The 249585-nt window shown below is 36.6% G+C and overlaps 3 protein-coding genes and 1 pseudogene across 4 annotated transcripts; 2 read left to right on the top strand and 2 right to left on the bottom strand.

Annotated features, from left to right (window-relative positions):
- Positions 1 to 1157: 1157 nt before the first annotated feature.
- On the top strand, positions 1158 to 1311 carry LOC115290886 (annotated as a pseudogene).
- A 12409-nt stretch (positions 1312 to 13720) lies between these two features.
- Positions 13721 to 208658, top strand: USP34 (ubiquitin specific peptidase 34). The gene is given in 80 exon segments (XM_029937436.1): positions 13721 to 13856; positions 13859 to 13920; positions 20722 to 20772; positions 20933 to 21082; positions 28598 to 28665; positions 32059 to 32251; positions 33318 to 33379; positions 42160 to 42241; positions 42331 to 42423; positions 57463 to 57588; positions 57744 to 57873; positions 58537 to 58572; positions 58907 to 59037; positions 59621 to 60231; positions 62414 to 62628; positions 66798 to 66913; positions 67003 to 67130; positions 75296 to 75385; positions 77664 to 77759; positions 82708 to 82790; positions 85256 to 85410; positions 86375 to 86488; positions 88240 to 88339; positions 88448 to 88607; positions 91311 to 91437; positions 91534 to 91681; positions 97254 to 97354; positions 97741 to 97950; positions 101917 to 102042; positions 103080 to 103202; positions 103998 to 104081; positions 104594 to 104680; positions 114749 to 114949; positions 117745 to 117827; positions 121192 to 121232; positions 121368 to 121492; positions 122516 to 122668; positions 123586 to 123690; positions 124852 to 124907; positions 125007 to 125127; positions 135368 to 135551; positions 135991 to 136151; positions 139386 to 139451; positions 140841 to 140987; positions 141081 to 141137; positions 141233 to 141310; positions 141698 to 141792; positions 144987 to 145159; positions 148630 to 148783; positions 149858 to 149936; positions 151678 to 151731; positions 151841 to 151936; positions 155447 to 155511; positions 155604 to 155679; positions 155768 to 155815; positions 155925 to 155990; positions 158634 to 158714; positions 160775 to 160860; positions 161237 to 161405; positions 161510 to 161584; positions 162707 to 162858; positions 166320 to 166368; positions 166449 to 166553; positions 166634 to 166678; positions 168021 to 168125; positions 168951 to 169098; positions 173949 to 174583; positions 176987 to 177144; positions 185124 to 185202; positions 186739 to 186865; positions 187716 to 187823; positions 188872 to 188976; positions 189093 to 189217; positions 190204 to 190327; positions 198556 to 198635; positions 200957 to 201097; positions 201203 to 201346; positions 202224 to 202383; positions 202581 to 204252; positions 205994 to 208658. Coding segments are annotated over 79 exon segments (10185 nt in total). The 5' UTR covers positions 13721 to 13822; the 3' UTR covers positions 203189 to 204252; positions 205994 to 208658.
- LOC115289856 (activator of 90 kDa heat shock protein ATPase homolog 2-like) lies at positions 203750 to 222480 on the bottom strand. Its single transcript, XM_029937437.1, has 9 exons — positions 222306 to 222480; positions 220914 to 221104; positions 210049 to 210134; positions 208004 to 208118; positions 206937 to 207025; positions 206099 to 206209; positions 205599 to 205700; positions 204981 to 205032; positions 203750 to 204640 (listed from the first exon to the last, which is right to left on the bottom strand). Exons 1-9 carry the CDS (start codon positions 222383 to 222385, stop codon positions 204471 to 204473), a joined length of 996 nt encoding a protein of 331 aa, XP_029793297.1. The 5' UTR covers positions 222386 to 222480; the 3' UTR covers positions 203750 to 204470.
- A 13471-nt stretch (positions 222481 to 235951) lies between these two features.
- On the bottom strand, positions 235952 to 238498 carry C4H2orf74 (chromosome 4 C2orf74 homolog). Of its 2 annotated transcripts, none has more exons than XM_029937434.1 (5): positions 238342 to 238498; positions 238055 to 238248; positions 237710 to 237823; positions 237199 to 237364; positions 235952 to 236422 (listed from the first exon to the last, which is right to left on the bottom strand). In XM_029937434.1, exons 2-5 carry the CDS (start codon positions 238168 to 238170, stop codon positions 236249 to 236251), a joined length of 570 nt encoding a protein of 189 aa, XP_029793294.1. In that variant the 5' UTR covers positions 238171 to 238248; positions 238342 to 238498; the 3' UTR covers positions 235952 to 236248. The 2 variants fall into 2 exon arrangements, with proteins under 2 accessions (XP_029793294.1, XP_029793295.1); XM_029937435.1 differs by having other exon boundaries at positions 238181 to 238248.
- Between the last annotated feature and the right edge of the window lie 11087 nt (positions 238499 to 249585).

Genomic DNA, 249585 nt, shown 5'->3' with positions numbered 1-249585 from the left:
TTTGGTGAGTTCCTTGTAGATTTTAGATACTAGCCCTTTATCTGATATGTCGTTTGCAACTATCTTTTCCCATTTTGTCGGTTGCCTATTAGTTTTCTTGATTGTTTCCTTTGCCTTGCAGAAGCTTTTTATCTTGATGAAGTCCCTTTTTGGTTTTTTGTAAGTATTGGCTTTAATACTGGTTTAGCATTATTTATTCCTAATTTTAAAAAGTACTTTTTCTACTTTATTTCAGTATCAGATATAGAAGGTGGTGATGGACTGCAGCTCAGAAAGGAACATACTCTCAAAATATTTGCTTATATCAATTCCTGGACACAGAGGTATGCATCTTTAAGTACTTTAAAGACTAATTTTGTGAGTTATACTTTAAATTCATGTTGTTTGTCGTGAAATTTCCTTTTTAGGATGTTGGATTGTATACCTTTGGTCATTAAATGACAGTTATTAATATTTATTAAATATTTAATATTTAACATTTATTAAATCTTTTCTTCTTAAACATGAGGCCACTGATGGTTTTGTTTGTAAAACATGAGAATAAAAATCAGTTTCTTTAACTCTTCTTTCATTATTTAGAAGTAGAGCGAATGAAAGTCTAACAAAAATTATTTTGAGAGATAGAAGAATTTTTATGGTATAGATTGAGACCTATAACTAGCGTAATCTGTTAAAAATCATTACTTTGGTAATGCACACTTTGACCCTTGTGGAAGCCACTTGTTATTTGTTTCATTTGCATAATAAGTAGGTACATTAGTCTAATTTTTAAGAAACATATTGATAGTATAAATATAATCAAAATTTTGTAACAGGAATTTGCAAATTCCTGATGTTAGCCTGTCATGGCTAAAAATTCTTTTTGTTTCCCTGTCCCATTAGTCCTTCTAAAATTTTTATGGGTAAAAAAATTTTTTTTCTTATGGGTAATGTTTGAAGCTTTGTGTGCAGTGATTAGTGAACATGTTAAATGCTACTAACGTAAATCAGTGTCCTGAGGTTCGTAGTCTAGCTGACCATAGAGTTTATCTTCAAATAGCATATATTCTAGGTAATAACCCTTTCTCCTATGTTTTTTCTTCTTTGTCAATAAAATTGGTACACATATTTGTTCTACAAAAGATTATAGACTTTAGTTATTTAAAACTTAAATGCCAAGCTCTGCACAGTGGCTGTATCGTAGCTAATGAGGTTTATCCAAGGTGCGATTATTGCTGATTGAAAGCTTCCATGCCGTCATTATTTGTGTCTCTTTTCTGAGTCTCAGCCAACTGAATTACTTTTGGCTAAGTTTAGGAATGGTTCCCAACACCTCTATTCTTTTCCTTATGGGTAGAGTTAGGTGATTGGATATTTCCTAATACAGATGTTAATGATTTAAAATTAATATTAGTAGTCCAAAGGATTTCTGAGAAATTTGCATTTGAGTCATAATTTTGGATGTATTTGGTGTAACTACGGTGAGGTGGCAATGTGCTGTGCTACTAAAAAAAAATGAAATTCAGAGAAATGGTAATGTTTCACCTCCAAGTTATTGGTGGTGTTGGGTGAAAGTTAAATTTTTCCATTCTTAGTCCACTTTTGCATTGATGTATACTTTTAATCTTTATATCAGGAATTTTTAACCAGGAGTGTGTGGATGGAATGAAATTATAAAGGAAGTATTGATGTGTACCATTTTAGGCATAATTGATAGGTTTTACCAGACTATCAAAGGATATTTGCCCCCAAACTATAGAGATCCTCTTACTTTTATCTCCTCTTGCTCTAGAGTATAGTGGTTAAGAGTGTGGCTGTGGAACCAGATTGATATGGCTTTGAGTCTTTCTTTATCACCTGTTTACTAGATAATTATGACAATTAGCTTGTAAATTATTATTTTTTTTAATGTTTATTTATTCTTGAGAGAGAAAGAGGATGAGCAGGGGAGGGGCAGAGGGAGAGAGGGACACAGAATCTGAAGCAGGCTCAAGGCTCTGAGCTGTCAGCACAGAGCCTGATACGGGGCGTGAAATCATGACCTGAGCTGAAGTCAGATGCTTAACCAACTGAGCCACTAAGGCGCCCCAGCTTGTATATTCTTAATTTGTTATTGTGAAATGAGAATAATAATAATAAAGGTACTACTGTCTTAGGTTGTAAAGAAACCAAGTGCTAAGCCTAGATCTGACAAAAGATCTTCTTTGTTTTATTTATTTATTTTGAGAGAGTGCAAGCAGGGGAGGGGCAGAGGGGGCAGAGATAGGGAGAGAGTAAGAATCCCAAGTAGGCTCTGCACTGTCAGCACAGAGCTGGTTGTGGGGCTCAAACTCATGAATCAAATTTGAGATCATGACCTGAGCCAAAATTAAAAGTTGAACGCTTAACTGACTGAGCTACCGAGGTGCCCCTCTTAAATAAGATCCTAATAAATACCTATTTTAATTAAAATTGTTAAAATTTAGTTTAGCAAATGATACACACTGTTATATAAGCTAATGTTTGAAAAGCTGAACTAGATAATAATTTCTAACATTTATCCTTTTCACATGTTGGTAAATATGAACAGTTTTTAGATGGTAGTAAAAAGTACCCCAAACTAGAATGTTACCATCTTCGTTTTTCATGCTAAAGAGAAGAAGATTGGTAATAAGATATCCAGGTGGATCACAGTGTTTTGTATAAAACGTTTTGCCTATTCTCCCCTCTTTCTTGACGTCGCACCCACCAGTTTCTTTTTTAGGCACCAGAAAATATTGTTGCCTAGATTAAGATGATGGTTGTTGTAGGTGATAAACAGCAACTAATAAGGCACAGTTAATCTTCAAAAGAGATTGTTAACTTGTAGGCCCATGACTATGGTAGTAATGTACCTTAGCACACTGACGAACCTATGACATTTCTTACAAAATATTCCTAATAGGTTTTCTGGGAGAAAAGTGTTACTAATAGCCTTCAGAAGATTATCAGTGGCCAAGAATCATTATTCTAATATATTTACTAGAATATAGGTAAAGGAGTATGTTCACGTTAAAAATACTGTATTGATAAGAATTTAATATTTATAAGAATTGCAGCTGTATTAATATTTTGTATGACTTTTCCTCCTATCTCCCTATTTAAGTAAACGTTGTTAAACCTTTGAGAAAATAAAGAGAATCAGTGTGTAAAACAAAAAGACATGCAACCACCCAGAGTAACAACCGGTAATTTTTTTTGGTATAGCTTTGGCATGAGCTTGTGAACCATACAGTTTAAAATGTTACAAGATATGATCTTATTACATTTACGTTTTAGAGTCTGATTACAGTTGACCATGTATGAAAAATCAGTCTCCGTGTCATCAGATATTATCTGTCATAATTTTAATTTTTTTAATATATTTTTTAATGTTGATTTTTGAGAAGAGAGAGATGGAGTGTGAGCAGGGGAGATGCAGAGAGAAAGGGGGAGACACAGAATCTGCAACAGGCTCCAGGCTCTGAACTGTCAACACAGAGCCTGATATGGTGCTCACACCTGTGAACTGTGAAATCATGACCTGAGCTGAAGTCAGTGCTTAACCAACTGAGGCACCCAGCCACCCTGCAATCATTTTTAATTGCTGTATAGCAGTTGTGTAACTGACATCATTTGTTTTGTCTGTAAGATAGGGGAATTCTATATGTTGGTTATTGTTAGGTTATTGTTTATTTTATTATGGCAACTGGGAATGGAATGGGAGGAAGACTAATTCAAAGTAGGGGAGAGAAGATTGAGAGAATAAATTGAAGGATACAAGTTAAGAAAAGAGCATATAAAAGTCTGAAAGTAATATCATGGATGATGGATAATAAAAGCGTTGATAATGTTGCCTTTTTTTTTTTTTTTACTTGTTTAACACATTACAAAACAGGCTTAGTTTCTATCTTGTAAATTCCACATTCCTTACCAGACATTCAAGGCTCTTCATTGTCTCCTACCAATCTACTTAAAAATTTTTTTCTTTAATTTTTTAAAATGTTTTTTATTTATTTTTGAAAGAGAGACAGTGCGAACAGGGGAGGGTCAGAGAGAGAGGGAGATACAGAATCTGAAGCAGGCTCCAGGCTCTGAGCTAGCTGTCAGCACAGAGCCTGAGATGGGGCTTGAACCCACGAACTGTGAGATCATGACCTGAGCTAAAGCTGGTGGCTTAACTGACTGGGCCACCCAGGCGCCCCCTACCAATCTACTTTTAAATTTTATTTCATGATTTCTCTTCTAAAAGAATTCTGGGTGCCAGCAAGGGTGAGGTTCTATCAGCTTTTTGTATTTTCAGGCTAAAAATTGTGTCTTTCATACCTGCCGTTGTGATTGATAAATGTTTGAGGATGTTGCTTTTATTTTTTCATTGTTTTAGTAAACTTTTATGTTTTTAAGTAAATTCTGTACCCAGCATGGGCTTGAACTTGTGATCCCGAGATCAAGAATCACATTACTTTATTGACTGAGCCAGACAGCTGCCTCAATAAACTTTGTTTAAGAACAGTTTTAGAAGCTGTTGCTTTTGAATAGAGGAGTGTATGTTCTATATTCTTTAAGGCTCTATGTTTGCTTTTGGCATTAAGAAATTGGATGATATTTATTGATAAATTGAGTGGATATTGATATTGACCATTACTCGTAAAGTAGTGCTTTTTTTTCAAACAGTACTTTTCATAAATTAGTTCATAAATAAAATAAGTTTTGTTGAGGTGGATACCATGGATTAATGGTGTTTACATGTTTTTCATAGCACATGGCTAGGGAAAACAGTAGATCCATTGGAATATGTGTTGTTAGATGGAATTGTAGAATGCAAGCTAAAAAATAATTTACTTTTGATATGTAGATTCCTCATGAATGTTAAGATTTTTAAATTTTCTTAATTGGAGCTATATATTTTATGCTAGATATTTAGAAATTTTATCATTGTGTTCTTTTTAAAAAATTCTTTGCAGTTTTAAAAAATTTAATTCTGGTATGGTTAATGTACAACGTCAAATTTGTTTTAGGTATACAATAAAGTGATCCAACAGTTCTATATATTACTCAACAATTCTGTATATTACTCAGTGCTCATTAAGATAAAGGTACTCTTTTTAATTCCCTACACCTATTTCACCCAGCCCTCTACCCACCTCCCTTATGGTAATCATTGTGGTCTCTAGTTAAAAATCCATCTTTTTGGTTTGTCTTTTTTTCCCCCTTTGTTCTTTTGTTTCTTAAATTACATTTATGGGTGAAATCCTATGATATTTGTCTCTCTCTTACTGACTTATTTCACTTAGCATTATACTCTTTTGATCCATCCGTGTCCTAGCATATGGCAAGATTTCATTCTTTTTTATGGCTGAGTAATAATCCATGTGTATGTATATGCCACCTCTTTATCCATTCACCTATTTGGACACTTGGGCTGCTTCCATAATTTGGCTGTGTAAGTAAGGCTGCAGTAAATATACAGATGCATATATCCTTTTGAATTAGTGTTTTCATATTTTTAGGTTAAATATTCAGTGGAGGTTAAATATCCAGTGGTATAATTACTAAATTGTAGGGTAGGCCTATCTTTAATTTTTTGAGGAATCTCCATGCTGTTATACTTTTTAATTTTTTAGTTTATTTATTTATTATGAGAGAGAGGGAGAGAATTCCAAGCAGGTTCTGCACTGTCAGTATGCAGCCTGAAGCAGGGCTCAAAGTTCATAACCATGAGATCATGATCCAATCTGAAACTGAGAGTCTGATGCTTAACTGGTACCCCCATACTTTTAACACAGTCACTGCACCAGTCTGCATTCCCACCTGTAGTGCACGAGAGTTCCTTTTTACCCACATATTTGCCAGCAATTGTTGTTTCTTGTGGTTTTGATTTTGGCCATTCTGACAGGTTTGAGGTGATAGCTCATTGTGGTATTGATTTGCATTTCCCTGATGGTAAGTGAAGTTGAGCATCTTTTCATGTGTCTTTTGGTCATTTGTATATCTTCTGTGGACAAATGCTTTTTCATGTCTTCTGCCCATTTTTAATTGTGCTGGTGTGTGTGTGTGTGTGTGTGTGTGTGTGTGTGTGTGAAATCGTAATAGGTTATTTTTGCTATGGTTTCCTTGGATTCAGGAGACATACCTAGAAAAATATTGCTATGCCTAATGTCAGAGAAATTACTGCCTGTGATTTCTTAGGATTTTTGTTTTTAAATATTTATTTGAGAGGGTTAGGGGTGTATGGGCATACATATGGGGAAGGGGAAGTGGGGGAGAGAGAGAATCCCAAGCAGGCTCCAGGCTGTCAGCTCAGAGCCTGACAAGGGGCTTGATCCCATGAAGTGTGAGAACATGCCCTGAGCCAAAATGAAGAGTCAGATGCTCAATAGACCAAGCCACCCATGCGCCCCTTTCTAAGATACTTATGGTTTCAGGTTTCACATTTAAGTCCTTGATCCACTGAGAGTTTGTGTGGATAGTGTAAGAAAATGGTCCAGTTTTATTCTTTTGCATGTAGCTGTCCAGTTTTTCTAACACTGTTAGTTGAAGAGACTATCTTTTTCCCAAGATTAATTGACCTTTAATTAATCATGGGTTCATTTCTGGGCTTTCTACTCTATTCTAATGAATCGTTTGTCTATTTTTGTGCCCATACCTTACTGTTTTGATTACTACAGCTTTGTAATATAATTTGAAATCTGGAATTTGATACCTCCAGATTTGTTATTCTTTTTCAGGATTGCTTTGGCTATTTGAGGTCTTTGTGGTTCCATACAACTTTGGGGATTATTTATCCTAGTTCTGTGAAAAATGCCATTGATATTTTGATAGGGATTGCATTAAATGTGTAGATTGTTTTGGGCTAGTATGAACATTTTAACAATATTTGTCCTTTGAATCCAAGAGCATGGGATGTTTTTCCATTTCTTTTTGTTGTCCTGAACTATTTTTAATGTTTATTTTTGAGAGGGAGAAAGAGAAAACATGAGTGGGGCAAGAGCAGAGATAGAGAGGGAGACAGTGAATCCCAAGCAGGCTCTGCACTGTCAGTGCAGAGTCTGACATGGGGCTTGAGTTCACAGACCAGGAGAGCATGAGCTGAACTGAAATCAAGAGTTAGACACTTAACCGAGTGAGCCACCCAGCTGCTCCAGTCTTAAATCTCTTTTTTCAGTGTTTTCTAGTTTTAAGAGTATAAATCTTTCACTTATGGTTAAAATTGTGCCTAGGATTATTTTATTATTTTTGGTGTAATTGTAAATAGGATGTTTTTCTTAATTTTCCTTCTGTTACTTCATTATTAGTATATATCAGACATTCGATTTCTATGCACTGATTTTGTATTTTGCAATTTTATTGAGTTCATTTTTCAGTTCTACTAGTTTTTGGTGGTGTCTTTAGGGTTCTGTATATGTAGTATCATGTCATCTGCAAATAGTGAGAATTTTACTATTTCCTTACCATTTTGGATACATTTTATTCCTTTTTCTTGTCTGAGTGCTGTGGCTAGGACTTGTATAAAAGTGGTTAGAGTGGACATCCTCATCTTGATCTTAGGCAAAAAAACTCTCAGATTTTCACCATTGAGTATGTTGTTAGATTGTACTTTTTCATTTACAGCCTTTATTATGATGTATGTTTTTTCTAAACCTACTAGCATGTTCTTAAATGTAACCATATTCTATCTACCTGGGTAAGAAAGTCTTATCAGGCTGGGAATAATAGGAGTAGGACTAGGAAAAACATAGATAAGCTTAGATAGTAGAAGGGTATGCAGGAGATGGGTGTATAAATAGAAGTAATATGTACAGAGTTTAAAAAGTAAATGCAAAAATGCCTATAATAATGTTCACTGTCCCGTCTCCTCAGTTCTCCTTCTGCTTTCAACTCTTTCAGATGTTGGCTTTGATATTAACCTCTATATTCTGAAATAGTTTTATTATATTGCTGTTGTTTCATATATCAATTAAAATTTTTTTTAATGTTTGTTTATTTTGAGAAAGAAGGAGAGGGGGGAGAGAGACAGAGCACAAGCAGGGGAGAGACAGAGACACAGGAAGACACAGAATCTGAAGCAGGCTCCAGGCTCTGAGCTGTCCATACAGAGCTCAATGCAGGGCTCAAACTCAAAAACGGTGAGATCATGATCTCAGCCAAAGTCAGACGGTCAACCGAGTGAGCCACCCAGGTGCCCCTTAATTTTAAGTCCACTCTGTGAACTTCCTTTTTTGATATATAAAGATTACATTCTTTTGCCCTTTCCCTTCCTTTCACGGTAGTTGAGCCAAAAAAGGTTCTGTGGCACATTTTTTAAATACTTTACAAGAAATAAATTCTTGTTTATCTTTTGTTTCCAAGAGTTTACTGGCTTGTTTTTAAATAATTTTTCAGGTGTGAATCACTGATTCTTTCCAAAATCTTCAACCCTTCTTAGTACTAAGTTTTACATTTTTATATATCATTATGTGATGTGTTTTTTCCCTCCATTTTGCCTCTCCCAAATCTCCTTTGTTTTTTATCCTCCTGTTCCATTTATTGATTTTTCAGTAGGGATACTAAATAGCTATCTTCTCTTCAGATCATCCTTGAAATTCCTTTTGCTTTTATATTGTTTTGGGTCTCCAATTTCCAGGATTCCATGTGGACGGTGAACATTGTTACTGGTTTACTTCTTTGTTTTGTTAAGATTACATCTTTTTTTTTTTTTTTTAAGTTTTTAGATGACATCTTTTCTGAGGAAAGGTGCATGAGAGACAAACGTTTTTTATATCCTTCAGACCTAAAAATTTCTCTATTATCCTTAATTTTATTGAAGACTTTTTGATAAAGAATTCTGGGTAGAAAATTAGATTCTTTTAGAAATTTAAAAATATTGCTCCGTTGTATTCTAGCTTCTGATATTGCTATGAGGTTTTTTATTTTATTTTATTTTTTCGTTTTTATGTTTTTTAAGAGAGAGCAAGTGCGAATGGAGTGGGGGGCCAGACAGTGGCAGGGGGCAGGGAGAGATTCTCAAGCAGGCTCAACGGGGAGCCTGATGTGGGGCTTACTCCTGCGACCCTGGGATCATGACCTGAGCCTAAATCAAGAGTAACGTGCACAACCTACTGAGCCACTCAGGCGCCCTTGCTTTGAGGGTTTTTTGTTTTGTTTTTTAAGTATGCTCTACTCCGATCATGGGGCTTGAACTCCTGACCCTGAGATCAGGAGTCACATGCTCTGCAGATTGAGTCAGCCAGGGACACCCTGATCCCCATATAGCTTTGGAGAAGTATTAGCTATTTTTATTCCTGAGGTGCTTCTTGTCACTCTTTCCACCTTCCCTGAAAGCTTTTAGGATCTTTATTCCTGCTCAGCTTTAGAAATTTCATGAGGGGCACCTGGGTGGCTCAGTCGATTAAGCATCTAACTCTTGGTTTCTGCTCAGGTCATGATCTCACAGTTTGTGGAATCAAGCCTTGCATTAGGGTCCATACTGACAGCAGGGAGGTTGCTTGGGATTCTCTCTCTCCCCTCTCTCTGCTCCTTCCTCCCTCTCAAAATAAATAAGCTTAAAAATAAATTTATGATGGTAGGTGTTTTGGTAGGCTTTTTAGTTCTGAAATTTTTTGTAATTTCATCATTTCCAAACCTTTAGATTAGGTATTATGTCTTCTTGGAAGTATTATTAGTCAGTTATTGTATCTTCTTGATTGATGGTATACTTTTTCTCCTCATTATTTTTCTTTGTCTATACTACTTTCTAGGAGATTTTTTTTACTTTTACCTTGTGGAGCATTTGCTCAATTTTACAAATGGGTAAATTTTTATTTTAGTTCTTATTTACTTATTTTTAATGTTGATTTATTTTTGAGAGAGGGAGAGGCAGAGAGAGAAGGGCGTGCACCAGCGGGCACAAGTAGGGAAGGAGCAGAGAGGGAGAGAGAGAGAGAGGGAGAGACAGAATCTGAAGCAGGCTGACAGCACAGAGCCCAACACAGGGGCTTGAACTCACAAGCTGTGAGATCATGACCTGAGCCGAAGTTGGACAGCCAACTGACTGAGCCACCCAGGTTCCCTATCTTATTTATTTTTAAAGTTTTATTTATTTATTTAATCTCTGCATTACATGTGGGACTCCAACTCACGACCTCAAGATCAAGAGTTGCATGCTCCTTTTGACTGTCATACTGCTATCACTCTGATGGGGTTTTAAAGAGTGAACAATGTGTATGCAAAAGCTATGTAAGAAATATTTGTACACATTGAAGGTGTCTTTTATAGTTTGAATGCATTTTTTAATAGTATTCTGTTGTTTCAGTAATCCATTCTTAATTTTCTCTGAGGATATACATTAATTAACATCTTTTTTCTTCCTGCATTTTATCTACTTCCTTTGAATTTCTTTTTACCATTTGTTTTGACCTGCCGTTAGTGATGCAGCTTTCCTTGCAGAACTTACTGGTTATCTTTACATGGTTAAGAGATGGGCATTCAAAGATGGATTGACAGTTCTTTGTGGGGGCCATCTCAGATGGTGGCCTATGCTGTAGGTTGGAAAATTGTGAGCAAGCTTCATTACCTGGGATAAGTGGGCTTTTCTGTTAGATCATTCATGTTCTCTAAGAGAAATGTCTTCAAGTCTTTGGCCTTGACGTATTTTAATCTGGTTGTTGGGTAGGCATGTTAGTTGGGGGGATTCACCAGTTGTTGTATCACATAGTTCCCTTCCTTTCAGTGTTTTTTGTCACCCCCGTCTTCAGCATCAGTTTTTCCTGAACTTAATCGTGTTCACTTTAAGTACAGGAGAAACTTCTTGTTTCCCTGGGTCAAGTAAGAATAATACCAGACTGTATGGGTTGGGAATCTTCAGGTTTTAACTGTACCTTTCATTCTGTCCTATTTTCTGCCTTGTGCTTTGTCTCTGCCTTTAGAGGTATCTGATGGCCTTTTCAGTGTTCTGTGGTATGGATATTTTTGTTGATAAATCCTTCTATAGCCTCTTACAAGTTTATTTCTCCTGCTCTAAGTTACTTATTATTACTCCCTTTGCTGTTCCAAAGTTGTTGCTATTCGTTAACTGTTCTTCCATTATCTTGTACCTTAGGGAGTTAAGTCTTTTGTTCTTTCAGTATATTTGTCAAGAGGTTTAAAACAGAGAAGAAATAAACTTAAGTGTAAAATCAAGTTGGACTTAACTGAAAGTGATATTTTGTTTAAAAACACACACATTCCCCACCACCCCTCTACATTGTGGGTAGAGATATGTAGAGAAATGCTGTATTGAGAATTCAGATGCCTAGACTTTTCAGAATTGTCATACAATAAAATGTATAAGTTATGTAATAGTTAAAGATAAGCTTAGATTCCCAGCTCTCCTTGAATGTGTATATTTTGGGTCTGTAAGAACTTAGATGGAGTTTGCTGTTAATTTGTTCATACTTAAGTTTTGTCTTTTTAAGATTAGTTTCCTAGTCAGTTAAATGCCCATTTCCTGCCAATGAATTTTATTTTTTATTTTGTTTTGTTTATTTGAGAGATAGGGAGAGAGTGTGTGTGCATGTGTGAGCAGCGGAGCGGGGTGGAGGAAGGAGGTGGAAGGGAGAAAGAAAATCTTAAGCAGGCTCAGGGGGTAGCGTGACGTGTGGCTCAGTTCCACAACCCTAGGATCGTGACCTGAGCTGAAATGAAGGGTTGGATGTTTAACCGACTGAGCCACCCAGATGCCCCTGAATTTTTTTTTTTACGTTTTTATTTAATTAATCTCTACACCCAACATGGGGCTTGAACTCACAATGCTATCAAGAGTTGCATGCTCTTTTGAGTGAGCCAGCCAGGCGCCCCCTTGCCATTGAATTTTTAAAGTAAATTTGACTGGTTCTTTGGCTTTTCTAATCCAAATCTGACTTCAAGATTTTTTTTGGAAGGAGCTAACATTGCTTTTTCGTTGAAGAAAGATATTCCAGGGTATAATCCTTCACTTTGAGCTTGATTTTTCCTGAACCTAAAGAAAAGCTATTTGTCAGAAAAATATCAACAGTCATATGTTGATTTTTCTTCTTGAAGAAATTGTGATAATATAGAATTTTAAAGGTATAGGAGTTCTTACAGATAAAATCCTTTTCATTTTGCCACTGAGAAGACAGGCCTGATGTATTATTTATCTATTTCTGTGTAACAAATTACTCAAAAGTACTATCTTAAAACAACAGTGAACATTTATTAACTTCAGAGTTTTTATGGATTGGAATTTGGGAGTGGTTTTGCTGGTTGGTTCTGGGTTGAATTTCTCATTAGTAGCAGTCAAGTTGTTCACCAGGTTATGGTCATCTCAGGCCTTATGTGGGGCTGAAGGGTCTGCTTCCAAGTTGGCTCACTTACTTGTTGGCAAGAAGAGGGTGCTTATTGTTACTGCGAGCTCTGTTTTTATTCTCATGTGAATCACTCCAAGGGCTCCAGACTATTTCACGACATAGAACTGGCTTTCCTCAGAGCAAGTGATCCAGAAGAGAGCAAGGTTGAGTGGCAGTGTCTCTTATGACCTAGTTTCAGATGTCACACAGTCATTTCTCCCACATTCCAAATAGATTTTAGTCAGTAAGTCTGTTCCACATTCAAGGGGAAGAAAAGTGGGCCTCACTTTTTAAAGGGGAGAATATTGAAGAATTTGTGACTATACTTTAAATCTGCCATTGGAGAAATGAGATTATGTTCACATGGTCACATAGGGAGTTGGTGCTCTATTTGGACTACAGTATAGATGATTTTAATTGATAGTATAACTAGGTAAGTAATACTTTTTGAATGGTCATCCATCATTGGAAAAAATTATTCTTATAATCTCGTACTTGATTATCATTTATTTATTTACCAGACTATTTGATTATCCATAGTGTGCCAGGCATTAATGCTAACTGAACAGGTCTTAAGTGAACTAGGTTTGTGTGTAATAATAATTACTCTTACTGTGTTCATTTATTTATACATATATAAATGCATCACATACACACATATGTGGAAGAGTGTGAGTGTATGTGTTATTCCTAAATGCTTTTGATTAGCCAAAGAGGGTAGGAATGCCCTTCCCAAGTTACCCTTCAAGCAAATTAGTAATGTTAAAATACAGTTTTTTTATTAGTTGACTACGAATCCCTTTATGTAAAACAAACAGATTTACTAATAAGGTTTTTATTTTAGCCAGTTTCCTGATATTTACTAAACATATATTAAGTACCTAGTGCTTAGAGAAGCAAAGATATATGGTACAATTCTTGTTTTTAAATGGTTCTTTGTGTGGAAGGGCAGATAAATACACTGAAGACTATAGCTGTCAACCCAATTTGGTGACTTTTTATTAACCGAAGTACCAGTTTTTGGTGTGATGCTATCTTTATAAATGATTGTGGTGGTACCCTGTCAGGAAAAAGGAGATTAAAAAAAGAAAAACAAAGCACTAGGATTTGCTTATTTGTATTTTTTATATTACTTACTTGAAATATACAGTTGTCTCTCTAGAAAGCATTAATTTATTGAAATTTTTTTTTCTCTTATAGGCAATGTCTATGCTGCTTCAAGGAATATAAGCATTTGGAGATTTTTAACCAAGTGGTGTGTGCACTTATAAACTTAGTGATTGCCCAAGTTCAAGTACTCCGGGACCAGCTTTGTAAACATTGTACTACTATTAACATAGATTCCACGTGGCAAGATGAGAGTAATCAAGTGGAAGAACCACTGAGTATAGAAAGAGAGTGTAATGAAGGAACTACAGAAAGACAAAAATCAATAGAAAAAAAATCAAACTCTACAAGAATTTGTAATCTGACTGAGGAGGAATCTTCAAAGAGTTGTGATCCTTTTAGTTTATGGAGTACAGATGAGAAGGAAAAACTCTTACTATGTGTGGCAAAAATTTTTCAAATTCAGTTTCCTCTATATACTGCTTACAAGCATAATACTCATCCTACTATAGAGGTATGTGAAAATGGGTATTGTGATTTTTAAGTAATACTAAGTTATAGTTATGTTGATAATTTTTCATGAATAAATATGAAGACAGTTATTATTGATGGAAAAATTTATAAAAATAACTATTGTTAAGAAAAGGTGTTTGTTTTCTCTAGACCGTTTCAGTTGCAACTTGGGTTGAACATTTGCTCAATTTAGTCCTATTAAGGAAAGATTTACAGAGTGAACTCATAAAAATTAAGCTATTAATGATATAAACATTTTGCCTATGCACATCTATGCTGTACTTTGACGCTTGGAAAAGTAATAATTGAGGAAAAAGAAGCATGTGTAATTTTGATTTTTATTCTTAGAAGCATTGGTAACAGTATTTGGAATTTTCCCATTAAGAAAAATTAACAAATGATCCTTAACTACAAATTTTTTAAATTATTTTAATGTTTATTTTTGAGAGAGAATGTGAGTGGGAGAGGGGCAGAGAGAGGGAGGCAAAGAATCTGAAGTAGGTTCCAGGCTCTGAGCTGTCACCACAGGCCTGATGCAGGGCTTGAATCCATGAACCATGAGATCTTGACCTGAGCTGAAATTGGATGCTTAACCAACTGAGTCACTCAGGCACCCCTTTAACTACCAGTTCTCAATGATAGTACTTTTTTTTTTTTATAAGATGCTTGACTCATTCCATTAGTGATATTTATATAACCCCTTCAAAGAGTTTAGAAACCCACCTGAGGTTTTTTTTAGATAATAGCATTACTTTGTACACATGGTGGGAATTGAGACCGTGAATATGATAATATGTTATATAAGTGGCATAAAAAACAGATTTATTATTTCTTGTGATTCTCTGAATTGGTTGGGCAATTCTATTCGTTTTGTGTGGTTTCATGTAGGCAGTTGTATACTTTGAGATTTGGAGGAGTTTAAAGGTCCAGCATGGTCTCACCCACATGTCTGACAGTTGGTGCTGGATGTTGTCTAGGACTCGTTGAATTTTCTCCACATGGCCTCTCATTCTCCCCTAGAGTTGATTGGCTGCTTTATCTGGTAATAAAATTGATCCGGGAAGATGATTATGTAAGCAATAAGGCTTCTTAAGGTCCAGCCTCTGAAACAGTATAAATTCTACCACATTCTATTCTGTTGAAGCACTTAATGAGGGCAATCCAGATTCAAGGGGGTATGAAGTAGACTCCATCTCTGGATAAAATATCTCATTTTAAACTTTAACAGATCTACCACAGGCTTTTAGTAAAAGCCTGCCTATTTTCTCTGGCTTATTCTATAATCTTCATACTGACTTCTCTAAACTTTTCTTCATCTGGAAAAAAATAGTTCCTTAATGAAAATGATTTCACATTGAATTGAGACTATTTAAAAACATAGCCTAGGGCGCCTGGGTGGCTCAGTCGGCTAAGCCTCGGACTTCGGCTCAGGTCAGATCTCACGTTCGTGGGTTCGAGCCCCGTGTCAGGCTCTGTGCTGACAGCTAGCTCAGAGCCTGGAGCCTGCTTCTGGTTCTGTGTCTCCTTCTCTCTCTGCCCCTCCCCCTCTCATGCTCTGTCTCTCTCTGTATCAAAAATAAATAAAACATTAAAAAAAATAAAAAATAAAAATAAAAACATAGCCTAGGAGGTGGGTATTTCATCTATTGGAATTTTCTGTAAGAATATTTTAAAACAGATTGTGCTCTGCCTTTTAGAATTCTTCATCTGTTATCTTTCATATAGAAACTTTTTAGTGAATTATTTAGTAAACATCCCAAAAAATGTCAGCTCAGCATCCTTTTTCTTTTTTAAAATAAATTTTTATTTTAATTGATTTAATATTAATATTTCTTATTTATATATTAATATAATTTAATATTTAAAGTAAATAAATTTTAATAAATTAAATTAATATAATTTTAAATTAAATAATATAATAAAAATTAAATCTCTCCAGTTAAAAATCTTTTAACAATAGAACCGTGGTAATACTAAATCTGCTATTTTCTTTCTCAAATCAGTTTGCTCACCAGTTTATCATTTTTTAATGTCATTAGAAAAAAAAATTTCCAAATACAAACCTAATCACACTCCCCTACTTTCCTGTTTGAAATAAAGTGCCTGATTATTACGGTTCTTGAGGATCAGTCATTCCGTGTGACTGGTTGAAAGCAGTAATTTCATAAGGTCTTTGAGGTAAAATTGTAATTAAAAAACCTCTTAGATACAATGTAATACATTGCTACACAGAATTGTCATCTCCTTATACAGAATTTGTGTGCTTCTGTAATATTCTGTTCATAATATAGCTGTTTCCCAGGTTTCTGATGTGTTAGTAATGATCTATTACAAATATTTGAAAAATATATAGTTTCTGTCCTGATGGCCATGTGGTTATATGCTAGTCATTGTTAACTTTGATTTTAATTTGATTTTGATTTTCACTTTTCTAAAGAGGCACAAATTGGCAAGGACTTTCAGAAGATGATTCATTACTCTTCTGAATTAGTATTAGTGTTAGTATTTAGATAGCTGTGGCTTTAGAAACCTAGTCAACAACCTGATTTTCTCTAAGAGGGAACTTGCTTACATAGGTTAAATTTTTTGGTCTGTTTGCAAAGTATATTGCTGAGAGTTGTAGAATTCAGATCTTATTCTGGGGCACCTGTGTTGCTCAGTCAGTTAAGCGTCTGACTCTTGGTTTCGGCTAAGGTTGTCATTGTCACATGGTTGTGAGATTGAGCCTCGTGTTGTGCTGCGTATTGAGCGGGGAGATTACTTAACGTTCTCTTTGTCCCTCTGACCCTTTCACCCACTCATGCTCGCTCGTTCTCTCTCTCTCTCTCTCTCTCTCTCTCAAATAAAATTAAAAAACCAAAATACAAAGAATTCAGCTCTTATATTGTTATACTCCTTCTCAAATCACTTCAGACTAATCTCTGTAGCTACTGTGTCCATTGTCAGTAGTGAGTAAGGGAGGAACACGGAGCCCTTTCTTCTTATCTCTTCCTGTCTATATCCTACTTTCCTTCCTATTAAAGTAGATAATATTTTAAAAGATGTAGTAATTAGGGGTGCCTGGGTGGCTCAGTCGGTTAAGTGTCCAACTTTGGTTCAGGTCACGATCTCACGTTCGTGGGTTCGAGCCCTGCCTTGGGCTCTGTGCTGACAGCTAGCTCAGAGCCTGGAGCCTGTTTCGGATTCTGTATCTCCTTCTATCTCTGACCCTCCCCAGCTTGCGCTGTCTCTCTCTGTCTCTCAAAAATAAATTTAAAAATGTAAAAATAAAAAAAATAAAAAAAAAAAAGATGCAGTAATTAGAAATAGATAGTATTTAATTGAGGTGAAACATTTTGGGGGTGGGAACAGGGAGCTGTTGCATTCTTAATCCTGAATCATGATGTGAAATTCTGTGCATATTGACCTAGTATTTTAAGTTTTTTTTCCTAAGTAAAGTGAAATGAATATAAAAATTAGAAAAGAAGACAAACACTGCACTTGTTTAACTGTGTGTGAGATATGATTAGATAGACTTAAATATATACACTATGTTCCAGATTTCTTCATATTGTTGGGTTTTCTCTTGCCACTTTCCACTGACTGTTTATATTTATGCTTTATTAAATTGAAAAAACTAAATATTTTAAATACATCCTTTTACTGATACAGTTTAGTAAGTTATAGTATATTCCCACAGTTGTGCAACCATCACTGTCTAAATCTCATACTGATTGATGACTTTTTTCATTTTATGTTTATAGAATTCAGATGCTTGGATTTATCTCTAATTTTGATAAACAGATGTATCGTATTCAAAATACTAAAAAATAAACATTGACCATCTATTCTAAGAACTGCACTATTCATTGTGTATATAAAGGTGAATAAAGTACTCACATTCAAGGAACAATCCTAAATATCTCATATAGCTTGTATGTTTTCCACTCATTAACTTCCTTGTCACCAGTGTGGTGGCTTACTTCTATAGAAGGGAATAAAAGCCCAGTTTGTTCATTTGGAAGCAGTTGATAGGGATATGGAGACTTTCTTGTATTGCATTTCATCACTGTCTCCTGAGCTTCTTAACTTTAAAGCTCTAGTGCCCAATATGGTAATGAACAGACAAATCTATTTAAGTTAACTAGAATTAAAGAAAACATGTTAAATTTGTTCTTCAGTCACCCTAACCACATTTCTATTTTCTTTTTACTTTTTCTTTTTCTTTTTTTTTCCCTAACATATTTTAAAAGCTAGGTAGTCACATGGGGCTAGTGGCTAGTACATTGGACAGTGCAGACAGAATATTTCTGTCATAGCAGTGTTCTGTTAAGGAGAACTGTTTGAGAATATAGCTTTGCTTGATTAGGTGTAGGCATTGGCTGTAAACTGTATGCTCTCCAGAATTGGTAGTCTTAGTTTTCCACAACAGCAGATTATTTGATGCTGATGACTTCTTTTTAAGCAAAAATTCTATTCCTAATTCACTGACCTTCAGTTTTTTCATGGTTCAATCATGGAGCACCATTTGTTATTTTTTTAATTTAATTTTTATTTTTGTTAATGTTTATTTTGAGAGAGTGCATTTGTGCAGGGAGGGACAGAGAGCGAGAGAGACTCCCAAGCAGGTTTCCTGTTCTAGGTTCAGAGCCTGATATGTGGCTCAGTCCCATGAACTGTGAGACCGTGATCTGAGCAGAAGTCAAGTGTCGGATGCTTAACTGAATGAGCCACCTAGATGCCCCCTTCTCTAATTAGATGTAGAATTACTTTCTGATTACTTGCTTATTTCTCTTTCTCTTTTAAAGTGATAGATTCCTCTCTGTAGTTTTCAAAATAGAGTGGTTTCATCTTATGTAGTAAATAAGAGATTTTCTAATAAGACAAAAACTGATAGGTTTCTTAAGCCTTTTTAGGGATCATCTAAAATTAGAACTTGTTTTAAAAGTTTATTTATTTTGAGAGAGAGAGAGAGAAAGAGAAAGTGTGAGTTAGGGAGGGGCAGAGAGAGTGGTAGAGAGAGGAATACCAAGCAGGCTGCACACTGTCATTGCAGGGCTCGAACCCACGGACCATGAGATTATGACCTGAGCTGAAGTTGGTTAAGCGACTAAGCCACCCAGGCGCTCCTAAAATTAGAACTTTGAAACAAAATTGATGTTGATCCAGGTTTTAGGGTAGCTACTTAGTGTTGTTACCACTGTATAGACTATAGGTCTATATTAACTTTCTATATACTATTTAGGATGAGATTTTAATGACACCTTAGAATAATGTATTCAGAGTAGAAACAAGAAAGGATAAACTAGTTCTTCTGAGGAGTCAAAATAGAAGTAACCAAGTCTAAGAGCAACAATTTGCACATCCATCTTAGGCATTAGAAATCTTGATTCCAGTCTTATTTTCCAGCTAGGTTCACCTGGCCCATGAATCTTTATTTAATACCACAGGTGTTTTAGATTCTGGACTTGTTGAAGACAGAAGGTTTGTTGAGAATAATTTAAAGCTTTAACTGTGGCCTCGCTAGGAGAAGCTCAGGAATAAAATTACGTGTAGTATACTTCTTTGACAAGTGTTTTGACCTCAGGACAGCTTTTGATTAGTTAGAAATGTTCTGAGAGTTTTATGTGATGCTCTCAATTAGTTGTTTTCAAACTTCATTTCAGCAGTGGGACTTACATAAAGCAGGAAACAGCAGTGAATGAAAGGTTTCTTTGGCAACCAACTTTATTCAGATGAAAGTATTTAACTTTCTAATAGAAAGATTTTCAGTGTGACTAAAAACAGAATATACAAAATATAGACTTAAATGTGCCTTGAAAGTCTCCTTTATCATCTCAGAAAAACCATTCTTAGGAAATCAGTTCAGATTATTTCTAGACATATAAAAAGTTAGAAAATCAGATCAGGTTCATAATTCCTAAGTTTTAAAACTGTAATACAAGACAATAGCTTTCTATGCCTGTACATATGGACCCACCTTAGCTTTTTAAAGAATAACTTACCATGAAAATCAATTGCTTAAAGCATATAATTTAATCATTTTAGTAAATTTATAGAATTGTGTTAACTGTTACCTCATTGCATTTTTACAACAGTTCAGTCATCCTAAAAAGATCCTTTACAGCATTTCACCTTATTTTTGAAAGCTGCATAATTCCCTAGACAGTTATATCACAATTTAGCAATCCAGTTGATGGACTTTTAAGTTGTTTCTAAGTTTGAAATATTATAAATAACTTCAAGTAAACATCATTAAACATTTTCTAGTACTGCTTTTATTAGTTGTTAGGATAAATAACCAGAAGATTAATTGCTGGGTCAAAGAGAATGCATCTTAAATGTTGGTAGATACTGCCAAATCATCCTCCAGCACGGTCATACCAGTTTATATTCTCACCAGCAATGGATGAGTATGCTATCAAGTAGTTTAAATCATATGTATACATAGCTTTTTTGGAATTTTTAGTTAAAAATTAAGTGGTTTTAAAAACGATATAATCTATTTTTGTGATAATTATCCCAATTCTTTATGGAGACATTTTTAATTGAAAAGTCAATAGATAGTATATGGCATAGAAAGAATTCCTTGCCAAAGAGGTAAAATACATTTTAGAACTGAACCATATTAGCTTCAGTTAGGAATAGCATTATTCATGATGAGAAACAATTGCAAAAACCTGTTTCAGATTTTATAAACTCAATCTATAGAATATTGTATTTTTTGTAGTATATTTGACACAGCAAAGTGTAATTTTTTAGAGATTTTTATCTTGTAGGCTGACCTAATTGTGTTTACTTTGCTTTTGTTTTTTTGAATCAGGATATATCAACCCAAGAAAGCAACATATTAGGGGCATTCTGTGATATGAATGTAAGTGTTTTATGTTTTTCTTATTCTCAGGTTTATGGAAAATTTGTTTATTTATATAGGTCTTTGAATTTTTTAAATATTTATTTGGTCAGTATCTTTTCCATATTGGTAATAAAATGAAGATTATTCCTGATGAGTTTAAATTTTTTTCCCCCCTCAGGATGTAGAGGTACCATTGCATTTGCTTCGTTACGTGTGTTTGTTTTGTGGGAAAAATGGCCTTTCTCTCATGAAGGATTGCTTTGAATATGGAACTCCTGAAACTTTGCCATTTCTTATAGCACATGCATTTATTACGGTTGTATCGAATGTAAGTATTGTTTGGAATTGGTTTTAATCTTGGGAATAATGTCTAGGGTTTTAATAACATGAATTTTATGTCCAGAAAAAGCAAGTTTCGAGTGGCTTGTACAAGAATTTTTTTTCTGGATTATATTTTGAAAAAAATTGAGTACAGAAGCCTTTATAAAAGATCTTATAATAAAATGGAATTTGTGTAAATAATGAATTTAAGTTAAATAAGTAAATTTATTTATTTATTTTTAAATGTTTTATTTATTTTTGAGAGAGAGGGAGACACAGAATCCAAAGACAGGCTCCAGCTCTGAGCTAGCTTTCGGCACAGAGCCTGATGTGGGACTCACATTCACGAACTGCAAGTTCATGGCTTGAGCAGAAGCCGGACGTTCCACCCACTGAGCCACTCAAGCGCCCCTAAGTTAAATAAGTAAATTTAGACCTTTACTGCTTGTTTGTGGAATATAGAATAGGCAACCATTCATAAAAGTCTTAGGTTGATTTTACTTTCCTTGCCTGTGATTCTGTACTGGGAAGTTTTTGGCCTTTTTAGAGTTTTAGTTACATAGAAGGTAGTTTGCTTAGGGTACTACTACAGTGTGCCTGACTTTCTTCTGTCTTACTAGACCTAGTAACATTTTTCTGAATTTGTAAAGAAGGTAATTATTCTGTGTTGTAAATGTCAGTTACTGTGAAGCACAAGTGTGGAAGCAGAGATACTTTGTTTTATTACACTTTCTTTTTTTGTGCTTCCCAGATACTGAGATTTTTACAGAGTGGTAGTTTGTGGCAATCTGTGTTGGGCAAATCTATTGATGCCATTTTTCCAATAGGATTTGCTCACTTTGTGTCATTCTTGTAATTCTTACAACATTTTAAACTTTTTCATTATATTTGTAATGGCGATCATTGATTACAAATCATTGAAAGCTCATAGGATGGTTAGTATTTTTTAACAGCAAAGAATTTTAATTAAGGTTTGTACATTTTTTTAGGTATACTATTTCACATTTAATAGACTACAGTATAGTATATACACAAATTTTATATGCACTGGAAAACTAAAAAATTAATTTGACTTGCTGTATTGTGACATTAGCTTTGTTGTGGTGGTCTAGAACTGAATCTGCAATATTTCCAAGGTTTTTCCTGTAATGAAATTGAACAGTTTCATAGGCATATTCACCATTTGGTAATTTTATGAGATGTACCTGTTCACATTGTTTACCTGTTTTAAAAAATCACATTGTCTGCTTTTTCCTTACAGATGTATGGAGATTCCTTATGTTTCATATGCAAATCCTTTGTCTCACATACATATATTGCTAGTATCTTCTTCTACTTTATGGTTTGCTTTTCATTCTCCCATGTCTGTTAAGAGCTATTATTTCTCAATCTTAATGGTTTGTAATTTATGAAAAATTCTCCTGTTAGAGTTGTGTTTTCATTTGTGGATGAAAATGTCCTTTCTTAACCTAAGGTCATGAAGTTATGTTCCAGTATTCTGGAAGTTTTATTGTTTTTCTTTCATATTTTGATTACAGCTCAATTTGAATTGATTTTTGTGTATGCTGTGGGTGATCACTTTTAATTTTCTTATAGATAGCCACTGGTTTTAACAATTCAACAAAGACAGTCCTTTCTTCTTTGTTTCCCAGTTTAATTCTTGTTATAAATTAGATTTGTTATGTGCATGGGTCTGGAATTTCTAGCATATTAACATTGGTCTCTTTGCTTAATCACATCATCGTAATTTTTGGAGCTTTGTAACAAGTCTTGCTGTCTAGTAAAGCAAGTTCTACCTGTCATTCCTCTACGTTTTTGTTTGTTTTAGGTGTAATTGATATAGATTATATTAGTTTGAGGTGTAGAATGTAGTAAATATTTGTATATATTGCAAAATGTTTGCTACAATAGGTAGTTAACATCCAACACCATTTATGGTTAACAGAATTTTTTTTCTTGTCCTGAGAACCTTTAAGAACTATTCGAAGTTTCAAGTATGCAATACAATTTTGTTAAGTACAGTCACCATGCTGTACATTACATTATTGTACCCTGTCATTCTTAAAGAATATTTTGTCTCGTCTTGGACCTTTCCATTTGGAATCAACACCTAAGTTCTGCACATAAACCTTTTGGGTTTTCTTGAATATATACATCAATTTAGGGAGAGCTGTCATCTCTGCAGTATTGAGTCTCCTTTTCTATAAATATGGTAAATGTGTTTTAATTTACCTGTTCTTAAATTTCTCTCATTTTAAAATTTCCAAATAGAGGTATTAATGTCTGTTTTAAACAATTACTATTTTTATTACTTTTATTATTACTTAAAGTTTATTTCAAGAGAGAACATGCACACATGAGAGGGGAGGAGGGGTAGAGAGAAAGGGAAGCAGAGAATCCCAAGCATGCTCCATGCTGTTAGCCTGATGTGGGCTTGAACTCAACAGACCACGAGATAATGAGCTGAGCTGAAACCAAGAATCAGATACTTAACCACCTACACGCCTCACTTCTGCCCATTTTTAATTGTGTGTGTATGTTGAGGGTGTAAGGTTTTTTTCTTAAATTTTTAAAATGTTTTTATTTATTTTTGAGAGAGAGAGAGAGATAGACAGACAGACACTCACAGCATGAGCAGGGGAGGATCAGAGAGAGGGAGACACAGAATCTGAAGACAGGCTCCAGGCTCTGTGCTAGCTGTCAGCACAGAGCCCGACGCGGGGCTTGAACCCACGAACCATGAGATCATGACCTGAACTGAAGTTGATGCTTAACAGACTGAGCCATACAGGCGCCCCTATAAGTTCTTTATATATTTTGCTTACTAACTCTTACTTATTTTATTTTTTTAAAATGTTACTTTTTGAGAGAGAGAGACAGAGTGTGAGCAGGGGAGGGGCAGAGAGAGGGGGAGGCACTGAATCTAAAGCAGGCTCCAGGCTCTGAGCTGTCAGCATAGAGCTCGATGTGGGGCTCAAACCCATGAACTGTGAGATTATGACCTGAGCTGAAATCAGATGCTTAATGCACTGAGCCACCTAGGCATCCCTGGATATTAACTCTTTTTCAGATATGTCATTTGTAAATATCATTTCCCACCCAGCAGGTTGCCTTTTTGTTGATTGTTTCTTTGCTGTGCAGGGATTTTTTATTTTGATGAAGTTGTAATAGTTTATTTTTACTTTGGTTTCCTTTGACTCAGGAGACCTAGAAAAATTTAGCTATTGCCAATGTCTGAGAAATTACAGCCTCTGGTTTTATAGGATTTTTATGGTTTCAGATATCTTATTTAGATCCTTAATCCTCTTTGAGTTTATTTTTTGTATGGTGTAAGAAAGTGGTCCGGTTGCATCTAGCTGTCCAGTTTTCACAACACCATTTGCTGAAGACCCCTTTTTCCCTCATTGTATCTTTGTTCCTTGTTTGTCAGATTAATTGACCCTATAATCGTGGGTTCATTTCTAGGCTTTCTGTTCAATTCTATTGATTTATGTGTCTCTTTTTGTGCCAGTACTATATTGTTTTGATCACTACTGCTTTGTAATACAGCTTGAAGTCTGGAATTGTGATAACTCCAGATTTGTTCTTTCTCAAGTTTGCTTTGGCTATTTGAGGTCTTTTGTGATTCCATACAAATTTTGGAATTGTTCTAGTTCTGTGAAAAATGCCATTGATACTTTGTTAGGAATTGCATTAATGTGTAGATTGCTTTGAGCAGTATCAACCCATGAGCATGGAATGTCTTTCCATTACTTTGTGTTATCTTGAATTTATCAGTGCTTTATAGTTTTCAGAGTATAGGTCTTTCACTTCTGATTTATTCTTAGGTGTATTTTATTAATTTTGGTGCAGTTGTAAATAGGATTGTTATTCTTTTCTGTGCTACTTCATTATTAGTGTACAGAAATGCAGTGGGTTTCTGTACATTGATATTGTATCTTGTAATTTTACTTAACTCATTTTTCAGTTCTTTTACCTTTTTGGTGGAGTCTTTAGGGTTCTGTATATGTAGTATCATGTCATCTGCAAATAGAATTTTACTACTTCCTTAACCAACTTTTTATTAAAATTTCTTTTTCTTCCCTGATTGCTAGAAATTTTCTTCCTTCCATCCTTCCTTCCTTTCTCTTTTTCCTTCTTTCTTCTTTCCTTTCTTTTTCTGTTTCATTCTTTCCTTCCTTCTTTTAATGTTTGTTTATATAGTTTGAGAGAGACACAGAGAGGTGTGGGTGGGGGAAATAGGGGAGAGAGAATCTCCGGCTGACTCCATGCTGTTAGCTCAGAACCTAATGCTGGACCTCCCATCTCATGAACCGTGAGATCATGACTAGAGCCAAAATCAAGAGTTGGTTGCTTAACCAACTGAGCCACCCATGTACCCTTGATTGCTAGGATTTCTTACTACTATGTTGAATCAAAGTAGTGAACATGGATATCCTTGTCTTGTTTCTGACCTTAGGGGAAAAATTCTCAGTTTTTCACCACTGAATCTGATGCTGGCTCTGGGTTTTGTTTGTTTGTTTGTTTGTTTAATTTCTTTTAAATGTTTTATTTATTTTTCAGAGTAAGAGCACAAGCGGGAGCAGGGAAGGGAAGGGAGGGACAGAAGATATGAAGTGGGTTCTGCATTGACAGCAGCAAGCCTGATGTGGGGCTCCAACTCACAAACTGTGAGATCATGACCTGGGTTGATGTTGGATGCTCAACCAATTGAGCCACCCAGGTGCCCTCGCAATGGGTTTTTTATATATGGCCTTTAGTGTGTTGATATATATTTCCTCTAGACCTGCTTTGTTTTGAGTTTTTATTATGAATGGATGTTGTAATTTAAAATAGAAGCAGAAAAACTATTTAACAACCATCATATGTTTTTTTACCTCCTTTTTAAAAAAATGTTTATTAATTTAGAGAGAGAGAGAGAGACAGAGTGTGAACAGGAGAGGGGCAGAGAGAGAGGGAGACACAGAATCCGAAGCAGGCTCCAGGCTCTGAGCCGTCAGCACAGAGCCTGACGCGGGGCTCAAACTCTTAGACCGCAAGATCATGACCTGAGCTGAAGCTGTCATCTAACCAACTGAGCCACCCAGGCGCCCTGTTTTTACTTCCTAATGCCATTTGGGCTCTCCTTTAGCTGAGCCCACTGATTTTTAAAATTCCAGGCTTAAGTTTCCCTGGTTTTTGTTTTTTTGTTTTTTTTTTTAAGATTTTTTTTTTTTAATGTTTTATTTTTGATACAGAGAGAGACAGAGCATGAGAGGGGGAGGGGCAGAGAGAGAAGGAGACACAGAACAGGAAGCAGGCTCCAGGCTCTGAGCTAGCTGTCAGCATAGAGCCCGACGCGGGGCTCGAACCCATGAATGTGAGATCTGACCTGAGCTGAAGGCGGAGGCTTAACCGACTGAGCCACCCAGGCGCCCCAAGTTTCCCTGGTTTTAAGAACACCCAGAATTCACCTTCTCTTACTTTCAAAGGCAAATGTGTGAAAGTTAGTTTTTTGCCCTTCTCTGAACCACTGACTCCTTCCCCAACAAGGTTAGCTCTGAGACCATGTCTTTGCCCTTTCTACCTACTTTGATGTGGTATCGTATCTACCTTGATTTGTGGAGTTTTTTTTCTGTCAGCGTTTTGGTTGTTTTCAGGGTTATATATACTGAGGTGTTACCTAGTTATATCTGTGAGACTATATGATCTTAGAGTCTTCCTAATCCATCATTTTCCCACACTTCTCCAAAGTGATATATGTCTTTATTAGATTTTTTAAACATTTATTTATTTTTGAGAGAGTAGATTATAAGCAGAGGAGGGGCAGAGAGAGAGGGACACACAGAATTGGAAGCAGGCTCCAGGCTCTGAGCTAGCTAGCTAGCTGTCAGCCCAGAGCCCAACGTGGGGCTCAAACCCATGAACCGTGAGATCATGACCTGAGCCGAAGTCGGACGCTTAACTGACTGAGCCACCCAGGTGCCCCCTTTATGTGATATTTTATTTGTAAACATCTTCTCCCATTCTGTCAGTTGCCTTTTAGTTGTGTCTATTGGTCCCTTTGCTGTGCAGAAACTTTTTATCTTGAAGTCCCAGTCATTTTTGCTTTTATTTCCTTTGCGGGAGAGAGAGAATCTTAAGTAGGCTCTGTGTGAATGTGGAGACTGATACAAGTTGTCTCATAACTGTGAGATCATGACCTGAGCCAAAATCAAGAGTCATACACTTAACCGACTGGGCCACCCAGGTGCCCCTAATAGGAAAAGTTTTAACCTTTTACTGTTAGTGTATTATTTAATATATAACTTACATAATTTTCTTTGATTTGAGTGGAGTCATATATTCTGTATTTCCAAATTTGTTAATTTGTGTCTCTTGCCTTTACTAAGGCTTAGTATTATAGCTTGTTGTTTGATAATTTGTTTGGCATTTTTTTCTTATGATACTTGAACCATTATTAAAATAAAATCATAAGGTAAGCATATTTAGAAATGGGTTGGAATATCGTGGAGGCAATAGAAAATAAATTATAATTTATTTTATCTTAGATTGGGGTTCCTGCAGTAAGAGCTTAATTCAGTTCAGTAAATAGTTGATGTTTTAATCAATATGTGTGACTCTATAAAATATATTTCCTGTAGATGGATATTGACCTGAAAGAAGGATGGATTTTCTGTTAAAAGCTGAGATGGTTTATTAGAAAGCCAATTTATTGGGCACCTGGCTGGCTCAGTCAATTGAGGATCCAACTTCATCTTGGGTCAGGATCTCACAGCTCATGAGTTTGAGCCCTGCATCCGGCTTTGTGCTGACCACTCAGAGCCTGGAGCCTGCTTCAGATTCTGTGTCTCCCTCTCTCTCTGCCCCTCCCCCGCTCATGCTGTATCTCTCTCCCTCTCAAAAATATTTAAAAATTTTTTTAAAAAAGAAAGTTTATTTATTTATTTAAAAAATTTTTTTTAGCATTTATTTATTTTTGAGAGACAAACAGGGACAGAGCATGAGCAGGTGATGGACACAGAGAGAGAGAGAGAGAGAGAGAGAGAGAGAGAGAGAGAGACAGACACAGAATTCAAAGCAGGCTTCAGACTCTGAGCTGTTAGCGCAGGGCCTGATGTGGGGCTCAAATTCACAAGCTGTGAGATCATGACCTGAGCCGAAATTGGAAGCTTAACCAACTGAGGCACCCACTTGCCCCAGAAAGCTAACTTGATGCTATTGTATTTGGGTTGCTGTCATACAAAGAGGCATATCATACCATGTAGTAAGACGAAATTACTAGGTAAGGTAGGTGGTTCTCCCTTTTCACCAAGAAGATTATGGTCTTTAGATTGATTTTGTGTATATCTAAATAAAGTATATATAGGTTACTTATCTGATTTATGTATAATCCTATTTCTTATTTTATTGTTTTCAAAATGTATAAAATATCTGTAATTTTAGCATCAGGAAAATACTAAGTGCTCTTGTTTGTAATTATAGTGACCTGTATTTTACATATCTATTAATGCATTAATGTCATATTTATGTTTCTTTATAGATTAGAATATGGCTACATATCCCTGCTGTCATGCAGCATATTATCCCTTTTAGGACCTATGTTATTAGGTAAGTTTATAAAATCTTTTCCCCTTCATTACCAATGCAATGTGTTTAAATAGTTGATAACATAGTATAGATTTATATCGTTTGTAAAGTCCCTTGTACTCATATCTTCTAGAGAAAATTTTAATTGACAGTTTAGTGTGTAATATTTTTAGTGCTCATGTAGGCTTATATTTAATGTTTACTTTTTAAAGCAACTTATTTTGGAATTGTTTTTCTTTATTCAAAGATATAAAAATTTTTAAGTACTGTCTACACCCAGCATGGGATTTGAACTCAAAACCCTGAGATCTAGAGTTACATGTTCCACCAACTGATCCAGCGAGCTTCCCCTGGACCTTTTTTGTTTTCTTTTACATGAGTATATAAGGAGATAGATAGTGGTCACATGGTATTCCACAGTATGTAGTCCACAAAGATACACTAAGTATTATGTTCTAGGCATTAGGAATATAGCAGAGAAGAAAGAACTTCTCTTTTTGCGCAGTGTCTGTACCAAGTAAATAAGTAGGTAATAATAATAATAGTTTATCATAAATTCGTATTATAGAATAAAGGAGGAACAAAGGTATATTGAGTCTTCTAGAGGATGGGTCACAATTTTAAATAAGGGGTTTAAAGAAGGTCTCTTTGAGAGGAAAGAGATGACATTTGAGTTTTTAAGTCCAGCCTCACAATGAAGCCTAAGAGAATGGAGAAACAGATTGTGTTGATTAGAATGTGAACTGTTGGGAGTTCTCAGATTGTACTTCTTGGTAATATTGATGAGTTCTTTATACTTTTTCTCATTCACTTGCAAAAATTTGAGTGCCTGTTTTCCCATTACTATTTGAGTTTTTGGAGAAAGCATCAGAAAAAGAATCTCATAGTGGTGACTCCTTTGTCAGGTAATGTGATAGGAACTATGGTCTTTCTGAAAGATAGCATCTAAAGATCATGAATTAGCTAATCAGGTGATAATTGGAAGAACTTCTTCCAGGTAGAAGGAACATAAGGAAGTAAGCTTTGAAGTTGGAATGAATATGACATTCAAGAAAGTAGAAGCATACTGGTGTGGAACATAATGTGTAAGGGGGGAGTAGTTATGATATGAGGTTGAATAAGCAAGGCAGATTATACAGGACCTTAAAGCCATTATAAAGAGTTTGGATTTAATTTTAGCAATGGAAATTGATTGAAGGATGTTAAGCAGGTGAGTTGTGATGATTTTTAGATCACTTTGGGTTTTTTTTTTAATATTTTATTTATTTCTGATATAGAGAGAGACAGAGCTTGAGAGGGGGACGGGCAGAGAGAGAGGGAGACACAGACCGGAAGCAGGTTCCAGGCTCTGAGTTAGCTGTCAGCACAGAGCCTGACGTGGGGCTCGAACCCATGAACGTGAGATCTGACCTGAGCCAAAGTTGGAGGCTTAACCGACTGAGCCACCCAGGGGCCCCTAGATCACTTTGGGTTTTAAGTGGATCATAAATTTGGTGTTGTTGGAGTAGAAGCTAGGAGACCAATTGAAAGGTTATTGCAGTAGTACAGGAAAGAAATGATGGTTACTGGTATTAGGATTTCTTATGGTAATTGTGAAAATTGAATGGAGGTAAGTTAAAATGGACAAGACTGGTGATTCTGGAATTTAAAGGGGTAAGCATCATGGATGACACATAAACCCCCTACCTGAATTTCTCTTTTGTGCTGTGGTTGTCATTCACTGAGATGTGAAGAACTGAGAGAACTTCAAGATTTAATTTTGAGATGCCTGTGGTAAATTGAGAGCATAAGTATATAATTAAGAACAGTATTGTTAATTGAGTTATCAGTATAAAGACCTCAATTATTTAACACTTCATGGGAGTCAATGAGGTCATTTGGGTAGAGAATCTAGAAAGAGAATAGAAGTGTGTTGAGTTGCATGGGTGGCCAGTTGGTTAAGCATCTAAGTCTTGGTTTCAGCTCAGGGTGCGATCGAACCCCAAGTTGGGTTTCTTGCTGATAATGAAGAATCTGCTTAGGATTCATTCTCTCTATCTCTCTCTCTCTCTCTCTCTCTCTCTGCCCTCCTCCTCATTTTCTTTTTCTCTACCTCTCCCCCTCCCTCCCTCTCAAATAAACTTTAAAAATATGTGTTGAGGATGAGGCCTTTGTATCATTGTGCATTTGCTGTGTAAGAACACAATACTCAAATCTTAGTGGCTTAAAATAACAGCCATTTATTATTTCTCACAGTTTTCAACCTTGGTAGTTCTTTTGATCTGAGCTGACTTGGCTGGACCTGCTGCTTTAAGAGTATCGCCTCACTTATATATTCTCTGCTTGGCCAGCTGATTGTTATTGGAAGTGGAGGGAAGTTCATATTCATCTTGCATTGGGGCATCAGCCATATTTCTTTGATCCAGCAGGCTAATCTGGGTTCCTTATTTTGGTGATGGAAAAGTTCCATCAAGAGAGGGCAAGCCAAAGGCTTTTCAAGCTTCTGTTTATGTTTCGTTGATCAAAGCAACTTTCATTGCAAAGTTCAGATTCAAGGGTGAATGTAGATGAAATAGCGAGAATCTAGAGAAAGAGGTGATGCCTCTTTTTTTTTTTTTTTAAATGTTTCTGCATTTTGAAGGAGTGTGATTGAGGGAGTGGCAGAGAGAGGGAGAGAAAGGGAGAATCCCAAGAAGACTCTGTGTTGTCAGTACAGAGCCTGACGTGGGGCTCAATCCCACAAACTGTGAGATCATGAGCTGAGCTGAAACTAGGAGTCAGACGCTTAACCGACTGAGCCCTTCAGGTGCCCCAAACTAGGTGATACCTTTTGATAGGAAGAGTGGCAGTATTGCATTGCAGAGGCCTCTGTATATAGTGATGGGAATAGTTGGGGCCATTTTGTAATCCATTACAAAGCTTGAAGAACTCTAATGTAGAAAGGTTGGATAGAGAGGGAGGAACCAACCAACAGAATAGGCAGGACCTGAGGAAAACCAGTGGTTTGTGATATCTGGAAGCCAAATAAGAAAATGTTTAATATGCATGCATTTTAAAGAATTTTGGCTGTGTGGGGAGTAGATGAACTAATTTATATGAAAGTAGGTGAAATATATTAAAACAGGAGCTATATACATGAAAGGTATGAGAGATTAATAAAGCTTTATCAGAGATGCAGAATCCAATATTAAATATCTTGGCTCTTGGCAGTTTCTGATTCAAGTTGGACTCTGCAAAGAACATACTACCTCAGGTCACAATCTTTGAAGCAGCACTTAGAAATAATGTAATTGGGAATGTTAATCCCAGGATGCCAGGTTCTACTTTACTAAACATTTTGGAGGTATGGAACAAAGGAATATTACTGAATTATTAAAGGATCTTTAGAAATATTTTACAGGTTTTTATGTATGTTTTATTTCTGAATCATTTAAGGTATTTATGCAAGCTCTCTGATCAGGAGTTAAGACAGAGTGCGGCTCGCAACATGGCTGACTTAATGTGGAGCACAGTGAAAGAACCATTGGATACAACATTATGCTTTGATAAAGAAAGCTTAGATCTTGCATTTAAGTACTTTATGTCACCAACTTTGACTATGAGGTTGGCTGGACTAAGTCAGATAACGGTAAGCTATACTTGTTCATTTGGGGTCATTTTTTTATTTGCCTTCTGTGCTTCATCACCACCACCACCATCACCACAACCATCGTTCTCCTCCTCCTCCTCCTCCTCCTCCTCCTCCTCCTTATCCCTACTATTTGTGGAGCACTTTGTGTCAGGCAATGTGCTCGGTGTTTTAAATATATTACTTTGTATGGTCTGTATAAATAATTTCACTACTTTCCCTATTTTAAATATGATGAAACTGAAGCTTAGAATTACAAGGATTTATACTTTAGGTCATCTTTCTTTTCTTTCTCTCCTTTCTTTTTTTTCTTTTATTTTCCATGCAAAAGCCAGAGATCATTGGGCCATAGGCCAAATTTGATTGACAGAGATCTTTTTCAAATTGGACAGTAGCAAATAATGTTTTAAATAGGGAGAAATATGTATTAGTGTCTTGAGGATGAGATGAGAAGGAAGACCTGATACCATGAGTGTGTTCTCATTATAACAACAACAACAACATATTATGCTAATACATAATAGTAATTTGCTAGAGCTAAGCAATTAACTGGATTCTTTAGAATGGATATGCTTTTTCAGATTTACCAAGGTTTTCATGAGCTTTACTCCTTTGTATTTCCTGCCTGTTTTATTCGGAATTATAACCACATTTTACCCACGTATTGGGCTTTGTAAATATAGAAAATACTTGTTGACATTTTTCTAAATTAAATCTGAAATGTTTATTTATTGAGGGAGCCTTCCTGAAATTTTATGTCAGTAGTGACATATTACTTGACACCTAGTATTAGTTTTTTAAAAATTTTTCCCCTATTTAGCTTTGTTCTCTCATTTTCTCTCATGTACTAAGTGGAATAAAGCATGGGTATTACATGTAGAATGAATTTTTTTACTATTTCATTATGATAAAGGAACTAACCAAATAAATTGTTATGGGTGTGAATATGGTTATCTTATGTTTTATAATTTTGATTTGGTTACTGACTGATTTATACATAAGCATGTTTTTTGACATTGGTGACATTAGAAAAATTTTGTAAAAAGGAACTTTTCTCTAATTATAGAATCAACTTCACACCTTCAATGATGTATGCAATAATGAATCCTTGGTATCAGACACAGAAACGTAAGTAGGAGCATCAGTTTATATATAAGTATATTAACTTCTTGTGCAACTGCTTCTATGGTAGATATAATTGTGACTATTAGGTTTGCAGTGTTCACTAGAAATTCTTTGCCTTGTGACTTCATTAATAAGTTTTCAGAACAATATATTGAAACAGTTCTCTGTTTTTTAAAAGGATATACCAACACATAGTTTTAGTGTCACAAAATGCAGAAGTATACCACTTATAAAGGAAAATTTAGTAATAAAGAATATGGGGGGCACCTGGGTGGTTCAGTCAGTTAAGCATCTGATTCTTGGTTTTGCCTCGGGTCATATTCTCACAATTGTGATATTGAGCCCCACATTGGTGACAGTGTGGAACCTACTTGGGATATATCCCCCCCCCCCCCCCACCTCTCTCTTCCCTCCCCCACTCTCTTGCTCATGGTGTGTCTGTCTGTCTGTCTGTCTCTCTCCTCCCCTCCCCCACTCCCTTGCTCATGGTGTGTCTGTCTCTCTTTCTCTCTCAAAATAAATAAACATTAAAAACAAAAAAAATATGGTACTGATAATTTTCAGAAAGCACACTTTATGCAGATAAAGGGAAGGCCTCATTCAACACATTTTGTGGGGAAAAACCAAGTTAATGATGCTCATGTATGAAAAGAAGTAGTTGTATAGCTTAGTGCTTTTCAGTATCTTAGAAGTACTTATTTATTCCAGTATTCCATTTAGGTATTTGTCCAGTATACAACTCCATCAAAAAAATTTTTTTAACGTTTATTTATTTTGAGAGAAAGAGAAAGAATGTGGGCAGGAGAGGGGCAGAAAGATAGGGAGACACAATCTGAAGCAGGCTTCAGGCTCAGATGTTAGCACAGAACCTGAAGCAGGATTCAGACTCACGAGCAGTGAGATCATGAACTGAGCTGAAGTCAGACACTCAACTAACTGAGCCGTCTGGGTGCCCTGTACAAATTCATTTTAAAATCTCAATTGAGTAGTAATCTCTTTTGCTTGAAAAGACCTGTATAGTTATAAGGTGTTAGAAAATTCATAATTTATATGAATGACTCATGTTTTTGCTTTACCAGTAACTTTTATGCATTGATTTTAGTTCTGCCCTATGGAATTAATCTCAGTTGAACTGAACCCTTTATGAATTTGAAAACCAGAGATGACGTTTGTTGACTTTTCTTTTTCTCCAGGCTAAAGAGTTCTTAATCTTCCAACATGATAGGGTGTTTAGATTTATTGCCAGACCACTCTTTGATCTCTGGCAACGTTCTTTGTCAGTTATCCCCTTAAAGTAATGTTGCCTAGAATTGGTCATAGCTTTATAAATTCTGGGTCATATTAGAAGTACTATTTCCCACTGTCAGGATGTTATATCGATTATATCCAGTAGTAAAACTACACCTTTGGATTTAAACCCCTTAGTTTGTCCTTCTGCCACCTCTCTACTTCATAAGACAGCCTGGGAGAATGTTAAATTTGCCAATGCAGTAATCATCCCCCACCTCTGCCAAAAGAAAAAAAAAAATCTTAAGAATCATCAGGGCAGTAACTTGACATGTCCATACAAGCTAGATCCTTATGTTGCTAAAACAGTGCACAGAGAATAAGGAGTTCCATTTAAAAAAGTATAAGGAATATATGTCCTAAAGACATGATTAAGAAAAGAGGGAGGAGAGTCAATTTTGAACAATAGTGGGTAGAAATAGTTAAAATTGGGAAAAGAAGGGTTCTTACAATGTAGGAAAATTGGAACAGATAGAAAAAAGGCGATTAATATTGTTGCAGCCTGTGAGTTGTGTCTCACCTTTTCTGCAGATTTATTAAAGTATATATACTGTACCTATCATAAAATTCATCTGTGTTTACCATGAATTTTAGGAAATTGACAGGGTTGTATGAATATGATCACAATTCAATTTTAGAACATTTCCCTCACTTCAGAAAAACCCCTTTTGTTAATTTGTAGTCAGTTCCTAATCTTATTCTTAGCCCCATTAATATACTATTTATTTATTTATTTATTTAAGTTTATTTATTTTTATTTTGAGAGAGACGAATACTCAGCACAAGTTGGGCAAGAGAGAGAGATTGATCCCAAGCATACTCTGCACTGTCAGTGCCAGGCTAGATACGGGGCTCGAGCTCAAGAACTGTGAGAACATGATCTGAGTGGAAATCAAGAGAACCAAATTAAAAAAAACAAAAAACAAAAAACACTGAGAGATCATTGTAGTACCAAAATGAAATCCATGTCTGTTTTTCTAGAGCGAGTAGGGTTGAGGAAAGGATACTACTGGTCTATGATGGCATTTTTACATGAGGGAAAAAATCTTCCTGTGTGGCCTTTACTGACGTGGGAACTTAAAAACAGATTTTTGTTCTGTGAAGTATCTGTCTATGAGTTCTTCATATGGATTAATTATGTCAGAGTTTCATTTAATTAAGCCCACGGTTGCCGTCTTCCTATCAGAGTCAGGTGGCAAGTCACATCATTGTACTGAGTCATGCTTCTAAAGAGAACCCACTTTAGAATGCACTTGATATTAATGATATGTTCTTTTTACCCATTAAAGTGGCAGGTGACAGTAATTTAAATAAGGATTCAAGGGTTCAGTATTAGCTAATGTAGTCCATTGCTTTTTATAGACTAAAACTGCTATGGAGAGTAACAGGAATTGGCTGTATTGTTTGTTTTCTTCTCCTGTTCTTTCTTTTGCTTTTTATTTCATGTATTTTGAGGGTTGTGGTTTGTTTTGTTTTCTTTTTAGTTCCTTATTTGTTTATCATTTCATTCTTTTATTGTGTAAAATATCCTACTTTGCCTCTTTAAAACATTTTTTTGGCTTCGGGGCTCCTGGGTGGCTTACTTAAGCGTCCAACTTTGGCTCAGGTCATGGTCTCACCGTTCATGGGTTTGAGCCCTACCTCAGATCCTCTGTCTCTGTCTGTCTCTCTGTCTCTTTCCTGTTCCTGTGCTCACTCACTCTCTCAAAAATAAACATTAAAAAACAATCCCCATATTTTTGGCTTAACGTTTATTTTATCTGATGTTATTATAGCCACTGCAACTTTATTGTTCTCATGGTATATCTTTTTCCATGTTCTTCACTTTCAGTTTGTTTGGTTGTTTTTGTTTTTTTGAGAGAGAGAGAGAGAGGGAGTGAGAACACAAAAGAAGGAGAGGGGCAGAGGGGGGAGAGAAAGAGACTCCTAAGTAGGCTCCATGCTTAGCACAGAGCCCGACATAGGGCTCCATCACATGGCCCTGGGATCATGACTGGGGCCAAAATCCAGAGTTGGACCCTCAACTAATTGAGCCACATAGGTGATCCTGTTAGTGTTTTTGGATCTAAAATATGTATCTTAGCATATAGTTGGATTTAACTGCCCTCACCACCCCACCCAATCTATTCTCATAATCTCTGTGCCCCACACCATCCCCCCCCCCCCCCCCGGCTTTTTTTTTTTTTTTTTTTAAAGTAGGCTCTATCTCCAATTTGGGGCTTAAACTCAACAACCCTGAGATCAAGAGTTCCATGTTCTACAGACTGAGCCAGCCAGGTGCTCTAATCTCTGCCTTTTGATTGGAATATTTAATCCATTTACTATTAATGTCATTGTGTAGTTAGATTTACATATGCTGTTTTGCTATTGGTTTTCTGTATGCCTTCTGTTTTGATTTTCTATTTCTCCTTTGTTGCTTTTATTCTAGTATGCCATTTTAAATCCATTGATTTTTTTTTCAATACCTCAAAAATTACTTTTTAGTGGCTGCATTGGGGTTATCATATCATATTAGTTACTTACTGTCTTCTTCCAGTTAGTAATAATGGAATTTTAGTAAAATATGGAAACATTGTTCTAGTATAGCTCTGTTCCTCTGTTTCTGATAAGAAGTTAGCTGTCATTCTTACTGTGGTTCCCTTGTACACATATATTTCATTTTCTTTGGCCACTTTCAAGATTTGCTCCTCATCTTTGGCTTTTAACAATTTGATTATGGTGATCCTTGTGGATCTCCTTGTGTGTGTCTTAGTTGGAGTTTCCTGGATGTAGATGAACATTTTTCATCAAAGTAGGATATTTTGGCCATAATTTCTTCATTTTTTTTCTTTCTTCTATTCCTTCTGTGAGACCAGTTATATGTAATTTTCCAGAGCCCTGAAAAGCTGTTACTGATAATGTTTAGTTTTGTACCTGGCTCAGTTATAGTTGCAATTCGGAATAATTAGAAAAGTCCCTGGGTCTCCTTAGACATAAATGATTTTTTAAATTTAATTCTGTGGATAAACAAGAAAAGAAATTATTTCACCTTTTCAGTTTTTCTATGTAATTCATGTGGATGGAGCACTTTGGGAACTCTTATGGCAAGTTCTATTTTGAAACCTGTTTTCTTCCACTCAAAATATACCTATCGCTACTATTTTGTTCTTTTAAATAATTTTAAAATGTATCTTTATTTGAGAAAACATGATTGGGGGAGAGGCAGAGAGAGAATTCCAGGATTCTGTGTTGATGGTGGAAAGCCCAGCATGAGACTTGATCTCACAAACTGAGATGGTGACCTGAGCTGAAACCAAGAGTCAGTCACTTAATCAGCTGAGCCATCCAGGCACACCTACTTTCTTCTTTTTCTTTTTAAATGTTTTAAATTTCTTATTTTGAGAGACAGCGTGAGTGTGGGAGAGGCGGGGGAGAGGGGGCAGAGAATCTGAAGGGGGCTCTGCACTGACAGCAGTGAGCCTAATGTGTGGCTTGAACTCACAAATCACGATATTGTGACATGAGCCAAAGTCAGACACGTGATCGAGACACCCAGGCACCCTACTACTTTTTCATTAAATGTTCTGTAATAGCCATTTAAAAAATGTTTTTGAAGAAACAGGTAATCAGAAGAAGCCTGTTATCAAAAAAATTGAATGAAGATTACTGACTTTTCAAAAGAAAGCACAAGGCCCAGATGTCGTCGCTTGTGAATGCTTCCAAATATTTAAGTAAGAAATTTAAGGGGTGCCAGCATTACTCAGTCTGTTAAGCAACTGATTTTAGCTCAGGTCATGATCTTGTGGTCCATGAGTTCAAGCCCATTTTGGGCTCTGTGCTGACAGCTCAGAGCCTGGAGCCTACTTCAGATTCTGTGTCTCCCTCTCCCTGGCTCATGTGCTGTCTCTCAGAAATAAATAAACATTAAAAAATTTTTTTTAATTAAAAAATTTAAGGAAGAAATTACCCTAGAGGTGACTGGGTGGGTCAGTTGGTTATAAGCATCTGAATCTTGTTTTTTGGCTTAGGTCATGATCTCATGATTGTGAGTTCAAGCTCATTGTTGGGCTCTGTGCTAGGTGTGGAGCCTGCTTCCTACTTGAGATTGTCTCTCTCCCTCAGCTTTGGGACCTCCTCTGCTTATATGTGTGTGTGTGCATGTGCTCTGTCTCTTAAAAAAAAAAATAAATAAATAAAAAAAGAACCTGCCCCCCATATCAAAACCTAAGGTAGGTAAAAACTACAGACCAGTATTTCTCATGGACATAAATGTAGAAATCTGTGTAAAATATTAACAAATCAAATCTATCAATGTACAAAAAAAATTAGCATGCCGCAACCAAGTGAGTTTTACCCTGGGTGTACAAGTCAGGTTCATTTCACATCAACAGACTAAAGAAAAATCTCATGATCATATGAATATATAAAGAAAAGCATTTGACAAAATTGAATACTTAAGATTCTCAGCAAATTAGGAATAGAGAACTTACTCAGCTTGGTAAGGAACATTTACAAAAAACCACAGGTAACATTGTATTAATAGTGAGGAACTCAAAGCTTTCCACTAAAATCAGGAAAAAGGAAAGTCTGTTCTCTCACCACTCTTTCAGCATTCTACTCAAAATCCTACCTAGTGTAGTAGGGCAAGGAAAGGGAATAAAATGTATATATATATTGGGAAGGAAAAAATTGGTCTTTGATTGGTGATGACATGATCTTCTGTGTAGGAAATCTGAAAGAATTGATTGACTCACAGAACCTAGTGAGCAAAGCACAGTAAGGATGCAGGATACAAAGTTAGTAAAGAAAACCCCATTGCTTTTCTGTATATTAGCACTGAACACATGAAATTTGAAATTTAAAATATAATTCCATTTACATTAGCAACACAACATATGAAATACTTAGGTATAGATCCTGTTCATATTTTATTAGATTTATGTGAGGAAAATTACAAAACTTCGATGAAAGTTACCAAAGAACTAAATAAATGGAGAGATACTCCATGTTTATACATAGAACATGTAAAATGTAAAGATAACAGTTCTTCTCAGCTTGATCTATAGATTCAGTGAAACCTGTCATAATCCCAGCAGGTTATGTTGTGGATATCAACAAAATGACTCTAAAGTTTATATAGAGAGACAAAAGACCCCTAATTGCTAAGATAATATTGAAAGGAAAAGAACAAAGTTGGAGGACTGATGCTACCCACCTTCAAGACTTATTGTAACATTGCAGTCATCAATACAGTGTGGTATTGGTGACAAATAGATGAATGGAACAGAATTCAGAGCCCAGAAATAAACCATATAATCCACTGACAGAGGAGCAAAGGCAGTATCATGGAGCAAAGATGGTCTTTCCAACAAATGGCACTGAAACAATTGGACAACCATGTGCAAAAGAAAGAATCTAGACACAGACCTCATACACTCCTCAAAAATTAAAATGTGTCACACATATAAACATAAAATACAAAATTATGAAATTCCTAGAAGATAGGAGAAAACCTAGATGACCTTGAGTATCGCAGTGACCTTTTGGTTATAACACTATGATCCATGAAAGAATTGATAAGGTGGAGTTTATTAAAATTAAGAACTTGTGCTCTGTGAAAGATAATGTAGAGAGAATGAGAAGACAGCCACAAACTAGAAAAAATTCGCAAAAGACTTGTCTGATAAAGGACTGTTATCCGAAATATTCGGAGAATCTTGAAAAGTAACAGTAATTACATGGGCACTCTGATTAATAAATATACCAAAGACTTTATCAGCCATCTAGCTTAAATCAGAAGATACAGAGATGACAAATGCACACATGAGTAGATGCCCTATATCCTCTTTCATGAGGCAAATGCAAATTAAATTATCAGTGAGATTCTACTGCATATCTCTTAAAACTTTAAGTCAAAATTTAGAGTACTGTTAATGCCAAATGCTAACAAGGTTTTGGAGTAACAAGAACTCTAATCTGTTGCTGGTGGGAGTGCATTTCACTTTGACAGGCAGTTTGGTAGTTTCTTATAAAACTCAACTAGCAGTTGTTTTCCTTGATATTGACCCAGAGGAGTTGAAAACTTATGTCTGCACAAAAACCTGCATGTAGATGTTTATATTAGGTTTAGTCATAATTACTGAACTAGAATAAATCAATGGGATATTGCTAAATGAAACAAAATGGAGAAGTCTTATGCTGGGTGAAAGAGGCCAGATTTTAAAAAATTACATATCTTTTTTTATACATAAAATTCTAGAAATGAAAATTATAATAAAGCAGATCATGAGGAGTGTGGTTGTGGGGGCTGGAGAAGGGTTGAATGACAGAGGGGCATACAGAAAGTTTTTGGGTTAATGTATTTGTTTATTGTCTTGATGGTGGTGATGAATTCATAGATGTATATACTTAAGCTTAAATTCATGAAACTGTATACTTTAAATGTCTTCAGTGCATTATATGTCATGTATATCTCAAAGGTATAAAAGACAATTCACTGATAAACTATCATACTACCTTGTTGGTAGAACTAATATAATAGTTTAACTTCTATTCTAAAGGAGACTTGATGGCTCTTAAAAACTGAGGGGTGCCTGGGTGGCTCAGTTGATTAAACATCCAACTCTTGATTTCAACTCAGGTCATGATCTCGCAGTCCTGAGATTCAGCCTCTCATCGGGCTCTGTGCTGAGCATGGAGCTTGCTTGGGATTCTCTCTCTTCCCCTCTACCCTCCATCTGCCTCTCTCCCCCACTCTTGTGCTTGCTCTCTCGCTCTCTCAATAAATAAACATTTAAAAAATGAAGAGTAATCTAGAACTGTTGTAAAATGTCTGTGGTTTGTAATGAAGAATGAGATTTTGGTAAATGTAATTTATTCTGAATGATCAATTGATATATTTAAGGAACAGTGAGGTTTATTAATATCAGGCCAGAGATAATCAGTTGGCTTTTAGATCACTTTTTTCTTTTTTTTACCCTTTTGGTAACCTATTTCCTGATGTTATCTTACTGTAGAGGGCATATTAGGAAACCTTTGAATGTTTGAGTGCCTACTATGGAAATTAAAAAGTGGAAGTTAAGTCTTTGAGTAAGAAAATACTTATTGTAATGCTTGCTATTTCCACCTGTGTAACTGGTTTGAGCTATTATGTTTTTAGGTTTATTTTGCTTGTTTATAAATTCAGGCAGTATTATCATTTCTTTTATTTTAGTTTTTCTTTGTGGTACTCTAACCAGTTAATTGTATATAATCACTTCTTTATAATTTGTATGTGAACAAATTGAGGGTTTGTGGGGTGCTTGGCTGGCTCAGGCAGTGGAGCCTGTGACTCTTGATCTCAGGGTTATGAGTTCAGGCCCCACACTCATAATCTCAAGGTTATGAGTCAACAAAAAAAAAACAACCATAAACTCATCTTTAAAAAAGTTAGGTGTTCAACTGTATCTGCTTTTTAGACTTGGGAAAGAATGATGTTAATAATTTTTTAATATACTATTTTTATTATTTGACTTTAGGTCCATTGCAAAAGAACTTGCAGACTGGCTTATAAGCAACAATGTGGTAGAGCATATATTTGGACCAAATTTACATATTGAGGTTTGTGGACAATTACATGACTTCTCTACTTTACTTAGAGAAGAATACTTTAGAAAGTTGACTATAATAAGGTTTTTTTCCTCCCCCAGATTATCAAACAGTGCCAAGTGATTTTGAACTTTTTGGCAGCGGAAGGGAGACTGAGTACTCAGCATATTGATTGCATTTGGGCTGCAGCACAGGTAATAATATTAACAGCTCACATTTATTAAGTGCTTCTTTATTGCTTGTTCTAAGTGTTTTATTCCCCTAAGAGGTACGTTCTCTTATTCCCATTTTATAGCTAAAGAAACAGAGACACAGGAGTGTCTGGTTGGCTTAGTCGGTAAAGCGTCCAGCTTTGGCTCAGGTCATGATCTCACAGTTCATGGGTTTGAGCCCCACATCAGGCTCTGTGCTGTTAGCACAGAGCCTGGAGCCTGCTTCAGATTCTGTATCTCCCTCTCTCTCTGACCCTCCTCTGTTCATGCTGTTTCTCTCTGTCTCTCCAAAATAAATAAACATTTTTAAAAAATTAAGAAACAGACACAGAGAAAGTTGGGCATGGAATCTATGGAGTCTGGCTTCAGAGTCTATGTCTTACGATATTATCAAGAGATTTGAAGGAAATGAGTGCCTTTTGGAGGTTCTTCATGAAACCATCTTAGTTTATTAAGAGACATTTGCCTATTATTTTTGTTAATACAGTAAATCCTTCCGTATGTTCTATTGGTAGTTTATTACACTGATTTCCTTTTTAATTAATTTTTTTCAATAGGCATATATCAGCATGGTTCAGAATCCAAAAATTAATAGTAGAATGTATGTGGTGTCTTCCTCTCCTCTTGTCCCTATTTCCTAGGCATGTAGTTCGTAGCTTCTCAGGTGCATCATAGATTTTCTGTGTAAATAGCTAATTGTAAGCTTTTTTCTTTTTTGTCACCTTTATTACACTTGTTGCATACTAAATGGACTTGGCTTTTTTCACTTAATTTATCCTGAAGATAATTGCATATCAATATATAAAACCATTTTTTAAAGAGGACATGGTATTTATATGCATGTATGATGATAATTCATTTAACCAATTCTTGTTCATAGGTATTATTTTTCCCATTCTTTTCTATTATAAACAGTGCTAAAATCCATAAGTTCTAACATACTCATTTCATTCTTGTGTAAAATTATTTTGTAGATAAATCTTTTAAGTAGGATTTTTAGGTTAAAGCATCTCTGTGGTTCACTTGTACATGATAGTGTGATAAGGCCTCTTTTCCCTCATCTTCCTAAATACGTTGTGTCCTTACACTTGGTGTTTGCTAAACTGATGGGTGAAAAGTGGTATCATTGCTATTTTAAGTTTGCATTTAGTTTATATGAAGCACATTGCAAGTCTTGTGTTTAAGAGCCACTTTTGTTTCCTATACTGGGAATGTACATTGAAATTCTTTGCCACGTAGTAATGATTTTCTTGTTCTTTTTTGTAGGAGACTTTTACGTATTAGTGACATTGGACTTGTGTCTATGTTAAGAGTTATGAATGTATTCTACTTTGATTTTTTTCCCCCTTGGTTAAGGTGGTTTTTGCTGTTCAGTTTCAAATTTGTGGTTTTCAAACTTGTGGTTTAATTTTTTTTATTGCTTGTGGATTTTGTCTTATGGTTTGAAATACCTTTCCACTCCAAGGTTATAAGAAAATTCTCCTTTAGTTCCTTCCTGTACATTTTGTTTCAATTTTATATTTTAGTCTTTTATTGAGTTAGAAATTTTCCTGGTTCAAGGTGTCCTGCATCTTAACTTTTTACCCCATTTTTTTCTGATGCAGTTGTCCCCTTTCCACTTATTCAGTAATTCTTTTTTCCTTACTGAACTGAGATACCAGTTTTATTTTTTCTGGAGTCTGTAGACTGACCAACAGTATATCTAGTCATGGTCAGTATACCATGGATTAGTAAATTTAAGGCTTTTGGGCCAGCCACTTCATTTTGTAAATAAAGCTTTTTTGCACCATAACCTTGTCGATTCTTATGCCTGTTGCCTGTGGCTGCTTCTGTATCGTAGTGGTAGAGTGCAGTAGCAGAGACCTTATCTCTTGAATTCTTAAACTATTTACTCTCTGGTCCTTCAAGAAAACATTTGCTGATCTTACGATTATACGAATGTCTTTATTTTTTTATTTTTAATTTTTATGGTAATATTCATGTCTGGCAGGTCTGGTTCTTTTTATGTATTTTTTCATGTAAATTTTAGCATTCTTTTAAAAAATATTGTCATATTAATTGTAATAATTGATTTGAAAAGAATTGAAATGGTCTTCCTACTCAATGCCTGCACTATTCTCTTTCAAAATCAACGTTATTTGAATGTTTTTCAAAATTTTAAAGCTATTTGTGTATAAATTTTATTTTGTGTGAAGCTTATTCTTAGGAATTTAAGTTGTATTTGTTAATGCTATCATAATAGCCATTTCTCCCATTATACTTGATTTTGTCCATTTCCTTCCTTTAGATTAGATGATTACTGCATATATTCATAAACTTTTTATATAAAGATTTTCAAATTCGATAAATGTATGCCTTGAGACCTTAGTTAATTCTTAGATGGGTGGTAATTTTTCAACACTGTTTTTTGCTTTCCATGTTTAATATATATTTATATATTACTATAATTTCAGTAAGTTAATGAAGCACTTTCCATTTCAGAATAAAGGAAGCTTTTCTTTCATAATTTTCTGAAATTATTACTCATTTAGTAGTTATAAAATTTTTATTTTATTCACAGCAAGAGTAGGAAAATATGAGAACAATGATACATTAAGTAATACAGAATAAATAGCTAGGAATAGGGGAGCATTATTCTTCATTGAAACTCAAATTTATCAAATTGATAACTAATAATGTCGTCTGTTAAATGTTTTGCATTCTTCCCTAGCAAAAATTTGAAGTAGTAAGGGAATAATTAAAAACCATGGCATAATCTGTGATACAGTTTGAAAAACCTAAAATATTTATAAAAGGTTGACAAGAGATAAGTGTATCTTAAGGGTTACTTTAATAGGGTATTTTTGTGTTTGTTACTGCTTTGCTTTTGAATCTACCACAAATTTAGAATGATCTTGAGATTTTAAAATTTGAGCACTATTTTAAAGTGTCTAGGACTGGTTAGTTTCATTGTCTTACCTGATGTTTTTTCAACCCATCTAGAGTAGGTTTTTGACATCACTTTGCTCACCTCAGACAGACTGACCCGCTCCCCTCACCACCCCCCCACACTCACTCTTCACCCATAGTAATTAGATTGGCTGCTGCTCTTTTCATTGTTTGTATCGTAACTCTTATATTGGAATCCAAGGAGAAAATAGACATAGGTGACAAATGGATTGAAATAGAAGAGTTTACAAATATTTGAAAAATGTTTATCTTTGTAATTAAATATAAGCTCAAATAATGTAATAGCATTTTCATGTATTGGCTAATTCCCATTATGTTTTTTTTTTCCTTGAGTAACCATTATGTTTAATAATGCACTGTATTGACCAGATTGTGGCACAACTTCTAGAAAGCAGTACAGAGTTCTATTTCTAGTAATTGGTTCTGTATACAAATACATGAAGATGTTTATTGCAGCATCGACTGTGGTAACACATAAGGAATGTTTGTTACTGTTTGTTACTGGACTACTTAGATAAGTTGTGAGAAATTCATGTATTAGAATGCTGTGTATCCATGAGAAGGACTGAAGTAGTTGTATTATGCTCATGTGGAATAATATGTAAGAAATAGTTTCACTGAGTATCGCATAGGTAATAGATCTTTTATCGAGAGAAGATCTCAAGTACCCATTGTATTCTCCCAGTGTGTATTTAAACAGTTACATATACTTTTTACTTGTAAATGACTGGAACAAGACATTTTAATAGGTTTGCTTTTGGGGAAGTTGCCCGGGATGGATGGGGAACTTCCTTCTTATTGTCTATGCCTATGTAAACGTTGAAACTTTTCCATGTGTATATTAGTTTTTCAGTAAATACAAAGACTAATATATAAAGATAAAGCAAATGTTTTGGCATTTAAGTGACTCTCTACCAATTAAAGTTACTGTTTTGGTTTGGCTTAGTTAAACTCTACACACCCTTCCACTGTAAAATGTTTTAGTCATAGGACATCAAAAAAAAATGCTTGAGAATCTTTGTACTCTATTGGAATTTATTGTTAAATGCTTTCCAAATTTGAAGAATGGTTGTATAAATACATGTAACTTATTAATATAATGATTTTATCTTAAAATGGAGCTGATTTTTGTGGGTAGATTTTTGTGTCAGTGACAAAAGTCAGATTCTTTAGAATTTAAAAGGACTTAAATATCTGATTGAGATGTGCATTACCCATAATTGTCATTAGATTCTCAAAAGGATTAGTGATGGCCAATTTTATTTTTTTTAATTTTTTAACTTTATTTTGAGAGAGAGAGTACATACACATGTGAGTGGGGGAGGAGCAGAAAGGGAAGGGAGAAAGGATCCCAAACAGGCTCTGCAGTGTCAGCATAGAGCCTGATGCAGGACTCATACATGAACCGCAAGATCCTGAGCTGAAATCAAGAGTTGGTCACTTAATCAACTGAGCCACCCAGGAGCCCTATTTGTAATGATTGATTTTAGAAATGCTGATCTATATTCGAGTGGTTATTAGTTTCTGCATGTGTACATGTATACACGTTTAGATTACTGCTTTATGAGACATTGTATCTATATATATTACTAGCATGTGAAGTTATGAGTATACTTGAGTAATAATGTGGGTACTGAAATGTCCTTCTGTGTTATATCTTAGGATTTGAATTCTGTTTCTTCCTGCCTTTTTAGAAGCTCTTAACATGAGCTTTGTTCTTTTTGTATGTTGTTGGATGTCTTCACATATAAGACTTTTTTTATCCATTCATATTTAAGAAAGATGACTAGGTAAGTGGTCTAGATAGTCTTGGATGTTGTGAAATATTTTTTCATCAGAGCTGTCTAAATGGGACTCCTGTTTTCGACATTTTCTAGGATAGCAATGGTAAAACAACTTGCACTTTCCTCATTTGAGTCACTAGGCTTTCTGCTTGTGGAATTTCAAAAAAAGTGGTTTTTTTTGACATTTATATATTTTTGAGAGACAGGGAGTGAGAACGGGAGGAGGAAAGAGAGAGAGAGAGAGGGAGACACTGAATCTGAAGCAGGCTCCAGGCTCTGAGCTATCAGCACAGAGCCTGATGTGAGGCTCAAACCCACAATCCGTGAAATCCTGACCTGAGCTAAAGTTGGACATTTAACTGACTGAGCCACCCAGGCACTCCTTTGTTTGTGGAATTTCTAAAAGAGAGGGTGAAAAGGGATATCAGTATCTGTGCTTAAAAGATGTGGCTTCATATAATTTTTATCCAGGGAAGAGCCCTGGTGGGTGAATAGAATAAATTGGCTGTTAGTATTTTTCTGATTCATTGATGGCTAACAAAATTATTCTTTAAGAATATTCATTGAAATCCTGTGTTTTCATCTCCATACTTCTTGCTGCTTTGCACTTGTGTTTGACTGAATATAAGACACTAAAATTTCCCTCAGAACTTTGTAATAGAGGTGAATTGTAGTTCATTGTTTCCTCAATGAATAGATTTTATTTTTATTATTATTGCTTTTTTTTTGGTAATCTGTTATGAAGATAGGTATATACCTTCAGTTTTTAAAGTTTCTTTCTTGGGGCGTCTGGGTGGCTCAGCTGGTTTAAGCGTCTGACTTCAGCTCAGGTCATGATCTCACAGTTTGTGGGTTTGAGCCCCGCATCGGACTCTGTGCTAACAGCTAGCTCAGAGCCTGGAGCCTGTTTCGGTTTCTGTGTCTCCACCTCTCTCTGATCCTCCCCTGCTAGCGTGGTCTCTGTCTCTCAAAAATAAAAAAAAAATTAAAAAAATAAATAAAGTTTCTTTCTTTTCCTTTCCTTCCCCCCCTTTTTTAAAGTAATTTTACACACATTGTGGGCCACAAATTCAACACCCTAATCCAACTGAACCAACCAGGTGCCTCTATACCCCCATTTCTTGTTGGCAGAATTCTTCTCTTAGGCAGTTTTTCAGGTATTAAGTAATCCATGATGGTTGGTTGGTTTATTTTGGTAGCAAGAGTGTTCCTGAGCAGAGAAAGGGTAATATATATATTTGTGGCCCATAAACATAAAACTTACCATTTGTAACTGTATAGTTCAGTGGCATTAAATTTTATAAATTTTTTTTAACATTTATTTATTTTTGAGAGACAGAGACAGATCATGAGCAGGGGAGGGGCAGAGAGAGAGGGAGAAATAATAACTGTTAGGTTTTCCCTACCCTCAGCCCTTGGATTCCTGTATTCTGCATTCTGTCTATGTATGTCTATTTCTAGGTACCTCATTTAAGTAGAATCACAGTATTTGTCTATGTCTGGCTTATATTATTAAACTTTTTGAGTGTTATCTATGGTATGGCATATATAAAAATTTTTTTTAACAACTAAACAATATTCCATTGTTAGTTATACCACATTTAATGTTTTCATTTCTGCATTCATGAATATTGGAGTTGCTTCCGCTTTTGGGCTATTTATTATGAATAGTACACAAACATGGGTGTACAAACATATGTTTGAGTCTCTGCATTCAGTTTTTTCTGTATATATACGTGGGGCAAAACTGCTGGGTCATATAGTAATTCTCTAATTTTTTGAGTTACTGCCAAACTTTTCCACCGCAACTACAGTGTTTTACATTCTACCCTCAGTACAGGGAGATTCCCATTTCTCCCCATCCTTAACAACACTTGTTACTTGTCCTAAAATTTTTTTTAAATTATCCTAGGAGGTGTAAAGTAATAATCTTACTGTAGTTTTAATTTGCACTTATTTGCATTTCCTAATGACTAATGATTTGGAGCATCCTTTTATGTGCTTATTGACCTTTTGTATATCTTTTTTTGGACAATGTCTATTCAAGACCTTTGCCCGTTTTGAATTGGGTGGTTTGGGAGATTTTAAAGTTTATAGTACTTTTGAGGCATCTGGTGGCACAGTTGGTTAAGTGTCTGACTTCAGTTCAGGTCATGATCTGACCTGATAGTTTGTGAGTTCAATCCCTGCATTGGGCTCTCTTCTATCAGCACAGAGCCTGCTTCAGATCCTCTCTTCCCCTCTCTGTCGGCCTCACCCCATCAAAAATAAATAAACATTAAAAAAAACTTAATTTTTACATTCTGGATATTAATCCCTTATCAGACACATAATTTACATGTATTGTCTCCAACTCTGAGGTTTCTTTAAAATAGCCTTAGATTTGGGGGCACCTGTTTGCTCAGTCAATGGAGTATCATACTCAGTAGAGTATGATATTTGGTTGGGCGTAGAGTTTACTTTAAAAAAAAAATAAAATAGAAGTGCCTTGGTGGCTCTGTTGGTTAATTATCCGACTTTGGCATAGCGTAGATCATGATTTTGTGGTTAATGAGTTTGAGCCCCACATTGGGTTCTGTGCTGAAAGCTTGGAGCCTGTAGCCTGCTTTGGATTATGTGTCTCCATCTTGCTCTGCCCTTCCACTGTGCGTGCTCTCTCTCTTTCTCCCCCACTTTCTCTCTCTCTCTCTCTCTCTCTCTCTCTCTCTCTCTCTCTCTCTAAAGAAATAAAAACACTAAAAAAAATTTTTAAAAATAAAGTATCCTTAGATGCACAAAAAGTGTTAATTTTGATGGATTTCAGTTTATCTGCTTTTTTGGTTGTTGCCTGTGTTTCTGGTGTCCTACTGATGAAACTGTTGGCGAATCTAGTGTTTTGAAGATTTTCCCCAGTGTTTTCTTAGTATAGTTTTGTATTTAGCTCCTGAGTTTAGGTCTTTGATCAATCTTGGGTTGATTTTTGTATATGGTGTATGGTAAACACATACCTTCATTCTTCTATTTGTTAATATCCAGTTTTCTCAGCACATTTTCTTGAAAAGACTATCCTTTCTACATTGAATTGTCTTGGCACTGAAAATCAGTTGATTTATGTGAAAGTTTTTATCTAGCAGTTCTGTTCTATTCCATTGGTCTGTATATCTGTACTTATGCTAATACCATACTGTTCTAATTGCTCTTATTTCCTTTTAAGTTTCACAGTTTTCTCTTTGAAAATTGTTTTGACTTTTCACAAATCCTTGCTGTTCCCTATGGATTTAAGGATTGACTTTTCCATTTCTGACCCTAAAAAGCTCTTGGAATATTTAAGGGATTGTCTTGAATCTGTAGATCACTTTGGGTAGTATTAACATCTTAATGTGTTAAGTCTTCCTATCCCTGAACATGGAATGTCTTTCCATTTATTTAAATTATAATTTCTTTCAGCAGTGTTTTGTAGTTTTGAGTATACAAGTCTTTTGCCTCTTTTATTAGATTCATTCTTAAGTACAGTTGATCCTTTTTAAAAATTATTTATTTATTTATTTTTTAAATGTTTTATTTATTTTTGATACAGAGAGAGACAGAGCATGAGAGGGGGAGGGGCAGAGAGAGAAGGAAACACAGAATCTGAAGCAGGCTCCAGGCTCTGAGCTGGCTGTCAGCACAGAGCCTGACGCGGGGCTCGAACCCACGAACGTGAGATCTGACCTGAGCTGAAGCCGGAGGCTTAACCGACTGAGCCACCCAGGCGCCCCTAAGTACAGTTGATCCTTGAAGAACACAAGTTTGAACTGCCTGTGTCCACATACACATAGATTTTTTTTTGATAAGTACAGTACTGTATATGTATTTTCTCCTATGATTTTCTTAGCATTTTCTTTAACAATACAGTATATAGTATATATAGCATACCAAATGTGTGTTAACTGCCTGTTTATGTTATGTTATTGATATTCTGGTTTTATGTTACTGGTTAGGCTTATGGTCAGCAATAGGTTATTGATAATTATGTTTTTGGGAGTCAGGGTTATACCCAGCTTTTTGACCACATGGTATCAGCACTCCCTTTTTGTTGTTCAAGGATCAGTTGTATTTTATTCTTTGTATGCTATTGTAAGTGGAATTGCTATATTAAATTCCTTGTCAGATAATTCATTGTTAGTATGAATTATGTATGGAAAAGCTCAGTTTTGCTTGTTGACCTGTATTCTGTTGCTTTGTCAATTTGATTTTCAGCTCTACTCCTTATTATATGTAGGGCTTTTTATATATATGGCTGTGTCATTTTTGAATAGTTTCACATTTTCCTTTCCAATTTGGATGTAATTAGTTTTATGGGGTTGACTCCAGTAACTGGCTACAAGATCAGTATAGGGTTGAAACGCAGTGGTATATATGTGCATCCTTATCTTGTTCCTGATCATAGGCAAAAATGAGTCATTTATCATTGAGTATGCAACTAGCTGTGGGGTTTTCATAAATATCCTTTATCATTGTGATTTTATCCTCTATTCTTAGTTTCTGAGAGTTTTTTTTTTTTTATCATTTAAGGATATTGGATTTTGTCATTTATTCTTTGTCAATTAAGATGACCGTGTGGCTTCTTTCTGTTGGCTAATATGATGTGTTATGGTAATTGAATCTCTTTTGGAACCACACTTGAATTCTTGGGATAAATCTCACTTGAGTATAGTGAATAATCCTTTTAGTATGCTCCTGGATTCGATTTCCTAGTAGTTTCTGGAGGACTTTCTGCCATTTGTGATATACTGCTTAGTAGTAACTTTTTTAGTAAGCCTTATGAGGACTTATGAAGCCTCATAGAATTATTTAAGAAGTGCTTCCTTCTTGGGGCACCTGGGTGGCTCAGTTGGTTAAGCATCCAACCTTCGCTCAAGTCATAGTCTTGAGGTCCTTGAGTTCAAGCCCTGTGCATCGGGCTCTGTGCTGACCACTCAGAGTCAGAGCCTGGAGCCTACTTGGCATTCAATGTCTACCTCTCTCTCTGTCCCTCCCCTACTTGTGTTCACTCTCTCTCAAAAGTAAATAAAGATTTTTAAAAAGGTAAAAAATAAGTATTTCCTTCTCTTCAGTTTTTTTTAGGAGCATTTGAGAAGTATTGATGTTAATTTTTTATTAAGTGTTAGAATTCTCCTAAGTCATCATTATAGTACTTTTCTTTATTGGGAGTTTTTGATTACTGATTCAATGTCTTATTATAGGTCTGTGGACCTTTTCTGTTTCTTCTTGAGTTGATATAGGTAGTTTGCAAGGAATTCCTCCCTATCTTCTAGGTAATCTAATTTTTTAGTGTACTATTGTTCATAGTATTCTCTTAAATTTTTTAAGTTTGGTAGTAATATCCCATTTGAATTTCTGATTTTAGTTCTCTCCTCTTTTTTCTTTTTTGATCTAGCTAAATGTTTAGAAATCATTTAGAAGAACCATTAGTTTTGTTAATTTTGTTGTTTTTCTAATCTGTATTTTGTATGTCTGTTCTTTAGCTTTGAGTTATAAGGTATAATTGTTATACTATATTATATATTCTGTAACCTGAACCTGTTACTAATTATATCACTCTTTGTTACTCTTTTTAAAAAAAGACTTAATTGTAGGAAAAAGAAAATAGCATAAATTTATCCTCTGGACCATTTTTTAAGTTCTAATAGTGGATAGATTCATATTGTTGTGTAACAGATCTCTAAAATGTTTTCATTTTGTAAAACTGAATGTCTGTTTTCATTGAACAACATAGGGGTGCCAGGCTGGCAGATTTATGACTCTTGATCTTGGGCTCATTAGTTTGAGGCCCTTGTTGTTTTTAAAACAACAACAACAACAGTAAGTCATTGAACAAAAAAATCCCCTGTTCTCTTTACTCACAGCTCCTGGTAGCCACCATTCTACTGTTTATCATTTTGACTACTCTGTATGTTTCACGTTAGTGAAACCTAATAGTATTGGTCCTTTTGTGACTGGCTTACTTCACTCAGCATACTATTCTCGTGGTCACCTATGTCATAGCATGTGACAGGATTTCCTTTCTTGTAAATTTGAATTATATTCCATTTTATGTGTATGCCACAATTGTTTGTTGATGTGGACATTTACTTTGCTTTTATCTTTTGACTGTTGTGAGTGAACAATATACAGTGTACAATGAGCATAGGTGTACAGATCTCTCTTCGAAATCTTTTAATTATTTTGGTTGTATACCCAGAAGTGAGATTGTTGGGTTATATGGTAATTTCCTTTTTTTCTAGTAACCTTTCAAAAATTTAAAGGCTTTCTTATTTGATTTTAGTGTAGTCAGCCCAGCTCTCATTTGCTTAGTATTTGCACAGAATATCTTTTTACATTCTTTATCTTTTTGCCTGTTTGGGTATCTTTAGATATAAAGTGTGTCTCTTGTAGACCACATAAGGTTGTATCATGATTTTAAAATCCACTCTAACAATCTCTGTCTTTGCATAGTTTACACCATTTATATTAAAGTAATTCCTCAAAGAATGATTTACTTCTGCCATTTTTTGTTTTTGTTTTTGTTTTTTCTATATGTTGTGACAGTGGTTTGTCTATCATTTCTGTTAACGGACTTTTGTTGGTGTTGTTCCTAGTTGATTTTTTTTGTAGTGTCGACTCCCTTCTCATTTCCTTTTTTAGTGTATTCTATAGATATTATGTTTAATGTGGAAAATACATTTAACATATTGAGATTCTTTTTTCTCTAATTTAACTTGTTTTTATATAATTGTGAGAGAGAGAGAGAGGGAAACACAGAATCTGAAGCAGGCGTCAAGCCCTGATTTGTCAGCATAGAGGCTGATACAGGGCTCAAACTGGGGAATGATGAGATCATGACCTGAGCCACCCAGGTGCCCAAACATCTTGAGATTCTTATAGTCTAATTTGAATTTGTCAAATAGTACATAAAAATTATGCTTGTATATAGCTCCTTTTCCCTCATTTTTATTATTGATAAGACAGATTTCAACTTAATACATTGTGTACAATTTTTTATGTTAGTAATAATTCTTTGTGCATTTCTCTTTTAAATCATATAGCAAATAAAAGGTGGAGTTACAAATGAAAGCAGTAATACTAGCTTTTAATTTCCTGTGTATTTTTCAGAGGTTTTTATTTCTTCATTGTTTAGCTTGTTTTCATTTCATTGTAAAGGACTTCGTTTAGGTTTTCTGGCAGGGCATGTCTAGTTCTAGTGAACTCCTTTAGTTCTAGTTTATCTGGGAATGTTTTGATTTTTTTCTCATAAGGATAGTTTTGCCAGTTATAGAATTCTCCATTTAAAGGGTTTTTTTTCTTTTAGCTTTTGAGTGTATCATCCCACTTTGGTTTCCAAGATTTCTGATTAGACACTTGCTGATAACTCCTAATGAGTATCCCTTATATGTGGTACATTATCTCTTTTTTCAGGATTATTTTACTGACAATTTGATTACAATAATTCTTGCTCTAGGTCTCTTTGAATTTCTCCTACTTAGATGTGTTGAACTCCTTGGATTTGTAGATTCATGTCTTTCATCAAATTTGGAAGTTTTCAGCCATTGTTTCTCAAATATATTTCAATTCTTTCTCTCCTGGGATTCCTATCATGAGTATATTGGTAGGTTGTGGTTCTCACGGGTCCCTTAGAATCTATTTACATTTTTAAATATTTTTTCCTTAAATCAGTAATTTCAGTTTCATGACCTAAGGTGAAGTTAAGAATGGGCTGTTTAACCAGCTGAGCCACCCAGGTGCTCTAGTTGTTTATATATTTTGGATATTAACCCTTTATAATATAGGTGATTTGCAAATATCTTCTCCGATCTGAAGGTTGCCTTTTAGTTTTGTTGTTTCCTTGACTGAGCAGAAGTTTTTTATTTTGATGAAGTCCCACTAGTTTATTTTTGCTTTGATTTCCCTTGCTTCAGGAGACATATTTAGAAAGAAGAAAGACATGGACAAGATTATTTTTGCCTATCCTGGCTCCCAGAGCTAAAGCAGAATTATATATTACTATCCCCACAGTTGTTTGACATAAGGGCATGGAGTAGAGAATGGGTAGCTGTTATCACACAGCAGGCTGAAATTGGCCTTTATTAACCACACTAGCCTTTCCCCTTGAAAGTATGTGAGTGTAAAGGTTCAAATTGACTTGAGTGGTTGCATCCAATAGTCTCTGTCAATATGATTGCTGTCTAAATACAGACAGGGATTCCTGGCACTTTCTGCTTTACCATCTTCCCTGATTCCTTTTCCTCTTTTTTTATTTGTGAAAACTAATGAAGAAGTTTATGAACTGACTTCACACTGTCATCTTTTTAAGCTGTGTAATTTTAATATTTTTATCTTCACTTTCTGAATTTGCTTTCATGATGTTCACCTTATATTAAAAAAGAGCCTTATATTTAAAAATTTTTTCTTTTAATGTTTATTTTTGTGAGAGAAAGCGACCAAGCATGAGCAGGGGAGAAGCAGAGAGATAAAGATACAGAATCCCAAGCAGGCTCCATGCCGTCAGCACAGAGCCCAATGTGGGGTTTGAACACACAGACAGTGAGATTGTGACCTGAACTGAAGTCAGATGCTTAACCAACTGAGCCACCCAGGCGCCCCTAAAAGAATCTTATATTTTTATAGGATTACAGGATTACATAATTATCTTACAAAGGTTTTGTCACTTAAAGATAACCAGTAAGATATCTGATTATGAATTTTGAGTCTATTATGGAAATACCATTTTCTGAATGATCAAAATGGCAGCAAGTCAGAAATTTATTGTTTGCTATGTTTTGTTACATTTTCATTAGGAAAAGTATAATTGTACTTAAAAGATCTATAAAAGCAATAAACTTTTAATTGGTTATTTACTTATCATTTGTATCAAATGATGTAATTAGTGTAGTTTATAAAAAGTCGCCCCAACGTGGAGGAATTACTCCAAAGTTATTTTACCGCTTCTGTTTTGTCTTCTGGTTCAGAATTCTGTTGTGCATATATATCCTGATAGAGGAGAGAGGAGAAGAAAGTTTATATGATTTATGCTTGAACAATATAAAAGTCAGTGTTTTAGAATAGGAAAAGAAGGTATATTTTCTGATTGAATTTTTATGTATAGAAGGTAAGTTGGATACTTCAGATTTTTACTTCTGGAACCTTCAAATTGGGAATTACTGGCTTGCTCTTATTTGTTGCGGATCTTGAATTTGCTTGATGGCTACAGAAGATGCTTATTTTACACGATGTTGTAATATTTAATAGTCATGCCTTTGTAAGTGTTATACTTTCTCATTCTGTTTAGATTTTCTGTTTCTTGATTTATTGCTATGTAGACCTTTATTTTAAGGGAGTTTCTATTGTATACTCTAGTAAAATGAGTATGTTATATGAATACTTTTTTTAATGCTTATTTTTGAAAGAGAGACAGAGTGTGAGTGGGGGAGATGGAGAATCCATATTAGGCTTCAGGCTCTGAGCTCTCAGCACAGAGCCTGACATGGGGCTCAAACCCATGAGCCGTGAGATCATGACCTGAGCCTAAGTGAGATGCTTAATTGACTCAACCACTCAGGTGCACCTATATGAATACTTTATAACCATTTAATATGAAAAGTATATTTCACTTGAAATACTTAATTTGGTTTTCTCTTCCAATTACAGTTTACTATTTTATTTACAACTGCTTATATCTTAATACATTAATTTGTTATTTTAGTGATGTTGATATATGATAAATCTAATCAGAATCTTTTTCAAATTCCTGAAATTTTTTATTGTGTGCTTCCCTCTTGTGGTTGAAAAATTAAGCTGTGGTGTTTTTTTTTTGTTTGTTTGTTTGTTTTTTAATAAGATAAAGTTCGGGGTGCCTGGGTGGCTCAGTCGGGTAAGCCTCTGACTTCGGTTCAGGTCAGATCTCATGTCCGTGGGTTCAAGCCCCGCGTCAGGCTCTGTGCTGACAGCTAGCTCAGAGCCTGGAGCCTGCTTCCAGTTCTGTGTCTCCTTCTCTCTCTGCCCCTCCCCCTCTCAAGCTCTGTCTCACTCTATATCAAAAATAAATAAAACATTAAAAAAAATTAAAAAAAAAGATAAAGTTCTGCTTCAGTGGAATTTTATTATTATAATTTTATATACTGCCATTGATGATATATGATAATGAACATTTTTCTAACATATTAGAAAATACTGTTTCAACTACTTTCTTGACTTTTAAACTATAGAACTTTTCTGTAAAACTTTTTGGTATCAGGTTGTTTGTTTATGGAGTATAATAATTTTTATCACTGTCTCTACCTTTATTTTGTAGTTGAAACATTGTAGTCGGTATATACATGATTTATTTCCATCACTCATCAAGAATTTGGATCCAGTACCACTTAGACATCTCCTTAATCTGGTCTCTGCCCTTGAGCCAAGTGTTCATACTGAACAGGTAATATATTTAAAACACAATGGTAGGCTTTTTTTAAATGTGAAATTTGCAGATAACTTAATTTGTAGGTTATTAGTGTTTGCATTTCATTTAGGAAAAAGGATATTAAATTTGTCGTGTGACGCTAATTTCAACCTCTTTTTTTTTTTTTAAAGACATTGTACTTGGCATCGATGTTAATTAAAGCATTATGGAACAATGCACTAGCAGCTAAGGCTCAGCTGTCCAAACAGAGTTCTTTTGCATCATTATTAAATACTAATCTTCCCATTGGAAATAAGAAAGGTGAGTAAAGTGTGATGTACTTTGTAAAATAATTTTTCTAAATTTTATAATTCAAATTTGAAGTTGTTTCCTTTCAGTATTAACTTCAAAATAAGTTTGAGATGGGGTAGGGCATTTGTTAAAGGGTTAATAAATTGGGGTCAGCAGATATTTTTGGTTCACTCTTCAAGTAAAGAACAGTAATGAAGTTGCAGTAGTTATTGCATATTCTCTCATTAATTCTTCCCATGAGGTGGGGGAAACTATTTCAAAACAGCTTTGGAGCTTTTGGTTAGGAAAAAACCAGCATTCTTTGTTTCAGAAATAATTTTTAGAGCAGATCATAATGGTACAATTCTCTGCCTATGTTTTCTAATTCAAAAGTTGTCTCACTTCAGGATTTTTATGGGGGCTTTTATAGGTATAGCTTTCCAGGGCTTTCTAAATAAAGCCTTATCAGATTTACCCATTTTTTGGTCTTCTCACATCATATAACTACGCTTTTTTAGGATTTTCCATTTAGGCACACGCAACTACTATTTGTAGGTGTTAGGGATTTCATTATTTCAGGTTTCTCTGCCTGTATTTGGTTGATTATATAATAATAATCAGAGCAGTTGATAATCTTCCAAAGAAGATCAGTCACTTAGAATATTTCCCTCCTGTTTTTTCCTTTTCCTTCAGAGGAAGAAGAGCTCAGAAGAGCAGCCCCATCACCTTGTAAGTTGAGTCTTAGAAATGCATGGCAAGATGACTTGTAGTTTTGTTTTCATGATCATGTAGAATTAGTTTTTTTATAATATATTTGTATCAGGGCCATATAGTTTTTTTGAGTAGATATCAACCCTTACCTGGCTACCCATCTTATTTTCAACTGAAATCATATATATCCTCTTGAGAAATAATCGATGAATGTTAACATATTTACAGATTATGTTTTTTGGCTATTTAGCATAAAGGTTTTGCAAATGAAAGAATCAAAGGATTATGTTATTCTCATAAATCCATGTTAATACATATTAAGAGTAAAAATGTAAAATCTATTTAATTATAGGGTCACCTGCAGCTAGTCCTCAAAGCAGTGATAACAGTGATACTCATCAAAGTGGAGGCAGTGACATTGAAATGGATGAGCAGCTTATTAATAGAACAAAACATGTGCAACAACGACTTTCAGACACAGAGGTGCGAAAACAGTTTTTCCCCTGCTTTAAAAAGGCTTTGGGATTTTGGAGTTTTTGTCATGTTTATCCTTTGAATAGAAATATGAATATAGTCCCTTTTCAGGTCTCTCCTCTAAGTAGTAATTATTGAAGTTATTTAAAGTTTTGTGTGTTTTTAATTCTATTTTGTATTATTTAAAGGAGTCTGTCATGATTACAGCAGACTTCTTTTTTAAAGGAAAATTTCACATAAGCAGTAATGGGTGTGGGAGGAAAGTCAAAGTGTCACTGCAGACAGGCATCTGCAGTGGTGGGTTTGCACTTTATTTTTTATTTTAGAGAACGTGCACTTGTGTAAGGGAGAGAGGGAAGGACACAGAGGGAGAGAGAAAATCCACAGTGAGCATGGAGCCCAACACCAGGCTCAATCCCACAGCCCTGGGATCATGACATGAGCCGAAATCAAGAGTTAGTCAGTCAGCCAACTGATGAGACACCCAGGTGCCCCTTGGTGCAGCCTTTTAAAATGTACAGTGTGTTCATGTTAGTTACTTTTTTCTTACTAGTTTAAATATTTATTTAAGTCTATTTCTTTCTAAATCTAGGAATCCATGCAGGGAAGTTCTGATGAAACTGCCAACAGTGGTGAAGATGGAAGCAGTGGTCCTGGTAGCAGTAGTGGGCATAGTGATGGTTCTAGCAACGAGGTGAATTCTAGCCATGCCAGCCAGTCAGCTGGGAGCCCTGGCAGTGAGGTACAGTCAGAAGACATTGCAGATATTGAAGCCCTTAAAGAAGAAGATGAAGATGACGATCATGGTCATAATCCTTCTAAAAGTTGTGGTACAGATCTTCGGAACAGAAAGTTAGAAAGCCAAGCAGGCATTTGCTTAGGGGATTCCCAAGGCCCATCAGAAAGAAGTGGTACAAGCAATGGAACAGGAAAGGACCTGGTTTTTAACACTGAGTCAATGCCTTCAGTGGATAATCGGATACGAATGCTAGATGCCTGTTCACACTCTGAAGATCCAGAACATGATATTTCAGGGGAAATGAATGCTGCTCATATAGCACAAGCATCTCAGGAATCTTGTATTACACGCACTGGGGACTTTCTTGGGGAGACTATTGGGAATGAATTATTTAATTGTCGTCAGTTTATTGGTCCACAGCATCACCACCACCACCACCACCACCACCACCACCACCATGATGGGTAAGTCTTATTAAAAATAGATTATGTTGTGGTGCATGGCTGACTCAATCCACAGAGCATGCAACTCTTGATCTCAGGGTTGTGAATTTGAGCCCCATGTTGGGTGTAGAGATGACTTAAAAAATAAAATGTTTACCAAAATAATTTGGTATTTCCTTTAGGGAAGCAATTATAGCTTGTATTTATTGAATTGCAGTATATTTTAGATTAGTGCAAATAAGAATATAATGTAAATTCAAATATATGCTGCAAGTACGTAATTGTTAATTTGCTTCTGAGCACATTTTATAAAGCAAAATGGAATAGGTGACATTGATTTTAATTATGAATTTTATTTAAAGCAGTAATACCTAAGATATTTCCATATGTAATCAGTATAAAAACAAAGAAATTTTTCTTTCTTTTGTAAGAAAGTTTCAGTGTTCTGTGTATGTTTTATATTCATAGCACATTTCTGTATAGATCAGTACTTTTCAATGTGTGCAGTGACCACATGTGGCTAGTTGCTATCATATTGGACAGCACAGATCTAGATTTTTATCTCCTTGTAGTAATTATCTTAAAGCAGATATAAGATTGCTTGTGGAAACTTCCATTAAATTGTGATCATGAAAAGGAGATTTTATGCACATCCTAATTTTAGGGTATGAATAAGGATAAAGCTTTTTGGCTACTTGTGAAATATACTTGTAGTAATTAAAAGCAAGTGTTTCTGTCACAAAGTGTTATAAATATTGGGAAACGTACTTAATTTTTGTGTAGTCATTTTCCCATCTATAAAATAGGAACATTAGTATTTATCTTTTGGGTTTTGATGTGAACATTTTATGGGCTGATGTGCTTGGTACCTAAAAGAGCTCAATATATGTTAGCTGCTGTTTATTACCGTCATATAAGTAGTAAATTTTAATTGACAAAATAAAAACATGTGGTTTATCAGTTTTAGTTTTCTTAGACTCGGAATTTTGCCAGGACTTGCGAATTTAGTTTGGTTATTTGGGAGAACTACATATTCATATATACTACTACTTTATTTTCTTTGCCTTCTTAATACTAACTCATATGAATTTAAGATGGTGTCTCTCAATTTTGGCAGTATTGACATTTTGGAACAGATAATTCTGTGTTTTGAATTTGCAGTAATAGGATGTTTAGCATCATCCTTAATCTCTATCTCTAGATGCCACCAGCATCTCCCACATTGTGATAATCTCCAAACATTGTCCAGTATCCCCCTGTGATTGAGAACCGTGGTTTATAGTCTGATATTTTACATATACACATTCAGAGTTCTTCCCAGGATAGCTCATAAGGAAGACAAAGCAATTAGTTTGTAAAACTGAAGTGAAATATATTCATTTTGGCACTTTGTAGATCTTTTAGTTTTCATACCCACAATTGCCTACTTCACAAGACCTACAATTTTCATATTGGCACCTCCCATGTTTCCTGTGTAAGGTACCCCTTGTGAATCTCCAAATTAATCCTGACCATTTTTTCTTCTTGTTATTTTTCATTTTTTTTGTTTTCCATTGTTTAAGTACACAGTATGGTATGTTTTAGAAGTAAATGCTTACAAAGTATTATTTTAATAGGTGTTTGTATTGAATAAAAGTCTTCTGGTTAATAACATCTAGATTGCAGCCTTAAAATGAAGTATTGGGGCACCTGAGTGGCTCAGTCGGTTGAGTGTCCAACTTCAGCTCAGATCATGATCTCACACAGTCTGTGGGTTCAAGCCCCACATTGGGCTCTTTGCTGACAGCTTAGAGCCTGGAGCTGCTTCGGATTCTGTGTCTCCCTCTCTCTCTATCCCTACCCACTTATACTCTTTCTCTTCTCTAAAAACTGAACAAATGTTAAAAAGAAGAATAAAAAAGAGAGAGATCTGTTTAAAATGAAGTCTTTTCCTGGTAGAAATCTCATTTGATTTTGGAGTTATACAGGGTTTCACATTGTAGTTTGAGTTCAGAAATTAATTATGTAACAGTGAGTTGACTGATCTTCCCTAAAATTACTCTTTGAATTTGTTTTAGTGAAGTATGTTGATCAGTCAGACAATATGTGGGTATATTGTGTAATTAATTTATAGTTCTAACATAGTAGGGTTTTTAGTTTTTGAGAGAATTTTTGTGTGATTCACAACATGTATTTTAACTTTGTGCTTTTCTGCGTGTTATAGGCATATGGTAGATGATATGCTAAGTGCAGATGACGTCAGTTGCAGTAGCTCCCAGGTCAGTGCAAAATCAGAAAAAAACATGGCTGATTTTGATGGTGAAGAATCTGGGTGTGAAGAGGAACTAGTTCAGATTAATTCACATGCAGAGCTAACATCTCATCTTCAACAACATCTTCCCAATTTAGCGTCTATTTACCATGAACATCTTAGTCAAGGTAAGGTTTTGTAGTTAGTAAAATACTTTCTTTAAAACAATCTATACTGTTAAAAGGATTCAATATTTAATGTTATACTTAAATATTTTTGCCAAATCATACCTATGTGGTTTGTTTTCTTTCCTAGGGAATGAAATTATTATGAATACTCCATCATGAAAAAAAGGCCACATTTCTCTCAGGAGATATTTAGCTAGGAAATACATAATATATATACAATTATAGCCTTGTATTTTAGAAAATAAATGGCTGTATTAAATTTTATATTTAGAAATGTAAGGAGCTAAAAGTAGGAGATTATGCAGGGCCATATGTTATAGGAGTCCATTTATGTAAAATTTCTAGCATAGTCAAAACTGTAGTGAATAGAATGTAGATTAATGGTTGCCTTGGGCTAGGGAGGACTGGGGAGAAGTAAGAGCAGAGGTCACTGCTAAAGGGCAGAGTGTTACATCTGGAGTGGTGGGAACGTTCAGAAAATGAGTTCTAATCATTTCAAATCAGTCTTTAAAAAGTAATAGGACAAGACCATACTTGGAAAGATGAAAGTTAGAGGAGGTTAAAGAATAATAAAAGAAAAAGGAAGAAAGAGAGACAAGAGGGAGAAATAGTTTTAGAATTAGCAATTTAAAGGTCCAACCTCCTGAAACTAATGGAACATTGTGTGTCAAGTATACTTCAAAAAAATAAAGTGGTATATACATTTAAAAAATTAAGACACAATAAAGGTCCAACCTCATGCTTTTTAAGGTACTGTCAGTACATAGCCTAGGAAATGGGTTTTGGTGTACCAGTACAGACTAAAACCTGATGAATTATGTTTATGCTAAAAAACTATAATCAAATTTGGAGATCTAACTTACAGACTTTGGCAGTAATTTAATTGATTTCAAATGTTATTTGTGCATGATAGAGATAAGGGTAACTTGACATTTTTTTTTTTATTGTTGTGTTATTGTGGTTTTTTGAGAAATGAAGATTGAGGTCAGTTGAATTTGATACCGTATTTCCTAAATTTTCACCATTCTATTTTCCTTTTACTAGTATTGTACATATTTTTTACTATATGAAGTTAGAAACTGAGTGGAATTATTATGTATATTATTGCTTTCTGTGTCTGCCTTATATAACTATTTAGTACTATAAAGAATTTTTCAATACAGTAACACAATTCAGTTTAATTTTTTTTTAATGTTTTATTTATTTTTGATACAGAGAAAGACAGAGCATGAGACGGGGAGGGGCAGAGAGAGAAGGAGACACAAAACCGGAAGCAGGCTCCAGGCTCTGAGCTAGCTGTCAGCACAGAGCCTGACGCGGGGCTCGAACCCACGAACATGAGATCTGACCTGAGCCAAAGCCAGAGGCTTAACCGACTGAGCCACCCAGGCGCCCCACACAATTCAATTTAAATAATGGGCAACAAAAGGGTAGGTGGGGGCCCCTGGATGGCTCAGTCGGTTAAGTGTCTGATTCTTGATCTCAGCTCGGATCTTGATCTCATGGTCATGAATTCAAACCTCATGTTGGGCTCTGTACTAGGCATGAAGCCTACCTTTAAAAATAAAAGGCAAAAGATTTGATTAGTTAAGAAGAAAAATGTGGTCAATAAATACATGAATTGGATGCTTAATATCTCCATTTACCTAAGAAATGCAAAAAATTACTACCACAATGCAGTACTACTATATACACCGAATAGAATGGATAAAATTAAAGACTAATGATATTAAATGACACTAACTTCTAGAGCAACTAGAACTCTCCATTGCTGTTGAGGAGTATGAATTAATACAGCTGATTTAGGGACCTTTTTTACCAGTTTCTTATAAAGTTGAACATGTGTCTCTCCATATGACCCAGCAATTCCTATTCTGGTTATTTCCTCAAGAAATGAAAACATATGCCCTCAAAAAGATTGTACATTGAATGATCATACCTGTTCCATAAGAACTTCAACTGAAATTAACTGCTATATTAACAAAATATGGTATATTTACACAAGATAATAGTACTCATTAATAAGGAAGGAACCAATACATGCAACATAATGGATAAATATCAAAAAACATTATTCTAAGCAAATAAAGTCAGATATACATACTGGATATCACAATATACAGTTCTGGAATGTTCAAAAGTACAGTGAAAACTTGGTTTGCAAGCATAATTCATTCCAGGAACATACTTATAATCCAGACAACTCATAAATCAAAGCAAATTTCAGGAACCATTGGCTCAGTTGTGATCATGTGACATTCAGTGTCTCATACTACTCATGTTGCAAGACATAGCTCGTTTATCAAGTTTTATTGGAAATGTTTGCTCATCTTGCAGAATACGCACAGAACAAGTTACTCACAATCTAAGGTTTTAGAGATTAGTTTATAATGGTAATCTACTTAATGATTACCTAAGGATTGATAGTAGAGAAAGATTGTAAAAGGTCACAGAGGAACACTTTGGGGTGATAGAAATGTTCTGTATCTTGATTATGTGTTTACATTATACTTTAATAAAATTAAGCTAAAAAAGAAATACTAAAACAGAACCACCAAAAGGCAGACCAAGGACTGCGAGAAATATTTGCAAATTTTATCTCATAAAGGGCTTATATCCAGAATATACAGGAACTTTTGCTACTCAGTAGTAATTTAGCAAAGAAAGAAGATACACAGATGAATGATAACACATGAAAAGATGCTAAAACATCGTTAGTCATTAGGGAAATGCAAATTTAAAATAATGTTTATTTATTTGAGGGACTCTTGAGTGGCTTAGTTGGTTAATCATCTGACTCCTAATTTCAGCTCAGGTCATTGTCAGGTCATTCATGAGTTTGAGCTCCTTCTGACAGAACAGAGCCTGATGTGGGACTGGATCCCACAAACTGGGAGATCATGATTGGAGTCAGAATCAGGAGTGGGACAATTAACTGAGCCACTTAGGCATCTCATCAAATAAAAGTTTTAAAATCATAGTGAAATTTTACTGCACACCTATTAGAATGGCTAAAATTAAAAAGAGTGACCCTGCTTATGTTTTATGGGGATGTGGAGGAACAGGAACTGGTACTCTAAACTACTGATGGGAATGTATAACGGCACAAACATTTTGGAAAACAGTTTGGCAATTCTTCAAATGTTAAATACACTTTTATCTTGTGACTTACTAATTCCACTTTACTGAAGAGAAAGGAAAGCATGTGTCCATATAGACTTGTTACACAGATGTTTATGGGAGCATTACTCATATTAGCCAGAGACTGGAAACTCCCAAGTATCTATTAACTGTTGAATATAATCAAAATGAAGAGTTTCCATGTAATAGAATATTATTTTGTGATTAAAATGTACACACTACTATATGTGCTTTGATAATGAACCTCAGAACATATTTTGCTAAGTGAACATATTCAGATGTAAAATCACACAAATTGTATGATTCCATTTACAAAAAATTTCTAGAAAAGACAGATGGAAAAATGGATTAGAGCTCAGGAATGTGATAGGAATTAATTGTAATTAGGTATGAAGGAATGTTTTAAAGTGATGAAAGTGCTTCAAACATTAATGTTGATGGCTGCACAGTTTTTGTTTTTAATGAAATCAATGTATATGTACAATTCAGTAGAGAAATTTCATGGTAAAGCTGTTTACAAAAGACAAGCATTTTAACTTATTAGAACAAGTGAGAATTTATTTAGCTTGGCACACACAGTCTGAATTATTATAATAAAATCTTTGAATTTAATTGAATGTTATGGGTAAATCATCTTCAATACAACTTTTTAAATGTAGGGATATAAAACATTATACAGATGGTAATTTAGAAGAATGTTCCTTGGCTATAGAAATCTTTCAAGAAAATTATCTTCAAGCTTAATTTGAGTTTCAAGCATTTAAAAATAGTTCACTTGCCATGCGAAAAACAATCATACTTACTAGAAATAATGAAGAGACTATGAGAAGAAAACTCTTTTCTTTAGTCTTACTCAATCTCAACATTATGTCGCTCACAAAACAACTGTTGTGTTAATTTGTATTGTTTTTATTTTGTGGTGTAAGAATGTTTTACTTTACTTTGGATCTGTTAATGTTATGATTGCTATAATTCACAATTTCAGTCAGTTGCATTCCTCTATAGTGTGTTATATTTTGTCCCTTCAGGGCCTGCAGTTCATAAACATCAATTCAACAGTAGTGCTGTGACAGACATTAATTTGGATAACGTTTGCAAGAAAGGAAATACTTTGTTGTGGGATATAGTCCAAGACGATGATGCAGTAAGTTACTTAATAGAGTGAAAAGACTCCAAAATTCCAGCAAAATGCAATCAGGATAAACTAACTTGATGTGTATACATTTTTTGTAGGTTAATCTTTCTGAAGGATTAATAAATGAAGCAGAGAAGCTTCTCTGTTCCTTAGTATGTTGGTTTACGGATAGACAGATTCGAATGAGATTCATTGAAGGTTGCCTTGAAAATTTAGGAAACAACAGGTAAATGGGATCTTTTTAATAGGGTAGTCAAAGTTCATTTTGTGTATTCTTTACTGACTGTGTGTTGGATTCATAGCATTTAATGAACGATTAACAACCAATTTTTAAAAAATAATTGTGGTTTTCTTACTAGATTCGAAGATTTTTTTTTTTTTTTTTACCTCACAGGGTTTTTTGTTTTTTTTTTTTTTAATTAGACTTTCTTTTTCAGCACTTTTGACACAGTTGATTAGATATCCTCCAGTAGAAACAGAGTAATAATAACAATACTTTATTCTTGACTCTGGGAACATAGTGGTGACTGCTATGTTTTCAAATTTTAGTTACATGTTCTTGAACTGTGTCACATATAAAACAACCTAAATAAGATAAATGAAGTTAAATTTAAGCTGAAATACAAACATTTTGATAATGGCATTGTTCTTCCATCTGGATTGATCTTTTGTGTCTTGACTTCTGTAATGCATGAAGAATTAGGTTAGTGGTTTTTTCTAGTTTGAATTCTGCCGTATACTTCTTATTGGGGCTCAGATAGATGATTACTGCAATTTTTGATTTTCAGTTCTTTTCCATTGATATAGTTTCAGGTCTCCTTTATTTTACACTGCTTTGGTAATGCCATCTCTATTATAGTGAGTTCAGTTGCTAATTAAATGTATTGTATTCTGTTCTATTCATATAATGTTTTCACACCTCTGCTTAAGTCTGATGAAAATATTTAATTTTATTCAATATTTAAATGCTTTAAACTTTTTTAATCCACTGAATTAGAAAAAGTATGTGTGACATTTTCTGCTTTTTATCTTTAAAGGGTTATATAATTTGAACAATTTCTTCATGCAGGTATAAGAAACCACTAATAGACCTCTGTTAGCAGATCAGTTGCATCACTTGACATACATTCTTTAAAAGCAATGCTTTTAATGGCTGGATGGTATTTTGTCATTTATGTAGGTAGTATAGCAGTTAATTTTAAAATGTTAATTGTCTTTTAGACTTCTTCATGGAACCAGTAAACAGGTTTTTTTTTAAATTTTTTTTTAAATGTTTTTATTTATTTTTAATACAGAGAGAGACAGAGCATGAGAGGGGGAGGGGCAGAGAGAGAAGGAGACACAGAACTGGAAGCAGGCTCCAGGCTCTGAGCTAGCTGTTAGCACAGAGCCTGACGTGGGGCTCGAACCCACGAACATGAGATCTGACCTGAGCCGAAGTTGGAGGCTTAACCGACTGAGCCACCCAGGCGCCCCTACAGGTTTTTTTTTTTTAAGTGGTTGTGACAGTTTATATTTCCTGTATGTGCATCTGCATACCCTAAGACCCAGTGATTCCACTAAGTCCATGCCTTACAGAAAGACATCCAGATGATTGCCAAAAGGCCCATTCAAGAATGTTCATAGCTGGGGTGCCTGAGTGGCTCAGTCAGTTAAGTATCCAGCTTTGGCTCAGGTCATGATCTCACAGTATGTGAGTATGAGCTCCATATCGAGCTGTTTGCTGTCAGTGCAAAGCCCTCTTAACATCCTCTGTATCCCTCTCTCTGTTTCTGTCATACCCCTCCCCCATCACCACCAAATAAATAAACTAAAAAATAAATCTTCATAGCAGTATTATTCAAAATAACTAAATAGTCCTTATATAGCTGTCCAAGTGTCAAAAGAGTAGAAAGGAAAACAAAACGATGGACTCTTTGTTAAATGAAATTATAGGAGTAATGTTGAATGAACTATGGCTGCATGGAATAGTGTGGATGAATCTTATAGACAGAATGTTGAGTATAAGAGGACAGATACAAGAAAGTAGATCACTGTTACTCCATTTATGTAAAGTTTAAAAACAGGAAAATGATTGTATTTAGTAGTCAGGATAATGGTTACTATTGGGTTATTTAGTGACTAGAACAGGGGCACAATGAAAGCCAGATGTATGTTGTTAATGATGTATTTCTTGATGGGGGTGCTCATTGTACAGATATGTTCACCTCCTACTATTTTGAGTTATTAGATACATACATCTTTTTCCATGTATACTTCAGTAAGACTGATACATGAAACATGATGCAGCCTTTAAAGATTTTTTTAAAGAAACTTAAAAGGGACAAAAGGAAAAGTAAATGTGTAAAATGGAAAATAGTCAATTTGGATTTTTTATTAAGTTTTAATTTGTCCACTCCCAGATTACTTGAAATTAAAGCATTTTTCATTTGTTCAATTCTTATATCCTGATACAGTTAATTAATGCTTTATTGAGTATGTTGTAAACATGATTATTGTGTTGAAAATAATTTTGCCCTCAAACTTGACTCTCCAGATGGTTGCTATCTCATGCTTGTTTTATAGTGAACGACAGTCATATGTGATAATGTTTAGAGTACAAAGGCATTTTTCAGCATATGAAATACACAACACATCCAATGTATACCAGTTAGACTTAAACAAAGTTATTATGCAAGTTGAAAAAAATTTGTACATCATTAGTCTGGGTTTCTTGATAAACCAGTGGTTTTCGATGGGAATGATTCCCCCCACCCACCCACCCAGGGAGTGTCAACCAAGAAATTTTTTTGGTTGTCAATCCTAATGAATAGGATTTGAGTTATTACTACAGGCCAGGGATGCTACTAAACATCCATCAATGCAGAGGACATCTCCTCCAAAACAAAGAATTACCCGGCCCAAATAGTCAGTAGTTCATGAGAATTTTAGAAAACCTATTCAGAACACAAGAGTTCTTTTTCAGATCTAATCCCCTGGGTTTACTATCAGAAAGGAGTGTTGTATAAGGATGCTAATAGTACTGGAAAAGCTCTTCCTTATATTGAAACAAATGGGCCACTGTAACCTTAACTTATTTACTATTTTCCTGACGTTGGACAAAAGAACACAGATCGTATCAATTTTTATGAACTTAGGGAAGCTTTGTCTTTTTATTTTCTCTATACTAACTTTTAATTTTGTTTCCAGTTTCTTACTTGGCCATGGTTTATAGACCTGTTGGCATTTTTTGTTTTTCCTTTTCTGTGGTCATATTCCAATTTATTTGATAAAATGAACTTAGCTTTTGGGGTACCTAGGTGGCTTGGTTGGTTGAGTGTCTGACTCTTGATTTTTGACTCATGATCTTGTGTGGGATTGAGCCTTGTGTTGGGCCCTGCAGTAATGTTGTGGAACCAGCTTGGGATTCTTGCTTGTGTGTACTTGTGTGCTCCCTCACCCTCTCAATAATAAAACATTAAATAAACATTTAAAAAATGAACTTAGTTTTTTTTTTAACAGGAATATGAGCTTACTGTTTATTTTTGAGGGGGAGAGAGAGACAGCGTGACTAGGAGAGGGGCAGAGAGAGAGGGAGACAGCGAATCCAAAGCGGGCTCCAAGTTCTGAGCTGTCAGCACAGAGCCTGACTCAGGGCTCGAACTCACGAACTACGAGATCATGACTTGAGCCAAAGTCAGATGCCCAACCAACCGAGCCACCCAGGCGCCCTGTAAACACTTTTTTAAGATGCCTTGCATAGTCTCTGATATGCAGCATGTACTTTGTGCACATTTAGCCTCAGGCAGATTGTTTTATAAGGCACAGAAGAACATTTCAAGAGTGCAGGAAGTTAAGTAACAGAAACATACAATAGACTGGTTTGCAGAATGTTTTTATTAAGTGAGAGTACGAGACAATGAAAACATGAAAAGTCCCACAATGAAAAGTCCATTTTTTTTTTAAACTTTTTTTTTTAATGTTTTATTTATTTTGATACAAAGACAGAGCATGAGAGGGGGAGGGGCAGAGAGAGAAGGAAACACAGAACCGGAAGCAGGCCCCAGGCTCTGAGCTAGCTGTTAGCACAGAGCCCGACGCGGGGCTCGAACCCACAAACGTGAGATCTGACCTGAGCCAAAGCCAGAGGTTTAACCGACTGAGCCACCCAGGCGCCCCTGAAAAGTCCATTTCTTTTCAGCTTTTCTCTAAGGCTTGGTGAGATAAGACTGTTGTCCATTGAGTAGGGTGGATTTAGGGGTTGGGTTGTAATCACCCCTTTGGTTTTTTTGTTTATTAGAAGGCATTTCCTGTACCTAGGTACTCCCTGAAAATTTGTGGCCTCCCAAGAATTGAATTGAGACTGGAAATCTGTCTCCTGTGCTATTCTTGATCCTCTGTATGTATTTAACACGTATGCTCAAAAGTTTTTGCCTTTGTGTACAGAAGACTTCTTTGGTAAAGTGGTCATGTGTCAAAGACCCTGTTTATATAAATAAAAGTTTGTGTAATTAAGAAATGGATGGTACTATATACTACTTTTGTTTTCTCCTCTATAAAGACTATATTATGTATAGCATTTCATGTCAGCTTTTGGTATATACTGTAATTTATAATGACTGAAAAGCATTTTGTAGAAAGCAACAGTCTTAAAATATGGAGTCCAGGATAAGGAAAAAATCATTGAAACATAGCTTTGTGAATAACACCAGCAAATGTGTTCATTCTGCTAAGGCAACATAATATTTCATTGCTGGTAATTACAGGAATATCACACTGTTGCCTAGTAATAAGCTTCTGGTTACAACAGTAATACTTGGATTGAAGCAAAGAGCTAGGACATTTTAGGGTAATAACATTTTTTATTAAGTCTAAAATTAGTCTTTTGTTACTCTGGATCATTGAACTTTTTTATCATTAAACACATTGTTGCTTCTGATTGTGTTTTGGTATCTCAGATTTCCATCTTTAATGTAGGTTTGAATGTAACAATCCTTTTTTTATGCTGAGTTTATTAATATTAGAAATCAAAACTTATTTATAAGTCAGTTTATTTTTTATAATATAGTTTATTGTCAAATTGGTTTCCATACAACCCCTGGTGCCCTCATCCCAACAAGTGCCCTCCTCAAAGCTCATCACCCACTTTCCCTCTTCCCCACCCCCCATACACTCACAATTTGTTCTCCTTATTTAAGAGTCTTCTTGTTTGCCTCCCTCCCTCTCTGTAACTTTTTTCCCCCTTCTCATTCCCCATGGTCTTCTGTTTAACTTTCACTGATGCACCTATGAGTGAAAACATGGTATCTGTCTTTCTCTGACTTATTTCACTTAGCATAATATCCTCAAGTTCCATCCACATTGCCTCAAAAGGCCAGATTTCATTCTTTCTCCTTGCAAAGTAGTATTTCATTGTATATATAGGCCACATCTTCTTGATCCATTTGTCAGTTGATGGACATGTAGTTGTTACTGGAAAAATCCTACAATATAATTTTAATTGGAACAGGTTGGTAAATCTTGTGACTTTTAACATTGAAATTATATTACATTATTACATACATTATTATCACCAAAATTTCCCCCCGATTTTGTAGCTATGTTAATAATTTTCAGTATGTACTTAGTACTTTATTATATTTTTTTCCTTTTAAATTTAACAGTTTAAATAAAAAGTTGTATTGTTTTTGGATCATTTTGATCATTTGATCCAGATTTGGTTATTTCTTAGAAACTGTTTATAGTGCTTTAAATGTGTATCTTCTATGTTCTTTGAAATTTTTATAAGTTTTTTTAATATTTATTTTTGAGAGAGAGACACAGTGTGAGTGGGGGAGGGGTTGAAAAAGAGGAAGGCAAAGAATCCAAAGCAGGTTCCAGGCTCTGATCTGTCAGCACAGAGCCAGATGCAAGCCACAAGATCATGACCTGAGTGAAAGACATTCAACTGACTGAGCCATCCACGCGTCCCTGATCAACTTTTGCAGAAATGTTATAATCCTATAAAATGTAATCATTCCCTAATAACTCATTGTTTATAAATCGTTCTACGTCTACATTATTCAGTTACACGAACCGCATCCGTTCATCTAAACCAGTATCCATTCAACCCCTTGCTCCCTATTCATTATTGTCAAGCAACATTACATTCTGTGAAATGAAATGAAATGTAACAGAATGAAACAGAAAACATGTTTACTGTAGAAAATTTGGAAAGTAAATTTAAACAGTCTAGTACTAACACCATTTCAAGAAATAATATTTACAGAAAATATACATTTTGCACACTGTAAGACTTGCCATAATATCTTTTTAAAATAAGATATATCTCTTCTAGATTTTGTTTCTCTGTATTTTAAAACCATTGTTAAAATCACACTAGGCAAACAATTTTGAAATTTGCTTTTGTGAATTTAGAGGAAAGTTTTCTATGTATTTTTTTCTTTGTGATATCTCTTATTGATTTTATGCTTGTAAAGCCTCAGGTCAAATTAATATGTATCTTTTCATTCTGTTTTTTTATATCTGAATGTTTCTGAAGTTTTGACAAGAGCTTTTAGATAAAAAATCTGAAATTGATTGCCCCTCATTCTCCTTGGTCCCTTTTTCCAATTATCATTATGCAACTTGTTGAAAAATATTGTTTAATATAAAAAATATACTTAAACATTTAAATATTTTTAAATATTTACTTGGCACTTACTTAATCTGTACCAATGTGGTTTTGATCCTTTAACATTCTATTAATATGCTGTTTCTTTTGTCATCTGTGGTATTTTCTGTCCTCATCCTTCATGATTGTGTTAGTATTTTATACCTGTTCTTCCTCCTTCCTTGAAAATCTTGCCTTTAAGTTCTTTGCTAGATCATTATTTTAGCTAACCTATATTCATTGTGTACCATATGCAGGCTTTTTAAATGACTAAGACAGTCATTGCTCTCATCAAGCACATACTAGTGGTAGACACATTAAGTAAGGGATTATTCATTAGATGATGATGAATGAAGGAATCAAGAGGAATAAAGAGGCTCCTGCAGCAGTGGAACAGTGTTAAGGATTCATCTTCTGTTGAGAGTTGAGGAAATCTAAATAAAGTGAGGGAAGGAGTTGTGCACTAGCAAAGCCCTGAGGCAAGAATGTGCTTAGGGATAGGGGTAGGGATACTAAAGAGGAAAATTGGAAGGAAAGACTGATAGGAGAAATGTATTTGTATTCCCAATGTAATCCAAAAGGATAATGCATTTCCCCAATTTTGGATTTTATTCAGAAACAGGAAGTGTTTGGGATATCTGGCTAGAGTTGGTAGAGCCAGACTCGTGATCTCCACGTTGTGAGTTTGACCCCCATGGAGCCTACTTAAAAGAAAAAATAATTTGAAAAAAGGAAAAGGAAACAAAGGTTTTTTTCTCTGTAATTTCTCCTACTTGCTATTTACCATGTTTCTCTTCCATTCTGATGTGCAGCCCTATACTCTGATTATCCTGGTACTCTTCTCAAAGATAGTAGGCATTTTGGGGGACTTAACTTGTATGGCATACTTTGCTCTTAGTAAAATTTTTTTCATGAAGTAGTATAAGCCTTAAAATTGACTACATCATTGGAGTTCATCCTGCTTCTAAGGCTCATGCAGCCAACCTCCTTGCCTGCTGAGACTTCTGGGATGTGTAGGTCTCTATTTTCCCTGTACCCCTTTCTTTCAGAAGATCTCTCAGATCTACTTAAAGTTACTTTCTCTGCTCCTTCATGCTTGAGGTATATGGTGTGTCTCCATTATTAACATGACTCATAATGCAGTGATTTTCAACTTGAGTGCAGATCATATTAAGTGAGAATTAAGAAGAAAAGGATAATTTGCACAGTTTGAAAAATGCTCTCTATATTATTGCTGCTCATAATGTGGTTCACAAACTAGCAGTTTGGATATCATTTGTGAGCTTGTTAGAAATGCAGAATTTCTTACCTCAGACCTGCCATTCAGAATTTGCATTTTACAAAATTCTGGGCGAATCAAGTGCACATTTTGAGAAGCCCTGTTCTAGATAACTTACTTAAGTTGATTGTCCCTATTTTCCTTGATTAAATTCTCAGAAGCACCTGTGACTTCTTAATTTTTTTTCATGAAAGTATTCTTTACCTTTAAAATTTGTTTTTCTGCTGAAGTATGTTTAGTGTATTTTACTTTATCTTGAATTGGGATTTTAAAATGGGTTTCTTACCCCACTGTATAAAATAACTTTAAACTTTAGGGGAAATTTTTCAAGGTTATGTAAGAAATATATTTATAATGTAAACTTTATTAAAGTCCTTTTGCATTTAAGTTTTTTGAATAGATGAATTTCTGGAAACAGCTAGAAATAGTAACAATATCTAAAATTGTTTTATTCTATAAATATCTGTTTTTGCTGTTTCAGATCAGTAGTAATTTCACTTCGCCTTCTTCCAAAATTGTTTGGTACTTTTCAGCAGTTTGGAAGCAGTTATGATACACATTGGATTACAATGTAAGTAAATAAAAGAAACAAAAGTTTTTTGTTTTTATAATCATAGTCATCAAAAGTTTAAGTGACTTATTAGTTTTTACCTTGTAACAGGCATATTTGAATTTTGTTTGGTTCAGATGTTTTCTTAGATTTCTCAGAGTGCTTGTTGTCATTTAGCCCATTGAGATTTTATCACCATCAGGAGGAATATCTGACTTTTGTATTCTTTGTTGTTTAAGAAAAATCTTGTAGCAAGTAATGCTCTAATTTTATTAGAGTGAGGATTTGTAGTATATCTGCCAAAGGAAAGGACTCCTGAAAAAGACACACTAAAATAATCTAGGATGCCTTTTATTTTTCCCATTACTGGGAATTGATTGTAGACATTACATTGTTTTAGGGATAATCTTGACATCACCCTATTACTCTCACATTTACAGAGAATTTAGGATTCATGAATGTTAAACAATGTTTTCAAGGATTAGTAATTTGATGTGAAATTAACCCAAGCTTTGATAATATTCTTGAGAGAGTTGGCTAACAAGCATTTCATTAATCTGTAAGAATATGTTATTGTCTTTATTCAGTACTTTTAGAGAGAATTCAGGGACATTTAGATTTGAAAAATCTATTCAGGGATTCATTTTTGAGGTCAAATAAGGTAACTTTTTTATCTAATCCCTTCTCACATCTAAGATTAGTTGATAAGAGCATTTGTTTGCTTTCAAAGTGAATAATATTTAGAAAGAGTCTTAAGATTTTACAGAAGTAGGATGAAGTTAGTTCTCAGTTAAAGTGCTTGCTGGTTTTGCTGTTTCAAATGGGATTTATTTAACTTGAATCTCTATTTTTAAAAAAAAGAATCCTCTTAGTTCCTTTTGTTAATATTATACAGTATGACTCTAGTCACCATTTAATTTGTAAGTGTAGGGAAAGTCCTTGAAATACTTAACAGATACACAGGGAAAAGCATTTAGCATCCTTTAAGTATAAGAAGAATGTGAATCTAGTTTTATTGACTCTTTAAAGAGTTTTTAAATGGTTAAATGATAGACTTCTAAATTATTAAAGGGATTTACTTGTAGCTAACTTGAGTAAGTTTGTGACATATTGTAGTCATTTGAGGAGATTTATATTAAGGAATAACAGAGAGTTACATCTTACAGAAGTGGCAAACTTTGTATGGTCAATTACTTATCAAGTACCTGAACCTAAGTTTATAGACTTGAAACCCTTTTAGCTTAATCCTTAAATGTAAATAAGCTCAGTCAGTGGCATATCACAGGGTTTTCCCACCTGAGACTGGATCTCCAGTGGATCACTTAAAAGAACTCTGAGCTTCTAGGGTTAGTTAGCAGCAAAATAAAGAGTTCTGTGAGTTTATTATGTGCAGCAGCACTCAGCATTTGGTATATATTATCTCTTGAATTCTTATGGCCCATATTTTACAATTGGAAATTGTTATTCCTTATCCACTTAGTAAATCTTCAGGTAACCAACAAACAGACGTCAAAAGGTTAGGTCACTTGCGCAAAGCCATGCTGCAAGTGTATTGGAACTGGTTTCAAACCTGAGGCTTACTGATTGATGTTTTTTGCATGAACTTCATCTTCATCAAGGGAAGGCGAGAGTACTTTATTTTGAAAAGAGTTCTATAGAGCAGAAATGTAGATTATATCAGAAGTTTTAGAATGTTAATATCTGTATATTTTAGCGGATATATTGGTAGTATTGTGTGAAATGCATTCTGTTAGTTATGGATGTTATGCACCCTGGGATCTGTGATTGTATTTATTATTTGCTCTTTTTTTTTATTCTAGTGTTTGTAGGTTATTTTGGAGTTTAATGCTTGATTTTATTTTAACAAATACTCCACAATAAAAAAAGAAAAAGCAATTGACTTAATAGGTTTAGACTGTATGTATAGTCTATGACAGGCACTCTGCCAAATTCTAAATAATGACCAAAGCACATAGTCTATTCTTATACGGATTGAATCATCCTTTTTTAAATATTAACTCACATTAGTCATTTATAATTAGCACTTATGAGACATTTTATCCTCTTCACAGAGATCGAATATTTTGAGATTTTTAAAAATTTATGAATTTTGAATTCATAAAAATTAAGACCTCTTGCTTTATATCTTTCACAATTAAAATATAAATAGAACCTGTAAATTTTTGGTAGAACCTATAAATTGGAAGAAATTTTAGGTCTACATATTTTTCTTTTCCTAGAATAGATTTATTATCTTCCCCTATACCTTTAAAATTATTTTTGCTTTCATTTGGGCCAGGTGGGCAGAAAAAGAACTGAACATGATGAAGCTTTTCTTTGATAATTTGGTATACTATATTCAAGCTGTAAGAGAAGGAAGACAAAAACATGCACTGTAAGTATCTTAACTAGGTTAGTTATATTTAAATACTGTCTTTCTTCTGAAAGATAATGTCCCAGTATTTCTACTCCTTTTCTTTCATATAATAAATAAATGGGATGAAAATTTTAGTTGTAAAAGTTTTCAGAGAAGGAAAGCCTCTTTTTTGTTTTAAGTTGGAGAATTTTATAACTTTATTTTTATAACTTTTAACCTTAGGGAAATGGAGGTTATATGATTTTTGGCAGTTGGTTAACCTTTACTACTGAGTTCTGTTCAAAGTCATTGTTTTCAGGAATTAAAAATTAACCCCCTCCCCCAGGATATCAGCAATATCCTTGTATTACTAGGATTACTAGGGTATTGATTCTTAAATTTTAAAATATTTCATCATTAGGTGACTTTGGATAAGAATTGGTAGAGATTGGTTAGTGGTAGCTGTATTTAAAGCTTCTTACAGGGACATGCCTACCTAGAAGGAAATGTAAAATTCAGAAGGTTTCTGCTTATTAGTCAATTGGTGGGGACTGATGGCTAAGTTGAGAAAACCAGCTTAATGTTAGTATCAGCTAGCCTTAGTATTTTTTGAGACAATATTCATATAGAAAGCTTTCACATAGATGAAAACCTAGCAGACTGTTCAGAAAAGTCATTCACCTTTAAGGCATACTTACTCCAAAATTTAATTATTTTTCCACATAAATCAATTCTATCTCCAGATTTTACTGTGTCCTTCAAAGTCCCACCATCCTCTCATTCACCTGAAACTTGGAGACTTAAGGGCCTTTTGTTGTTGTTCTGCCGTGTCCAAACACAGTGATGATGATAAAAATAGCAGTGTTCACCGATGCTCACTATGTGCCAGATACCATTTGAGTATTAACTTCAAGATATGCAACAGCTCATTTGAAGTAAGACTCATTTTAAAAATGAGAACGTTTAAGCTATGAGATGATGAATAACTTGCCCAAGGTCACACATTTTATAACTAGTGGAATAGTCTGTTTTCTCTAATTAATATTCTTGAGTTCTGTATTATAATTATCGTCATTCTCTAGTTATCTTAATGCTAAAATATATCCCATGTCTTTTCACAAGTTGACATTCCCACAAACACTGTTCCAGGCCTATTTTCCAACCTCTGGTTCAAGCTTCTTGCCTCATTCTCCCCCATGCTCATTAATTCCTATTCCTTATTTTATTAGGAATATAATATAATACTGGAAGAAAGTACCTGGCCTTTTAAATCATACAGACCTGGATTTAGATCATTGAGTGTATTGTTTTGACATTATTTTGATTAGTTCCCTCCCAAACAGACTCTAATTATTTACCTCATGGTTTTTTGTAAGAGTTAAATGAAATGATTTTGTAAGTTGCACCTGGCACATAGGTTATAAAATATAGTTACCTGGCTGAAACAAGCTATGGTACAAAACAAACAACAAATTTGCCCTTTACCCTCACTTAGATTCTTCACTGAATAAAAAATAAATTTCCAGTTTCTTCAGCCTTAGTATTTTGGGCCCTCTAAAATCTAAACTCAACCAGTGTTCGCTGTTTTATTACTCAATGATTTTTTTTTTCTTAGACCTCCTTTTCTAGAAGCCTACCAAATTATTTCTGAGGTACTCCTTAAATTTATTCTATAGATTTGTTTACCAAGTTATCATCTATACAAGATGCATCTCTTTAAGTGTTACTAAAATTATAAGCGTTCTTCATAGTCTGTATCTTCCTTTTAATCCTTCTTGAAGCAGAGGTTGAAGATAATCATGGTTTCCTGAATCTGAGCATCTCCATAGATCTGTGAAAACCATAAGATCAAAAAGAAGCAGAAATAAAACCACATAACACCACATCTTGAGCATCTTTAGGAGACGGAGTTCAAGTTACCTGTCAGTAGAAAAATGCTATGTTACAAAAGAGCTTTCACACATCTATAAGCCTGTGGGCTTGAAGAGCAGGGATGATAGGCTTAAGAAAGGGGCATGGAAGACAAGGCATAGACAAATCATCCTCAGAATGAGAAGGTCCAACATTAAGTGACAAAAAATAAACATAGTTCTAAGTCTTGATAGTTCATAGCATTGTGTACAGGGAAGTTGCACACTTTGTTAGTGGAATGATAGGTGGATCATCATATAAGCGTTGCTTTTGTGATGAAAAGGTAAATAGTGGAGTGGTGCTCTTTGGAGATGAGTTTTATACTTAGGGTACATAGCATCCTTCTAATCCTCCTGTCTGCCTTGTTGCCTGGCATCTTAAGGCGAATAAAACCTTAGATGTTGTCTGGCCTCTTTTGATAGGACTCCCTTGTTCCTTCAAGCTGTAAAACAGAGTTGTACATTTGCTACTATCCTTTGTTAAAGATACTGACCTCTTGAGTTTGTGGCCTATTATTTTTTTCTAATTGTTCAGTGGGGATTTTAGTAGGCAAGTTCTAAGATGGCAACCTAGGACAAAAAGATTCTTGTGGCATGAAAGCTTTCTGAAATAGACCTTTTCCGTATTTCTCGAATCCAGTGGCCTCTAGAGAAAATACTATCTGTGTCAACTTTGAGGCGACAAACAATTTTTTTAAGGTATTAGTTTGCCGCTAAAGTTTCATGCCATTAGGGAGATTATTTTTGTCCTATATTTCCTGTAATGTCAGAAGGCATGGACACGCCCATGAGAAGCTTTCATTATTGATGTTATCTTCGTTTTGCATCTCAAGAAATTTCCTGGCTGGTGATATCAGTAGCTAGTGAGACCCTGGCAGAGCCACTGTCTCTCATCTGGAACCTGAAGAAGAGAGGACTAACTGACTGGCTCCATGATTTCTAGGGTTCTGGGTCCATTACTCTGAGTTGTAAGTATAGAGGAATGAAGTATTCAGGAAATAAGAGCGCTTTGTACAGGATCAGACTTCATTTTCCCTTTATGTCTGTGACCAATGTCCCACAGACTCTGATTCAGAGAAAGTACAATAACTTACTTAAAATCACAGAACTGATGGATGATAGAACTCAAATTTGAACCTGTACTCCAAGCCTTCTGGTATAAAATCTGTCCTTTTTAGTAAAAGGATGAGAGCTGTTACGAACTGTTCTTGAATTTTATCTGGATGGCATTTTAGTCTGTGAGTTGCTTACTGTATTCCCTCCTCCCCACCCCCAGCCATCGTGCCACATGTACTTTCATCTTCACAAAGGGCACTGCAACATTAATGACACAAAAGTTCATCTTTCTTTGCCAACATTAATATGAGACAGTAAGGAGCAGTAAAGGTATATCCAGGAAACTTAATATTTAAACCTTAGAAAACCTTAACTTTAAAGTTCAGCAGTGAATGTGGGCTAATTTTTGAAACCAGCTAATTTGGGAAGGTTTAAAATTTTGTCCTTATTTGAAGATTATAGGAAATTGAATTTAGCCTCTTTGACTCTGTATAACCTGGGATATAGATCAGGGCTCAGACTGGCTGCTACTGTTTGTTGGCAAAGCAATTTGGGCAATTCATCCACAACCAGCCTTTGATTTGTAACAGATAAGAACTCAAGATTGATTTGGGAGGATGGGCTAAATGGGTAAGGGGCATTAAGGAAGACACTTGTTGAGATGAGCACTGGGTGTTATACATAGGGGATTAGTCATTGGAATCTACTCCTAAAATCGTTATTGCACTATATGCTAACTAACTTGGATGTAAATTAAAAAAAATAAACCTCATGATTGATTTAGTTTCATTAATTGGGTACTCAGATCCCTGTGGGAATTAGAGCATTTTACTACCACAGTTCTCAGGGTTGCTAAAGGAATCCTAAAATGCAAACCTGATGTCTTTCCTCTCTCTCCTTCAGCACCCTTCAGTGACCTCCTTTTCCATCCAGAATAATAACCAAAGTCTTCAGTTTGACATTTCAGGCTGGCCACAGTCTGGCCCCTGACTATTGCTTCAGATGCATCTTCTACTCACCCTTCCTCCCTCATAGACCAACATTTGCTTCTCAAAATGCTGTTTCGTTGTGTATGCTTACAAACTGAATTCCTAGAGAACCATGTGAAATCACCTACTTAACAAGCCTCCAGTTCTTACATTAACCATTGATTTTGAATTATAATTGTTTAGATTTGAAGTAGCATTCAAAAATGCCAATTTTGTATTCGCTGCATTCTTTATCAATTGGATTTATGGAATTGATAGTACGTTAGCATTTCTTGTTTAAGGAATATAGAGTTATCACTGATGGGACAGTGATAATGAAACATGCAATTTTTAGATGGAGATGCAGTTTTTTTATTTAACTATTCTAATCTATGTGCATATTGCATAATTTCAAAATGGCGTGTTTCCTTTGTTCCACTGTTGCATTCTTACGTACTTTCTCACCTAATTTAAAAGTATGTTTTCTGATGTTTGCAGATTTTTATAATTATTAAATAACATAAATCTCAAACATACCATTTGGCTTTATGACTTTTTTTTTTTGGTGTAACCAAAGTTACATACAGTTGACCTTTGAACAACGCGGGTTTTAACTGTGTGTGTCCACTTACATGCAGATTTTTTTTTTTTATGAAAATACAGTACTATCTGTGTATTTTGTCTTATAGTAACATTTTTCCTAGCTTATTTTATTGTAAGAATATAATATATAATAATATGTATATAACATACAAACTATGTGTTGATCAACTGTGTATGTTACCAGCCAGGCTTCTGGTCACCAGTAAGCTATTAGTATTCAAATTTTGGGGAAGTCAAAGGTTATATACAGATTTTTACCTGCATGGGGTTTGGTGCTCCTAAACCCCGTGTTGTTCAAGGGTCAAGTGTAACTAAAATATTTAATAATTATGATACTAAAGTGGAATTTTACTTCTCTGGTATAATTTAAGAGTAGGGCCATTAAATCATTAAAAATAATAAAGAAGTAGGATCTTTCAGTTAATTATTTTAATGACTTTTTAAATATAGGTACAGCCATAGTGCCGAAGTTCAAGTTCGACTTCAGTTCTTGACTTGTGTGTTTTCAACTCTGGGATCACCTGATCATTTCAGTAAGCTTTTTAATCAGTCTTTTAATCAGTCTTTTAATCAGTTTTTAGGTCTATATTGACTCTTGGAAGAGTCGAGTTAAATGTGCTCATGCCTTTAGATTTCTGTAGTGATTAATTAATATTAATTCCTATTCTTAATACCAAATGTCCTCAGTATGTATGGCAATATGAGCGTGACTCTGACACATTTTTGCTTTGATCTCTGAAAATGCCAGTGTCTCAGTGGATAAACAACTAATTTCAAAAACAAGATATTTAGGGTAGGAGAAGATACTGTGTTTAGGAGTGCTTGTATTTTTATTTCTTTTAGTTATAGAATCCTCCTATCACTGCAGTTAGAAATATCCACTGTCTATGTATTATTATTAGGGGTAATCGTACCCAAAATTGCTTGGCTCAATGGGTGATAGAGACGTTTAGAAGACCCTGCTTTTACTTAGATTAATCTATCTCAAATTCAATTTCATTAAAAATTAATCTTAAAAATTGGTCTGGTAAATTCAGGGTGTGGACTATATCTAAATCCATATGCTAAATGTTCTCAGAGGAGGAAGCTTGATTTCTTTTGGCTAGAGCTCCTTTTCTCTTAGTAGACAGATTGTGTTATTTTTCACTGTCCACACTTTTTTCTCTCTGTCCATGGCACCAAACTTTGTTAGGATGTTCTCTTTCTTTAGCTATGGTTAATAAGTCAAACTATTGCTAGCTGAGAGGTGTCATTATCCTCTCTTAATGTCCATATCTTGCTTGAGATACACCATCTGCTTATTTTAATGTTTAAGTCTGTAATTTCTTCAAGGTAAGCTCTTTGTAACAAATGCCACTAAAATGATGCCACAAGATTTTAAAATGAAGACACCTGTTTTTGATAGGAAGCTTTTGTTTCATACTATTAGGTCTTTCATCATACCCATTATGACTGATAATATACAAGAAATCAATAATATAAAATATAAAAAACCAATCTTATACATGGCTAAGTCAGACCAGATACTGTCAGCAAAAATAATTTCATATGACCTTTAAGTCTTATATTTGTTTAGTATAGAGTCTCACTGGAAACTGTTCACTACTCTTCTCAGTGTTTGAATAATGAATATTTTATTTTTCCCATCTCAGGGAGCATAGTATAGATTCTTTGTGTATAGGCTTAAAACAGCCACTGTTGAGGTAGAATCAAAGTGAAGACTTCAGTTCTCCCACATCATAATTGTTTGTCTCTTACTGGCACAGTTCCTTTCGGGGATAATATAGTTCTCTAAAGTTGTATTCAATGAATGAATACTGATTTAATATACCAATAACTATATTCTTAAAAAATTTTAGTAACAAAGGCTTATATATTGCCTATTGAATGTGAATTGGTGATTCAGTCATTAATGAATACACTTCTGTTTTATCATATGCTTTATTATAATTAACCTGGATACTGTTTTTCTGTTTGTTTTTACAACTCTTAATTTTCTTCTCTTTTATGGAATATATTTTAAATTATACATTAAAGATTGTTTATGGGTTTTTTTGTTGTTAGCTCCCAGGGGTATAAGTTCTTCAACCTGTTATGTGAGAAACTGATAGGATACCTATTTTCTGATCAGATTCTGTAGACTGATACTGCTACTAGGTAAATATTTTCTGTAAGGAGTTTTTTTCTATTCTGGATCTCATCTACTTTTCCCAAGAAAGAGGTTTCTTATGATTGAATCAGATTTTCCTATCCTTTCTGATTTAGGAGTAACCCAGGCTTTGGAACCCCTTATGATACACTTTAAAAATCCCTGTGATGCTTTTATTCTACCCGTTCAGATTTTCTCTTTTATCTGTATCATATTTGTGATTGCCTATAATACCATCTTTTTGGTTCTGAGCCTTTCTTTTGCCTTCTTTCTGCCAGACTTTGGAATTGTTTAATACTTGGGTCAAAGTACTGTACAGATTTCATCTCATTACATTGGCTTCTCAGATAATCACATACCCTGACATGTTGCTCGTTTCTTTTTTAGGGAATTACCTTTTACTTTATTCATTATACAGATCCTTTTTCCCCAAAGTTTCCAAAAATAATGCTCATTGGTATTTATTCTTTGTCTTCTATGTGCACAGAATGATCTTTAAACATTATGTGCACTCTGTTAACCCTTACACCTTAGAACCGACTCCTCAACTTTGAGGATTACCTCACCTTAAGCATGTTTGCTGTAATACAATGGTATGTTTATATTTTAATGAGAATGATTTTCCAGACCAAATGTCTCTTCCAGGATACTAAGTTGTATGTTTGGAGGATTTATAAGGGATTTATATCCCTTTAAAAGCATAAATTATGTGAAATCTCCTGTAAAATTTTTATAAAATGCTATAAAATATCTCCTTGATAATTTTGCATTTATTAGTGCTTCTAGTACATTGAATCAAGACCTAAAGATTATATGTGCCATGATTCAAAATTTGTAATTTTTATCTAGGGTTAAGTTTAGAGCAAGTCGACATTTTATGGCATTGTTTAGTAGAAGATTCTGAGTGTTATGATGATGCCCTTCATTGGTTTTTAAATCAAGTTCGAAGTAAAGATCAACATGCTATGGGGATGGAAACCTACAAACATCTTTTCCTGGAGAAGGTAATTTTCTTTCTTGACAGTTTGATTGCTTATGTTCATTTTCCATATTTCCTTTTTATCTCCGGAAATACAAATTCAGTAATGTTCAGTTTTTCCTCTTTTGATACAGATTTTTAAAATAGACATGTACTATTTTCAGCAGTTCTTATATAATTTTCCCATTTAGATTTTACTTTAATTTTATCCCCTATACTCTAATTTATATGAATATGAATAAGAGCTGTATTCTCTGAATCTTCTTTAATTAAATGGCTTTGGTTTTATGGAAGATACAAGCCAACCTCCAGATTTTTTGTAGATTCCTAGAAAGTCATTTTTAGGAAGCACTGTCATGTCATGTTATTTAAGATATTTTTCTATCCAGATTTGTTCTTTTTTTATCAGATGCCACAGTTGTTTCAGGTAATAAATTTCCATTTTAATTTAGAAACATTAGTGATAATAAAGCAATAGACTTTTTATTTTATACTTATTTTTGAGATTGTATACTCTGCAGAATCTCACATTATCTCTATGGTAGAATTGAATATATATGAATGAGTTTTGGTACATATAAACTAAATTGTTTAATAGATCTACTACAAAGCTACAGATAGACCTTCAGGTATCTTAATTTCAAGCCCTGACCTATATACAAAGTGTATATGTAGCTACACATCTTATGAATGTATATGGGTTAGGTATATAGTTAATGATAAAATTTTTGTTTCCTCTGATTTGGAGCTAGATACAGATATATCTTGAAAATTGAAACATACTGGGTTTCAATTATGACCTGAATAAAATTTTCAGTAAATTATTATCTATTTTAATTTTTTAAATTATCACTAAAAATTTGAGCAGATACCTTTTCTTCAGTGGTTTCAATAAAATTAACTTTGTTAAATTAAATTTCTTAATCTAAATTTGATAAAATGTTTTAACTTAATCACCACATTGAACTAGCTTAATTTTTTTTTTTAAGATGCCCCAGCTAAAACCTGAAACAATTAGCATGACTGGGTTAAACCTGTTTCAGCATCTCTGTAACTTGGCTCGACTGGCAACCAGTGCCTATGATGGTGGTTCAAACTCTGAGGTATGGATTTTGACCTGTTATTTTATTAGGTCAGTTTAAGGAATTTTCTTTGTTATTCCTCAAATAAGATTACTGAATTACCTTATGTAGTCTGCCAAGCATAGAATTTACTAACTATAAAGACTATTGTTATTAGGTTTTAAAAAGCTTTATAAAAACAATTTGGTGATTTTTTTTTTTCTGACAGTTTTTTTTTTTCTTGTTTATTTATTTTGAGAAAGAGACAGACAGATCACAAGCAGGGGAGGGGCAGAGAGAGAGAGGGAGAGAGAGAACCAAGCAGGCTCTTGCTGTCAGCACAGAGCCCAGTGTGGGGCTCCAACTCACCAACCTGAGTCGAAACAAAGAGTCGGATGCTTAACCAGACCGACCCACCCAGGCACCCCAGATTTGGTGGGGTTTTTTATTGTTACCAAAGGTAACTCTGGTGGTGCTCAATGATAACTTATTATACATTCCTTAAAGCAGAAGAGACAGTTGAAGTTTTTTAGTCCCCTGAAAACTCCTAGATAATATAATCAAGTAGTTTTGTCAGTTTGAAGGTTGATTTGTCTAAAAATCTGATTTTTATGCCATTAGTTGTGGCCAGGCTTTTACTTGCTCTTGGACAGCACCATGGAATAGAATCTACCTTAAATTATCTCTGACCATGAAGCATGACCGTTCTTTCATTAACCGAATGCTCACAAATTGCTAGATTTATTTCTGGCTTAGTGTTCTGTTTGCCTCATTGAGTGGCTCCTGGATTTTCTTGAATGTATTTTCTTAGACTTGTCTAACACAGACTAATTATTTGAAAATCTTCATTGGACATTCCAGTTTATTAATGCTAGCTTTCATTATGTAGTATCTACTCTCATTTTTCATGAATTTTCCTTAGAAGTTGAGGTTGTATTTATAAAGATAGAGAATACTGATATTAACCTGTGTTAATTTTGATTGCATCTGGAATGCTTTCATAAGATCTTCTTACCTTTTTTCTTTGTTCAAATAGTGTTTTGTGTTTTTAATATTTTGGTCTTAATTCTTACTTTGATCAATTTCAACTTGCTTATTTCAGACAAGCAGATCAGTTTTACCTAAGAACTATTTATATTCTAATTTTGAGGTAATACTGCTTTTTAAGTGGATGATATGAATGCTAAGGCTCTTCAGTTACTTATCAGAAGGCTATCTTGCTTCAGCCTGCCCAAACTTTTGAGGATTCTGTAGTTTTCAGTCACTCTCTTTTTCATTTCATAGTTAACATCATAAGTTTAAGTAATAATTTGGGTTAGCATATTCTAAAATTTTTCCGTGACTATCTTCAGACAATGGCTTTATCACCGTAAATTGGATGAAAGCATTGAAGCTTTTTTCTGCTAATAATTGTGTGTGTTTTCTTTTTATTCACCTGTAGCATGTTGTGGGGAGTTTTTCTTACCACTTAATCACAGCTTTTGAGTCAAACATTACACGCAAGCTCGCGTGTGCGCACACGTACGCACACACCCACACTCAGTTAACTGCTTTATAAATAAGTATTTTTAGAACCATAGACATATATTTCAGTGTTTGAGGAAATTTCCGAGACTCTTATCATTTTTATTATTTAATAGCTTTTTAAGAGGAATTGCCTTTGAGTTCTTTATAGGATATTAAAGGTCTTTGATATTGTGTGACTTTAAGACTTGTAACTTTAATCTTCTAATCACTTATATTGTTTGGCAAATAATAGAATAAATTTATAAACATCATATTTTCTTTCTTAGCTTTGTGGTATGGACCAATTTTGGGGCATTGCTCTACGAGCACAGTCTGGTGATGTCAGTAGAGCAGCTATCCAGTATATTAACTCCTATTATATTAATGGTGAGTGATTTGAAATATCTGATAATTTTTTATGTGAGGATTATTTTGTTTAGCTATTTTTTATTTAGTTTTTTTTTTTTTTAACATAGCTACACATCTGATTTTCAGGTAAAACGGGTTTGGAGAAGGAGCAAGAATTTATTAGTAAGTGTATGGAGAGTCTTATGATAGCTTCTAGCAGTCTTGAACAGGAATCACAGTCAAGTCTCACTGTTATAGAAAGAGGACTCCTTATGCTGAAGACACATCTGGAAGCATTTAGGAGAAGGTAATTTTTTTATACCACATTATTAACAATGAATTTCAAGCTCTTTTTTTTTTCTTCCCATTGCTGACATGTACAAAAGTATTCTTAAAATTAAACTGAAGGTTTTATTGGGGCAGGTAGAAAGCATAACTTACCACAGGTGAAGGGTTAGTAATAGAAGTATTTTTATTCATGATATGTACCATTTTGCCATGAAATAGGCAATATAGGTTCCCAGTAATTATTGTAGAGCTTTAAAATTTTTTAAACACTGAAAGGATATGCATGAATAAGAATCTTTAGAAAGAATTCCACCTCTAAGAAAGTATTATTATGATTGAAAGACAGAACACCACCACAAAAAAGGTTTCTAAAACCCTCACCAAGAACATCAAATAATCTCTCATAGTTGAATCAAGTTGAGTCATTTGTTTCATTTGCTGTTTTTTTTTCTTCCTGGACTAGGAGACAGTATTTTAATTTTGAATTTCCATTTACCATGGAAACATGATCAAAAAATTCTGTGTTAATGAATATCTGTATAATTAATTTAGACATACCCTGTGTAATACAGAAATAAAGCAAATTAACATTTATGAATATATCGACTGAAATGAAAGGTGAGTAGATAGTTTTAATTAAGAAATTCTGTTTGTTAAAAATCATGAGTAAATGTAAAAATACAAAGAATTGTGTTGGAAAAAATTGTTAAAATTAATCTTTCAACCTCAGAGCTTAGTTTGATAATGAGTCATACAATTGATATTTATTGAAACTCTAAAATATCAGGAAATATTGAATAATAAAAGATATTCTACACATTCCTTATAAATAACATGGCTTCATGATTTAATATATTTAGACATTGCAAAATTCTTTCTTTTGATGATTATTGCAATTTGTGGGAATTATACTTAAGTAATTCCTTATGTTTTTAAAGAATGTGTAAGGGAACTCTGGAGTTTTTTTTGAACAGAAACATCATGGTGCCTCATAACTTTTACCATTCTAAAATATAATTAAGCAAATGTGGTGTTGTGTCTTATTCAAAATAATAAAAAGAATACATACTATTTATAATAAATTCAGGTATTTTATCAAGGGTAATGCTACAGAAAATTAAAGTCATTGTAATCTATCTCTTCCTATTAGAGATAGTTACTGTTAGTGAGATGATATGTATTTTTCCAGAATTTCCTTTTGTGCTGCAGAGTCTAAATACCATAAACCAAAAAGGGCCAATTGGCTCAAACTCTTAGTCCTCACTCAGTGTTACATGTGTTTTTCAAATAAGTGTTTAAAAGTCTTTAAAAGTAAATTAAATTTCAGTGGTGCTTTTTGTAAGTTGAATGAATTTCAGTTCAAAAATCCCTTCTGAGATATATAATTTTTTTCTAACTCATGAAAAATGATTATAGAATCCTCTGATACACATATTTATATTTGTTCATGTTTCACTCTCGAAGTTAATGTTGGTATAAAGAACTTACATAAATATTTATTTTTAGGGTGCTACATAGAGAAAATAGGAAACAATCGAATATTTGAAAAACTAAGCTAGTTTAAAAATATGTCAGGTATTTTCATGCACATCTTTGTGTAGTATCACTGTACAATTTCAAGTCAGTGTGCTTAGTTCTAATTTAAAATTGCCTAACATTTATAGAATGAGAATATAATTAGAGTGTTTGTGTATTTCTTATATTAAGAGACTAAATAAAACTGTCTTTTAAAAAGGATTTTCTATGAAAAGAAGAAAGGTTATAATTTAAACAGTGATTCTCCACCATAGTGATTTTGTTTCCCAGGGAATGGGTAGTGTCTTGAGACACTTAGGATTACCGCAGCTGAAGGGAGAAAGGGGTACTGTTGGCATTATGGTGAATGGATGGAGACCAAGGATGCCGCTGAACATCCTGCAGCACAGAAGGCTGTTTCCCCTCCGTCCTCCCACCCACAACCAAGAATAATCCGGCCTCAGAAGATTTAAGATTATTCTTTTGCTCAGCCATAAAAGCTGGGCATTGGATACCATCTAGGAAATCAAGTCCATTTATTCCTTTACTTTATGTCCTTCTATTCTAGAATTGCTGGGTAGTTTTTGACATTGATAATTCTTTTCTTAACTAAATTCAGGTATCCTGGATCCTGTCTTCAACAACTGAAAGTCAGTTAGAAAACTGACAATATTTAGTGAGTGACCTGCTAGATGCCTTTCTCCCTAGAGATTAGTCTTTGTGGTTTATTTTATAATTTTGGCCATCTTGGAATCAGCACTCAAATTCTGTTAGGCTGGTTAACATATACTTATTAGGATACATTTCTGTCTCTGAAAAAAATGTTTCCTAATCCTTTTTTTTCCTGTTCTGAATGTAGGAAGGAAAACTTGACATTTCACTTTCTGGATTAGTTTGTTTCTTTAAATTCCTCTTGCTTCTACGACTTCCCTCCAGTCCCCCTTTAAAAAACATAAATAAGTAATCTTCATGGGTTTTTTTCCCCTCCAGTAATTTTTCTTGGAAACTTTTTTAAAGGAATTCGTAGGTGTATTTACACATTAAAGTTTAATTCAGTTGATGAATCTAAACTTAGTGCTGTAGAGTAAATTGAAATATGCTACAACCTTTTGTGGGCTTTTTCATTTTGTGAAATATTAAAAACTTCTGTAACATTAATATGGGTTAAGATGATATTCTTCTTATGTGTGATTTTTGTGTATTTTAGGTTTGCCTATCATCTCAGACAGTGGCAAATTGAAGGCACTGGTATAAGTAGTCATTTGAAAGCACTGAGTGACAAACAGTCCCTGCCGCTCAGGGTCGTATGCCAGCCAGCTGGACTTCCTGACAAGGTAGTTACACAATTTTAGTTTCAAAATTGATAATATTTTCCAGTTCAAATATCTGTTTTTGTTGTATTTTTAAATTGGTTGCATCTCATATTTCAGATGACTATTGAAATGTATCCTAGTGACCAGGTAGCAGATCTTAGGGCTGAAGTAACTCATTGGTATGAAAATTTACAGAAAGAACAAATAAATCAACAAGCTCAGCTTCAGGAGTTTGGTCAAAGCAGCCGAAAGGGAGAGTTTCCTGGTAAGTCTAATATTTAAATTTTCATATTTTCCAGGTTTTGTTATATATGAACTTAGAACCTTTGATTTTAAGACTACCAAGTATGTTAATAGCTCCCATCCCCGTGCTTTTGGTATCATGACATTGATTCATAAGGAAGAGTTAAGAGTTGCTTTAGATGTTATTTGTAAATGTTTTTCCTCATTTTTATCAGAAAATTTTTGTTTAGAAATTATTTGATAAGTAATAATGGAGTTATACGTTTAGGCATGTACCCAGTGTTACCCAATAAATTTTCTTTGCCATTTTGATACATTTTGTTTCCCTTTTTTCTTAGGGAATATGAAAATAATACACCCTGTTCATCTCCCCTTCCCTCCAAAAGAGTATCATATTAAAACATTTTTCATGTAGGTCTGAAAGGTGTATTTGATTTCTCCTTTACTGTTCCCACTAGTGCAATTTTAGTGTTTTTCCTTAGCACATAAAATATGAGTTAATCAGAGGAACAACCATTTTCCTCTGAAACAAAAACTTCAAGTCTTTAAATTTTAAGTAAAATGTAATAGGCTAAGTATATATTTAGAAAAAAAATCTTAAAATTTAAAAGCTTCTCTTAGGATTTTCAGTCTGCCTGTGTGCAGTGATTCTTTGGCATCTTTTAGTAAGGTGGATCATGTTTTAGAGGGAAACACAAGTATCTTCTAAAGTATCAGGTCTTTAATTTTGTTTCAAATAATTAATAACTATTCTTGGTACTAGAGATGTTGAGAAGTGTCCCTCCTTATCCCTATCTCTAAACCACCCGTTTCCCTTTTCCTGTGGCAAATGCTGCTGTTGTTTTCTTACCCATTAAGAGATACCAAGATGAAGAATCTTCATGTACTTAAAACACAAATAGTAACATTCTATTTATAGTGCCTATAAAAAGTTACCTCATCTTTCTCATTCTTACTAAATCTACATATCCTATAATATGGTAGTGCCACAATGTGTTTTACTTTCCTCTATTAATGGACATTTAGTTTGCAGTGTTTTTGTTTTTGGGTTTTTTTTTTGCCATTTACAAACAGTACCACAGAGAATATCTCCACACCTACATATATCATCGAAAGCATGTGGGCTAAATACCTAGTTATGAGATTTTCTGGTCAAAGGTACCTTCTTTTGGGATGATGAAATACATTTTACACAAAGAGAATATGAAATTAGTAATAATAAAATGAAATGTTTCTATGTGCATACCATCCAGAGTAAGAACTGGAACATCATTAGAATCTATTTGTGTATCTCTTTTTAATATCTTCTTTACCACTTCTTTTTAACAATGTCTTGACTTTTTAGCTTATTATTTTTGTGTGTGTTCTTTGTAGCTTTACCTCTAATGTGTATATTCCTTTAAAATGTGTTTAGTTTTGTGAAACTGATAAGCAAAAATTTGATAAAGGAAAAGGGTAGTACGGTTGTTATTAGACCAAGGATCAGAGAAGGAAACAAGCTAAAGGGGGTGTTTACTTTAACCTTCTCTTAAAGGTTTTTAAAGCTTCATCTGAGGATATCAGTGGGAAAGTTCTCAAGTATAGGTCTTGTGCTATATACAACATCGTGCTGTGTAGTGTTGGCAAGACACTGGAATTCCTAACAGAAATATAGTCATAGAGTTTTGGGTATTTTTTACTTTTTCGAATCTCTTCATGACTCATTTCAGCTCTCAGGAATAGACTAAGGAAAAATATCTTCTGTGAGATATCAGGTAATAGGACATGGAGATGAAAGTAGAAACTTCACCAGCATATGGTGAAGATAGATCAGGTACAGATAAGAATCCAATTCAGGTCCACTTGCCATTCCTTCCTCAGGGAAGATATCATAAAGGTAGCAGAGATTTTGATCATGATGGCCCCTCAGTAATGCATTTCTCTATTATCACTGATCTTACTATTTATTCTCTAAATCTGATCCATAACAGTATGATATATTTTATCATCTTCCTGGTTATTCTCTGCCTCTGTCTTATATGGGATATCCTTTTTTTTTGGGTATCCTATATCTTTTTTGTTGGTTCACCTTTTTGTGTTTTTTTCTGGAATACAATGCAGTTATTCAGTAGCATCTTGAGAGATTGGATGGAGTAAAGTTTTGATTCTTTGAATAATCAAAAATTTTCATGTTTTATACTTAAATCGTAATTTGGCTGGGTACACAGTCTAGGTTGGAAGTGGTTTTGTCTCAGAATTTTAGAAATACTGCTGCATTGCGTTTCTTGCTTCTCTTCTTGCTGTCCAGTATTCTCAAGCCATTTGCTTTGCAACATGTGTAATATATTCTGTTTTCTTCTTTTGTAGGGCTTAATCAGTCTTCTTGTTCTGAAATTTTGTAATACCCAGTCTGAGTATTAGGTCTGTTTTCAACTATTGTGATGGGTACTTTAGGTTTTAATTTGGCATCATTTATCTTTAAGTTTGGGGAAATTTTCTTGAATTAGTTTATTGTTTTCCTGTCCACTATTTAATAATTTCTCTTTCTAGGAATTCTTTATCATCTACATGTTGTATCTCTTGGACAATTCAAAATTTACTTTTTTTCATGTTTCATTTCTTTAATCAACTTTTAACTAAACTTGCTGTGAGATGTTTTCAACTTTAGTTTGTTCAACCTTCTTTTGAGTTTTTCATCTTTTGCTGTCATGCTTTTAGGATCTAACATTTCATTTTTTGTTCTTTGAACATCCTATTTTCATGGTTGACATACCTTTTTAATGTTGTTGTGGGTTTTTTTTATCAGTGAATCTTCAAAAATCCAGACTTCATGTTTCTGCATTTTAACCAGACTGTGTAGCAAATTATCTGATTATTTTTTTTATTAGTTTCTTGTCATCTTTTCTCTTTTTTTACCATGTATTTATCATTTTGGCACTCTTCATTCCCATATGTAGATCAAAATTACCATTTGATTTTTCTCTTTATTTTTTTCTTCTAATGAACAGCTTTTAAAAATGTTTTTATTTCAGTCTTTTGGTGATATAGTTTCTCAAACTTCTGTAAGTTCATTTTGCCTTCTCTTTTGAAGCATATCTTCACTGGATATAGAATTCTAGGTCAAGTATTTTCTTTTCAGGACTTCTTTAAATGGCTACCCATTGTCATTTGGCTTGTAGAGTTTCTGATTGGAAGTCTTTGGTTTTTTTTCTTTCATCCTTTGTATACAGTATGTCTTTGTAACTGTGGTTGAATTTAAAGAATTTTTTTTTGTTTTGGTCTTAAAATTTTTAAAAACTAAGCTCTACTCCCAAAGTGAAATTTGAACTCAAGACTCTGAGAACAAGAGTTGTGTGATCTCCTGACTTAGCTAGCCAGGCAGCCCAAGAAATTTTTTTGACATTGGTTTTCAGCAGATTGCTTTTAATATGCCTTCTTGTGTTTATAATATTTACCATATTTGAAAAAGATTAGCAATTATATATTTTTTTCAAATATTTTTTTCTTTTTTCTTTCCCCTCAGCCTATCTTCTGGGCCTCTAATTAAATGTATCCTAGACTATTAACGTCTCATAGATCACAGAATTGCCCTTTTTTTCCCCACTTTTCCTTCCCCTCTCTGTTTCTCTTCTCTTTCTCCCCCTTCTTCTCCCTCTCTTTTTTTCTCTTCCCGCTTTCCCTGGTCTTTGGCAGGTGTTGATCTTTCTCTGTTAAATCAGTATAAGTCAAATAACAGGTTATAAGCCTATTTTTGGTTTGACATTTATCTTTTTGGTGTCTTGCTAGTTATTATTTCATTTGCTTTTTAGCTTACAAAATTGGTCCCCCCCCCCCCCCCCCCCTAATTAATAAAATTTTAAAAATTCATAGGGCGCCTGGGTGGGTCAGTTGGTTAAGCATCCGACTTTGGCTCATGTCATGATCTCACAGTCTGTGAGTTCAAGCCCTGCATTGGACTCTGCTGACAGCTCAGAGCCTGAACCCTGCTTCAGGTTCTGTGTCTCCCTCTCTCTCTGCTCCTCCCCTGCTCGTGCTCTGTCTCTCCCTCTTAAAAATAAATTAAAAAATTTTTTAAATTCATTTTATTGGAGTTTCAAAGGATAAAATATAGATATATTGTTTAATATACCATCATAAGAGGTTTTTATCAGATTTTTTGTTACTTTTTCTTATTTAGAAATATTTATAGCATTAAGACTTAAAATTTTTTTAAGTTAGTAATTCTTTTCAGAACTCTGCAAGGAATAAGCAGTTTTTGTGTTTAAAAAGATGCTTTCAAAAGTGGTAAAAGAGGAGCACCTGGGTGGCTCAGTCCAGCATCCAACTCTTGCTTTTGGCTCAGGTTATGGTCTTACAGTTTGTGAATTCAAGTCCTGCGTTGGGGTCTGCACTGACAGAGAGGAAGCTACTGCTGATGCTCTGTTTTCCTCTCTCTCTCTACCCCCTCCCATAAATAAATAAATAAATTAAATAAATAAATAAATATAGTTTTTTAAAGAAACTGGTAAAATATGGAAACTTCCATCAATTGTAAAAGCCACCTCAAACCATTGTAATCAAAAGTTAATGTGTAATAAGTGTAGGCCTATCTCATACCAAATAGAACCCAAGAGCCTAAATAAATTACTAATCATCTTAATTCTCTTTAAAACAAAATTATCTATATTATCTATGTAACAAAGTTATCTATCTAGCTATCTACACACTAGGAACCAAGCAAACTATATATTAGCACTCCATCACAACTAAGGATGTTTAATCTAAATATTGTAAAATGTATCAGTAATCATAGATTGTATTATTATCTCAGTAAGGTAGAAAAGACAGTTAATAAAAATCTGCCAAAGTATTAGAAGTTATATGTAGAGTTTTTATTGAGATATATAAATGAACGCTTGACTAAGTGGACATGCCTAGCAAGTTAATTTATGTCATAATGTATTCTAAAATCTTAATGGAATTTTTATTTTAAATTTGATGAAATTACTCTGAATAATAAACTGTGAATACACTAAACAGTGTCAGAAGTTCTGAGAGGAAAACCAAAAGAGGGTAATAGATGAATTTTGGTTCTAGCTTTTAAACATTTAAAACATTATAATACAGTTTTGGTGAAAAATTGGATCATTATGGAAAGCAGTAGCCTGACTGTAGTCATTCTTCAGCTGTGTAGTGTACATCCAATGGAATTTTTTTACATGAATTTTATAAAATTGAACAATACTTAAGTTTAAATCATTCCTCTGATATTTCATCATTTTGCTTAATTTCCTATTCTGTCAAGCATTTCCTTTTTTAAAAAAATTGATGGATTAAACAGTAAAAGTTGAATGCCTGCTGTGTTCTAGTACTGGGAAATCATCTCTGAGTGTAATAAAATGTCTGCCATTATGAAAGTGGGAATTTTTTTTTTTTTTTTTTTTTTAAGGAGAGACCAATATATAGTGTCAGATGCTAGGTACGTACTTTGGAAAAAGATAAAGCAGAGTAAGGGATTAATTTAGTGAAATGAGGCTCTTAGGAGGAAGGCTCACATACTGTAACCATGTATTCATATCAGCAAATAAGTTAATTTTTATAAAAATGTTCACTTAATTTTTTCTGCTTTTTTTAAGGAGGCCTTATGGGACCTGTCAGGATGATTTCATCTGGACATGAGTTAACAACAGATTATGATGAAAAAGCACTTCATGAGCTTGGTTTTAAGGATATGCAGGTACACACAAATGTCGTTTGAGTTTTAATGTTTGCTGATTTTGGGGGCGCTGCCTGCATGAGCGAGAGAGGGGCAGAGGGTCTAAGGCAGGCTCTGCATTGACAGAAGAGTCTTATGTGGGGCTCAAACTCAAAAACTGTGAGATCATGACCCAAGCTGAAGTCAGACTCTTAACTGACTGAGCCCTCCAGGTGCCCCAAATTTTAATGATCTATAGACTGTTAAACTCAGCAGTTGAATATTTGAAGATATCCTTCAAAAACAGTTATTGCTTTTGTTTTAATTGTATGTGAAGTTTTGTGGGATTTTTTGTGAAGTAATTTTATACATAATACTTTAATTTTATACTTAGTTTTATACTTGTCCCCTTTGCTCTTATTTTATAGATGGTATTTGTATCTTTGGGTGCACCACGGAGAGAACGGAAGGGGGAAGGTGTTCAGCTGCCAGCATCTTGCCTACCACCCCCTCAGAAGGACAACATTCCTATGCTTTTGCTTTTACAAGAACCTCATTTAACTACTCTTTTTGATTTATTAGAAATGCTTGCGTCATTTAAACCACCCTCAGGAAAAGTGGCAGTGGAAGATAGTGAGGTGACTGTATCATTTTATTTTTACAGTGTATTGTTTGTTTTTCTGTTGAGTGGAAAATACTGCACTCTTAACTGCAGTAAAACCTGTGGGTCCATTTATTCATTGATTACATATTTAACTGTAACTGCCTAATATGATCCAGGCATAGTGTGTTTTAAGTATTGTTTTACAAGGACCAAATTAGGCACAGTTTCAACCTTCATTCAGTCTAGTGGGAAGATAAATAATTGATATTCCTGGCAGATAAATTCAGGTTAAACTAACAGCTAAACCTTAGATAGAGGTATCTGCTAAGACTGTTATTAGGGAGTAGTAATAGGCAGAAACTCATTTTATATATATTATTTGGTCAGGGACAGTTTCTCTGAGGGAAACCATATGTAACTGAGCTAAAAGAATGAAAAGGAGCCACCTAAATGAAGTCAATTGAGGGATTGCCTGCATACAGTAATCTAATTCCTGAAGCCCTTCATACAAGGAATTAGGCAGGTCTAGAAATTGTTGGAGAACTAATAATGAGTAGAATGTGGAGGCTAGTGGGAGAGGAATGAGAGGAATAAGATAGGAAAGGTGAATAGAACCATGCAACTTATTTTTATTTGACTTCTTTTCACCTTTTAAGGTCAATAGCAGAAAGGTGTTTTAAGCAGAGGGAGGAACACACATTCTGATTTTGGTTTTCAAGGTAGTAGATTTGTTTGGTAAAAGTAGAAAAGGCAATAAGGAACCTAATGTACTAGTTCAAAGAAGCCCTGACGGTGCCCTGGAATAGAATGAAGAAGGTGGACAGATTAAGAGGATTGCAGGTCACAACGACATAACTTGGTTGTGGATTGGTTTAGGAGTGAGGATAGACTCAAGTTCAGGAAGAAGGAAAATAGGACATGGCGTCCATGTTTCTGGCTTGAGCAATTGGGTAGATTCCATTGGAGATGAAGAATGGATGTTCATGGGACATTAAATGGTGATGTCAAGGAATCAGATATAATTGTGTTTGGAGCTCAGAGAAGTGGTTTGGTCTAAAGAAGTAAAGTGTGGGTAATCACTGAAAATATGGTATTTAAAGACCGTGAGATAACCTAAAGGATTCAGTATTAGTCCACTAATAGATTTTTAATGTTTTTAAATGGACTTATCCTAACACAATATTCATTCATGTGTCTCACGCAATGAATTATTATTTTGAGATTGAGTGGCATATAAAATAGTACTACTATTGTTTCTTTCCCAGGAATGTTAAGTGACTTTTTTTCCATCTTTACAAGATAGGTTTGATCCTAGATGCATTGGTAACTGCTATGGAGTCATATTCCTCATAGTTTGGGGTCTGTTGTGGTGGCAAGATTTTAAATTCTTAAGAAATTCTTCTTTTGCTCTAGCAGAATAGTCAGTAACAGATGCCCATGAGCCTCCTTTTTTTTTTTTTAACCTTTTGTCTTTTATACCTTAAATATTTAATGACCTTTTACTTAATGTCAGCACTGTATGGACAGTTTAAAAGGAAGGTAATTAGAAGAATTCTTCAGTTTTCTAGAGGCTTGCTATGCAGATGTGGAAACTTAGGGAACAAAAATTGGAGGAAGGTTTTGCAAAAGGGGAGTCTTTCAAATTGGGCCTTGTTGCTACGAGCAAAGAGAAGCATTATAGATTCACAGAAAAGTGAATGGCAAGTTCCAAATACTGGGAGTGTGAGTATAGTGTAATTAAAAAAATTGAAAGAGAGATTGGAACCTATCCCACAAAGGGCCATATGAGATGTTTCTTCTTTGTAAAATGCATTGCCATTATCATGGAATGTTTTATTTTTATTTTATTTTATTTTTTTTAAATATTTGATATTTTCTTCCTAGAGGTTTATTTTTTTTTTCAATTTTTTAATGTTTTATTTATTTTTGATACAGAGAGAGACAGAGCATGAGAGGGGGAGGGGCAGAGAGAGAAGGAGACACAGAACCGGAAGCAGGCTCCAGGCTCTGAGCTAGCTGCTAGCACAGAGCCTGACATGGGGCTCGAACCCACGAACATGAGATCTGACCTGAGCCGAAGTCGGAGGCTCAACCGACTGAGCCACCTAGGCGCCCCATCATGGAATGTTTTAAAGCAACAAAATGAAATCTTTTATGGGTTATTAGAAACAAAATATAGGTGTTAGTGTTGTAGATGTATTAGAGAAACAAAGACTTGGAGGTAGGAGGTGTGGTGAATAGGCCATGGTAGTAGTCCCCATGAGGCTGAACTGTAGAGGAAGAATTCAGTTTTGAGCAGATACTTTCTTGAACATTGTGGCAAGTACACCATTGTTGATGTGGGATTCCTTTGTTGTTCCAAGAATAGTTGGGGCTTGTAGAAGGTTGAAAAATAAAACTAAAGGACATTTGTTGTGAATGACTCATATTATGGGGCTTTCTAGTCATAACATAGCAGATACATTGATTTATTTACACCTGGGAATTTTTTTCCTTCAAATTATTTCTTTGCACAGAGTACAGCCTTAATTTTTGTCTTTTAAACTTGGTGTTTACACAGGAATGAATTTATTTTACTGAAGAATGTTCAGTGCCATGTCCCCAACTAAACTAAAAATGCTACTTTGGGTTGCTTCTCTTCATTAGGGTTGTGAAAAGCACAGGATACTTTGAAACTCTAAGATTTGCTTCTTTTCAGATACACTAGCTTTTATATCATTGCATGGAAAGAACTAAACTTTTTATAGATACACAGTAGATTCCTTTGGCATCCCTTTGTATTATAGCAAAAAATCATTACGACAGCAGCAGTAATAGAAATTCATACTCTGTGGAAAATTCCAACATTGTAAATTTTGGCTTTAGCTGTTTATTTACCTCTTGGGGTCGTACTGTAGTTTTTGGGTTTTTTTTTTTTTTTTTTTGAGAAACTTGCCTATCTATTTCTTAAACGTTTTCTGAAACATTCTTCAAGTTACTATTATCTCAGAATCTTACAGAGTTGAAATTAAATGACAATGGAAAAAAAGAAACTTTTAAAAAAATATTTGTTTTCTTCTTAATCTCTGCTTATATGAGATTGGAAAATAAGATGGATTAACAAATGAAAAAGAGGTACTCTTTTCCCAAATGTGTAAGGTCAAGGCTTTACTTGACCAAGACTTTGTCATAGTTGGAATATTTACCTGATAATGTTCTTGAACTTTACTTGAATGGCTTTGTAAAACAGATATTTTCACTTTGAAGTTTCCTGAATTAAGTATGAAGATTTCCAGGTCACTATTTTTTTCCCAAAAAGTATCCAATAACAAGTTGAAAAACTACTACTTTGACATAACAATTTACTGAATAAATATATTTATTGTTTATAAATAATAATTAAAAAATAAATTGTTGGGGCGTCTGGGTGACTCAGTCAGTTAAGTGTCCGACCTCAGCTCAGGTCATGATCTCACAGTTCGTGGGTTCAAGCCCCACGTTGGGCTCTGTGCTGACAGCTCAGAGCCTGGAACCTGCTTCGCATTCTGTGTCTCCCTCTCTCTCTGCCCTTCCCACGCTAATGTCTGTCTCCCTTTTTCTCAAAAATAGATAAATATTAAAAAAATGTTTTTAATTGTTTACCATGAAACACATGGCTCATTTCTTACTTTTAAAGTAAGACTAGGGGCATCTGAGGGGCTCAGTTGTTTAAGTGTCCAACTTCAGCCCAAGTCATGATCTCATGGTGTGTGAATTTGAGCCCTATATCGGGGTCTATGCTGACAGCCTGGAGCCTGCTTCCACTTCTGTGTCTCATTCCCTCTCTGCCCTTCCACGGCTTGTTCTCGCTTCCCCCCCCCACCCCCCAAATAAACACTTAAAATTTAAAAAAAAAATAAAGTAAGACTACAGAATGTTATCAAATTAATAATCAAGGATCTTATGCAAAACAGTTTAACTTAAATGTAGGTTTATGTTTTTAGTGATCTGTCTTGATAAGCAGTTGTTCTTATTTGTGTAGAGCTTAAGATGTGAAGAACTTCATCTTCATGCAGAGAATCTCTCTAGGCGTGTGTGGGAGCTACTGATGCTTCTTCCTACATGTCCTAACATGTTGATGGCATTCCAGAATATCTCAGATGAACAGGTAAACCTACAATATCTTTTTACTCTGCTAGAGGATGGCACCATTTTATATTCTGGCAATGTATAGATTGCTTATTGACCTATATCCTCAGTAAAACTTTACCCATTTAATGGATTAAAATGTGCCATTTCATTTTAATGTTCATTTATTTGTTAGACTTAATAATATGGGCCTAATGCAAGGCAAGGATTTTTTAAAAATTATATTGAAAAAACATAATTTGCCTTTATATTAGTGTTTTTTCATACTGCTATATGTTCTGAATATATTCCTATTGGGGCATGACCTCACAAGTGTAACCGTTAAATATCTTTGTAAAGAATTAGATTATTTTTTAAAAGCTATATAATAAAGGGTTAGGTAGAGATACCAGTAGAACACATACACGATGAATGGAAAAGCAGTGTCCTAATGTTATTTCCCTAATAGTTTTCTATGACTTGGGACTTGCCCATGTGATTTCAGAAGGTCCGTATCTCAAACGATTTAGTTGTGAACAAGGTAGGTCTGAGAAATGATGGTTGATGACTCAGAATAGGTCTAATAATATTATCAGAGATGCACATTGTGTGAAAATCATTTCATAAATTAAGAGTAGAAAAGAACAGTATTTTAAGGTTTATGTATTTGCGTATGACTTAAATGTGCAGGTGTAACTTTCTAAGTAGTGCATAATAGGCTTTACTGCTTCTACATCTTTAAAAGTTGATGTATTCAACTAGGCTGCATAGGTGTTTCCATTGTGAAGATGTTGAAGAGCCTCATCTGTTTTGAAAGTTAACAAGATAGAATTTTTTTCCTGTGCTGCTGTTTGCATATCAATTTTAATGAAATTTAATGAAAAATTGGTGTTTTAAGCATACTATCAGTACTAGTTAATATAATTCGTCTGCATAGATTTGAACATATTTCAACGTATATGTAATATTTGAGTTCTTATATAGTGTTAATTTCTTCAAGGTTTTTTTGGGGGGGAGGGAGAGGTCTTTTAGTAAATTGGCCTAAGAAAACCTATGTTTTTCTTTTTTTAATTTAAGAGTACTGATGGACTTAATTGGAAAGAACTTCTTAAAATTAAAAGTGCCCACAAGCTATTATATGCCCTGGAAATTATTGAAGCACTGGGAAAACCTAACAGGAGGATAAGGAGAGAGTCAACGGTAATTATATTTCCATTCTTGCCATCAAATACTTGTATTTTCTCTGGAGCCAAATTCCAGAAGGTGTTATATTCTTTCATTTGTTTGTTTGAGAGTAAGTGAGCATGTGAGTAGGGGAAGGGGCAGGGGGAGGGAGGGAGGAAGAAAGAGAGAGAGAATCTTAAGCAGGCTTCACACTTACTGTGGACTTGGCTTGATCCCACAACCCTGGAATCATGACATGAGTAGAAATTAAGAGTCCTATACTCAATTGACTGAACCATCCTGGCCTCCCAAGAATGTGGTGGGTTTTTTGTTTATGTTTTTGTCTTTGTTTTTTAGAGAGGGAGGGGGGAGAAAGAATCCTAAGCAGGCTCCACCTTCAGCATGGAGCCTAGAGCAGGGCTTGGTCTCATGGCCATGTGATCATGACTTGAGCTGAAATCAAGAGTCAGCAGCTTAACCGACTGAGTTGCCTGGACACCCGGGTTATCTTTTAATTCTAGAATAATTTTTTTCTTGTGCCGCCTTCTCTTATTAATTTTGTAAACTCTTTTTTTTGAAGTTTATTTATCTATTTTGAGAGAGAGAGTGCAGGAGGGTCATAGAGAGAGAAGGAGAGAAACAGAATCCCAAGCAGGGTCTGCACGGCAGAGTCTGCTCTGAGGCTCAAACTCCTGAACTGTGAGATCATGACCTGAGCCAAAATCAAGAACCAGATGCTTTACTGACTGAGCCACCCTGGCACCCCTCGTATCCCTCTTATCCTTTTTGTTTTTTGTTTTTTGTTTGTTTGTTTTTTTGCCATTCCCACAGGGAAGTTACAGTGATCTTTATCCAGATTCAGATGATTCAAGTGAGGATCAAGTGGAAAATAGTAAAAATTCCTGGAGTTGCAAGGTTTGATCATATGTGTTAAATAGTATGTTAATAAAAATTATCCTTAATTTCCAAAAGCAGGTGTCATAATAATTGGTGTTCAACTAATTTACTAGTAAAATAAAGCATAGTTAAAAAATCATGTATGACTCTAAATCACAATAATAAGATGAGATTATTTAATGCCTTGGGGCACTTATTTTTAGCACTATATTTTCTTCCCTTATTGAAATACTTTGTTAGGACACCCTAGTGTCTGCAATTAATTGCTCAATGGAATTTAAAGATATGTTTATGGATTTTTGCCAGAATCTTTAAAAAATTTCTTGAAAGTAAGGTATATGTTATCACTTTATATAGAAGTTATTTTGATTATTTAAATCAGAGTAATTTTCTAGATTAAAAATGCATAATATTTTACACCTGCGTATATACATAAATACACAGACATCTAGTAACTCAATCAAAGAGCAGGTCCTCAAGACATTTTGTGGCTACATCTGTCTTACCAGTACTCTCACAACTGCTTACAGTTTGTTGCTGCTGGAGGGCTTCAACAGTTATTAGAAATTTTTAATTCTGGAATTCTGGAGCCTAAAGAGCAGGAATCCTGGACTGTGGTAAGTGAAAATTTACTTTTTTAACCAGTTAAAATAGTTGTCCTATTTTAAGCACTTCCATTTTCCATTAGCAAGTGTATCTTTTGCCATATGCTTCATTGTAGTAAGGAAGATTTATAGAGTGTAGTAAAACTAAGTTTTGAAAAATACGGTATCTGCCAAATTATTCATAAGAATTCTCCATGATACCTGTTAAAATTTAAGTGCCAGAATTCACGGCTCTGAATTATGGCTAACTTACAAACCTTTTTCCTTTAGGTAAATAAATCACATATTAATATTTATATAATTTTAACATTTGGATTCTTTTAAAAGAACTGGTTTATATGTCATCAAATTTTGGAAAACATCATTTTTCAGTGTTTCATTTTGTTTTGGGTATTTCTTCCTTTCTAGTAGTGGTACTCAAAAAATGGTTCCCAGACCATTTGTGACTGGTCTGAAATGAATTAGGTACAGAAATTGAGAGTAAACCTTCAGAAAATTTTATAGCTGTTGAATATGGTACATATTTTTTATAATATTTCACAAAATTATTTGTACTTAACAAAATGGAAGGGTATTTTTTTAAATAAAAGGTACTCTATCACTTTTAACTTGAAGAAGAAGCACTACTCATATTAAGAAAATAAAATTACTTGTGAAATATTAAAAAATTGATATGCTATACCAAATGGTGGAATCTGGCTTTTAACTAAATCAAAAGGAGGCTCCCTTTCCTGACCTCCAACAAAGCAGAGTGGCATTATCAAACATTGTGTTCAAATATTAATTTTTTAGTACTTTTACAATTACTTTGGAACCCAGGAGTCAGGTGTTCTTGATTTAATACCAAGCTTGTAAAAGAAACCAGATTTAGGAAACATCTCACGTACCAAGAAACATCTCATGATTTCAATACTTACTTTTCCATTTTTGTTTTATATATTTTACTATGATGTTTTCCTTTTTATAATAGGTACCTCTATTCAGTTAATTTTGAATTATTGTAGTTCTTTGACTTACAGTGTCTATTGTGTTTTATTATTAGTCATGTCTTTATTATCGCATTAATTCTCTTAGAATTCTAATGTGCTTTTTGGTTCTTTGGCAAGTGGGAAAATTTAAATTTGTCAGTGAGTAGTTATGTGTCATTTGTAGGAAATCTATTTGCAAACTTGCTCTGAGTTTACTTAAAAAAAATTTTTTTTAATGTTTATTTCTTTTTGAGAGAGAAAGAGCGTGATCAGGGGAGGGGCAGAGTGAGAGGGAGACACAGAATCTGAAGCAGGCTCTAGGCTTAGAGCTGCCAGCACAGAGCCCCATATGGGGCTCAAACCCACAGACTGTGAGATCATGACCTGAGCTGAAGTCAGATGCTTAACCTACTGAGCCACCCAGGTGTCCCTCTGAGTTTACTTTGGAATAAGGCTTATTACAAGGAATCAGTCATAAGCTAAAGTTTCTTTTGAAATTGTAGATATTTTTATGAAGCATTACTAATAAGATCATGTTAACTACCAAATATGACACATTGTATCCTGGGAATGCCTGTGATGCTTCTAAGCATGCCTGAGACACAATTTGCAAGCCAACTTATACCCCTATTTATAATGCATATTTCTTCACATATTATAGAGTACTTAAAAATTCATTCTTCTTTAATTTTTTTTCTTTTTAAAATGAATTTAGTTGAGGTATACTTTTTTATTTTTTTATTGTCCAATTGGTTTCCATATAACACGCAGCGGTCTTCCCCACAAGTGTCCTCCTCCATTACCACCTCCCTACCCCTCTTCCCCCTCCTCCCCCTCCCGCCCTCGGTTCATTTTCATTATTCAATAGTCTCTCATGTTTTGTGTCCCTCTGTCTCCCCAACTCTCTTTCCCCCTTCCCCTCCCTATAGTCTTCCGTTAGGTTTCTCCTGTTACACCTATGAGTGCAAACATATGGTATCTGTCCTTCCCTGCCTGACTTACTTCGCTTAGCATGACACCCTCAAGGTCCATCCACTTTGCTACAAATGACCATATTTCATTCTTTCTCATTGCCATGTAGTACTCCATTGTATATATAATTTAAATTTAAAATTTTTGAGATAGAATTCACATATAATAAAACTCAACCTTTTAAAAAGCAGTGATTTTAGTATATTTACAAACTTGGGTAAATATTACCACTAATGCCAGAACAATTTCATCCCCTCAGAAGTAACACCATATGCCATACTCATTAGCAAACATTCCTCATTTCTCCCAAACATTTCAGCTCTGGGCAACCACCAAGCTAATTTTACTTTCTATCTCTATGGATTAGCCTGTTATGGACATTTCATATAAATGGAGCCATACAATATGTATGTGATACTTTGTGACTGGCTTCTTTCGCTTAAGCATAATGTTTTCAAGGTTCGTTCTTTTTTTTTTTTTAATGAAATTTATTTATTTGAGAGGGAGAGAAAGCACCAGTGGAGGGAGGGGCCGAGAGAGAGAGAGAGAGAGAGAGAGAGAGAGAGAGAGAGAGAGAGAGGGAAAATGAAAATATCCCAAGCAGGCTCTGCACTTAGTCCAGAGTCCCACCTCAACTCCAACTTGAGGGGCTGGAACTCACCAATGTAGAGATCATGACCTGAGCCAAAGTCGAGGGTTGGACACTTAAACAACTGAGCCACCCAGACACCCCCAAGGTTCATTCTTGGACGTAATATATTATCCAAGGTCATAAATATTGAGGACTATATTTTCTTTTAAGAATTTTATAGTTTTGAGGGCACCCCGGTGGCTCAGTCAGTCAAATGTCTGACTTCAGTTCAGGTCATGATTTCATGGTTTGTGTATTCTTGACCCATGTAGGGCTCTGTCGTTTCAGTCCAGAGCCTGCTTTGGATCCACTGTCTCCCTCCTTCTGCCCCTCCCCCACTCACTAGTTGTCAAAAATAAATGAACATATGGGGTGCCTGGGTGGCTCAGTCGGTTGAGCATCCGACTTCAGCTCAGTTCATGATCTCATGATTTATGGGTTTGAGCTCTGTGTCGGGCTCTGCTGACAGCTCAGAGCCTGGAGCCTGCTTCTGATTCTGTGTCTCCTTTTCTCTCTGCCCCTCCCTTGCTTGTACTCTGTCTCTCTCTGCTTCTCAAAAATAAATAAACGTTAAAAATTTTTTCTATAAATAAGTAATGAACATTTTAAAAATGAGTTAAAAAAGAATTTTACGGTTTTGGGGGTTCCTGGCTGGCTCATTCAGTTAAGCGACTGACTCGGTTTCATATCAGGTCATGATGTCAGGGTTTGTGAGGTTGAGCCTTTTGTTTGGTTGGAGCCTGTTTCGGATTCTCTTTCTCTCTCTGTCCCTCCTCCTCTCTCACACTCGCTGATGCATGATCTCTTTTTTTTCTCTCTCAGAATATAAAATTTTATAGTTTTAGTTCTTAAACATTTAGGTCTTTGGTCATTTTAAGTTAAATTTTTGTTGGTGATACGGAATTGAGGTATACTCAGTACACAGTGAGCTTATTTATTTTTTAAATACTTAATTATGAGAGAGACAGAGTGCAAGTGGAGGAGGGGCAGAGAGAAAGGGAGACACAGAATTGGAAGCAAGCTTCACACTGAGCTGTCAGCACAGAGTTCGATGCAGGGCTAAAACCCACAAACTATAATATCATGACCTGAGCCACCCAGGTGCACTGATAATGAATTTATTTAAAAAAAAATATAGTTTAAGTTTTGTAAAGTATGTATACTTGGGTAATCCACCAGCACAAACAAGATATAGAACATTTCTGGGGCACCTGGGTGGCTCAGTCGCTTCAGGGTCCGACTTTGGCTCAGGTCGTGATCTCACCGTTCGTGGGTTCGAGCCCAACATCAGGTTCTGTTTTAGATTTTTGTGTCTCCCTCCCTCTCTGCCCCTCCCTTGCTCTTACTCTGTCTCTTTCTGTCTCAAAAATAAATAAATATTTAAAAAATTTTTTAAAAGAGAGAGAACATTTCTTTTACACCAGAAGTTCCATCCTGCTTTTTTTACCATCAATTACCCCCTTCTTCCAGCCAGCCAGCCCTAAGCAACTACTGATCTGCTTTTTGTTGTTACAAGATTACATTTGCATTTAGTGGAATTCCATGTAAATGGAATAATACAGTATGTTTTCTGTGTTCCTGGTGTCTTTTAGTCAATGTGTATTTTGAGGCTGATAAATGTTGCATGTATTGGTTGGTTATTAGTTTGTATTGATGAGTAGTATATCCCTTTATAGGTACACTACTTGATTATCCATTCACCTGTTGATGGACATTTGAGTTTCTGGTTTGGGGCTCTTATGGATAAAGTTGATGGACTTTCATATACACGTCTTTTTGTGTACATATACTTTTGTGTTTTTTGGGTAAATACTAAGAAAACAAATTGCTGAATAATATGGTAAATGTAAGATTAACTTTGTAAGAAACTGCCAAAGTGTTTTCCAAAGCAGCTGTACCATGCAATGTATGGGAGTTCCAGTTGCTTCATATCTTCAACATTTGGCGTGGTCAGTCTTTTTAATTTGAGCCATTCTACTAAGTATGTAGTGTTATGTCATGGTGTTTTGCCCGTTTTTGGTGATTAGTGATGTTGAATATCTTTACATGTGCTTAGTGAACATTCTGGTTTTTGGTTTTTTGTTTTTTAGTTGTGGTAAAATACACTTAACAATTACTATCTTAACCATTTTTAAGTGTGTAGTCCACTGGAGTTACATGCCTTCACCATGTTGTGGAATCATGACCACCGTCTATCCCCATTACTATTTTCATCTTAGAAGATTAAAACTATATCTATGAAACAGTGACTCCCCATTCTCCCCTCTCCCCAACTGGTGGCATACCACCATTATACTTTGTCTGCATGATTTTGACTACTCTTGAGCATCTCCTGTAAGTGGATGTATGTGGTATTTGTCTTTCTGTGGCTAGTTTATTTCACTTAGCAAAATGTCCTCCAGCATCACCTTTGTTGTTGTGTATCAGAGGATTTCCTTCCTTCTTAAAGCTGAATAATATTCCGTTGTATGCATATGCTACATTTTGCATTCATCAGTGGACATGGGTTGCTTCCATATTTTACCAATTGTAAATAATGCTGCTATGAATATAGATGTATAAATATCTTTGAGACCCTCAGTTCTTCAGGAGTAGAAGTGCCGGATCATATGGTAATTATGTTTTTAGTTTTTTTGAGGAACCACTGTGTTGTTTTCCATGGCAGGTGTATCATTTTACATCCCTGCCAGTAGTGCAAAAGTTTCTCTACATATTTATCAACACCTTTATTTCCTGGGTTTTGATATCAAGTGCTACCTCATTTTAATTTGCATTTCTTAATAAACAGTGAAGTGGAGCATCTTTTCTTATGTTCACTGGCCTTTGAGAGAACTCTTTTCAACTCCTGTGCTTATTTTTTAATCAGGTTGTTCTATTTTCTGTTGTTTTAGAAGTTCTGTATATATTGTGAATACTAATCCTTTATATAGTTTGCAAATGTTTTCTCCCATCTGTGCATTGCCATTTTACTCTGTGGATAGTCTTGTGCATGAACTTTTAATTTTAATTTTAATTCTGCGTTTTCTTTTGTTACCTGTCCTATCCAAGAAATCATGTGTCCAAATCCATTCTCATGAAGCTTCTATCCTATGGTTTCTTCTAAGAGTTTTATTGTTTTGGCTCTTATATTTAGGGCCTTGTTTTATTTTGAGTTAATTTTTTATATGGTATTTTAGTGCATAAGGGTCCAACTTTATTCTTTGACATGTGGATATCCAGATTTCTCAGCACTGTTTTCTTAAAATACTGTCATTTCTTCCATTGGATAATCTTGACACCCTTGTTAAAAATCGTTTGACCATATATGTGAGGGTTTATTTCTGGGTTCTTTATTTCATTCTCTTAATCTTTTTTAAAGTTTATTTTCATTTCTTTTGAGAGAGTGTTAGAGAGCAAGCAGGGGGAGGTGCAGAAAGAGAAGGAGACAGAATCCAAGTGGGTCTCACACTCCCAGACTGTGAGATCATGACCTAAGCTGTAATCAAGAGTTGGATGCTTAGCCGACTGAGCCACCCAGATGTCCCTTTCCCAATTATCTACGTATGTGTCTTATGCTGGTACCATATCTTGTTGATTACTGTAGGTCTGTAGTAAGTTTTGAAATGAGGAGGTGTGAGTCCTCTAGTTTTGTTCTTTTCTTTTACGATTGTATGGGTGCCGGAGTCTCTTGAGATTCCCTTTGAATTTTAGCATGGGTTTTTCTTTCTCTGCAAAAAATGTCATTCAAATTTTGTTATGAATTGTTTTGGGTAATAATAAGTCTTCTAATCCATGGTCATGTGATATGTTTCCATATATTATGTTTTTAATTTTCTTCAGCATTGTTTGTGATTTTTATTTTAGAAGACTTTAGTATTCTTGGTTAATTATTATGTATTTTATTCTTCTGATGCTATTGTAAATTGAATTATTTTTGTAGTTTTCTTTTCATATTGTTCATTTTTCACCTATGGAGGTTTAGCTGAATTTTTTGTGTTGGCTTTGTATCCTGTACTTTGCTGAATTTGTTTATCTTGAGAGCATTTCTGTGGCATCTTTGAGGTTTTCTACATATCCTCTACAAATGGATTATTTTCCTTTCTAGTTTAGATGCCTTTTATTTTTATTTTTTTCTTTTTCTTACCTAATTGTTCAGGCAAAAACTTCCCCTACTGTGTTGAATAGAAGTGAGGAGGGGCACCTGGGTGGCTTAGTTGGTTAGGCCTCCGACTTTGGCTCAGGTCAGATCTCACGTTTGTGGGTTCGAGCCCCGCGTAGGGCTCTGTGCTGACAGCTCAGAGCCTGGAGCCTGGAGCCTGCTTCTGGTTCTGTGTCTCCTTCTCTCTCTGCCCCTTCCTCTCTCATGCTCTGTCTCTGTCTGTATCAAAAATAATACATTAAAAAAACAAAAAAAGAAGCGAGGAAAGCAGGTATCCTTGGTTTATTCCTCATCTTAGTGGAGAAGCTTTTAGTCTTCACAATTTCATATGATTTTCACTGTGGGTTTTCATATGTGACTTTTATGCTTAGGTAGTTTCTATTTATTTCTTTCCTTTTTTTTTTTTTTTTTAATTTTAGAGTGTGTGTATGAGCAGGGGAGCAAGAAAGAGAGAGTCTTAGGCAGGCTCTCAGTCCCATTGCCTTGGAATCATGACTTGAGCCAAGTTCAGGAGTCCAGTGCTTAACCAACAGAGCCACCCAGGTGCCTTTCTTTCTATTTTGAGTGTTTTTTTTTAATCATGAAAGAGTGTTGAAGTCCTTCACCTGCTTTTTCTACATGTGATCAATTGAGATGATCATGTGTTTTTTCAAGAATTTTTGCATTGTTATTCATCAGGGATCTTGGCCTGTAGGCTTTTTTGTAGTGACTTTTTCATTGTTACCAGGATTGTGCTGGCCTCATAGAGTGAGTTGGGAATGTTCTCCTCTTAGAAAATTTGAGAAGGACTGGTAGTCTTTTTTAAATGTTTGGTAGAATTTATTACTGAAGTTATCAGGTCCAAGGCTTTTCTTTATTGGAAGATTTTTAATTACTGATACAATCTCCTTACTAGTTATATATCTATTCAGATTTTCTGTTTCTTCATGATTGGGTCTTGGTAGGTTTTGTGTTTCTAGCAATTTGTCCACTTAAAATAAGCTATCCAGCTTTTTGGCTTACAATTATTTATAATACTCTGATAATTTTTTATTTCTCTGGAATTGATAGAAAAATTGCCACTTTTATGTCTGATTTTACTAATTTCACTCTTTTTTTTTTAGTTCGGCTAGCTAAAGCTCTTGTGTTTTTCAAAGAATGAACTTTTTTTTACATTGATTTTTGTTGTTTTTCTATTATGTTTTACCTCTGCTCTTTATTATTTCCTTCTTCTAGCTTTGGGTTTAGGTTTTCCTTTTCTAGTTCTTAAGTTGTAAAGTTAGATTGTTGATTTGAGATTTTTTTAATGTTAAGTGTTAATAACTATAAATTTCCTTTATTAGTACTTCTTTTGCTGCGTCTCATAAGTTTCAAATTGACCATGATTTATTCTTTTTCTTTTCATGAAGTGTCTCTTCGTATCCTCGACTTTGTTGTTATTGCTGCTGTTCCTCCTTTTCCTTTTCCTTTCCATGTTAGCAAAGAGTTGTAAGATCATTTTTTTTTTTTTTTTGGTCAGTTTGGACAAGTTTTTCCTCTATGTGTATGTTTGGTAATATTTGTATTCAATCTGTGGCTTGCTTTTTTTTTTTATTATTTTGACAGTGTCTTTTAAGCAGAGAAGTTTTTAATTTTAACAAAACTTGTATCTTAACTAAGAAATATTTGTTCCAAGGCCACAAGTATGTTCTCCTTTTTTTTCTACTATAAGCTTTACAGGTACCATTTGCATTTATTTCTGTGATGCATTTTGAATTAAGTTTGTATATGTAGAGTGAAGTTGACGGTTTGTTTCATTTACTTTTTTCAATATGGATATTCAGTTTTCTAGGATCATTTGTTAAAATGACTATTATTACTCAAATTTCTTTATACCTTTCTTGAAAATCTAGTGTAGTGTCTCTGTAGTCCCTGGAATATTGGTATAGATATATAGTTCAGCAGTTGGACAAGGAAGAATGGAAAATAACTGTTGAAGTGAGCACTCTGAAACTCTCATCTTGCACATAAATGATACTAATCTACTCATAGGAAGTGTTTTTAAAATTCTAAAGTAGAGCTTTAAATCAGAAATTGAATTTTCACATGAAATATACTAAAAACATTTTTATTTTAAATGTCTTCTGTAAAATTTTTTTTTTTTTTACAACTTTTGGGAATTGCTTTGGCTCTAAAATATTTGAGCATTTGCCATTTGCATGGAAAAACTACGTGTAATAATTCATCTCTTAATTCAGTTTTAGGTAGGTAAATTAGATCTTTGTTTATACTTTAGTAATTTTCAAAAAATTATAGTACATTCTGAGTATTATATTTTCTAAAAATCCTGAATGAATCTCTGACAGAAATCTGTGTCATGTTTTCATAATAGAAATGCAAAGGTCATTTTCATTTCTTTAAATATACCCTCTTAGGACATCCAGATGGCCAACAGGCACATGAAACGATGCTCAGCATCACTCATCATAAGGGAAATACAAATCAAAACCACACTGAGATACCACCTCACACTAGTCAGAGTCGCTAAAATGAACAAATCAAGAGAATGTAGATGCTGGCGAGGATGTGGAGAAACAGGCACCCTCCTACACTGTTGGTGGGAATGTAAACTGGTGCAGCCGCTCTGGAAAACAGTGTGAAGGCTCCTTAAAAAACTATCGATAGAACTCCCCTATGACCCAGCAATAGCACTGCTAGGGATTTATCCAAGGGTTACAGAAGTGCTGATGCATAGGAGCACATGTACCCCAATGTTCATAGCAGCAATGTCAACAATAGCCAAATCATGGAAAGAGCCCAAATGTCCATCACCTGATGAATGGATCAAGAAGGTATAGAATATATATTCCATGGAGTATTACATGGCAATGAGAAAGAATGAAATCTGGCCATTTGTAGGAAAGTGGATGGACCTCGAGGGTGTCATGCTAAGCGAAATAAGTCAGGCAGAGAAGAACAGATACCATATGTTTGCACTCTAGGTCTAACAGGAGAGACCTCACAGAGGACCATAGGGAGAGGAAGGGGGAAAGAGAGCTGGGGAGATTGAGGGACACAGCTCATGAAAGACGATTGAATACTGAAAATGAACCATGGACTGACTGATGATCATGGTGGGGGGCACTTGTGGGGGAGAAGCACTAAGTGTTATATGGAAACCAATTTGAAAATAAACTATAAAAAATATATATATACCCTCTTAGTACCTACATTTTTTTGGTCATTTTTATAGGATTAGATTGTTACTCAACATAATACATTAGTAAAATTTCTTTAGCAAATGGATAAAGTACTAACTATAATTTTTATTTTCTGGCTTTCAATTTCAGGTTGTATAGTGGCCATATTAAATTAATCAAAATAGGGAAATGACGTTTTCTTCTTATCCACAGTGGCAGCTAGACTGTCTTGCTTGCTTGCTGAAGTTAATATGCCAGTTTGCAGTAGATCCGTCCGATTTGGATTTAGCTTATCATGATGTCTTTGCCTGGTCTGGTATAGCAGAAAGCCATAGGAAAAGAACTTGGCCTGGTAAATCAAGAAAGTCTGCTGGTGATCATGCCAAGGGTCTTCATATACCAAGATTAACAGAGGTAAAGTACAGAAGTTACCATTAAATTATAGAATGAATTTTATTGTGTTTTATAAAATTAAGAATACACTAATGCATAAGGAATATGATACTAGACTACCACAATATGATGTAACAGCTGAAGTGATACCTTCATTTTAAGTTTGTACTGATTATGAAGTAGTAATGGTTTTCAGTTCATTATCCAAATTTCAGGAATGAACTGTATGCCCCTCTCATGTACTCCAACTGTAGTTAATTATTTAATCATTTAAATAGTAATTTATATACTAAATATATCAGTGTTCCTTTAGGGAAATAAGCCCCACTAGGTGTTTCAACAGAGGCGATTTAAAATAAGTAATTGTTTTTACCTGTCTGTGTTGGAGGACTAAATATACAAAAAGACAGTATTGAGGTAACCCTGAGGAGTAACCATTCATCATCACCCCTAGGGTTTGAGAAGCATATGGAAAATGTTGGGGTTATCAGAAATGAGGAGGTTATAAGGAAGGATCTTGTTGGCTTGGGGTTGAGGTTTTGGAGGAAGGGGTTCTACTACTGCTTCTGAAACCACATGGCCTCTCCTGGGTTAAATATTTATGGTTCAATGCTGATGAAGAAACAAGGAAGTAATCTCTCTAGTGTCCCAGGTTAATGGAACCTCATAGAAACCAGCTAGCAAAAAAGGAATTTTGTTTGTGATGTACCAGCCCTGAGTGAAAATGGCACCATAACCAGGACATCCACCTGTATAATTAGTATTCTTTCTTTCTGTAGATTGTTTTGTTCATGTGATCAAATATTTGCCCTTCCAATTGTTCCATCACTGAATTGGGAAACAGAGATGAAGACAAGTGTTTAATGAGATCTCTTCCTCGTTTGTAACCTTTTGAGAACAGCATCTTACCTGGTAGCTGCCCCTAGAAACACTAGAGTTATGAGTTGTTTCTGATTAGAGAAATATGTTAGTGAACATAGGTTGCAAACTTTTACTGGTAAAAACTGAAACCTAAAGCATATTTCCTTTTTGGGATTTTGGAGATTAAAGGGGCCAGATGATTTTGTTAGTATTCCAAATCATTTACAGCTAATACAGTTAAAATAGGCTATGGGGACTTCAGTGTAATCTAAATGTGTTTTCCAGTATTACTTATTGTTACCTACATACTTTAACCTTGCATTGCTATAATGTTTTAGTTATTTTTTTTCCAGAATAATCTTTCCAAGTTATAATTTAAAAATTCTCCATTAACTCATTAAATGTTTTCACAGCTTTTGACCCTAATTAGTGGTTTCCTCTTGATATTTTAATAATAAATATATATAGTATAGATATACATATGCATATAAGGAGTTTAAAAATAATGCATTTTTGTTAATGTATACAAGTATATGCTTATTGACAGTAATTCGGAATATGCAGGTGAACCTATCCTCCTAGTCTTAGGTGACTACTATTAATAGTTATATGATATTTTTTCTGTGTACATACTTCTGGAGTTGAGAAAAGGTACTTACTATATATATGTTTTCCATTAGTTTGTCATAATCAGAACTTAGTATGTTAAGCTATTTGAAAACAGAAATCTTTGTTATATTAATTCTAGAAAAAATTATCCAGTTTTGATACTTTATAGACAGGAAAAGCACTAATTTTTTCATAATTTACTGTCATGCATTATTTCATTTGTTGTCCTTAAAAAGCCTTTCAGAAGGTTTAAGTTTCAAGCTGAACTTATAAATTCCAGCCTAGACAGCTTTCCTTGAAGCTATCCTGATTTCACCTGGGACAGGTTTAGTTGCTGCTCTCTTCTTTTGCTCATGTGGCACATTGTATTCCTTGTGTTACAGTGCTTTCTATGTTATCTGCTGCAGTGACCTCAGACCTCCAGGATGAGAACAGTGCTTATAACATGAGTGCCCAGAAGGGTTTTGATCTGCAGAAGGGAGTCAGTAATTCTTTATTTATATAAATTAGCAAATTATTTTCCACCATTATATAGAACTCTATAGAACATTATATAGAATTCCCATTATATAGAAGAACTAATACCTAAAAATTAAGTAGCATATTAGAATGATGCAGCTTGAAAGGTTGCAAACTAAATGTTGACCCTCAGGATTTTTAATCTAGAATCTATGCCGTGTATTCATCTTTTTCTCTATTTTAAGATGGTTGAGATCTCTGTTGCTGCTTCGCCTTATTTGCTTATTTCAGAATTAAAAAATGTATAATTCTACATCACCCCAATAAATCACTGACATGTGTAATATATTTTTTTCACCCAAAGAATTTGTGGGTCAAATACAAAGAATTGCTTTGTAAGATAATAATGATCATGATAATAATAAAATAGTTTGGCCTCTGTATTTCTAAATTTTCTTTTCTTTTTTTTTTAATTGCTATTCTTAGGGTGCCTGGGTGGCTCAGTCAGTTAAGTGTCTGACTTCAGCTCAGGTCACAATCTCACAGTTTGTGAGTTAGAGCTCCACATTGGGCTCTATGCTGACAGCTGAGAGCCTGGAGCCTTCCTCGGAGTCTGTGTCTCCCTCTTTCTCTGCCCCTCCCCACTCATGCTCTGTCTCTCTCCATCTCAAAAATAAATAAACATTAAAAATTTTAAAAAATAAATAAAATGAAGTTGCTATTAAGTTTGGTCACAAAATTCTGATTTTCTAATGTTGATATTTTTACAGTGTGATATTCTTTGTCATAAATAAATATCAAAGTAGTTTGGAGTTTTGGATTAAAAATGCATTTTTGTGTTCTGGCATATTTAAAGATTTTTTTTTTGTAATGTTTTTGTTTTGAAGGTATTTCTTGTTCTTGTCCAAGGAACCAGTTTGATTCAGCGACTTATGTCTGTTACTTATACATATGATAATCTGGCTCCTAGGTATGAAGTTTTTACATAATTTGCATATGTATTTGTATTAAGAATACAGTGCTTTAAAATTTCATTTTTAGAAAATTTTAAGTTAGAAAAAATTGTTAGGGTATCTTAACTTTCTCATTGTTCATCTTCATTTGTGTGTTAACATTTTATGTTTTTATTACATAATCATGAGTGTGTATTTTCTGTGTGTGTGTCAGTGTGCACATATTTATATATTGTCCTAAGTTTTGTGAATGTAAGTTTGAGATATCATGTCCATTTACCCATAATACTTCAATACCAAGATATTGTCTTAAAAATTGAAGTAAGACACTGAAATATAAAAAATTTAACATGGTTATGATAGTGTTATATAATTCATACTCAAATTGTCCCATTAATATTTTCTATAATTTTTTCCCCTGACCTAGAATCATGTGCTACATTTAGTTGCATTTCTTCCATTTTCTTTTACCCAGGGATACTTCATTATCCTCTCATGGTACTGACATTTCTGAGTAGTATAGGCCAGTTGCTTTATAAAGTGTCTTTCAATTTAGGTTTTCCTGATTGTTCTTCCTGATTAAATTCAGATTATATACATTTTAAGCAGGAGTATACTATAAATGTCTTTCTCAATACATAACTGGTGATGTCAGTTTGTCCAATTATTAGTGATACTAATTTTTATTAGTTAATTTTTGTTACCTGAACATTTCTCTATAATAAGGTTTCTGATTTTCCTAATTAAAAGTAACCTGTGGGAAGCTGCTCCTCATAATACTTTGACTCATTGATTTTTAGCATTCAGAGATGATTCTTGCCTAAATTAGTAAATGTTTATAAACTAGTGATTTTCTGACTTATAACTGTTCCTTTTTTGCTTATCAGTTGGCATTTATTTTGAAGTTTTCCCTCCTTCCCTTGTAGTTCCTATCAGTTTGAATTAATGGATTATTTTTCACTCAGTTTGTTATAGTTCATTACAATTACTATTCACTTTACTCAAATTATGCCTAAGTTGGTCTCCTCAAGCTAGATCAGGGTTATTTTGACATATTCCTATTATTTGGGGTAAAGGGAAGGAGTCCTTTTTTATTTTTCCTGTCACTATTAGATCCTCAAGGCATGTAGTTTTCCTACCTTAATCCTGAATCAACCATTTCTTTAAGAAGCCCTGTTCCTGTTGGTGAGGAACAAAATAGGAGTTCTTGGTATACTCATTGCTACTGTGGACTCTTATTTCTAGGCCATTGGTGGACAGAGCTGGAAATACATGTATTATGAATATAGTTTAGCCATGTGATATTACATTTCATTTGGGCTACAGTGGAGGTTTCTTTCTTTAAAAATTTACAGAATTTTGGGGCGCCTGGGTGGCTCAGTCGGTTAAACCTCCGACTTCGGCTCAGGTCAGATCTCGCGTTCGTGGGTTCGAGCCCCGTGTCAGGCTCTGTGCTGACGGCTAGCTCAGAGCCTGGAGCCTGCTTCCGGTTCTGTGTCTCCCTCTCTCTCTGCCCCTCCCCCTCTCATGCTCTGTCTCTGTCTGTATCAAAAATAAATAAAAACATTTAAAAAAAATTTATAAAAATTTACAGAATTTTAATGCAGAAATTCAAGTGTGATAATTGCTGACTGATACATGGAGACCTAATTGTATGCCTTTAATAATCACATAGGTTATATTAACATACATAAAAATTGATTTGTAAATATTGTATAGGTATTATATTGGGCCAAAGTTTGACATTATACTCCAATGATTTATACACATTTAAAAGTGCCTAACCTTATTTGTGGCAATAGCTAATAACTTTTTATAGATGCTTTTAAGAGTCACCTTGTAGGTAGTGATTGCAATTAAATAGCATGATTATTTTGAGATTATTTCTTGTGTAATTTACCTTTTTGGGGGGAGTCTCTGTGTCGGTTGAATTCACATTCATGGCTTAATCAATATCTACCCCACTAGACTCTGAGTTCTATATGAACTATATCTGATCTTGTTCAGGATTGTGTTTTTGGTGCCAGGTACCTTATCTCATTGTAAAACTTAGGAATGGACAGCGTGTAGAAATGAAGAGATTACTAGAACATGCCTTTCTTTGATTTGTATGATCAATAAAGTTTATACCCTTACCACCAATTACTCTCCAGTTAACTAATTCTTAACTGTTCATCTGTGTCCTCACTAATCCACACTCGACCTCACTATCCCCACACGCCACAATACATCAGGTTAACAAGGGAATTCAGTAACTGCTTTAGTCCAGTTTTATTTCTTAAAAATTAAGAAATGTTCACATGACATTGTTAGCCTCGTACAGGAACAAATAAACATGCAGGTTTGATACCAGCTGCTGCTATTCAAGATCCTTAACTCTGTAGCAATTCTTGTTTTCATTCTATCAGTTCCATTCTTAAAGAACATCCTACAGTCTTTGTAATGCGAACTCCTTCACCCTGCTCCCCATCTCTGTTTTTTTCTCAGCGCCTGTTCATGCCCCATTCGTTATCTTTTCATAGGCTCTCACTTTGAGTTCATATGGTGGTAGGTTTGTATCAATTAGGATAGCTACAGATAGATGGGTAGGTTGCTCTTGGTAAAGTTAATTATACCAGTATGGTAATAAGTAAACATGAAATATGGATAAATATATGATATATAAGTTGTATCTTAGTACTTTTTACTTTAATAATGTGGGTAAATATTTTTGAGAGTTTAAAAGGTACTTTGTTATAACAATGTGAGGATTCTAGAGATCAGTGCTTTTTCTTTTTGAAACAATTTGTAAGACAGATAATCCCCATTTATTGGTTTGGTTAAAAGAAAAATTTTTAATACTTTTCTTTAAATTGTAGTAATAAATTTTCCACTGAAGTAACCAAATGTATGGAGAAAATGGTTCTAAAATAATACATAGTTAACTTAGTTTTCTCTGCTTTTTAATAATTTACTTTCAACCATTTCTGATAGAAATTGGCATTAACAGTACTAAAGGAAGGGCATTATATGTAAGTGTATTTTTAAATTAGAAGTCTGAAGTTCAGAATCAAAACCATTATAACCTTTCTCTTTGTAATACAAATCTCTTTAGTAACTAAATCCTGAGCACTTCCTGAGGATTCACTTAATCAATACTCTATTTACTCAGATATTGTTCATTAAATGTGGACAGTAATACGGAGTGGTCTATAATAATTTTTATCAGGGTTTCTTTAAAAGATAAAGACTATAGGAAAAATAAATACTTTTCATAAAATTTATTATTTTTGAGGGAGTACATTGTATGTATAAACTTGAAAGGATATGTGGTAGTAAATTGAGTAATTTTTATTTTATTGCTGAATTTAATTGGTGGTGGTGGGTTTTTTTACTTTACAGAGTTTTGAAAGCTCAGTCCGATCACAGGTCTAGGCATGAAGGTAAGGATTCTACAAAAGCAATTTTTAATAGATAAAGATTTGTATTACTAGATAATGCTTAATAATAAACAATGTGGGGCTTTTGTTTTACAGTACAGTTCCTTATAGTTATATTTTTTTCTAATTACTCTTTAGTTTCACATTATTCAATGTGGCTCTTGGTGAGCTGGGCGCATTGCTGTTCGTTAGTGAAATCTAGCCTTGCTGATAGTGACCATTTACAAGATTGGTTAAAGAAATTGACTCTCCTTATTCCTGAGGTAAGATAAGGATTGAAGATTAGAACTCTTTTTTTCATATTATTTGATATTATTGGCTTTGATAATAAAAAAAGAGCTAATGGAAACAAATGGACATGATTTCATTAATGTATTCCACTAACTGGAATATACTTATTAAATACTATAAGATCCAGAATGTTTTAATTACGTACACTTAAATGTGAATGTTTGATAGTCTGTAGCATTCATATTTTTCTTTTTTCTGAAATAAAACTGATTACTTTGTTTTAGAATTTTGAAAATTTTTTTCTGGGAAGGACTTGAGTGTTTATTTTGGTAATTTATATTTTACAGAAGTTTATTTTTTTCCTTTTCTGTTTAATTAGAGTGTATCCTTAGAAGAGATAATAAAAATTAAGTATGTTTTGATTTCAATGTCGACACTGAGGTCAATATAATTTTCACTAACCATATCTTGATGTTGCTTACACCATATTTCTAAATGAAATACTAGAAACATACTCTTGCTGAAACATTTAACCACAATAGGTTATTATTTTAGGCACATTATTTTAGACCGCACATTATTTTAGACCGCATTGTCTTAATACCTTTAGCTCTGAGTTGAATGCATATTCTTGTTCTGGCTGTGTGTCCCAGGTAATTATTGTGACATTTGGGCAATTTCCTTAGAAACTATAAAATGTTCTGGTTAAGTACTTTCTAAATTACTTCTCATTCTGAAAATATTTTCTTTTTTTTTATTTAGTTTTTAAATAGATTATTATGAATATCCTCTCCTTAGTACCTTTTGTGTTTGTTATTGTTATGTTTGTTTCATGACTATATTTGTAAATTTCTAACATGTTTCTACATATTACTATATACTTTGGGGTACTTTATTTGGTCATATTTATATGCATGAGTATGTGACTAGAATATTTGCATCTAAAAATTTATTACTGAAGAAGCAACTTAACATGTTATTTCTGCTGACATATTTTAAGATTAACTTTTAAATACTTAACTCGTGCTATCTTTGGAACTTGCTTTTTCATTTAGACTGCAGTCCGTCATGAGTCTTGCAATGGTCTTTATAAGTTATCTCTGTCAGGGCTGGATGGAGGAGATTCAATTAATCGCTCCTTTCTGCTATTGGCTGCTTCAACATTGTTGAAATTTCTTCCTGATGCTCAAGCACTCAAACCTATCAGGGTAAGTTTTACAGTGTTTAGGAGCTGTTTCTATTCATGCAGTTTTCTTTGCCTCAACTTTTTATCACTGTATTATATGCTTTCAGTAATTTTGAGTACTTGCTTACTGTATGTAGTTTTTACCAAGAGGATAGTCATAAAGATCTTAAAGTGACAGTATTGTGGACATACTGAGTCCATGTCACACCTAGGAATGGAATCTGTATGCTCTGATTTCAGCCCTGAGGGATCTCTCAGGTGTTCTATTTTCGAAATAGAATTTGTTCTGACTAGGTTTTGGACCTTGTGTCAAAAATTGAATGCTAAAAACATGATGAATGAAGCTTTCTTATTTAATCACACAGACTTTGTGGTTTTCTATCTTTATGATATTCTAAATTTTCAGTTTCTGTTACTGTTCCAGTGGATATTCTAGCCTTGGAAAAAAGCCTTCTACCACATAATAAATTCAGAACTCATTAAGTAAAATTTCACTAATCCCAGATATATGATGCATTGTAGAATTTACATTTTTCTTCTCCATATTTAGTTGTCATCAAGTATATAAGATATTGTAAAGTGTTCTTTATGTTTTAGATTTCAAAACTATAATAGACCACTACATTTGGGTAGATTTATATATACTCATGTCCTGTAGGTTTCTTTTGTTGACACATTTTCATTGAACTCTTAATTCATCACAGGTTATAAGAAATTTGAGAGTAATGTTTTTCTGAAAGGTCTCATTTACTTATGGACATAGTAATTCTAATTTTACAGGAACTAGAAGTATTCTCTCCATTCTTTATTAAATGTTGAATACTGTTTTTATAGGGATTTAATTTTTTCGTAAGGTCTGTAGTTTCTTAATTATATTATAATTTTAGATTATTTCCTCTTTTAAAGTGTTTTCACAGAGTTTTAATTTCTTTTTAATAGATAGATGATTATGAAGAAGAACCAATGTTAAAACCTGGATGTAAAGAGTATTTTTGGTTGTTGTGCAAATTAGTTGACAATATACATATAAAGGATGCTAGCCAGGTATGTTCAGAAAATTGTACATTAACCTGTTAGTAGAGATGGATTATGCACATGTATGTTTATGACTTTATGTAGGTTCTTAAACTAAAATATTTTCAGATGTTTAAAACAAGTTAACTTCAAAGACAAGCTTGCCACATAAGTCTTCTGTTTTTTTCTCTTTCATAAATGTAGTAAGCTTAAATGCATCTAAGTCTTCTAACAAAATGAGAAAGAAGATACATTTAGATATTTAGGAAACATTTTCCCTCTTTTTTTTAAATGTGTTTTAATCCAAGCTCCTGGGTCTCAGTTGGTAGAGCATTCATCTCTTGATCTTGAGGTTGTTAAGTTTGAGCCCCACCTTCGGTGTAGAGATTACTTAAAAATAAAAAGATTTTAAAAACTGTTTAAATCCCAGTGCATTTTATATAATTTACATTTTTAAAAATCCTGTAGTGTTTGTATTTTGTACTTTTAAAAGGAGCAGTATACATTGAATTCTTAAAGTATCCTACTTTTCATTTGAGAAATAATTTTTAAAAATTGAATGTGTTTTGGGGCACCTGGGTGGCTCAGTCGGTTAAGCATCCAGCTTCATCTCAGGTCGTGATCTCACAGTTCGTGGGTTCAAGCCCCGCATCAGGCTCCGTGCTGACAGCTAGCTCAGAGCCTAGAGCCTGCTTCACATTCTGTGTCTCCCTCTCTCTGACCCTCCCCTATTCCCACTGTCTCTCTCTGTTTCTCAAAAATAAATAAAGAACATAAAAAAATTTTTAATTGAATGTGTTTTAATTTACTTGAGTATTCATAAAATATTGATGGCAGATAAACAGTAGGGGAGGGGCAGAAAGAAAGGGGGGTAGAGAATCCCAAGCAGGCCCCAGAGTGTCAGCATGCAGCCTCATGCGGGGCAAACCGTGAGATATGACCTGAGCTGAAACCAAAAGTCGGATATTTAATGGACTGAGCCATTGAGGCACCCCTACAACTATAATTTTATTAATTGACATCATGTATAAGTAAAGAATAACTTATTTATAATTTAATTGGTATATTGATGAATTTGGGAGAAGCAAATTCTTTTTACTTACAAGAAAAGGAAGGTTTTTGTTTTAGTAATCTCTGGCTACTAAAAAAAAAAATCAGTATTTGAATTTTGTATTTTCTCTTTATATTAAGACCACACTCCTCGACTTAGATGCTTTGGCACGGCATTTGGCTGACTGTATCCGAAGGTAAATTTTAATGTGAAATTGACTGTTATATCATTGAAAAAAGATACAGGACATAATTATGTGAACTGTCTTACTTTGCTTGTGTTGTTTTTTGTGTAGCAGGGAAATCCTTGATCATCAAGATGGTAATATAGAAGATGATGGGCTTACAGGACTCTTAAGGCTTGCAACGAGTGTTATTAAACACAAACCACCCTTTAAATTTTCAAGAGAAGGACAGGTTAGTATTAAGACATCCAAATGTACATATGAAATACAATTGAAACCTTTTTTGTTGTTAGATTGTATGTGTGTATATAAAACTTACCTTAAACGTGCAAACATCAAGCTTGCTAGAACTTTATTGCTGGTAGGAAAAGTGAACACTGAATAAAATGAACCCTATAAATATAAATCTTAGGCTTATATTTAGAATGCAGAAACAAATTTTAATTCCTGTGACTTGTGCATAGAAAGGCAACCCCTCCATCAGTGGTACAGTTTCTGTACGATTGAATATTTAGAATTAATAATTTACACAGTGGAATTAATTAGTCATCATTATAAAGAATCTATTTTATTTCATGTTTTAAAAGCCCATTTGACATAAAATCTATCGATTATTTAATAACACATAATGACTATATAAATGTCTAATTACTCTTCAGATGAGGTTATTTACTTTGCCATTAGCACTTTTGTCATTGCCTGCATTGAAGGAATCAGTTTGGGTTTGGATGCTTGTTTTCTTGAGGCTACTAATTGTGGTAGGAAACACAGGAATAACCAGAAGGATGGAAGGTAGTTTTCATTGGCATGGAGTAAGGGGTTTGTAATGCCCAAGATTTCAATATCACCCCAAAACCAGAAACCGCCTGGGAGACCAAGTCATGCATGTGAAAGCAAAGGTCATTTATTATTATGGCTTAGGCTCGCCAGGCCTAAGTTCGGGATCACAGACTTTACCAGCGCAGTGGATCCGTACTGAGAGCCCCGAACAAGGGTGGGTTTTTATGGGGTTTAGGAAGGGGGAGTTACAAGAAACTGTGACTTGTCTTTTGAGTGGAGAGAAAAGCAGAATTTCAACCTTATACCAATATATCTTTAAAATTTTATCTCAACCTCACACCTAAAATTCCTTTTTAATGATTTCCTTTCACGAACCTTCTACAACTTTTCTTTTCCTTACACTTTGTCCCAAAGCCATTTTTTTTCCAAACAACCAATCTCATTTAGGACAAAATTACTTTCTTTTACCCTCACCAAAAATGTATTTTTATTTCTTATATTTTTCTTACATATCCCCAATTTTCTGTATAGAGGGTTGCTTTTCTTATTTTCCCATCAGTCTGAATCTTTAGTCTCTAATTGAGGACTTAGTAACTAACTGAAAGATGTTTATACCAGAACTTTTCTTAGATGGTAATTTTATGAACCAATTAAGTACAAAGTAGGTTTTTAACAGTTTTAAATATCCCTGGTTGTTTTGTCACGAGTCAAAAGCCCAAGCATCTACAGACCTCATCCTATACCAATACACCAATCATTAGTTGTGGCTTGTGCTTTAGTTTTTATTTTGTTAGACAGCCAATGAATTCAGTTTCAATTCATCATCAAGTAAAACCTTAATATTTTAAGTTACCAAGAACATTTAAAACTATTTTAACAATTACTCATGAAAACTATAAACAGACCAAATTAACCATCCTTTTTAACATACACCTGTTAAAAATTGGAGCAGAGATCATAAGAAGCTATTTGACTTTTGGCAGATTCAGATAGAACATAATTTTCTATTTTTATCTCAAACCAACAAACTTAAACACTGAATAAGTTTTGCTTAAGCCCAGGTAGCCCAGGGACCCTTTGTTCCTTACTTAATTTTTGGCCTGGGAATTTGGTGTAAAAAATCTCATTTCTGTGGTCTTTCATTTCCTGTCACCTAGGGCTGACGGAGAAGCTGGCCTTGCCTGAGGCCTGAGTCAGTTATGCAGGCTGGCCCTTCTCCACCCAGGTGGTGCAGAAAAGAATGGGGGAAGGGAGGGCAAGAGGAGAGGCACCCAAGGGGGGCAGAGAAGGAGTGTCCAGTTTTAATTCCAGTTCTCCAATTATAGCTGTTAACCTGGGAAATGAATGAGGGAGAAGCCCTCACTCCTACAAGGCAGAGGAACAGAGAGTGAGTCAGCGTCCCCTTCAGTATGATTTTATCTCAGCCAGACCAATAAGGTCTCCTTCTCTGCACAGTCCCAACCCCATGTTCTCGTGAAGCGGTGTTGCAAAGACAGACAAAGGGTAGGGGTGCCCCGTCTAATGAGGAGACCAGTCAGATGCCTGTCTGGCCATGTCCCGAAGGAACTTAGGTGACCCTTAGCCATAGTGGTCTCAGTTTTGTGACTTACGATCGGAAACTATTCCGATGCCGTCATAGACTGTATGCCATTCACCAAGGAATCACAGACGAGCCCACTCAGACTCCGTAGGCTTTTTGGGGATTTTAAGGATGCCCACCCGAGGAGCCACAAACTCGAACTTGGCAGGCAAGCCAGACCGAGCCACACATTCACACTCACATACACACCAGAGGTTATTACATTCCCTCCCATAGACTTTCCACAGACAAGACCAAAAACAATGACAATAACAACTAGACAAACAAGTATAGAAGTGGCCACAAAACAGTTGTTTACAGATTTACTAAAGGGCTGACCGACGTCTCGGTGTGGCCCTGGGGTGGAAAGTCATGTCCAGGCTTCCACTCAATACCCCAGACAAAAACTCATGTGTATTTAAAATTTAGATGACAAACTAGCTTACCTCCGGAGGTTCAGACAGGTGACTCTCACAGGTAACTGGCGCCATTTTCAGGGTGGCAGAAAAAACAAGAGTGTCTCCCTAGCTCCTAAGACCTATATGTCCCTGGGAGTGCCTTTTGCTCCTAGCCCCTGAGGCTGGGAGGAGACAATGAGGCATATCACACCCAAGTAGGTACAGAAACAGTGGGAGGGGAAGCCAGAAATGTTACTGAAGAGCTCTAATACTTTTGGTTTCTCGGTGGCAGTAATTTTCTTGGTCGCTAAGATCCTAGAAAAGGTTTTAACCAGGGTGGGGAAGTCGAAGGTCCCATCTTCTGGCCATCCAACATTGAAGGTTGGCCATTTGTTCCTGGAAAAAACAGAGAACTTTTTCTTTACTTTAAACCGTAATCCGTCAGCTCTTTCCCTAACGTCCTTGAAATGGTCCAAGACTAAAGTCAAGGGGGTAGTTTGAGTCTGTCCCATAGCATCATTCCTACCAAACCAAGACAATACAAAAACAGAATTAAGGCACAGACCACAGGAATTAGTCCTCCTGGCCAACGGAGGAGAAAACGAAAGTGAGATGATGGTTATTGCGCACTTTTCAAAGAAAAATATGTGGGGTAGAGATTCCAAATTCCCATAATAAAACAGATGGGGGACATTTACCCCCTTCCCTAAATGTCCTCGTCAGTCAGAGTCACAACAAAAACTATACTTAGACAAATAGACACACAGAGAAATAGACACACAATGAGGTCTCGCTGCTGCCACCATTGAAACCTCCCCACAGGTGACGTGGCTCTCTAGTCTCCTGCTGGGGTCATAGACCCCAGTCGCCCAGCCAGACAACGAATGGTCCCAAACCTCCTGGGACTTTTTGCCGAGGGTCCCTAACCGCCTGGGACCCTCTCGGCAACCTCAGAGTGGGTCCAAGACGTCTCTTGGATCCCACAGCCTCGAGACTGCACGTCTGCAAGTCTCCTTTGAGGCCCTCCAACCCAAACTGATCACTTAGACAGCAGATGGTCCCGAAGCGCCTGGGACCCTCTCAGTGGAGAAACACACAATTTAGACACCAAAAGACAAGAAATCAGTACACTCACCAGCTGGCGATTAGGCCCAACGTGTTGGGGTCCCAAGAGCTCTGGGAAGGGGGATTCCCAGCCAACACACTAGATCTAATGCCCAAGATTTCAATATCACCCCAAAACCAGAAACCGCCTGGGAGACCGAGTCACACATGTAAAAGCAAAGGGCATTTATTATTATGGCTTAGGCTCGCCAGGCCTAAGTTCAGGATCACAGACTTTACCAGTGCAGTGGATCCGTACTGAGAGCCCCGAACAAGGGCTGAGTAGGGTTTTTATGGGGTCTAGGAAGGGGAAGTTACAAGAAATTGTGACATCCAATCATTATTGTATAACAGCGTTGGCAGTAACTCTTAAGCATACACATTGTCCAGGGTGTTCGTTACTTTTGGCGGGAGCCAATCACATTTAAGAGTACCTTTAAAATCAACCAATTACAGGGCGAGCCTCTGGTCTTGTTTGGGTTAAATTTAACATTAGGTAACAGGGTCCTATCTAAAGTTCCCATCTACAGGCCTCACCCTTAGGAATGTGGAGAGTGGTAGCTGGCCTTCCCTGATTGGGTGTTGCGAAGGTGGTTTCTCTTGCTCTAGGCCATGTGTAACTGCCTGTTAATTTCGGGGAACTGAAACCTAGGCCTTCTAGATCAGAGGAGAAACTTAAAGCCTGTCATGGCATCTGTTTGGTTTAGACTCGTGTTCTTACAGGTTCTGGTGATAAATATGTGATACTTGCCCTATTCTGCAGCTCCCTTTCTTGTGCTGTTTTTTTAGGTCCTAGTTTTTTAATTTTGCCTTAAAACTCGGAGTAATTTGATTTAGTTTTGTTGGTTGAAATATTTTGTTACATAAACTAGTATATCATTTTTATTCCAAAATGTAAATGTATTGATTTTTCTGATAACATATTGTAACATGAAAATCATTGTAAAGAAAGAAAACATGTTTAGATAGTGCAAAAGAAGATCTTCGTGTAGTTTTATTTCCCATGATGCTTAGCTGATGGATGGCTTTCCAGGAGTTTCCCTGGATACATTAAATACTCAAGTAAATATATTACATAAATACCATTCTCTGATCTGCTTTCTTCATTTACAAAAGTGAATGTATTAAAAACATTTTAAAAAATTGAATACATAAAGAGAAAAGTTTATTAGTTATGTTGTTACTGGTTGTAAAAAAAAAAAAAACCTGCAACCTGCAGGGAACAACATCTTTGCACATCTGTCCCATTATATACTCATTTAAATTTTTTTTTTAATATTTGTTTATTTTTGAGAAAGAGAGAGCAAGTAGGGGAAGGGCAGAGAGAGTGGGAGACACAGAATCTGAAGCAGGCTCCAGGTTCTGAGCTTTCAGCACAGAACCCAATGCAGGGCTCAAATTCACGAACTAGTAGGTATGGCCTGGGCCAGAGTTGCCTGCTTAACTGAATGAGCCAACTAGACGCCCCTATACTCAGTCTTTTAATGTTTATTTTTGAGAGAGAGGGAGAGATAGCATGAGCCAGGGAGGGACAGAGGAGAGGGAGAGAATCTGAAGCAGGCTCCATGCTCTCCCCTGATGAGGGGCTTGAACTCATGAACTGTGAGATCATAACCTGAGCCAAAAATCAATAGTTGGATGCTTAACCAACTGAGCCACCCAGGTACTGCCCCATACTCATAGGTGTTTTTTTTCCTTTCTTTCTTTGTTTTTTTTTTTTTTAATGTGCGTTTATTTTTGAGAGAGATAGACCATGAGTGGAGGAGAGGCAGAGAGGGAGGGAGGGAGACACAGAAGCTGAAGCAGGCTCCAGGCTCTGAGCTATCTGTACAAAGCCTGACGCTGAGCTCAAATTCACAAACCACAAGATTATGACCTGGGTCAAAGTCAGACCATTAACCAACTGAGCCTCCTAGGCACCTCTATACTCATATTCTTAAAAGTAAATTAGATTCATTTTAATTGTAATACCTTAGTTTACGAAAGGTTCTATCTGTATATTCTTCCAGTTTTACTGTATTAGAATTTTTCTAATACCTGTTCTCAGCTCCACATTCCTTACATGTGAAGTCTTTGGCAGTCTTTTTTTTTTTTAATATTTATTTATTGAGACAGAAACAGAACATGAGTAGGGGAGGGGCAGACAGAGAGGGAGACAGAATCTGAAGCAGGCTCCAAGCTCTGAGCTGTCAGCACAGAGCCTAATGCGGGGCTCCGACCCACAAACCATGAGATCATGACCTGAGCCTAAGTTGGACCCTTAACCAACTGAGTCATTCAGGCACCCCTTTGGCAGTCCTATTGTTGCTTTAGTTGTATGTTTTCTGTTATTATTGAAGATGAGTGTCTTTGTGTTAACTTGTGAATTTTCTGTTCATAATTATTGTGTATCTTTTGTCATTTTTCTTCTTTGTAGAACTCTGTACTTTGCAAATATTAAAAGTTTAAAAATTCTTTTCTGGGACACCTGGGTGGCTCAGTCAGTTGAGTGTCTGAATTCAGCTCAGGTCATGATCTCACGGTATGTGGGTTCGAGCCCCGCATCAGGCTCTGCTGACGGCCCAGAACCTAGAGCCTGCTTCAGATACTGTCTCTCCCTTTCTCTCTCTGCACCTTCCCCAGTTCTGTTCTCTCTCTCGCTCACTTGCTCTCACTCTCAGGAATAAACATTAAAAAACTTTAAAAAATTATTTTTCTGTCCTCTTTTCTAGAATTCTTGAGTTTTTTTACCCATGTATTTAAAAGACTAATTTTTATCTTCTCTCTTTTGTTTGCTGATTTAAACAAATAATAATCATAGGAAGGTTTTGAGCCCTTTGTTAGTAGACCCCATGTTGACAAATGATGAAATTAAGGTATAGACAGGTTAAGCAATTTGTCTCACTGAGGTCATTTATACTCTTCACTTGGCCGAGCACTTAACCATAAAGATTATCTGTATCAGTATATACTGTATACAGTTAGTTCTTTTTAACAACTGCAATATTCTTTTTTCCTGTGTGTGTGTGTGTGTGTGTGTGTGTGTGTGTGCGCGCGCGCACATTGACTAGCTTCCTAATGATGAAAATGGACTTATGCTCTTACAAGTGATATTGCAGTGAAGATGTATAAATATCTTGCACTTAGGAAATCTGTAGGAAAAAATTCTGGGAATACAATTGCAAGTTCATAGGGTATGTGCCTTTTTGATTTTGGTCCATGTAACCATGTTGCTCTCAGTGGATACTGAGCCAATTTATGGTCCCACCTACACTGTATGTGAATGAGTGCCCGTTTCCTCACATTCCTACCAACCCAGTATAATATCACATATTTCATTTGCCAGTCTGATAGGCGAAAAAAATTCTCTTGGTTTTACTTATTACTTTTTGTGATTATGAGTAAGGTTGAGCTTCTTTGCATGTGTTTGAAAGCAATTATTTTGTATTATCTTTTCTCTGATCTTGACTCCATGTAAATACGAGGAGGGCAAATATGTTGGGGTTCTAGTTAGGAAGTTTGGAGTGGTTCTAAATAGAGATGATGGGGAAAAGTGGTTGGATTTGAGATGTATGTTGAAGGTAGATCCAAACTCTTTTGAGCAAAGTTTTATAGAAGGAAATTCGTATCTTCATCAACTGTCAAAAGTTCTTCATCTTCTACGTTAAAAATAGTTGGCGTTCTGTAGCAATGATTTTGTCATATTTCCTTTAACAATTTTTTTCAGTCTCAAAATTAGAAGGAACTATATTCTTGAAATACTTTCATAAAGGCTATTTTGTAATTCAATTAGTAATAGAATGGGTTTGGTATATCTCATTTTTCTCTGAAACTTTCTCCTTTTATTCATAGTCTGTCTTCTAATATCTGGGCTAAAGCTGTTTCAGGATAATTGTTCCTTTACATGATTTTAGAGATTTCCTTTTCATGAACTTGTGGAGTGGCAAAGCTGATGCTGTCTCTGTGTAAGTCATCCTAGCAGGTTATGTAGAATTCCCCGAAGGGGAGCAGTGAGTACCATTGGTTGTCTTGGTACTAGCATGTTTTGTTCACCAGCCTTGGAGTTGTTAGGGGGTCTTTGCATTCCACTTCTGATCACCAAGTAATATTAACCTTAAAAAACAAAACTGAGACCTCAAATAGCCAAAGCAATCTTGAAAAAGAAAACCAAAGCAGGAGGCTTCACAATCTCGGACTTCAAGCTGTCTTACAAAGCTTTAATCATCAGGACAGTATGGTACTGGCACAAAAACAGACACTCAGATCCCTGGAACAGAATAGAAAAGCCAGGAATCTACCCACAAATGTATGACCAACTAATCTTTGGCAAAACAGGAAAAGAATATCCCATGGAATAAAGACAGTCTCTTCAGCAAATGGTGCTGGAAAAACTGGACACCAACATGCAGAAAACATGTAGAAAAATGAACCTGGACCACTTTCTTACACCACACACAAAAATAAACTCAAACTGAATGAAAGACCTAAACGCAACACAGGAAGCCATCAAAATCCTAGGTGAGAAAACAGGCAAAAACCTCTTTGACCTTGGCCACAGCAACTTTTTACTCAACACATCTCTGGAGGCAAGGGAAGCAAAAGCAAAAATGAACTATTGGGATTCTGCACAGTGAAAGAAACAGTCAACAAAACTAAAAGGCAGCCGACAGAATGGGAGAAGATATTTGCAAATGACATAGCAGATAAAGGGTTAGTATCCAAAATCTATAAAGAACTTACCAAACTCAACACCCAAAAAACAACCTGGTGAAGAAATGGGCATAAGAATGAATAGACACTTCTCCCCAGAAGACATCCAGATGGCCAAAAGACACATGAAAACGTGCTTGGCATCACTCATCATCAGGGAAATACAAATCAAAACCACAAGGAGATACCACCTGTCAGAATGGCTAACATTAACAACTCAGGCAACAACAGATGTTGGTGAGGATGCGAAGAGGATCTCTTGCACTGCTGGTGGGAATGCAAACTGGTGCAGCCACTCTGAAAAGCAGTATGGAGGTTCCTCAACAAATTAAAAACAGAACTACCTTACGATCCAGCAGTGGCACTAGTAGGTATTTATCCAAGGGATTAAGGTATGCTGTTTTGAAGGGGCACATGCACCCCATAGTTTATAACAGTACTATCAACAAAAGCCAAAGTATGGAAAGAGCTCCTATGTCCATTGATGGATGAATGGATAAAGAAGATACACACACACACACACACACACACACACACACACACACATACACACACACAATGGGTATTACTCGGTAATCAAAAAGAATGAAATCTTTCCATTTGTAACTACATGGATGGAACTAGAGGGTGTTTGTTAAGCAAAATTAGTCAGAGAAAGTCAAATATCATATGACTTCACTCATATAAGGACTTTAAGATATAAAACAGATTAACATAAGGGAAGGGAAGCAAAAATAAAAACAGGAAGGGGGACAAAACTTGAGACTCTTAAATATGAATAACGAACAGAGGGTTGTGGGAGGGGCGATGGGCTAAATGGGTAAGAGGCATTAAGGAATCTACTCCTGAGGTCCTTGTTGCATTATATGCTAACTAACTTGGATGTAAATTTTTTTTTAAATTTAAAAAACAAGAAAAAAACTGCCAGGAGGCGCCTGGGTGACTCAGTTGGTTAAGTGTCTGTCCAACTTTGGCTCAGGTCATAATCTCATGGTTCATGGGTTTGAACCAAATACACAGCACAGTGAGCCACTTTTATCACTTAGGAACAGTTGCATATCAGAGGAGGGAACTACTCACCATTCAAATTTTCCATGATAGTAAGGGGCCAACCTTACAATCCAACCTTTTTAAGGCTAAGAGAATGTCACTGTTAACTGCAGTACCTCTTTACTACATAGTACACCGGACATTTTATAACCCAGAATATAGTAGTAGTTGAGGTATGTGAGAAATAACTATCTGGTAAAGTAGCAAAGGACCAATTAGAAAAAACAGGTGGAAAGATGACCTGATCCTTTCTCAAGCAGATCAGATTTGGAGAAAAATATATCTCGAGTGAAAAAACCTCACGTTGCAGTTTGAACTTCACTAGGATGGAAAGTCTGAAATCCTGACTCTGGCATCTTTCAATTCTGATTCCAAGCAAGGTTTTTTTGTCTTCTCTGTTTTTGGTATGGGGGCCTTAGAGTAGTATCTGGCAGAATAACTTCTCATTAGGAGTAAGTTGCTACTTTTGGTGCTGTTATTACTGTTATTAGAGTGAAATACAGAGAAACTGGAGGAAATGCAAAGGCAGTCAAGAATAGGACATAGTAAGTCCTTAACAAAAACTTTTGGTCACTTAATGGAGTGGAAAATAGTAGCATTATAGATGGGAATCTAAGAAAGAGCCTGGTAGGTATCGAAAGGATGGAAGAGTAACGGTAATCCTTACTCATTCTGTTTTCTTTAAGTGAAATGAACGTTGGAGAAACTTTTAGATGATGGTATATGAAGTTGTTCTAAGTTTTTAAACAGCCTTTTAGAAAATTGTAGATTGTCATATAATCTAATTCACTCCGTGTAAGTTATTAATTATATTTGGAATATAATTGAAATGCAATTTTAGATAATACACTTGGTCTTTCTCTTTTTTCCAGGAATTTTTAAGAGATATCTTCAATCTCCTATTTTTGTTGCCTAGTCTAAAAGACAGACAACAGCCAAAGTGCAAATCCCATTCTTCAAGAGCTGCTGCTTATGATTTGCTAGTAGAGATGGTGAAGGGATCTGTTGAAAATTACAGGCTAATACACAACTGGGTTATGGCACAACACATGCAGTGTAAGCATTCTTTTCCTTTGAATCTTTATAAATTTTGGTTGCGGGAAAGAGGTTTTGGAGGGCATGGCTTAAAGAATTCACTGTTTACACACTTTAACATTATAAGATGTTAAATAAACATTAATTTAAGAAAAACAGGTGTAAAGGACTCTTTATAGGTATTGGTAGGAATTTCTTGGTTAAATAATAGTGTCAAGAAAAATCAGATTTTAACATTCTTTTGGATTTTTAGGGAATGAATTAGTTTTTCTGTGTATTTTTACTAATTTTATTTCTTATTATTTTATTTGAGTATAGTTGACACACAATGTTAATTTATGTTTTATGTATATTAACTAAAGTGATGGAGAGTGGTGGCTGTCAGTAAAAGCAAAATACATTATGTTTAATAGTTTATTTGTGGGGGGAGGGCATCCTTTCCTCCCTTTTTTTCCAGCAGCCCATGCCCCTTATAAATGGGACTATTGGCCTCATGAAGATGTTCGTGCTGAGTGTAGATTTGTTGGCCTGACTAACCTTGGAGCTACTTGTTACTTGGCTTCTACTATTCAGCAACTTTATATGATACCGGAGGCCAGACAGGCTGTCTTCACTGCAAAGGTACAGTTTTCCTCACTTTTAGAATTAAAAGTGTAAAAGAAAAGTTTTAAATTTTGTTAAGAAATCTTGATTATTTCAATTTAGTAAAACATTGAGAAAATAATTTTTGAATTGAAAGATGACTATTGGATTATGTAGGTAGCTTATGTATATCTTAGTTTTACAGTTTAACAGAGTAATACATATTAGTATGATTTTTTTATTTCTTAAGGGAAACATTGTTGTGGAATACAACTATATATATACACACATACACACACACACACTCCATTGTAGACAATGAATATATTTTCAGTAAAAATGAATACAAATTTTCATCACATAGAAAATAAGCAAAGCTGAAAACAAAGTAGGGGAATATGCCAGAATTACTATTTCTTTTATTTTTATCCAAAAGTAAATTCAATAGGGAGCCTACTTTATTTGGGTAAGCTTTGCTTCTTGTTATTTTTCTTAACTTATTTCTGGTTTTCATTCTTTTTAGCCATGACTGTTTTTTAGTTTGCCTTCTGCACTACTTTTATAATTTCTTGTGAAACTTGCTTTATGCTTATCATTGGCTTTTTATTTTCCTTCATCATGTAATCTTGATGTTCAGATTTATTCTCCTTAAAAAAATATTGCAGTTCTTTGTGTAACTTCATTGAATTCTTAATATGTTTAAGTTCAGCTTCAAAGTCTCCAAGTTGTAGTCAGGTGTGGTGCCCTTTTTTTTTTTTTTTTTTTTTTTGGCTTTAGTTATATTAATGCTTTTAAGATTATTGCCTGAGACTGATGTTCTGATGAAAGAGTTTCATGATCACGTAGTTTCAATGCTTTTTTTTCCCTAGCTGTTAACATGACCATACTTTGTGATTTTTCTTCTTCATATTGATGATCACCATTTACCTGTTAGCAGTTTTAGGAATTAATATGAACCACCAGAAAGAACAATCACATATTCAGATGTGCTAATTGGGAGTAGGTCTCATAAATGGTGTTTTTGGTTAAAAACTATAATTTAGACTTGACTCTACATAAATAGTTTTTTTTTTTTTTTTTTTTTTGAGAGTGAGAATGTGCACCTGTGTGCTGGGGAAGGTTAGAGGGAGAAAGAATCTTAGGCTCCATGGATGGGGCTCCGTCTCAAAACGGTGAGATCATGACCTGAGGTGAAATCAAATGTTGGACACTTAACTGACTGAGCCACTCAAGCGCCCTGTATAGGAAAATTCTTAATAGAATTGGACATGACTTTGGAAATTGCCTCTAGTCAAATGCTCACTTGATTATTTACATGAAAACATTTTCATTTCCTGATCTTTTGTTCACAGTGATTAAATAAGGTTGTACATGTATTTTATTTTATTAAAAAATTTTTTTTCTAATGTTTTATTTATTTTTGAGAGAGCGAATGTGAGCAGGGGGGGGATACAGAATCCGAAGTGGGCTCCAGGCCCTGAGCTAGCTGTCAGCACAGAGCCCGATGCAGGGCTCAAAATCACAAACCCCGAAGTCATGTCTTGAGCAAAAGCCTGGATGCTCAACTGACTGAGCCACCCAGGTGCCCCAACATGTATTTTAATTGTGGTAAAATATACACCACTAAAATTTATCATATTAGCCATACATAAGTGTGCAATTCTGTGGTAGTTAGTACATTCACAACACATTGACCACAGCATTGACCACCATCAATCTCAACAGTTTTTTCACTTCCCCCAACTCAAACTCTGTACCCCATTAAGAACTTTGCATTCTACCTTCTCCCAAACCCCTTGCAACTACTACTGTACTACCTGTATGACTAGTACTACTGTACTATTTGACTGTCCTAGGTACCTCATTAAAGTGGAATCAGACAACCTTTTTAGCATAGTGTTTTCAACTTTTCATGTGTAGCATGTATCAATTTTTTAAGGGTGAATAATATTCCATTGTGTATATATGCCATGTTTTGTTTATCCATTCATCTGCAGACACTTTTGGGTTTCTTAGGTCTTTTGGCTTTTTTAAATGTTTCCATGAATACAGTATCCAGATAGCCATTTGAGCCCCTGCTTTTACTTTTTTTTTTTTTTTATACACACCCATAGGTGGATTTGCTGGATTGATCATATGGGAATTCTGTGTTTAATTCTTTGAGGAATCACCATGCCTCTTTTCCATAGTGGCTGCTATTTTATATTCCTACCAGCAATGCACAAAGGTGCCAGTTTCTTAACATGCCTTGCTGAACTTGTTTTCTGTTTTTTGTTAGTAGCCATCCTAATGGGTACAAACATGTATTCCTTGAGTAGTTAATACACATGTAGGGTATATATTTTGAACTTACACATTAAATAAAATATTCTTGCTTTTTCTTAGTTCAGAAGAATTCTGCCATATGCCAGGAATATTACTGTCATTTTGCCAATAATGTTGATTCCTTTTATTCAATTCCTATTGTACTTCATATCATATAATTTTGCACTAACTATATGTTGAATAGACTCCTATTTCAATGTCCCTATGTCCTCAGTTTGATTGTAAGCTCCAAAATAGCAGAACCACATTACTTAACATTCCCCACAAAATTGACACAAATAACTAGTATATACTTGTGTCATCTGGAAGCCTTATTATTCCTTGAGACTATCAGAGCTTCTTCAAAATTATGACAGGTAGTTTGTAGTGAGGATAGTACATTATAGGTTTAGGTTTATTTTAATACTTGGATGAGATAGAGTATATCTAAGTGACTATAAGGCTGGTGTTCAGGACTAAATGTAGTGAATGAGTCTAGTCAGATACCTGAATCTCAGTTAATGATATTTGAATATATAGAAAATTTTCAAATAAATTAATAAATAAAATATAGAAAAAAATACAACTAGATGATGGTGAAATGTTATGTATTATTATAATGAATTTTTTTAATTTATGGATTTATTTGTAGAAAACAGCTTTGTTGCATACCTAAGATGTTTTCTGCTCTTGCACAATCACCAACTTGGGAACTCAGCATTGCACCAAATGAGTGTTGATCTGGAAAACAATAATTTTTTAGATCTCTTTATTCCATTTTCTTACAGACTGTCCTTCAATTTTTAAAACACTAAATTGCTAAATAAAGAATAGACTATTTTTTCCTACACAGAGGTAAAAGAATGAAAACAGATATGGTATTAAGCACATTGTAATACTTTTTGTACTAGAATGTCTAATTTGCTATCATCAGTATGTTTTAATGGAGAATGTTCTCTTGATTTCCAGTATTCAGAAGATATGAAGCATAAGACCACTCTTCTGGAACTTCAAAAAATGTTTACATATTTAATGGTATGTTTGAGAACCATGTATGGAAAACTAATTAGATATAACCTTGTCTTCATTTGTATTGGATTTGCCCTGAAAGTATACTCTTATTTTCAAGTTGAATTCGTCAGTAATTTTTTAAGAGTAACTTTTAACGGTTATATCTCCATCATCTGCATTCTGTTAATTTGTCCTTTGAAGAATTCTTTGTATCTGATCCTTTTCCCATCACAGGTCACAACCCCCCCCCCATAGTTTTCTGATTGATTGCTCTTTGTACCTCTTAATTCCAACCCCCAAAAGTATAAAAGTAATCAATCTTTAAAAATTAGCAAATCTTACAGTTATTTTCCTGCTTAAAACTGTTCAGTGGCTTTTTTATTATAAGCCGACTAGTACTCAGGTTCAGCATCAGTGGCACATGTGTTCTGATTTTGCCCCTCCCTTCCTTTTAACTTTCTCTTTTCTTTCTTTCTTAAAATTTTTGGGTTTTTTTTTTTTTAAGATTTTACTTCATTTTTTTCTTTTAAGACTTTTCTTTTTTTTTTCCCACGGTGGTGCTTGAACGCACAGCCCTGAGATCGAGCATTGCACGCTTCTCCAACTGAGCCAGCCAAGTGTCCCTACGACCTCCTCTCTTACCCTGCTCTGTGTCTAGCTCACCCTGTAGCAAGTATCAGTCCTTGGAAGACCATCACCCTGTTGGCTCCATCACTTGCACAGCTGTTCGTGCTGCTCCCTCTGCCTGCAGTAGACTTTTCTGTAGCGCTCTCCTCCCTGCTTACTGTCGTCCTCCCAGAGCAACTTGTCTTCGCCTCGTCTAAGAGAACGCTGATTCCGTAACTCTCTCACCCCCACCCACTGCACCTCTTGCAGTGATAGTTACTTCTCTCACTTGTTAGAGTCCTGAGGACAGCTTCTATTACTTAAGGGCTCGATAAATAAAATTGTTAATAAAACTAAAAGATTTACTAGTCATACTTTGATCCCACTTTTAATCTGTCTTTAATGGAGTTGTAACATGCCATCTGAACTGACAGAACAGCAAAGTGTTTTAAGCTATTCTTTCAGAATCACTAAAGTTCAGTGTGTAGGAAAATTTACTCAACCTTCCAAAGTTTTGCATTTTGTTTCACAGTACAAATCTGTATCCTTTAAGTCCCAAATTCCTTCTTAGAAATGACTACTTAAAAGATACAAATTTCATAACTTAACAGTAATTTAAGTGTCTTCTATTATCAAGACTTAGTAAATTGAAAATGCTACAAAACTGAAATAGAATAGAGTAGTTCTTTGTAGATTTATTCCATTTTGTTATTGTTTTATTATTTATTCAAGAACCTTTTGATAATATTCTTTTATTTGAGACATAGATTTCTTTGATGATCTACCCCTCCCCCTTGTCCTTTGCAGGAGAGTGAATGCAAAGCATATAACCCTAGACCCTTTTGTAAAACATATACCATGGATAAGCAGCCTCTGAATACTGGGGAGCAGAAAGATATGACAGAATTTTTTACTGATCTAATTACTAAAATTGAAGAAATGTCTCCAGAACTGGTTAGTAACAGGATACTGAAGTTTCTTTGAAATCTGTACAGATTTGCCCTATTTTAATTAGTCACTTTTGATTTTTTTTTTTTTTTATTAAAGAAAAATACCGTCAAAAGTTTATTTGGAGGTGTAATTACAAACAATGTTGTGTCCTTGGTAAGTAGTGTCCCTGTTCTTTACTTTTTGGAAATCTTACTGTATATTTTAGCTTATTGTAATAAATTTCTAATATTTGACTATTGATTGACCAGGATTGTGAACATGTTAGTCAGACTGCTGAAGAATTTTATACTGTGAGGTGCCAAGTAGCTGATATGAAGAACATTTATGTGAGTAATGTATATATTATTTAGACTTTTTCTGCATTTAAACTTTGTATACAGCAAGTTTAATTTTATTACCTTGATAGAAGATTAAATTTTGTGTTTTCATCTATTTTCTTCTTGTTATGCAAATCAAGTAAGAATTAGAGGTAGACCAAAAAGCTGATTTTTTTTCCCATTCAAAATCGAAATACTTGCACTTTTGAAAAATTTAGTTAGATTTATGGAGCATCTCGTCAATTTGAGGGGAATCATTTGTTTACTAAAATTTAGAGTCCTTTATAAAATAGTTTGTTTTCCTCTGCATTCTGCTCAAATTGTAATTATTGCTTTTTGTAATTTTATATACTATGAACAGTAATATGAAACTTTAAAATCTGGTTTAATACACAGGAATCTCTTGATGAAGTTACTATTAAAGACACTTTAGAAGGTGACAACATGTATACTTGTTCTCATTGTGGGAAGAAAGTACGAGCTGAAAAAAGGTATGCTTTTTGAAATGTAATGTTTATCATTTTGATATATAATCTCATGGTAGTAAAACACAAACTTAGTATAAATTTATGTTAAAGTTTAATGAAAATTATGTGATTAAGGTCAGCTGCTTAGTGCTCATTCTTACCAGCTTTTCATTCAGTTATTTAAATATACTTTCAAGCACCTTTAAATTTTTCCAAATTATTTTTGTCCTTTTAATTAATCAAATATTTACCAGGGTCCAGGCCCCTGGCTGGCTTAGTCGGTAGAGCATATGGCTCTTGTTATGTTGGCTCTGGTTGTTAAGTTTGAGCCCCATATTGGGCCTGAAACCTACAAATATTTACCAATAGACATTGCCCTTTTTTGTGCACTCACTAAATCATGATAGTGATTCCCCTCAGGAACTGAAGATGTCCTCCTCTGAATCTCTGAAGTGCTAACCATATGATAGCCAGTTTAGGACAGCCTTATTGGGTAAAGTTTCAATTCTACAGGTGAACATTGAATGGCAAATAGAAATTGGATTGAGAGAGCATCATATACAGTTGTTATTAGGAACAAACGCAGAGAAATACAAATCACCTTGTATGTTAAAGAAGTCCAAGATTAGGCCAGCCTGCTTCAAAGTGGAGGACTTGGATTTACCGGTAATAGAAAATATGATTAGTAATATACGGTGACATAAAACGGTTAACATTTTGATTTGGGGATTGTTTGTATAATTGGTTGACACCATTTGAACATGTGCCTGAGAAAGAACATAACTTTTGCAAAGGACTGACTATGAGATCTAAGGCAACCTAAAAGTGCAGAGGAGGAAGTGATGGAAGTGAAGCCAGGAAAGAAAGAAAATCAGGGGATAGGATAGTACTAGAAACTGGGGCAGGGAATCTCATGAGGAAGGTATTCAATTGACATAGTCCACAAAAAAGAGAGGAAAAATGACAGCTGAGTATAAACATTTGGTTTTACAAAAGATGGTTTATTGATATGTTTTTTTAAGTTGTAGCAATTAGATGCAGAGTTGTCAAGTTACATGGCGTCAAGTTATGTGGCATCAATTATAGATCATTTTTATTTTCTTTTTTTTTTTAATGATTTTTACTTTTGAGAGAGAGAGAGAGAGAGACAGTGACAGTGAGAGCAGGGGAGGGTCATAGAGAGGGGGACATACAGAATCCGAAGACAGACCCCAGGCTCTGAGCTAGCTGTCAGCCCAGAGCCCAACGTGAGACTCAAACCCACGAACTGTGAGATCATGACCTGAGCCGAAGTTGGAGGGTAACCGACTGAGCCACCCAGGGGCCCCTAGATCATTCATTTTAGAAGTTTGGCAATTAAAAAAAAAAAAAAAAAAAAAGGAAAATGGAATCTAGAAAGGGCTTTGAGATTAAACAACAGTTTTCTAGATGACAAAAATCTGGGCATATTGGAAAGCAGAGAATGAAAAGCCATCTCTTAAGATTGCTTAATAGAAGATTTTTACAGGGAAATCTGCACTAATAGGAATGGTGTTCTTTTTCTCAGCCTCCAGAAGTCAAGTTGGTTTTAAGAGAGAAAGGTTGTAAAGGTAGACATACTTAAACCATAGCTGTGCAGGTGATTTCAGGGAGAAGACAAGTTCATCTGTTGAGAATTGGATTAGGATATGACTTATAAGAGTTAGAGTGGAGTCCATTAAAAATTTGTTACTGTGGAGGGATATAATGAGGAATCAGTCAGATAATTGAGAGGCTGAGGCATTTGAGGCGTTGGAGAATGTCATTTTAGTTGGAATTTTATAAATAAACTTACTGAAAATATATGTCATTCTCAATAACCTACTTCTTGAAACATTCTCTCCTTTTGGCTAATATTCTCATGTTTTTCTGAAATAGTGCCTTGTCTCTCAGGCAAAGTATTACTCAGTCTTTTATATTATTACCATACTTTTGAGTGTCTGTAGTAACATAATAAGTGTTCAGCAGAAATGGGCTAAGGATCAGCTTCTGCCCTGTATTTAAACCTATTTCTTTCTCAGTTTATTCATTCTTTCCTGAATTCTTCTACCACCATAACGTTAGTCTCTACTGACATGCTTATGATTCATTCTTAAATCATCTTACCTGTGCTGTGTTCTCCCAACTGTGACTTGTGTGTCTCATAGATTTAGTAAGTCTACAACATAATTCTCTCATTTTAGATCCATTTATGTCTTTTCTCCTCTAAATCATGCATGGTTCCACAGTCAACCACAGGTCCTTTAGTGACTCTAGCTCTCAGGCTAAAATTCATAGTCTGACATGGCACACAAGGGCCTTCATCATTTGATTCCCTTATACTTCTATAACATCATCTTTTGCCAGTTCGAAAAATCTGTAATGATGGATTTTTAGAATTCTTATTTCTTCTGCTTATGAAATCCTTCCTCTAAATTCCTATTTTTTTCCTTAAACTAACTTTGGATTCAGAATCTTAGAATCCTAAGTACGGTGAAGAATTAATCCCTTAAATTCATATTTTCCACGAATCCGGCTCATATATATTTTTGTTTAAACTGCAATCTTGGTGTTTTATTTATTTTTTAATTTTAACTAGCAATATTTATTATACCATAAGATATGGGTAACCAGTTACTTTGGTGCTGTTGCTGTTGTTGTAATACCCAGCAGCATTTATTGAATGCTATTTGTCGAGCACTATTCTAAAAGTAGTAGGAAGTAGACACTTTAGTCTCCACTTTAGGAATTAAGCCCAGAGAGGTTAAATAACTTAGACAGTCATAATCTTGTAAATAATACATCCAGGCTTTGCAATTCTAATTTATAAAAATAAGTAGGTCACTTCCTGTTATTTAAGTGGAAGAGAAAACTCTGAACCAAACACCCTCCCCTTATCTTTGGAGTATGTACGGTGTGGTGTCTTTTTATGCTTCTGTAGCACCTTTAATATCTTCATGGAATGTACCACAGTATGCTGTTACTTTTAATTTTTCTTACCTAAATGCAGGTAAACCCTTTCAGAATGAAAGAAGTCATGTAAGAGGGAGAAATATGGTTATAGATACATTTAATGTAATAAGAACACGATTTAGAATACTTTCTTATTATTTACTCTGAGTTGAATGTTGAAATAATGTACAATAAATGATGCCAGTTATACTTCCTTTTGAAAGAGATTTTTTAACTGTTTTTTTTCCTTTTTTTTTTCTGTCTTTCAGGGCATGTTTTAAGAAATTGCCTCGCATTCTGAGTTTTAATACTATGAGGTATACCTTTAATATGGTAACCATGATGAAAGAGAAAGTAAACACACACTTTTCCTTCCCATTACGTTTGGATATGACACCCTATACGGAAGATTTTCTAATGGGAAAGAGTGATAGGAAAGAAGGTAATTTTTTATCTCTTTCTCTTGCCTGTGGTTATTGTAATTCTCCATAACAAAACAATCATTGTTACAAAGTTGTAACCAAAATGATATTAAATTTTAGAAAGAGGAATGTATTTAAGTAGAGTATGGTACCTCAGTCATTAGCCAATAAATATTATTTACTAGGATTGTGTTCTAGGCACTCCTAGGCATCAGGGGCATGGCATTGAACAAGTAAACATGATTTCTTACCTGACAGAACTTAAGTCTAGTAGGCACATCTTACTGAAAAAGAAATTACTGGGATGCCTGGGTGGCTCAGTTGATTAAGTGTCAGACTCCTAGTTTCAGCTCAGGTCATGATCTCATTGTTCATGGGTTCAAGCTCCTTATTGAGCTTCAAGCTGCCAATGTGGAGCCTGCTTGGGGTTCTCTCTCTCCCCATCCCTCTCGCTGCCCCTTCCTTGCTTGTGCGTATGTGTTTGTTGCTCGCTCTCTCTCTCTCTCTCTCTCTCTCTCTCTCAGAAAATAAATAAACTTAAAAAAAATTACTAACAGAATGTGTCATAAGATAGGATTATGAGTATATCTCAAATCTACTGAAATCAGAGATGGCTTTCACATAAGTAGCATTGAAGCAGAGTTTGAATAAGGACTAGGCTGAGAGGAATGGTTGTTCTCTTTAGGTGAGTAGGAGGTGGGGGTGGAATTGATAATGGACAAAAGGCAGTGGCCAGTCATTTTATTTGTAGGTCATGTCATTTTTTTGTTTTAAAAGACTGAGCACCTGTAAGCTCGGGTGAGGGGCAGAGGGAAAGAGAGAGAATCTTCAGCAGGCTCAACACTCAGCATAGACCCCGATGCAGGGCAATATCTCACAACCCTTGAATCACTACCTGAGCTGAAATCAAGAGTCGGATGTTCAACTGGCTAAGCCACCAGGCACCTCAATGATTTTAGTCTCTCTCTCTCTTTTTTTTTAATGTGAAACCGTTGAAAGATTTTAAGTAGAGAACTGGAAAATAGACTGACTACAAGCAATAGAAATAAAGTAGAGGATGATGAAAGGAATGTAGGGAATCTATTCTGATAAACCACAGGGAAGATGGTAGCACAATGCGCAAGTATACATAGAGCATTAATAAGACTTGATGATTGAATGAATAAATGAATCCAGCAAAGTTATTGAATATCTGTCTACCACGTAATTTATTATTCTTGTAGTGATGGCAGTAGAGGGGCAGTAAAGAGCAAGGTTGGGATACCTGGGTGGTTTGGTTGAGCGTCCAACTCTTGATTTAATTTTGGCTCAGGTTATGATCCCAGGGTGGTGGGATTGAGCCCCGCATTAGGTTCTACACAGCATGGATCCTGCTTAAGATTCTCTCTCCCTCTCTCCTACTCACGCGTGTGTGCGCTCACTCTCTCTCTCAAAAAAAAAATAAGTAAATGTTTTTGTCGCTTTGAAGCTTCCATTTTATTCTACTACTAGAGGGAGGAAGAAAAGTCAAGAATGACTCAGATTTGTGGCTTGATCAGCTAGGTGAATAGTGGGGTCAGTATTTCAAGAAGATCTCAAGAAAATGGGAATGTGGTCAGAAGTATTGAATGCTAAAGCAAAGGAAAAGTTCAATAAGAACATAACTGAAAATAACATGTAAAGTTGTTGGTTATCTTTATCATAGCAATTTCATTTGGGTATGGCAATATAGAGGCAGATTGCAGAGAGTTAAAGATGACACTTGCTTCATATCTAGTTACCTTCAAATTGTTACTGCATTTATAAGACCAGTGATTTTCAAACTTAACGTACATGTGCCTCAAGGAGCACAAAGGTGAGGAATGGAAACAAGTGAGAGAGGAAAGCAGAACAGGTCCAGCTCTTTTTCTTTGCGTTCTTTACATGGAGAAGTTCTGTTTTACATAATAGGCTTCTAGCAATGTTTTCTTTGTATAAAAAGTTCTACTGATTACAGTTTTTAAGGTTTGAAGAACCCCCCCCCCCGTGTTTTAAGATTTGGGAAAGAACTGCATTTTAATCTTTATACTCCATTGCCTGGCACTTAATGAACATCCAGTAAATGTTTTACTAAATGGGAGATGAGAAATGTAAACAATGAGGGTAGGCTTTTCTATAAGAGAGGAATGTGCTCTTTCTTTGGAGAGAAGAGAAGATGGTGACTTTAGCTATAGAGGAATATGGAGTTAAGAATTTGAATGTGTTTAGGGGTGCTTTTGTGGCTCAGTCTTGGTTAAGCCTCCAACTTCAGCTCATGTGGTGATCTTGCAGCTTGTGGATTCGAGCCCTGCATCTGACTCTGTGCTAACAAGCTCAAAGCCTGGAGCCTGCCCTAGAGTCTGTATCTCTCTCTCTCTCTCTCTCTCTCTCTCTCTCGCTCGCTCGCTCGCTCGCTCGCTCGCTCTCTGCCCCGCCCTCCACTCCTGCTCTTTCTCTCTCTCAAAAAATGAATAAACGTTTTAAAAAAAATTTAAAAAAGAACTATTTTGACTATGTTTAGAAGTTGCAGGAAATGAGCGAGAAGAAGATGATAGCTTCTAAAATACTATATAAATGAAGTTAAGAAGTAGGCATTGTATATATACATCCTACTTTTTAGAACTCTTTTCAAACCATTTGAAAAACCATAGCAAGACTGCCAACTTACTATACTTACTGATATTTTTCACAATGTTTCCATGTGTAGAAGTAGAAATTGATGCCAAGATGAAGGATTTTTTTTAGGCCACACGTGATGAGTTTAGAGTGGATCCTAGCACATCCAAACTTCTCAGTTACTACTTTGACACTTAACCATTTCCTTCCCTCCAGAGTTGTCACTTTTTTTCAGTTTAGACCATGCACTCAAGTTAACTTAATCTCCTTTCACTGGTTTCTGATGATACTTTTACCTTTGTATAGCATGCTGAGAATACAGATCATAAATCTTTGAACTTACTAGATTATTCTGTAATTTTTCCATAGTATCTTTTATAACTTTCAGGTTTAAATCTTTAGGAACAGGATGTCTTTTATTTATTTAGTTTCTGTCTCCTAATACAAAATGATAAACCATTGGAAGCATGTTACCAGTACAGTGCTTATTTTCTTAACTTGAGATTAAGAGACATAAGTATCTTAATGCCTTTTCAGATCTTGTATTTGCTTGCTCTTAATAAGATGAATGAAAAATTTTGTACTATTTCAAAAGGAACAAGATTAAACAGAAAGAGCATGTTTTACATTTCTTTATTGTATTGAGGTTTTCCATAGTTAATGCAGTAACATGTGGTTGTTTTTCCAAGTGATTAGTGTAAATGTTCCTTAAAATTGTAGGCTGTGAATGACTACAAATGACTAGCAAATTGTTTTACCTGTTATAATACATAATGTATCTATGCTTTTTTCTGTATGTAAAATATGTAAAGTGATTCTAAGATGTCACTGTGCAGTTTTCAAAATTATTAACATTATTTTATGTAACTCATTTCAGGTTTTAAGGAAGTCAGTGATCATTCAAAAGATACAGAGAGCTATGAGTATGACTTAATAGGAGTAACTGTTCACACAGGAACAGCAGATGGTGGGCACTATTATAGCTTCATCAGAGATATAGTCAATCCTCATGCCTATAAAAATAATAAATGGTGAGTTTTAAAATTTTATTCTTGGGATTAAAATTTTTTTCCTGTTCTTAAAGTTCAAACTTGGGATTGTTTTGGCTTCAGATCTGTTTCCTGATTTTGTCTTTCTAAAAACTTTCTGTAAAATTAGGAAATTTTAAGTGAAAGCAACTTTCATAAGACAATAGGTACCAATTGTTCTTAAACTTCTTTTGAGAATTTGATGATGTTGTCTTGGGAAAAATGAACACCCAAGGTTTTGCATGCAGCTTTAGATTCGTAGGCAGTACTGCACCTTCCCAGTCTTATCTTTGTTCACTCATTCAGGAGTTGTTTACGGAGTGTCTTCTGCAGGATGGCTATAAAGTCCTTATATATGCCAATTTGAAGTTGCCTGCATGCTCCACTCTGTCCACCTTATTTTTCCCCTTCCAACCCATACATTCTTTTTACCAACTTTTATCGAGGTAATGATTGGAAGTCATTAAATCCGTGCTTAATAACTGTTTTTTGCTCTTCATATATTAGGTAGAGTCTCAAGTATAGCGGTTATATCTGTGGTAGGCATTGTTCTAATTGTTGGGGATACTGCTTTGAACAAAATGCACATTGGTAAATTGATCTGCAGTTAGCAGAATAATTTGGTTCAACTCTTTAAGCTATCATGTCCATGCTGTCTTACTTTGTTTGCCCATTCGAATATAATTCCATATTTGAAATCTATTTTGATCATAAATTTTGAAATGACATCTTTATCTTTGGAAGTTCTTTCATCTCTTAAATCTTTTGTCTGGTAGCTTTACATATTCTATTAATGCAAACTTTTTATGCTTTGTTTTTATGAACTCTTTTGTTAGTCCTAGTTTATAAATGCATTTCTTGGATTTTAGGACAGTTACAATTTATAAAATTACATTCTAGGTTCTAGTAGATTAGTATTGTCAAAACAAGAACAGAGAATTTATTTACCTCTTATTAAAGATAGTTTGATCAGCTTATGTAATTTGTCAGTATGTATTGTAAATATTTTTTAAATAGGCGTAATACAGAGATACATAGTACATATATACTTGATCAACCCTATATGCTCTCTTTTAGGTATCTTTTTAATGATGCTGAGGTAAAACCTTTTGATTCTGCTCAACTGGCCTCTGAATGTTTTGGTGGAGAGATGACGGTGAGCTTTATTTAGAAATTATAAGTGTGTGATTTTTCACATGCTATTATAAAATCCCATGGCAGAATCACTAAGCTTTCTTTTAATTGCTATGATTAAACCTAAAATTCATTCTGTTTTTATTTATTAGGAGTCTAGACTGTCTATCTAGAATAGATACCAGACACTGGGAAATACTTTTTAAATGACTATTTCTGCCTTCAACTGATTAAGAAGATTAGCTTAAATTTGAAATTTTAAACAGTAGTGTAGGAATTGAATTACATTGCTGTGAAACATGATGGAAGAAGTTGTTCACTTGAATGCTTTGAGATTCAAGCAAAAAGAAATTATTCTTTATTGACCAAATGTGAAAAAATCTTTGTCAAGGAAATTGGCTTGAGCTGAACTTCAAAGAATTATTCTTTCGGTGCATTTTTTAACAGCAATAGCAACCTGATTGTTGCTATTGACGGGATACACAAAGAATATCTTACCTGTTACATAATTAGCTCTAAGACATGAGAAAAGACAATTGGAAGACTAGTGTTTAATTATAGTGTAATAATTGTACTTAGTAGGCATTTTATCCAAGTACCAATTTCCTGAAAATGTTAAAATACTGTTTTGATTCTCAAAAGTCCAACGTTAAACAGTGATTTCCATTTCACAGATAAGCCCACGTAAAATTATTTTTCACCTTAATAGCCATGTGTATGGTGAAGTCACTGTTCACATTCTGGATTTTAATGAAGGACTGGACTACCTTATTGCTCTTTGGTGCACTTACGTACTACTATGAATAGAAAAGAGGAAGGAGGCCAAATTGCTATCGCTTCAGAAATGGGTAGAAGGAGTAATAAACAATGAGTTACTGATGCCATTATTAAACTGATTCCATCTCTAAATGTTACTTATAAAATATTTCCTCAAAAAAGAAAAACAAGTAAACTTAGCAAAGTTCTTAAAACGTAATTTTTAAATTGCAAGTACATATTTTAAGCTTTATATATTAAAGTATCTTTAAAAATTTTTTGAATATTTTCAGGTACAGTTGACCCTTGAATAATGTGGGGGTTAAAGGTGCTAGCTCTTTGCACAGTCAAAACTCTGAGTATAACTTGTCTGTTGCTCAGAAGCCTTATTGGGCGCACCTGGGTGGCTCAGTCAGTTAAACATATGACTTCAACGCAGGTCAGTCTCACAGTTCGTGAGTTCGAACCCTGTGTTGTTGGGCTCTCAGTGCTGACAGCTCGGTGGAGCCTGCTTTGGATTCTGTGACTCCCTCTCTATATGCCCCTCCCCTGCTCGAGTGCTCTCTCTCTGTCTCTCTCAAGAATAAATAAACCTTTAAAAAAATTAGGAAAAAAAAAAAAGAAGTCTTATTGATAAATGAACACTCAATTTATACATATTTTGTCTGTTGCACATACTGTATTTTTATAATAAAGCCAGAGAAAAGAAAATGGTACTAAGAAAATCATAAGAAAAATAAATTTACTGTATTTATTGGATAAAAAAAACTCTGCCTTTAAGTAGACCTGTGCAGTTCAAGCCTGTTACTCAAAGATCAACCATACTCTTAGCCAAAAACTTTTGACAAGGATTTTTATGAATGTAATACTATTTGAAAGCTATTTACAGAGTTACTGTAAAGAATAAAATAGCTATTTATGAAATTTTTATTTATAAATACAACTGAGGTAAAAAACTGAAAAACCCTTTCTAAAATAATAAAACTTTTATTATTTTTTTTTAACAGACAAAGACCTATGATTCTGTTACAGATAAATTTATGGATTTCTCCTTTGAAAAGGTAATCATTTCTTTCTCCAATATTATCTATTCTTATAGTTACACTTGGTCAAAATGAAAATATACTTCTTTTTTTTCTTTCTTTCCTTTTTTTTTTTTCCCCCTTAAAGACACACAGTGCTTATATGCTGTTTTACAAACGCATGGAACCAGAGGAAGAAAATGGCAAAGAATTCAAATTTGATGTTTCTTCAGAGTTACTAGAGGTATGATTAATTTAACTTTAACAGCAATTTAAAAGAATGTTAAGAATTCATGCAAGTAATAGAACTCCAGGGGCAGGCTATGGCAACGTTAGGATTTGTAATCCAGAGTAGACCTTAACACTATTTATAGATAGTCTTGGTAATGGTGATATATGACAGATGCATGTAAAGTGATTGAGATTAAAGGGAGTGGAAATAATTGGTAATATTAAAGAAAAGTAAGAATAAGACAGAATAAGAAAATGATTGATGGAATTGGGGCAAGCTCATAAGTAACTTGTAGGTATGGTAATGTTCTTGGATTGGGTGATGGGTGTTCCTTCTTTGCTTCATGTTACATACAAATGTACCATGTATCTGAAATGCACTTAAAATGCTATCAAATATTTTTAAATGTGTCTCAATTATAGTATTGAGGCTCTCTTTGTTTCATGATGTAGTAAGCAGTAGTGTTACTTTAATGTCTTGAGTTATAAAATGCATTCACAACTCATTGTGTGTTGTGTCATTGTAATAAACTCAACCAAAAGTACAGAATACAAATCTTCAGAAGGGTATACCTGATAAAAATGTAATCTTCCACCTAGACAGTTCAGCTATGCGCTGTTTTTACTTACACTGTTTGATATTTGCACTATTGTGGTCAAGTCTTAAAACCAAGTGTATTTTGTTCCCCTAAACAAATCTTAACAGGAATCTTGCCTACCCATAATGTTACTGTAAAAACCCAAAAAAATCCACATCTCTTAAACCCTTCAGTTGGATTCACCAGCAAAATTAGGTGCGTCACTAGATTTCTTATTCCAGATAAGGACCCAACAGGATTTAATGACAACCCAGCCCACTTACGAAATAAAATGAAATTTTAAATGAAACTTGAAAGGTATATTTTTGGGGGGCACCTGGGTGGCTCAGTCGGTTAAGTGTCTGACTTTGGCTCAGGTCATGATCTCTCAGTTTGTGAGATTGAGCCCCACATGAGGCTTTCTACCGACAGCTCAGAGCCTAGAGCCTGCTTTGGATTCTGTGTCTCCCTCTCTGCTCCTCCCCCACTCGTACTCTGTCTCTCTTTCTCTCAAAAATAAAAATAAAACATAAAAAAAAAGATGTATTTTGTTTACATCAGTCGTTCTGAAACTTCCTACCTTCACTTTTATATTCTTAAAAAATATTTAGAACCTTTAGAGTTTTTTTAAAATACTAGTTTTAATGTGGTGGTTATATCTATCAGTACTTACTATATTAGAAATTAAAACCATTTTTAAAATTTCTATTAATTTATTTAAAAATAAATCCATGGTATCTTAGTATAAATAACATTTAATGAAAAAATATTTTTCAGAACAAAACCATTCAGTGAGAAAAGTGGCCCTGTTTTATATGTTGTCAAATCTTTTTAATACCTGATTTAATCGTTGACAGCTGACATAATAGCTTTTTTTGCATTTGCTCTGTTGTGATCTCATTCATCATTTAGCCTCTGGAAAACTCCATTCTATACTCCAAAGAGAATGAGAGCTTAAAAAAGCCAGATAGCATCCGCATATAACAATGGCTTAGATCTTAAATATACCCTGAAATGGTCACGGGTACCCCCACAGCTGTCTCAATCGTTCTTTGAGATCCACTGACTTTTGTGGTGACAAAAGGGAATCCATACTTTTGTTTTACCAAAATAAGAAAAATAAGTCAAGCTACATTAAAATATTATTGATTGCAGGTCTAAACCAACCCTTTTTTCCTGGCATTGTTTTAGCTTATTAATTTAAAATGACTTTGCCTGCATATGCATTTTACTAAAAATATCAAGGGGCGCCTGGGTGGCTCAGTCGGTTAAGCATCCCAACTTCAGCTCAGGTCATGATCTCACGGTTCGTGGGTTTGAGCCCCACGTCGGGCTCTGTGCTGACAGCTAGCTCAGAGCCTGGAGCCTGTCTTCAGATCCTGTGACTCCTTCTCTATCTGACCCTTCACTGCTCACGCTGTCTCTCTCTCTCTGGTATGGTAATGCTGTTACTTACTGTTAACATAGATTTTAGGTAAAAACTAGAATCTAGCCTTTTAAATTTAATTGTACAGTTAAAATATAGCTAGTAGTCAAGTTTCCCAAACAGTAAATTGGAAATTTAGAACTATAAAATTTATTAAGTAAACAAACACTATATATAAGTTGTGATGACTATTATGGCTAAGACAGAATGCGCAGAAAGGGTAGTTGATTGGAATTGCTGGGGGAAGTGATTAGCAAATGCTTCAGATGAACCTTAAACTGAGATTTGAAAGGTAGCGAAGAGTTACTCATGTGAAGAGTACTCTAAGCAGAGAGAATATTATGTACAAATTCCCTTAGGAAAGAGAGTTTATTGGCATGTTTTAGGAGCTGAAAGATGATCTCTGAGACTGTGATGATTAGTAAGTTTAAGGAAATGTGGGCTAAGATGAAATTGAATGGGATATAGAAAATACCTGGGAAAATGCGGATCTTTGTAGTATAGTAATTTCACACTTCGACACACATTCTGTAGCACAGAAGTGGAACAAATAAAAGCACTGGTGGAAAAACAGTACTACCAGGCTTTAGGGTGCAAATCAGAGTTCAGCTCTTGGGGTAAAGGGGACAAAAATTATGACAGAAGATCTGAGCTCATGGCTAGAAGTAGAAAGCTGGGAATGGAGGTCCATTGCTATGTAAAAGCACTGATGGTTGAATGCTGCCAAAGTTTTCTAGAAAGCTGTGTGTGTAGAAATGCTAGTGTATCAACAACTCAAGCAGATCATTCAGTGACTAGATCTGTATCAATGTGGAACAGGAGCCCTAATATATGATTCTGAAACTTGGTGCTGGACTAGAGTAGTGGGCTGGGAGGCAAGTAAAGGTAGTTGAAAATCTTTAGGAGGGATAAACACAGATAGTAATATCAATAATCAGAACATCAATTTGTTCCAGATAAAAAATAATTTTATAGAACTAACAACAACTTAAAGCCTGTTTAGGATATTCCTAGAGATAAAGAAACACAAAAACTAAAGTGAGCAGAGCAATTACTATAAAGGCTCATATCAGAAATACTATTTTTCATAATTGTTAGAGAATAAACAAGGAAATCACCTCTTAGGTCTGCCAACCTGAATTATTTACCAATTATTTTGCCAATTTTTGAACATAAACCTTTCTCATAACCTGTTTTTATGAAAATATGACATAATTTTATTCATTTATAGATTTGCTCTTGTGACAGATGGAGTTTCAGAGTTCTTCCTTTCAAAATCTGTATAATTGCATTTAAAAAAAAACTGTAATCGCTCGAGGTAGCCAGATACAGAATGATAAATTGGCATAGGCTCAGTAACCATTTCCATATTCTTATATACCCAGAAAAAACCAGCATGAATTTTAGCATCTGTATGTATTTTTTTGGATCATTTTCTTTTTGCCTAATAAAAATACTAGTAAAATGTAATGAAGCAAATGCTTTCTGATAGTAATGTTAACATTTTCTTTTATTTCAGTGGATTTGGCATGATAACATGCAGTTTCTTCAAGACAAAAACATTTTTGAACATACATATTTTGGGTAAGTTTCATAAATTTAGTAAAAGATTTTTGTTACACATTTAAAACAAATCATCTTCTTAAGAAATGTAACTTACTATTTTTAAATTCTAGGTTTATGTGGCAGTTATGTAGTTGTATTCCCAGTACATTACCAGATCCTAAAGCTGTTTCCCTAATGACAGCAAAGGTAATCTATAAGTCTTAGATAGTTTTTTCAAAATTGACTACTTTAAAATAATTAAATATTTTTTGCTTAATTTTATCTTTTCTTACAGTTAAGCACTTCCTTTGTCCTAGAGACATTTATACATTCAAAAGAAAAGGTATGTGTTTTGTTCTGTAAATTTTTGTGTCATTTATCAGATAACTTTTGGTTTTCATTATCTTTAGCTCAGAAGTAGATGCCTTCAATGACTTTTTTTTCTTTTTTAGCCCACAATGCTCCAGTGGATTGAACTCTTGACCAAACAGTTTAATAATAGTCAAGCAGCTTGTGAGGTGAGAATAATTCAACAAATAATGCATAACTTAATGTTCACTTTTTTGTTTTATTTACTTTTGTTCTTAGATGCTACAGCAAAATTATTATATTTTATAATAGGGATCCCAATGTATATTGTTCTTAAAATTATTCAACAGCTGAGAAAGTTGTAATTTATGTGTCCTATCCATTATACTGATTAAATAATTGATTTTTAAGTTATTTATGAGTTCTTGGGTGCCTCCCCACCCCCATGTACTTGAATGAAAAATACAGAAAATTCAAAAGACTATACCAGATATTGCTTAACTGATTTCGAATATTGTAAAAAAAATAGTTGACAATGAATATCTTCCTTCTCCCTCCAAGATTAAAATGCATATATCCCTAAGGATAATCTGCTCACAGGTAATGATCACTTAGCTCTATTGGCACCTTATCATTTCTTTATTAACTCCACATGGTGAAGCCTCTCTAGGAATGCAAGTCTTAAAATTTTCCAGAGATGGGAGATAACAGCATAGTGTATAATACATGAAATTAGTTGAAGATATATTTTTTTTAATGTTCATTTTTGGGAGAGAGAGAAAGAGTGTGAGTGGGGTAGGAGGAGAGAGAGAGGGAGACACAGAATCTGAAACAGGCTCCAGGCTCTGAGCTGTCAGCACAGAGCCCAACGCAGGACTTGACTGTAAGATCATGACCTGAGCTGAAGTCAGACACTCAACCAACTAGCCACCCAGGTGCTTTGAAGATTTTTTTCTTATGTAGAAGGTCATCCAGTTATGCCTATTGTTGTAGATTACAAACACAAAGCCAGGGTTTTTTAAAACTTGGTAATGAGCATTTCAAAATGAGCACAAAAGTAGAAAGATACTGAACTCTCAGGTACCTGTCGCCCAGTTTCAATGAATAGTAACATTATTTTGTTTTCATCTATTCCCCATGCCTGTTTTCAGCTGAGGAATCTTAAAGCAAACCCAGATAGCACATCATATACATCCATGAGTATTAAGTATGTATCTCTAATAGATGAGAACTTTAAAATATATATAACTATGATTCCATACTCCTCATAAAATTAGAAGTAGTTCCTCAACATCATCCAATACTCATTTTGTGTTCTTTTTCTCTAGTTGTCTAAAACATGATTGTTGGGGGGGCGCCTGGATGGCTCAGTCAATTGAGTGTGGACTAGGCTTATGTCATGATCTCGCATTCTGTGAGTTTGAGTCCCGCATAGGACTCTGCTGATAACTTAGAGCCTAGAGCCTGCTTCAGATTCTGTGTCTACCTCTCCCTTTGCCCCTCCCCCACTTGTGCTCACTGGTGCACGTTCTTTCTCTCTCAAAAATAAACAGTAAAATGAATTTTTTTAAACATGAGTTTTTTGGGGGGCACATGGCTTGGCCCAGTGGGCTAAGTGTCCAACTTCAGCTCAGGTCATGATCTCTTGGTTTGTGAGTTTGAGCCCCACATATGGCTGGCTACCGTCAGTGCAGAGCCTGCTCTAGATCCTCTGTCTCCTTCTCTATCTGCCGCCCCCCCAAATAAACATTAAAAATATTTTATTAATTTTTTCCCTCGGTTTGCTTGTTTGAATTAGTATCCAAACAAGGACTACATTTTGCTTTTGTCTTGTAAATCAACTTTCATCTATAACAGTTAATAACTTTTTTTTCCCCCCTTTTTGGACCTTTGTCATTTAAGCTGCAGAATTCTCTACATGGTTGTTTTGATTGATCGTGTATCCTCCTGGTGTTATTTAACAAGTTCCTCTATTCTCTTCCACTTTCATGATTTTTTTTTAAAGCTGTGAAAGATCCGTAATATTGATTATGACTTACTTTGTTTTTTCTCGTTTATAATGTTGCCACTTTAGTTTTTGTTGTTGTTGTTGTTTGTTTGTTTTTCTCCACTATGGATTTGCCTCTGGAATTCTCAAGGAGTTAAAATTCTCTACACTTGTCAGTAATTGTATATATATGCACATAGTAAAATTCAGTATAGGAGTTGAGTGATTAAGAGATATCTGGAAATCATTGAAAAATTGTCTTAGCATAAAGAAGTGTTTTTTGTTATGAAGAGAACATAATTTCTTTTTAAACAAAGAAAACAAATGATACATCACATATTATTAATGGGAACAAAAGATACTACAGTGATGGGGCACCTAGGTGGCTCAGTCGGTTAAGCGTCTGGCTTCAGCTCAGGTCATGATCTCAAGGTTTGTGGGTTCGAGCCCCACGTCAGGCTCTGTGCTGACAGCTAGCTCAGAGCCTGGAGACTGTCTTCAGATTCTGTGTCTCCCTCTCTGTCTGACCCTCCCCTACTCTCTCTCTCTCTCTTTCTCTCTCAAAAATTAAAAAAAAAAAATTAAAAACAAAGATACTCTAGTGTGGCATGTGTGAAAACTAAGAGGAAAATAGTATTCAATTTATTAAGGACTGCAGATTATACATGAGGTAGATGACATTCATGGAATTCTGTCATGAGATGAGCCTGATTATGACTTTTGACATTTTAGAGTTCTGGACTTCGTAACAGTGAAAGAATCTGTTGAAACATTGACTATAAGTAAAATCCTTCTGTGATTTTTTTTTTTCTAATCCTGTTTAACAAGTATTGGTTGAATGTTAATATCACACTATTTTTTACAGTGGTTTTTGGACCGTATGGCTGATGATGACTGGTGGCCAATGCAGATACTAATTAAGTGCCCTAATCAAATTGTGAGACAGGTAAGAAAATGTTTGCTTGAAGAAGAGGCCTTCAAATTAGTAATTGTAAGTTTGCCCATGAATGTATTTTAACCCAGCATTGAAAAGTAGTTGGAAAAGATTGACCTCTTATAAAAAAAATAATTTTGCTATTGTTTCATCAGCTTCTTTTAGCAAATCAACTATTTTTCCAACCAAGTTATTAAAGTCATTCAAATTTCCTGCTTGTGGGAAGATAGCTTTAACTCCTTATTCTCTCTCAGATCCTACTGTGCCTGCTTTCTGAGTTGTACTGATTCTTTTTCAGAACCTTAGATATTCTAACCATGGTAGAGTATTGTAATGGCCTTAAAAGTTAAATGAGGGGCTCCTGGGTGGCTCAGTCGGTTAAGTGCCGGCTTCGGCTCAGGTCATGATCTTGCATTTTCGTGGGTTCGAGCCCCATGTCAGGTTCTGTGCTGTCAGCACAGAGCCTGGAGCCTACTTCAGATTCTGTGTCTCCCTCTCTCTCTGACCCTCCCCTGCTCACGCGCGCGCGCTCTCTCTCTCTCTCTCTCTCTCAAAAATAAATAATAAAAAGACATTTAAAAAATGTTAAATGAATAGTATGCTACATTTCTATGTAAGATTCTGAACTGTTACATCAAGCAATTTGTTTTTCCTTAAACTATTAGAGACATTAGACAAGAAAAATGTAAATATTATTTTATATTCACTTAGGATACAGAACCAAAAATTTAATCTGAAAATGCCGCTTTTTACTTATTACTGAGAAACAATTTTCTCCTATCACTTCTTTTCAGCCACTAATAACAGCCACTAATTTATGGATTTGCCTATTTAATGATATGTGTTTGCTTATTTAATGATAAATGGAGTCATATTTTGTGGTCTTTTATGATTGTCACTCATTTAACAGTATTTTCAAGGTTTATCCATGTTGTTCTTTTTATTGCCAAATTGTATTTCATTGAATAGATATACTAAATATTGTTTATCCATTCCACAGTTGATGAACATTTGGGATGTTTTCACTTTTGGGCTATTTTGAATAATGCTGCTCTGAAAATTTGTGTACAAATATTTGTATGGACATATGTTTTCAGTTCTTTTGGGTATCTACCTAGGAGTGGAATTCCTGGGTAATATGGTCACTCTAGGTTTGATATTTCAGGAACTAACAAAATTTTCCGTGGTGTCTGCACCAGTTTATGTTTCCACCAGCAATCTATGAGATTTCTTTTTTTCACTGCATCTTCGTTTTGATTTTAGCTTTCCTAATGGGTGTGAAATAGTATGTTGTGGTTTTGGTTTGCATTTCCCTAATACTTAATGATGGTGAACATCTTTTCATGCACTTAGTGGCCATTTGTATATATTACTTAAGAGAATTCCCAACCCTTTTTAATTCATGTTTCTTTTAGGTAAACTTAACTCATATTTCCTTCCCCTAGTCATTGACCTCTGGTGAGCAGCTATCCTTCCCTACTCCACTCTTTTGAAAGAGTGGATGCTAAGTTTTCTCTTCTGTATATCTCCATTAGTCAAGAGGTTTTTATGAAGCTTTGGTTTTTGTTTTTTTTTTGTATTTTCCATTGCTGAAATGTATAGTTTGTTATTGTTTTTTCCCTTATTATAAAACCAATTACTGTTTTTAAGGCTACCTTTACCTTGTATTTTCCGTCTAGGTGAGATGTCAGAAAAGCTTTAGAGCGTCAAAAGATAATCTGGGGGGAGGCGCCTGGGTGGCTCAGTTGGTTAAGCATCCAACTTTGGCTCAGGTCAGGATCTCACAGTTTGTGGGTTTGAGCCCTGCATCAGGTTCTGTGCTGACAGCTCAGAGCCTGGAGCCTATTTCAGATTCTATGTCTCCCTCTCTCTCTGCCCCTCCCCCACTTGTGCTCTGTCTTTAAAAAAAAAAAAAAATCCTTTTTTTTTTTTTTTTAATGGTTAAGAGTTAAAAAAAGATAATCTGTGGGGGAAACAAAAAGGTGGCAGAGAATTTTTCATTATGTTAATTTTTCAGTATCTCTATTACTGATAAAGTTGGCTCTTAGGTTGTTATAACTTTTCATTTATAGATGTTTCAGCGTTTGTGTATCCATGTGATTCAGAGACTTAGGCCTGTGCACGCTCATCTTTATCTACAACCAGGAATGGAAGATGGGTAAGAAGTACCTTTTGAACATTTTCTTTTTAAGCTTTTTAATTATCCACCTGCAGAGTATTTTTAAATATCCACGTTGAACTATTTGGATTCTTTGATTTAAAAATAATCTGTAATGATACAAATCAAGGAGAGAAAATGGTTTTATTTTTTATCTTCAAAATTGTCTACAAGTAATGTCATGACTTATTATTTTTGTTTGGATTGATTTAGCCTGATAGTATAATTAGAATCCACCTACTTAAATTATTGTGATTGGTATTCACTGTTACAAAGATGAAAGATGTATTAGGATTTTTTAAAAACATCTCTTCTTCCAGAATACTTATCCCTAGACTTCATACTGTCTCTAAGATATATTAAATTGTATTTTCAGGTCAGATGATATGGATGCCTCAGTGGAAGATATTGGTGGTCGTTCATGTGTCACTAGATTTGTGAGAACTCTGTTATTAATTATGGAACATGGTGTAAAACCTCACAGTAAACATCTTACAGAATATTTTGCCTTCCTTTATGAATTTGCCAAAATGGGTGAAGAAGAGGTAAGGCTTTATCTTATTTATTTCTGGGACTATGTCCCTATTTTCAGTATTTAAAACTTGAATGTTTTTATTTTATATTTTTAAATCAATGTTTTTATTTTTAGAGCCAGTTTTTGCTTTCATTGCAAGCCATATCTACAATGGTACATTTTTACATGGGAACAAAAGGGCCTGAAAATGTAAGTACACTTCTTTTTCATTTTGGGGATATAGGGGCCCATGTTTTCAAGTTTGTATCATGGAAAGTCCTTAGACATTAGAACTCTTTAAAGCCTCTTCTAGCCCTGGTATTAGAAAATGTTAAGGGTTTGAGTTTGGTTGGTATTTTTAATGAATATAGCAAGAGAAGAAGTAATCAGAATAATTTCATTGGCAGGGCCCTGGAACATCAGGTAAATTTAGGCAAAATGGCCACCACATACATTGGAGTCATATCAAAAGTATGTCGTTTCAATGAACATTTTTGCTGGCCGTATTTTTTAAGCCTTTTGCTATTGAGTTTGTAAAATTCTTCCTAAAATTTAAGTGGCTGCTCTGTTCATAATTATGAAAGCATTACATGACCACGTTGGCTTGTGCTCTGTTTATACTACCTTATTTAACCTTACTGCAGCCCTAAGACATAAGTACTATTGTTATCTCCATTTTACAGATCAGAAACTTGAGGCATAAAGAAGTTAACTTACTTTAGACCACAGTGAGTTAGGCTTTGATCTTTGGTTAAACTCCTGAACTAAACTTTTAACCGTTATACAATAATGCTTCTCAGAATACAGGCTTTTACTGCCTAATTTCTGCCTATAGGCTACCTGTTTAGACTGCTTTTCTTTTGCTTTTTAAGTCATAAAATTTCTTCAGCCTCTTGCATTTCAAAGCCTAAATGAGAATCTGTTTGAATGGCTTACTATTTGGATTATCTGAGCGCTGCAAATAAATATAAGTTTTGTAACTGGCATTTTTATTAAATAGGAAATGCTGTTCATTCATACTCATATACAGTTTGATTTTGATTTATCTTCCAAGGGACTTGCTTGTAAGAAAAAAATTATTAAAAGATTTTTCCCTTTAAGTGAGGTACAAATAGTCACAGTGTTGAGAATCATTGTTCTTTACAGTTCTGTCCTGCTATATCTAAAATTGTCTAAAAGTTAGGGTTATGCCTTTGAGTGGTTGTTCTTTATGACACATGCTCCTGCCACCATCTACCTTGGATAGTTCTATAAAAGAGTCAAGTTATTTTCTCTCAAGATAACATATTAACATATTAGTTTTAACATTTTGTTCTATTTGTTCTGTTGTAGCCTCAAGTTGAAGTATTATCAGAGGAAGAAGGGGAAGAAGAGGAGGAGGAAGAAGATATTCTTTCTCTGGCAGAAGAAAAATACAGGCCGGCTGCCCTGGAAAAAATGATAGCTTTAGTTGCTCTGTTGGTTGAACAATCTCGCTCAGAAAGGTGAAATGTTTCAACATTCAAAATGCTTAAAGCATGTTTGATTTTATTCCTTCTACATACTTGTTTTACCACTTGCTTTTGTTACGTAATTCCTTTTAAATAATAACACCACTATTTATCAACTCTTGTGGCATAACTATTTCAATCCTTTGTATCAAACTCTTACTTTTTAACTGAGTCATGTTAGAAATATACGTTGAAGAAATATACAGTAAAATATTTAGCAAAATTATACATGCATTCATCCTTTAACCTAGCAACACTACTTCTAGAAATCTGTTCCCCAAATACAGAAAGATGTATGTGCAATGATATTTATTGAAGCAGTTAGTTTATAACAGCAGAAGACTGGAAATAGCTGCCTAGAGGGGACTAGTGGACAAAAGCCAGCATCCACTCAATAGAATACTCTATTGCTGAAAAAAAAAAGAAGCATGGAATATATCTGTACTACCATGGAGAGATGTTTAGGATAAATATTACTAAGTGAAAAAAGCAAGGTGAAGAAAAATGTGTATAGTATGATACTTTTTAAGAAAGGGGAGGTAAGAGAGGGATTGAGAGCATGTACACCCAGTTTTCATTCTTCCTCATTATGGTTCTACTGTATGCAAATTTGCCTACTTGCTGGGATATTTTGCAATCCCAAAATAAATACTCATGGCGCTTTTACAGTCATTTGTGGGCTGCAGATGTACATGTGCAGAGTGGCAAAAAATTGGGAGTTACCTGACATAGTTTTCCAACCAAGGTCAAACATGATGACACTGTGCCTTCTTGTTTCACTTCTCGTGTTGTAAACAAATATCTTTTTCATGATTTATGCCATGTTTGTCACATTTGTGCTTTTTTGGTGACTTGGTATTTAAAATTGCCTCCACATATAGTAGTAAGTGCTGTCTAGTGTTCTAAAGCCCAAGAAGGCAATAATGTACCTTGAAGAGAAAATGCACGTTAGACAGGCTTCATTCAGGTATCAGTTATAGTATTATTTGCTGTGACTCCACCGCTAATGAATCAACAACATGTATTAAATAAGGTATCTTTAAATAGAAATACACATAAGGTAACATATTGATTGGTTGAAGAGAATGTTGTGACCAGAGGCTCACAAGTCTCTCTATTTCCCTTATGAGCAATGATTCAATAATCACTAATTCAAGGTTTGCAGCACTTAATAGAACACAAGTACTACAATAACAAGAATTTACTGTATTTTTAAAAATTTAAGTCTAAATTAAGAACTTAAAAAAAGTAGTTTCCTTTGGTTGGGGAAGGGGAAAACACACTGGAAAGGACAGGAGTGAAATCTTGACTTTGAATATATGTTGTTTTTGTTTTTTTAGATTTAACGTGTAATTGTGTAAATGTTTTATATAATTATAAGCGAATTAATAAAATGCAATCCCTAAAAATCAGAAGCAGACTGAAATAAATGAACTATAATATATATTGACCTGGTGGCATAGTCATTGGAGAGGAATTCATTAAAATGACTTGAGAACACATAACTGTAAATTCCTAGTTGTACATGAAGGACAAAAAGAATTGTAAAATTATTCTAAGCTGTTTTACTAAGTATATGGTTAATTGTAATTATTATTTTGAAACTAACATATATTATAGAATAAAGCAAATAGTAATGGTCAGTGTCATTTGAAACAAAGATTTTCAGCAAAAGACAAGAAATACAAATATAAAATTGTAGGTTTTTTATATACATTCTTTAAAACTAAATTTCAATCTGGAAAGATCAGTAGAGTTTATGATGTATTTTGTCATAAGCAAACAAAAAATGTTTTACCTACTTCGATTTTCTGAAAGAGCTTAGAAATCATGTCAAACTCAGCATCAGTGTGTTCCACTGGCATCTGGATTGCAGTCTCTTGATGTCATTTCCTGTGGTAAAAAAATCAGGATTCCTTGATAAAGTGGCCACTTTCAGGTCTTGGGGAAAAAAGAAATGGATCATTTTGGAAAGCATAGACTATCAAAGACTACTGAGATTACTTATGTTAAAAGGACTCAACCAATTTAAGGATATTTTCTACTGGTTATAGATTGGACAACCTGAGTATCAGTAATATAAGAATAATTACAAGTGGACAAAAATGTAAAATGCATCACAGATGTTTAAATCCATGAGTTTGTAATGGTACCTGAAAATTAACAAACCAAATACTTGTAACCTTTGGAGTATAGTAGGAAACCAAATCATAATTTTGGAAACTTCTTAATAAAGGAATGATATCAAGCATTTTATCTTATCACCAAGAATTCTCCCTCATGGCATCCAATTGGTAAATGAGAAGAAGTTTGCTATCTTGGAGGTATTTGAGCTAATAAATAAGCAAGTAATGCTGGAATTAGTATATCTGTATTTTGCTCCCTGGATAAAGTAATGGATCTAGGAAATGATCATCATTGACTGAAAATGCTACAAAAAGACAGCCTTTCATTGTGTGCTTCCTGATGAAAGTCAATACCATCTCCTATAAAGCATGGTTGATTAAAAAGATCAAACCTAGATATGAACAAGTCTCTAGATCTAAACTACCAGTTTACAGGAAATACGGCGACAGAGGAACATGTTAAAGCAACACCCCAAGGATACAGTCGCAAAATGGAAATGTGGGAAATTCTTCAGGACGAACCACCTGCTTTCTTCAATTCATAAATTATGAGATAAAAATAAAATTGGAGGGGAAACCAGTAGTCTCTAACCTATTTAAAAGACATTTGAACCACTTGCAAAGAGGACTTTATGTGGATCTTGATTCAAACAGATTAAATATTAATTTTTTTAGAAATTTGAGGTAATCATACACTGGATATTGTATGATAGTAAAGAATTGTGAATTTAAGTGTGAGTAATGATAGTATGGTTTTTTTTATTTATATGTTAGAAATACATATTGAAGTTTTTGTATTAAATGGTAATACCTGGAATTGCTTTAGAATAGTCTATATTGAGTAAGTGAGAGATACAAATGAAACAAGCCTAGTCATGAATTAGTAATTGGAAGCTGAGTAATGGAATACTTCCACTATCTTACTGTTTTCCTGTGTATCTGAAATTTTCTATAAGTTAAGAAATATGCAGAAATTATAAACTGGTGACTGAATACTCTTCAGTATTTCCTAGAAGTTTGTTTTGTTTTAAGGGATCTCATGTAAAAAAACTTAAGACCTGTTTTAGTGATTTTAACACACAAAAATATAGAGTTAATTAAGTGTGAAATAAAGTAGGTTTGGGCTTCCACAATTCTGGAATCTTGAAAAATTGTCTAAAAGATGTCTAGCAAGTAAGTTTAGCTAGCAGAAAGTCCAAATATCATTTTGTGTTAGTGGCTTGGTACAGTTGTAATTGAATTGGCAGTTTTGATGCATGTCATGATGCAAACAGCTATAAAGTAGCACAGAGGGAAGAAAAACTTATTTCCACTAATGTTTCCTTTCAGGCATTTGACATTATCACAGACTGACATGGCAGCATTAACAGGAGGAAAGGTAATACTTCCTATATTAGAGGATTTGATAATCGCGCAAATAATAATAGTTCTTAAATGAACAACTTTTACTTTTAACAGGGATTCCCCTTCTTGTTTCAACATATTCGCGATGGCATCAATATAAGACAAACTTGTAATCTGATTTTCAGCCTCTGTCGATACAATAATCGACTTGCAGAACATGTAAGTACTGAGAAATAGTCTTAAAGTTTTTTTGGTAATTTTTAAAAGAATGTTCTGAAATCCTCCTTTTTCTATTCTAGATTGTGTCTATGCTTTTCACGTCAATAGCAAAGCTGACTCCTGAGGTATGTACACATTAGCTAATTCATGTTTTTAAGACAGTGCTTTCAAATAAACCTAATTGTTCTTGAAAAAAATAACAAGGTTTCTCCCATAATACAACTAGTTTATTTATTTATTTTAAATTTTCTTTAATGTTTTATTTTATTTTTGAGAGACAGCATGAGCAGGGGAGGGAGGCACAAAATCGGAAGACAGGTTCCAGGCTCTGAGCTAGTTGTCAGCACAGAGCCTGACGCGGGGCCCGAACCCACAAACCATGAGATCATGACCTGAGCCGAAGCCGGACACCCAACTGACTGAGCCACCCAGCCACCCCTTATGTATTTATTTTAAACATTTTTTTTTTAATTTTTGAGAGAGACAGCACGAGCAAGGGAGGGTCAGAGAGAGAGGGACACACAGAATCTGAAGCAGGCTCCAGGCTCTGAGCTAGCTGTCAGCACAGAGCCTGATGTGGAGCTCGAACCCATGAACCGTGAGATCATAACCTGAGCCGAAGCCGGATGCTTAACCAACTGAGCCACCCAGGCGCCCTAAACATTTATTTATTTTGAGAGAAAGATCAAGCTCGAGCAGGAGACTAGGGAGAGAAAGAATTTGCAGGGCTTAAACTCACAATGAGATCATGACCTGAGCCAAAACCAGGAGTCAGACACTTAATGGAGCCACCCAGGTGTCCCACCACAGATTAGTTTTAAGTTGAATACACTGAATTACCTCTTATATTTTGTTATCATAAATGTAATTTTCCCAATTAAATATACATTTACATAGAAGTTCAACATACTGGAGTGCCACATAGATAATAACCTTTGAAGTTGTTTGAAGCATATATTTGAACACATCATATATATTGTGTTTAAGAAAAAAATAGGCTAACCAAAACTCAGCAAAGATGAATAAAGATGTGAAAAATATAGTAACATGGTATTATATAAAAGGATTTTTGTAAAATGGTGATGTTATAACTAGTTTAGTGATACATACCTGTCAAATATGAATGTAAATTACACCTTAGTGATCAAGGGATGCTATAAGAAACTTTTACCTAAATTTTGCTATAAACAAGGTTGTCTCAGTAAAAGAGTTTTGATTGCTTTTTTCTAACTTGACATCCAGAAGAATACATGTTTTCTGTTACATGTGGTACCCATGCAATTGACTCTGCATCCCAAGTTGATCTTGCTGCATTATGATAGGATCCTGTATGTGCAGGAGTACTGAGGTCTCTTAACCTAACACAGATTTAAATGTGTGATGTGTATGAGTTTTACGTGTTTCTTTTCTGCCAAAACAGAGGGGTTCAAATACATTTAAATACACAGGTATATATGTGTCTTGCAGGCAGCCAATCCTTTCTTTAAATTGTTGACTATGCTAATGGAGTTTGCTGGTGGACCTCCAGGAATGCCTCCCTTTGCATCATATATTCTACAGAGAATATGGGAGGTAAGTCTTGAAGTAGATGTTTAGTATTTCTTTTTCTGAGAGTTTATTTTTTTAATAAAGTCACCAGTAGTTTAAGTACCAGTTTCTTCTTAGGTAATCCAAAATGGTTTTAGTAAGTCACAAGTCAGGGAAGAAAGTTGACAGCAATGGTAGACGAAGTACCAAGAGCTTCCTTTCTTTCAGAGTTACTGTTGTGGTCATAGAATTTCTCTTTAGTGAGTGTTGGGAAAATTTACTCTCTAGACCAGGGGTCAGCAAACTTTTTCTCTAACTGGTCAGTTAGTAAACATTTTAGGACTTGTGCGCCCTGTGATCTCTCTTGCAACCACTCTACTGCTGCTTTATCATAAAACCACCTAGACAGTACACAAATGAGTAGGCATGGTCCAAAAGCCATAGTTTTCCAACTCCAGATTCCTAAATTTCCTTTTCCCGCGAAAAAAATCTCCCCAGCAGTACAGTTACTATTTTTACTTCTCATAAGCAGTAATAGATTAGGCAAGCAATAAGAAAAATAAAGATGAGAAACATTACAGGATTAAAAGAAGTATTAAGTTTATAAATTTAACAAGACCTAAATTGGGTTCTCTTTTTGGTTCTTTGTTAGAACCCTTGGTTATTTTAATTTCATTTTGTAAAGTAATGTCAGATTTTTCTGAACATTGCCTGTTGATAGCCATAGCTTTAAAAATGGAGAAAAACTTGGGTAAAACTTCTTTTAGGCTCTATTTTCAAAAGACTGTCTTGGCTGTGTTTAATGGTATATACCCAAAGTAAGTAAAACAGTAACTGTTTTATATGCCATTCTTGCCATTTTATTTGTAGGTAATTGAATACAATCCTTCTCAGTGTCTGGATTGGTTGGCAGTACAGACACCCCGAAATAAACTGGCACACAGCTGGGTCCTGCAGAATATGGAAAACTGGGTTGAGCGGTTCCTTTTGGCTCACAATTATCCTAGAGTCAGGACTTGTAAGTCATATATTCAGAACTTACTGAACCATTTGTTGCAAGTTTTATTTTTGTTTGTTTTTTAAGGTAACTACAATATACCCATTGTTGTATAGTGCAAAGGCTCTTGGAGATACTGTTCTTAAAGGCCAAACTTACATTAGTATTTGGAAACCTATGACCATGTTTTGCAAATATCTACAATGTTTTTGGTGTCTTAAGGATAGGAAATGATCCTGTTTTGGGTGACCTCACCATCACTATCATTTTTGTTTCCTTGCTTAACAGACTAAAAAGTATAATCAGCATTACGTGAACAGAATAAAGTATCATAAAATCCTATGTTGAAAGTCACTTCAAGGCTAAGAGTAAAGTAATAATAAAGACATAGAGCAAGCTGAGAGAAAATATTCACTAAGTTATGGTATTTAAATGATAAACCTTTACACAGGCTGGAAGAGAACAAACAAAGATCTTGGAAGACAGGTGGACAAATATGAAAAATAGATATTTTACAGATTAGAAAATTGCTCACAGAAAAACAGTATTTTCTTTTTTGATACTATTCAAAGAAACAAAAATCAAAGTAGTATTTTTAAATTCCTTTAATCCTTAAATTTAAAATCATGTTTCCGAGGTGTCTGCTGAAAAGGCCTAGAATCAGTGACACTGCAGTAGCAACAAGCACATCAAATACCCAGATCCCTGTTTCTAAACACTATTCTCTGATAAAACAAATAATAGCTCTTTGAAGAAATGGCTGGGGCAGCTAATCTACAAGATGGCCTGGAGCATCTTGTAAGACCAGAAAGTAAAGAAGTATTCAAGAAACAAAATAATGGGGGTATGTCAAAGGGACACAGAAACAGTCTGAAAGAATTCCCAGTGGTTAAAGTTGGAACAATTTGAGTAAAAAAATAATCATCATCATCATCATTATGTATTGCTGATTGTACTTCAAAGTGTAAAATAAATAGCCACGAGTCTGTACTGATAAAATAAATGGTTAAGTAAATAATGAAGAAGAAACAAATCTCTCATATAGAAGAATCCTAAATAATTTATGTACATCCTCCCTCCAAGGAGGTGGAGCTTAATTTCCCAATCCCTGGAGTATGAGTTTAGTGACTTGCTTTCAAAGAGTAGGGAGTGGGGAATGGGTAGTTAGTTAAAGTGAAGAAATTTGACAAACATAAACTCAGCCAGGTGATTGAGGTTAACACCATCATTGATTTGTAGTGATAGCATGTACCCTTGATAAACTTGATATGATCTGTAAAGGGCACCTTACCTGTGTGTTCTTCCTTACAAAAACCTGTAAGTTGAGTCTAATAGTGATAAAGATTAGACAGACTCCATTTGAGGGACATTCTTCAAAAATACCTGACCCCAGTAATCCTCAAAACTGTCAAGGTTTTCCAAAAGCAGGGAGAGCCTGAGAAACTTCACAGTTAATTGGAGCTTCAGGAGACATGATGACTAAGTGTAATGTATCCTAGATCCAAAATAAAGAACATTAAGGCAAAAGTTATAAAATCTCAAGTGTGGAGTTTAGTTAAAAGTAATATGGTTTCTTAGAACAAATGTACCATAGTACTAATAGATGTTAATAATAGGAGAAAGGGAACAGTGTATGGGAACAGTCTTTTCTACCTATTCTAAAAATTTTTTTAATGTTTACTTTTGAGAAAGATACAGAACAGGGGAGGAGCAGAGAGAGAGAGGAGACACAGAATCCAAAGCAGACTCCAGGCTCCAGGCTCTGAGCTGTCAGCACAGAGCCCGACAGCAGGGCCCGAACTCATGAACCACAACATCATGACCTGAGCCAAAGTTGGAAGCTTACTGACAGAGCCACCCTGGCGCCCCTGTTCTACCTATTCTAAAATAAAAAAGTTTATTTGGGGAAAACACCTTGAACTTGTGGGTACACATGGAATTGGCACTGGTACTCATAGACTTGTTTTTCCTACCAGTTTAGGTGACCTCACAGTAATGGATTATTTGTTAGTGCTGACACATATGCTGGTGGCATTTGTGCCCTGACTTCTGACCATAAAGCAATAAAAAAAAGATGCTAAACCCAAAATAATTTGTTTTAGCAAATGGTTATTTCTAATATTCATGACAGTACTGAGGATATGGCATTCTCATACATTGCAATGAAGTTGTAAGTTAATTTTACCTTATGAAAAGCCATTTAGCAGTATGTCTCAAAATCCTTCAAAATGCTTTGCCCTTTTTAAATTCAGTAGTACCATTTTAAGGATTCCAGTATAAGTAAGTCATATAATGTATGGCTGTCTAAATAGCATTATTTATAATTGTGAAAACTTAGAAACTGAATGTTCAGCTGGTAAATAAATTGTCATAATGAATCATTTAAAAATTATAATAGTTTTAGGGGCACTTGGGTGGCTCAGTCGGTTAAGTGTCCAACTTTGGCACAGGTCATGATCTCATAGTTGAGTTTGAGCCCCACATCAGATTCTGGTCTCTTAGTGCAGAGCCCAGCTGGGATTTTTCTCTTTCTCTCTCTCTTGCTCAAAATAAACTTTATAAAATATATATATAATAGTTTGACTATAGTAATATGAAAAAGTGCTTGTAATAATGTAATTTGAAAAATAAAACCAGGAAAATATTTTAATAGGACAGTAAGACTTAGAGTAACATGTATAGAAGAAAAACTACAGAGAAATACTATTAAATATTACAAAATAATTTTAAGGAATGCCTTAGAATGTTGAGAGGAAAGAAGAAAAATCGAGACATGTTAAGTGTCTTAAAATAGTTGAAGTGTTGCCGTATAGAAGTGAAAGCAGATTTGTCCTAAGTTCTTTATAGCATAGAACTTAAAGAAAGGGACTCTTGAGTCATAGCAAGGCAGTTTTTAGCAAGATGGTCTGTTTTTCCATATTGACCTTCCTAATTGTTCTCAAGGGTATACATAATTTAAAAGTTATATATTTCTCCAAGGAGAACTTACTTTTTATTTAGAAGCAGATAGCTCTTAAATAAGTAGATAGTTTGGTATATGATAAAGCAAAACTAAATGTTAAATGTGGAATTTAAGTGTATCTTTAGTATAAGTTTTTTAACCTTTCATTGTGCCTGAAAATTTTTCACAATAAAATATTGGGATAAAAGTATATAACTTAATCTAAATAAGTTTCTTTCTTATCACAAATTACTTTTCTCAATAGCTTATGCAAAAATTTATCAGGATGATCCCTACATGCCAAGTTTTGTTTCAAATGTTGATACCAAATTGAGCCTAACTGAAAACAGACTAACCAGAGTGACATGGTGGGGGGGGTGGTGGAATATATAGAAATGGAGTATTCTGCACAAAGTTGTACATAAATTTTAATTTGAAATAAACCTGTAAAATGAGTTACAATTAATTTTAGAAACTCTATTTGCTTTGACAGAACATTGGAAATTATCAAATTATAGGTAGGACAGTGGCAAGCAGAATTAGTAGGTGTAGAAGTTTAAACTTAGGCATCAGAGTCCTTGAGGTGAGGAGGTTCTGTGATGACTTTTTAGGAGCACTAGCTCGTGAATCTGAGTATATCTGGGTTTGAATTCTAGCTCTGCCACTAGATGTGTATGTAATATGGGTGTAGTCCTACTGTTTTTAAGTCCGAATGAAAATGAGGATAATAAAAGTAGTGCCTCCTACATAAAGTTAAGCGGTTAAATAGTATAAATGTTCAATAAATCTTAGCAATTCTTGTTGTGGTGGTTGTTGACCATTATCTTTACTGTCATTGTCATCCTTATTATTGCCCAAGGCTAAATCTGAGTTCTACCTCTTTATCTGTGTGACCTTGGTCTTTGCTTCTCCAAGATTTAGATTTTCCAGTGTAACATCACCTACCTCTGGATGATTATGAGAATTAAATTATATTTTTAAAGTACCTAGCTCAATGCCTTGCAAAAAGTAACTGTTTTTACAGATGGAGTCAACTAATGGGTTATTTACCTCTCAGAATTACATACTTAATAACCTTTATCAGGTATGTTGAAGGAGGGATGCTTTCTTTGCATTCAGAGTCAGCATAGAAGTGTCTGGTTATGGAACGAATAAGTCATGGGGATAAAAGAGACCACATAGGGAACATAGTCGATATTGTGGTGACAGATGGTAGCTACACTTGTGAGGAGTGTAGCATAACATAAAGAGCAGTTGAATTACTATGTTGTACATCTGTGACTAACATAACATTCTGTAAATAAAAATTATTTTTAGATACAAATTTAGCCCTGAAGGCTTTTAAAGATTTTCCAAAGTTAATGTTCTGTAGTTGGCATATATAAAATCTTATACATTACAATGAACTTTAAAAAAGATCTCACTCTATCTTTATAACTTTGTTTTACTGTTACCTGTAAATCGTTACATGATAACTTACCATTATGTTGCAAAGAGGAGAAAAGTAAGATGCTAAAACATTGAATACTTTGTCCATGTCAGACAGCCTAAGCTAGGTCTTCTGGCTCCAAATGCTGTATTGTTCCTGGTAAACCATATTATTTCCTAAGAAGAAATGAAAAGACAAAATAAATGGAAAATTCTGTATTTTGGGAAAGCTAATCAAGAGGTTTAAAACTGTTCCTATTAATGTAATTGTTGTCACCACTTTAAAAATAACAATGACAGAATGGAAGGCGTCTGTTGTTATCATTCTTGGGATCTTTCTGTGGGGCCAGTGGTAGAGCAGAAGGCATTAAGAAATGTTCATGTCCCTTAATTTTTAATCATTTTGATTTTTAAAGAGAAGAGTGGTTTTGTGTTTAATGACTGCTCTTCAGTCTGTTTTATATCTTGTAAGGATCTGACAGTTTTGTTTTACATTTTGTAGCTGCAGCTTACCTTCTGGTGTCCCTTATACCAAGCAATTCATTCCGCCAGATGTTCCGGTCAACAAGGTCTTTGCACATCCCAACCCGTGACCTTCCACTCAGTCCAGACACAACAGTAGTCCTACATCAGGTCTACAACGTGCTCCTTGGTTTGCTCTCAAGAGCCAAACTTTATGTTGATGCTGCTGTTCATGGCACTACAAAGCTAGTGCCCTATTTTAGCTTTATGACTTACTGTTTAATTTCCAAAACTGAGAAGCTGATGTTTTCCACATACTTCATGGATTTGTGGAACCTTTTCCAGCCTAAACTTTCTGAGCCAGCAATAGCTACAAATCACAATAAACAGGCTTTGCTTTCGTTTTGGTACAATGTGTGTGCTGACTGTCCAGAGAATATCCGCCTTATTGTTCAGAACCCAGTGGTAACCAAGAACATTGCCTTCAATTACATCCTTGCTGACCATGATGATCAGGATGTGGTGCTTTTTAACCGTGGGATGCTGCCAGCCTACTACGGCATTCTGAGGCTCTGCTGTGAACAGTCTCCTGCATTCACACGACAGCTGGCTTCTCACCAGAACATCCAATGGGCCTTTAAGAATCTTACACCACATGCCAGCCAATACCCTGGAGTGAGTAAAATTGATAAATATTTTTGTATCTTCAAATTGATTGGAAATAACCAATTTTCCCCCTGCTGGGAAGTGGTAATAAAATATGGAAGTATAGTCTAACTTTAACTGTTGTTTCCTAAGGACTTAATGTTTATTTTCTTGAATACCTGTATAAAATGCTGTAGTACTATAACATTGGTAAGTAATATGGATAATTATTAGGTTGATGTTGAAATTTTGTGTCTAACTGAACTTAGCTATTTTATTTAAATCTTTATTATCAGGATCTACATGCTATGCTAAGCTGTGAGCTACACAGTATTTTTATCTTAGCTGTAGTATTCCCTAGTTTTTTTCTTAAACTACATTCAGGGGACTGAAATCCTTAAAGAGTCCATCAGAATAAAAATATACGTGGTCTGAATTGAATACCTTTTTTCTGCAGACTATTTTTAGGTTTCATATTAAAAATGTCCCCCTTCATGTATAGCTTTCATTCCTGGGTATTTCTTTTTCACTATTGCTTCTTAACTCTCTCTTTTAAACTCAAGATGATATCAAGAGAGTTTAAGTCTAGGAAAGGGGTTAGAAGGAGAGTACAGAACTCTTTTTTTCAAGCTTTTGTCAACCTAAAGACGACAAACTGCTAATGTGCGAAGCTTTTTGCTACATGGGAAATGGTGAGAGTGGAGAGTAGTGGCTTTTTCAAGACATTCAACATTTACTTAAGAGTTCAATCAAATGAGTGCAATGAAGAGTATTTTAATTACTGGTATCCTTGAATTGTATGCTGCGTTTTCCTATTGAAAAAAGGATCTTAAGATCCTTTAGATATGATGTAGTAAATTGTCCCCACCCCCAGAAAGAATAACCTAATTTCCAGCCAAGAAATTTAGAATGCCTAGAATAGTGGAAAGAATGGGAGTATACTGAGTACCAAAAGGGGTTCAAAACCAAGGTTATGAGGGTACAGAAGGAAACAAATGTGAGAGTCTGTCCTGACCTCAAAGGAGTCAGGACAGGATTTATCAAGATTTATCAAGATTCAGGGGCACCTGGGTGGCTTAATCACTCTTGGTTTTGGATTAAGTAATGATCTCGTGGTTCATGGGCTCGAGCCCCATGTCAGGCTCTATTCATAAGCCCACCTGGGATATTCTCTCTCTCTCTCCTCTCTCTCTCTTTTTAAAAAAAGGTGTATCAAGATTCAGTGGATTTGTCTTTATCACATTCTCATAAATAATATTTGACTTAGTTACTAAACATGATGTCCCTGGTTATATATACCTTTGATGAGTGCTGGGTGAGTTAAAGTATCTTCTATTGTAAATCTTAACTATTAGAGAGTTTCATGAAAATAGTGCTTAAATCATTTTTTTTTGCCATAAAAATTATGGAGTTGGAGGGTTTTCAGTTCATTGGTAAGTATGTGTTAGAAGAGCAACCCACATTCCCATAGTAAATGCCAGTTTGCTATTTTACTAAAATAGTAGTTCCCACATACCATCCATCAGATAACTTGAACTAACCCTTCATAAGTCTAGAAAGAGCATTCCAAATTTTGGTACAAAGTGTTTTCTCAGAAATGGTATTAATTCACATGTAAATGAGGGGCATAAAATTTTGTGACAAAGTAATGGTTTTTCCTTAAATGGGGGAGGGGCACGTGGTTGGCTCCTTTAAGCATCCAACTCTTGATTTCAGCTTAGGTCATGATCCCAGGGTTGAGGTCTAGTCGCATGTTGGGCTCTGCACTGAGCATGGAGCCTGCTTAAGATACTCTCGTTCTCTCTCACGCCTCTAGCCCCTCCTGTCCATCTCGTGTGCAGGTGCGCTCTGTCTCTCTCTCTCCAAATAAAAAATGGGGGGAGAAAACGGAGGCAAACGTTTGGTATTGTGTACCTGGATGCCCATTTGAATTACAAAGCTAGTGCTTTAAATATGAAGATTAAAAATGAGCTATGCTAACTAGTTTTTATTTTTTAAATTTTTTTTTAATGCTTTATTTATTTTTGATACAGAAGAGACAGAGCATGAGAGGGGGAGAGTCAGAGAGAGAGGGAGACACAGAATCTGAAACAGGCTCCAGGCTCTGAGCTAGCTGTCAGCACAGAGCCTGACGTGGGGCTCAAACCCACGAACGTGAGATCTGACCTGAGCCGAAGTCGGAGGCCCAACCGACTGAGCCACCCAGGCGCCCCTAACTAGTCTTTAATCTTCCTGAACATTTAAGATTATATAGTAACTTTTTAAAATACAATTCATTGCTAATTTTATAACTGTTCTTGAATGGTAGCATAATCTGATTTCATTTGTATGTTAAGAGCTGGTCAGTGGGTATAAGATTCAGAAATAAGAAGCAAATGTTCTAAAATGTTGTCGGGTTAAAAGGTCACCATAATGCTTATTTGCCCTTTTTAGGCAGTAGAAGAACTATTTAACCTGATGCAGCTGTTTATAGCTCAGAGGCCAGATATGAGAGAAGAAGAATTAGAAGATATTAAACAGTTTAAGAAAACAACTATCAGTTGTTACTTACGTTGTTTAGATGGACGCTCCTGCTGGACTACTTTAATAAGGTATAAAAGATGTTTTTTGGTGTTTTTTTAGTTTGTTTTGTTTTCCCAAGTGAGGGGATGGGCACCATCCTTTTGACACTTTGAAGAGTTATAATTAAATTATAACTGGAGTTTACCAATTGTTTAAAGTTACTCGGGAACCATTTTTGCATATAGTTACCTTGGAAGGATTTATCTCTTGAAATTTTTGAGCAGCTTTTATTTTGTTTTGGTTTTGAGGTGTTCGTATATGTTTTTATCAGAATCTTAACATATAATCTTAAACCTAAAGCTTGATTTCTCCTCTCTGTTGTGATTCATCCTGACTTAAGCTTAGACATTTCAGTTCTAGAGCTCTCCAAAGACCGCTTTCTCTATCTTTGGATGAATCTTACTGTTAATGTTTTCCATTCTGTTTGGCCCAGATCTACCTGTCTTTTTTAACTATATGAATTAGCCAAATAAAACATCATTATAGTTGCTCAGAGCTACAGAAGTTATTGAATGGCTATAAAGGAACTCTGCAACAAATTACACATAATTTCCTTAACTGTAGAAATAAAGTCCAAGTTGATTTCTTAAAATGCTTCTGTATGATATATCTAAGACTTGGAAGTAATGTCCTTTTTTGGGCATATTTTGGCAGTATTTCTTTGAACACTGTAGTATTTTAAGCTTAATTAACCGTAATAAAGTTATTTCAGGTTGTCTTGAGAAAATTTTCAGATTTGAATCTCTGTTCATACAGAATTAACTTATGCTTTTGCTGTGACGGAGTTCTTTTTTTTTTTTTAATGTGGCTACTCAAAAGTTTATTTTTTTAATTTATAGTTTATTGTCAACTTGGTTTCCATATAACACCCAGTGCTCTTCCCCACAAGTGTCCTCCTCCATATCCATCACTCCCCTTTTCCTTTCCCCCTTCCCCTTCAGCCCTCAGTTTGTTTTTAGTATTCCAGAGTCTCTCATGATTTGCCTCCCTCCCTCTCCCTAACTCTTTTAACCCCTTCTGCTCCCCACGGTCCTCTGTTAAGTTTCTCCTGTTAGACTTTTGAGTGAAAAATTATGGTACCTATCCCTCTCTGCCTGACTTATTTCACTTAGCATGACACCTTCGAGGTTCATCCACTTTGCTACAAATGGCCATATTTCATTCTTTCTCATTGCCATGTAGTACTCCATTATATATATATATGTATATATATATATTTACACCACATCTTCTTGATCCATTCTTCATGTGATGGACATTTAGGCTCTTTCCATGATTTGGCTATTGTAGAAAGTACCCCTATGAACATTGGGGTACATGTGCCCCTATGCATCTGCGCTTCTGTATCCCTTGGGCAAATCCCTATTGCTGGGTCATAGGGGAGTTCTATTGTTAATTTTTTGAGGAACCTCTACACTGTTTTCCAGAGCAGCTGTACCAGTTTACATTCCCACCAACGATGTAGGAGGGTGCCCGTTTCTCCACATCCTCGCCAGCATCTATTTTCTCTTTATTTGTTCATTTTAGCCACTCTGACCAGTGTGAGGTGGTATCTCATTGTGGTTCTGATTTGTATTTCCCTGATGATGAGTAATGCTGAGCATCATTTCATGTGTCTGTTGGCCATCTGGATGTCCTCTTTGGAGAAGTGTCTGTTCATGTCTTCTGCCCATTTCTTCACTGGATTATTCGTTTTTCAGGTGTGGAGTTTGTGAGTTCCTTATAGATTTAGGATACTAGCCCTTTATCTGATATGTCATTTGCAACTATCTTTTCCCATTCCATTGGTTGCCTATGAGTTTTCCTGATTGTTTCCTTGGCAGAGCAGAAGCTTTTTATCTAGATGAAGTCCCGATAGTTCATTTTTGCTCTTGATTCCCTTGCCTTTGGGGATGTGTCGAGTAGGGAATTGCTGCAGTTGAGGTCAAGGAGACTGTTTCCTACTTTCTCCTCGAGGATTTTGAGGGTTTCCTGTCTCACATTCAGGTCCTTCATCCATTTTGAGTTTATTTTTGTATATGGTGTAAGAGACTGGTCTGGTTTCATTCTTCTGCATATTGCTGTCCAGTTCTCCAAGCACCATCTGTTAAAAAGGCTGCCGTTTTTCCATTGGATACTCTATTCTGCTTTATCAAAGATTAATTGGCCATACATTTGTGGGTCCAGTTCTGGGTTCTCTTTTCTATTCCATTGGTCCATGTGTCTGTTTTTGTTTTAATACCATACTGTCTATCTAGATGATGACAACTTTGTAGTAGAGGCTGAAGACTGGGATTGTGATGCCTCCTGTTTTGGTTTTCTTCTTCAATATTACTTTGGTTATTCAGGGTCTTTTGTGATTCCATATGAATTTGAGGATAGTTCTAGTTTTGAGAAGAAAGCTGGTGCAATTTTGATTGGGATTACATTGGATGTGTAGATTGCTTTGGGTAATAATGACATTTTAACAATGTTTATTCCAATCCTTGAGCATGGACTGTTTTTCCATTTCTTTGTGTCTTCTTCAATTTCTTTCATAAGTTTTCTTTAGTTTTCATTGTACAGGTCTTTTACATCTCTGGTTAGGTTTATTCCTAGGTATTTTATGGTTTTTCATGCAATTGTCACTGGGATCAGTTTCTTGATTTCTTTTTCTGTTGTTTCATTATTGGTGTATAAAAATGCAACTGATTTCTGTACATTGATTTTGTACCCTGCAACATTACTGAATTCATTGATCAGTTCTCATAGGCTTCTGGTGGAGTCTTTTGGGTTTTCCATGTAGAGTATCATGTCATCTGTGAAAAGTGAAAGTTTGACTTCCTCTTTGCCATTTCTGATGCCTTTTATTTCCTTTTGTTGTCTGATGCTAGGACTTCAGCACTATGTTAAACAACAGTGTGAGAGAGGACATCCCTGTCGTGTTCTTGATCTCAGGGGAAAAGCTCCCAGTTTTACCAGTTGAGGATGATATTAGCTGTGGGCTTTTCATAAATGGCTTTTATGATGTTTAAGTAAGTTCCTTCTATCTTGACTTTCTCAGGGTTTTTATTAAGAAAGGATGCCGTATTTTGTCAATGCTTTTTTTGCATCTATCGATAGAATCATATGGTTTTTATCTCTCTCTTTTTTTTTTTTTTTTGGTGAACATGATGGATTTGGGAATATTGAACCAGCCAGGAATGAATTCCACTTGATCATGGTGGATAATTCTTTTTATAAGCTGTTGAATTCGATTTGCTAGTATCTTGTTGAGTGTTTTTGCATCTGTATTCATCAAGGATATTGGCCTATAGTTCTCTCTTTTTTTTTTTTTTTTTTTTTTTTTGCTGGGTCTCTGGTTTGGGAATCAAAGTGATGCTGGCTTCATAGAATGAGTTTAGAAGTTTTCCTTCTATTTCTGTTTCTTGGAATAGCTTGAGAAGAATGGGTATTAACTCTGCTTTAAATGTCTGGTAGAATTCCCCAGGGAAGCCATCCGGCCCAGGGCTCTTATTCGTTGGGACATTTCTGGTAACTGATATGATTTCTTCACTGGTTGTGAGTCTTCAGATTTTCTCTCTCTTCCCGTTTGAATTTTGGGAGTGCATGTGTGTTTAGGAATTTGTCCATTTCTTCTACATTGTTCAGTTTGTTGGCATGTAATTTTTCCTAGTATTCCCTGATGATTGCTTTCATTTCTGAGGGATTGGTTGTACTAGACCCATTTTCATTCATGATTTTTGTCTATTTGAGTGTTCTTTCTGAGGAGCCGGAGTAGAGGTTTATCCATTTTATTTTTTCAGAAAACCAACTCTTGGTTTCATTGATCTCTTCAGCTGTTTTTTTGGATTCCATATTGTTTATATCTGCCCTTACCTTTATTGTTTCTCTTTTTCTGCTGGTTTTGAGGTGCTCTTGCTGCTCCCCTTCTAGTTCCTTTAGGTGTGCTGTTAGATTTTGAATATGCGCTTTTCCTGGTTTGTTGAAATAGGCCTGGATTGCAGTATACTTTCCTCTTAGGAATGCCTTTGCCATGTCCCAGAGTGTTTGGGTTGTTTTATTTTTGTTTTCATTTGTTTCCATATATTTTTTAGTTTCTTTTCTAACTGCCTGATTGACCCCATCATTCTTTAGTAGGGTGGTTTTTAAGCTCCATGTTTTTGGAGGTTTTCCAGACTTTTTTCCTGTGATTGAGTTCAAGTTTCATAGCATTGTGATCTGAAAGTGTGCATGGTATGATCTCAATTCTTTTATATTTATGGAGGGCTTCTTTATGACCCAGTATGTGATCTGTGTTGGAGAATGTTTCATGCACACTCATTAAGAAAGTGAATTCTCTAGCCTCAGGATGTAGAGTTCTAAATATATCTGTCAAATCCATCACCATCCAAGTGTCGTTCAGGTCCATTGTTTCTTTAGTGATTTTCTGTCTGGTTGATCTATCCATTGCTGTAAGTGGAGTATTAAAATCCCCTGCAATTAGCACACTAAGATTGTTTCTGTTTGTGGTTTTTTTTTTTTTTGTATTTGGGTGCTCCCGAATTCACCACGTAGATGTTTATAATTGTTAACTCTTCCTGATGGAGAGGCCTTGTGATTATATAATGTCTTTCTTCATCTTCTGTTACTGCCTGTACTTTAAAGTCTAGTTTGTCCGATATAAGTATGGCTACTCCACTTTCTTTTGACTTCCAGTCGCATGATAGATATTTCTCCATCCCTTTCCTTTCAATCTGAAGCTGTCTTCAGGTCTAAGATGAGTCTCTTGTAGACAGCAAATGGATTTTTTTTAAATCTATTCTGCTACCCTGTGTCATTTAATTGGAGCATTCAGTCCATTTACATTCAATGTTATTGAAAAATGGGGGTTTGGATTCATTGTGTTCTCTGTAGGGTTCGTGCTTATAGCAGTGTCTCTGGTACCTTATATTCCTTGCAATATTTCCCTCATAGAGTCCCTGTTAGGATTTCTTGTAGGGATTGTTTGGTGGTGATGAATTCTCTCAATTTTTGTTTATTTGGGAACACCTTTATCTCTCCTTCTATTTTGAATGACAGGCTTACTGGATAAAGGATTCTTTCTTGGCTGCATATTTTTTCTGTTGACCACATTGAAGATTTCTTGCCATTCCTTTCTGGCCTGCCAAGTTTTGTTAGATCTGTAACCCCTTTAATAGGTTTCCCTTTGTATGCCATGACTCTTTTATCCCTACCTGCTTTCAGAATTCTCTCTTTATCCTTCTATTTTGCCAGTTTCACTATGATATGTCCTGCCGAAGGTCGATTCAAGTTACGTCTGAGGGGAGTTCTCTGTGCCTCCTGGATTTCAATGTCTATTTCTTTCCCCAGATTGGGGGAGTTCTTGGCTATAATTAGATCAAGCACCCCTTCAGGACCTATTTCTCTTCTTCTTCAGGAATTCCAATGATATGGATATTGTTCCATTTGATTGTATCACTCAGGTCTTAAATTCTCCTTTTGTGCTCCTGAATCAATTTCTCTCTCTCTTTCTTGGGTTCCTCTTTTGCTGTGACTGTGTCTTCTAATTTTGAATTATTTGAATATTCTCCTCTCTGCCTCTTCAATTCATGCAGTGGCAGCCTCCATTTTATTATGCACCTCATTTATAGCATTAACTCATCACAGCTATTTTGAAGGTCCCTAGTCTTTGTATCAATAGCTTCTCAGATGACTTCTATGCTTTTTTCAAGCCCAACAATTAATTTTATGACAATTGTTCTAAATTCTGGCTTAGTTATGTTGCTTATTATCTGTTTTGAGCAGTTCTGTACCTGTGACTTCTTCCTGGAATTTCTTTAGAGGAGAGTTCTTCTGTTTCGTCATTTTGGCTAGCTTTCTGTCTCTTGTCAGTTTTAAAAGCTTGTTATACACTCTGCACCTGTTAGTATTGCTATATAAAGGAGGCTCATTTACTCCTGTTCATTCAGGAAGTGCTCAAATTTTAATGCTGTCTTTTGGTTTCTCTTTTGTGCCTTTGGTTATTTTATTTCCCTACTCAGTGATATTTGGGACTCTCCACCATGTGTACTTTGGCGTGTTTCTTGAGGTAGCCCTGGAAAGGAAAACAGACAGACCAAAACACAGGGAACAAAAGCATGCAAACACACAGACAAATCAAACAAACAAGCAAACCAAAAGGGGAAAGAAAAGGGAAAAAAAAGGGGGGGGGGACAAAAACAACAAAAGTCAAAGGACAGTCTAAAAGCATAAAATCAGCGGAGAGAGAGATAAGAATGAGATAAGGGATGGGGGCACCTAGGTGGTTCAGTTGGTTGAGCGTCCGACTTCGGATCAGGTCATGATCTCACAGTTTGTGGGTTCGAGCCCAGTGTCAGGCTCTGTGCTGGCAGCTCAGAGCCTAGAGCCTGCTTTTGATTCTGTGTTTCCCTCTCTCTCTGCTCCTCCCCTGCTTGCGATCTGTCTCTCTGTGTCTCTCAAAAATAAATAAATGTTAAAAAAAAAAAAGAAGAAGAAGAAGAATGAAATAAGGAAAAATATATCTGAATGGCAAGAATTGACCCCAATCATGGCAATGCATCAGTGTTGATCTTTCCTGGGCTGGGCGTTGGGGGAGAAAAAGAAAAAAAAAAAAAAAAAAAAAAAAAAAGCAGCTCTCCAGCACAGATGGGCGTGGTTCAGTGTAGGTAGGTCTGGGGTGGGGGGCTGCTCTCTGAGGCCCTGCCCTGGTGGTTGTGGGGAGAAAAATGGCAGTGCCCCAATCCCTTCTCGAACCAAGCATTGCAACCCACCCTTTTGGGTCTGATCTCCCTGTGCCAAGGGTGGGCCAAGTTGTACTTTCCAAGCCCCGCCTCATTTTGAAATATTAGTCCAGGCACTTAATGATACCGCCTGAGATGTGATGTACTCGCACAGGCCGGGTGGTTTCCTGGCCGGGGATCGAGTAGGGGGAGTCTGGGAACAGTTTCTTCTGGCGGTGCCAGGGATCAGGGCACCGAGCCCAAGGAAAACGCGCCAGCTAAAGGGGACAGATCTCTCACCCCACGCCCTGCATTATAGATGGGGTGATAGGATCCCTCTCCATCCCAGGCCGAGGTTTTTCTCTTCTCTAGAGACAGCTCTATGAGCGTTTTCAGCCTTTCTCTTCCCCTCATCTCTCTGGCTCTGTACACTCCCGATGCTCTGCATGGAGCTCCCTCCCGTGCACTCCAAGCCTCAGGGTACCATCCATTTTTATCTTCCCCAGTTCGCCCTCACACACACGAGGCTGTCCTATTTGTGGACTCTGTGTCTTTTCCTCCCACTCTTGTAGATCAGAGTATTATGGCTTTAGTCCTTCTTTAGTTTGATAGATGTGGGCGGGTGAAAATTACAGAGCTCCCTACTTCTCTGCCATCTTGCCCCCTCCTGAAGTAGTTTTTTTTTTTAAATTTTTTATTAATAGTAGTTTTTTTATTAATTTTAAATACTTTGTTTTCCTGAGGTTTACTACTTAAATCTTTTTCTCAAAAAAAAAAAGATTTGAGCTTTCTTAATTCTTTTTTGATAAAGGAAAGAAAAAATTAAAAGTAGAAGGAATTCTGGTTGTACTTTAGCAGCATTTTCCAGTACCTAGTAATGTAATTAGGTCTGTTAACAGGAGCAATACAACTACTTTTGAGGATTATCACATAAATTATTTTCAAGGCCAAGGTGTGTTTAATGTTTCCCCCTCATGTTTCTCTTTCTTCCCAAGAACCAGCTGATAAGTGCTTGGGTAGTATAAGTATATTTTGTTATTATTCAGAAGATAAAGCCATTGTAAAAATAAACATTGTTTATATTGAAACTTTAAAAATATTCCCATGATACCTCTCTTCCACTAGCATATGAAACTTTTCTTCATGTTATTTAGAAGATTTCTTCATATTATCTCCTTTTATTACATTACTAAAAAACAGATATAGCAGTCTCTCTCCTGTAGGTAGAAAGGTAGAGAGCTTAAATGACTGTTTACTTCTATTTTTGGTCACTTCAGTTTTCCGTTCTGAATCAGAGTTCTCAATCTGGACTTTATGTATTCTTCTAGTGCCTTCAGAATACTATTAGAATCTGATGAAGATAGACTACTTGTTGTATTTAATCGAGGGTTGATCCTGATGACCGAGGTAAGTATTTTATTGCATTTTACAATAAATGTATCTCATTTTAATTTCTCACCAAGACTTCTTTTTGTATGGGTATTTAGAATTCATGCTAGACTGTTTTACAGGCCTTTAAATTTTGGTTGTACAGATCAGTAAATGCTAATGTATATTCCACAAATAATGTCACAGGTTTAGGTTGTTGTTTCCTTTGTCCATTGTAATTCCATACTTCTTACTTTGTGTTCAGAACAACCACTAGAAAAAGATGTTTTTATTCATTCCATTTGTAAGGGTAGAAACATGAAATTTGTGTGATTTAATCACTAACGCAATTTTGCAAGGACTCCCTTATTTGACAGTTAAGAAACTGGTATTAGCATCAGAGGAAGCCATTGAGGCTGTTACAGTGGTTAAAATCACCTGTTGATTCTTCCCACAATTCTTGAACATCCACAACTATGAAATGATTTTAAAGCCATGGAGGTACATTTTACCTCTTATCTAATAATGGAGATAGGGCAAAAGAATATATGTCAAGAATACCATGAGAAATAAGAGGACAGTTTTTTCAGTTACTGATGTTATAGCATAGGAAAACAACATTTTTCAAACTGCACTTTTGAAGAATTTGAACTTTTAAAGGTAAGTGAGAGAGCATTTAGATAAATGACTTGGTCAGCACAGGGGTTACAGAGTATTGTCATATTTGAAAAATGCCACATATTTTTGTTTGGCTAGAACAGAAGGTATATGAAGAGTAGCGAGAATGTCATTCTTTCCATCAATAGATGTTTGAATGTCTGATCCATGCCAGGCATTGTGCTAGGCATGGGGGATGCAGCAGAGAACAAGACAGACATGGTTCCTGTCCTCATAGCTTACAGGTTAAATGCCACCCAAGTACGTTGTTTAGTTTATGTACCACCACAACATCTAGACTATGGATTTTGAACTTTGAATTATGGATAGTATATATGTTATAGGGAACTGATTTGAGAGAATTAGAAAAAAAGATTTGTGTAAAATGAAATACGGAAAAAAACTCAAGGATTTAGAATGAAAAGATTTAATAAGCCAATATGATTAAAGGAATTCTACCTTTTGGAGGTCTTTTTCCTCATTCAGACGTACTGTTTTGAGTACAGCTGACAAACCATTTCACCATTGTCTTCCTTCCAAAGCCCTAGAAGGTTAGTGAAAACAGTCACCCATCCTTCTCAATCTTGTTGCCTACTGCTTTGTAATCTCTAAGGCTTGATGTCTTAGAGCAAATAGGAAACAGAAACAAACAAAATGATTAACTGAATTATTCTTTCAGACCAAAATGTATGCATAAAATATCAGCTCTGTAGGTGAGCACTGTTTTTGTATTTTATAAAAAAAAAAAAGAGAGAGCTAAATTGGGAGAATTTGACTTCTAGGAAGTAAATACATTTGCTTTGGGCACATGTGTACACACAGAGAGTCTGGACACATTTGTCATAAAGGATGAGCACTACCATTTTGTGGCTCAGTAAAATAAAAATGAAATTCTCCGTCTTTTTAAATCACTTGTAGTCATTCAACACTCTGCACATGATGTATCATGAAGCCACAGCTTGCCATGTGACTGGAGATTTAGTAGAACTTCTGTCAATATTCCTTTCAGTTTTGAAGTCTACACGCCCGTATCTTCAGAGAAAAGGTTTGGTCATTCTTATTTTTGTTACTTCTAACTATTACAGATCAAAATAAGGGTTTCAGACCACATGTTTCAGGGATTTTGTCTATATCTCTAGTTGATGTCCAGAAGACGAGGATGCTGGCTAACTGTCATCAAATACTGATCATGACCTCCTGATATAAACCTGGAATGCTCTTGTTTATTCTCTTATTTTCCTATTTTCCAGGCAGGCATCCGCTAAGTGTTAAGATTTAGAAGGCTAGAAAATATTTCCAAGCACAGTTTTAACATGAGTATTTTGTGAAGGTTATGCAGCTGGAAATCTCCATGGCTTAGGTTAGATCATTTTTAGTTTGAAGAGAAATAACTGTAAAATATATCTCTGCCCCTCAGTGTGAACTCTGAACTTCATCTCAATTTCTAGAAACTGGGCGTATTCATCACTAACATAATATGGTTTAAGAAACCAAACAGGTTTGGGGTGCCTTCATGGCTCAATTGGTTAAGCCTCTGGTTCTTGGTTTCAGTTCAGGGCATGATCTCCCAGTTTCGTGAGGTCGAGTCCTGCATCAGGCTCTGTGCTGACAGTGCAGAGCCAGCTTGAGATTCTGCCTTCCTCTCTCTCTGCCCCTCCCCAACTCATGCTGTCTCTGTCTCTCTCAAATGAACTTTAAAAAAAATTGTTTTAAGCAGTCTAATAGATTTGACAGTAGCAGCTACCTCATGAAGATAATCACTTAGCTTTCACCAAAGATGTTTATGTCATTAATTTGATTTTCTTAGTGTTAACATTATATAGATAATAATAGAAAATAATTGTGAGGAAGTTTGAACTCAAGTGGCATATTTATGTATGCTTTTGTGTTTGCAGATGTGAAACAAGCATTAATTCAGTGGCAGGAGCGAATTGAATTTGCCCATAAACTGTTAACTCTTCTTAATTCCTATAGTCCTCCAGAACTTAGAAATGCCTGTATAGGTAAGTTACTTGGAAAATATACCTGTGTAAATACGTAGTGGAAGATTTTTATGAAATATTTTTTGCAAGCTGTGATTTTAGTTCTGTAGGTTTCATAAAACATTTGTACATTTTATGTGTAACTCACACTGACCAGCAAGTCCTAGAAAATCTAGTTATATATTTCAACATGTCAGTAATTGCATTATGTGACTGTTGGCAGGTCACATAATATATCTGGGCTCTTTGACCTTGGGTTATTTCTAGATCTCTTACAGTTCTGAAATCTCCTGTTCCTATATAAACAAGGTAGAAGCATACAAATGCTTACAAGGAGAGCTGATACTGTAAAGAGTTGGAGTGATTATTTCACTGTCAGTTCTTTTGCCTAAAGCTATTTGTTAGTAGCTGTTCTTAACTCATGAGTCTTTTACCTTTTTAAAGTCCTCTTTAGAGACTGTAACTATTTATGTACAGTTTCTTTTCATTTACAAAATGGATGTGAGTAACTGGCTGTCATGTATAAGCAATCAGTTTGGGTCTGATGTTTTGTGGAATTTAGTGGCCTGTAACTTCAGTAACCTCCAGCTGCCAGTAGCCTGTCATCATGAGGTTTACTTTCCTGTGAGTAGGGGATGAGAATGCGTCCAGCTAGCATCATGAACCATTAAAAGTAGATTAAGGATTATGTCTCAGGTCCAGAGAACTTTGAACCTTGGATTTCTGTCTACAATACTTTAGTTGATATTTATGAAGATAACAACATCCGTGTACATTAAATAATTCCCTTAGTGTACTTCTCCTTGGTGCTTCTCTTGGATAAATAAAATACAAATAAATAGTTTTAAACTATGGTTTCTAAATGATGCTATGGTTAGTAATTCTGCTGATTCAGAGTTGAGCATCAGAATTTCTCCCAATGTCAGGAGCTAACACCGTTTTAGACTCATTAAAACTGTCCATCCGCCATATTGCAACCAATCACCTTAACAAGATTTGTGAGTTTTAAAGTAGCAGGTTAGATATACTTCAATTTTACTTTAAACTCACACTGTGTTTTTATTTTCAGATGTCCTTAAGGAACTTGTGCTTTTGAGTCCCCATGACTTTCTTCATACTCTGGTTCCATTTCTACAACACAACCATTGTACTTATCATCATAGTAATATACCAAGTACGTATTCCTCAAGCACAGTACTTGAATGTGGTTGGCATTTAATCTTTCTGCACACTAAAACATGGAGATTTATTTTTTCCATTTATTCTTATTGTACACTTTTAATGTCTTAGTGTCTCTTGGACCTTATTTCCCTTGTCGAGAAAATATCAAGCTAATAGGAGGGAAAAGCAATATTCGGCCTCCGCGCCCTGAACTCAATATGTGCCTCTTGCCCACAATGGTGGAAACCAGTAAGGTATGTTGGGATGCCAGGAAAACCATGTTTCTGTAGTACACAGTAATTTGAAATTTCCCCTCTAGCAGTTATATTACACTTAAATGACCATTTTGTGGATCCTAAGAAGATTAGACTCATTTGGACTTTTTCCTTTTAGTGCTCTGAAATGTTGGTTTAGTATTTGCAAAATCAACAACAAGCACAAGTAATAAGTTTTTCCTCCATCAAAAAAATACCTTAATAGAAAGTCTTAGTAGTATTTGTCACTAGGCTAAATTATAACTGGGTCATATTATCTAAACCTGAAAAGTCAAGTTAGGTATTTACTATTGTTTAAATTTGACCATATAATCAATGACTTCTTTTATTGCCCTTTACTTTTAATCCTTTGACCTAAGCCTAATACCACTGATAGATTTATCATCATTTGTAGTCTGATTCTTCTCTTCTAATTCATATTCTAAAATAATGCTAATTTTAAATTATAGAGAACATTGAACAGAGGATAACTTATCTTAGTTCCAACATTTTTTTAAACAATTTTTCCCTTTATCTATCTTCACCCCACTTCATTCACATTCCCCTTGCCCACCGTCTTTGGATCTTAAATATACTTAAGTTCTTATAAAATATTAAAAATAATTAACACTGTAGTAACCATTAGAGAAATCATTTGAAATCTGTTTCAAAAATCAAACTTAATTCAACTCTTCTTGATGTCTGTAGAACTAAAGTGTCACATTTTAAAATCCTACAGTAATTTTACTTTATTAAAGTATATAGAAATAATGGGTAATTTCAATTGATAGCATTTGCACACTGAAAATAAACTTGTGACAATTAAGATCTTAACATTACTAGAAACTTGGAATTTAAAACTAGGTTCTTATAGAATTTAAATATTTAATCAGCTTTTTAGTTAAATTTATTACATTTGCACAAAATATGCTCTTTAATTTATTATACAATTTAAGTGCAACCATTTTATCATCTTTAACCTTCAGGGCAAAGATGACGTTTATGATCGTATGCTGCTAGACTACTTCTTTTCTTATCATCAATTCATCCATCTATTATGCCGAGTTGCAATCAACTGTGAAAAATTTACTGAAACATTAGTTAAGCTGAGTAAGTATAAAAGATGAGCAGTAAATTCCACTGAATTATTTTAAGCCCCTAGCCACTCAGGAAGGGGAGACCAAAATAAGACCATCTTTTTTTCTTTTTTAAAGTGACTGTTTAAAAATATTAATTATTCTTGGGAACATTTTTATTTTTATTAAGAAAACACCAACTTACTGGTTTCCATTGAATAGTTCTGCCCAGAGTTTCAGCTGGCCTATAAAGGAGTGTGGAGTAGGGCTGACCACGTTTGAACATAGAAGCCCAAGTCCTCCTCCATCTGCCCAGCAGAATTTAAAAACAAAAACCAAAACCTACTCTGCTTAGGGAGGCAGGCTTAGAAAGGTGGACTTTCCCAGCCCTGATCCTGAGGATAAGATGAGATCTATAGTGCCAGCTGTGCTTTGGAGCTGGCAATGCCACGAGCAAACTGAGTGGGCTTGCCAGGGCGAAGCAGAGGTGCATATGTGAGTAAATTAGGAGGTAAGTCTAATGAAACAGAGATGAGTGAGAAGAAAGGAAGATATGAGAAATAGTAAACAAAACCATCAGTGAATTATAAAAGGGGGGAAAACTCAAATTATTCAAGATGTGCCTGACACCTAGAAGAGAATTGCTCCCTGTGGGTGACTTTTTTCTAGCTGAAAAATCTTTAGAAGATATATCCCCCTCTAAGGACCCCTAGAGTTCCCAGGGTCTTTGTGGCCTGTGAGTCTTCTTTACAGATGGCCCAGGATCCTCTCTCGTGTTCTGTAGTTTTATTTCAGAGCATAGGAAGTAAAATACTCATGGAATCACCACTCAGGTCAAGAAGCAGAATATTGTCACATTCTAGAACTCCCCATCGTGCTCCTCCTCAATCACAGCCCCTTCCTTCTATGGAAAAGGTTTTGATCCACTATAAGTAGGGCAAAAGATGTAAACATACCTTAGGTTTCATTATCCGAGAAGAAGGACGTGGTAACAGCTGTCAGGGATAATTCCTCTTCAGAAAAACCATCTTATTGGTAAGTGATTAGAGTGTCTTCAGATTTAAAAGATTGTTTCTTCCACCTGTTATCATTGGCTGGTTTTATACTTATGTGGCTGCATTGCCAAGTGGGGACTGTGGGTGAGGGAGCACATGATCAGATTGGCCATTTCATGATTACACAGTTCAGTCATGGCACTTGGTAAAAAACTGAAACCTAGCAGTGGCAGTGATCAAGTGTGAGAAAATGTCCAGGAATTCTAGTAACACAGCCTTACTCCCGGATAAGAAGGGGGAACTTATTAAAATGCTGACCTCAAGAAAAGTTCTTGGTAATTGTGTTCACGTGATTTACAGCAGGTTATGTGAGGAACTATTTTAGCTGCTTCAACAGCTGCGATCAAATAGCGAATGTTCTACCCTCTTTGGAACTGTCTTTCCTCATCAATACAAATACACCATTTCAGGGAAAATAAACGTAGAGGAGAGGAGGAGGGAGGGAAAGGAGGACATACACTAAGCCATCAACATTAGCTGAATCAACTTTTCCTAATATTTCATACTCCCATCCCTTTTATGCCCATGAAGCACTGTTGATGCTGCCCCCTAGTGGTTAGTTTTCTACCTAAGCACTATTCTGTGGAATTTCCTATGAGAATGGAAATATTCTTCCAACTGCATCATCGTCCAAATTATGATAGCCACAAGCCATGTGTGAGTGTTGAGAACTTGCAATGTGACTTAAGGAACTGAATTTACATTTCATTTCATTTTAACCAAACTTAGCCAGATGTGGCTGATGGCTGTATTGATAGAAACCAAAGCCTTCAAAAATTGAGCAGGTTGTTACCTTTTTTTTAAATTAGTTAATTCACTTATGTTTTTATTTAGGATCCTCCTACTCTGCCATCTTCTCCCAAAGTCATGGTTATCTCTTAATGCAGAAAACTAGACATTATTTTGGATATGAAAACAAAAACCTAAAAGCAGTGCTTTCCTTATGCCTCATCTGAATGGCAAGAGTGCATCCCAGTGTTTCGAGTTAACTCCTGTTTTCAGTTGAAATGGTTATTTCCAGGAAGAGGCACCTACGAACGAGCCTGAGAAAGCAAAGCCCACGTTAATGACCGTAATAGGGAGCAGGCAGTTGATAAGGAGTTCTTAGTTGTATAATTTATTCAAAAAAATTATATTTGGCAACAGGAAAGGGAAAATTTAAACTGGTTATGTCCTAATCATTTGAGTCTTGAAGTTAGATGGTCCAAGGGCCAGAATATTATGACCACAGGTAGGATTGTCTCAAGACCTATACTGATACAAGTCACTTCCAGTTTTGAGGAAAAGTCTTCGTGGTAATTCTTACGTGGGTAACTATAAACAGATTTTAAGATTTGTTGAGAGATAAAAGGGACTATGTAATAATTGTATATTAGAGTTGCAGGTGCAAAGCAGTAAAGGTTGGGTGCTTCTGAAGTGAACATGGTCAGGCATGGGACTGGGGGAGACAGAAGTGGAGGGAGAATTTTGGGAGAGTGAACAAAGCTACTGACTGCCATGTGAAATAACTGTGTCTGAGATTACAGTACTTTGATTTAACAATAGTGGAATTTGGGGCGCCTGGTGGCTCAGTCGGTTGAAAACTGAACTTCAGCTCAGGTCATGATCTCATGGTTCATGAGTTCGAGCCCCACGTCGGGCTCTGTGCTGACAGCTCGGAGCCTGAAGCCTGCTTCAGATTCTGTGTCCGTTTCTCTCTGACCCTCCCCCACTCATGCAATGTCATTCTCTCTCAAAAATAAATAAAAACATTAAAAAAAAACAATAGTGGAATTTACCAAAAAAACCTGAAAATGAATAATGATTGGCACTATTGATTTTTAAAATACTTAAAAAAGATCAGTAATTTTTAATTTTATTTTTAAGACGTACTCCATACACATAATGTATAATTCAAAATATCGAGAGAGACACATCACAGTATCACAGACCTATCCCTCACTTTTATTAAATGTTTTATTTCTCTTTTTTGCAGAAAAACTGCAAATATGGGTTTATTGTCTCTTCTTTCTTACATAAAAGTAAAGTGTAATGTTTAAAACTATACGATGCAGATATGGAAATACATGGTCAGAAAAACATGCTCAGGAAGTGGAAAAACCACCCCAAATAAGGAGACATTGGGGTTTGGAGACAATGACCTATCAGATTTGTGGAGACTGTATGGTATTGAGAGAATCACTTAGCTACTTAGGGAGAGAAGGGGCAGAATAAATAATTTTATTTTACACTTAAATAGATTACAGGAGAATTAAAGATTTAATTGTGAAAAATAAAGTCATAGCAATATTAAAGAAAAATACAGAATCATGTAGTTAGCACCTTGAGATTTGAAAGACCATGTTAAGCAGGACACAGAACCCATAAACAAAATAAAATCTTTGACGATGTAAAAGTTGAAATTACTACATGTTGAAAAATACCATTGATTAAAATACAGCTAATCGGGAAAATATTTGCATTCTTAACAGATAGGTGTTTAGTATTGGCAATATACGAAGAATTTTTAGGATTCAGTGAGATTGGAAAGGACATTAAGTAAAAGGGCATCACCAGGCAACTTCTTCACGCACACAAAACAAGGAAATGTTTTGTAACCATAGGAGGATTTGTCCTGTTTTATCAATCGTGATTTCTCTTTTCTTTTTTTTTTCTTTCCAACTATGAGATAAAGTTTAGATGGTATGCATACTTAAACAGTTTGGGGAAAGGAGGTGTTTTTAATGGAGTCAGTTGGAGGAGACATATTAGCATTATCACTTTAGATTTTTTATGGCCTTGATCCTGCAGTACCACAGCTAAGTGTCCACCAACATACATATGATGTTTATTTTCACTCAGTTTGTATTGGATAAAAACTGGAAACAACCAAATGTCCAGCAATAAGAGTTTAGTAAAGTAAACCTGTAGCTTATTGGATAGCCTTTAAAAGTTCATCTGTATTTTATGGTCTTTAAAAAGATAGGAAATGATCTTAGATTACATGAAAAAAAGCAAATTGGAAAACAGTATGCAGAATGTGACCACAGTCTTACAACAGTAGGTAACATGGCTTAGTACATGTTTAAAAAAACCCCAAACCTTGGGATTATACTCCCAACGGTGTAAGGATAAAATTATGGGTTTCTTTCAACATCTGGGTTAAATAAATGTAAGTTTAAAACCATTTGCAGTGATCATTTGTTTTGGGGTCACAGGGGGACAAAATTTTTAAAAAGTAGTTATAGGAGGAGCACCTGGCTGGCTCAGTTAAGTGTCAGATTCTTTTTTTTTTTTTTTAATGTTTATTTTATTTTTGAGAGACAGACACAGAATACAAGACGGGGAGGGGCAAAGAGAGAGGGAGACACAAAATCTGACACAGGCTCCACGCTCCAAGCTGTCAGCACAGAGCCCAATGAGGGGCTTGAACTCATGAAACTTGAGATCATGACCTGAAGTTGGAATGTCAACCAACTGAGCCACCCAGGTGTCCCAAGCATCTGATTCTTGATCTCGGCTCAGGTCTAGATCTCAGGCTCATGAGTTCAAGCCCTGTCTGGCTCCACATTGGGCATGAAGCCTACTTTAAAAAAGGAAAAAATGAAAAGTAGTATAGGAAACTGGTACTCCCAATATTTTTTTTTAAGTTATCAGAGTTGACACACAAAATTAACAGTGAGATGCTCAAGTAAAATTAAATGACAAATTCCTAGATTTATAAATAATTTTCATTTTCAGAGATAAAACAAGAATCTATCACCTTTATTATTTAACATTGCTTTTCAAAATTTTCTTAATGCCTTAGTAAATAATAGTAAAAAATAATAAAAGGACATTTTTGCAAGTAATATGATATATACCTAAAAATCTAAAATCTTCAAAATCTCTAGAAGTAAAAAATTAGTTAAATTAGAAATTCAGATTATCAAAAACACAGCTGTGGTTCATGCTTTTACCTTTTATGATGTAAAGATGGCTACTGACAACTAGTTAGCTGTTTCCCCAAAAGACTTCCTAGGGTTAATGAATATACCAGCTATTCAGTGCAGATCAGAAGGCAGCTTCTACCAGGCTACCAAGGGCAAATCCATTTATCCCAGACTAATACCAGTAGTTGCATTTAATAAATAGATAATTCAGTTGATTGCCAGTTTCTTAATTCACCAAGAGGCAGAAACTGGCACAGAGATCTGAATATTCTGTGGTAGGGCCAGCAGATTTTTTTTCCAGTAACCAACGTGGAAAGCCAAATACACAGCAGTAGGTTGCTAAGAGAACAAGGGAATCAGAAGAATCAGATGTATGATATTCTGAGGCTAAGATGTCTTGATTACTCAGTCCCATAGTGGAGCATTAGTTACGGGCTTTCATCCATTGGCTACCATTTCCCATGGATAATGCTTGGATGGGCTAAATACTGCAGAGAACTAGACAAAGAATCTTAACACAATTCAGATAGGAGAGACCCTAATTAGTAAATATACATATAAAATATTTCATCCTCAAAGCAATGATCTGAATTACCATTTTACCTGCAAAAAGTGTTTAAAGATTTTTAATAACCCATCTAGTAGCTTCTACAGTATAAGGTGTTACTAATGAGGAAAAGATATTTGGAATAGTTTCTGATTATTGCATAATTCGTTTATGAATGGAGTGGGGAAAGGACCCACTGAAGATGCCTGAAGTTACAGGATAAAGATATGTGGGCAGGCCTGCCTATCTCAGTAAGTAAGGCACCCCAGAACATTTTGGAGGAGTGTGTGGAGTAGGATGGCATTGACCTTTACCTTGAGTTACAGAGCCATGATGCCCATGATCTTCAGTGCTTTGTGAAAATGCTAGAAAGTGATACTTTGTTGCTTGGAAAGGATGGTCCTCCTTCAGGTGCAGCTCGGAGAGGAAATAGGTAGGGCTGTGAGAGAGGTTTCATTAGCTCACCATGGTGGCACAGTGTTTTCCAGAGTGTAGTGTACAAGATGGTCCAGGGAAAATAATTTTATATTAATAAACAGGTATGTATCTTACTCTGTCACAAAAATGTATAACTAGTGTACTAAATTTGTGACTTTAGATGTTCTGTCGCCTAAGGCTAATGTAGTATTAGCCTACCTAAGTGAATCTAAAGAATAGTGTTAACAGTGTAGGTGATGGGCAGATATGAAAACACTCAGAAAAATGATACAAATGACTGAAGTTTGGGGAAACACTTGATTATTGGAAAGATTACAGGCTTCAGAATCCTATCCACCTGGGGTAGATGTTTTGCTCCCTGGTTCTTAGGATGAACCTGAGCAGATTTCATAGTTTGTCTGAGCCTGATTTCTTCATTGAAAAAAGGGGAAATGAGGATAAAAGTGCTTTTGAAACAATGAAGTGATCTTAGATTATAGAAGATCTCCATAGTTTTTTATTTGTTGTGTGGTAGTGCTGGCTTTTTGCTAGTTGTGGAAAACAAGAATAATTGAGGAAAAAGAATAAAGACTAGAGAAACTGAAATTGTAATGTACAGTCTACATTCCCCTGTGAGTGTTTAGGTGAGGGCAGTCCCCAGGGTTTGGCAGACTCTGCAAAGGGTGTACTTTGCTGGTCATATGTATGATCTGTGTCACATACACAAACTTCTTTGTTTCCCTGTTCCTTTTGCAGTCCTTTAAAAATACAAAGCCCTTTTTAGCTCACATGGCCACACAAAGATAAGTTATGGACCAGATTTGGCCTGTAGGCCAGTTTGCCAATCTTTGCTCTCCTTTTATGGGTGATGATGATGATGATGATGTGTGGGCATGGCAGTGTAGAAACTCTTACCTGTACCCGACAGTTTTGATGACAACCCTTGTTTGATTATGTGTATTGTGATCTTATAGCCGGTAAATGCCTCCAGCCCCAACCAGATTAGATTAGGATAAAAGAGAAAGATGATCGTTTCCCTGAGGATCTCTCTACAAAGGGATTAATCTTGACAGGAAAATAGACTTACCCACAAAAGGGAATCTTGGCATCCTGGGATGACTAAATTAGATGACTGATCTGACTTTCTTGTCTATCTTACCATTTTCTTGAATCCGTGTTCCAATCTGGAGGTTGGCAAATAATAATAGCCTGCATTCTGACATTTTTGTATAATCAGTAAGCATACCTGCACACCAAAAGTTTTTACATTAAAAAAACCCTAGGTTATTCTAAATATTTTTGTGACCCATGAAAATTACATGATTCAAATTTCAACCTTCTTCAGTAAAATTTTATTGCCAGAGGGCCACACGCATTCATATAGTGTTGTCTTTGGCTGCATTCACACTCCTTCTGCGGAGTTGAGTAGTTGGCATCAGGGATCATTTGCTGCAAAGACTAAAATATTTACTGTTTGGCCCTTTACATTAAAACTTTGCTGACTTCAGGCCTAACCCATAATTTTTTCTTAATTGACAGGATAACTTTTATTATTATATTTCTCCTCCATTATTGTATTTTTGCTTTAAGTGGGAGTGTGGAGGATGGGAAATTTACTTACAGTTGTGCTTTGAGAAGTAGGAGGGCAGAGGGCAGGGGAACACATTTCTTAACAATATACTTGACGTTTGGAATCGTGAGAAAGAGGAAAGGTTGAAACTATTTAATAGAGGTTCCAAATAGAACACTGATATGCAGCTAAGTATGGTCCACCCAAAAGAGCTTGAGGATAAGACTAGAAGCTGTTAGACTTAAGAGCTGTGTTTACGTAAATCTACCACAATCCGCCATGGTTTTGGAGAAACAAGGTGAAAGAGGAAGGACCAGTATGTTTTCTAATTCTCCTCATCCTCTTTTTGACCTTGCCTCTCTCTCTCTCCCTTCCAGCTTATAGCTAGTCGATGAAAATTATCTAATATGCACAGTGGTACCTTACTCCAAGAAAACTTTGGAACCACTTGCAAAAGCCCTTATTGTCTCAGATAAGGTCCTAATACTTAAAAAAGCAAATTGGTTTAAGTTATCTCAGATCATTTTTGGTGTGGAATATGACTAAATTCAGTCAAAGTATACTGCATTGTAAATTATTTCACTGGTTAAAGCGTTGGAATGAATTCTTCCCCTTTATAGGTATTCTATAGGTTTCTAAAAATATGTAGAAAATATTCATAGTTATCACTAGAAATACCTATAGAATTGTACCTACAAAGTTGAATATCTCAGTAGTATCATTTATAATTATAACCTATTCTGATTTCTTTTCAAATATTAGGTGTCCTAGTTGCCTATGAAGGTTTGCCACTTCATCTTGCACTGTTCCCCAAACTATGGACTGAGCTATGCCAGACTCAGGTAAAGAAAATGAGTTTTAGATGATTTGATCTTTCATCTCATCTCACCATTTGGTCAGTATTTTTAGGAACAGTGGGTTGAGCACTAACTGGAAATTGGGGAGGTTTTAGAATCTTGTTAGGTAAAATATGATTAATGGAAATAATAGCTATTAAGTATTTGGCATCAACTTGCCCTGTGAGGTTTTTTAACTTCAGTAGATTTGTATCTATAGGTCAATATAAATTGTTGTGGTAAAAGTCCAAAAACAGGAAGGTATTCTGGGGGAAGAAGGTCTGTACCACTTCTTGCTTCTCCCTCACTTCCCACATCTCTTTCTCCCCTCCGCCCTTGTCAAAACTCTAGTGGAAGCCATTTCACCAGTCTGTCCTTTACCTCTTAGCTCTTGCTTTGGAGCAGTTGTCAAGGGCCTAATGTGCTTTTTTTTTTTTTTTTTTTTTTTACCAGCATCCTCATTGAGAACAGGAAACCCTATATATCTTGCCTACCTTACGTATCTAAAAGCCAACTCTTTAAAGTGGGCACCTAAATAATGCTTGTTTGATTGTTAGGGAGAATGGCAGAGAGATGGGGAGAAACCAGATTGGTCCTAAGATTTGGCTCATTTCCTTGGATCAGGCATATTTAGATCCTGAGAAAACTGTTGGTTTCCTGCCAGGTTGCAGCTGCCCATTCCCCTGAGGAAGAGACAAGTTTGTTTACTTTGGCCTAAACTTTACCCAAATTATAGTATCTGAAATGCTTTATGCCTCTGGTACAGCCTCCCGCCTGGGCTGTTATACTGTTTATTCTCCTAGTGGATGTGTGTCACATGGTGCTTAATACTAGTTTATCTCCTCACAAACTGAGCTCAAGTGTAGAAATGGAGTCCTGTCTATCCCCTAAAGAAATGTCATTTTGTTTTCTGTAGTAGGAATCTTTGAAAGGCTCATTTACATTGATCGCATGGCTTAGTACGTAGGAGACTTTGAGAAAATAACTTCCTGGGGTTTTTTTTTTTTTTTTAGCTGAGTGGTTGATTCCAGTCAATGGAAGACCTCTACTTTTTCCTTCTGCCACTGCTGCTATTCTTTTCATTCTTAAGTAGTCACTTTTTTTGGTTACTGTACTCTGCCACTGGCTATTGCTTCCCTATTGTTTTATCTATCCCAGCATTTTATTGCTCCAAAGAATCTACCATCTCCAAAAACTTCCTTTAAGACAAAGCCAAACTGTCCAAGGCTTCCAAAGTCTGCCAGCATGGTAGGGGCAGCCATCAGAAACACAGCAGTCAGAGGTGCTGGCTGGTAGAATGAGGCAGGTTTTCCTGACACCAGGTATCTGAAGAGCTGGGTCCTGGTCCTAGTCAACTCCGGATCTCTTGGGATGAACTTGAGTGACTTACCAAGTTGCTTACTCTAATAAAATAACCATATACCTGTACATAGTATCTAAACTTTGTCCTATTTTTTAGATACTCCATTTTATCTCCCATATAAATGATCTTTTATTAAAACACCTGTAATCTAGGGAATATATCTAAAGACATACTACTTGTGTTGAAGAGCCAGGACCATTTAAAAACAGGAAAACCAAATTTTAGTGAAATTTCCATATATTGGGACCCACTAATTCTTGAGGTAATTAAAAGAGGTTTGCTGTTTACTTTTACAATATTCATGGGGGGTGGGAAGGATATTTCCAATCAATTATGATTGCTTAACATTTTTAACTCCTTTAGGGAATTTCTTAAAATCTGTCGTTTTTCTACATAGAGTTTTGTTACCTATTTTCCATTAATTGGTCCCTGAAAATATTCTCATCCTATTTGCTGGTCTTATTTGTCCAGTCTTTATTCCCTCATTTAATGCTAGATAATAAAGTTGCATTTCTTTGGAAACCTATTTGATCCTTTTTGCCCTTCAGACTTCTTGTCTCTTCCTTTTATACTCACATGTACAGTCCAAGTGACTAAAAGTTTATCGGGAGGACAGTTACTGTAACTGAAGTTAAAAGGCGTCTCTAGGAGCGCCTGGGTGGCTTAGTCGGTTAAGCGTCTGGCTTCAGCTCAGATCATGATGTCAAGATTCATGGGTTCAAGCCCCGCGTTAGACTCTGCTAACAGCTAGCTCAGAGCCTGGAGGCTGCTTTAGATTCTATATCTCCCTCTCTCTCTGACCCTCCCCTGCTCGCTCTCTCAAAAATAAATTAAAAAACATTTAAAAGTCTTTATCTCTGAAAGGACTTAAAATGACTTCATATGTACATCACATGCAGCGTGTAAGCCTTGCAGTTACTTCAGTGCTCAACCATCAATCAGTACTTCTTCTCCCCTATTGTAGTCTGCTATGTCAAAAAACTGCATCAAGCTTTTGTGTGAAGATCCCGTTTTTGCAGAATATATAAAGTGTATCCTGATGGATGAAAGAACTTTTCTAAACAACAACATAGTCTACACATTCATGACACATTTCCTTCTAAAGGTATGTCCTACTTTGAAAACTCATTTTGTTACTTCTACCTAGTTAACGGTGGTTTTCATTATGTTGGTCTTTTGGAGATTTTTTGTTTCTAATCTTTTTTTTCAGGTTCAAGGTCAAGTGTTTTCTGAAGCAAACTGTGCCAATCTGATCAGCACCCTAATTACAAACTTGATAAATCAGTATCAAAATATGCAATCTGATTTCACCAACCGAGTTGAAATTTCCAAAGCAAGTGCTTCTTTAAATGGGGTAAGAACTGTGGAAGGGAATAGTCATGTACTTAAGAACTTTCCTTAAATCAACTTTGGCTTTAGTATGATTTTACTATCATAACTTTAACTTCTTCAAACTCTGGAAAAAAATAACCAAATTCATAAAAATATGTGTTCACTATGTCTTTGATTTGTGTAGTACACACTTCCTTAGAAGACATGAGCGAAGGTCATTAAGTGCTAAGGACGGTAAGACCATTAAGAGGAGACCTTTCCTTTTATCTCTATTTGTTTACTTTGAAAACATTACTTGTGGTGATTCTGTTATTGCCTCTGGCTCATAAATAACTGAAACAATCAGATTAAAGATCCCTCGATTATACAGGCAGTTAAAGCTAGGGAGTTAGGTGCCTTCTATAGATTTCGGGGATACCCTGCTTACACAATAATGAGACGCTAGCACTTGTCCAGCAGCAGTTTTCCAAGTAACAGAATGTTGCTTAGGACCCAGAATAGGTTGCAGAGCTAAGACCTTACGATTTGTGACATTCACCAGACATCAGCCTATTTAAGAACATGATTTCTAGACTGAGGCCTTAATTTCTCATGGATAATTCAGGGCTTGTTTTTTAATTCCCAAAGTTCTGGGTTTTCCCCCCTTCCATTTTCAGAAAACCATTGGAGTCTTCAGTCTGACCTAATTAGCAGCGTGATACAAAAAATATTGCTATTAGTGACTTTGAACTGGTAAAATACAGTAATATCCTAATGCTGGCTTTCTAGTTTTAGCGTTCTCTAAAAATGTGGGAGAAACCAGAATGGATTCCTGGAAAAGTAAAGAGGAGTTAAACTGTAAACAGCTATGTCAAAATGTTAGCTTTAGAATTTGACCTGTTCCTCTCTGGGTTTTATAGGATCTGCGTGCACTTGCTTTGCTCCTGTCAGTACACACTCCCAAGCAATTAAACCCAGCTCTAATTCCAACTCTGCAAGAGCTTTTAAGCAAATGCAGGACTTGTCTGCAGCAGAGAAACTCACTCCAAGAGCAAGAAGCCAAAGAAAGAAAAACTAAAGGTTAGCTTTATGGACTAATACTAATTACACCTTTGGGGTGGGAGAGGGGAAGGATATACTCAGTGTAACTGACTTTGTTATAGCTGTCTGTTCAGTTGGGTCTCCTACATATAAATGCTAAAAACAAACCTTTCCACAAACGGCCCCCCAATGTGACCGCAGTGACTCCTTTCAGAGAATGATGTTCATTTTTACAGATGATGAAGGGGCAACTCCTGTTAAAAGAAGGCGTGTTAGCAGTGATGAGGAGCACACTGTAGACAGCTGTATCAGCGACATGAAAACAGAAACCAGGGAGGTCCTAACCCCAACTAGCACTTCAGACAATGAGACAAGAGACTCTTCAATTATTGATCCCGGAACCGAGCAAGATCTTCCTTCCCCTGAAAATAGTTCTGTTAAAGAATATCGTATGGAAGTTCCATCTTCGTTTTCAGAAGACATGTCAAGTATCAGGTCACAGCATGCAGAAGAACAGTCCAATGAAGGTAGATTTGAAGACTGTAAAGAATTTAAGGACCTCCAGTGTTCCAAGGATTCTAACCTAGCTGAGGAAGAGTCTGAGTTCCCTTCTACTTCTATCTCTGCAGTTCTCTCTGACTTAGCTGATTTGAGAAGCTGTGATGGTCAAGCTTTGCCCTCCCAGGACCCTGAGGCTGCTTTATCACTCAGTTGTGGCCATTCCAGAGGACTCTTTAGTCACATGCAGCAACACGACATTTTAGATACTCTGTGTAGGACCATTGAATCTACGATCCATGTGGTCACGAGGATATCTGGCAAAGGAAACCAAGCTGCTTCTTGACATTAGATGTAGCATGTCTACTTTTAAGGTTCCTTCTCCCCCTCCCTACCCCAAAGCTGTTTGTATAAGTTTTGCTTATTTCTGTTTTTGTGCTTCAGTTTGTCCAGTGCTCTCTGCTTGAATGGCAAGATAGATTTATAGGCTTAATTCTTGGTCAGGCAGAACTCCAGATGAAAAAATTTGCATCTTCAGTATACTTTCTAAAGGGCAATCAGATAACGGATATGTTTTATGTAATTAAGAGTTCACTGTAGTGGCTTTCATTTAATATGGCTGTCTGGGAGGAACAGGGTTCCCTGGCCCTGTACAATGTAATTTAAACTTAACAGCATTTTTACTGTGTATAATATGGTGTCCTCTGTGCCAGTTTTGTACCTTATAATAGAGGCAGGTCGCCTCCGATCGCTGTGGTTCTTATTATCAAAATTAAGTTTACTTGTATACGGAACAACCACAAGAAATTTGATTCTGTAAAGAATCCTCTTTAGCTGTGGCCTGGCAGTATATAAATGGTGCTTTATTTAACAGAATACCTGTGGAGGAAATAAAGCACACTTGATGTAAAAATAATTGTTTTATTTTTATTGACATGACTGACTGCTATTCTGTGCACTTAATTAAACTGATTGTGATGACTTTTCATTTGTTTACATTTAACATTGCTTTAGTCTTCTCAGATGAAAGTAATGACACTGTGAGCAGGAAGGAAGCACTCCTCCGTTATATTCTATTTCCTTAGTGGTGGCGGCGGTCCAGAACGGAAGCTGCCCAGCGGCCTGTTGGTCCTCTGCCTGGAGTGTGTAACCGCCGCAGGGAGCAGCCTGCTGACAAGGCCTGAGGCATCTCACTCCAACATGCTTCTGAACACAACATGGCTGCTAAGAGCTACAGACCTTAAAAACGCTGAAGTAAAATAAAGGAACGGTATTGACATGCCATTTATTTTTGGCCTTCTTGAACTAAAACTACAGCTGCAAGTGGCTTGCCAGGACAAGCTTTGGTGGGCAACTTCAAGTTTTTGTACTCAGAGGCTCAATCTGTTCCCCGAGGAGCATCTATGGGAGGTAAGGATAACACCTAATTTCCAGGTTGCTTGTTACTTTTAACCCAGTGAGGCTCCAGTTGTAGTAAAGATTCGGCAGTGCTTTGAATTCTGTAAGAGGTCATGGATTTCATCCAAAATAAATTAGGGTGTTTTCTTTTTTAAAAGGATTAATAGGGAAGAGGTAAGCTTGACACTATCTGCTTACAAAAAATAATGCCCTTATAAAATCTAACTAATTCAACCATTTAGGGTGGTCAGCTGCAGTAAACCTTTTATTTCTTCAAAATGCTGCTTCTGCCAACAGAATTTCATGCCCCCTTTACAGACAGGAACTCCTTTACAGTCCAACTGCAATTCCGTTTGCCCTGGAGTAGGCACAAAATTCAGTGCAACTGTCGCATAGTGTTCTAGAAGAAAAATAAGAAGCTTATTACTGCATTATGAAAACTATCCATACAGTTCTGCTATTGGTTTTTTACAGTGGGGGTGAGGGGAGATATATGGAGTGTTTCCGAACTTTTTTTTTTAATGTTTTTATTTGTTTTTGAGACAGAGCATGAGCAGGGGAGGGGCAGAGGGGGAGACACAGAATCAGAAGCAGGCTCTGAGCTGTCAGCACAGGGCCCGATGCTGGGCTCGAACCCACGAACTGTGAGATCATGACCTGAGCCAAAGTCAGAGGCTTAGCCGACTGAGCTACCCAGATGCCCCTCCAAACTCTTGTAACAAAGGACACTACTAACATACCTTCTGGCCAGTTCCTGTATCTCCATTTCATGACGATCTTTTTATTTGTCAACTAAAAACACAGGGGAAATTCCCTTAAGACATCTTTTAAAACTTCCAATACTTAACACAGAAAATCCTTTCATTAAAACACCTGAGGTACTAAAGGTCATCGATGAACAACATACAGTCCCATTTTCAAGGTTAGATGCCAGCACCACTAAGAACACATTGTTCTGGGTGCTATGCTGTATAGTGACACTGGTAGCTACAACTGGGCCAATGTCATGGGTGAGGCAATGGACAGTGGGCAACATAGACCCTCGTGAGTTAGGTGGCAAAAATGTGAAACTTCTAGACCAAGAGTAGAGAGGAATTTTACTTCTTTCTTATAAAACCAGTACAAGTACTGTGCTACTACGGCTTCATCTTTATCACTACTTAGTATTTGTTAACATTTATTTGTTCTAAAACCAGATACACATAACTTTTTACTATAACCAATTTTATAAAGTTCTCAAGTTTCTGTGAACGCAGATTAAAAAAAGCAAGTTAAAAACAGCACAGATTTTTAAAAAGCAATTATTAACAGAAGAGTCAGTCCCAGCTTACTTTTCTTCAACCCTGAAGATTACTTACCAGTTCTACATATTCACCAGTGATGTTCCCATCAAACATTTGGAATCGCCCTCCTTTTTCAGCTTCTAATATAGCAGGAGATTTAGAAAATTTCTGTACCAACTAACCAAGCAAAATATAACGAGATATGTTATTCCATCATGCCCTATCACCTTTTGAACCTAAAGGCAAAGTATTAACAAAATGATCACTGTGGTTTGGAGGGTTTTTTTTGTTTGGTTTTTTCCCTAATCCTGAATATGTAGCTTTTATTTACAGCTTTCTCACCCTTTCTGAAGGAGAGAACTCAGTATTGTATCCCCTAAATGTGGCTATATTTCCCTAAAAATGCTCATATTTTACCCTTTTACTTTTTTTAGAAGTTATCCTAAAGACCTCTATCACCATCATTCTAGGTCTCTTCAATCATAAAAACATGGCTATAAAAACGAGCTCCAGTTCTTAGTGGCACATTTTCTCCCAGTGTCCGCACGGGGGCCCTAGCCTGGGAAGTTACTTACATCCTTCACAGTGAAGATGCAGTACAGCTGCTCGGCAGTTGTGTCAAACAGTTCTGTTCTGTGCAGTGCCACCGTGGGGATCCTTACACCCAACCCCGCTGGAGAGGAAGCCTGAATCTCAAGACCTGAATCTCAAGAAGAGAAGATGTTCCGAAGGATAACTAAATAGCATGCCATGAGATAAAGCTACTTAGATTTAAAATTCAGTCTTTCAGTCTTAATAAAACACCAGAATGTCCCCCAAATTCCACACTATACCTTCCAGACACATGGAAAAAGCAACAAAACCCTTTTTAGCAGCACCAATCCCAGTTACAGTGAAACAGCTCATCAGCTGCTCAGCTCTGTTCTATTCCCAGGCCATGGCTTTACACCCCAAATCCTACTTGGACATGCACATAAGGCCCAGAGGGCACAAAGATAAGCCAATGAAGGACAACAGCACTTAAGGCCAAAGGGTGTCAGTTCCCCACCACCTGATTCCAGGAATGGGCTCCCAAACCTCCTAACCCAACAGTCTGGAGAGACGTTTTCCATTGTGGTAGGTGAATCATACCATCACCCAGGTTTGTAACATGCTGCCTACCAAAAAACCCTGCCTTTGGAGCACTGTCTCAAACTAAATTCAGGATTTATCCCAAACAAAAGCCTGTTTATACAATCCCTTCCCAAAAGGATCAAAGTGGCATTTCATCATTTCCCCAAAAAATGGCAAGGGATGCAAAGTCGGATGAACTGGCCCTCCGCACTGGCTTCGCAGTTCTCCATCAAGAGCTTTAAACATTCTCATTACACACTTCCTCTTCCCTCCCTACGTTATTGGCCACCACACTCATACCTGCAAGGCCTTCTCACTCAGTTTCCTTTTAGCTGTCAATTCCTGGGTTGCCATAGCTTTCGTTGGTAAAATCATTCCTACTGTAAATTCTATAAGGAAACATACAGGAAATGATTTTCATAGAAAACTTTGTTCCCTTTCAACACCAGCAGTAAGGCAAAAAATCCAAAACAGCATATAAGAAAATAAGAAAACTCATAGAGAATTCCTAGATCACCGAGAATTTCAAGACCATGTATTTTTACATATAAAACTAATTGCAAACAACGAGTTCCACATCAACAAAAATACCTTTTTTCAAATGCCTCATTTTTAATCTGATTCTTGAGTAAAAATTTTCAAATGTTTATTTCCAAAAAGCTCTATTTTATAAAACTGATAGCTTTATGACCTTTCCAATTGTCAAAGCCAGACACTTAATTGCTTCTCCACCACCTCACAAAGCTTGGCCTCACAGTGTTTAGGCCTGTGGGCCAGCCAGCCGCATGCATGATCTCCATCTGTGCCAACACCCACACACTCAAGGTAACAGAGTCTGAGAATGAGGTGCAGACATACAGGCCCCACTGGTCATTATGCCTGGCTGGTAACTTCTCTAATTTAGAGAAGAAGACAATAACCTCACTTCCACGCAGTGTAGGAATTATCTATACCTGTCATACTTTCATTCATTCAATATTCAACAAAGATTTATTAATAAGCACCTACTATGTGCCAGGCTAGAAGCTGGAGATACAGCAGTCAACAAGACACCTTCCATGCCTCACTTAGAGCTTACAGTCTAGCAGGAAGGTAAACATTTAACAATTATACAAACAATAAATTATTCCAGAAAAGTCTTAGCAATTCTGTAGACAAAGTAATTCACTATGTGTACAATACCTAAAGTCACTAATCATGCTCTTAACTGACTAGCTCTCAACCTCCAGACTACAGTTTTTATCCTGCCGCACAAAGAGTCATTTCTGAAGCTGCAGACATCACCCTAACCTGGGAATCCAAGTTCAGAGCAGAACTTGGGTAACTAGAAAAGGGATCCCCTGGTTCACAAGGGTTGCCTTCTTTACCCGTCTTAAGTGCCTTCAGGTAATCTCCAAGGGCCTCCCTGACCTTGGCGGTGCCTGCAGTTTTCATAAGATCCTTCAATATATCCCCATCTCCTTTCCTTTTACTCACATTCACCTACAAATCAGAAAAATACAAGCCTAAGAAAAATCTGGTTTGATGTACTCTTAGAACATCAGGACCCATGGCTGGGAGAAGCAGTATGACTGTGAGGGAAGGGGAGGAAGTGGGTGTGAGAGACGTGCCAGGTTTCTTCACAGACTCTGAGAAGCTGTAAGGATTTTTTAATCCAAGGTCCACGAACGGGTTGGTGGCCAAATCTTGAGTGGACTTCTTAGAAATGTACATCCCTAAATTTGCATACAAAATGTTGTGTGTACATATGTATTATATTGATGATGTAGTCACCCCATGGCTTTTATCAGGGTCTAGAAATGCACTGTCCAATATGGTAGCCACTAACCACATTTGGCTATTGAGCACTTGAAACATGGCTGGTCTGATTTGAGATGTGCTACAAGGGTAAAATAGTACACACAACAGACTTTTAAGATTTAGTACAAAAAAAGATTGTAAAATAATCCCAATAATTTTGATACTAATTAATGTTAAAATGATATTTTTGTACATATGGTTAAATAAAAATATTAAAATTAATTTCATTTAACTTTTTTAATATGGCTACTAAAAATTTTTAAATTCCATATGTGGCTTGCATTGTATTTCTATTGAACAGCACTTGTCTAGTACCCCAAAGCCAATGTAATTAGGAAAATCTAGTTCCCACATAACATGGCCTTGGACTACACTTTTTTGGTAGGGAGGAGAATTGGGGGAGGGAAGAAAAGAGAGAGAGTGGGGAGAGGGAAGCATCAGAAGGCCATTCTGACTCTGGCAATGCGTCTGTGGTATTCTCAGAATAAAAAGAGATGTTGGTTTAAAATATTTCATGTTCCTATGATTCACTTGATATGCGCATGGTCTCAGATCCTGGGTCCTACTTTGTTCTGTAATGCCACCAAGGGTTGAACCTAAAAGACTAGTTTAATGTGTGATGAAAAACTTTTCAGATGGATCTGAATATTGCAAAGTGAAATCACAGTCCTTAAAGATATCAGCTCCATGTCTGAAAATGTGTCTGAGACAGCCCCCCCTTTTTTTTTGAGAGACAGTGTGAGCACGAGATGGACCGAAAGAGAGAGAGAGACACAGAATCTGAAGCAGGCTCCAGGCTCTGAGCTGTCAGCACAGAGCCCGATCGATGCGGGGCTCAAACTCACAAACTGTGAGATCATGACCTGAGCTAAAGCCAGATGCTTAACCAATTGAGCCAACCAGGCCCCCAAAGACAGCCCCACTTTTATAGCATTTTATAACCTTTAATAAAGGCAAATCATAGGTTATGTTTCTCAGTATGATTTAATTTTTATCTTTGTAAGCCTTCTATTTAAATATATTCACAAATCAAAAACCCTTTGTCAACTATCTTGGTTTGGAAACTAAGGCTGCTGTACAAATGGTCCCTCCCCAGAACCAAGCTTTCAGCTCAAGAGGACAATCCCTGAAAACCAAGCCTGGGTGCTCCACAAGGCTCTAGCTCCCAGGAGAACTAGGAGAGCCAGTCAAAAGCAACACAGACTGACTAGTTTATGAAAAACCATGCAATATAATCAAGAAAGATCACAGCTAAAGGCTGAAAATTTTCAAAATTAAAAGGAAACAGCAAAGATGCAGAAACAAAACCCCGTTCAGCAGCTGCACATCGATGGAGCACTTGACGGCACATACACTGTCACGTCTATCTGATGCCACCCCTGAAAGATAATGAGTCCAACCGTGCAGATGAAGAGGCTGTGCAGGGTGTGGTCACCTGCTCTGGCCCCCCACCCCGCCCAGTAGAGCAAACCTTCTTGGCAAACAAACCCTACACAAGACCCCAAAACTACTACACTGGAATCATGAAGTCTATTAAACAGTTTTTCAAATACTCAACATATATAGCAGAAACTTGGACATTTAAAAAAAAGAAAACTTTCAGATACCTCACCTCGGTGTCATCTACTTCATTTTCTTCAGAAAGGCTGGGTATTTCAATCAATCCCTTGTGCTCTGCACCAGATTCTTTAATTATACCTAAAATGAACAAAATTCATTCTTCAATTGCAAAGTAACAACTGGTTTATGCCAAACTGCCTTAACTGAACACCCCACCCGCCTCACATGGTGACAATGCAGCCTCCAGGCTTTCCCAGCACACAGGCGTTCTCCTGGCCCACAACAGAGATCGGCAAACAGCAAAGGTGGAGGTAAAAGCCGGCCAGGTTAGTGAACATAAACACATAATGAGGGGCCAGGTGGAGGCATGAGACTGGAGGAAGTGGGCCTTCAACCAAAGTTTCTGTTTTCCTCCAATATTCTTTAGCAGGATCAAAGCAGGATAAAGGGCTGTCCTGAGGGGCAGTCACATAAGGGATGGGAGACCAGAAATGGGCAAGGAGTTCTGATCATGGAAAGCATGAGGGGAGGCAGGCTGTGAATTAGGGAAGTTGTAAGACAGCAATGTAGTTATTCCCAACTTCAGTCCCCCTCACAAGACCAACTAGCAGCCATCCACAGACAAGACACCACTGTGAGAATCCAAGATGCACCCTTGTTGACCAGAGACAAAGAAGGGCCAAATAAGAAGGGTAAGAAGTGGTAACACTGACCAAACAGCCCCTCTCCGAGGCCAACACAGAGCTATGGTTTCTTCAGCTGGAAAAAGGTGCATTGTGGGATGCTTCCCAGGAAGCCCGCCTGGATCTCAGCTCACAGGGACCACTGGGAATGAAATGGGGGGTAGGGCTTTCAATAACCAGCACTCAGATCTTGCTGTGTTCCTGCTTGCAGCAGTGCGGGAGCAAAGATCCCGGCCAGTGACTGCCCATCTGCAGAGCAGAGCCGGTACCCCGTGGGGCCAGAGAGATTGGTTGGCAATTATGCCTGACTTGGATTCTAGTCAACTGGCTGAAACCAGCCGTTGAGCCCATTCTACTGCTCCACCCGGGGAAAGAAGCAAATCTGCTGACCAAAGCCTGACCAGAGAATCTGGGCAGCCACAGAACCCATCCTCTAGCCCCACTTGGACAAGAAGCCAAACCAGCAGCCCTGCCCGACTGTCCAGCACAGCTTCTGGTCCCATATAAGCAGGGAGCCTGAAGAGTGTCCCTAAGCAGCTTTGAAGCCCAGCCTACAACTCTGCCCAAATGCTGGACATAGCTTGTGGCCTTGTCCAGACAGGGAGGCCAGACAGCAACCTACCCACACAGAGAGCACAGTGTTTAGCCCCAGCCAACTACAGGATACAGCTGGAGACCCAGCCCCACCAGAGAGCCCAGCCAGCAATGTTGCTCCACAGCAGAGCACAGCCAGTGGCTACCTGATATCAAAGCCAACCCTGCAGACTTCTGGGGCACAGTCTGATCACAGAGCACAGCCTCAGGTCACATCCAATCTTGAAGCCCTGCCTATGGCCTGACCTGAACAGTGTCTAGCCAGCAGAACCATCTGGTCAGGAAATAGCCTGAGACCCCACCCAACCAGGAGCAATGGTGGAGACCCACCCATAGCCCTGCCCAATCAGTGGCACTGCCTTTCCAGGGAATACATCCAGTGACCCCACCCGACCAGAGGTAACTACAGAGCCCAGCTATAGTGACCCCATGTGACCATGTAACACAGCCAACAACTACACTCAGTCAGGAAACCTGCCCAGCAGCTCTGCTTGAACACAGAGCCCAACAAGCAGACCCACCCTACCAAGGGCCGAGCTAGTGAAGCCCGATCCCCCAACCTCAGAGCATGAGCAGTGGCCTCACCCAAATAGAGACCCTGATTGCATGTCCTGCCTACCATGAAGGTTACTAGCTGACCCACCCTGTAACCCATTCACGCAAAGCTGAATGGTGAAGGTTTTTCCTACTGAAGTAAACTGGTAAAGTCTGGAAAAGGAAACCACTTATATGTGCAGATACTAATGTAAGGAATTAAGGCTCATGAAGAATCAGGTAAACATGACACCACCAAAGGAAACTAATAAAGCTCCAATAGCAGATCCTAAAGAAACAGATATCCATGAACTATATGATCAGTAATTAAGAATAAACCTCTGGGACACCTGGGTGGCTCAGTCAGTTGAGTGTCCGACTTAAGCCCAAGTCATGACCTCACCGCTTGTGGGTTCAAGCCCCCAGTCAGGCTCTGTGCTGACAGCTCAGAGCCTGGAGCCTGCTTCAAATTCTGTGTGTGTACATCTCTCTCTCTGCCCCTCCCCCACACTCATTCTCTCTCTCCTGCTCGCTCCCTCCCTCTCTCTCTCAAAACTAAATAAACATTTTTAAAAAAGAATAAAATTCTTGGGGAGTATGGGTGGCTCAGTTGGTTGAGTGTCCAACTCGATTTTGGCTCAGGTCATTGCCCCAGAGTCATGGGACTGAGCCCTGGGTCAGGCTCCGCACACGTGAAGCCTGCTTGGGATTCTCTCCCTCTGCCCCTCTCCCCCACTTGCACTCTTTCTCTAAAATAAACTTAAAAAAATTTTTTAATTAAAAAAAAAACTTAAGTTTAGTTAACTAGAAGGACACACAGACAACCAAATTAGAACCATACATAAGCAAAATGAGAAGTACCACAAAGAAACAAAAGAGAAATCCTAGAGCTACAGAGTACAATGACTACAGAACTGCACAGAAAGCTTCAACACCTAAATTGACCAAGCAGAAGAACTAGTGAACTAGAAGATATGTTTTTTATGATGCTAATTTCAAATAACCTAAGAATGTGGGGTCAGCTGGGTGGCTCAGTTGGCTAAACATTGGATCTCAAGGTTCATGAGTTCAAGCCCTAGGTTAGACTGTGTGCTGACAGCTCAGAGCCTAGAGCCTGCTTCAGATTCTGTGTCTCCCTCTCTCTGCCCCTTCCCCACTCATGCTCTCTCTCAAAAATAAACACTAAAAATTTTTAAAGCTAAGGATGTATAAAACCCACTGATCACAGTAAATATATAGTCAAAGTTAATTAATATTGTAATGGTGTTGCATAATTCATTTACAACTCTACTTTAAAGGCTGAACATATTAAAAATGGCCCTAACTACAACAACTTATTAGTAGATACACAATATATAAATATGCAAACTGTAACATCAAGAACCTAAAAGATGAGGAAGGCAGAAGCATAAATTTCTGTACGCTATCAAAGTTGTTAACAGTTTAACTAGCATGTTATAAATATATTTCATATATATAAGTCTCAGGTAACCACTGGAGAAAAACCTGTAGTAGGTACACAAAAGATTATGATAAAGGAGTCAAAGCACACCACCACAAAAAGGCGTGAGATCACCAAGAAGACAGCAAAAGAAGAAACATAGGATCTACAAAACAGAGAACAACAAAATGGCAAGAGTAAGTTGTTACTATCAATAATTACTTTAAACAACTGATTAAATCCTCCAATCAAAAAACACGGAATAGATGAATGGATTAAAAAGAAATGAAGAAAACAACATCCAATAATCTGCTGCCTATAACACAGAGACTCTCGTTAGCATGAGAGTGAGGGGGTAAAAAAGATTTCAAGCAAATGGTAACCCAAAAACAAAGCAGGAGTGGCTATGCTTTTGTTAAACAAAATATTAAGAAAAAAATGGTCAAAAAAAATAACTAAAGAAGGTCATTATATCAAGGCAAAGGGATCAATTCATCCAAAAGATTTAACTATAGATTTTTATGTACTCAACATTCAAAGGACCTAATGTATAAAGCAAACACTGATAGATTAACTAAAAGGAGAAATAAATGGCAATACAGTAATAGTTGGATACCCTACGCGCAACAATAGAGAGATCATCCAGACAAAAAATAATAAGGAAAACAGCAGATTTCAACATTATAGACCAAATGGAACTAACAGACACATACAGAACAGTCCATTAAACAGCAACAGAATACACATTCTTCTCAAGGATCCACACAACATCTTCTGGGATAAATCATGTTAGGACACAAAACAAGTCTCAACAAATTCAAAAATATAATTATCATAGTTAAATTTATCTTTTCAAACCACAATGGTATATAACTAGAAGTTAGTAATGGGAGGAAAGCTGAAAATTCACAAATACACGGAAATTTCTTTTTTAATGTTTTTTATTTATTTTTGAGAGACAGAAGACAGTGTGAGCAGGGGAGGGTCAGAGAGAGAGGGAGACACATGAAGACAGGCTCCAGGCTCTGAGCTAGCTGTCAGCACAGAGCCCGATGCGGGGCTCAAACCCACGAACCGTGAGATCATGACCTGAGCCGAAGCCGGAAGCTCAACCAACTGAGCCACCCAGGCGCCCCATACAAACACACAGAAATTAAATTAAACATTCCTGAACAACCAATGGCTCAAAGAAATCAAAAGGAAAATTTTAAAAATAACTTGAGACAGGAGCACCTGGGTGGCTCAGTCGGTTAAGGGTCCGACTTCAGCTCAGGTCATGATCTCACTGGTTCACGAGTTGGAGCTCCTCATTGGGCTCTGTGCTGACAGCTCAGAGCCTGGAGCCTGCTTCGGATTCTGTGTCTCCCTCTCTCTCTGCCCCTCCCCACTCACACTTGGTCTCTCTCAAAAATAAACATTTAAAAATAAAAAATTAAAACTTTTAAAAAATTTAAAAAAAATAATCTGAGACAAATAAAATAGAAACATAACACACCAACACTTATGGGATGCAGCAAAAGCAGTTCTAAGCAGGAAGTTTACAGTGATGAGCACAAACATCAAGAAAAAAAGGTTTCAAATAAAGAACCTAACCTTATACCTCAGAGAACTAGAAAAAAACAAAGCCCCCAGAAGAAAGCAAATAAGAAGCATCTATAGATTCAATGCAATCCCTATCAAAATGCCAATAGAATTCTAAAATTTGCATGAAACCACAAAACACCCTGAACAGGCAAAGCAATCCTGAGAAAGAAAAAGAAAGCTGAAGGGATCCTAATTCCTGATTTCAGACTTTATGACAAAGCTATAGAGATCAAAACAAGATGGTACTGACATAAAAACGGACACCAATGGAACAGAATCAAGAGCCCAGAAATAAATCCATGCATATATGGTCAACTTACATTTGACAACAGAATACTCAATGAGTAAAAGGCAGTCTATTCATTAAACGGTACCGGGAAGGTGCACCTGGGTAGCTCAGTCGGTTAAGAGTCTAACTTCAGCTCAGGTCATGATCTCATGGCTCATGGGTTCAAGCCCCAAGTCAGGCTCTGTGCTGCCTGCTTTGGATTCTGTGTCTCTGTCTCTCTCTCTACCCTCCCCTTCTTGCACTCTGTCTCTCTCTCAAAAATAAGCAAACATTTTAAAAAATTTTAATAAACGGTACTGGGAAAACAATATTCACATGCAAAAGACCAGACCCCTATCTTACACCACTCACAAAAGTAATTCAAAATGAATTAAATACTTAAATGTTAAGGTCTGAAACCATAAAACTCCTAGGAGGGGAAAAGCTCCCTGACAGTGGTCTTGGAATGCTTTTTGGATCTGACACCAAAAGCACAAGCAACAAAAGCAACACAAGACCACCTCAAACTAAAAAGCTTCTGCAAAGAAAAAAATCAGCAAAATGAAAGGGCAACCTACAGAATGGGAGAAAATATTTGCAAACCTTATCTGATAAGAAGTTAATATCCAAAATATATAAAGAACTCTTAAAACCTGACAACAACAACAAAAAAACAAATAATCCCATTAAAATGGGCAAAGGATGAGTAGACACTTATGCAAAGGAGATATTCAAATGGATGACAGGAAATGCTGATCAAAATCACAATGAGGGGGCAGGTGGGTAAAGCAGCTGACTCTTGATTTCTGGCTCGGGTCATGATCTTAGGGTGCTAAGATCAAGCCCTGAGCTGAACTCCTGGACTTGGGAGTCTCAGGGTGGAACCTGCTTAGGATATTATCTCTCTCTCCCTCTCCTCTCCCTCTGACCCTACCCAACTTGTGCATGCAGTCTCTCTCAAAAAAAAAAAAAATTAAAAAACAGATCTATGGGAACAGGGGCACCTAAGTGGCTCAGCTGGTTGAACATGTGATTCTTGTTTTTGGCTCAGGTCATCATCTCAGGGTCATGGGATCAAACCTCCATTCAGGAATCTGTGCTGGGTGTGGAGTCTGCTTGCGATTCATTCATTCATTCATTCATTCTCTCTCAAAAATAAAAAAATTTTTAAGTTTAAAAACAAAAAATCACAATCACAATGAGGTATCACCCTACATGTGCTGGAATGAATGGCTAGCCTCAGAAAGAGGTAATAAGTGTTGGTGAGGAAGTGGACAACAGGGAACACTTGTGTGCTGCTGGTGGGAATGCAAACTGATGCAGTTACTATGGAAAACTGGGTGGAGGTTCCTCAAAAAATTGAAACCAGGGGCGCCTGGGTGGCTCAGTCGGTTAAGCGTCCGACTTCAGCTCAGGTCATGATCTCACAGTAAATGGGTTCGAGCCCTGCCTCAGGCTCTATGCTGACAGCCAGCTCAGAGCCTGGAGCCTGCTTCTGATTCTGTGTCTCCCTCTCTCTCTGACCCTCCCCTGTTCGCACTGTCTCTCTCTGTCTCTCACAAATAAATAAAAAAACATTAAAAAAAATTTTTTTAAATTGAAACCAGAAGTACCATATGATCCAGCAATCTCACTTCTGGGTATACCAGTAAAACCTTGGTTTGTGACCATAATTTGTTCCAGAAACATGCTTGTAATTCAAAGTACTTATATAACAAAGCGAATTTCAAGTTTTGCTTGTCGTCGGCTCAGCTGTGATCAGTTGTGATCATGTGAAGTTTGGCATCACCTAGTACTTGCATTGCAAGATGTTGCTCATTTATCAAGTTAAAAATTATTAGAAATATTTGCTCATCTTGCAGAATGCTCTCAGAACAAGTTACTCACAATCCAAGGTTTTACTTATATCCAAAGGAAATAAAATCACTATCTAAGAGACATCTGCACCTCCATGTTGACTGCACATTATTTACAGTTTCTAACACATGGAAACAACCTAAATATCCACTGATGGATAAATGGATAAAGAAAATGTGGTGTTTTACACACACACACACACACACACACACACACACACACACACATTATTATTCAGTCATTAAAAAAAAAGGAAATCCTGCCATTTGGAACAATATGGATGAGCCCTGTGGGCATTATGCTAAGTGAAAAAAGACAAAGACAAAAATCATATGATCTCATTTATATATGAAATCTAAAAACCCAAACTCCTAGAAGCAAAGAGTAGGGTGGTGGTTGTAGGGAGCCAGTGGTGTTGAAGGTGGTGAGAGGAAACAAAGGGTCCAAACTTCAGTTACACGGAGACGAAGTTCTGAGGACGCATGGACGCCTGGTGACTCAGTCAGCAGCACTGTGTCGTGTACTTGAAAGCTGCTAAGGAAGTAAATCTGAAAGTTCGCAGCATACACACACATCAAACTGTAACTATATGAAGTGAAAAATGTGATAACTAACCTTATTGTGATCATTTATTTAAAAATATATATATACACACATCTACATATATATATATATATATATATATATATATATATATATATATATATACATACACACACACACCATCAGGCCATATACCTTAACGTTATACAATGTTATGTCAACTATGTCTCAATAAAGATGGGAAAAAATTAAAGTTTAATTTTAAAAAGAAGAAAAAAAAAAGACCAGAGTGTTGACTCCTCCCCAGAGGGTCCCCCTTGCCACGCCTGGGGCTCACTGCTAGAGAGGAGCACAGGACAGGGCTCGGGGGAGGGCATCTTCGGGCTGCCCTCTAGCGGCTCAGTCTTATCTCACAAAGGACGTGGTTGCCATTTTCATGTGAGGGAGACAGAAGAGACACAAGACCACGAGCTTCCCTGGGACACTCGGAGTCCTGTGCTGGGGGTGGGGTGTAAGATGCCAGACCCTGCTAAGTCCAGCCAGCAGCAGACAATGAGAGAAAACCTGTAGCCAGAAGGTCCCAGGTGAAAGTGGACTTCTTGTGACGCTTGTGGACCTTCTTGGGCTCAAGCCCAGCTCCAGCAAACCGGCCAGCGGGGCAAAAGCCCAGGGCCAGCTTACCGTGGGACTCTCTAACCCAAGCCTCAAGAAAGGACCTGACCGCTGGACAGAGGCCCAACCTTTAACTCAATACAATCTTCTAGAACTAGAGCTCTCCCTCTTCCCTCCTCTTCCTTTTCCCCTTTGTCTTCATATCCACGAGTATTTCAACAAGTATTCCTTGAGCCCAGACGGTCTCTCAGCCAGAAACTAGGAACCACAGGAGAAACTTACTCTTTCAACAAACACACAACATTCCAGACAGCGATCCGGGCCTGGAAACAAAACCAATCCATCCCTGACCAAATGACCTAAAGAATGAAAACAATGTTCATCAACTGATGAACAGAGAAACAAAAAGTGCTATATCTGTACAACAGACTATCATTCAATCATAAAAAGGAATGAAACATGCTACAACATGGATGAGCCTTGAAAACATTATGCTAAGTGAAAGGAGTCAATCACCTCCATGTGTGACCCAAAACCATAAAACTCCTAGAAACTCCTAGAAGAGCACAGGCAGTAATTTCTGACGATGGCCACAGCAACACTTTTCTAAGGTAAGAAAAATAAAACCAAAAATAAGCTACTGGGACTAAATCAAAATAAAAAGCTTCTGCAGAGCAAAGGAAACAATCAACAAAACGAAAAACCTACTGAATGGGAGGAGATATTTGCAAATGATATATCCAATAAAGGGTTTTAGTATCCAAGTTATAGAAGGAACTTCTACAGAGGTGCCTGGCTGGCTCAGTCAGCACAGCCTGTGACTTTTGATCTTGGGAGTTGTGAGTTTGAGCCCCACACTGGACACAGAGCTTACAAAAAAAATATTTTTCTTTTTTCTTTTCTTTTACTTTTTATTTTATTTTTTTATTATAGTGTGTCATCAAGCTGGTTTCCATATAACACCCAGTGCGCATCCCAAGTGCCCTCCTCCATGCCCATAACCCCCTTCCCCTCTCCCCCACCCCCTAAAAAATATTTTTCAAACAATAAAAAACTTCTACAACTCAACACCAAAAAAAAATCCAATTTAAAAACAGACAAAAGACATGAACAGGCATTTCTCCAATTTCTCCAAAGAAGACATACAGATAGCCAAGAAACACATGAAAAGATGTTCAACATCATTAATTACCAGGGAAATGCAAATCAGAACTACACTGAGATTACTTCACATCTATCAAAATGGCTAAAATAAAAAAATACAAGACACAGGGCGCTGGGCTGCCTCAGTCAGAGGGCAGGTGACTCCTGATCTTGGGGTCATGAGTTTGAACCCTACACTGGGTGTAGAGATTACTTAAATATTTTTTAAAAACAACAAAAACAGGAGAAACAAGATGTATTGGTGAGGACGTTGAGAAATAGGAACCCTCTTGCACTGTTGTAGGAATGCAAACTGGTGCAGATGCTGTGAAAAAAACAGATTAAAAATAGAACCACCCTATGATCCAGAAATCACACTACTGTGTATGTACCCAAAGAAAACGAAAGCACTAATCCCAAAGGATATGCAACCCTGTATCTAATAGTATCATTTACAACAGCCAAATTCTGGGAGCAGCCCAAGTGTCCATCAACAGATGAATGGATAAAGAGGAGGTGTACATATATACACTGAAGTATTATTCAGCCACAAAAAAGAATGAAATCTTGCCCTTCGCAACAACATGGATGGATCTTGAGATCCATCCAACAACATTCAATAATAAGTCAGAGACAGATACCATATGATTTCACTCATATGTGGAATTTAAGAAACAAAACAAATGAACAAAGGAAAAAAAGACACAAACCAAACAAACAGGGGTGGGGGAGGCAGGTGGGGGATGGGGGAAACAGGTGAAAGGCATTAAGAGTACACTTATCATGATGAGACTGAGTAATACATTCAGTTGTTGAATCCCTATACTGTACATCTGAAACTAACTGAACTATACTGGGATTAAAATTAAAAAGAAAGAAAAGGAAAAAAAGAAACCAGTCACAAAAGACCACATACTCTGGGATTCCATTCACAGGAAGTGTCCAGAAAAGGCAAATTCACTGAGACAGAAAACAGATTAGTGGCTGCCCAAGACTGTGAAGTGACTGCTAATGAGTACGGGAGTTTCTGTCTGTGATGAAAATGTTCTAAAATCAACTGCAGTGATGGCTGTACACCTCGGTGAATGTGCTGGAAACCGGTGAACTGCATACTTTACATGGATGAACTCTACGTGTGTGAATCAGATCTCAGTAAAGCTGATATTTTTCAAAATCCCTGCCCTGATGGATGGGGGTTGGAGGGGAACCAGATAAATAAAATGTTCAAGTAGTCATATAAAGAAACCAAGTAAGAGTGCTTTGGGGGAAAATAAAGCAGGAAGGGAGACAGTACAAGGAAGGGACCTGCGATTTTTGTAGGACAGAAGTAAAGACAAGGACCGGAAGCACCCCAAAGAGTCCGCATGCAGCTGTCTAGCAGAAGAGTGTTCCAACAGCTCCAAAACCTTTAGGACTCCCAAGAGCCTGGGAGAGAAGAGGCCGGCTGCAATCTAAGCAGCTGTGTGACAGGAGAAAGGGAAGCCCCCAGCTTGTTGGACGTGACAGAAGGGTAACTGGAACGAAGACCAATTCAAGGGCCAGTACGTGCCAGGCCCATACCAGGAGTTCTAAAAATACCTGCTGAACCAATGAACGATAATGAACCAACTCTGCCCCAAGGCTGCCTCCAGCCCTAGCTGTCCCCTGAACCCCGTTACCTTTCCAGCTCAATCTGATGTTCCACTCATAGAAGAAAGTCAGCTTTCCTTTGCGGCTGCTGCAAGAAGCCTCCCCTTCCACCTGCTTCAGCTCGCTGATCTCACCAAGGCCAGTCTCATTCTCCACGACAATGCCCACCAGGAGGTCATGGAGTTTCCCCTTGGACCAGCTAGTGGCATCCCGCTCTGTCCTGCCAGGGACCAGAAAATCAGAGCCATGAATGGAAGCCCCGCTGGGAACCACATGCCCAGACTGGGATATCAGGGCAGTGAGATCAGCCCCCTTCCTCTTAGGCAGTCCTGACACACCTGCTAAACTCCAGAGTTCCAAATGTGCTTCCTAAATCGGATTTCTACCAAATAGCTTTTCATACCCCTGCTCAGTTCCTTAAGATACCATTATCCACTATGTAAAGTAGTATTTTTCTTCAAAACACTAGCTTATGGCGGGGGGGGGGGGGCGGCTAGCAATCTCACACACTGTTCACGCACGGGCAAAGCCTGGGCCATACAAATAAAATGAACCACAACAAGACAAATGATCGAGTGTTTTCACACATATATTATCTCATGCAATCTTCCCAAATAAGTCTTCCCATTTTAGGAGTGGAAATGAGGGGAGAGAAGTCCCTGATGCGTCATGGTGACAGTGCTGGGAAAAAAGAGGCCAGGGCTCCCTCAAGAAGCCGTTCACAGGGTGATGGCTTTACTCTGCCCTGACCTGCCTCAACATCACCTTGACGGCCCTGAGGTACCACAGCCGTCAGATGCTGCATCACTCCCCTGAAACTCTGGGGCAGAGAGGGACGCAGATATCAAGCCCGTGTTCCAGATGACGTCCAGAAAGGATGTGCAACTGCTCAAACTCCTAGAAGGCGGGGCTCACCAGAGGCCACTCGAGTTAGATCTACAGCTGAGATCCAAATTCCTGTTCTTTCCACTACACGCGACCAACATGCGCGCGCTCACAACTGTAGCTCCTTTTAACTTTCAGAAACATCAGGAGAGTTGAGGGGTGGGGGGAGCCTTAAGGCCACAGACTGTCAAAGTTGAAGAGGTAAATCAGATACCATTCATGGGGCCCAAACCAAGTTTCACGAGGAGGACAATAAAGTCCCACAGCCAAGTGCAGAGAAGCCCCCAGCTGTCCGGACTCACCCGAGCCTATTACTGGCGCTCTCGGAACAGCCGCGGGGGCCGGAATCTTCTGCACCTGTGCAGGCCCCGCCCTACGGAGTAAGCGCCGCGGCCCGAGAAGCCCCCGAGAGGCCCGACCACCCCGCCCCACCCCAGCAGGGCACCAGGAGCCGGGTGCTCGCAGAGGGGCCCCGCCATCCCGCCCGCCGCTCCGGAGGAGAAGGCCCGAAAGCCCCGGCCCCCGCCCGGCCGCACCAATGCCAGTTGTTCACGTTGGTCCCGTCCTCCCGCTCCTCCACGATCCAGCACGGGTCCCCCTGGCCCCACTTGGCCATGTCGGCGCTGGCGGAGCGGCCTCCGCGGGGAACCAGGAAGGGCCTCGGCGCGGGTTACCCTGCGGCTCCGTAGCAACGCTTCCGGCCTCCGAGCCCGGGATCCGAGCGTTCGCGGCGCCCAGAAAGTGCCAGAAAATCCCGCCCCCTGCGCCGCCCCGCCCCGCCGCGGGGCGCGGCGTGAGCTGGAGCCGGGCCGGGGATCCGGGAGGAGGGGTCGCGCGGAGCCTTAGGGTGAAGGGGCCGGGAGGCCGCGAAGGCGGGGCGGGGCCGCACGGTCTGGGAGGCTGGGGTGCTGGGGGCTGAGCGCCCACGACCTACAGCTGGGGAGGGGGCGATCCGGGAGCCGCCGGCCCGCTGCGGGACTCGCAAGCGCAGGGCCCAGGAAGGGGACCCCCGGCCGCCTGCAAAAAGCCGAGACGCTGTTAAAGGATTCTTTAATTATTATTGCAGGGATTATTTCAGTGCAAGCAAGCTAGGCGGTGAGGGACGCCTGAGGGAGGTACTGGGGATGCAGCTGGCAAGCTATCAGCGGCCGCGCTAACTGTTCGTCGAACCTGGTCCTGGAGGGTGCGCCCGGAGCACTTCATCACCCTGTTCGCGGAGCCCAGGGCGCTAAGTCTGAGCGCGCGCACGGGGCGCTGTGGTCGGTGCTCTGCGCGCGCTCCTCACACCGTAATCATATTCTGTTCCTGCAGTGAGTTCACCCTGGTTCTCACGCCTTTCCAACACCTGCGCAAGCAGCACGAACTGCCAAATTCTGTTATTTTAGGAATGTTTACATTTATGCACATAATAATCCTTCATAGATGACCAAAGAATGTGATAGCAAGCGCATATTATTGCAGCTTATCGCAATTTTTCAATAATTTAGTGGATGTTGATGACTCCTTTCACGAACTTTCACCGTCCTGCAAACACTTTGCACCAACTATGTGGAAACTTACTAAGATGTCAGTGGATATTTATTTACCAGGGAAAACGAATAATGACATTGAAAGGGTAGAAGGACCTGTTTTCTTCCCTTGTCTGTGGTCTGTGCTCATCAAATTTTACTGGGAGAGAAAATTTTCTCCATTTGCTTCCTGGAGCTGCTACATTTCAGTATCATCGTCAGGAAGGCTATGCATCCTAGTTGGGTAAACAGATTGCTTCAGGGTGTTTTGGTCCCCAGGCAAAATAACATTGTAATTTCACTTTACATAGCCTTACTTCACCAAAGGCATGAACACTGACACAAGGTATCAAATACAGAAGGACTGCAGTGGCAGTAGCAAGTGGGCAACTTTTTTTTGTGTGTGGATTTGCCGTTCCACCTTGTATCTGGTTCATGAAGATGGCATCTGGCTGCCTCAGTCCACAGAGCGTGCCTCTATTGGCCTCAGTCCTGAGTTTGTTCCACACATTGCCGGTAGAGATTACATAAAGAATATTACTAATAGAATATTACATGGTAAGATTTAGATATAAATCAGTGTAACCTGGGGGAAAATAAGACCAGAAAACATACAAAGGCAGAAGCTATAATTACTAAAATTTAGGTGAACAAAAATATAATATTTATACAAAAAGAATTTATCCGCTCCAGAAGAGAAGGCCTGAAAGCCCCAGCCCGGCCGGCCACACCAGTGCCAGTTGTTCACGTCGGTCCTGTCCTCCTGCTGCTCCAATATCCAGTCAGTTTATGTGTCTGGCTTTGGCTCAAGTTATGATCTCATGGCTTGTGGGTTTGAGCCCCATATCAGGCTCTGTACTGACAGCTCAGAGCCTGGAGACTGATTCAGATTCTCTCTCTCTCTTCCCGTTTTCCCCTCTCACACATTATCTCTCAAAAATAAGTAAATGTTAAAAAAAAACAACAAAGAAATGTGACAACTAAGTGCAATGCACAATCCTAGAGCTCCCGAAACCAAAACAGTTTAAAATTACAAAACTGAGAAAATTTAATTTGCATTTCATTGAATTTCAGACTGCTGATTGAATAACATTGGGTCAATATTAAATTTTCTGAGCATTGAATTTTGGTTAGAAAGGAAAACATTCTGGTTCTTTGGAGAGAAGTGCTGCCTGTTTAGGGGGTAAAGTGTCATGATGTCTGCAATGAACTCAATTGATTTAGAGGGAAAATAAACAGATAAAGCAGGTGTGGCAAAATGTCGACAACTTGTGACTGTAGGCGAAGAGTATCTGAGGGTTCCTTGTACTCTTCTTGCAAGTCCTCTGTAAGTTTGAAATTTTTTTCAAAATAAAAATTGGGGGAAGAAGTCAAGTCAAAACATCTTCAAGATCAAAGCAGTGAGTTCCAGGCTTTTGTGACCGTCTGTCCCTAGGGTGGGTACACATCACACAACATTTACTGAGCAGCTACTGTGCGTCCAGGTCTGCTCACTGATGGAGTGACTGCAGAAGTGAAGCCACGGGGCTCAGGCACTGGGAGAGGAGACCAGAGTGACTTCATCTTCATGGCAAATACAGTGCACCCTGGGGACACCGAGGAGAAAGTGCCTCATTTGACCGAAGGGAGTGTGGTGCTTGGGTAGGTGTTTTCTCAGGAGTTTTGAGGAGCGAGGGAGAGAGGGAACAGCAGAGGGGACAGCTGTTCCCAGAAGCACAGAAGCGCCAGGCAGCACACTGTGCCAAGGAGGTGACGATGGAGTGACAGAAGGGGTGACAGGAGATAAGCCTGCAAGGGGCCATTTCCAACATGAGAAACCTTGTGTGCCTTGCTCAGGGGCTTGGATTTTGTAGGATAGAAAACTACACGGATGGAAAACTGTTCAGGTGATCTGAATGGAGAAATGCCATAATCGGACCTGTGTTTTAGAAAAATCATTCTTGGGGCATCTTGGTGGCTCAGTTGGTTAAGTGACTCGATATTGGCTCAAGTCGTGATCTCATGGTTTTGGGGATGGAGCCCCATGTGGGCTCCGTGCTGACAGTGTGGAACCTGCTTGGGATTCTCTCTCTCCCCCTCTGCCCTTCCCCTATTCTTGCTCACATGTGCACGCTCTCTCAAAATAAACAAACTTCAAACATTAAAAAAAAAACTCATTCTTATGAAACTTTGAACAATGGACAGGCCTGGGCTAAAAACCCGGAGTGGGGAGCTTTGTCGAGGTGAAGAGGAGGCCACAGATCAGGGAGAGGTCTGGACGTTGAATCCACATGCCAGTCAGATATGGGAATGTAACGGAGAAAGTGTTTTTCAGCAGCTGAGTTTCACTTGATTAGTCAGTATCACCCTGAGAGACGGGAATGAAAAGAGGCTGGGAGAGGGCTTAGGCTAGAACTCCTGAGAGCAGAGGTCAAGGAATGAGGAGAGAAGGTGGAGTCTGAAAAGGAGCAACTGAATGAGGAAGAAGATAAAGAAGGCATTTCATCTTGGAAGCCGAGGCCCATAACGGAGGGAGGGCTCAGCAGTATTAGATATTGGAAAGTGCAGGTAGGACAAGAAGTTGGTCTCTGAATTTAACAAAAGGGTCAATGGGCCCTTTGCAGAGAGCAGCGTCCACGAACAGCGGGAGCCGAAGCCAGGTCACAGTTGACAGAGGAGTTATGGAAGGTGAGAAGGCGGAGGGCGTGCTTTCAAAATGTGTGACAAGGATATGAGAAATGTACAGTAGCTAAGTGGGCATATGGGATGAAGGGAGGTTTTGCCTTTTCCTTTAAATATCTTCATATGCTGATGGGGATTAGCTCGTTGGAAAAAGTGATCCCTGTCCAGGTGGTGGGGCAAAGCCCCAGAAGCAAGGCGAGGAGAGGAGTCCAGAGGCAGGTGAGGTCAACAGGGATAGGAAGACCTAGAGGAAGGATAAGAATGGGTGTTTTGGGGGCACCTGGGTGGTTCATTCGGTTAAGGATCTATCTGACTTCAGCTCAGGTCATGATCTCACAGTTTGTGAGTTTGAGTCCCACACTGGGTCAGCTCAAGCCCCACATCAGGTGAGCGCATCGTGCCCTGCTTTGGGTGCACACGAGCCCTGGGTGAGCCCTGCTTTTCTCTCTCTCTCACTTGCTCTACTACCCCCTCCCCCGCCATTTCTGCCCCTCATGGGATTCTTTCTCCCTCCCTCTCTCTACCCCTTGCTCACTTAAGCCCTCTCTCTCTCAAAATAAAAAGTAAAGAATTGATGTTTTTGGGTTTGTTTTGTTTTGGTTGACAGGGAGAGAGAGCACATACATGCAAACCGTGGGGGTGGGTAAAGGGGGTAAAAAGGGAGTAGAGGGAGAGAGAAAGAACCTTAAGCAGGCTCCATGCCCAGCGCAGATCCCTCCTCTGGGCCGATCTCACAACTGTGAGATCATGACCTGAGCGGAAATCAAGAGTCGGAGGCTGGACCCACCGAGCCACCCAGGTACCCCTGGATGGATGTTTCTATACCAAGTTTGGTTTTGCTCAGTTTGATTTGGGGATGGGAGAGAACAGCTGTCTAGTTAGGCATCTTGCCTGCCGCAAAGTTGGCATGATACCCTGACAGGCTTTGGGGGGAAGAAATGCAAAATGTTCTAAGTATGTGTTTCTTCCCATCTGCCCTGGGGAAAACCCAAATCAAATTGTCACCATTTCTAAACATAATTGACTCCGCCCCATTTTCCCTAGGTCTAGGGAAACGAGTTGAAAAGCACATATCCAGGATTGACTCTTACTAACAATGCATTAGAGAATCAGAACTTTGATTCAAGTTTCACATCACAGCAGATCTATGAGCTGCTAAGACTCTCTGTTGAGAAAGTCACGATTCTGTTTTCAGAGTTCTAACGCCTATGCGGCTGCCTAGCTTCATCACATTAGCAGTTACTGAGTTGCCAGTGTGCGCATCCGCCGAAGCACATGAGGGCCCGTGGTGCACTGTGGGCGGCACTGACTCTCAAACCGTGTCCCCTTCACCCGCCTGCTAGCCACGGGGAAGGAGCCGGCACACACTGCAACGCTAGGAAACGTGCGGATGACTGAATGAGGCAAGGAAACAATGCTGCTCAAACCTGAATGTTCCAACCTATTAATAGGCTGAAAAATCAATTCAGTAGGTATCTGCCATCATTTTTATCTTAATGAAATAGAACAGACTCTAAATTATTGGAGTGATCCATATGATAAAGGCAATTATTGTTTCTTAAATCATTGTGTGTGTGTGTGTGTGTTGTGTTATGATTACACTAAGGTGTGGGTTTTTTTTTTTTATTGGAAAGCCATAGCTGTAGCAAACACAAAGACAAATACAACAGTTTACAACTACCTGTTGATCTGTTTTGCTCACTGGAGAATCCCAGTGCCTAGCACATAACAGTTCTCAGTAACTATTGAGTAAATGAATAAATTCATAAGAGTAAAAGAAGACACTGGTGGAAGGGATATGAGAGAACTGGGCCTTTGAAGGGTGGATGGAATTTTAACAGCTAGAGATGGGAGAGGATGGTCCAAACCAAAAAAGAAAAACTTTAATAAAGATGTGAAAGTCAGGAAAGTAATGAGGGGAAGCAGAACCGACAATATGGTGGGCAGTCAGGCCGTAATGAGCCTGCCATCCACCTCTCTCCCTCCGAACAGAGGCAGGGGGCAGCCGCGGTGGCTTGTACACCAACGTCCAAGGTTAAGGCTGAGCCCCTCTGGACAAGGAGTTGCTGCCTAAACAGCTAGAAGAGCTGAAGGGGGCGCTGTCACTGCTGCACGTTGCCTAAGTGACAGGCAGCGGTGCTTCCAAGCTCTCCAAGATTCGAGTCGTTAGCAAATCCGTGGCCCGAGTTCCCACTGTCATTAACCAAACTCAGAAAAAGAAGTTCAGCAAATTCTACAAGAGTGAAAAGTATGAGCCCCTGCACCTGCGCCCAGGAGGATACGGCCATGAGCCTCCCACCCAACAAGCGCAGGGAGCATTCAACATGGCCAAGCCTCCCAGCAGTGGAAGGAGGCGGTACCCACCGAGCAGGTGACAGTCAAGGCCAGAGCATTGTGGTCAATAAAACACAAACTGGAAAAACAAAAAAAGTCTGTAAAGAGGACAGTTTGAGGACAGTGTGAAAGCCAATGTGAAAAAAGAGTTTATAAGGGACCCTGGGTGGCTCAATCCGTCAAGTGTGCCACTTCGACTCAGGTAATGATCTCACCGTTCATGGGTTTGAGCCTGTCTTGGGCTCTGTGCCAACAGCTCAGAGCCTGGAGCCTGCTTCAGATTCTGACACCCTCTCTCTCTGCCCTGCTCCCACCTGAGCTCTCTCTCTCTCTCAAAAAAACGAATAAGCATTAAAAAAAATTTTTTTAAGTCCTTTTACACCAAGAGTTAAGTAAATGGGTGCTGGGTTCCTCTCCTGCAGCAGTGTGAGACCACGCTGGCAGGCTCAAAGCCCAATGTCTGGACTCAGGTCTTGGATCTGCCACTTCAATTTCTAACCTCTCCAAACTTTACCATCTGTAAAATGGGGATTGTGTTACCCCTTATCTGTATAATTAGATTCTGCTGCTAGTAACAAAGTAGCAATAACAAAATAATACCAAACAAGATATTTTCCTCTCATGTAAAATCAGGCAGTCCATGGCAAATATGGAAGATATGCAATCATTGGAGGCCTGAGCTTACATCAACAATCCTCCACACAGGGCTTCCACACCAGGGTTCAAGATGGCCACCCTGCACATCCACATTCCAACCAGGATGAAGAAGAAAGAGCAAAAACACATCCTCAGTCTTTAAGACACAGCTGGGCACTCTGCTTAGGCCCTGTTGGCTGGAACATGTCACATGGGAAATCCTAGGGAAGAAAACTGGGAAATATAGTCCTTATTCTAGTCCACCACATGCCCAGACCACATCTGGGAATCCTGTTGCCAAAAAAGAAGGACAGAACAGATATTTGGGGACAACTAGCAGTGTCTGCCACCCAACCTCACAGGCAATGTAAAATAAAGAAACTAATACAACTAAAGCTATTAGAACAGCTCCCGGCATGCAGGACACGCCTGATCAATGTTTTCGTTGTTTTAGCTTCACCCTCCCTATCATCCTCTCTACTCCTATACACCAGCTACCACCGATTCTAAATACTCCTAGATAGACATTGTAGCCTAGATTTCCCGTCAAGCCAAAGGCAATTCCTGCAGCCAATGATCTGCCTTGTCAAAGATGGCTTACAACCGCCCATATCCGTACCTGCAGAAATAAGGAAAGGTCAAAGGAGGGTGTGCCTCTTTTCTTTTAAGTTGCGGACATCACTTCTACGCTTGCCTCAATGGCCAGAACTTACATGTCACTAGAGAAAATATGGGGGGAGGGGGCCGTTACTATAAAAAAAAAAAAAAAGAAGGGTAGCATTGATAGTTAGAGAATAACTTGCAAGCTCTGTCTCACTGCCACCTCCCTGAACCTGCTCCTCTTCCTGGGCTCCCTCTCTAGGCAGTGGGCATCACCATCTGTAGTAATTCAAGGGCGGGATATGCCACTCCTCTGTGACTCTGTCCCGGCCTTGTCCCCAGAGCACCACACTGCACAGCTCAGGCACCATCCATGTTCCTTTCACACTTCACACTGAGTTATGATATAGCAAATGAATGAATGACTGAAAGCATGAATGGATAGGAGAAAAGGGGAAAGCCTATCTTTTAGTAGAATGTCAACGAAAATAAAATTATCACTAGGTAAAAACTACTTATCGTCTTTACACTGGTGAGAGCCGACAGACACCACCTAGTTTGTTTTTTTTTTAACAACAGACACCGTCTTAACCAAGTGATAAATAATAAATTACATCAGTATCTATGGGACAAATTGGGAGCACATGCCTCCTGATATGATGCACTGAGATCAGAGAATCACCTCTAGAATATTTCTGCCAAAGATACATGACCTGAACCTAATCATAAAGAAACATCAGGCAGGGGCTCATTCAGTTAAGCCTCCAACTCTTGGTCTTGCCTCAGGCCATAAACTCACAGTTTTTGAATATGAGCCCTGAGTCAGGCTCCGCACTGACATGGTGGAGCCTGCTTGGAATTCTCTTCTCCTCCTCTCTGTCTCTCCTCCACTTGCGTTCTCTCTCTCAAAATAAATAAATAAAACAAAAGAAAAAAACATCAGGCAAAACCAAACAGTAACTGGCCTATAATATTCAAAAAGAATGAGGTGAGAAAAGTCAAGGAAAGACTGAAGAACTGGTCCAAATTGAAGATCAAAGAGATGTCACAACTAAATGAAAATTATTCTGAATTGGATCCTGGACTTATAAAAATATTAACGGGACAATCAGCAGATCTCAAATGTAGATAAGATGGCAATAGTACCTCCGTGTTAACTGATGGCTGACCTCTGGTTATAGGAAGAAAGTCCCAATTTTTAGGAAATATGGGCTAACGTACTAAGGGTAAGTGATACAGCATGTTTGCATCTTACTTTCAAAGGCTTACATGACATGAATACACATACACGGAGACTGAGGATAATAACACAAATGTGTAAACTGTTAACCTGGGAATCTGAGGCACACAATTTTGTACTACTGTTGCAACTTTTCAGCAAATTTGAAATTATTTCAGTATAAAATGATTTTCCTAAAAATAGGCCTTCCCAGTTTGTTGTTGGTGTTTTGATGTTATTTTTTGCTGAACAGAAGTTTTTGTTTTGGTTTTTTTTGATAGTCCAAGTTCTCAAACTTTTCCCTTTTGGCTTTCAGATGATGTGTCCTGCTTGGAGTAGTCATTTGGAGAAAGTCCCTGGGTCAACAGCTAATTAAAGAGGAAAGGTAGCAAGTCTGCAAGAGAAGCATGAGTAGGCATGGAGAAAGAATTGCTCAACTCCTCACCAAATCCAAGGCTTAGGAGATGGAAACGGGCTCTGAAAACTTTACTGATCACTGAGCATCTTCAGTTGAATTTCTGGCAAACACCTCAAATTCAACGGATCTAAAACCCAGCTCATCTCCTTTCTCAAATTAGTCCCCTCTCTGCACTGTCCTATTTCTGACCGTCCCTCAAGGATCCAAACTCAGGAGTCATCTTGGTGTCCTCCTTTTTCCTCCATGTCTCACCAGAAACGGACACTCTTTACTGTCTTCAGAATCTCCGTGTGGGCTGCCTATCCTACATCCTCATCCTTCAGACCCGAATTGCCACTAGAGCCATCTCCATTTATCTTCTGGTTCCTACTCTTCAGTAACCTAATCCTGGGGGAAACATCTCATGCCTCTGCCGCCCCATTATTACGGGGAAACATGAAACCAGCTACCAACTTCTAATCACTAGAGCTCTCGTGCAACCTTAAGTCCAAGACAAATTTACAAATCAAATACAAACAAAAGCATAAACCCAGTAAAATACAAATTAACATTTAGTCTTTGACTGTTTTACTGCGCACCCCATAGTTGCGGCACCAGTGACTTACTGGAATTTCCAGGTGCCTGTACTACCATGAGTGCTGACGGCCAATTGCCCCACCGTTTTCTTCTACTGGAATATTTACAAAACCATAATTAGTATAGTCGGTCACCAGGAAATTGGTCTTTATTTGACGTAGATGCATGATTTACACATTAATTCCTTCTCTAATATTTTCTTTTCAGCTTGTGACAAGGTAACTTGGTACCCGAAATACAGATGCAGATATCGGCAATGAAAACATGACATCATATGGGAACACACAGCAATATAGTCATCGTCCACATAACTCTGAATTGTCTTATATTAAAACTTTAGATATGGGCACCTGGGAGGCTCAGTTGGTTAAGTGTCCGACTCTGGTTTCAGGTCAGGTCATGATTTCATGGTTTGTGGTACTGAGCCCTGCACTGGACTCTGCATTGACAGCACAGAGTCTAGTTGGGATTCTCTCTCCCCACTTCTCTCTTTGCCCCTCCCCTACTCATGCACACATGCTCTCTGACTCTCAAAATAAATAAACTTATAAATAAATAAAATGTGAATATTCATAATATAACCCAGAAAAAAGCAACCCAGGTGTTCATCAATAGATGAATAAACAAAACGTGGTACATACATACAAATGGAATATTATTCAGGCTTAAAAAGTAAGGGAATTCTTTATAGAGTAGGGAAAAGACACTCTTTAATAAATGGTGCTGGGAAAACTGACAGCTATATGCAAAAGAATGAAACTGGACCAGTTTCTTACACCAACACAAAAATAAACTCAAAATGAATTAAAGACCTAAATGTGAGATCTGAAACCATATTCTAGATATGGCTCCTCGGGTAAGGGAAACAAAAGCAAAAATAAACTACTGGGACTACACACACCACACACACAAAAAAGAGGTTGTGCACAGTTGAAAGAAACCATCATCAAAACAAATGAGAGAATATATTTGCAAATGATATATCCAATAAGAGGTTAATACCTAGGGGCACCTGGGTGGCTCAGTCGATTGAGCATCCGGCTTTGGCTCAGGTCATGATCTCATGGCTCAGGGGTTCGAGCCCCACGTCGGGTTCTGTGCTGACAGCTAGCTCAAAGCCTGGAGCCTGCTTCAGATTCTGTGTCTCTCTCTCTGACCCTCCCCTGCTCACGCTGTCTCTGTCTCTCAAAAATAAATGAAAAACATTTTAAAAAATTAAAAAAGAGGTTAATACCTAAATATATAAAGAATTTATATAACTCAATGCCAAAAGACAAATAATCTTTTTAAAAAGTGGGCAGAGAACCTAGAAATTTTCCCAAAAATAGTCAACAGGCACATGAAAAGATGCTCAATATCAGTAATTATTAGGGAAATGCAAATCAAAACCAAAATGAGAGATCACCTCACACCTGTCAGAATGGCTAGGATCCAAAAGGCAGGAAATAACAGGTGTTGGTGAGGATGTGGAGAAAAAGGAGCCCTTGTTCCTGGTGGTGAGGATGTAAATTGGTGCCGTCATTGTGGAAGACAGTATGGAGGTTCCTCAAAAAATTAAAAATAGAAATACCATATGATCTAGTAACTCCCCTGGTATTTATCCAGGGAAAGTGAAAACACTAATTTGAGAAGATATCTGCTTGCCTATGTTCATTGCAGCCATAGGCTATTATTTATAATAGCCAAGATATGAAACAACCCAAGTGTCCTTAGAGAGACGAATGAAGAAGTTGTGAGATGTATGTGTGTATATTATACACAAACAAATATACATAAACACAATGGAATATTACTCAGCCACAAAAAAGATGAGATCTGGCCATTTGTGACAACATGGATAGACCCAAAGGATATTATGCTACATGAAATAAGTCAGTCAGGGAAAGGAAAATTCAATATGATTTTACTTATATGTGGAATCTAAAAAGCAAAACAAAGGAATAAATGAAAACCAGAAACAGACACATAAATACAAAGAACCACCTAATGGTTGTCAGAAGGGAGGTTGAGGGATGGGTAAGTGAGTGAAGGAGAGGGGGAGGGCCAGGCTTCTAGTTACAGAATGAGTAAGTCACAGAGATGAAATGTACAACATAGAGAATACAGTCAATGGTATTGTGACAGTGTTGTGTGGTGACAGCGGTAGCTACACTTGTCAGCACAGCATAATGTGTATACTTGTTGAATCAGTATGCTGTACACCTGAAACTAATGTAACATCCTGTTAACTATACTTCAATTGTTTAAAAAAGGAGGGAAATTCTTGACATTTGGATGAGTCTTGAGGATTATGTTAAGTGAACTTTAATATTACTATTTTTTTTAATATTTATTTTTGAGAGAGTGAGAGAGAGCACCCTGGCAGAGACAGGAGGAGACAGAGGATCTGAAGCAGGCTCCATGCTGACAGCAGAAAGCCAACTGGGGACTCAAACTCATGAAATGTGAGATCATGACCTGAGTCAAAGTTTGAAGCATAACCTCCTGAACCACCCAGGCGCCCTGTACTTTACACTACTAAACCACACACCTAAAAATGGTTAAGGTGGTAGGGGCGCCTGGTGGCTCAGTCAGTTAAGCAGCTGACTTCAGCTCAGGTCATGATTTCACAGTTTGTGGGTTCAAGTCCTGCATCAGGCTCTGTGCTGACAGCTCAGAGCCTGGAGCCTGCTTCAGATTCTGGGTCTCCCTCTCACTCTCTGACACTCCCCTGCTCACACTCTGTGTGTCTCTCTCTCAGAAATAAACATTTTTAAAAATTTACATAAAAATGGTTAAGGTGGTACATTTTGTGTTATGTGTATGTTGCCACAATTTAAAAATTTTTTAATGTTATCATCGGGTGACAGACCCAAACTTTCCAGTGCTAGTAGAGAGCTCATGGGCTCTGAATGAGTATTTTTGTAGACCACCCCTCCCCTCTTCCCTGCAGTCCATACTGCTTCTAATCCTTCTCCACTGGAGGCTATACCTCCAGCCTAAAATCCCGAGAGTGACCGTACTCCGACTCCTCACTACACTTTACCGTTCTCTCTCAACTCTCCTCAATGCCGACCTGCAGCCTCAGGTAACTGGGGTCTACCAAACTTGACCCACATTCTCACCTTCATTTTGACTTATGCCTTTCCCGAGCTGAAAAGCACTCTTCCTTCTGCTTGTATTATCCAATCCTTCCATTCATTAAGTTCCTTCTCCTCACAGTGGAGTAAGAACTTCTCTCAACATCAAAGAGTGTCAATACTCTTCATTTAGAATTAGTCACGCATTCTAAATGCATCACTTTTTCTTTCAATCATTCAACGTTTATTGAGCATGTGCCATATAGATGACAATGTGCTAGACCCTGAATCAAATGCTATGTCTTTTGTCTTCTGCTTTTTAAAAAAATGTTTATTTATTTTTGAGAGAGAGAGAGAGAGCAGGGGAGGGGCAGAGAGAGAGGGAGACTCAGAATCTGAAGCAGCCTCCAGGCTCCAGGCTGTAAGCTCAGAGCCCAACACAGGGCTCGAACCCAAAAACCACAAAACCATGACCTGACCTGACGTCAGACACTTAACTGACTGAGCCTCCCCGCCGCAGGTGCCCCTTCTGCGTTGTTTTTAAGCCTATTTATTTTCAGAGAGAGAGAGAGAACGCATATGAGTGGTGAGCAGGGAAGGGTCAGAGAGAGATTGAGAGAGAGAGAGAGGAAGAATCCCAAGCAGGCTCCACACTGTCAGTACTGAGACCGATGCTGAGCCCAATGTAGGGCTTGAACCCACAAACCTTGAAATCATGACCTGAGCCAAAATCAATAGTCAGAAGCTTAACTGACTGAGCCACCCATGCGCTCCTTCTGCTTTTTATCTCTCTCGTGGCCCCTTACATGTTTCCCAGTGTTTACTGCAGTAGTTTGGATGATGTAATGTAATGGCCTGTACTATCATATTCCACAGTAGCAAATGTTAAACTACTGAAATCAAACTAGCATAAACTCAGGACTTGCCTGAAACAACAGGATATTTTTTGGTGACAGTAGGGTTTTTTTCTATCAAAGCAGCTGTTCGTACAATAAGGGTTTGAGGACCGAATTCAAGAGGGATTATGTAGTAGGAGATCCTAGCACTTGTTATGGAAGTTTCCATGACAATAACAGTAATGTCATTTGGTCACAAATGCCTGTGATGAGAGCATCAAGAACATATGCTATCTCCAAAGTTCTCCTTAAATATGACTTACCTAAGAGAGATCTGTACAAACACAAATAACTTTATTCACATGTTAGAACAGCGTTGGAGTAGACAGCATTTTAAGGACACTTAATACAATCAATTTCTTGAACTTAGATTCGAGTTAAAAAAAACACTATATTCAAGCTCTGCTATTTTACTTACAGAATTTTGCATGTAGCCCACTTATTTCTGCACAAGGGTGAAATACTATCTGTATTTGCTTAATTCCCCATACTTTGCTGTTTCATCACGATCTTGTACCGCCAGTCATTTCATTGTTCATCTAAGCTTACGTTTCACCCATCCTTTTCTGAACTCATTTTCTCTCTTTATGTTCTAAAGGGTAGCTTTGAGGTGTCGGGTCTTCCTTCCCAAGGTCCACAACAATTACCTCCCTAGAAAATGTCACTTCTTTTAAAGGTCTTTTGTGGTTTTCAACAGCTGATGGACTTCTGCTGACAGGTATGGGTGGTTTCTGCAAATCATCATCCTGTGAGAGAATGGGACAAACAGTATAAACACATAATTTATGAAGGCAACAAGCCCTTCTTTAAAACATCTAAGTTATACTTTTAATTTTATTTATATTTCAAATTAAATACAGAAGCACTGTCCGTGAGAAACAGAAGAAGTGTTTCTAAGTGATACAGGAAAGCAGTGGTGATCCACCATGATCTCATTTTCATATTTCTGTGGTTACAAAAGAGCCCCCTGCCCTGTCGTTCTGTCTCCGGGCTTAGGCCTTGTGTTAAGGGAAGATGTGAACTGTGTTCCTGTCAGGGAGCCCCGGCAGGGAGCTCGAGAAGGCCTAGGCAACGTTTGTGTGCTGTTGTATCAGGAGCCTGGAACCAAGACGGGGACGTGGAGTCTGGCCCTGAGCTTGGCCGTGTGGAGGAATGACCTCGAGCAATTCACCTCATTTTCTCATTTGTAAGATGAGAAAGCTGGATCTCTAGATGATCTCCAAGGACGCCTCCAGCTCTAAGAGCCTAGGATTCTGAGAAAAGCATGAGGAAGTGGAACTATTGGGAAAAACACAAATATAAGCGTGAAGAATGGGAAGTGTCTCGACGTGGCATGTACGACGGGTTTAATTACACGGACTGATGAGCTAAGAAGAGTGGTTTGGATGACTGCAGACACGATGCTCCTTTCAGGTAAAAACCTGAGTTGCAGGCAAGGCCATGTCATTGGTCCTAGCCAAGTCCCCTGCCACCTTATCAACTCAATTCTAAATGGCCCCTTGAGAGTAGAAAAGTCTGTCACCTCTTGACCATTTCCTTCAGCATTCTCAGGCTCTTGTTTGTCCTCCTCTTCTTTCATATCTTCTTTCTCTTCTAAGGGTGTGACCAGCACTTCTTTACTCCGTCTCTGGACAAGAATGCTAGGCCTCATGGGTGGGTTTGAGTCCACCATTTGTGTCAGGAGAGTACTAGATAATGAATCAGCAGGATTTAAAAAGATTTTTTTAATGTTTTATTTATTTTTGATAGAGAAATTGCGAGTGGGAGAAGGGTAGAAAGAGAAAGGGAGAGAGAGAGAGGGAGACCCAGAATCAGAAGGAGGCTCCAGGCTCTGAGCTGACAGCACAGAGCCTGATGCGGGGCTCAAACTCATGAGCTGTGAGATCGTGACCTGAGCTGAAGTCGGACGCTTTTAACAGACTGAGCCACCTAGGTGCCCCATGTATCAGCAGGATTTTAAAAAATCATGCATGTTTGTCACCTTTACCACACCTCAAAAGAGCTTTCTATCACATACTATGATACAGACTTACTTTTCTTGGTCTCCTGAAATGTTTGCCTTCACATTAGCAGTTAAACAATCTTCACCTCTATTACCATCCGTACAAGGGTGCTTTTCTGTCTTTTCATCTTTCTTGCTTTGGAAACTGAAAAGGAATAGGCAAAAAATTTCAGAAAAAGGAGAATGGCCTCTAATTGAATGCTTGGCCTGAAACATCACTTTTAAACAGGAAATTAGAATTTCTAAAATTCCAAAATGGACAAAGTAGAGAGCTATAGCATTACTGGCTCTATCATAAGTTGATTCAGATTCTTTCTAGGTACATTTGCTACTGTGACTTGAAATATGATCCCAATTTATCAGCATGGATTTATACCATTTATATAAAAAAACCACCAATAAAAGCAGGATGCAAATGAAGCAAATTAGGAGGAGGATGAAGAAAATGATTTCGGTGATTTCAAAGGCCAGAGGAGAAGCCAGAAGATTCATCTACTCTCACAGTCACAGATCGTGCAAATGTTCTTTTCCAGCTTAGTTTGAATGCAGTTCTCTTATTCTTTATGTTTTCTAGAAACAGAAGAACACAAGGCTATTTTCACTGTTGTTCTTTTGATCCACTTCATAAAAGATGCTCTGCTTGTTTCGATGAACTTGACTCACACTGGCTAATTTCTCTCCATAAATGTGGTGGGGGCTCAGGTGGTTGGAGGGGAGACTGAGCTGGGACACGTGGGATCACTCAGCTCAGCTCCCCTCACCCCCAAAATATCAAGAAGCCAGAGGAGAGGAACTGGAGCAGCTGGAGCCCAGCTCAGCTGCCCATTCTTCTCTCTTCAGTGACATCATAGAATAATGGAACCGTTCAGTTAGCAGGACCAGAGTGCTGGCCCAACCCTGCCCGTCACCCAGAGTCAGGAGAATTATGAAACTCTCCTCTGGGCTGCAGTCTGTCTGTCCTCTCCTCTCAGAGGGCTGTCGTGGAGGCCATGTGGCACCACCCTGGCCACTCTTTGGACAAAGATTTCCTACCTGCTCTCTAAACACAGCTTTCCTTTCTTAACCTGAGCCTGTCTCTCTTACACTTCTTTCGTAGACAACGAACAATCAGCCCCACTTCCTTCTCATAAAATCACTTTCTAGATTAATTAACTTGCATCCTAATGGGTGCTCTCCAGGCTAAATAGCCTATATCTTTCTAATCTCACATCCCTGGACCTACTTGCCTGACAAACAAGCAATCTGGCAGCTCTAGAAGCCATGGCTGAGGAAGCAGGAGCAGAGCAAGATGATCAGAGTCATGATGATCCCGCCCCCAACCTCATTTCAGGTGAGTGAGTGATACCCACAACAGAGAAGAGCTAGGGTTTTCTGAGAAGCAAAGGAAGGTACAAAGGAATATGGCAGGTGCTGCCAACCACGTCTAAAAAAGTCAGAAAATGAGCCATTGGGGGTCTCTGGGCTGTAGCAACACTGGCTCTCCTTCAGAAGGGCAAGGACTATGGCTTTTTTATCATTGGATACTCCACCAAGTCAGGATCTTCAAATCCCATAAATGTTGAATGGATCCGTCTGTGCGGCAGATGTGGTGTATATGTATGCCAAGCCTGATTTCTAGAACATGAGAACATCTGGGCCATTCCTGGCAGAGTCAGAATTCACAGATCCTTCCTGCAGCAAAGTTCCCAGATAAAAGACTCAGAGCCTATATCACTCTCCTTATTCTACACTGCTGCCAGACTGAGACTTTAAGAGCCCAGATCTTCCCATGTCTCATATACACATATACACACTTAAGAGTTTCCTGGGAGATGGGCATATTTTAGATGTACTGTTGGTTACACACGTCTGGACTTATGTAAAAACCTATCAAACTGTAACCTTAAGACTTGTGTGCCTTGTGTCATCTACTATGTGGATATCACACTGAATAGAAAGGAAAAGGGGGCCCCACCCCTACACTGTGTTTGAGTGTGTGTGGTGCCATGAGCAGTGCTGGACCAGAGGGCACTGCTGCTAGTTGGTCCTGCCTCCAAGACTTTGTACCAGGTATAGTCTGAGACCAGAGACCTCCAGAAACAAGAGCTAATGAGACTATCATAAGGGTTTTCATTCATAATGTGACATGGACATCAATGTTAAATTTATACATATAATTAATATAATTCTGAAAAGTGGAAGGTTATCCAACTTTGGTCCCTAAATCACATTTTTAAGTACACTGCACTAGGAGTTTGTGATGCCACAATACTTGAAGATGGATTCCAGAACCTAACCAAGGGCACCTTACAGATGGGTGTGTGCCCAAAAATTATACATGGTGAGAAACGACCACCAATTCTACATAAATTAAAAAAATATTCTGAGTATTATGAGAACTATATGCTGACAAATTGAATAATCCAGATAAAATGGAAAAATTCCTAGAAACACAATCAATCAGACAGATTTGTAAAGATATAGAAAATCTGAATAAAAATATAATAACGAGACTGAATCAATAATCAAAACCTTCAAACGAAGAAAAGGCCTGTACCAGAGGGCTTCACTGGAGAATTCCATTAAACATTCTTCAATTGAAGAAAAGGGAACACTTCCTAACTCATTGCATGAGGCCAGCGTTATCCTGATACCAAAGCCAAAGACAACACAAAAAAGAAACCTAAAGACTGATCTCCCTGATGAACACTGAAGCAAAAATCCTCAACAAAGTATTAGTAAACTGAATTTATCATCATATTAAAAGGATTATATGCCACAACAAAGTGGAATTTATTGCTGGAATGCAAGGATGGTTTAATAGAGAAATCAATGTAATACACCACATAACCAGAATGAAGGGAAGAAAAATACATGAACATCTCAATTAATTCAGGAAAGGCATCTGACATAATTTAAAATCCTTTTCATGATAAAAAACACTAAACTAGGAATAGAAGGAGCCTATCCAACATAATGGAGCCCACATGTAGGAGCCTCACAGCTAATATCATACTCAGTGATGAGAATATATTTTCAAATCACATATCTGATAATGGATTAATATTCACAATAAACAAAGAACTTCTACAACTCAACAATTCAAAAACAGACAAAGGACTTGAATAGACATTTCTCCAAAGAAGATATGCAAATGGACAATAAGCACACAAAAAGACGTTCAACATCATTAAATATTAAGGAACAAACCAAAACTGCAATAAAATAATACTTCACACCCATTAATAAAGCTATTACTTAAAAAAAAACAAAGAAAGAAAAAATAACAAGTGTCAGTAAGAATGTGGAGAAGTCGGAACCCCTTGTGCATTGTTGATGGTAATATGAAATGGTGCAGTCACCATGGGAAAGAACATGGCACTTCCTCAGAAAAGTAAATATAGAGTTCCATATGATCCAGCAATTTCATTTCTGGGTATAGTCACAAGAGAAGTGAAAACAGGGACTGGAACAGATCTTTGTATACCCATTTCATGGCAGCATTATTCATAATAGCCAAGTGAGGGAAGGGCAGAGAGAGAGAATCCCAAGCAGGTTCCCTATCATCAGCGCATCACTCAACTTGGCTTAAATTGTGAAATCATGACCTGAGCCAAAACCCACCGAGCTATCCAGATGCTCCCCACCCTGGGAGACTTTTTGACCTTATGATTCCAAACCAGGGAAGAGGTGAGGCAACATTCCAGCCCACCTCAGAAGAGCAAGTTTCCCCCAAGGTGTGTAGAGACCAAGCCTTTTGCACATTACATTGGTCCCACCCCTATGACAACCCAGAACCCTTAACAAGAAGTGGGAACCATTATCAGAGGCAAAAAGAAATTTGCTGTGTTTTATTTTGGAAGCTGAGCTTGAAAGGATAACAGCACGGTCCATCTGGGGATGCTGCTGTAGGAGGTGAAGCCAAGCCCACCTCTACTGTCCGTCTAACTGGAACACGAGTCGTTTTTCTTTTCAATTGATTTTGTTCAGCCAGTAAGCTTTTTGCTTTTATTTCTTTTAAAAGACATAATTTGCTCTAATCATTTATATTCTTATGGTTCTTATATATTTAATTTTAATCTGTTGTAGTTTTTATTTGCTTTCCTCAATCTCTGTTCTCATAGCCTTTCATCAAAACATTTTCAGATAAAAACATTAGGAATTTTCTAGGACAGAGCTTCTCTATCTGTGGCAAAGAAGCAGGCACTTGAGTGGCCCAGTCAGTTGAGCTGAGCATCTGACTTCGGCTCAAGTCACGAACTCACAGTTTGTGGATTTGAGCCCTGTGTCGGGCTGTGTGCTGACAGCTAGTATATATACACAATGGAGTACTACATGGCAATGAGAGGGAATGACATATGGCCATTTGTAGGAAAGTGGATGGACCTCGAGGGTGTCATGCTAAGCGAAATAAGTCAGGTGGAGAAGGACAGAAACCATATGTTTGCACTCATAGGTCTAACAGGAGAACAGGAGAAACCTAATGGAGGACCAGGGGGGAGGGGTAGAGGGAAAGAGAGTTGGGGAGAGAGAGGGATGCAAAATTTGAGAGACTATTGAATACCAAAAACGAACTGAGGGTTGAAGGGGGAGGGGGGAAAAGAGGTGGTGGTGATGGAGGAGGGCACTTGTGGGGAAGAGCACTGGGTGTTGTATGGAAACCAATTTGACAATAAACTATTTAAAAAAATAAATAAACAAATAAATAAAATAAAAGAAACATACTGAAAAAATATAAAGTTAGAACATCTCAAAGTTAAAAAAAAGAATTTAATCTGTTTTAATAGGGTAATAGAAGATGGTAATTTCATAACACCTGCTGGTTCTCTGAGCAGCTAAAAGTGACATGCTCATTGGCTCATTGTCTGTGAAGGCTGCATTTCTTACCCACATGCAGGCATCCTGGTGTGTGTGTGTGTGTGTGTGTGTGTGTGTGTGTGTGTGAGAGAGAGAGAGAGAGAGAGAGAAAGAGAGAGAGAGAGAGAGAGAAGATGTGCACTGGGAAGGATCAAAGATGGAGCTTTCTTTGAGAGGAGGGAGTAAAAGGTGGATTTCAGGACAAAAAAGCAAGACTAGGATCCCTGTAGAGGGGTCTTTTTTCCTTTTCCCTGGGCTTTGGGAACCATCATATTTAGTATCCAAGTTGAAGGCCCTCCATCATAGTGTAATTAATTCCCTTTAGTTACCCCCAAGCCGTCAGTAAATCCTTTACACAGAACTATCAGGGGACTTGCTCTGGACAGGAAAGGGTTTGGACTCCCATCTTCCCTCCACTCCCTGTTGCTTCTGCCATGCTGGAGGGAGAAGCAGGGAGTGGGGGAATTCAGTCACAGCTTGCAGGGTATCCACAGTCAGACCAAGTGAGAAACAGAATATTTACTATAATTAACATATGCATGACAGTTTGACATTTGACTATACTGTCTTTTGTAGTTGAGTTTTCAATGTTTAGGACTTTTAGTAAACATTATTTAAAGTAACGATGTCAGTTTTCCCAATAATTGCTCCATATGTCATATTTCAGAATTGTCAGAAAGGAGAGGAAAAGGCTGGGAAACAAATACAAGACACCTGTGTGACAAAAATGAGGATAGATCAATTTGGAAACAGGATTCTACTAGGTAACCAATTAAAAAATAATATATTCATGCAGCTCGAGACGTTTTAAATATGAAAAGGTTTTATAGCAAAAACGTCTCCCAACCTGCCCTGACCTATTTTGCCATTTCCTTACCAGCACCCACCCACCCCCAAACCACTGATACGAGTTTCTTGCATTTTCTTACAGATATATGTCCTTACTTTGGTATTTCTTTTTTAAAAACTTTTTATTGGGGTGCCTGGATGTCTCAGTTGGTTGAGCATCCAACTTTGGCAGCTCAGTTGGATCTCACGGATGTGGGGTTCGAGCCCCACATCAGGCTCTGTGCTGACAGCAAAGAGCCTGCTTCAGAATCTGTCCCCCTCTCTCTTCCCCTCCTCCCTTTTTCAAAAATAAACATTAAGGGGCACCTGGGTGGCTCACTTAGTTGAGTGTCTGACTTTGGCTCAGGTCATGGATCTCATGGTTCAATGGGTTTGAGCCCGGCATCAGGCTCTATGCAGACAGCTCAGAGCCTGGAACCTGCTTTGGATTCCGTGTCTTCCTCTCTCTCTGTCCCTCTCTCCTTGCACTCTCTCTGTCTCTCTCTCAAAAGTAAATGAACATTACAAACTTTAAAGAAAATAAACATTAAAACCTTTTTGTTGAAGCATAACCTACATAAAGTTCTAGCTACAAGAATATTTCCAATACCCCCAACACCCTCATCCTCCCTCCTGTATCTGTCAAAGATGACCATTATTCTGACCTCTATCACTATCAAATAGCTTTGCCTTTCCTTGAATCACATATAAATGGAATAATACAGTATGTACTTTTGTGTGGATGGCTTCTTTTGCTCAATGTTACATTGAAGTACATCCATGTTGTTGTATATGACAATATCTTGGTTTTTTCTTTGATATGTATATTCCATTATATGATTATGCCTCCATTTATTTATCCATTTTAATGTTGATAAAAATTTGAGTTGTTTCCAGTTTGTGGCTTTTATAAATAGTGCTGCTATGGACGTTTTTCAAAAAAGTTTTATTTTTATTTTGAGACAGAGAGAGATAGAGCATGAGGAGGGAGGGGCAGAGAGAGAGGGAGACACAGAATCAGAAGCAGGCTCCAGGCTCTGAGCTGGGGCTTGAACTCACGAATGTGAGATCATGACCTGAGCCGAAGTCAGAGGCTTAACTGACATTAGCTATACAGAATGGTTCAGACAAGTCATCTCCAAAGTGGTTATATCAGTTTATACTCCCACAAGCAACGTATGAATCCCTCTTGCTCCCTACCTACAGCAACCTTTAAAAGGTCTACCCTTTTAAACAGCATGAAACAAAACCTCCTTATTCACCATGGGAGGATGCTAGTGAGCCAACTCATTATCTTTAAAAGTAGTAAATAAAGGCGGGGCACCTGGCTGGCTCAGTTGATGAAGTATCCAATTTGGGCTCCAGGTATGATTTCTTGGTTCGTGAGTTCGAGCCCTGCATCAGGCTCTGCACAGTGCAGAGTTTGCAGAACTGCTTCAGATCCTCTGTCTCCCTTTCTGCCCCTCCTCTGCTCTCTCTCTCCCCGCCCCCCCCTCAAAAATAAACACCACCACAAACTAATAAATAAAGGGGGTTGAAATCAGACCTTTTCCCCCCCTTATAATCTCTATCTCGGGTTAAAGAAATGATGAGTAATTTGTTTTCACAGAAGAATTTTTGGTGAGAAATAGAGGAGACAATTTGACTAATATCATTTTGGAGTTCTTGATGCATCAATGGAGATCGCTGTTAACTTCACACAGAAAGAGACCAAATGTCTCCTGATGGAATTATACATCAACACCTAGAAAGTAGTCTTAGTCCAGCCCCTTGAAAAATCTCAATCTGAACAAGTCTCTAGATGTAACTACCAGTTTACAGGAAACATAAGGGCCAGAGGAACACATGCAACTACACTATGGAGGCAATCTAAATGCAGGCTATGGAGAAACTGTAGGAAAATAACCTGGTTTCATCAACAAGAAATAAAGGAAAAACATTTTTTTGAGAGAGAGAGAAAGCAAGGGAGGGGGCAGAGGGTGAGAGAGAATCTCAAGCAGCTCCACACTCAGCAAGGGCTCAACTCAGGGCTCAACCGCACAAATTTTGAGATCACCTCCTGAGCTAAAATCAAGAGTCAGATGCTCAACCAGTTGAACTACCCAGGTGCCCCTAGAAATAAAGGAAATTTTTTAAATGTTTATTCATTTCTGAGAGAGAGAGAGCAAGTGAGCAGGGGAAGGGCAGAGAGAGGGGCACAGAGGATCTGAAGAGGCCTCCAGGCTCTGAGCTGACAGCAAAGAGCCCTATGCAGTGCTCAAACTCATGAACTGTGAGATCATGACCTAAGCCAAAGTTGAACACTCAACTGAGTCACCCAGATTCCCCAACAAAGGAAATTTGTAAATGATGTAGGAGACCATAGATCAAAAGAGATTTAAAATAATTATTAAACAAGTACAACACGTGAACTTCATTAAATCATGATTCAAACTAAAAAAAAAAAACAAAATTATAAGGGATTAAGAGAACATGAACAAGAATTAGACATTTATTTGGTATCAAGGAAATGTTGTTAAAATGGTTGTTAGGTGTGATAAAGTATTGTAGTTATGTTTGAAAAAATTGTTATATTTTAGAGAAATACACAGGAATATTTAAAGATAAAATTAAAACCTGGGCTGGTTAAAATTTTTTTTAACATTTATTTATTTTTGAGGGGGGGAGGGGCAGAGAGAGAACAAGTCACAGAATCTGAGCTGTCAGCACAGAGCCTGATGTGAGGCTCAAACTCACGAACCATGAGATCATGACCTGAGCCAAAGTCGCAAGCTTAACCGACTGAGCTGCCCAGGCACCAAAACCTGGGATGGTTTTAAAAATAATCTGAGTGGAGGAAATAGAAGGTTTGGATGAAATATGATTGATTATCCATATGTTGACAATTGTTGAATCTGGGTGATGCAGACATTAGTATCATTTTTTCTCTCTCCTTTGTGCATATTTGAAATTGTGCATAATAAAGCTTTTAAAATACCTAAAAATTTCCTTACATTATTATTTGCAATAGCAAATATTTGGAAACAAACTAAATGGCCACAGTATGAGAACAGCCAAAATAAACGTATATATTGAAATTATATAATGGCATATCATGAAATAATATATACAGTGTAGTTCTCAAACTTTTTGATCTTAGAAACTACACTATTAAAAATTATTGAAGACCCCAAAAGATTTGTTTACATGGGTTGTAGTTATTAATATTTGCTGTATTATATATTAAAGCTGACAAATTAAAAATGTTTATTTATTTTTGAGAGAGAGTGAGACAGAGAGTGAGCGGGGGAGGGGCAGAGAGAGCGGGAGAGAGAATCCTAAGCAGGTTCCATGCCCAGAGCAGAGCCCCATGGTAGGCTCTATCCCATGACCAGGAGATTATGACATGAGCCAAAATCAAGAGGCAAGGCTTAATTGAGCCACCAGATGGTCACCCATACAATTCTTAATATGTTTAAGGATAAAGGACAACTTTGCCAGAGTATTGAAAACTATAATAAAGAAATGAAAATTCTATAACTGAAAAATACAATACGAGAAATTAAGAACTCACTAAATAGGTTTAACAGCAGATTGGTTAAACAGGATGAGAGAGGGGTGCCTGGGTGGCGCAGTCGGCTGAGCATCCAGCTTTGGCTCAGGTCATGTTCTCACGTTTTGTGGGTTCGAGCCTAGCATCGGGCTCTGTGCTGACAGCTCAGAGCCTGGAGCCTGTCTTCAGATTCTGTATCTCCCTCTCTCTCTGACCCTCCCCTGCTTGCACTGTCTCTGTCTTTCAAAAAAAAAAAAAGAAGGGGGGGATGAGAGAAAAAAAGAAACAACCATTAAAAAATTTATAATTGAACCACATTAAAATTAAGACCTATGGGGGTGCCTGGCTGGCTCAGTTGGAAGAGCTTGATTTCAGGGTCATGAGTTCAAGTCCCAGGTTGAGTGTAGGGATTAAATAAAAACTTAAAAAAAATTTAAGACTTTACATGGTTCAAAACATATCATGAAAGTAAAAAGGTAAGCCAAAGAATATTCATATACAAAAGATATATTCAAAATTTATAAAGAACTCCTATAAATAAGTAAGAAGAAAATTCAATACAAAATGGGCAGAAGACTTGAATGGACATTCACACATGAGGGTATCTAAATGCTAATACACATACAAAGTGAATAAATTAAAAAATATAATTATAACAGACCAAGAACTTTTGATTTAAAAGAAAAAGCTTTCGTCCATATTTCTGAAGCACGTGAATAACATAAATCAAAATTAAATTTAAAAAATACTTTTTAAGACTGAAACAAGTAAGGTGCCCAAAGAACATACATCTGTTGGGGTGCCTGGATGGCTCATTTGGTTAAGCGTCTGACTTCTGCTCAAGTCATCATCTCTTGGCTCATGGGTTCCAGCCCCAAATTGGGCTCTGTGCTGACAGCTCAGAGCCTGGAGCCTGCTTCTATATTCTTTATCTCCCTCTCTCTGCCTCTCCCCTGCTCACACTCTGTCTCTGTCTCTGTCTCTTTCTCTCTCTCTCTCAAAAACAAATCTAAAAACATTTTTTAAAAAACCCAGAACATACATCTGTTAATAGTAGTTACCTGTAGAAGGTGAAATTATGAGTGATTTTTTTATATTGCATATTCTGAAATTTTAAAAAGTTATTGTGGCTTTTTGTTTTTAATAGATAACATTCACATGGTTTAAAGGAATACATTATATAATATATACATTGAGAAGTCTCTCACCCTACCTTCCAATGCACAGGACATTATGATTATTAGGTTTTTTTGTATCTTTGCAGAATCCCTGGGGAAACAGGAAAGGCTCATAGTCTTATTCCCCATCCTACACAGAAAGCATGCCTTCTGCACTGTTCTGCACTTGGGCTTCCTTCACTTAGCAAGAAACCCTGGAGATCTTTCCTTGGCAGTACACAGGTGACTACACCATTCTTACTGCTGCCTAATGTTCTAGTGTGCATTCATATCGTAAAAGGAGACTTCAGAACAGACCAAGCAATGGGCACCTGGCTGGCTCCATCGGTTATGCATCAGACTTCAGCTCAGGTCATGATCTCAAAAAGTTTGTGGGTTTGAACCCCACGTCAGGCTCTGTGCTGATAGCTCAGAGCCTGGAGTCTGCTTCAAATTCTGTGTCTCCCTCTCTCTCTGCCCCTCCCCTACTCATGCTCTCTCTGTATCAATAATAAATAAACATTAAAAAAATCAGACCAAGCAAGCCTAGCTGAGTCTCTCATTTTTTTAATTATAAAAATTTTTTAATGTTTATTTTTCGAGAGAGAGAGAGACAGACAGAGAGACAGAGCGTGAGCAGAGGAAGGGCATAGAGAGAGGGAGACACAGAATCGGAAGCAGGCTCCAGGCTCTGAGCTGTCAGCACTGAGCTGAGGGCTGGGCTCGAACTTGCAAACCGTGAGATCATGACCTGAGCTGAAGTCTGATGCTTAACCGACTGAGCCACCTAAATGCCCAGAGTGTGTCTTCCAAAATATGGTCAGGGGGCTGTAAAGGGGGAGGAATTTATGCACTCACTGAAGGCAACTATACACTTTACGGCACTTACTCCTCACTGAAAAAACTTTTTGAACTTCTCAAGCCATCAGCTGTGATATTCAGCCTGAACTTAACCCCCTCTTCACCAAGGCAACTAGATTTTCTGAATTCTTCGCTTAGAAAGGAAATAAGCCAGTTTATGGGCTCAGTTGGTTAGGCATTCCACTCTTGATTTCCCCTCAGGTCATGATCCTATGGTTCATGAGTTTGGGCCTAGCATCGAGCTCTGTGCTGATGGTGCAGAGCCTGCTTAGAATTTTCTCTTTCCCTCTCTCTCTCTCTGCCCTACCTCTACTGGCACCTTCTCTCTCTCTTTCTCAAAATAAATAAAATATTTTAAAAAAGGAAACAAACTTATTAATAAGTTTCAGTTTCTCATTTGCATATGAACTCAACCAATTCCAGGTAACCTAGCTTCAATCCCTGTTTTGCGGAGAAAACCTAAATGAGAACTGCACTGGGGGGCTTGGGTAGCTCAGATGGTTAAGCTACAGTTGATTTCTTTTTTTTTTCTTTTTTAAAAAATTTTATTTTATTTTATTTTTTTACTTTATAAAGTTTCATATTTTTTAACATATGCAATTATTTTCCATCATTTACAATACAGTAGTTACAATGACACTCCAAACAGAAAAGCAAAGTAAAAAAATCGAAACACCAACTTCTGTTTCATGT

This window comes from Suricata suricatta, chromosome 4 (genome assembly GCF_006229205.1).
Source record: "Suricata suricatta isolate VVHF042 chromosome 4, meerkat_22Aug2017_6uvM2_HiC, whole genome shotgun sequence".
Taxonomy (NCBI): Eukaryota; Metazoa; Chordata; class Mammalia; order Carnivora; family Herpestidae; genus Suricata; species Suricata suricatta.
The sequence above is the reverse complement of the archived record's forward strand: the minus strand, read 5'-3'. Positions and strand labels throughout refer to the sequence as shown.

What these genes read in the sequence shown, in the direction of transcription:
- LOC115289856 (XM_029937437.1), bottom strand. Translation starts at nt 222,385, where the DNA reads ATGGCCAAGTGGGGCCAGGGGGACCCGTGCTGGATCGTGGAGGAGCGG. An exon ending in CATCAGATTGAGCTGGAAAG is followed by an intron (nt 210,135 to 220,913) that starts GTAACGGGGTTC and finishes TGTTCATTTTAG; the next exon opens with GTATAATTAAAGAATCTGGT. An exon ending in TGAGTGAGAAGGCCTTGCAG is followed by an intron (nt 206,210 to 206,936) that starts GTATGAGTGTGG and finishes CTTGAGATTCAG; the next exon opens with GCTTCCTCTCCAGCGGGGTT.
- C4H2orf74 (XM_029937434.1), bottom strand. Translation starts at nt 238,170, where the DNA reads ATGAATCTTCTGGCTTCTCCTCTGGCCTTTGAAATCACCGAAATCATT. An exon ending in GTGGTTTTTTTATATAAATG is followed by an intron (nt 237,824 to 238,054) that starts GTATAAATCCAT and finishes ATTCCTTTTCAG; the next exon opens with TTTCCAAAGCAAGAAAGATG. An exon ending in ATTTCAGGAGACCAAGAAAA is followed by an intron (nt 237,365 to 237,709) that starts GTAAGTCTGTAT and finishes TTCATTATCTAG; the next exon opens with TACTCTCCTGACACAAATGG.